Genomic DNA, 278,270 nt, shown 5'->3' with positions numbered 1-278,270 from the left:
AAAAGTAATTCAAATAAGTTTAAAAATATAAAACCAGCAGTGAAAAAAGAAAAAAGAAAGAATAAAAGTCTTTCAAGTGAAATGTAAAAGAGCATCAGAAATTCAAATATGTTAAAAAAATATTTTGTACTTTATCCAGCCTGTCAATATAAGTAATGTATTGTGGATTCCAAATTATGGATGCAAATTCTAGGTGAGTACTTACATAGCTATAATAGAGTAATAATGAATTGATTACAATGTCTGCTTTGTAATGACAAATGTATTCTTTATGTTTGTTGTTACTATGTAAAATACTATATTATATTTTGACAGACTAATAAAATGAATTTAATTATGATTCAAAGAGGTTAGATATATACTTGTATGATAGGGAGCAGATGATATTCCTAAAGAGTTAAAAGTTATACAATACTGTGTTGTGGGGTACATAAATTATTAGTTAAACGCTGAAGACATTTTGGTTTCGAACTTACAGTTTGTAGTTATGTATATTATTACATATGAAAGTTATAAGTATAAATTATGGTGTCTGTAAGAAGTAAGTGTATAATAATTGTAATTTTTCAGAAGAAATCTTTACAGTTTATATATAGTAAGCAATATTAAGTTCTGATGTTCCAGTATAAATTGTTACTACAATTATTACAAGTTTATATATGTATATTAAAGAAAACGTAAAGTAAAGTGAATTCTGGTTCTTTTGTTTTACAAAAAGATATTTAAAGAAGAAAAGTTTGGTTCATATTTGTATAAAAGTACAAATATTATATGAGTTACATATAATATATGCGTATAAGACCTAATGCTAAGTAATCTCACGAAATGTAAGAGCATCAGAAATTCAAATGTTTTAAAAAATATGTTGTACTTTCTCCAGCCTGTCAATATAAGTAATGTATTGTGGTTTGTAAGTTATGAATGCAAATTCTAGGTGAGTACTTACATAGCTATAATAGAGTAATAATGAATTAATAACAATGTCTGCTTTGTAATGACAAATGTATTCTTTATGTTTGTTGTTACTATGTAAAATACTACATTATATTTTGACAGACTAATAAAATGAATTTAATTATGATTCAAAGAGGTTGGATATATACTTGTATGATAGGGAGCAGATGATATTCCTAAAGAGTTAAAAGTTATACAATACTGTGTTGTGGGGTACATAAATTATTAGTTAAACGCAGAAGACATTTTGGTTTCGAACTTACAGTTTGTAGTTATGTATATTATTACATATGAAAGTTATAAGTATATATTATGGTGTCTGTAAGAAGTAAGTGTATAATGATTGTAATTTTTCAGAAGAAATCTGTAGAGTTTATAAATAGTAAGCAATATTAAGTTCTGATGTTCCAGTATAAATTGTTACTATAATATTTACAAGTTCATAAATGAATATTAAAGAAAACATAAAGTAAAGTGAATTCTGGTTCTTTTGTTTTACAAAGAGATATTTAAAAAAGAAAAGTTTGGTTCATATTTGTATAAAAGTACAAATATTATATGAGTTACATATATATGGGTATAAGACATAATGCTAAACAAGAAATCGTTTTAGTATCGTTATCGTTTGAGAATTTTTCATTATGATCTTAAATTTACATAAATATTATGCAATAGAGAATATATTATGTGAGTATAAACTCCATTTCTCATGATTTACAAAAAGGAGAAGAATACATATAAAATTATAATACAAAATGGAATAACAATAATGTGTATATTCATAAGAGGTATTAAAAACATAATTTACATAAAATTTTGCATACTATAAAACTATGTAATAGTACTTAATGTTTCCTAAATAAAAGAAAAAAATATTTCTTTCTCTTATTTCTGTTTACAGGATATCATGATTTGTTCACCAAAACACTAGAAATTGGCCCTGTGAAGGAATAGAACGCACCAAGATCAGTTACAAATAAAAATGTAGTTATTGCATATATTATTTTTATTTAATCAAAAACATACACCTTTTATTTTATAAATTATTATGTAATGTATTTTTTAAAATTATTTGAGTATGATCTTCTTCTTCTCTGGTCTCAATCCTGGGATTGGCTGGCAGCAATTCCTTTCATTCTTCTCCTCCATTCCTCCCTGTCTTGTGCGGCTCATTTAAAGTCAACATATGATGAGCAGCGCACGTCCTCTAATAGGTCCTCCAGGTACTCTCGGCGTGGGCATCCCCTAGAATTTGTTCCCTCGGTCATCCCCTCCATTGCACATGCAGGCCTTCTTGACGTATTACATGACCGATCCATCTCGCTCGCCTTTCGGACAAGGTCCTGAGCAGGTGCCTTCCACCTTCGATTCTTTGGAGAATCTCCTCATTTGTAATGTGGTCTCTCCAGGAAATTCCTAGTAGTCTTCTATAGGACCACATCTCAAAAGCCTCTAGTCTCCGTTTATCTCTTTCGGATAGGCACCATGTCTCGCAGCCATACATCAAGATACTCCATAAATAGGTCTTGATTAGGAGTATTCTTAGTTTTAGGTCTATATTATTTGATTCTTTTATTTTGGACCTTTTATTAAATGCAAGTCTAGCTTGATGTATACGGCTGTTAACCTCGCTCTTAGACCAACCGTCCCACGTTATTTTGCTCCCGAGGTAGAGAAACTCCTTGGTGTTCTTTAGTGGTATTCCCGACATCACTACTCTCATCTGGTGTTGCATTCGGCCTACAGTCAGTAGCTTTGTTTTGTCTTTATTTATCTTCATACTGTAGTTATTTTGAAGAATGCTTTCCATAGTTGTAAGGGCTCTTGCAGTTCTTCTTCACTTTCAGCAACCATAGCAATATCGTCAGCAAACCTTATCATATCCCATTTAGTATGATATTAATAACAATAATTACAGGATTAAATAAACTAAAATTAGTTATTATATAGATGTGATTATAAGTAATTATGATATTTTACAAATTGCAAATATTTATTTATAAATCCAACATACTCAAGGAATACTATTTAAAAGTTTAACATATAACATCAAATCAGAGAGACTAAACATATATTATATAAACTATAAATCATATATTTGTTTTTACATTATAAATTTAAGATGTTTCTATCCACTTGTATCATACACACACTCACCCTTTCCACAAACCCACCCTCACACTCATATACACTAACTCTCATATTCACATACCTACCAAAACCTCACTCCACTCCAGCAATATTACAGCACATTTAAATCAAAGCTTTCTCTCACTCTCTAAGACTTGCAAATAAATAATACAATAATAAGCTCCACTCGTTTGACGATAACAGCCGAACCTCGCTTCTAAGTTATCGTTTTGAAATTTACTCAAGAGTAAATATTCTACTTTATGCATGGAAAATATATCCAATGTAAACGCATCCAATGTAGTAATGGGGGATTTAAATTTTTGTACACCTAGAGACTAACTCTCAGGTATTGAGAGTCTCCAAGTTTTTAACCAAAGGGACATGTTTCTTAGAAAATTTTTATGATCTACACTATCTTCTCTAATGGGTTCCTTGTGAAGATTGTTGAATCTCTGAAATTCAAATACACTTTACCCATTTACAATCTTCCACCATCTACAAAATATACTTTTAAAATCTAGAGTACTCTCGGGTTCTACAAACAGTTCTGGATTTTTAGGCGCTACGCACTTTAAACCCACCAATTGTTTTCTCATTAAAAACTTTTAACTCTAGGGATACATTTTGTTTTAGAATGTTGCTTGGATATAGGACTTTGTATGATATCATGTGCCCAAATTTGATCAAGGTTTTTTTTTCAAGATCATTAATGAATTTCGAATGTTGAAATTGAGCGTCTAATATTATACTGAAATCATTTAAACGAGGATTATTTTGAATTGATCCAATTATTGCAAACACACTTAATTAAATGTAAGTACAGGATCAAATTTGAAAAATAAAGTTCTACTATTATCTAAAGGGTGAGGTAAACTAGGGAGTAATATTTTATCTGTTTGAAACAATTCAAATGCCTTTTTTGTTAATAGCATTATTATCGGATATCAAAGATATTGTGAAGTAGGCCTTGTATACAAACTCCTGACGTCACTGCAACCTGTGAAGATCTATTGTGATGGATTAAATTAATTAAAAACAACTACTGCACAACATCATTATACTTACAGAGGAATATTTTTCTTTAATGAAATGAACAAAGATAATAAAAAGTACAGTCAGGAATACAATATATTTAAGAAATAAGTAAAAAATTACATCTATAATTCTTCTTTATGTAACACTGATTGAAAACATCGTTAATATCTTTTTTGTAATTTATTTATGTTATTCTAAAATAATCTATTATAAGACGTCACTCCCCATTATGTACACAAGAATTGTTTATTTCTTTTACGTAATGGGAAACGTTAATGTAAATATATGTATTTGATTAATGTAAAAAATTGTATTTAATATTGTATTTTAATTTGTTATAAATAAATTTAAAAATAAAAAAAAATCTATTGCACCTATAACTTTAAGAAATCCTCTTATACAAAATAAGCCGGATATAACTACATTTGTTCTGGACACTGCTTCATTATACTATAGTCCGGTGTTTTTCATGCCAATTGATGTTGATGTTGAAATGGTTTGGTGACTAAATTCGTGTATATCAGCAGAGTCGTCTTGAATCTGGAAGATTTATCAAAAGTTAATATCTATAGGCATTAAACATTTACGTATTTAAAATTGTCAAATGAATTGACAGAAACGATCCTTACATATTGCCAAAATTATTATTCATTACATACCTCATTACTACCCCAGTACCGAATAGCAAATAGGCCCTGGAGTTCTACTGGTATTTTCTCATCTCATTTGTGTCCTTCCAAATCGAGTTTTACTAGAGTAATTATGCGCCTCATATTTTCCTTCGAAAAACAGTATTTCTCCTTGAATTCACTGTCTTAAAAATCTTAAAAAGAGTTGACTCTTTTTTTAATACAATTTTCGTGCACGAGAAGGTCGCATGCCTTCGAAAATGTTTAAAATTAAATAAAACTGTGACAAACTATTCATAAATAACGACAAATATGACAGATCGCATTCTAGGGCATATTTTTGACAGATAAGCTGCCGTGGCCGCCAGATATGACAACTTTTTCCTAGGAAACCACTCTCTAGTCACCGTTTCGGCGGCCGTTCACCGCATCACCGTTCGTACGGCCGTTAAGATATCGGCACCGTTTTCCTAGGAAACCCAAGCTTAAGGCGTTGATCTGATCTAAGTTTGGCCGATTCAGATGATTGTTGGGAGCGATTCTTAGCATCCTGATTGACAGAACATGTACTGCGATAATATTTCCTCTGTCGAATAAAATTAATGTATTTTACGAGTAATTGACGTCTGTCAATAGTTTATATGAATGATCTATGAAGCTTACGTAGGTACATAGGTAGGTATCGAACTGGAGAAATAAAAAAAATAAAAAAAGGTAAGTAAACAAAGTATTTTTTTATTAATTAACATTTTTTTAGATAAATTAGGTGGCAAAAATGATCCGAAAATGTACGAAGAAAACGTTACATTCAAATTTAAAAAATATGTTAAAACCTTTTTAAAAGACGTTTATGTATGATATATTCTCTTATTAACAATGTTTTTCTAAGTTAAGCATAAAACAATATAGTATGTATGTGTAACTACGTAGAATTAGCACGCATATGTTATTTATATAAAACATATATTGATTTAATGTTACCCACAGATAATATTATAAAAAAATACGTGAATTTTAAAAAAAAAAAAAATTATTATTTTATTTAGAAAACATACAGACATACATAATAAGTATTAAAAACCACATTTTTTTAGCATAAAAAGACCAATTAAGTTTTTATAAATTATGCAAAAGATGTAAACATTCAATGTGACAAAAAAATAAATAAATAAGAAACTCAAGTGAGAAAATAATATTTGTTCACATTTGCGTTTTCCATGTAGGTAATCGTTGGTATTAAATAAAAATAAATAAAAATACCGAATGCACACTTTGCGCCGTATTGTTTTGAAAAACATATCAATTAAAAATAAATTAATAGGTGAAAGCAATAATTTTAAATGTTTTTGTTATTCAAGTTTTTTCTCAATTTCTATAAATAATAGTGACTCAATGATCATAATGCTATTGCTATTTCTAAAAAAAAACTATATATAATTGAGTTGTGCCTTTGTTTTTGCGAATGAATTTACCCAAGTTTACAGGTAGCGCGGTGTGAGTGTAACTGCTTGGTAGGTATCCTAATAAATAAAAAAAATCGAGTTGTACCTTTATTATTCTCAAAAAACGAATTATATAACCATACATACCATACCAAGTGCTTAGACTAGTTTGTTTGGGGCTAATTTACCCAATAATTCAATATGGATTATGAATATGGGGACTAAGTTTCAAATCTTATACCGACAGAGTCTTAAACTTACAAGTACAAATCTTAAAAACTCTCGTACCTGTAAAAATAAAGATTGAGGCAAAAGACAACAATAAAATATTATTTGATTATGTTAACGTTTTGCCAATCAACAACAGTGTCAGTATAAAATAGTGACAGATAGGAAATGCCTAGATTGCAGTTTTAAATACAAACTAAACCACCCGATCGTGACCCGACAAGTATCGGCACAGCAGCTGACGCTACCACGACAGAAGAAGTACTATGGAGATAGAACAATGGGGAGTTTAGTACCAAAACTGTACAATTTAATACCAACTGAAAATCGTTGGTATTAAAGTGAGTAAAAAAACCTAATTTTATTTTTTAAAATACTCAAAAAATTAATGAAAACAGCAAGTGAAACTTAAGTGTGCAAATAAATATATTTTATTATTCATTTATTATTAAACTATGTACTTACTTATAAATTTGTTTAAAAATGTAATGTAACCCGCAGACAAGCTTCGGCTTTGCGGGAGCAAAAATACAAATATGTATGTTACTGATTTGTTAAAATGAATAAAACTTTTTTTTTTAAATATATTTACAAAACAAAAAAAAAATTGAAAAAATATTTTATTACTAAAAGGTACTTAATTATTTTAAATTATCGCGCCGTTAATTGTACGGATATCGAATATGTATTGCCCCGATTACAATGGAAGTTTACAGCGTTATTTTCGACTGTCCATAGAAAAAAAACCCATATCTGTGCACGAAAATGAGTACATTTGCATGAAAGTATATTCGTCGGTCACCTATAATTAAACGTAGTTATGCAGAAAGCGGCCAGTTTACAATTTTGAAAAAATAATATATTGATGTTATCGGGTGCGTAAGGTCGATTCTATGTTCTGCTTAAAACAGCAAGACCGTATTAATCACCTTCTGAAAATGGTGTCGATTACTAAAACGGCATTTTTCAATTTGCAGAAAACACCCACAGCACTAGAAAAATATTACGGTTCTTTAAAAATCATTAAAACTGATATTTTTTGTCATTTAAAAAAACTTATGTTTTCATTGTTTATCATCAAGTCAAAAACATTCCAACTGTTGCGTAGATTCGATTATTCACTCTTTTCACAAGAGTGCTATTTTCTCAGTTTCACTTTTCTATGGCTGGCTGCTTTCTGCATAACTACGTTCAACATAACGTTTGTAGAAGAATATTTGCATTTTATACAGAAAACTGAATTGTACTTTGTAGATAAAATTGAAGATATATATTATCTTTCCATTGTAATCGGGACCCAGGAGCATTTATACATAGAAGAAACATTCACATTATATAACTTCTTCACAATATTTTAAATAATCCCACTTCGCCTGTTTATCTGAAAGAGCTTTTCCAACCTCTTTCACAACACTGAATATCTCTTCGTTCTAGTAACGAGAGAACCCTTTTAATACCCTGTCATCGCTTTAATTTTCTCGCCTCCTCTTTCACAGTAGTAGCCGCTCGATTGTGGAATAATCTACCCACTAATGTTAGAGACGCCCTTCTTTTTTTTACATTTTAGTCAAGATTGAAATGTTTAATTGCTAAATATTTAAATTGTTCCTTGTTAAATATTTAAATCCTTTTTTCCTTCCCATCCCCTCTCCTCTCTTCATAGTATAGTGTTAATTTTTTTGTATATATTTAATTTGTTAAGCTTTGTTTTTAATTTTTGTATAAAATTGTAAGATTCAATATGTCCATGTATTTGTAATTTTCTCAAACTGAACGGTTTGGGTAGGTAGGAAGAAATTGCCTTAAGGCAATATGCCCGCCCTTATTTGTATGTATATTTTATATGTCTATAAAGTGTTAAATAAATAAAAAAAAACTTTAAAACACTTATTTTGAACTTGTAACTTTATTATCGCTCACGTGCGAATTATTTTAATATTTATACGTATATTTTTACTTATTAGATATCTTTATATAATTCCTCTGTACGTGTGATGTCACCGTACTCCTCCTAAACGGCTAAACATAGATCTTTGCGCCGTGTGTGTTCGTAGCTATTAAAATCTTCATTCGAATTTATTTTTTTTTAAAGTTAGGAGCATGAATGTTTTATTCATCGATCTACCAGGGTTGCATTTGAGGAGAATGCATTTGCAAATAAATGGAAAGATGTTGTTTTTTTTTGTGTACAAAAAAGTTTGTATTTAAATGTTTACAAACAGCATTTGTTTTTTGTGAATTTAAATCAGATTTATTCCCTTAATTCCTTTTAATTTCTACCCATTTATTTATTTTTACTAGATTTTTTGTAACACTAAAATAATATTAAATTCAATACATTTTTAAAAATCGTAGTCTTACATTAGTACACCCCTTTGTTGGTGAGACGATCAGAGTTTGACATATGCAAAAAGAATGCCATATTTGAAAAAATATTTATTTTATGTTTCGGAATTCAACCATAAACAAGTACCTACTTAAATGCAATATTTTTTTAATATCAACAATTGTTAGTTTTGGAATTTAATCACAAACAAGTACCTAGATGAAAAGTATTTTTTCAAGAAAATAGCAGGCAAGCCAACGTTCGGGCAGGACAACGTCTGTTGGGTCCGCTAGTGACTTATACAATGAATAAACTGGATTAATTTTAGTGATTCAGTAATAATAAGTTAATTACAAATCCTTGATAAATGCCTATTTGAAACGCAATATCCCGCAACATTGTAGGGTGAAGCATCTCCCATTTCAGATGAAAAATGAGAGTATTAACATTCACCACAGCTAACGGACTTCACAACAAAGTTGTTTGATCCTATCCTAACTAATAGGATTGCACATAATACCTACACACATTTATCACTATAATTAAATGTGATTTTACGTGACCCCTTCAGCCCGGGTGTTCATTTAAATAAACACAATTTCTTTTTTGCTTTTAACTTTTGTACCCACCGAAATTAAAAAACGGCGAGCTAATTTTTTAACGACTGTCGCTCAATTACAAATAACTATCGACGTGCTTAAAAACATGCTAAGTATTTGAGTGATCACAATGAACAATAATGAACATATCAAAATTTATTTCAACAGAGAGTGAAAACATTTTTGAGAAGGGAATATGGAAGTCTAGGCATTAACGGGGCTTGCAACCTGTCATTGGCTGGTTTAAGTGGCCACTTTACACACTGTGTAACATTCACCATTATGCCCATGCTTGAACATCCACATTTCTTCAACTCTTCCTTCTGTTGACTTTTGTGAAGTAAAAGAGCTAAAACCTTTATCATGTGGGTGAGATTCATAAAGTGGCCACCTCAACAAGCCAATAACAAGTCGTAAGCCCTGTAAACGCCTAGACTTCCATATGCCTTTTTAAAAAATGTTTTTCCTCTTTGTTGCAACAAATTTGAATATGAATAACTGCGTAGGGAGGAAATCCAGCCAGACTACAAGCATTTGGACGTACTGAAAACATTCCTTTAACATACTTAAAACAGAGATGGAAACAGAGATAGAAAGGAAATAGGGAAGTCTAGGCATTTACAGGGCTTATGACCTGCCGCTAGCTGATTTAAGTTGCCACTTCACACACTGTGTAATATTTAGTATTTATTTACATTATCTCATTAACAACAATATTTTGAGTTTGTCCAAATTTTTGTAGACAAGGACTGAATTCAACTCCCTGGGGAGCTTATAACATTAACATATTACAACAGAGATGAAGAACATTTCATATTGTTGATAAATTCACCTGGTCCATGAAGAAGTATAGAAATGGAAAAAATAAAATTTTCAGGCGTTGCCTAGTATGTAAGTGAAATAATTCAATCACACGAATCTCACCCGCATAAATAAAGGTTTCAGCTCTTTAACTTCACAAACATCAACAGATAAAAGAATTGAAGGAATATAGATGTTCAAATAAGGGCAGAATGGTGAATGTTACACAGTGTGTAAAGTGGCCACTTAAACCAGCCAATAACAGGTCATAAGCCCTGTAGATGCCTAGACTTCTATATAACCTTCTCTGAAACGTTTTTCATCTCTTTTGTAATATGTTAATGTTATCCCTTTAGTATTTATTGTATCAATACAATTTATATACATATAAGGGCGGGTATATTGCCTTAAGGCAATTTCATCATACCTACTCAAACCGTTCAGTTTAAGAAAATAACAAGTACATAGACACAATCTAGGTAATAATGCAGAATCCTATCATTTTAAACAAAAAATCATTTGAAAAATTACACTTAAATATGAAGAAAAGAGAGGAGAGGGGATGGGAAGGATAGAATAATGTGTTTAGGTATTTAAACATTTTATATACATAAACAATTAAAATCTATATAAGGGCGGGCATATTAAGGCAATTTTTTTTTTAAAGTGTATGGACACATTTTAACAGAATTTCATAATTTTATTCAACAATTTTAAACAAAAAAAATACTATACTATGAAGAGAGGAAAGGAGAGGTAATGGGATGGAAAGAAGAGGGAAAAGAAACAACTCAAACATTAAGATAGTGACATTTCAATCTTGATTTATAAATATAAATAAAGAAGGGGCGGGCGTCTCTAACATTAGTGGGTAGATTATTCCACAATCGAGCCGCTACTACTGTGGAAGAGGAGGCAAGAAAATCAGAGCGGTGAAGGAGTATTGAAGGGGTTCACTTGTTACTAGAGCGACGAGATAGTCCATGTTGTGATACATGTTGGAAGAGCTCTCTCATTTAAACAGGCGAAGTGGGATTATTCAATATATCACATACAGAAAAAAAAATATATATTCGCAGGAATTAATTCAGGTCTATAGGGTTAAGTGTTTAGTCTAATAAAAGGTAAGTAAATCATTCAACGCTGCCAATTTAAAGCGCCGTTCTTTCAAAATCGCACCATTCAAAAATAAGAAAAATGAACAAAAATAATAATTTTCTAAGATAAAGTCCTCTTAAAAAAATGGGCATAAAATTTGTAAATAACCAAAAAATAATTCGTTTTCGAAAGGCAAATTTTTGTCATGAGCTCTGTAAATGCCTGGACTTCCATATTCTTTATTCTAACATGTTTTTTATCTGTGTTGTAATATTTCAATTTTAATAATTCCCTTATCCTGTTCTAAGGGCAGCTTTCAAAACAACTGGGAGTACGATTAGGAATAACAGGCGCCACATTCAACAGTATGAAGGCTGTCTGGAGATCAGATATTTACTCAGTGAAAACTAAATGCCGCCTATATAACGCCTGCGTAACACTTCTTCTCCTCTACGGATGCGAACCGTGGCACCTCACTAGGGCCCAAAACAGCAAAATTCTGAGTTTTGAGAATAGGTGTCTCAGAAGAATCTTGGGTGTGCGGTGGTTTGACTTTGTGAGAAATGAAGTAATAAGAGAACGAACACAACAAACTTTGTATCAGTATATACCGATGAAGATAGTCGTTCATAATCGCGGCCCATGCCCAAGAGGTTGTTTTTTTTGGTGTGGTATTCGTTTCGTTTTTTAATTTTGTTCTCTTCGCCTAATATGTATTGTTTATACAAAAAATGTAGATTTTTATAAAACATATTTAGTAAAAAACATACAAAAAGTGGTTACACACACTATTATAGAGCTACAATGAAAATTAATAACAATTTTATACAGAGTGTGGCGGGGGCTCCGGGGAAGGCAGGTACCTACACCGGGTAGGTACTTTTTCGAAACAATAAATTATTTATTAGATAAAATGTTACTTAGTCATGCTGCCATCCGTGGCTAAGTGCTTCCACGGCGTCGTTGCAGGTTCGCTTCTGCTCGCCGATAAACCGCCATCTTTGAGGAACCTGCGTTAAAAGACACGAGACATATAGCGGTATTGCAGGTGCGATGGTGAAAATCTGCCACCCTTTCTGCGCGGGCTCTCGTAAAATGACGAAATAACACAAGAGTTAACTATAAACGATATTCAAAATAATGTTGCAGCTTCACGTTTGTATTATATGGGGTCAGATTTTCACTATAAATTTATTTAAAAAGGGTTTATTAATAGTAATCAAATCTTAAAGCATATTTTTTTATCGAGTTGTCAAAACTTATGTTTTCGTTTAAATACTTAACAGAAAGCTTTTTGAAAATTTTCGTCAAAAAAATATAAATGATAAAGCTAAGTTGTAAAGATTTTAGCCAATTCAAATTGATTATGATAATTATGATTTAAATTATATTTATTTATTTATATTACAATTTGTAAACATATTCTTGTTCTTATTCTTAGAGGTGAGGGTCAGTGCTATTTTTATTTTTTATTTTATTTTATTTTATTTAGAAAACATACAGTCATACAAAATAAGTACTACGAACAACAATTTTTTTAACATAAAAAGACCAATTAAGTTTTCATAAATTAAAAAGATATAAACATTAAATGTGACAAAAAATAAAAAAATAAATAAGAATTTTAAGTGAAAATAGGATAATTGTTGACATTTGCGTTTTCCATGGAGGTAATAAATTAAAATAAATTAAAATACCGAATGTACACTCCGAGCCATCCACGCACACACATGAACGCACATATAAAACATACACAAACATATACATTACATGTGGCACATATACATAGCATAAACCACTCAAGATGTACATCAGCAACTATCCCAAATAATCGACCCCATGAAGAAATTTTCATTTATGCAAGCTCCTGACGTCACTGTGACATGTAAAGACCTATTGTGACGGGTCCCTATGAATAGTTCTCGCCCTCCAAGCCCAGGTCTATAAAGAGCCTGTCTACTGTTTAGAAGGCGAGAGTTTACATTTTGCTAAATCTCCCCCTCCAAACCCAGATCCGTAAAGGTTCAAGCTATTAGGTAGGGGGCGAGCTCTTTAATATTCTTCGGTTTAACCAGTGGTCCCCCGAGGATGAGACTCTTTTCATGATATAAAACTCTCATACACACGTTTGTCTAATAATAATGTAAAAATTGAATAAAATTGAGCGGGAATTTCCTACTCATTATAGGATGAAATAATACAGACTTAAATGGATACAAAGTCGTTAGAACAATAGGCTTCTTTCCCCCCTCCGGCAACTACACGTGGACCGGACCATCTTCTAGGAATTTAGCAAACAACATGTGTTTGCACATGTGCGACACTGCGACAGTGACTAGTGACTACCTAAAATCTACGAAAGCTACCCTTCGGATATTTTTATCAGTTATGTTATCCGTAGTGTTGAAGTGCTTTATCTGTTTAGTTTTTTATTGTTTACTTTTTAGCACGAACACTTAACAAATTTACTATTATGCTCAATGTTTGTTTTTGTAAGTTTATTGATAATTTTAAGTTTCCAGAATTTCACTCGTCCATGCACTTTGTAGCTGCAAGACGATTAGTAATCTAGCTTCAATAGGTAAATGTTATCAACTATCAAATATTCAAATTTAGTAAATGAGATCTAGAATTTCAACCGTCCATGCGCTCAGTAGCTGCAAGACTCCTTGTAATCTAACGTCTATTTTTATAAATTTTTATTTATAAAATGTTTTTTATTTATTTTTTTTAAATATCACTAAATCTCTAAACTTTATTGTCAAATAAAAAAAATAAATATAAAATGTAAATAGGGGCTAGATTTCTTATTGTCTATGAGCTCTGTAGCTGCAAGACGTACTGTAATCTAGCTCCTGTATATCATAGTTGGAGACGAGGAACAAGAATCCCAACCTTCCATGCGCTCTGTAGCTGCAAGACGTGGTGGGATATTCATTTATTGTACAGAGCCCTTGAGATGATTTTTACAAAAACGGCGCTATATAAATTATCCAAATTTATATATTCACATATAATGTGTTTAGGTATTTTATCACTTTATATTCATATACAATATAAATGTATATAAGGACGGGCATATTGCCTTAAGGCAATTTTTTTCTACCTACCCAAACCAAAGTACTCGTATATGGACACATTTTAACAGAAATTTATAATTTTATTCGACAATTTAAAACGAAAATTAACTTTAAAAATTACATTATACTATGAAGAGAGGAAAGGAGAGGTAATAGGATGTAAAGAAGAAGGAGAAAGGAACAACTCAAACATTTAGATAGTGACATTCAATCTTGATTTTAATGTAAATAAAGAAGAGGCTTCTCTAAAATTAGTGGGAAGATTATCCCACAATCGAGCATCTACTACTTTGAAAGTGGAGACAAGAAAATCAGAGCGGAGAGCAATCTAAACAAACTGGCAGTGCACAACGGAGTTTTAGTCCCAACACTTATGTACGGAAGTGCATCATTAAACTGGCAGAGGAAGGATGAAAGCCGAGTGAACGCGGTGGAAATGCGACCTCTTAGACGAGACAGGCGCCGTGGCGCAGTTGGTTAGACGGCCAACTGTGAATCTGGCGTCGCGGGTTCGATTCCCGACAGTTGCGAGAAAAAAATCCAAGAAAGATATTTTTCTCAATTGGTCTGGGTGTTGTGGTGTATTTTTCATTACCTGCTTTCATATCCCCTCTATCCCACCTGCTGACAAGCCTCAAAATAGAGGCTTAGCAGGTTATTCCTTTTTAAAAAAAAATTAAAAAAATGTGTAGGTAGGAAATCAGTGTATGACAGGGTTACGAATGATGAAATCAGGTGATAGTGTAAATCTGGGTCAGGTTTAATTGATAAGATTAAGAAAGGGACTCTGAGATGGATTGGTCATGTGAACGAAGGGACGACAAAAAAATGGTGAAACAAGTATATATGGCGAAAATGAAAAGTAACGTGAGACGAGGATGACCAAGGAAGACGTGGCATGATCAGATAAACCAAAATCTCAAGTCTGGTTATGTCAAAAGCAGACAGAACCGAAGGGCATGTATGACAAGATGTATGAATGTGGAAGAAGCTAGGAATATATGCCAGGATAGACGTGTGTGGCGGTCCATTTTCTCTGCCTACCCCTACGGTGAAATGGCGTGATGGTAGTAGTTTTAATATTATTACTATGGATAACTTATAAAGCGCTATTTTCGTAATATAATACCTCAAAGGTCTTTACAGAGTGATTCTATAGATAAATAAATTTAATTAAAGCTTTTAAATTTGTAATTTAATTAAAACAATTTTTTTTTGTCATCACATCAGTAGTAAAAGACTTTGTTCTTAGAACACTTGAGTATATTTAAAAGCGCTTCTAGTTTTGAAAAGCACATTTTATAACAAATAAAGGCTTTATAATAAATAGCTTAGAAAATCTAGAAATATAAACTAAAGTGTTTTATGAATTATGTATCTTTATTAAATAAATATTTTATGTCAACCGTGTCAGGAATGACCTATAAAATAGTAAAATAACCACTTTTTAATGTAAAGTAACTTTGAAAAACCTACCAAAGGTGTGTTTAGCTGTTTTGGGATAGAGCCCGCGGCACAGTGTAAGATTTATATTCCATTCCAGAACATTATATGCCCAGTAGCCAGAAGTCGGCTTATTTCCCTATAAGTCGAGGTACTCTTGTATAATGCCAGTACTCCTATATGGGTGCGAATCCTGGCACCTCACCAAAACTCAACACACCAAACTTTAGAGTATTGAGAGTAAGTGCTTGAGGAGAATATTAGTCCTAAGGTGGTTCGATTTCATAGCTAACATCGAACTCTGAGAACGGGCGCAGCCTCCTATGATGAGCCGTGTAGAAAACCCCGATCATCGGTCTAAGAGCTGCTGATAATTATTGCTGTCTACGCGGAGCACCCGGAAAGAAATTCCATATGTATTGAGAATTTTCCAGAAGCGGTCGATGCGGACTAAATGCTTTTTTACAGCCAGTAGTTGTTTTGAGAGAAAGCGTTTGAGGATTATATTTTATTCATCTTCTTGGTCGTTTGCTCTTGGCAGAGCAGTCGTGGTCACACTGGCAGGAGGGAAGCATGTCGTTACGATCCGCCAGCATCCGCGTCTATCTTCAGCGCTTCTGGAGCCCTCCCGAAGAGGGACGCCAGTCGCTTCTGTCACCGAGTCTGTCCATCTGGTAGGACTTCTTCCGCGAGATCAAGTTTCCCTTACTCATCTTTTCACCACTCATCTGTCCATATTGTCTCTTCGTCTCGCAACGTGACCGAGAACACGGATTTGTACAATGGAAGAAAGACGCGTTCAATACCCAGTTCTCCGATTATAGAGACATCAGTCCTATGAGCTGTCCACTGTCTATGGTATCCGCGGCGTTCTACGCCAGCACCACATATTTTATACAGTGATTTGATTTCTCGTTTCCTATGACGAACGTTTTGAGGGTGCAACTGTGGACCTGGCTTGGAAACGTGCTGCGGATGCCTCAAAAAAGCCTTAACTCAAGTTGCCTCTTCTTCACACCTGCGGTCTCATGCCAACCTGGAAGACTGCTTAGGAATATCTTCAAATATTTGTTGGATTTGGTCATGCTATGTCTTTCTAGGTCTTGCTAGTTTCGAGGCCGTTCTTTGCTGTCTATGCGTTCTACGCAGCACCTCTTCCTTCATTTTGTCGATAAAGCTCGTCTTTACCTATCATAATACGCATAATTTATTTTTTTTAAATAATGTTCTGAGTATTTCTAATTTTCTCCTTAGGGAGTAATTTAGATATAAAAATTATTGCAACAGAAGGGGAAAATATTTTTGATGAGTAAATATGGAAGTCTATGCATTTATAAGGCTTAAAACAGCTAATTTTCAAAAAAAATATTTTCAATATTTTTGTCAATATTTTGGTGCATTTTTTATTACATAATATATCACTATATTCAACGATGTTTTAAGTATGTCCAAATGTTTGCAGACTGGCTGGATTTCCTCCCTATGCAGTCATTTAGATCTAAATTTGTTGCAACAGAGAGGAAAAAACATTTTGAGAAGGGAATATGGAAGTCTAGGAATTTACAGGGCTTATGGCCTGTTAGTCAGCCTCATGGTGTTGTTGTCAGCGCATTTGCCTACTTGCATACCATGCAAGAGGTCTTGGATTCGATTCCTGACAAGAAATATTTATTTGAAAAGGCGTTTTTATACTAGAATATTTCATAGTCCCTCGACTTGCACCTGAAGCATAAGATTGATCATCTAACTATGTTACAAAAATGATCAAGATACACTGCGATTGGTTTACCAATACAGTACCCTATGCACCATAAGGTGCAGAAAGGGAATGATGATGATGATGACCTGTCAAATTGGAAAACTGTAGTCATACGTTGCCTAGTAAGTGAATTGGTTCAGTCAGATGAATCTCACCCGTATGATAAAGGTTTCAGCTCTTTTACTTCACAAAAGTCAACGGATGGAAGAGTTTAGGAAATGTGAATTTTTAAACATAGGCAGAATGGTGAACGTTACACAGTGTGTAAAGTGGCCACTGAAACCAGCCAATGACAGGTTATAAGCCCTGTAAATACATAGACTTAAAAAAAACCCATATAGGCATGGCCTGTGCGTGAAAATCCTTTTTTTTTATTATTAAAAAGAATAACCCGCTAAGCCTCTATTTTGAGGCTTGTCAGCAGGTGGGATAGAGGAGACATGGAAGGAGGTAATGAAAAATACACCACAACACCCAGACCAATTAAGAAAAAAATCTTTCTTGGATTTTTTTCTTGCAACTGGCGGGAATCGAACCCGCCACGCCAGTTTCACAGATAGCCGTCAAACCAACTGCGCCACGGCGCCGGGTATAATCTAGAATACATTATGAAATCTATGGTGTAGATGAATAAATTTCTGTATGTATGTTTTTTTTAATACATGTAAGTGAAAAATATGAATCAGAAAAAAATTAAACAGGTGTAGAGCAAAAATAATAAATTAACTTAGATAATTAAATTTAGAAAAATTACGGCAAATAAAAATTTCACCTGGAAAGGAAATCATTGATATTTATATTTATATATGTTTGGATAATTTATAAAGCGCTATTTTTGCGAAAATCACCTCTGAAAATTACCATATTTATAAATAAGTTATAAGAAGAAGACATGCTTAAATTATCATTTTCTGTTGCATCTTTAAAGTAGCACTTATAAAGCTTAGGGGCAAGGACATGTGCATGCCTGTATCCTAGCAAAATATGCATAAATAAAATCAAAAATTCAACAGAAAACTTCAACTGATTTTGACTTTTGAAGAGATATATTTAAGTGAATATAATATTGATATGATATTATGTACGTGGGGATACAAGACGGGTATTCTTAAGACCTGTATTATACGGCACGTAGATATGTTATGTGTACTCGCATTCTCTCAATATAATTAGTTATTACAATCTCCGGCCGAACACCTGATGATAATGAACCGAGAGAAAAACACATCCAATATTCGTATAAATAGGAACACAGGTACAATATTCAGGGCTGCTAAATATTTCATTTGTAAAGCCGGTTTTATCGATATGGCGATACACGCTCTCGGGAAGATATGTGTTAAAAATATAATTGTATGTTTTTTCATAATGGAAATATTTTTATCAAATCTCAAAGGTCACGTGGTTTTTATAAAAAAATATATGTAAATTAATATACCTAGAATATGTCCATATTACCTACTATTTTTTTTATCAAAATGAACAGTTTGAGTAGGTAGAAAGAAATTTTCTTGGGGCAAAATGCCCGCCCTTACATTTATTTATTTATTTATACTTTTACATTGTTTGTATTTTTTTTTTATACAGAATAATGTTCCCTCACTGGGGTGTGTCCCGTGCCGAGGGAAAAATTATACAAAATGTGAAACATGCTTAAGATGAGCTATTGAACAAAGTTAACATAATAATAACAATAAAAAGAACGTAATCAATCCAATTAACTTAGTTATAATTGACATAGTAAACAATAAAAACAAAAATTTTCATTAAAAAAATAAACAAATTATATGGACCAATTTAAAAAATTCATAAACAGTGCATACATTTTACCTATTTGGCTTGATCCACTCATCGATCCGTGCGCAACCCACCTCCACTATCCATTTCTGAATAGCAATTTTATATTGTCAGAACTTACTAATTGTCCTTATGGATAATGGAAGTAGATTGTACACTTTAACTGAGTAGTAGGTCAATCCTCTTTGACCGAAGGTTGTATTTATTTTTATATTTTTTGCAGCATCAGGGTGGAGTATTTAGTAACTCTTGTATTTGTAACGGACGGTAGAGAATAATGTTTACGTGCGTATAGTAACAAAGTTTTTACATAAAGTTGTTTTATAGATTTGACATTAAGATTTTCAAATATACCGAGGGAGCTAGTTCTTATTAGGGCTCCTAAGATAATTTTTATGTATTTTATTTATTTTATTTTGTTATTTTTTAACGCCCATAGGGCTTTAAGATACATGAAAGTTATATAAAACATGAGTATATTAACAACATAATATTTTAAAAATACAATATAAAGCAATATAAGATAGAACAGTGTTTAGAAGTAAAGTTGGTATAATAAAGAAGAGTATATTAACAACATAAATTAAAAAAAATACAATATAAAGGAATAAAATATAGGAACAGTGTTAAGAAGTACAGTTGGTATAAAAATAAAGAGATGAGTGTATAAACAACATAAATTTTTAAAAAGTAATTTAAAGAAATAAAATATAGAGCTGTATGTAAAATAAGGTGTTTAATTATAATAATAATAATAATTACTGTTAACGCTTTTTTTACGTTTCTCTTTACTTGTTAAGACTATGTTCTTTTCAAATAATGCTTCTTGGTTGCTCGGATTACAAAGGGGTAATTATTCCTATTTGAAATGGAGCAACTCTTAATCTGTTTTCATTGGAGAGACGTAGAGCTAAGATGGACCTTATATGCATTTTAAAAATACTTAATGCTATAAGTGATGTCCCATCTCTGTTGCAATCAATTTATTTTCATGTTCCCAACCATGTCACCAGAAGTCAACATCTGCTATTTGTAAAATATTCTAAGAGCAACTTTGGTTTTTATGCCCCAATGTCCAGAATGTGTAGATTAGTCAATTCATCACACGACTTGGAATTCTTAGGGATAGATCTTCCGGATTTTCGTAGATCTCTTCGCGACTAAACAGTGTGGGATGAAGTTTTGGTATAGTTTAGCTCGAAGTCTTAGGTCTTTCGTTTTTATGAATATATTGTATACAATTATTGTTTGGCCCTTGTTTGTCTTTGCTAAATAGTTTTATGTTCTTTTTGTTCAGTTTCTTGCATTTATGTTTCTTCATGTAACTGTTGTAATTGGCTTAGGCCTTTTATGTAATAAATAAATAAATAAATAAATAATAATGTAAATTTTAATAACCTAACATTCTTAGTTTGTCGCAGTTTGAGTTCCTACTCTATAAAAAAAACTTCAAATTTTTATTTTTTATACTCTTTTTGTTTTTCCGAATTCGCTCCTAAGTTAATCATGCAGGCATTACCGACGCCTTTAGGAGACTCTATCGCCAGCCAGCGTTCTTGCCAATTCCTATGTCAATCTTGCGTACCTTAGTTCAATGGAAAAAAGCCGAAACATCGGCATCAACAGCCATTAAAAATGGCGATAGCCAGCAGGTGTGAAAAGGCAACATGGGCTGAGGCTCTCCAGGAGCTCAATCACAGATGGCTATCGACATGCTAAAAAACGTGCTAAGTATTTGAGCGATCACCACGAACAATCATGAACACGCTGAAGTTAAAGCGGTCGCGTTGCAAAACGAAATTCAACTTCGGTCAGTTCAAGAGGATTGGTTGAATCTCGCACAGGAACTTATCTATGGCGTTTTGCAACGCGACCGCTTTAACTTCAGCGTGTTCATGATTGTTCGTGGTGATCGCTCAAATACTTAGCACGTTTTTTAGCATGTCGATAGCCATCTGTGATTGAGCTCCAGAGGCATCCGCAGCACCTGCCCACCCCAAGTCCACAGTTGCACCCTCAAAACGCTCGTCATAGGAAACGAGAAATCAAATCACTGTATAAAATATGTGGTGCTGGCGTAGAACGCCGCGGATACCATAGACAGTGGACAGCTCATAGGACTGATGTCTCTATAATCGGAGAACTGGGTATTGAACGCGTCTTTCTTCCATTGTACAAATCCGTGTTCTCGGTCACGTTGCGAGACGAAGAGACAATATGGACAGATGAGTGGTAAAAAGATGAGTAAAGGAAACTTGATCTCGCGGAAGAAGTCCTACCAGATGGACAGACTCGGTGACAGAAGCGACTGGCGTGGGCTCCAGAAGCGCTGAAGATGGACGCGGATGCTGGCGGATCGTAACGACATGCTTCCCTCCTGCCAGTGTGACCACAACTGCTCTGCCAAGAGCAAACGACCAAGAAGATGAATAAAAAAATATCCTCAAACGCTTTCTCTCAAAACAACTACTGACAGTAAAAAAGCATTTAGTCCGCATCGACCGCTTCTGGAAAATTCTCAATGCATATGGAGTTTCTTTCCGGGTGCTCCGCGTAGACAGCAATAATTATCGTATGAGAATCAGCAGCTCTTAGACCGATGATCGGGGTCTTCAAAGAAAAAAGGCAAGGCTGCGTCTTTACTCCGTTTTTTTTATTGTATTTTAGGATTTTGTCTAAATTAATTAAAACCACATTTTTTTCTGTGAGCAATAAAATTATATTATTAGTCTGTACTCTCTTATTTTATATTACTAAGATAAGACGAATGTCTGTTCACCCGACGATAAAATATTACCATACATTTACGGAGACTGGACTGCTGTGCACGTGCAAACCACGAGCCCGCTGCGTGATATCGCATGATTGGCCGAATTCATACCACGGCAAAAATCTACACGGCATGATAAAATACAATACGGCGGATAGATATTAATTGTTTTAAAATTATTTATTTATTTAATGCCAAGCAAAAGTAATAGTCAGTACACCATTAGACCGACTAATCTCCAGTCGATTTCCTTTTGCAGAATATTTACCTGAGAGTACTCGCTAAATTTAAATAATGATTTTGATAAAATTATCATTAAAATCTTTTTTGTTAAGTTTTACTATATTATTTTACTCGGAATGTGGTCCCATGGCTGGTTTTGCTGATTTACGGATCAGGGGTCTGAGGTTTGAACCCTACTCAACTCCAATTCGATTTCCATTTTCTAATAGTGAATTATTTACAACTCGTTCAAAATGGTCACCAAAATTGAAATATTTGGGTGAATTATAAGAACGCTAACATTTGTTTTTTTTTAATTTTAATAATATGTCAACCAAGGTGTTTTCATTGATAGTTTTATTAAAGTCATTAACTATGGAGTTTTATCAATAAAAAAAAGGAAAAATATAAATATTATCAAATTTCAATTGGTACTAACGAAGTAACCAATTGAATAAATGTCAATCTACTATAATTTTACCGTCCCGTTTAGATTGAGATGATATGTGTGAAATAGGCTATTCTCCGTCGGGTATCACGCGGCTGGTTTTATTATTTGTAAATTCTTGTAATAATAAACAGACTTTTGTTGATAGTTTATCAAGAGGAACTAAATAAATATATTTGACTTAATGAATTTCCGTAATTTTTTCGAGTAAGGAATGAAATGAAAAATTTACTTACTTTTTCGAGTTCAATACCCCTGATGGCTATCCCAGCGGCCGCGGCCGACCCGAGGGGCGGAGCCGGCCCCGGTAAGGAGATAATTACATTCTGATCGGGCCTCTGCGCCTGCGCCCTGCCCTAACCCCAAACTAAATACACACTCTGTTACTAGCTACAGACGATCAATTCTTCCACTGTTGCTCGGACAAGCGTCAAATAAAAACGCTTTTTGGTCATTGCGAATCAATTAAATGAATTAAGAGAATGACTAACAATTAAATAGACAAGTTTGAAGCGTAGTAGATGGCATTTAAATTCGCCTTTCTTGCCTTCATTCTCTTACGGATTTTTTTCGTGATAAAACGTGAAACTACGCAGAAAAATGCCATTGTTTGTAATACTGTTTCTTCTTCGGAATTCCGAGATCTTGGTGTTGTATTTGATAGTAAACTTACATTCAACAAACATTTAGAAAATACTGTATAAAAAGCTCACAAAATGTTAGGGTTTGTCATACGATCAACCAAACCTTTCACAATAACTAACGCAATAAGAATTTTTTTTAATATGTACGTAGTGTCCTAGAGTTTGGTTCGCCGATTTGGAATCCTCAATATAATTCTTCCAAAAATCGTATTGAACATATTCAAAACTGTTTTCTTAGACAATTAGATTTCAAAAATGATGTTTCATTTTCAAGTAGGACTGAGTCCGCTAATTTTTACAAGGTCCAAAATCTCGCAACTCGGCGTACCATGTTGGACATGAGCTTTCTCCATGAAATTGTAAATAACCTTATTGATAGCCCAGAAATTGTTAGAAGCATTTCATATCGAGTCCCTGTCCGTAGAACTCGTCAATCTGTACTCTTCGACATTCCTAACTCAATGACTAATTATATGAAAAATAGCACTCTTCGAAGAATACAGATTACCTATAATGACAGTTTTAGTGACATCGACATATTACACTGTAAATACTATATTTTTATCAGATCTGTTAAAGACATTTTAAATTTATCTCCTGCCTAACTTTTAACTTTTAATTTTAACTCTTAATTTTAATTTTTAATTTTAACTTTTAATTTCTACTCTTAATTTTTACTTATTCATATGTAAATCTACTACCGGCATCTAATTAATTATTGTTAGTTGTGAATTTTTAGTAAGAATTATAAATGTTCATGGAAGCAGAAAGAGAGGGGAGGAAAATATAGTTAAGATAATATTTTTTACATCTTTTGAAAAGTTTGTCCAAGTCTTTTGTTTAGTTTCAAAAAACACTTGCGTGTATAAACATCATAAAACAAAAAATCAGTGGCAAACGTAAAAGAAAAAAACCTTAAACACTCGAAGCATAAATAAGATTTTATGAAAATGAGTTTTTTTATTTTTATTTCGACATGAGCTCTTATCATTTCAAGTTATTTGCATGCATTACGCAGCGAAACAGCTAACTTCTGTACTTCAGTGGTCACCGCCGCGCGCCTTATAGAATATTAACCGAGAAAGCCTTATTTTGTGCAAGTTTACTACTCTCCGATCAACTCGACTCAATGTCGCATGCGTCTTATCCTGTTCACGCTTAAACCTAATTTTTTTTTATACTCAGTGACTGATTTAAGTGTCACATTGACAATTCTGCCAATGTTTAAACATCAATAAATGGCATCTCTGTAAATGCCGAGACATCCATGTTCCCCTTTCTCAATTGTTCTTCATCTCTGTGATATCAATCTTGAAAATTCCCTGGCAAGTTAAATCCAATCCCAGTCTACAAAAATATGGTCAAAATCGCGAGCATAAAAGGGTTGTCTTAATAATAGATTAAAAAAAAAATTAGTACAGTAGAACTCTGTTTATCCAAACTCCAGTCATCCGGATGGTAGAATATTACGATCATTATAATAACAAATATTGAAGGAACATATTACAACAGAAATGAAGAACATTTTAGAGAAGGTAATATAGAAGTCTAAGCATCTACAGGGCTTATGACCTGTAATTAGCTGGTTTAAGTGGCTACTTTACACACTGTACAACATTCACCATTCTGCCTATATTTGAACATCTATATCCCTTCAATTCTTTCATCTGCTGATGTTTGTGAAGTTAGAGAGCTGAAACCTTTATTTATGCGGGTGAGATTCGTGTAATTAAATTATTTTACCTACATACTAGGCAACGCCTAAAAAAAATATTTTTTTAATTTCTTTACTTCTTAATGGACCAGGTGGATTTTTTTTTTCGAAAATAAATATTTGCGTTCTTATGAAATATCCAAATATTTCATAATTTATTTTATAGTTATAAATAACTCACTATAAGAAAATGAGAATCAAGTTGGATTCGAACCACGGACCTTTGAGCCGTGAGTCCGAGACACTAGCCACAACCCGATTTTTGTTAACAATATTTTGAGTTTGTTAAAATTTTTGTAGATAAGGACTGGACTCAACTCCCTGGGGAGCTGTTAAAATTAACATATTACAACAGAGATGAAGAACATTTTAGAGAAGGTAATATAGAAGTTTAGGCATCTACAGGGCTTATGACCTTTACACACTGTGTAACATTTACGATTCTTTCCATATTTGAACATCTATATCCCTCAATTCTTTCATCTGTTGATGTTTGTGAAGTTAAAGATCTAAAACCTTTATTTGTGCGGGTGAGATTCGTGTAGTTGAATTATTTCTCCCACATACTTAAATATACATAAAATACATAATTTACATTCATAAAATGTTCTTAATCTCTGTTGTAATATGTTTAAATTAACAGTTCCCCAGGAAGTTTAATCTAGTTCTTGTCTACAAAAATTTGGACAAACTCAAAATATTGTTAATAAAAAAGGAGCAAACTAGTTTCTTTGTCAAACCAATTTACTTTGCCGGACATGTTTTTATGCGAACTTTTGATGTGTGTCCAATTAGCTGTATTGTTTTAAAATCAATAAAAAGTGATCGTAGACTAAATTTTGCGTTTTTTGGGCCTTAATTTAATAAATTATCCAACTTTTTTTGCACATCCGAATAAAGTCTGGCACTAAATAATCCGGATAGTTAGAGTTTTAATACAATTGCAATTTAATATACTCGAACGTGTTTCTTATATGGTGATTTAAATAAATCCTTATTATGTGATAACAAAGTAAATATATTTTGAGTTGAAAAATAATTTTTGATAAAAGTTTTTTTATTTGTGCGTAAAATTCTTTTTTTAGAATTTTTTTATTGATTTGTTTTTTTTATGATTTCATGAAATTTTCACAGATCTATGAATATTAGGTATCCGCCGGATACTAAGCTATTATCCGATATCCGGCCGGACAGTAAAATTAGGCCGGATACCGGATATTCGTCTCATCTCTAGTCACATCATACATGGACGCAACGCCCCTGGTAATGTGGTTTTCATAACTTACTTCAAAACTTAAAAAGGCTTAGTGGGTTATTCCTGGAAAAAAATAAGTCTAAATTATATGGTTAATTATTTTCAAGTCATTAATTATGTGCTAAAACATTTTAATTAATATTTTTAGACATCAGTATTTCACTACTTACCGGATTTATGTCTACCGGTTCCGAGACGTACCCGTCTCTTCATCAGGACACTCACTACACCAACATACAAATACTTGGATACACTTTTACTTTTGCCATCACCGTAGTGTACATAGAAAAAATACATAAATTACTTACAGAGTGGTGTAGTGAGTGTGCTGACGAAGAGACGTGTACGTCTCGAAACCGGTAGACATATATCGTCGGTAAGTGGTTAAATACTAATATTTATTGAAATTAACGAAATTATTTTCTTACCATTTTTAGGAGTAATTTTCAAAAATGTAAAACGATCGTTCTAGAATATGCCACCGGATTTCTTTCTTTTTGTACATATGCCGTTTGAATAGACTTCAGACATTTAACATACGCGTTCGCTATTTCTCATTGTGGGGTCGGTAGCTGCAGTCTCTATGGACTTTGGATATGCATAATTAGCTTGCACGCCGTGTGCATTTACGTGCACTGAAATGCCGATGTATTTATTATTTATTTATCTGGATATGTGAGTGCCGCGGAAGTCGAGCTAATAGGCTTTTAAACTGGAAAATTGTAGCGATTATTCGCCAGCGCTGGTTCCGTATTCAGATGTGCATAAACCCACGTAATGCGAATTTAAAACGCGCTGAAACAACCAATCAAGAGTCGTTTCATTATTACTCTTTGTGGCTTTTAAATCCACAATATACAATATACGGGTAATTTAACTAGCAGTTTGATTGTTATTATTTAGTATATTTTTAAAAATTTGAGCACCCAGTTTGTTAGGAGGTTTGAAGAAAGTCTACACTAACCCTTGTCGCATGAACCTGTAGATCAATCACAAATAACTACAGACGTGCTTAAAAATATGCTAAGCATTTGAGCGATCACAATAAACAATAATGAACATTAACAAATTACAACAGGGATGGAGAATACCTTAAATAAGGGAATATGGAATTCTAGGCATTTACAGGGCTGTCATTGGTTGGTTTTAGTGGCCACTTTACGCACTGTGTAACATTCACCATTCTGCCTATGTTTGAACATCCATATTTCTTCAGTTCTTCCATTTGTTGATTTAAGTGAAGTTGAAGAGCTGAAGCCTTAATTGTTGTGAAGAGATTCATCAGACTGAATTATTTCACATACTAGGCAACGCCTGAAAACAATTTTTCAATTTTTAAACTTCTTCTTGGACCAGTTGGCTTCATTTCAATATTTGAGTTTGTCCAAATGTTCGTAGACAAAAGACTGGATTTCACCCCCTCGGGAGTCACTAAGATTAACAAATTACAACAGGGATGGAGAATACTTAAAATAAGGGGATACGGAAGTCTAGGCATTTACAGGGCTTATGACCTGTCGTTGGCTGGTTTAAGTGACCACTTTACACACTGTGTAACATTCACCATTTTGCCTATGTTTGAACAACCATATTTCTTCAGTTCTTCTATTTGTTGATTTAAGTGAAGTTTAATAGCTGAAGCCTTTATTGTTGTGAAAAGATTCATCAGACTGAATAATTTCACATGCTAGGCAACGCCTGAAAACAATTTTTCAATTTTTAAACTTTTTCTTGGACCGGTTGGGTTTATTACAATATTTGAGTTAGTCCAAAGCTTCGTAGACTGGATTTCACCCCCTCGGGAGTTTGTCTACGAATATTTGGACAAACTCAAATATTGTAATAATGAACATGCTTAAGCTATCGCAGTCATAAGTCAACGCGTGTGTAATTTCTAAGTCAAAGCTCGTGTCGGTTTGTTTTTTGTTTTTCTCGTAAATAAATACAGTTCATTGCCAAAAATTGGCGTTTACTATAAAAATAAATCATTATATTTCATTTGCAAAAAAGTAAGGAGTGTCTAATACAAAAAAGCAAAAATTAAATTACAATTACTATGGCAACTGCTTTTTTTGACATTTGGCTTGCCGATCGCCGGCTCAATGCAATAAATAGCATGATAAATAATAAATAAATAAATAAAAATGGCAGTTATGAAATATTTTCCAAATTTACACCGGTGAAATTCAAATATGTGATTGCGCAGCAGGATTATACATCGCAAAACGTAAATATTTTGGCTTTTAATATTAGGTGTTCACGGATGTTCCATTGTAATCGCGAATCCGATAAACAACCATGGTGAGAAATTGTTATCACCTCGCTTATTAGCACGTCGATAGTTGTTTGTGATTGAGCTACTGGATAGTTTACTATATTTGAATATCTCTTTTAATCAAAAAAATAATGATGCCGTATTTTATTAATATATTTTTATTAATTTAAACCAATTAACTGGTTATTCAATAAACCCGTATAGATTGATATACACTCCTATACATCAGGGTCGGCACTAGGACTACATTTCGAACTGCTAATTTTGTCACTTGCGATTATTTAATTGATAAAAAATACCTTTTAAAACTTAACATACTACAAAAGAGATGAAGAACATTTCAGAAAAGGTAATATAGAATGCCAATGAAGAACAGACAATGATAGGTCATAAGCCTAGACTTCTATATTACCTTTTCTGAAATGTTCTTCATTTCTGTTGTAATATGTTAATGTTATCACCTCCCCAGGAAGTTGAATCCAGTCCATGTCAACAAAAATTTGGACAAACTCAAAATATTGTTGACCTTGTTAAACAGTATGTTTCGTTGTAAAATACATTGTGAACTGCTCAATATTTATTATATAAAACGTGAAGAAAGGGCACATGGAGAATATAACAGAGTTAAACAGAGTAACTTGGTTTTTCTATTTAGTTTTTCTATTTAGTTTTTCTACTTGGTTTTTCGTATTTTTTATTTTCTCTCTATCTATCCTCGCCTCTGTTGTATACACCATGATTTGGTCTGACACTTTTTTGTATATCCGAATTATGTTTCCAATAATCATGTGTTCATTGTACTATACGACATTTCTTAGGCATCCAGATGTTTACTGAGATGGATATGTTCTCATCATCACTATGGCAGCATCATCTGCATGGCATGTGATGTTAATGACCTTATCTCCCTTAGTAGATTCACTCCTTTTTTTTATTCTTTAAAGTGTTTTTTTATATATATTTATTCTGCTTGTGTAAGAAAAGGTTTTAGGCGTATATATTGTTGTTGTATATTTAGTTATAAAGGTGCTAAACTTGCTTTGTTTCTTTGTTGTTCTCAATATGTGTTATTTTCTAAATGCTAATATTATTTATGTCCCGAATTGAGTTGTTGTAACTCCTGGTAATGTAATTCAACGTATTATACTTGTAAAATACTTTGTGTTGCATGATTTATAATTTTTTATTTAAAAAAATACAAATAGTAACAGAGTAAGTTAGCACAATACCTTTAAAGTAAAACTTGAACAAACTTTGTCAAAATTTTTGTTTATATTTTTATCGAAATTGTTATTTATATTTCCATTTCCTTATTATATAAAAGTCATGTCTTTGAAACACAAAAAATACCAGCTTCACTAGACGCAGCGGATGTATTCTCTCGACCAGAAAATTATTTCCAAACCACAAATGGTTTCCTGACCATAATCTACAGGCAGACGAAATATTACGTACGCCACACAATCATTCATTCAACAGATGAGATGCCTAACAATGTATTACTCCTTGTACATTGTGGTCCCGTGGAATTTTTTAGGATTGAAATTGTCCGTGAGAGAGAAAAACGAAGAACAAAAAAAAAAAAATTATCTTCACTGACTGATGCGGTGCAAAACATGACATCATCAACAGTAGCGCCAGAGCTCTTTATTGGCCCTTTAGCTCAATCACAAATAAAAATCGACGTGCTAATAAGCGACGTGATAACAATTTCTCACCGTGGTTGTTTATCGTATTCGCAATCACATCCGTAAACACCTAATATTAAATGTCAAAATATTTACGTTTAGCGACGTATAATCCTACTACGCAATCATGTATTTGAATTTCACCGATGTAAATATGGAAAATATTCCATAACTACTTTTTTATTTATTTATGTATTTATTATTTATCATGCTATTTATTGCGTTTAGTCTTTGGCGGCGGTTGGCAAGCCAAATGTCAAGAAAAGCAGTCGCTATAGTAATTGTAATTTAATTTTCACTTCTTTGTATTAGATACTCCTTACTTTTTTGTGGATATTAATAATCTATTGTATTACTTTTTATTTATGGTATATTAAAATTACTTGTGTTTCACATTTTTGAATTATTGTGATAATTATGAGAAAGCCTGAACATGTATATTGAACATTAATTATGTCTGTTGACCTTCCAAAATACCTTTAGAGTTCCGAAAAGCAAAATTTTCCAACTTGTGACAGTCGGTGACAGCTGTCTGTTGTTTGCTAGTTTCGAATCAGTATTAACAACAGTTTAAAACACTATACTGACTATACATATATTTATTTTGTCTCTGCATACCTCATCATCATCATCATCAGCCGTCTCTTGTCCAATGATGAACATAGGCCTGCCCTTTTAGTATCTATATCTCCCTATCCTGAGCCAACCGCATCCAACCACTTACTGCAACTCGTCTTATGTCATCAGACCACCTTGTCTGAGGTTTGCCGACACTTCTCTACCCGTTCTGGGTCGCCATTTCAGGACTTTTTTGGTCCATCTAGAGTCTGTGATTCAGCCCAGCTCTATTTCTGGTTGGCAGCCCTATTGACCACATCGGTGACCTTTGTTCTCGCTCTAATCCATGTATTGGTTTTTCTGTCTCTCAACAAAATACCCAGCATTCTCCTTTTCATGGCTCTCTGGGTCACTGATAATTTCTGTAAGATTTTTTCGTGAACACAAAAGTTTCACAGCCATATGTCAGAACAGGGAGAACACAAGCATCAAAAAGTTTCTTCTTTAAGTAATGTGAATACTTTGGAAATTTTAGGATATATGAGAGCTTACCAAAGGCAGTCCATGCCAAACCTCGCCTTCTGTCTATTTCTACCCCTTGATTATCTTTCCCGAGCTTTATTTCGTGTCCTACGTATTTATAACTATCAACCTTTTCAATGATTTGTCCATTTACTACAATATTTTTATTATTTACTCTATTTACTTATTTTTTGTTTATTTTATTAATACAAATACATAAATATTACAAAAAAATACCATAATAACATATCCCTAACTCTGTGAGGCCAAGGGCCCTGTGTTGAGTTGGGATACAACCTAAAGGAAAGTGGAAGCACGTACATAATAAAACAATATCAACAACCTATTGATTTGTCATGGGTACAGACAAATAAATAACTCCTATCAGTACTAATTTTATACAATATTTTGAGTTTGTCCAAATTTTTGTAGACATGGACTGGATTCAACTCCCTAGAGAGCTGTTAATATTAATATATTACAACAGAGATGAAAAACGTTTCAGAAATAGTGATATAGAAGTCTAGGCATCTACAGGGCTTATGACCTGTCATTGGCTGGTTTAAGTGGCCACTTTATACACTGTTTAGCATTCACCGTTCTGCCCATATCTGAACATTTATATTCCTTCAATTCTTTCATTTGCTGATGTTTGTGAAGTCAAAGAGTTGAAATCTTTATTTATGCGGATGAAATTATTTTGCTTACATACTGGGCAACGCCATAAAATTCATTTCTATTTCTATACTTCTTCATACACATATTTTGTGTTTTTCCAAATTTTTGTAGACAAGGACTGGATTCAACTACCTAGGCAGCTGTTAATATCAACATATTACAGCAGAGTAAAGAAGAACATTTAAGAAAAGGTATATAGACGTCGAGGCATCTACAGGGCTTATGACCTGTCATCGGCTGGTTTAAGTGAATGTTACACAGTGTTTAAAGTGGCCACTTAAACCAGCCAATGTTTTAACACAGTTCTCAAAAAAGAGTTTTGAAACTGAATAACAGTATATGAATGGTTTATTACAAGGAGAACGCGCAAAATTTTATGAAATAAAATGACAAAGAAATATCTGAAAGTGTTAAAATAATTTATATGCTGATGAGGCCCAATACTTAAGCATTGACGTAAATTGATATGTTTAATTCAATTTTGTTTTTGTGAAGAAAATATAAATAAATAAAAAAACAGCCAATGACAGGTCATACGCCCTGAAAATGCCTAGACGCCTATGGTCTCTTCTAAGGAAATGTTTTCCCTCTCCGTTGCAATAAATTTCAACTAAAACATTTGCTATTTTTAAATAATTGATAGGCCTCGGCTCAATTCCATGATTTATTTTGTATTTTAACGTCTATCGTAAAATACGAGATTACCACTCGTGAGTAACAAAAAATCTGCCTAACACTTCCATTACCTCTGATTAGACAAATCTTGTATAAATGGTGTCATGTTTTCGGCCTAAGATTCTCCCCAGCCGACATTTTAATTTGAATCGGGCGAATAAATAACTCCTCCCATACAGTAATTAGTCATTTTTATTTGTAAGGATGTGTTGGAAGAGATAAGAAGGCTCGAGCGAGCGCGGTATCTTCTGTTGCCATCATTTCAAGGAACCCAAAGATTTGGTTAATGTAAATGTCCTTTTAATAGGATCGAATTTCATTGGTTGCCAACTAGAGGAAAAACGATGAATTTAAATTGTCAAATTCCACACTTAATGGTGAATGGAAAAATGTCTTGTTTCCACTGTTTCCGTTAATTTGCTACTCCGTTGTGAAAACGCCTTCAGTTTTTGGCGTTCTTTTACAACGGTAACGAGTTCAGGCTGTTTAAAATGTCGTTTTAAGAATACGGATGGATAAGAGCACGGGACTGCGCGGGTGTGGGGTGGAGTGGAGACGGGCCGGGGAGATTTCATGCGTATGTGTGAATGTACGTTTTCCTTGGAAGATTATAATACGAGCACGTAGATTTAATGGATAAAGATTTTAAGTAAGGAAGAAGCGCGGTACAGAGTGCGGTGTGGCGTTAAGTTTTTCGCGAGAAGATTAATTATTATTTTTATTTTTAAACAATTTAATTTATATAGTGAAACTGATTTAGGTGTTTGGGAGGGTAACTGTTTTAAAAAAGCAGTTACATTTTTTAAACCACCTCTTTGGCAATGCATTAGTACACAAACTGCAGCGTATCTTGATCAAACTAGTTTCATGTACTGACATCAGTTTTCGCTTTTTTTATTTTGCTAACCATATTACTTTTCATCCATTCCATCACAATTTGAAACGAGGAACTAGAATCCCAACCGTCCATGCGCGTTGTAGCTGCAAGACATGTTGGTATATTTATTTTTCAGCGCTCTTGCCGTGATTTTCACGAAAATGGTTCTATTTCAATTATTTTTATTTATTTTTTGCACCACAACAGGCCGGAAGCCTAATTAAAGTGGTGAATTACAGCACAGAACACCCAGGCTTGATAAAAATAACATTTAATTTTTGTGTTCTCATCGGGAATCGAACTCAGAACCTTCCGTGCGTGAGTTAAGCGTCTTCACCGCTATCGCACGTAGGCTGCCGCAAAATTATCCAACAATATAAACGTAAACATCGTTTCTTTGAATCCCTTAAAATATGTATGTGTATATTTATGTTTTTCCTTTTTAAAAAAAACGTTATTATTATTTTATTTTTACACCTGAGCATGCTTTTCTTTTTTTATTTTAATTCTTAACTTTTAATTACTTTTACAAATTTTCTTTATTATTTTACTTTAATTTTAATTTTTAAACAACTTCTATTTATGTTTATTTTCCTTCTCTTTTTTGTACTTAAATTAATAACCTTACATATAATGACTTTATAATAATATGGAAACATCACTGGTCCATTACAGTTAAGTCTAACTGTGTAAAATATAAAACTATGTAACTGTACCGTATGTTTCCTAAACAAAAGAAAATTAAAAAAATTAAATAAAAAAAAATTGTGAATACACCTTTTTGAATAAATATTTCATATCAACCATGTTGACAGTGGAATTGAACCCGAAATCTTTTGCATGGTAAGTAAGTGCGCTGATCACGAAACGGATACATTTTATTTTATTAATTATATATACGGTCTAAGCCAATTACGACAGTTATATGAAGAAACATAAGTAAAAGAAACTGAACAAAAAGAACATTTAACTATGAAGCAATGACAAACAACGTCAACGAAATAAAAGTGTACAATAAATTTAAGAACACGATCAACATAAAAGACTTCGAGCTAACCCATGCAAATCCACCTTCATCCTGTGAAAAGCTATGGTTTCCTAGGACAGCGGTACCGTCACGGAGCGGCCGTCACGGGACTTAGAATGGCGAAGAGATCTACGAAAAGCCGGAAGGTCTATCCCAAAGAATTCTAAGTTGTGCGTCGAGGTTGCTCTTAAAAGTTGAAAGTTGCTCTTAAAAAGTTTGATAAATAGCAAATTTTGAGTTCAGCAGTCTGATTCTAAGTTCGCGATAATTTAACACGAGCTCGTGCTAACAGGAGTGCTATTCTGAACCATTCTCGTTGAAAACCGTTTTTCTCGTGTATTTTGTATGTAAATACACCATAATACGGTCGCGAGAGCGTTTAGAATGCCAGCACAGAATACGGATTTGAATTTACGTTAGAAGTAAAGCGCAGCCGTGTTAATTTCAGCGTTAACATGCGATAGCATGGAATCAAAATGCTGGTGACGCGGTTGGGAACATAAAAAGAAATTGATGGCAACAAAGATATCACTGTATATAAAAAAATATTTGCGTAAATGAAAATATTACAGAATTTTGAAACAATTTAACTTTTATTTGATTAACCAATTTTTGCTTTTATTACGTTGAGTTGCCTTTGTTGATTTGGATTAAGTAATTTATTTTTTTAATTTCGTATCAGAAAAACACTTAAATTTCCTTACAGTCGCCGACCCCTGACTGTCGCTAAATGAACCCAATCTTAGCGTCACACAACGGCTTATTTCACAGGTATCGGCACGAATCGTATCGTCCACATCCACACGACAAGAGACACGGTAAAATTAAGGAGGATTGACATTTTTTTATCGTATTCTACATATATATCCAGAATATATAGGTATGGAAAAGGAATGAATTTATTTAAAAATATATTATTAAATTCAACTTTGTTTTTTTTGTATACGTATTTTTGTTTATTTATTTATATATAAACTATACATTTGTGGATTTATTGCCAAATTCCAACTTCTTCCAACCAACTGATAAAATAAAGGTGTTATTAATATTATTTAACCTTTCACACATTGATCCAAAAAGCGTATTATTTATAAAATCCTATTGTAGCATTATTTTTCTTTTTCATTATAACCTAGCTAAATACTAGTCACTTTATGTTCATGTTAAATTATTCTCAATTTAAATTTGCTATATTTATATTTAGAACATAAGGTTTTCTCACTTCAATTTGTTTTTTTTTGTCATCTTATATTTGTATGTTTCTTTTTTACTTTTTTGCAGTTTAAAAAAAAAATGTACTAATTTGTTAAGTGTTAATTATTTAGTTGAATTATATAGTTATATTTAATATTATATATTACATAATGAATTGTTCACTGTTGTAATTATTTCTGTAATAAAATTTATTAAAACACCCTTTAAAATAAATAAAACACCCTTTTAAATAAATATTTCAACCATCAATCATTTCGGGAATCGAACCCGAGATCTCTTGCATGGTAGGCAAACGCACCGAGCATTACACCACGAGGCCGACATTCTATTTTACACTATGGCCCTTAAAATATAGCTTGATTAGAATGACATTTGTCAGATAAAGTGACGACATAACTTTGTAGTAACGTCAAAGAAGTGATTTATATTGACACACGAAAAATCATTCGTATCTGGCGTGTTAATTATTTTTTTTAATACAATGCTTGACACATAAATTAACATTAATGTATAAAATCAGCTTTAAAACTAAAAAAAACCTAAAATAAACCTAATTATTAACGACGTTCTTACAAGGTTACATCATTTTACAAAAACGTTAGAGATGGGACAAATTGATCAATGTAAATTGATCGAATAAAAAAATAATTCATTTGATGTTGTTCATAGAAAAATAATAAATGTCTTGTTTTTTGGTGAATAATTGAGTTAAACACACTATAATACGCTCAATTTTGCGTTTTTTTAATCATGATTGCATGAATTAACTGATAAATTCGATTTGATCAGTGATCAGTAATTTCCCATCACTAATGAAATAAGTTTGACAGCTGTCATTCTAATCAAGCTATATTTTAAGGACTTTAGTGATAGTTATAAAGTGGAGACTGAATCGCGGATGTCAATGTTTATAGTAAAGTTATTTAAATCACATAACATAAATTTTATTATTGTTTTTAAAAATATGTATCCACCAGCGCTGATAATCTTATCTTTTCATCTTGACACCTTTTCAATGCATTCTGAACTGTGTACCTAAAAAGGACCATTGTGTCTACAATGACCATATAATTGGGCAGTTCACAGGTCCTAAAAAGGGACACAATACTACCTGCTCGAATCAAAATAACCACTTCATAAAATAAACAGGACCTCCAACACACCTGTCGGATCATACTTATTAAGAAAAAGAAAAACAATTCTAATTAATGATATTTTGAGTTTGTTCAAATTTTTGTAGACAAGGACTGGATCAACTCCCTGGGGAGCTGTTAATATAAACATATTACAAAAGAGGCGAAAAACATTTAGGAGAAGGTAAGATAGAAGTCTAGGTATCTACAGGGCTTATGACATGTCATTGGCAGGTTTAAGTGGCCACTTTACACACTGTGTAACATTCACCATTCTGCCCATATTTATTTATTTTTTTGATAAATTTCTTAAAAGGGCATGTTTGAAAAAAATTCTATACATATCTACTTCTACACATGTAGTAAATGTTATCACTGAAACTCTCCAAAAAAAGAGACTAACTCTTGTGCTTGGAGAGTGGCTTACACTGTTGTAATTGTTTATTTATAAACAAAAACAAACAAACAAACCATCACACCGTTTCCCCGTAAGGGTAGGCAGAGAGGATAAAACGCCACAACACTCTATCTTTGCACACCGATCTCGCTTCCTCTACATTCATACATCTTCTCATGCACGCGCGCCGATTATTCCGACTTTTGACATGTCCATCATGATTTGGTCATGCCATGTCTTTCTCGGTCTTCCTCCATCAACATTCCCATTGTAAATATTCTTGGCCGTTCTCTCGCTGTCCATTCGTTCTACATGCCCAAACCAGCGCAGAGCTCCTTCCTTGATTTTGTCGATAATGCTTGTCTCAAACTTACATAATGGACGGATCTCAACATTTGTGCATCTATCGTACATAGTTTTACCACACATTCGCCTAAGAGATCGCATTTCGACAGCATTCAGCCTACTTTCATCCCTGTTTTTCCAAGTCCATACTTCGCTCCCATACATCAGGGACGGGACCAGGACTCCGTTGTGAACTGCCAATTTTGCCTCTTGTGACAAGCATTTATTTGCCAAGTAGGAGTTTAAATATTGAACATCTATATTCCTTCAATTTTTTCAACTGTTGATTTTTGTTAAGTTAAAGAGCTGAAACCTTTATTTATGCGGGTAAGATTCATCTAATTGAATTTTTTCACCTACTTACTAGGCAACGCCTAAAAAAAAATTTTTTTTAATTTCTATACTTCTTCATGGACGAATATTTTAAGTTTTTTTTTTATTTTAAGTTTGTCCAAACTTTTGTAGACAAGGACTAGTCTTTGTGGACAATTCTAATAAAATAAAATTAAAATTTATTGCAACAGAGAGAGAAAACATTTTTGAAAAGGGAATATGGGAGTCTAGGCATTAACGGGGCTTATGACCTGTCATTGGCTGGTTTAAGTGGCCATTTTACACGCTGTGTAACATTCACCATTCTGCCCATGTTTGAACATCCACACTTCCTCAACTCTTTCATCTGATGACTTTTGTGAAGTAAAAGGGCTGAAACCTTTATCATGTGGGTGAGATTCATCCGGCTTAATCAATTCACCTACTAGACAACGCCTGAAAACCATTTTCTAAATTTTTTAAACATCTTTTTTTTTAAATATGAATAACTCCCTAGGGAGAAAATCCAGCCAGTCTGCAAGCATTTGGACATACTCAAAACATTGTTAAATTAAATTTACTTTTTCTATTTTTGATTTCGTTTAATTTTGCTTTATTTATTTATTCATTCATTATTTTATTTCGTCGGCCTCGTGGTGCAATGGTCAGCGCGTTTGATTACCACGCAAAAGGTCTCGGGTTCAATCTACAACATAATGAAAAGTGGAATAGATAATCGAGATACGCTGCATTTGGTGCTCTAACGCGGTGCCATATGCACCACTGAACGCGGATAATAGAGACAAGATGTCTTTGTTATTTTATCGCGTCTTGTGGTTTTTTAATTGTATGAAATCGGCCCTTTTCTAATTGCAAACAAAACCGGTTTCATAAACCAATAATTTTTTTTTTAACGCTATTTTTTATTGTTTATTAAGAGAACTCTTCTAAAAATGATAAAATAATGTATTTAAAGATTCGGGTAGCTAAGCAGAAGATGTTTTTAGATACAATATAATATTCATTCGTTTATCAGCACCCAACGGTGTATAGAGCACTGCTTTGGTACACCGATCGCGGTGTACTTAAATAATTTTTCACACAAATTCCAAAAATCATTTCTGTATAACGGATCTAAACTATACGACCTATTACCGTGTTTTTGGAAATCTGATAAACCATCAATACTGAAAAAAAATTTGGTTGACAGACATTGGAAGTAAGGAATCTGAGAATTTATTGAGGATAGTAATCTAAATATTATGCTATCCCATTGAATCATTTATAAATTTATTGTATTTTTGCATGTGCATATATATTGTGTATGTATGTGTGTATCACTGGCGGCTCCTGACCGAAAACATTGGCAGTGCATTTTTTTACACGTTGTCAACTTGTATATTATTAAGTTCAATAATATTATAATAATATGATAGGTCTGACGTGATAAACGAGCAGTAGTATGACAGCCCGCGCATCGGAACTAGAAACGCTAAATGCGCCCAACATAATACGCACGTTATAGTTAACTAAATTTGTACTAATATCATGTCATTACGCATGTTCAAAGTGACATTTCAAACGAACTTTAAATCTGCGCATGCGTCGGCAATGCCCGGAATATGTATATTATCTTCTCTCTCTAACGCACAATTCATCTAGTTAAATAAAGTCAATTAGCTAGTTTTGCCTAAAATCAGAGACATTGAGGGGATACTGAGGGGTGGAGACGACGTGTTGGCCTCTGTCCATACATCCTCCTCCCCCTTCCTTAATATGCATAGAGTTTGTATTCCTTAGAAATATTTATAATAACTTTCCTCTATACGCAGCTGACAGAGAGTCCCCCCGGACTCTATAACAGCTACGGGTGGATGTTGGTAAAATTAAGTTTTCTGTATGAAAAGCAAAATGTGAATACATTTTTTTCTTCTAAGCATGTTCAATCATAGGTTACCGACGAAGATACTTTAAATGTTCATCCAATTCTACTCATTTTCATACACAAATATCAGTTTTACTTTACCGACAATCGAAGATAATTCTGTGAACATCCCATTGTAATCGGGGCCCTGGAGCCTTATGCTGGAAAGATGTGACATTTTGTCACCCACTCGACAATAGTCGATTGGGCATCTCGATTGCTTTGTCATAACGCTTTTCTTAAAAACCCTCCGACAATTTAATTACAAAGACGAATTAGAAAGTGGCAACACTAACAGATCCGTATTTATCTACGGCTCTCCTGCCACACGTACACCTTAGGTTTTGGTTTTTTGTCAGACGTCTTCCGTTGAATATTTTGTGTATGGAATATTATAAAAAAATATATGTTTTTTTTTTACCGTGACACTGCAACATTTATAATTATTATTTGCCTTTGACATAACACACATCTACATGTTATTAGAAATATTTCACATGCATTTAATGGATTTTAAAAACATATTGTATAATATACGAGTATATCTCAAATACGACAAGCGATAAAATAATATTGAAATCATGTTTCTAGTGAAACTTAATTTGATAATGGATTTAAAATAAGAACAGTTGTATTTGTTGCACATTTGTTAATACGTCATCATTATAATATTGATCAGTGTTGTAAATTTTAGGTGGCATACAACAAAAATTCATACTCGTTATTCAAACATAAATGCCGAGCTTTTTACAAGAAGGAAGTTTGACAGTTGTAGTTACGATGTCGCATTCGATTGTCAATGTCGAGTGCTTTGGGGCAGTAGAGATAAAGTCGATTGGTTTTCAATCGACTGCATTCGTATGGGTGGTTCAAGATTGCTGTCACTCGTCGAATTACGGAAGTTGCATACGATTCTGAAGACGAATGAGTCCAGCATAATATATATATATTTGGATAACTTATATGGCGCCGTTTTTGTGAAAATCACCTCAAGGGCGCTGTACAATAAATAAATATCCCACCACGTCTTGCAGCTACAGAGCGCATGAACGGTTGGGATTCTTGTTCTTTGTCTCCAATTATGATATACAGGAGCTAGATTACAGCACGTCTTGCAGCTACAGAGCGAATAGACAATAAGAAATCTAGCCCCTATTTACATTTGTTATTTTTTATTTGACAATAAATTTTAGAGATTTAGTGATATTTAAAAAAATTAAATAAAAAACAAATTTATAAAAATAGACGTTAGATAACAACAAGTCTTGCAGCTATTGAGCGCATGGACGGTTGGAATTCTAGACCTCATTTACTAAATTTGAATATTTGATAGTTGATAAAATTTACCTATTGAAGCTAGATTACTAATCGTCTTGCAGCTACAAAGTGCATGGACGAGTGTAATTCTGGCAACTTAAAATTATCAATAAATTTACAAAAACAAACATTGAGCATAATAGTAAATTTGTAAAGTGTTCGTGCTAAAAAGTAAACAATAAAAAACTAAACAGATAAAGAAGAAATCAGAAGTCCTGTAAACGTTCAGGTTTTCATATTTTTTTCTCAATGTGGTTCTCTGTCTCTGTTGCAAACTCTCAATAAAAAAATAATTTTATACAATTTTAACTGAAACTAAAACAATCAAAAGAAGCCAATATAATAAGGCCTGTCCTGTTTCCTTTTTTGGTAAAAAAAAAGGTATTTTTAAATTAGGAACCCGTACCGTTTTTTAAGGGGTGTGTCGGAAAAAGCAATTTGATGGCGCAGCAGAAGTCATTTTTGTACCTCGTATTAATAAATACCCGGTGTTCTTAATCTAACTTAATAGCAAATATTTCATTTATTTCATGTAAAAATCTTATAAACAATTTATGTGAATGTTTGATAATTTTTTATTTTTTTTTGGATAACCAACAGCTATAATTATCTTATATATATATATATACCAAAACAAATAACAAATAAGCCAATTATAGGTTTTCACAAGTGGCATCACAGTAAGTTAAAAAAGATTCTCGAACATAAAATGAATAGTAATTTAATGTAAATTCAAAAGAAACGAAAAAATACCACGAATTATTTCGAAAGCAAACGCCGTCCGTCATTAAGATTATTAGCAAATAAATCTATGTTAAATGATTTATTTATTACATTAAAATTATTAAAAGTTCGCCATAAATATGAATTTTGCCTATAATTAGATGAAACAAGAGGTATGTGAAGAAGAGGGTTATTTCTTAAAACTTTGGAAGGAACATTGATAGAAAATTGCATAGTAGTTCAGAGCAGTCGATTGAACCAGAGGCAATTTTTAGTAAATAAATTATATCCGCTATTTCACGACGTTTTTGCAGAGGCAATAGGTGATGTTTTTTACATATATTAATATACTGGTCGGATTTAAACTCAAGTTACAACCGGAAACACATGAACTTTTTTTTTTTTAATGCGTGATATCTATATTGTTAGAGATATTTACGAGAAAGGATTACGAAAGCCCAGGCGATCGTATTTAATTATTTTTCTGGGGCCTATGCCTTTTTAAAAATTATTATTATTTAATTTTTTTAATTATCAATAAAACATGTAATATAAAAAGTACGTATTATACTTCCAGAAGTTATTAAAAAAAACTTATTTGGGACCGTACATAAAAAAAAAAACATTTTTGTGACAATACATAATACCATACATAGTTAATACATCCGAAATAGTAAGAAAACATTATTTAAGAAACATAAAACACAGTACTTTACACCATCTATGTAAATTGTTTCATTCTATTATATATTTATGATTAGTAAAAAAAAAGTTAAAAAACATATTACCGAATATTTTATTTCCTGATACCCCTATATCTATTATCGCCAACCCTCGTAGAAGGACACAAAATATCAATTATATATTCTCTGATTACTGTTATTTCATATCCTGTCGCGCATCTTTGACCAAGGATACCACGGCCACGGTGCATTGTATTATAAAATCATTATTGACTTCGGCTATGCAAGGGTTGTGTATTCTTCGGAACTTATATTGTAAAACAATTTTTTTATATTTATTGTCTAAACCAGCCGCATGCGGCTCTTAAGAGCCCTTGAGTGGCTTAAGCCACTCAAGGGCGGCTCAGTGCAAGTTACACTTTTTGTTCAAATTATTTAGTTTACACAGAAGAACTTCTAGGACTATTGCCTATTGAATTATTGAGGATATTGCAAATACTGTATACGAATGCATGGAGAAACATCATATTAAACTTTATGAAATTATTGTAATTTCAACAATATTAATTAGATTTTTCTCAAATCTGGGTGTTCTGTGATGTAATTCACCAATGTAATTGGGCCTCCTGGCCTGTTGTGGTGCAAAAATAAATAAAATTAAATTAAATATGAAGCTAAAATTATGACCGAAGTGAGAACGGTTTTTTTTCTATTTTCGAAAACTCAAAATATGAGATGAACAAATTACAACAAAAATAAATTAAGACTCATTCTTTCTGGCGATGATACGATCCCACTTGCTATTTAATGATGCTCACACTTACACATACCTAGCACTTACTCCCACACAAATACATATAAACACACCCTTTAAACAAATTACAACAGGGATGGAGAATAACTTAAATAATGGAATATGGAAGTCTAAGCAATTAACAGGGCTTATGACCTGTCATTGGCTGGTTTAAGTAGCCACTTTACACACTGTGTAACATTCACCATTTTGCCTGCGTTTGAACATCCATATTTCTTCAACTCTTCCATTTGTTGATTTTAGTGAAGTTAAAGAGCCGAAACCTTTGTTGTTGTGAAGAGATTTACCTGACTGAATTATTTCGCATACTAGGGAACGCCTGAAAACAATTTTTCAATTTTTAAACTTCTTCTTGGACCAGTTGGTTTCATTACAATATTTGAGTTTGTCCAAATGTTCGTAGACAAAAGACTGGATTTCACCCTCTCAGGAGTCATTGAGATTAACAAATTACAACAGGGATGGAGAATACCTTAAATAAGGGAATATGGAAGTCTAGGCATTTACAGGGCTTATGACCTATCATTGGCTGGTTTAAGTAACCACTTTACACACTGTGTAACATTCACCATTTTGCCTATATTTCAACATCCATGAGATGCTTTTTTACAATTACATCGTTCATCAAGAGGCGAAAAATTTCAAATGTTATGGATTTGGTGATCAAGATTTTCAACACAATTTTCATTAAATCTCCTTTACTTCGCTAATTTTAAAAATGTTTACTTTAGTAATTGTTATTAAGTAGTTATTGATAGCAGAGAGTAAATACAGAGATTTACTATATAGCTCGTTGGCTTTGAAAAGGAAACAGTTTGACGAAAAGAAATTTGTCTCACAAAAGAAATCTTAATCGTTGTAATACCAATCCTTGGCACTTTTGACTAATGAGTTTGCCGACCACTGGTCTAAACCAATAAGAAAGTTCAGTATTTTTTTAAATTTTTATTTGTTAAACTAAGCCAAAAAATTTTTTAAATTTAAATCGTATTATCAGCGCTTTGATTTTTCAATGTTATTTATTTCTGAAATAACTCATCGTGTCACGTCAGAGGTTATTCTCCAACAGTTTTTCCGATTGGTTGTTTACGGTAAGCAAACCGGATATCCTTCACAGCTCTCATATCATTGGTTGGTTCATATGGACCAGTGACGTCGTTCAAAGTAGTGCGTTTTGTTTTAATATTTTTTATTATTTTTACGCACATTTTCAAGAAACTATTCAGTATAATTAAATGTTTTGATTTTTACCGCGCGCAAGATTATATTTCTTGTATCAAATTTCCCGTAGGGCTGAAGTTCTGCATTGCAAAAATTACTTACGTGAAGAAACAAATATAGTATATGTACAAGAAACTGAACAAACAGAACAAAAATACATATCATCATATTATTCCCTTTTCGTACCTAATGGTGCATAGGGCACTGTATGGTACACTAATCGCTGCATATCTTGATCATTTTTGTTACATGACGGTAAGATGATCAGTCTAACGGTTCAGGATCCAGTCCAGGGACTGTGAAATATTCTGGTGCAAAAACACCCTTAACTATGTCGGGAAACGAACCCGAGACTTTTAACATGGTAGGCAAACGCAGCGACCACTACGCCCCGACCAATATATTTGTATATACTGATAATTACTTTTTTTTTTTAATACATTAACCGAAGCGATTTACTGATATTTTCACTAAATATAAAAAGAGTTTTAAAAAAAAATAGGTACAAACGAATCTAATAAATGTCAATCCACTATAATTTTACCGTGCTGTTGAGATTAAGATGATATGTTTAAAATAGGCCATTCTCTGACGGATATGAAGCGGCTGGTTTGTTTATTTGGAAATTCTTTTTATAATTAACAGACTTTAGTACCATATCATTATCACAGTAAAAAAAATAGTGGTTACTAGTGCCATCTTCTGAAACTAACTACAACTAATACTGTTTTTTCTTACCAAAGTTCTTCCTAATACAACCTTATTTCCAAACTAAAGCCTTTTGGAAGCTAGCGACATCTGTCGTAGAGCCGAAAAAGGTCACCGATGTAAAACTAAGTTTTGCAATAAAAAATGTTTTAAATTATTGTTATTGTTACATATAATAGATACCTTATATTGTATTCTTTTTAATTAAAATACGAGAGCCCTTATAGTAACGGAAAGTTAACACTGATCTTAAATTTTATCTACAAAGTAAAATTAATTTTTCTCTATCAAAAATATTTATCAAAATTTTGATTTTTTTTTTATACCGTCTCGATTCGTACCGCTAAGCATACCGTTTGTGATCGCGTACATGAAGAGCGCTTTAATGAACTGATTCTCTGCAATATTAAATGCAATTAGTTTTATGTAATAGAAATTAATGCAAAACCGTTAATTTATTTATTTATCACAAACGATTTTTTTTATGTATATACTATTTTTTTTTGTACACAATAGTTTTTAAATTCATATGTCATCAAATCAATAATAATGCAAACACGTTTAACAAATAACTTTGTATGTACAAAAATTAATCAATGAAATATTGATATACACGATTTTTCAGGACCAAACCGCGAAACTTCAGAGGAACATTACTCATGGTAAGCTTAAAAAAAAAACTTATTAAATTTTTTCCAAAAAGTCATTTAAAAAAAAAAAACAATAAATCCTTAATCTCTTGGACAAGCAGTCCCTCCACAAACCCATACCCCCTCACCTACCCAGCCGCTTCCCTTGTCCGCGCTGGTGCATATCGCTTCGTTGGTCAAGTACGTTTATATCGCTTTTTTTTTGTCGGGGAGGGATGGGAGTTTGCGGAAGGGATGTTCGTCCGAGAAATAAAAAAAATTGAGATGATATTTTTATAATGACTTTTTTAAAGCATACCTGAGGAATATTCCTCTGAAGTTTCGCGGTCTGGCCAATGTATGCAAATATACCATGAATACAAAAATGAAAACGAAAGAGTGAAAATCATGTAAATAATAAACAATATAATTTATAATTGTATAATAAACTAGGGACTGAAATTATGCAATAAACATTATCAATTTATACTTATTTTAAAATATTTATATCTGATTTTTTTTTACGTTTTCTTCTTAGGAAATTTGTTATTTATACGTTGTTTTTCTGGCTTGTTATTCTATTGCATTACATGTTATTAAAATTTAAATTGTTATACCTACTATGTACATTTTATAGTTCATTATTATGGCTGAACTCTTAAAAGACTGTGGTAAATAATCCCTTTGCACGCGGCGATGTAACATCGTGTTACCACTAGTAAAAGACGGAATAATTTCATGTTCAAAAATTGAAAAAAAATACATGGAGACATACTGTTTAATAATCCCTTTTCCATTATTTATGCAAATAAACAAATAATTTACCCCTGTTATAGTAAAATAAATTAATAATCATAAATACGCCGCTCAGATTACGCGCGTGCGTTTCCCATCACTGTTATCAACCGGCTGAAATCTGAATCTATTTTACACTTTACTTACTTTTGTTTTTGTCTCTTTCACACTAACACCGGCCATAGAACCGCGTTTCTGTCTTCCTTGTGATGAGTTCTATCTTCGTGCTCTTTCTTACACATATGTGTTGCTGAATTAGCGGACACTCTTTTTTCGCGTAGCGAGGATAAATATTTTTTTGTATTAACATCCAGCATAGATGTACAAAATTCACTTTCCAAATCCGGTGTGAAAATGTCCATTTGAAGATTACAAAAAATACGAATTCATCATTTAAAAAAATAAGAGAGATATATCAAGTCTTGTGTCCTATGTCGACTAGTGTGACATCACAGCCACACGAGAGTTAACACAGCACAATATAAAACGCCTTAATAAATTCATGATTATATAAACGAGTGTTATTTTGAATGAATAAATAAATAAAATAAAAAATAAACTACCAGACAAAACTTATCAAAATATGAAATATTTATAATATGGTGTGAATTAAAAAGAGGAATTAATATTGTTTACTCGAATATAATGTTTTTCGCAAGGGTTAATGAATTCATTTTTTTTCCAATGTGTTTACTCATTAATTAAAGTCAACATTTTTGATTCTGTTCTTTGATTTTTTTAAGTGTTTAAAATATGTTTTATTTTCAGAATAAATTAACTTGAATTGCTTTATTTTATTTGAAAACATATATTTCATCTCTAGAAAATAAAACATTTTTATAACGAAAATAATAAAAATGTAATTTATCATTACTTGTAAATATGGTGAAACATTCCGATGTAAATTTTGCATTCTGGTACTTCCGCTTTATTTTGATGAATCGCATCAAATATAATATTATTTAGAATATTGTTTATTTAACTGTATTGTTACAATAGCAACAATAAACGTCACTTTGACGTGTGAAAATTTTCAACAGAAGAACACACGTGTTTCCCTTTCCCTCTCTTTTACACCGCCAACAGGTATGCGATATGAGCGAGAAAGGCGGTTTTGAACGATATCGCCATGGCAACCTAATACAAACGAAATCCGCAATATTCGCGTCTCTTTTTTACGTGTGTTCTCGTCGTTAGTTCGAATGAAATAGCGATATTAAAATATTTCATACGCATGATGTTATTTCGGATGTCGTCATCAGTAAAAAATAACTTTAAAATTGTACTGCCCAAACTAAATGTATAAAAATATTATAAAACTGTATTTGTTGAGGAGTTAACGACGTGTGAAGAATACCTCGCCTAGGAGGAAAATTTAGAAGGTGGACTGTATTGTCGGGGAAGGAAGGTTACGCAACTCCACTAACCTGCTGATGATGAGGCGTGACGTGTGCTGGAGCCTGGCTGCTGAAGCTGGCGGTTGTGAGACGTTGGCACAGCTTGTATGGAGCTGGTGATTTAGCTGGACGCTAGCACAGTACGCTGGTTGAATAATTTGTTAGAGGCACTTCACTTGTTTGATGTTAGATCAGTACTAAAAAAATGACGTTGTTTTCGGCACTAACGCGTAGAATTATTGTTACGTAGACAGCGCTAGGAAAATGGGAAGGACGTGTCGGTAGATATAGATTTTGTCATTTTTGGTATATAAAGCAGTAAGTTTAAATATTTCTAAACGTCATTTTTTTATGGATCCAATCAGATTCGTTCCTTAAATTCATTAAATTTCTACCCCTTTACTTATTTTAACTGAATGTTGGGGAATGCTAAAATAATATTTATTTAAATTTACTATATTTTTAATTTTATTCAGCGCGTTTGCCTGCCATGCGATAGGTCTCGGGTTCGATTCCCGACATGGTTGATATGAAATATTTATTTAAAAGGGTGTTTTCAGAACAGAATATTTTTATAGTTCCTGGACTGGTACCTGAAGCGTAAGACTGATCATCTTACCTTTATGTAACAAAAAATGATCAAGATATGCTGCGATTGGTGTACCAATTCAGTGCCCTATGCACCATTAGGTGCGGAAAAGGAATGATGATATTTTTAAAACCGTATTTCTACCAGAGCATCCCTGTTTAAAGGAAGAGCTTCGCTTTTGTCCCGCTACGCGTAGTTTGACATAAAAAGTAAATTATTATAACATTCGTTCAATTATTTTAAGGTAAGTTAATCTTATAAACAAATATTTCCCAATCAAAATTAAACAATTATTTTTTAGAATGCATACCCGATCGGTTTTTATACTGTTTACAATACAAACTGGCATTTGGTTTCGATTCTAAATGTCAAGCTCACGTCACTCATACCCGACTGGCGGTTAAGTAACGACTAACTAAATACGCGTTGGAAATAACTGAGCATCAGTCAATTCGTTAATTCTCATATTTTTTTAGGGCTCAGGGCACGTCTATGTGTATTATTAGGACGATAATTTTCTGTTAATAAATCCTACTAAATTTATGCATTTAATTAATGTTCTTGTTAATAAGCGATTTTTTATAAATTGCATTTTATTTTATCTTTGTAAAAGTAATATTTATTTTACTAAACAATATGCTGATAAAAAATATTTGAAAACAAAACCAATAATTTTAAATGTAAACCGACTAACATAGAATTGAGAATAGTCCAGAAGGAGCGTAGAATCATATAAGAATACATCGGACTGTGTCCAATAATTCCCCCACTAAGCTTCACTTTCGCCGCGCGCATTTGTGATGCCGCCGCGTAATGTTGCACGATGAGAAAATATAAAATTATAACACAAATGTATGGTAAGAAAAAGCAATCTGTTAATTTCACTAAAATTTTATTGTGCACGCGGAAATATTGATTGACACAACATTATAGATAAGTAAAGGGTCATTCAATAAGAGTGGTTTCATTAATGAACTTTAAACTTAAAATATAAAACAAATTTTATTTTACATAAAACGAATATTTTTATATCATGTTAAATAATATTTTATGTTTTAAAGATAATGTCGGTCAAATGGCCACCACAGAGTTGTTTAATCCGAGGTTAAATTTTTATTAGTTCTCTCATTAGATGAGCAAAGGGTACAAAAATTTACTACCCTGGCAACACTAACGAAATATTCATTTTGTTTCTTCGACAATCTGACAGATGGAGAAATAATTCAATTTTTAAGTAATGCATTTGTTACATACACATTAATTTGCTAATTACACGTGAAATGTGATTGCATCCTGTTTCTTTAAGATCCTAGCAGTATTTCTTCACTTTAAAAGGATAAAACACGACATAGTTGAATTCAAATCAGGAGTTGCGTACCGAGCGACGTCTACAAAGAAACTAACGGGTCAAAACGTAAATCTACTCATTTATGAGTAGTTTAATTGCCTTATGTTTGATGTGCGTATGCGGTTTCTGGACTATTCTTAATTCTATACCAACTAACCTACATTTTTTTTAATTGGAAATAAAAATTATTTTTAAAAACGCTGTTTCCAATCGGAATTTGATAATAATATTGAAAGTCTTACATGAAAGTATATAATCATTTCTGGCACATATATTGTAAACAATATTTTGAGTTTGTCCAAATTTTTGTAGACAAGGACTGGATTCGACTCCCTGGGGAGCTGCTTACATTAACATATTACAACAGAGATGAAGAACAGATAAAAGAATTGAAGTAATATAGATGTTCAAATGTAGGCAGAATGGTGAATGTGACACAGTGTGTAAAGTGGCCACTAAAACCAGCCATTGACAGGTCATAGGCCCTGTAGATGCCTAGACTTATATATTACCTTATCTTAAATGTTCTTCATCTATGATGTAATATGTTAATGTAAACAGCTCCACAGGGAGTCGAATCTAATCCTTGTCTACAAAAATTAGGACAAACTCAAAATATTGTTGATAAATCCACCTGGTCCATGAAGAAGTATAGAAATTGAAAAAATAACATTTTCAGGCGTTGCCTAGTATGTAGGTGAAATAATTCAATTAGATGAATCTCACCCGCATAAATAAAAGTTTTAGCTCTTTACCTTCACAAACATCAATAGATTAAAGAATTGAAGGAATATAGATGTTCAAATATAGGCAGAATGGTGAATGTTACACAGTGTGTAAAGTGGCCACTTAAACCAGCCATTGACAGGTCATGGGCCCTGTAGATGCCTAGACTTCTATATTACCTTCAAGAGAAGAATTTAAGATAATTTAAGAAAATTTTCTTCATCTCTGTTGTAATATGTTAATGTTAGCATATACGTAAAAACAGTTTATTGTATAAAGTTGTCAATTTTTAAGTTATTGTAGTAATGTTGTATGTAACTCCAATACCATTTTTCATCTCTTTCTTTCTTTTTACCGTGCAATAGTCTAGAAAAAACCAACATTTTAAATAGCAGCGCCGCTTAGTAAAAAAAATACTAGATAACTACGCGCTGATTCTTACATTTATTCGCGTTCGTGTTGGAGGCGCTTACTTTACCGACCGAGCAAAGAGGTAGTTTGATTGGTAGAGATATTTCACTGTTTTCAGGTGCAATAACCAATAAGAATTTAGTTTACCTTCGTGCGCTGCGTGGGGAGGTCGCTCGCGGTTTTTTCTCTCGTTCTGTCAAAATAACAAATTAGTAAACTTTTCGCGTTAACCGCGTGCAGATACAGTTTGCACTAGTGTTGCGTAATTCAAGTGTTTTGATCGAGTGTTGATTATTATAATAGTTAATTCGCTCAGTACGATGTCTAAAGTAAGGACACGCACATAAAAAACTAGTTTAACGAATGCTTTCCTATTCCGTGACCATGATTATTCGATGAATTTTCGAAGAACCAAACGGATTGATCCTCCCACTCGTCAAATAATAATACACAGTGAATGAAATAAAGTGAAAATTTTATAGTGTACAATATTTATTTAATTTTATTTGTGTTTAAATTGTTATTTAAAATGCCTAAAAAAAGGTTGTGAAAAACAAAAAAAGTATAGTAACAATAGTTTTTTTTTTTTTTTTGTAGAAATTTATTTTGAAACTTAATGGCTACCTCTAAAACACTTAGAAAAAATAGTAGTGATATTAGTATTTCTAATAATTATAACCATAGTCAAAACCCTGGAGGATTTTTAGCGAATACTGACAGTATTCTAGCTGAAGGCATCAATTTAGATAAAGATATTTACACGTATGACCCGAGAATCGAAAGCCCTGATCCATCGAACAGAGTAATTCCTCTCGTGGGACACAGGAGAACTAAAAGCGGCTGTAAATCTTTAAAAACCAGCTTGTCTCTGAGCTCGGAGGTTCTGGAAGAGTCGGGGTTTGTCGAAGAACTTGGGAGATACGTTTCTGAAATGGCGCGGAGTGAAACCAATGCTGAGGACGTCTGGGCGCAGCTGCAGCAGAAGGAAGCCGACCTCCTTCTGGCTGCGGAACTGGGAAAAGCACTTCTAGAGAAGAACGAGGAGCTAACGAAGCAGCAGGAGAGGCTGACAGAACAGTTCTCCAGCAAACTTGAGGTAAGTCAGATTTCAGTCGGAAAAACATTCCAAATGTACCTAAGCAGTGGTCTCTTTCCAATCCATTTAATATTTTAATTGAAACATTATTATCATGCTAGTTTTGTACTTTGTTTGTGTAAGTTTATTTATAATTGCAAATAGTAATCATTTATAGAATTAAACAAAATAGATAAAGATTTTCCGGCTTTGCGTAGATCTCTTCGCCATTATGTGGGATGTAGATTGATGGGTTAGCTCGAAGTTTTACATGTTGATCATGTTAATAAATAAATTATTATCGTATGCCATTATTTTCTTGCCCTTATTTTTAGCTACATAGTATTATGGTCTTCATATAATTGGTTTAGGCCGTATTTATAATGAATAAACAATCAATCCATTACAGCAATTCATATTGTGTTACGGTCAAAATTTAAGAAATAATTTTGAAGTGTTACAAAGTTAGGTAATTTAGTGGAATTAATAAAAAATTACCATGGATCATTCAGTGAAAAATATTTACCGAATACCGACTCTAGATGAGTGTTTGGGTTAAAAAGGATTATAACTGTGCTAATTGATTTTTTTCATTATTATTTTTATTAAATCAAAATAACATGACAATCAAAATAAAATATTCAAAGCGTTAAATTGGGACTTTATATCATCCCAGGGCCCCGATTACAATGGGAAGTAAACAGAGTTATCTTCGACTGTCTATAAAGAAAAAACGATATTTGTGTACAAAAATGAGTATATTTGCATGAACATTTAAAGTGTCTTCGTCGGTAACCTATAATTTATTGAACATGTTTGGAAAAATATATATATGAATACTTTGCTTTTTATACAGAAATCTGAATTTTAGTTTGTAGATAAATGTTAACTTCCAATTGTAATCAGGGCCCGGGGCCGCGATTATGAACGGCTATCTTCATCGGTATACGCCAAGACGGTGTAAACTAATATCGATATTTATGTACGAAAGTGAATATATTCGTATGAAAATTCAAAGTATCTTCATCGGTAACCGGTAATTGAACATGTTTAGAAGAAAAAAATGAAAACATATTAACAAATTACAACAGGGATGGAGAATACCTTAAATAAGGGAATATGGAAGTCTAGGTATTTACAGGGCTTATGACCTGTCATTGGCTGGTTTAAGTGGCCACTTTACACACTGTGTAACATTCACAATTTTGCCTATGTCTGAACATCCACATTTCTTCAATTCTTCTATCTGTTGATTTTAGTGAAGCAAACTCAAATATTATTATATTTTTCATACAGAAAACATAATTTTACTTTGTAGATAAAATTTAATATAAATTCTTCCCATCAGAATACGTACCCAGGAACTCTTGAGGATTAGTCCATTCACCATAGAATATTAGGATTGTTAGAGTGATTAGTGTCCTGGTAAAGAGACGAGCACGTCTTGAAACCGGTAGACGGAAAAATCGCCACGTGGCTATACCTTAGAGTAATAATTTGCTCCCACTTATAGAGATGCCCTTTCGGTCTTTTGCGTGGAACAACGGCGTTCTAAACTTTTGGTTTAACAACAAACGTGTAACGGACAGTTTCGGTTTGCGCTTGCGATTCTCAAATTATAAATAAAATAAACAAAATAAATAAAATAAATAATAAAAATAAAATAAACAAAATAAACAAAATAAACAAAATAAACAAAATAAACAAAATAAACAAAATAAACAAAATAAACAAAATAAACAAAATAAACAAAATAAAATAAATTAAATAAATTTAAAAAATTTAAAAATTAAATAAATAAAATAAATTAATCAAATAAATAAAAAAATAAAAAATGAAATAATTCAAATAAATTAAATAAATTAAATAAACAAAATAAATGAAACAAATGAAATAAATGAAATAAATTAAATAAATTAAATAAATTAAATAAATGAAATAAATTAAATAAAATAAATAAAATAATTTTATTTTCAAAGTATTTTTTTAAACTATGAAAAAGCAAGACAAAAGTAAAATCCTATACTACTGCTCGTGACTGTGATTGCCCCGAGGCAAAAATTGATCCTGGAAGGGGGTCGCCAGACATTTTTTACTCGTAAGGGGTCGCGTATTCAAAAAGATTGAAAAACACCGATCTATTAATTTACGACCCAGATTCACATGCATAATACAAACATATTAAACTATTCCATTACACTCTTAAATTACTTCAGGTGAAATCGAACGCGACTGTCGATTGAATGCATTATTTAGTCGAAATTTTGTAGCTCATGGTTTGATGAACAGTTTTATATTGCAATGTCTAACTCTTAATGCCTTAGGAGCATAGATGAGACTACGCAGTGGTAAATAGTTGGTAAGCGTTTCGTAATTCAACGATAGTACATTCATAAAAAATAATGGTTTACTTTTAATTTGAATTTACTTACCTTGAAAGAACAAAATAAAAAATATTTGTTCCGAATTTAACTGATGCGAACACATGAGCAAATTTTTGCCATCTTTCTTAATGATATTCAAGCAAGTTTTTATTTTTATATTACATATTCTTTTCTTCTTTTCTTTTATTGTACACAGTAACTTAAAATTAAATAAACTTACATACTACATTGGTACACGTGATGTGAATCAATCAAATTATAAGAAATATTATAGATTAAATAAACAGAATACACTTCGGGAGATCAAAATTAAAATGTAAAATAAAGATAAGATACAATATACACAATTTTTTGAGTATGTCCAAATGCTTGCAGACTAGCTGGATGTGGACATTCTCAAAACATTGTTGAATTAACGACCTGGTAAAAAAAGAAGTATAAAAAATTGGAAAATTAGAAAATTGTTTTTAGGCGTTGCCAAGTAGGTGAATTGGTTCAGCCGGATGAATCTCGTCCACATGATTTCAACTCTTTAACTTCACAAAAGTCAACAGATGAAAGAGTTGAGGAAATGTGGATGTTCAAACATCGGCAGAATGGTGAATGTTTCACAGTGTGTAAAGTGGCCACTTAAACCAGACAATGACAGGTCATAAGCCCTGTAAATGCCTGAGTCCCAAATACCTACACGTTTATTTTAAAAACTAAATACAATTAACGTAAATTCAAGTTAAATTTTTTTTTCAAGTTTTCTTCCAGAAATAACATTTATTGCCTTGTACATCTTTGTGGTACTAGAAATTGATCAAAAACTCCAAATAATAAATAATCAATTAAATTTACTATTAATGGTATTGATATTCACTTCGTAACCATAAATTATTATAAAAATAAAACTTTGTTATTAGTGTTACACAATTTTATTATTTTACAAGAACACTACTACAGTTTCGGGAGAGCACTCCTCCCATCGACAGGTGATATAAAAGGAGTTTTTTATCACCCGTCGATGGGGGGAGTTCTCTCTCGAAACATTAATAGTGTTTTGTAAAATAATAAAATAGTGCAACTCTAATAACAAAGTATTATTTATTGTTTCAGCATTTACTTTGTAGAAAAATATTTTGAATTTATTTAAAATGAAAAACTTTGTAATTTTTACCACATAAGAGTTTAAAATATTTTAACACAACTAGTTTCAGGTATTCTAAATTTCCCATTATCAGGAGGTGTAAATAAAAACTACACCTGATGATGGGTAATTCAGAATACCTGAAATTAATTGTGTTATAATATATTTAACTCCTTTGTGGTTAAAATTACAGTGTGTTTTATTTTGAATGAATACTAATAACAAAGTTTTATTTTTAAAATAATTAAATTGTCGGCTTCGTGGTGTAATGGTCAGTGCATTTGCCTACCGTGCGAGAGGTTTTGGATTCGATTCCCGATGTGGTTGATATGAAATATTTATTTAAAAGGGTGTTTTCACACCAGAATATTTCATATTAGATCGGGTTGTGGTCCCGTGGCTAGTGTCTCGGACTCACTGTTCAAAGATCCGTGATTCGAATCCCACTGTACCCCAACTTGATCCCATTATCTTTTAGTGAGTTATTTACAACTCGTTTAAAATGGCCCTCAAAATTGAATATTTGCGTAAATCATAAGAACGCAAATATTTCTTTAAAAAAAAAAAAATCGTCCCTGGACTGGCACCTGAAGCGTACGACTGATCATCTTACTTTCATGTAACAAAAATCATCGAAATACGCTGCGATTGGTGTACCGATGCAGTGCCCTATGCACCGTTAGATGCGGAAAGGAAATTATGATGATGAATAATTAAGTTTACCTTCGAATCCTCTTTTAAAATGTTTATCTCTCCTTCTTTCATTCTTTTGTTTCTTTCATACAATATTTTATAATGTAAATAGTAATGCGAGTAAAGCTAGGGTTTCCTAGGACAGCGGTGCCCGTATTTTAACGGCCGTAGTGAACGGTGATGCGGTGGATAACCGTCGTAACGGTGACTAGAGTGTGGTTTCCTAGGAAAACGGTGTTATCAACACCATTTAACACCGTTTCCCTAGGAAACCACTCTCTAGTCGACGTTACGACGGCTGTCTACCGCATCACCGTTCACTACGGCCGTTAAAATACGGGTACCGCTGTCCTAGGAAACCCTAGCTTAATTCTTGGACAGTTCTAGTCCTGATGATGAGGAAGTAACCTCGAAACCGGTCGACGTATAACTCAAAAGTCATAGTGGGTTTTCAAATTTATGAACAACTACAAATTAATATTAACAATGCAATTAATTTTGTGTTTAATAAATCGATTTGTTTTAATATTGATTAATTGTAAGGAAAAAGGAACTTCTTAACCCTACAATGCCCAATGTCGACGATCTGCGACATACCGATAATCGGTGTATAAAAGTGATTTCAAACATGTTAATCACTCGGCGACTAGTTTATTATATTGTATACATACTAGCCATTATAATTTATTCTAAAAATCGCCACCTGGGTAAAAACTTTTCGAAAAAATTTGAAACAAAAAGTCAATTGCACAAATTATGTCAAAAGTTTAATTTAGCAAAAGTTCAAATGGTGATTTTTTGTTGTTTTTTTTTAGATTTGAAGTTATAATTGTTTCCGCAACTTTCGTTATTATATAAAAAGATGTTCATAAGAATCGTTATATCTTATTTTCCTTATATTCTTGTATTTTTTAACACTTCAATGCCCGATGTAGCATATTGTCCACATACCTAAAAAATGACATTTAAACTGAAAAATATTTTGTTTCATTATTTTTACTAGTATGTGAATCAAAAACATACATAAAAATATATTATAGTCCCTAAAATGTAATAAGATTAGAATGGCAGTTGTCTGAAAAACTGACGACATAACTTTGTAGTAACGTCTAAGAGTGACACACGAAAAATCATTCGTATTTGGTTTTTTTTTTTTTTTTAAATACAATTCTTGACATACAAATCAACATAAATATATACAATCAGCTTTAAAACTAAAATAAACCTAATTATTAACGACGTTCTTACAAGGTTACATATTTTTTTCAAAACGTAAGAGATGGGACAAATTGATCAATGTAAATTGATCGAATAAAAAAATAATTCGTTTGATAATGTTCACGAAAAAAGTATAAATGTTTTATTTTTAGTGAATAATTGTATTCAACACACTATTGGCTTGTTTTTGCGTTTTTTTTATCAATTTTTGGAAACAGAGTTTCATGTTTGCATGAAAAAGCTGATACAATCGATTTGATCGGTACATGATCAGTGATCAGTAATTTCCCATCACTTTTGATTTAAGTTTGACAGCTGTCATTCTAATCATCTTACATTTTAAGGACTATAGTTAGAATTAGATAAATTGGGCATAGAAGGGTTAAATGCCTATGTACTAGTAAGTCAGTGTTTGTGTATTTTTCATTACCTCTAGACACAAATTAATTAGTATTTATCTGTTGTTGGATATAAAATTAATTTATTGATTGCTAATTTAACTGAATAATGTGGCACACATGCCTATGACGAAGGTCATAAAAAAACGTTAATCCTTGATTGGAAATGCGTTTGTTGTCTACAAAGGTATACTAATAAATTTATCATTACCGGTAATTGATCAACTTGCCAGTGTTGTTAATTACTTCAATTTAAATACGATATTTTTTTTTTTTTTTAAATGTTCTTGTTATCAAAAATATTTTCAGGTTGTAGTATGACATTTTACAAATATTTGTTTATATATTTCCCATCCGTAGGTCTAAGCGTCTACGTCTAAGTCTAAATTTGGCGGTTCTAAGTTTTGAATTCAGTTCAACCCCTTTTTTTTGCTCTTAGGAGAACACTCACGTATCTACGATTTTTTTTGGTTGAGACATACTAAAAACATCAGAATTCTTTAAATTAATCGAGTAAAATAACAAAATTACTTCAGTAATAAGGAAGTCCGGTGCCTTTAAAAAAATATGTATTTGTAAACTAAGCTAATTTTTGTTTTTTTTATTTATTAAACACATAATTTATTACATTTTTAATATCAATTTGTATTTGTTCATAACCCCCTTTAACTTTTGAGTTGTACGTCTACCGGTTTCGAGGTTACTTCCTTATCATCAGGACATGAACTAACTTTGAATAACTAGCATTGCTATTTTTTTTTTTACTTATTTTTTAATATTTTTTTTATTTAATTTAATGTTTTATTTTATCATTATTATTTTATTCTTATAAAAAAAAATATTTGGGTTTTTGGAAGCTATTACATAAAAAATAAGTAGAAATATATTGACAATACTAGAGCCAATTAAAAAAATCCACTGAAAATCTAACTAAACATAATATATAAGAAAAGAGTTTACATAATTATATGTGTGCGACTAAAATATTTTGTTTAAAACGTGTTTTGTAATTTCAAAAAAATCTAACATAGGTAGGTACTCAAAATATTGTTAAAATTTCTCTCAGATATTACTGCGAGAACGCAGCCATGAATCTTAAACATGATACGTTTATGTATTCAGAAGACCTACCATACAATTCAAGGATTTTTGTAGTACATGGACAATGGACATGTCCTGTGGCATTATAAGAATCTGCCTCTCTGTAAACCTTTTTTAAGTAACATCCTTTAAAGTATTCACATGTTCTTACTATTGTGACCCAGGCCGATGGAACATTTTACTAGAAAGTTATCCAAAGTTGTAATCAAAGAATAATTTTTTGGGCCTTGTAAAAATAATATGCAATGAAAGTAAGTTACATATGCATATATGTATATGAATATTTTTTAAATCTTAACCCTTGAAAAAATAATTAGCTATCGAATTAAAAAGGTTTCTGCGTATTATTGTTACATGTTTTTTTTAAATTTTATATATGTCTAGTGGATCTGTCAGACGTTGTCCTGCCCAAACGCTGCGCGTTGGCTTGCCTGCTATTAGCTTGGAAAAAGATTTTAAACTGATAAGTAGGTACCTAGGTACTTGTTTGTGATTAAATTCCAAAATAAAAAATTGTTAATAAATACTGAATTTAAGTAGGTACTTGTTTATGGTTGAATTCTAAAACATAAATATATTTTATCTGGTCTTCTCACCAACAGAGGGATGTATTTATCTAGGAATACGATTTTTTTTAAATGTATTGAATTTAATATTATTTTGGTGTTACCAAAAATCCAGTAAAAAGAAATAAATGGGTAGAAATTTTAACGAATTTAAAGAAAGAATCTGATTGGAATCCACAAAAATCAAATGCTGTTTGTAAACATTCGAACACAAACTATTTTATACACAAAAAAAACAACATCTTTCCATTTTTTTTGCAAATGCATTCTCCTCGAATGCAACCCTGGTAGATCTACGAATAACAAATTTATGCTCCTTACTTATATTTTGCATATTATATTGAAGATTAATATCTACGAACACGCACAGCGCAAAGATCCATATTTCTCTGAAAACCGCACGTAAATCTGTTAAGCCGTTTAGGAGGAGTTCGGTGACATCACACGTACAGAGGAATTATATATATATATATATATATATAAATATAATAAGCATTAAAAATAATGTGTCCTCACTGGGTTTACTCGTGCCGAAGACGCTTAACAATATCCTTTTTAGATTTTCTTAATGTAAGATGACGATTTTAATATTATACAGTTTTTTTATACTGAAATTAAATTTTTATTTTAATAGTAACAGAAAGATATTACGAAATGTTAACACAGTTTTAAACACTACGTATTTATAAACGTATTACAACAGAGATGAAGAACATTTTAGAGAAGGCAAAATATAAGTCTAGGCATCTACAGGGCTCAACAATATTTTGACTTTGTCCAAATTTTTGGAGACAAGGACTGGATTCAACTCCCTGGGGAGCTGTTTTTATTAACATATTACAAAAGAGATGAAGAACATTTAAGAAAAGGTAATATAGAAGTCTAGGCATCTACAGGGCTTATGATCTGTCATTAACTGGTTTAAGTGGCCACTTTACACACTGTAACATTCATTATTCTGCCTATATATTTTTTTTATTAATAAATTTCATAAAAGGTTCATGTTTTTTTAAAATTCTATACATATCTACTTTTACACATCTAGTAAATGATATCACTGTATTCCTGCAATTCTTTCATCTGTTGATGTTTTTGAAGTTAAAGAGCTGAAACCTTTATTTATGTTACCAACCAACCGAAACCAATATTTATGTTAATATTAACAGCTTCCTAGGAAGTCGAATCCAATCCTAGTCTACAAAAGTTTTCTAACTCAAAATATTATTGACTACGTATTTATATTTGTATTTAATTTCTGTATACCTGTATTATTTATATTTTAAAACGCACAATAAAGGAATAAAAACATCAAACAAACTTTACATTTATACCTATATGTATCATCTTTAGTAATTTTAATTGTATTAGTCACAGGTTACTCGTATTTTTACCCTTTTAAAATCTTTATTTATCATATTAATAAACTTTGTAGTTACTACTTATGATAAACCGTTTATCAATTTTAAAAGTATATTCAAATGATGTATTGAATAATATTTTTAAAAAATCAATATTAATTTTGGACCTAATATTGTTATTGTGTAATACGATATTATTTTACGGGCACAGCCTAAAAAGCCACGATAAGCACATGAATGTAAAATAAAACTTAAATTAAATGGGTAAATAAATTTATAATTTTTATTCATTCATTAGACGGAAGATATCATTGATTCCGTAAAGCAGTAAGTCAAAACACGTTTTTGAAAACGCTGCGTTATAACAATCCATGACTCCCGTAAACAAATCGTATTTCAAAAGTATTATAATTACTACCAATGGTTTTTTTTATAAAAAAAAAAAATGCAAAACAGGTTTTGTTCTCTGCCCGTTCGTTAAATTGGCATACGGGGAAACTGATACGTATACAGTGTTTAGTCATATCAATAAGGTTCAAATTGTTCTTGGTACAGACGCAATAGCTCTATCAAAACACTGAACATAAATAGTTTTGGTGAAATATTATTATAGATACCTTATGTAATTATTAATTAGGGGCATTTTTCCTAATCAAACATTGCGTGAATAAAAAAAGTTTAGCCTAGCAGAACTACAGCGTTATGTTTGATATACTTTATTGCTCATTAATGTGATTAATATAGTCTAGCGTGTGTTCCAGACATTAGATTTTAGCAATAAACAACTAGAAAATATATTTTGTTTGTGAGAATCGGCAGTTTGCGTGAAAATTCTGTTTTGGTGTGAAACACGTTATGAGACAACGCCTTTATGTAATGATGACCTTTTCATTTTCTATTATTTATTGAAATACGTATACAAAAACCACACGACTGCGTAATCCAGATATATTCAGGACTTATCGTTTCTCCTCCAATACGGAGTATTATAAATTATAAACCTTATCTCCCATGATATGTAGACACGTAGACAGTATAACAAGATACACAAAGAAACTGCAAGGAACATTCATAGGTATGACTTTTCTTCATACAAACGTATTCCCGTATTTTGTTTTTTTTTCTTTAGCTTTTTGTACATAATGTTATTTGTACACTGGCGGGCTTATTGCCAAATGGCAATTTCTTCCAACCATTAATGAAACCAACTGGTCCAAGAAGAAGTTTAAAAATTGATTAATTGTTTTGAGGCGTTGCCTAGTATGTAAAATAATTGAGTCAGATGAATCTATTCACAACAATAAAGGTTTCAGCTCCTTAATATCACTAAAATCAACAAATGGAAGAATTGAAGAAATATGGATGTTCAATAGGCAAAATGGTGAATGTTACACAGTGTGTAAAGTGGCCACTTAATCCAGCCAATGACAGGTCATAAGCTCTGTAAATGCTTAGACTTCCATATTCCCGTATTTAAGGTATTCTCCATCCCTGTTGTAATTTGTTAATAAAATAAAGGTTTTATTTTTATAATTCAAGTTACAGAACATATTCAATAGAAAATAAAAATTAAAAAGCTAAAAATATATATAAATAGAAAAAAACTTATTTGTTTATAAATGACCTTAAATCAAAAACTATTACTCAATGGAAAAAGGAAAAAAAGAGGAAAAAGGAAAGGAGGAGAGATTATGGAAGAGGAAGGAGATGTTTCTTCAGACGTGATTTAAACAGAGATAATGTAGTAACATCTTTGATGGTGGATGGGAGATGATTCCGCAGTCGAGCCGCATGGACACCATATGAGTTAGAGAAGAGGAATTGTGGATGGGTATTAAGAGAGTCCCTTGAGTAATAGAACGAAGAAGTAAACCATAAACTTATAAGCGTTAAAAAAAATCACGCAGGTATATAGGAGCGTCATATTTTCTCCCGGGATTATGGCACTACATTAGTTTTTTTTTTACACACTATAGATATTTACAATTATTGGCGTGTGTCCATCATTTTGGGTTTTAGATATTGTTTCTATGGGAGTTTCATTCAGTTTTATCTGCCGCCTTCGGACGTACAGTATACAAATATAATAAATAATTTTGAAAAACTGAAAAAATACCGACACAGAAAATTTAGTTTTGATACTTTCGTTTTGATCCCCTAACTAAATTGATTCAATTTTGGGGTGCGAAAAACGGGAGAGCGAAACCTCGATTTTGAATGTCCAACTCAGCAAGGTGCTCTCTTTTGAAAATATAATCGGCAAAGTATTTTTTTTTTCAAATAAAATCTGTTTTCTCAGAAAAGCATATTTCTTTCCAACGTAATCTATTCGCTTAGAAAATTATGTTTTTAATTTACAAACAAATCTATGTTATTTAAAAAATGCTAAGTAGCCGGTTTAACAAACTTTCTCTTTTAAATGTGCGCGGTTGGGGTTTTTTTTATGTAGGTGCTACAAAATTAATGATACTATTAAGCCAATACCCGCCGTTTATTTACAAATTGAATATAATACGTAATTAATAAACCACTACATAATTGCATTAATAACAAAAGGTTAAAAATCATCTCAAGAAATAAAAAAATCGTGCTGTAATAATCAAATTAATTCATTTCTAATACCTATACAAAAATAAGGTCGACATTGACGGCACAGTATTGACCCAGAATAAAAATACAAGTTATCTATTTAAACCGCCTTAGGGTTTAATTTTAATACTATTCATGACTACTTCAAATTATTGACAGACTCCTCAGAATATGCACTTAATCTCCCATGCATTTAAATCACGTTTTTATTGATTTTTTTGCGGGCGAGGTTACTATGTAATGATATTTCGGGCATATTCAAAAGTGAAATTTGATCCATTTGAATTTGTGCTGCCAAATTCGCTGTATGAAATTGATTTGTGTATTATCTTTTTATAGTTCAAAATATGGTAGTTAATGTCACAAACAAGAATTGTACATATTAATAATTACGTACTAAATTGGCACTGCAACTGGAGAACTTGTAGATTATATTCATTTTATTTTGTCCAGAAGCTCAATTTTTTATACATCTTAAAAAAATATATATTTGGACCCCTGTATGCCTCAATGTGCATCTAAAAAAAGCATTAGAAAGTAAAATTTTCCTGTTTGTAAAAATTCATAAGTAAATGACAGTAAATGTTGTTGCAAATATGCTATTCAACCGCTTTATGCGTCTTTGTTACTCAAATCGTGTTGGGAATATTAGTTGAAGACAAAAGTGCAGTTTTTGTAATGCGAAATTCAAGGCGATTTGTTGTTCCATCGTGGCAATAGTCATCTCTGGTATATAATCACAGGACATTTATTTGGTATTTTAAAATAGACAAGTCGTGAAATCATCGTTTAACCCTCGACTCGGCTCGTATAAAACAGAAGAGATAATAAGGAAATATCGCGTACTAAGAAATACCGATAAAAATATATAAAATGGTTTTAGAATAATTAATTGTATCTTTAAAATCAATTTGGACATTGTGGAGAAATGTTTACATACATAACTTTGAAAAAGAAAATATAAAAAAATATGTCACTAGAAAAACGCGACATGTTTGGCATTGATAGTTGTGACGTCGGCCTCGTGCTGTAATGGTCACCGCATTTGCCTACCATGCTTGATATGAAATATTATTTAAAAGGGTGTTTTTACACTGGAATATTTCATAGTCCCTAGACTGGTACCTGAAGCGTAAGACTGATCGTCTTACCTTCATGCCACAAAAATGATCAAGATACGCTGCGATTGGTGTACCAATGTAGTGCCCTATGCACCATTAGGTGCGGAAAGGTAATGATGATGTGACGTCAAGATTCGTGACGATGTTCTATAAAAAGTTGAATGGTTTAAAACAAAGTTAAAAATCAACAGGAATCGTGACGTATTAAGGGTGTGCCCAATGCAATAACCGTTTTTACGGGAATGCGAAGTACATTTATTTATTTTTTTACTGAATATGTATTTCAAAAATGTTTTTTTTTTAAACTGATATTTCTCTGGTATATTACGCAAACATCTATATCCGCAGTCTCGTATGATTTAATCGTGAATTATTAGTTAATTCGGGGTTTAAAAGTTTTTAAGGTATTGGATTGGGATGTCTCGACTTTTTTTACTGATCAGTGATTTTAATATTTTATTATTTTATGTACCAGGCGCGTGCGGTGTCTATCTGTAGCGATGCTGATAAAAAATAGTTATGTTTTTCTAACTTCCACTTGGTATTAGGTAGGTATAGATATTACGTATAATGTCAATATACTTATTTCATAAAATTTACATCATAAAACATGAATTCTTCACTTTAAGATACATTTTAATAGGTGTCTTGACTAACTTTTTGTGCCGATATATAGCAGGGGCGAACCGTGTATAAAAACGATTATCCGCAGCTTACCATTTTATTCGACTTTCTATAATAATGTTTTACGGTAACTTTATTTACAGAACAACAAACAAATAATTACTATTTCTTATAAATCATTGCCGCCATTTGTATTTTTCCCCAAATATGAATAAAAATATTAATAAAGCGCGCCCAGCGACAGCAATGTTCCAAGGAACTAGCCGATTACTCCAGCTTATTTCTACATACAAATAAGTGGACAGTAGTTTGAACATCTTAAACTCTGTGGCGGGATTTTTCTCCTATAGTAAACTGTCAGATTACACAAATTCTTTGAAGATTCTTGATTTGGTAAACTGTATTTCCTTTGTGTGTGATTTTTTACAAAGAAATATAAATGTTCATGGAAGCAGAGAGAGAAGGGAGGAAATTCGGAAAATTTAATCAAAATACATTTTTAAATAAAAAAATGGTATAAATTAATATTGTATAACTGTATAGTAAATTAACTAGTGGGGAATAAAGTTATTGCTTATTTTTGCATAAAAATGTCTGCCTTAAAACAGGTTGTACTTAGTTAGGCAGACTAAACATGATCCCGAGAAATCTATGACCTACATAAGTGTATATGTAGTGGATAAAATAATTGTTATTTTGTTAATACACTATTATTGTTATTATTATTATCAATTAGAGTTGGAACTAAACGATGTATTTTCCATTTTGTGTACTTTTTATTTAATTTTATAATAAATTTTTTTGGTATTTAAACTTTTTTCCCCTCTCCTTCTGTATTTATAATAAATAATGTGAAATCTGTCATTGGTCTTAATTTTTTTAGTTGTTTTCTTGTACTTTTGTATTTATAAAAAAGACTGTATGATTTCCATAATAAATAAATATGTGTAAAATGAAACTGCGTAACAATCTTGAAAAATTAAATCAACAGGAGATATGTCCGTCAGCACATTCGTCTGTTAGTCCTTCTTCTTCTCTGGTCTCAATCCTGGGAATGGCTGGCAGCAATTACATTCATTCTTCTCCTCCGTTCCTCCCTGTCTTGTGCGGCTCTTTTAAAGTCAACATATGATGAGCAGCGCACGTCCTCTAATAGGTCCTCCAGGTATTCTCGGCGTGGGCGTCCCGTAGAATTTGTCCCCTCGGCCATCCCCTCCATTATGACATGCGGGAGGCCTTCTTGACGTATTACATGGCCGATCCATCTCGCTCGCCTTTCGGACAAGGTCCTGAGCAGGTGCCTTCCACCTTCGATTCTTCGGAGAACCTCCTCATTTGTAATGTGGTCTCTCCAGGAAATTCCTAGTAGTCTTCTATAGGACCACATCTCAAAAGCCTCTAGTCTCCGTTTATCTCTTTCGGATAGGCACCATGTCTCGCAGCCATACATCAAGATACACCATACATAGGTCTTGATTAGGAGTATTCTTAGTTTATTAGTAAGTCCTTAGGTCCCGATAATTTTTAGTAGTTGATTTTGCGTTTAAGTTTTTTTTGGCTCCGGTCATTCACGGTTGATGACGCAGACTTTTGCTGAAATGTAGTGACGTGGCGTCGGGTCAGCAGACCCGAATCTCTCTCACTTTTGGCAGTTCAGCCAAACACAAGGACACGAGTATAATAATTAACATTATTCCGAATTGTATAAAACGATTTAACCTAATGCGGTATAAAAACATCATGACCAATGTATTGAAGGCAGTTTTGATGAAATGATTCATTATGGTCATCATTTAACATTCGAATGTGTTTGAAATATGTTGATATTATATTTTTTTCATTTTATTATTTTTTATTATTTATTATCATATTATATTACATAAACAAAATTTCAATTTATACAAAGTTGCTTTGACTGCCTAACTAGGGTTATTTACCCTGTTCTAAGACAGTCAAAAAAATATAAAAACAGTAATCAATATATTGAAACAGTTATAAAGATAGAGGACAAAGTGAAAAACAAAGTAAAAATGGAGTACAAACATGGTAAAAAATGTAGTAAAAACATAGTAAAAATGTAGTAAAAACATAGTAAAAATATAGTAAAAAAACGAAGCAAAATCATCATACAAACAAAGTAATAAATTTTGTGAAAAAAATAGTAAAAAACATTAAAAATATATAAATATGTATATAAAAATATTTTAAAACTCAGTAAAATGCGAAATAAAAACAGAATACATAGTAAGAAACATATTTAAAGTCATAGTAATTTGATTTTATTTTTTATACATAAACTGCGAATCTGCCTTTTACAAACATTTATAATATTAACATATTTGACTTGATATATTTTTTTTTTGAAAAAACATGAATTTCCTTATACCCAAGATTATATAAAAAATAAATAAACCAAAAAATTATACAAGATTTTTATGTACAAAAATAACCTAAAAATTATACGGCATATTCAGTAGAAAGTTTAAATAATAAAACATTCTACAGTAAAACAACAAGAAAATCATAAGTACCGTTTCAATCAGCTAGGCAAAGTGACCAAAAAACTGTTTATATATATATATTTTGAAATGCATGAATAAATAAATATAATTTCCATTCACCATCTTTGAAAAAGTTCAAAGGGTTTGTTCTATAGGAACAATACCCTCCACTAAATATATCAGATACGTGGGAATGACTAGTAATAATAGTAATAAATTAATGTATGTGTATAGCAAAAAGCAAAAGATTTTTTTTTACTGAACTGAATTTCTGTTTCATGTTTTATGTATTATATTTATTTATTTATTCATACAAGTATATACCTATATCACAAAAAATAATAACTTATCCTAACTCTATGAGGCCAAGAGCCCTGTGTTGAGCCGGGATACAACATAATGGAAAGTGGAAGCATGCGTATTATTAAACAACACAAAAAAGAAAATAATTACATAAACATTAGAAAGGGCTGATGACGTATGAAGTTTTTTTTATTTTTTTAGACTTCAAAGTGAAAGAGGTCTAAAAAGATGCATTTTGTATCACATTGAACGTAAAAAAATATTTTTTTAAATTTTCATATTACTTATGGCTCTCAACCGAGGTTTGAAGTTCATCACTGTCTGAACATTTTGTATATTATCTATATTGATAAAATATTTTTTTTGTTAGTAAAGATATAACTTAATCACGTGACAAATTCGGACATATTTTAATTTAAATTCGGACAACTCACGCTCTTAGATGCTTATTTAATAAGATTTGATGCAAATTTAAAAAATTAATAGGACTGATTTTCTTACACACGAAATGACAGCCGGTTTTACGCAAAAAATTGACTTCTTTTAAAACTTCAACCTCTGGTTGAGAGCCACAAGAAGTATCGAATGTTTTTTAAAATATGTTTTGCATTCCGAGTAATCCAAAAGACAACTTTTTAGACCCCTTTCATTTCGAAATTCGGAAAAAAAAAATATCGGCCTACCCTATAAAATATCCACATTTCCTCAACTCTTCCATCTGTTGATTTTGTGAAGTAAAAGAGCTGAAACCTTTATCACGTGGGTGAGATTCATCCGGCTGAACCCACCTACTAGGCAACGCCTGAAAACAATTTTCTAATTTTTATACTTCTTTTTTTACCAGGTAGTAATTCAACATAATTCAACATTGTTAAATGCCTAGACTTCCATATTCCCTTCTCAAAAATGTTTTTCCTCTCTGTTGAAATAAATTAAAATATAAACAACTCTCTAGGGAGGTGATCCAGCCAGTCTGCAAGCATTTGGACATAACCAAACATTGTTGAATAATGAACATGCTTAAGTTATCGCAGTCATAAGTCAACGCGTGTGTAATCTCTAAGTCAACGCTTGTGTCGGTTTGTTTTTTGTTTTCCTCGTCAATAAATACAGTTCACTGTCAAAAATCGGCGTTTACTATAAAAAATAATACAATATATTGCATTTGCAAAATAGTAAGGAGTATCTATTACAAAAAAGTGAAAATTAAACTACAATGAGTATGGCAACTGCTTTTCTTGACATTTGGCTTGCCAACCGCCGGCTCAATGCAGCAAAAGGATGATAAATATACAACAAATAAATAAAAATAGCAGTATATTTTTTTATTAATATCCCTACAGAGATGAGGTAGATTTTTTTCAAATTCAGGATTGTGGATATTCGAGCGTTTACAGGGCTTATGACCTGTCATTGGCTGGGTTAAGTGGCCACTTTACGTACTACAACATTCACCATTCCGCTTATTAGCGAATATCGACACAGGTAACATTTTTTTTTTTTTTGTATTTTTTGTGTATGTACAAAATACACGTACCAAAAATAATGAAAAATAGCAGTTTTGTAATATTTTCCATATTTACACCGGTGAAATTTAAATATGTGATTGCACAGCAGGATTGTACGTCCGTTGTGATCGCGAATACGATTAACAACCATGGTGAGAAATTGTAAGCACGTCGATAGTTATTTGTGATTGAGCTACAGACACATATTTCCTAATTTTTTCTTATTTCCCATTTTTATGTGAATTACTTAAACAACTTTGTATGAGTCATCTCTCTGTTTCTGAAGTTCGCAGAATGATTGATGCATACCATTATTGGTTAATTTTCTTAAATATTTATTTTATTGGGCATAATATTGTCAAATAATTTCACACTAGACGATATTTTCTATCGTGTACTCCACGCATAGAAAATTAAACTTCGTCACTTAAATAAATAAGAAAGATATGTCAAGACTTGTATCCTATGTAGACTCATGTTACAACATAGCCACGCAAAAGGTAATTTCATTGATGATAGTCAGATATTTGTGTAGTCTTTCTTTAAGCTAAGTATTTTATACTGAACAAGCCCACGGAAAAATGCAGTTTTAGCATTTTTTTTATTTGGTGTTATATGAAAAAGGTGGTACTCTCTTCACATACTGGATAGAGCATGTATGGTTATTACACCAAGTAAATTACATATAAATAAAATTTCTTCATATCAAAGACCGCCTGCTGTCATAAGCAGCAAATCTGAGAAGGAAATAAAAGAAAACTCATCGCTTTACTGTTCATGTATGTATTACAAAATTAATTCATGAATTCACAACTTTTTAATTCAATTAATTTAAAAGCCTTTTTAATTGAGTAATTAAAGTATTAATTATTTATTTTTTAGTATTCTGCGTATAATTATTTTAATCAGTAAATATTAGACATTGAGAATGCGAATTAATTTGATTAATGACAATAAAAAGTTGCAATTAAAAATGATTTATTTTTTAAAACACTAGCCTACTTTTCTTCTAAGGTAAATATTTTCAACAATTAAAATTTGAGTACGTCTAAACGTTTGTAGACTTATACTAACTGTCATTCTCTTTACCCCGACCAGTGGTTCATTACGCTGCCTTAGTTCTAGTATGTTAAGTTTTCAGTTGCTTGCTGCAGAGCAGCGTTTATTAAATAATTTAAAATACATTTAACAATTTGTTACTCACCAAGCTAAAGATTTTCCGGTGGGACACATTTTTTATTAGAGACAGGTTTATTTTACATTATTTTATTTATATTATAATAGCTGACCCGACAGACGTTGTCCTGCCCGAACGTTGGCTTGCCTTGCCTTGGAAAAATACTTTTTATTGATAAGTAGGTACTTAGGTACTTGTTTGTGATGAAATTTCAAAACTGAAAATTGTTTATATTCAAATATTAAATTTAAGTAGGTAGGTACCTGTTTATGGTTGAATTCCAAAAGATAAAATAAATATTTCTTCAAATAGGGCATTCACAGAACTCTACTGGATGCAAAAATAATGAAATAAAATGAAATAGCAATAATGACTTCTTGCTTCGAATCCGCTGTTTAGTTTTTTGATCCGTTATACAGCCATTTTAAATTGACTCTCTCTACCTTATATAATATGCTACACAACTTTACTATTTGATGTCCTATTCCATGACATAAACGGCAAATTGAGTTTACGCATCGCGCATTAAACTGTCCATAAAAGCATTTCACGGATACTTAAGCATAAAAGAAAGATTAAGGAAAATTGTAAGAAAAGTGTAAATTGTTAAGACTTACCTAACATTATTAAAGTTCCTTAAGTGGATTCAGGTCTTAGTATGAATAATACGTTATTTTTACATTATTTAAACCTAAATGTTCGTCGTATAAGGATGTGGTCTGCACATGTAGGAGGCAAAAACGATAAAATCACAGAACTATGTGGGTGTAAACACATTATTTAGTTTAGCATGGATATTATATCATCTGATCCGCAGTATTTCTGGTTTAGCTTGTTAAGGCTTGGTGACTCACATTAACTCTCTAAAGATTCTTCTCTATTAACAGTACCCGGCATTATATATCGTACGTCGGTATTTAGAAAGAGACCTTCGACTCATAGAATTGAGAATAGTTCAGAAGGAGCGTAGAATCATATTTGAATACATCGAACTGTGTCCAAAAATCCCTTCCACTATGCCCCACTTTCGCCGCGCGCATTCTCGAAGTCGCCGCGTTATGTTGCCAGATGGGAAAAATATAATCATAACACAAATGTACGATAAAAAAAAAGCCATCTGTTAAATTATCTAAAATTTTATTGCGCACGTGGAAACATTGATTGACACAACAGAGTAGATAAGTAAAGGGTCATTTAATAAGAGTAATTGAATTTATGAACTTTAAACTTAAAATATAAAACAAATTTTATTTTACACAAAACTGATATTTTATATCATGTTAAATAATATTTGATATTTTCAACATAATGTCGATTAAATGTCCACCACGGCGTTGTTTAATCCAAGATCCAATTTTCATTAGTTCTCTCATTAGATGAGTAAAGTAGGGTAAAAATTTACCACCCTGGCAACACCAACGAATTGTCCATTTTGATTTCTACGACAATCGGACAGATGGAAAAATAATTAAATTTTTAAGTAATGCATTTGTTACATATATATTCATTTGCTAATTACACATGAAATGTGATTATATCCCGTTTCTTTAAGATCCTAGCAGTATTCCTACACTTTAAAAGGACACAACACGGCATAGTTGAATTCAAATCAGGAGTTGTGTACTGAGCGACGTCTACAAAGAAACTAATGGGTCCAAACGTAAAACTTCCCATTTATGAGTAGTGCATCTGTGCGAACTTAGTTCTGCATCCTAGAACTGACAGTACACTATTAGATCTATTACTTATACGATTTAAATGATTACTAAACAATAAACCCCACAGGTTTGGTCGGGACAGAGGGATGGATACCCACCCTACTTGTGTAGAACCATATTTCAAAAGCCTATAGACTGCATTTCTCACTTTCACTTATGCATCTCGTCTCACAGCCCTAACGATTTTCCACACATGGCTAATATTATGACAATTTACTTTCGGAGCATCAACATGTTTAGATTCAGCAATAATTTTCTTGTAGAGTATGTCATTAGTCTTTTTGTTTAATTTTTTGTTTATTTGGCCTGTTTTGGTTAGTTTGAAGTAATGGTGCGGAAATATGACTACTTACATTACGTATTATGAAGAAAACAAAACGTGTTTGCTGTTTTAAACCGATTATATAAATTGTTTCTCAATGTTTAACAATGTCGGATTGTATTACTCAGCGCGTAATAACTTCGTAATGTTTACTTTGTAACTTAATTTATTGGAGCATTTAATATATTTGTTAGCTTACCCGTAAACGATTCCTTCCTATGAAATATTGTAATATTTAAAAAATTTGATCTATGAATTTGATCTATGTCTTTATTCAAGAAAATTAATAAACATATTATACGATATTGTAATGTTTTAGATAGTTGTACAAATAAAATTTGAACACCTAGTTATACCATTACATTGTATTACATTGAAAGGATTTTTAAGTCCGAGTAAACAAAAAACTTTTTCTTTTATTTTTATATTATTTCATTATTACTGTAACGTTTTATTTATTTTTTACGTGTGGAATGATGCGGAGTGGCTTTTTAAAGGTACACTTTTTTGACATTGTATTTGGTAATATGTATGTATATAGAAAACTATAATTGGCCTATAATATTGGTTTATTTGTAAATATTTGTTATTTTGTTGTAATGGCTGTTGTTTTCTTTTAATTAATAAAATAAAAATTAAATATTAAACAATAAACTAAATGGTAACTCTTAATAAATGAATAATAATATTTTTTGAGAGAGACTGTCTCTTAGGAAACATTGAGTCTTCATTTGTTCTGGTTAGTTTATTTTTTGCTTCATAAGTAAAAATACTTATACTGTGTATTTTTTATTGTGTACTTGCTGTAACGTAAAACTGATAAAATCATGTATATCCACGCAGAGGCTATGCCTATATGAGTTTTTTTCTCTTATTATTTTATTTTGTTTTATGTTATGTTTGTGTGCATGTAATGTACGAAAAAAGAACAATAAATTAATACTTTTTTTTTTCATTGTCCTATAAACTATGATTTAATAGTTTGTACCGATTACAAACTATTAAGTGCTCAGACATTAGTGTCAATAAAAATTTTGTTAAAGAGTACATACACAAATAAAAACCCCGACTAAAACAATATCAAATAGTTTAATATAATTATATGATATAAGAAAGAAAGGAAGTTAAAAAATTAAAATATAGTTAAAGAATAAACATCTACATTGATTATGGTATAAATGCTTTTAAAAAGAAAAACGGCGGGTGCGCATAAATGAATAAAAATAAGAAGATAGTCAGTTTTTTATTTATTATATTATTCTTGCGGTGCCTTGTCAGGTCTTCCGACGTTGGCGATCACTACAGCAAAAGCATCTTAGTCCTGCGCTACTTTTAAGCCAGGACAACTGCTTGTTGGATGTACTCGCCATAGTGATTCCTGGGAAAAGATGGCCAGAGTGGTTTCCCGTTGCCTTCTCTGGTAATTTTTTTGGGGTTCCTTCCCGTAGCTGATTAGTTCTGGTCTGGAGGCGCTAGAAACTCTCCTTTCATCCTCTCGTTATCTGCTGTGATCACACCGTTATGAATGTGATCCCACTGCCCAGGGTTCGCGACGTGGACGCTAACGAGTAGGACTAGTCAGTAGTGTTGCCGGTGGAATGCAACTGGGCATTCGCAGCATTTGATTGAATCACACCCTCCAGCAAGATGTGACTCACTGCGACCCTGCTGACGATTCGAACCCCATTTACTATATTAACTGTTATTAATAAATAAATATGTACAACGTATGTTGGATTATATTGTTCCAAAAATATTTAATATGTTGCCACTTGACATGAAAACATGTCATAATAAAAATAAAATTATGTTTTTATTACGTAAGTGGTTAGTAGACAGAACGTTCCTATATTGATTTATTATTTATGTAAAACATTTTTTTATCTCTCATTGAAACATTTTTGTTATTTTCTTAGGTTAACCTTTTTTTTAGATCTTAATTTAAATGGGTACTTTTAATCTTCTGATTATTTTTTTTTTCTGTTGATTTGAATTGAAATTTTCGATTAACTTTGTTTTATTTTTTATCTTGTTTTGATTACATTTATGAGCACATACTATTGTTTATTAAAAATATGTGTTTGTTTTTTTTTCGTATATTTAAAATATATTCAGGTAAATTGCTATTCTTTAATTTTAATTGTATTATTTTACTATATTTCCTTACTTAAAAAAAAAACATTTCTTTAAACTATTTTTATTTTGTTTTGTTGAGTTTTTTTCTTCTTAATAATATTTTTCAAAGCATCAAAACAAAGTTGTTTATGTAAATTATTGTATACGTATACATTATTATGTCTGTACGCTTTGTAGTTGATTATTAATTCAAACTAATGTCTGAGCACCCGATGACAAACTATTAATGAATAGTTTATAGGGACAAAATATATTTTAATACTTTGTTTTCTTTACAATGTATTTATATTGTAATAATTTGTATATTTTATTGAATAAATACTCTCTATGAAAAAATAAATGTACGAGAAACTGAACAAAAAAAACATGTACCAAAGACAAACAAGGACAATAAAGCAATGGTATACAGTTTATTAAAAAAACACGATTATCATAATATAAGAAATCAAGCATAATAATAATAAAATTAAATATAATATGGACTTAAAAGGAACTCTCTGTATACAAGCCATACATATGTTTGTGTTAACCTCAACTCAAGTAAATGCACAATATTTTATATAATACGCAAATCAAAGCCGGCGCAAAATTGTAAGTTTTTCTAGCATCATTATTTCAGGCATGACCGGTTCATTTGTAATTTTATTATAAAACACGACCATCTTTGTTGTCGAACGTGTGCAAAGATTTTTATGTGGGAGTTATGGGTTCAAATACCCGAGTAAAATGTGTAGGAAGAGCGAAATACGTTAAAATAGTATTAATAATACTGCTTTTTTGTTTATTTTATTTACCAGTACAGTCATTCAAAATTGAACAACGTTTTCACAGTAGGTCTGTTTGAATCTCAGCTGAAAAACATCTTTCTCTTCTTTAATTTCTCCCCCTCTTCTCTATCTTTATTCCCTTTTCCATTGAAGACTATTATCGATTTCGATTTTATTAAATTTATGTACACATATTGCAAGTTCTTTGTTTGTAACTATAAGTGAAATAAATATAATCTGCAGCTAACTTCATGCCTCTCTTAGCTGTCAGTTTAATCGTTGTTTATAAACAATTATTTTTCTTTGTTTTAATATGAAAGTCTACCATTTTAACGGCAGATTTAGGCGCCATACCGTCTTTTTTTTCGTTTCTTTATATTAGCCAACAGATTAACGATTTCACAGTCACTCTTAGATGAATGCAGCAAAAAACGAATCGTCATTTCTGAATTAGCAACACGAATACATGATCACAGCAGTGGCGTTCCTGAAATGTATAATAATTACGACAAGACCACCAATTCCGCGCTTTTGAAGAGCAATATCACCAGAGATATATCTGCAAATGATCTTATCAAAAATATTTTCTCTCTCTTTGGTAAAAATTATCTTCATTATAACTCCTAGAAGATGGAATCTACTCTTGTCTATAAACATTTGAAAATGCACAAAAAAATATTCAATATTTTTTAATTAAAGAAATTTAGCCCTGTGATTAGATGGTTTGATGTTATGTTGAAGCATTTACAATTTTTTATCTGTTTAAACATTTGGCATTGTTTAAAGTCATTTGAAACAAAAGGTAAAGATATTGGGACATCATCAATAAATACAAAACAAAACTTATTATTGCCTCTAATACTATAAATACAACTTCCAAAACCTTCTCAGCTGGAAGCTACAATTTCACAGTTTCCTGCGCTAACGGTACCCAAAGGAAATAAGGAGGAGAGTAATAGCTACAAACAGATGCTATTACGTTTTCCAAAAAACTAACTGTACTAGCGTACCAATGCTGTCTTTGCTGCGGGAAATTACAAAACCAGCATAGATTATTTTCCCTTCTACCAAAGATTCTAAGAACAGTGAACAAAATTTTATTAAACTGTACTGTCGATGTGTTCCTACAGCAAAGGCAAGAATTCAAGAAGCAAGCGGTGTTATCACTCCTGACTCACGACGAATCACTTGCCATGTCCGCCTAGATTATGCCATACCTTTTGTAAATTTAAATAGATTTTAAGATTTTTAAAATTAAGTGTTATTAAATACAGGATGTTCATTAAACCTTGTCACATCCGAAACCACGATGATTAGTGTGAGCAAGAAAACATATTAGCACATCAAAATATTTTTTTAAAACGAATAAAATTTAAAAAAATTAAATATAAAAAAAAGCAACGGGTTGTTTACTTCTGCAGAGGTAAAACAAGGAGTGGGAAGGGGGGAGTCTGATACTGCGCCGTGCTTCCTTCACTTCTCCCCTGCAGAAGTAAGCAACCATTTGTTTTTTAAAATACTTTATTTTTAAAAAAAACTTTGTTCTAAATATTATTTTAATATGCTAATATGTCTTCTTGCCCATACTGATCATCGTGGTTTCGGATGTGACAGGGTTTAAAGAACGTCCTGTATATACTCATTAATGCCAATCTGTTAGAGATTCCATAAGCCTTTTGATTGGCTTAAAAAAAACAAGTAAGGTCCAAACTGCTACAAAGCAACACAAAAATCTTGACTAAAATAAAATAAAACACTGTTAATCAGTCCTCGCGTATGCCTCAGAAACCTGGATGATGATAAAAAAACATGATCCATTGCTGCATGGCCCTGTAAGAGATCAAAATGGCAAGCGTCGTTGATAAAATATGCAGCTATATACTATTTATGAAGTCCTCGGCGTGATCAGTTCCATCAAGGTGGGGCGCTTGAGATGCGCCGGTCTCATAATCAGAACGCATGATGACAATCCCAGAAACACCTCACACTCACTGCACCACAGGGACGTGGAAGACCAGCAAGACTCAAAATGCGATGGATAGATTCTGTCAGCGTTGATACATTCACACTACACATAACAAACTGGAAGACAAAGACAGATGCAGGCTTATTCTGTCACCATTTCGTTTCGTAAGTTCATTCGTTCGTCATGTATTCATCTCACTCTAACGTAACAAAAAACGTATGTTGCTCTTATTCGTGCGAATGAATTTACGAAACGAATTAGTAACAGAATAAGGCCGCAGACATTCAAGAATGGAGGAGACTTCCGGATTCAGCCAAGGCCCACTGGGCTCTCGAGCTTATGATGATGAACATTTTATATACGTTTTATGCCTGTTGCACAAAGGATTCCAGTGCGTTGGTCAAAGTATGATGAAATGAATTAACATTTTTCAGGCATGTACCGCCGCTGGGTCACAGAACATTGAACACTAAACACATTGCGGGCGAAATCGGAACACAAGTTGGAATTTTCACTGTTTAATTCATATCAATTCTAGCGGACACTTTTCACTATGCGTTCTGCTGTCGTCTTCATGCGTCACGGAACAAAGGAAGATACGTTTAATGAAATGATATGTCTAATAAATCATTTACTTTTCTATTTTTTATTAATTTATGAATATCATAAAATAGTTTGTCTCTTAATGGTGGATTGAATTGAGCCATTATATTATCATGGTTGGATATATTTATACAGGGAGTTCTTTAAACCCTGTCACATCCGAAACCACGATGATCAGTAGAGGCAAGAAGACATATTGGCATATTTAAAAAAATATTTAAAACGAAGAAATTTTGAGTTTTTCTACTGACATTTCTTGGTGGAACTGCATTTTAATTATAATAATAAAAATCCTTTATAGTTTTATTCCACTTATAGAAGTGGAATAAAATTATAAAGTTTTTTTTATTATTATAACGAAGAAAGTTTTCTTAAATAAAATACTAAAACAAAACAAATGGTAGCTTTCTTCTGCAGGGGAGAAGCGAAGTTTCTGCAAGCGTTTCTCTTATGCAAAAGTACGCAACCATTTGTTTTTAATCTATATTTTATTTTTTAAGATTTTAGTCGTTCTAAAAATGTATATATGCCAATATGTCTTCTTGCTCATACTGATCATCGTGGTTTCGGATGTGACAGGGTTTAAAGAACACCCTATATATATTGTGCTGTTTCTACAATAATATTTTATTTATAAAAATTAATATTTGAATCACTAACTTTGTAATTGTCTATGTTAAATAATGCAACAACGCACTTAGTTTGTGTGAAATCACGAAAATAAATCAAATAAGCTAACCTGTTTCAGAACACGCCTCTTCCTTTGGCAAGGCTTAAAAATAAACCAATGCTTAATAGTTTTACTAAGCAATCATTTTATTATTTTATGTACCTACCAGTCGCGTACGGTGATGATAAATAAATCTTAATTATCAGTAGAGATGCTGACCAAAATTTTTTTTTTTAGTTGGTATGAGGCAGATGTGGGCATGTAGATAATAAAATTCACCGTTCTTTTTTGTTAATAAAAAATAAATATTTACGATCTTATAATTTATTTATATATCAATATTAAAGGCCAGTTTAAAAAAGTTTTAAATAACAATGTTTGAGTATGTCCAAATGCTTGCAGACTGACTGGATTTCCTCCCTAAGGAGTTATTCATATTTCAATTAATTGCAAAAGAGGGAAAACATTATTGAGAAGGGAGCCAATGACAGGTCATAAGCTCTGTAATCCCTTCTTAATAATGTTTTCCCTCTGTTACAATTAATTTAAGCTTGAAATAAATCGCTATTAGAAAATGGGAACCAAGCATTGAGATTAGACATATAGTGACTAGCGGAGGAAGCAAATATCGTCACGTTTTATCACGTAGACTTTGGCAAGCAAACCACGTAGTACAGTAAAAAGCACGGACTATTTACAGCGGTCTACTGTAAGTTCTATTCAGTATGTTCGAAACTCAGACGTCTGATCCATGAGTCCGCGACACTAGCAACGGGACCACAACCCGGATCGATTCTTCAAATGACAGATTCTTGATGGCCAAAGGGGCAAATTACCTGTCATATAAAAGTTTGCTACCTACTATTTTCATAAGTATATTTATGTTTACATGCCATTAAATAAAATTGTTAGAACAGGAATATATCCAAAATACGAATACAAACAAAAATATGTGAAATTGTTTTTTTTTAAATAATTGTATTTTTTAAATTCATTTTGATATTGTGGAAAATTATATCATTTATAATTGTAAAAATAAAATTGCCAAAAAATAACTCTTCACGAAAACGCGACATGATTGATCGAGACGTCAAGATTCAGTTTCGCCCACGATGTTTGGCATTTTTGCTTGCCATTTGTATAGGCCGTTATTGTCGCGTGGTTTTTACAAAGTATTTTAATGTTGTGAATTATTATTATTTGTTGTGCATCTGGGTTACTATACGGTGCAAAAAATATTCTCACATCTCATCACATCTTCGAGATTTCCACTGGTTAAAAAGCCCAGCGAAAATAAAATACAATATTTGCTGGAGAGTATTCAAATCCCATCGTGAAATGTCTCCAAGATGCCTATTGGACCTTTGTATTAGGGAAAATACATGCCAAAGAAAAACTACTCTTAGGTCAGCATTTGATTCAGGTAGAGAAAAACTTGTCGAAATCCGGCGCTCCCCAAACACTAGATTCGGAGATTTGTGCTTTTGCCGTTGCCGGCCCCTCTCCCTCGAACCAATTGCCTTCAAACTTACGAATCATCGACAGTCCCAGTCAGTTCAGATCCCAACTAAAATCTCACTTCTTTAGTTTATTATACCCTCAATTTTAAATCAGAAAATATAATATTAAGCTCAGATATTAGCACATAAAGACTTACCCCAAAAAAGTCCAGATCTTGTCTCCAGTTTACAATACAACACAATCGGGACATTGGTGCATACAAGCCGTAGTTTGTGCTGTGTTGATCGAGGAACCACACATTATTATTTCGCAACCGGCGGATCGGAACATTGAATGCCACCTGTTCCAGTAACGATGGTACATCAATTAAGCCATTCAGCAAATTAAACATAAATATGCAGTCAATGTTATTTCTACGTTTTTGTAGAATTGAGATTTTTAACATTGACTCCATTTTTCCGTAAGTGTAGTCTCCTATGCAATTGTAAAGCGCCCCTGAGGCCCTGGGGTGATTTTTTACAAAAATGTCGCTTTATAATTCAGCCAAATATTATTAATATTATTTATAACCTTTTCTTCCATACGTAATGCACAAAAAACTCATTTTTTTACTCGAAAGTATTTCAGACATTTATTAATATTTTGTATTCCGGAGCCGTGTCCCGGTCCCGTGTTTTCACGTGGTTTACCAGCTGTCTAAAAAAGCATTTTATTGACATCTAGTGACCTTTATTAGTACTTTTTTGCTGCTGGTAAACCACATGAAAACACGAGACCGGGACACAACGCATGGTTATTATAATCACGTGTTTACACGGATCCGGGATACAAAGCACAAAAAAGGAGTGAGGCCCTGTATATGTGCAAACATTGCAATGTGGCTCTCCATAAAGGCCAATGTTGGCAAAACTATCATACAAACATTACTTATTAAATTATTTAAAATAAATCCGTAAAGTTTCAATTGATTTAACCTAGTATTTTCATAATTTTGACACTTTTAAGAAACCCCTCACAAAGCATGAAATTTCACAAAAATGGGCCGGACGCAGGGTAAATTCTATGTGTATTCGGCCGGTGCTCAAACTGTTAATTTATAATTATTTAATAAGTTATATGGTCCAATTGTAAATGTCTCGTTTATTATTTAAGCCTAGAAAATAGAAACTTAAAGGTTTGCCTGCGGTCGATCGAATGGGACAAGGTCAACAGGAAAATCGATTTTCTTGCGGACACATACACTCCGGTACTTCTAACTACAGAATTTCCCAACAAGAAAAATATCAATATTTGAAACACTCACATTTTGATCGGCAACTTTATCAATATAGCTCCGTAAAATATGTACTTTTTTTATTATAAATATTACATAAGGGGTAGGTACTACAATATCTATATTATATCAATGTAAATGTGAGTATGCGTGATTTCACATTTTTTTTGTTCATTAACGCCCAAGGGTCTTTTACAAAGAATTACAATAAAAATGATTGCATACTTAATGCAACTCAAAATATACAGAAAAAAGTTGTGAAATTACTTAAGTTATTAAAAACTAGAAAAGAAATAATAAAAAAATATTTAACACAGGTGACTAAAAATTAAACAGATGACAAGATTGTTCAATGATATCCCACAAATCATCATTAACATGAAAGATCTTCAAATGAAAAAAAAGAACTCGGAAAATATCTTCTAGATACTTTATAGTGCCTGTTTATAAAAAAAATTGTAAAATATAAATAAAATAAATGTAATAAACCTGTCATAAAAAAAAAAAATATTTTTAAAAAATGCCCTACTGAAAAGTCTTTAAACTTAGAGGGTAACAAATTCTTATAAGTATTTTTTAATAATAAAATAAACGCTGCTTTGCAGCACTGAAACTGAAAACATTTTAACTGTAAATAAAAAAACCGGTTGCATTTAAAAAACGTGAAATAAACTTAAGTGGGTAGATTTTCCAAGGTGGCTCCTGCAATGGTAGCCGAAACGTCGAAACAAATCCAACTTAGATAGAATCACCTAAAAAAGATTCATATTGATATAGTAACCCATATTGCATATTTTGATTGAAACTTAACGTTTTTTAAACTTAACTTTTCGTAGCGTTGTAAGATTTTCATATGAAAAAAATTACGAATTATGTATATTATACTTCATCTAAATAAAGCAACAGAAGGAAAATACTTTTGACAAGGAAATATGCAAGTCTAGGCATTGACAGGGCTTATGGCCTGTATTATACTAGCTTTTCCCCGCGGCTTCGCTCGTGAGGTATTTGAGAAATATTAGTTAATTGGTTTTGTCATTACAGTAACAATTTTCCCTGTGGAATGACATATTTTTTGAGGTAAAAAGTAGCCTGATCGTTTGCTGGTCCTTCTACTATCGTTATGGGAAAAAAACGACGATCCGTTAGACTATGGTGACGGAACATTGTTATTCAGGTTTAATGTATTTTTTTAAACTATACATTTTCCCAAAAGAGTGAAATTTTCATAACTTGATAAGTAGCTTGTAACAATTGGCAGCTCTCCTTTTATGTCTGTGCAAAAAATCAGGCAAATTTATTCTACTAAGCCTAGTTTTTTTATTTTTTTTTTTTTTCATTGGTTGGTTCATATGAACCAGTGACGTCGTTCAAAGTACTGTGTTTTTATTTTAAAAAAATATTTTTTTTTCGTACATTTTTAAGAAATTTTGCCGTAAAATTTAATGCTCTAACTTTTACCGCGCGCAAGAAAACATTTTTTGTATCCAATTTCCCGTAGGGCTGAAGTTCCTCATTGGTAATCTATCGATTATTTCCTCTACAACATTAATCCACTCAACGCGTATAACTACTTCATTCTGATTAGTATTACACGCCTACACACACCCTCGGTGAGTCTCCTGTCGATTACTTCACCAGTACCTAATGTAATAGTGATCTTGATACAACAGAATGTTGGTCGTTTGCCGCACCCCTTCGAAGGGCAGAGCACTGGTTACTAGGTCAAACAGGTGTCCGCGGCAATAATATTCCACCCTAAGCTATTAAGGGAGGTTGGCGGCAGCTACTCGTACATAAAAACGGAATTTTGTCAATGATAATCGAATCGACTAACCATCATTCTCGTTTTATCATTAATTTGCCTATCCGCACCCAGCTGTTATTCCTTTCAGAATATCGAATGTAGCCTTTATTCTGTTTTCTAAGTAATGTTCTTTTTTAATCATAAATTTCATAAAAGTTACATGTTTTTAAAAAATTCTATACATATCTACTTTTACACATCTAGTAAATGTTATTTATTTCTGACAAAAAACAAGATTTAAATTTTAAATATTACATTATATTACATATTTTATTTGTACAAAATATTCTCAATCAGCAAAAGTGCTGGTATGAGGGGATATTATATAAAATAACACAATAGTTTAAATAAAAATTCGATAAAATAACATCACATATCACTCGTTACACGGGCTGTTAGAACTGTTTTATTTAGGTCTATTTATTTATTTGTTACTTTTTTAAACACTTTTGTACATACACACCTTTAAAATATTGTAATCCTTGTAATACATTTCTGTAGTATTTAAGACTTTATCTAAGAAGAAGGGAAATTTGTATATATTCGTTATTTTAAAATGTAACGTGTTTTTTTATCAGCGAGGTTAAGTACTTATTTTTTCGAAGGTATTAAATATTTTTTTACGTCCTGGGTGAGTGCATTCTATATGCATTTCGCAGATAGCATTATTTTAGTCTTTTGAAGATTTTTAACGCTTTTTTACAAAAAAATTTTTCGTCCTTATTTTATGTTCGACAGACTCAGATCTCTTGGTTGAGAGATGCTGGTAAACTCAGTGGTGATTATCTTGAACAGTAAAAAAATATCTCACACTACGAATACCAATAAAAATATGTGAAATGGATTTAAAAAATTTACTGTATTTTCAAAATCAATACGAATATTGCGGAGAATTAAACATTTCTTTTCAATTTTTAAAAGCAAACAGCCATAAAATGTGTCCCTACCAAAACGCAACATGTTTAGTCTTGATAATTGTGGCGTATTTCAGTATGAAAGTAATGTGACAGAATTTCATAGACCCTAATTAAATTAAAATTGTAAAAAAAAATCGTGACATTTCCCTAGTTTTTTTTTTTTCTTTTCCAATTTTTTTAAAACTTTTAGATAACTGGAAAATATAATCCTTTAGAGGATAGTGCTTCGATTGTTAATAAATTTTTCTTTTCCAATATTTTTTTTTTAAGTTGGAAAATAATTATTTTTGAGTGTATTTGTCCTTCACCAACGCACCACTATGTTACAATAAAAATGATTAAAGCAAAGCTAAATTAATTTGTAGCGTAATGTTAATTATTCGTAATTGCATCTCGTGGTAAAAACAACGGTGTTATTGAGATATTTTCACCATATCTTTTGACTAGCCCTCGGCCAATGGTCTTAATAATTGGCCAGCTCTATTGTAAACATAATTTGCAATTGAGTTTTTAATACGCTTGATTAAACAATTAAGATGATAAATCGATCTAATCTAGGGCCGGAGGTGTTTAAAAACTCTATAAATTATCTCTGTGTGCACAATATAATCATTATTTCGCCATGTCTATTATTAAAAAGTCGTTATCAAAAGAGATATTCGTTACAAAATATTTCTTCATTATATTCCAGACAAATTTAAACTTTTTTGAAACATCAAAAACATTTTTCACTTTGTGGTTACGACATTTTATGTTCATTTGTTCATGCATTTTTTAAAACCATTTTAATTATCAGTTTTACATCCATCGGTTTCAAAGTTATTGTGTTATCGTCTGGACTTATACTAAGAATTACACGCGTTACTAATTTTGTTACAAAATATTAAATTGAACTAGAGGGGGAATTTTACAAAAATATTCGTCACCCTGCCAGAAATTGAACATAATCCATTGAACGAGGCGGGCTTTTCTTCACTGAATTTTTTTATTTAGGATTTCTTCCTGAGCGCAGCATCGAGTCGAAAACACCCCTCCAGGGTAGGTTTCAGGTTCTATTTTATACACAGAACAGTCAGCTACAGAAAGTTGATTGGTGGGGTTGAAATTTTTGAAAAAATTAGAAAATTGAAATTTATAACACGTCTGGTAGTATTTCAAATATATTTGTTGCTTCAGTTTATACATTTTTTAAAAGAAATATTTAAGTTCTTATGATTTATCCAAACATTTTTAATTTTAAGGACCATTTTCTCTGAGTTTTAAATAACTCACTTTTAGAAAATGGGAATCAAGTTCGTGTAGCGTGGGATTCGAACCACGGAACTTTGATCCGTGAATCCGAGACACTAGCCACAGGACCACAACCCGATTCTAAATCTTACATACAGTACAAGCACTAGGAAATTAAATAAATACAAACAATATTTATTTTAGTCCTCTAGCTTCGAAAATATTGATTTCAAATGACCACCCTTGTAAGGAAAAATAGACTGGATTTATTGGGTCCACGTATTGGGGGTCACAAATGTGAGGGTCTCGCTGGGCATGGAGCGCGGGTGGCTGAGGGATGTCGAAAGGGCATCGCGTTCGAATACGAGTGTATGCAAACCTACTACACATGTTAAAGTATTTTTTTTTTTTTTTTATTTATTTCTTAAGTTAGCTTATATTAAAACTAATATAAACTATTATGTACATTTACATCATCTATATATATTTACATTTCCTTACAGTAACTTATACATTTATTTTTTAATTCTTTCAGACACTTTTCATTCTTCATACATTCAGGCATCTCATCATACATTTTTAAACCCTTATACATCAAACAATTTTGCGACTCAGCTCTTTTCAATAATGGTAGTCTTATTTTATCCTTTTGTCTAGTAGCATATTCATGACAATTTTTGTTTAAGACAACTTTATCCTTAAAATATTTTGGTAATTTATCGTGAAAAAATTTATATATAAATATCAACATATTAAATTTAAGTCTCCTTCTTACAGATAACCATTTTAGTTCATCTCTCATTTTTTTTACATTGCTATATTTATTTGCTAATATGTAACTTTGTTGTAAGAGTTGGATAGCAATATGCAAAGAAATGTATAGGGATAAAAGCGCGTGCTATAAATGTTAAAAGTTTAAAAATGTATATTTATATTAATAAAAAAATAATAAAAATATAAAAAACCGTTTTCATAATCCACCTGGACACAGTAACTTGCGTGAGGCAATCTTCTTTTTGTAGGCACTGCTTTTATTAAGAAATTTCGCACGCGCATATACGCAACGCAAGATTTATTAATTGACTCTAAAATCATGTGTCAAACCCACATCTTTGTGTGAATTTCTCAGTAAAAACCAAACACAATTGTTGACAATGTTCGGACTGACATATTCATTTCGTTCTGGTAATATTTCAAGCGAATTCAGTTAAATGCCATCATTTTTACAGATTACATTCGTGCGTGACTGAGTACTGAGTGCCGAATAGTCACGTCTGAGTACTATTCCCGAATACAGTATTTTAAGTGAATTATATAAAGACGCGTAGGTTATTTAATACCGGATATTTTTACTATAAAGTTACGTCAATAATGATTTTTGGGTCAATAATATGAACGTTTTGCATGTACATAATACATTCAATAAATTTAATAATATATTATTGACAATATTTTGAGTTTGTCCAAATTTTTGTAGACAAGGACTGGATTTAACTCCCTGGGGAGCTGTTTATATTAACACATTACAACAGAGATGAATAACATTTAAGAGAAAGTAATATAGAAGTATAGGCATCTACAGGGCTTATGACCTGTCAATGGCTGGTTTAAGTGGCCACTTTACACACTGGGTAACATTCACCATTCTGCCTATATTTAAACATCTATATTTCTTCAATTCTTCCATCTGTTGATGTTTGTGAAGTTAAAGAGCTGAAACCTTTATTTATGCTGGTGAGATTCATCTAATTGAATTATTTCACCTACATACTAGGCAACGCCTGAAAATGTTATTTTTTCAATTTCTATACTTCTTCATGGACCAGGTAATTTATCAACAATATTTTGAGTTTGTCCAAATTTTTGTAGACTATGTAGGTGAAATAATTCAATTAGATGAATCTCACCAGCATAAAAAAAGGTTTCAGCTCTTTAACTTCACAAACATCAACAGATGAAAGAATTGAAGAAATATAGATGTTTAAATATAGGCAGAATGGTGAATGTTACACAGTGTGTAAAGTGGCCACTTAAACCAGCCATTGACAGGTCATAAGCCCTGTAGATGCCTAGACTTCTATATTACTTTCTCTTAAATGTTCTCCATCTCTGTTGTAATGTGTTAATATATTATTGATTTAATATGTCGGTGTGGCAGAAGGGACCATCTGTATTTTCTAAAATGTTCAGGGTACGTTTTCTGACAGGAAGTTAAAATTTATCTTTAATTTTATCTACATGGTAAAATTAAGTTTTATATATCATGAAAAATAGAATACGTTTACAATTTATTTTTTTAAAGATTTTCAATTACCGGTTACCGAACAGGGACGAAAAACACTAAAGTGTTCTCTAAAGAGAAGGGGAAATGAAAGTCTAGGCGTTTACAGGGCTTACGACCTGTCGAGGCTATGCTGACAGAATGCATTATTTCAGTAGTCTTTATATATTTAAAATATTTTTAAATGAAGGCGTAAGATTTTGATTTCAAATTTTATGCCATGCCTAGAATAAAGATTACTCTTTCAAAGCTTTAAAAAAAAAATTGTTGTAGAAATAATGCGTTGAAAAAAGAAAAAAGCTTTGAATGCGATTACGAGTATCTCGGAAATTGTTTTAATTACTTAATACATTCTGTCAGAAAAGCCTCAAAATATACAATGTGATAAATACCAAAATAAATTAATATATGTTCTTCAATGAAAACAAAGGTATACAAGGCTATACGATTTCTTACAGTCTGACCAAAAACAAATAAAAAACACAGTAATGAAATAAAGTTTAAAAAATGAATAATTAATTTTTTTTTAAATGTAATAATAAATAAAAAGTTAAGAAAATACAAACAGTAAAAAAGTTATAAAAGTTATATTGTCTTTTGCTTACGTTATTTACATTTAATATATTTTAATTAATTCAATTGCATCTTCCAAATACCTATTCATTTATACTTTTGAAACATTTATTTAATGGAAGCACTTTTAACACTCTTAATTTTTTTAAATACAATTTACATTTTTTAAGTCATGTCTTGTTCAATATTCTCGTAGGCACGCATTGTCCGCGTTTATTGATTAGTTTATTAAATATCAATTAAAATTTCTATCACACAATTTAAAAACACCCGTTACCTCATAATTCTTAATTAAATATGTTTTTATTTTTGCAGGTAAGACAAGTCATTATAAAGAAAACCAGGAGACTTACGTAAGTACTTCTTTTTTTAATTAATCTCAATATTTTTTTTTTGTTATTAATCGTACAAAAACTATTATTTTTGCACTCCCAGGAGTTACGTACAAACTCATTTTGGGACAAAATATAGTAACGTAAAAGAAAAATAGTATCATACAAAATACTGTTAAGAAATTCAGTATAAAAATACATTGATTAAATAGGAAACATTATAATAAACATTTACATATGGAAATATATAAAATAGAGGCAAAACTGACACGTATAATAAAATATATATCAAGTAGTATTTTTTTATTTATTTATTTAATGCACAAAATACACAAATTTACATAGACATAATTATATGTTTTTTATGTCACGACTTGTTAGAAAATTCCGTGTTAAGTCGGGACTCTTCGATATATAAATCAAAAATATTTATTAACACATTTAAACAATATACAGATAATCAAAACAATATGCAAAATAATCAAAACAATAGAAAAAATAATAATAGAAAAATATATAAAATAATAATAGAAAAATATAAATAATAAAAATTTATACATATCGAAAAATGGAATGTAGAAACGTTATATAATAATACGTATGACAGTGGTGACACACACATATACGATATACGTATATGGATAATAATGAAAACAGCAGCGATGTTATGCATTTATTCCCAAAGCAATCTCATACAGTGGCCTCTACCCCTCGATACAATCCAACTATGGATATTCATCTTAAATTTAGACGTTGTTTTGGAGAACTTAATATGTTCATCCAAGACGTTGAACACTCTCGGAGCTATATATGAAAAGTGTCTCCGAGCAAACATCGTACGCGTTCTCGGTATTAAGAAGTTTAGGTTACGCGAGAACCTCGTACGGGCATTCTGTTGGGAGTTGGGACCTCCTTCCGTAGTTGCCTGACCAGAAAATTTTCAATATATTATTGACATAGATTTGACGAATATCAAGAACTTTGAACAATTGAAATAATTGTTCGGATGGGTAGGTCGGAGGGCACCGAAGCACCGAAGCAATGTTTAAGTTTAAGTTTGATGTGTTCTGTAGCACTCAAGTAGCCCGTTATATTCACTGCTAGCAAGACAATATAGACCTTTAACAATACGAATAAGACTACAACATTGGATTTCTTTAGATATCTTATTAATAATTTTGTTTGGCTGATTTATATAGTGCTTTTTTGTGAAAAATCACCTCAAGGGCGCCTACAATTCTAAACTTGGGATTGAAAGCTAAAACCCCACTGTCTGTAATCACTGTTTTTGAGAAGATTAACAAAACCTTTAGCGAAAAGACTATTTCATTTAAGTTTAATGTACTACAACTTGTTAAAATAATAATGTTAGACCAGTTATTTTTATTCAAATTAATAATTAATAAAATTGATTCTCCTAACCTACTTGAATGACTTCCATTCCGTGTGCCATCTAGACCGACAAGACAAAATCTTCTGTTTTACACCGAAAACGCGTCAACAAACTATTCTAAACAATCTACAATACCTAGAATATGCGACCAATATAACAATATATTTACCGAGGCTGATATTTTTTGTGACAATGTATGTAAATTTAGGTAAAAAAATATAGAAATTTTGAGAGAAGCAGACATTTAACTTTATTATTATTATTATATTTTTTCATTTCGTTTCTTTTACATTTATTATATTGAACATAATTTAAATTATTGTATTTAGTGTAAACAATTTTTTTGGTGAGTCCATGAGTTTCTTACACTAATATACAAAGAAATTGGAAATATATGTGTACATACTGTTAGTTTATCGTGTGCGTGTTCTAAATAGTAGCAAAAACACCATTTGATGTGCACATTGAACATAAAAGAAAGTCTTTTCGCTACTGGTTTTCCCAAAAACGGTGATCTTGGATGGTGTCTTTTTGCTTTTAACCCCCTCACAAAGCAGTCACATTAAAGATAAGGAAGTCATACAATTTAATTCAAGTGCTTTTATATCTTTTTAAAAACAAAAATTTAAGATTTTGCTGCGACAGTTCTTTTGTTCAATTTGATATCTTTAAATCATTTGAACAAATTTTACTTTTACACGAAGTCTTTATGTAAGAATCAATGTACCCAAGTATGGTCTAAATTTTAAAAGGCGTAGTCTGCCGGTCGAAGATTAATAGGGAAATTTCGCGTTTTTTTTACATTTTTAAAGTAATTGAGGTCTATGAAATACTGTCAAGTAAAAAAAAGTTGTTAATTTTTCATCATCATCATCATTCCCTTTCCGCTCCTAATGGTGCATAGGGCACTGAATTGGTACGCCAATCGCAGCGTATCTTGATCATTTATGTTACATGAAGGTAAGATGATCAGTCTTACGCTTCAGGTACCAGTCCAGGCACTATGAAATATTCTAGTGTGAAAACACCCCTTTAAATAAATATTTCGTATCAACTATTTCGGGAATCGAACCTGAGACCTCTTGCATGGCAGTCTAACGCACTGACCATTACATCACGAGGCCGACAAAATTTTTAGTTACAAAAAAAATATTTTTAAATTTGTAATATTGAATTCCCAAAACGGCCATTCTATTGGCCAGGCTTCTACGTCACCTAATACGTCTCGATTCATGTTTATTTGTTCCTGGCCATTGAAATTTGTTTGGAACATAATCACAAATCTTGACATCAGAACAACCAAGGCCAAACACGTCGCGTTTTTCTAGCAACATATTATTTTTTTTATGTATGCAAACATTTCTCCACAATATCCATATTGATTTTGAAAACATAATTAATGATTTTAAATCTATTTCATATATATTTATCGGTATTCGTAATATGTAATATTTCCCTATTATATATTTTTTATATTAAATCAATATGTCTTTCAACTTCAAAATAATATCGTTTTTATCTAATGTGTGTTATTATTATTTTTTAATTAAGCTATTTGTAACAAAACAGCTATATAAAATGGCTAAATCGTATGCTTTTCTATCTTTTCATGAGAATGCAGTCTTAAACTCACATTCTAAGTTAACAGCACATAATATTATACTTTCTGATTAAAAATTTTAAGGGGATTGATAAACAAAAGAAGCGAGATTTAAGTTGAGATCGGAGCTGACTGGATAGCAAGACACATTTAAATTAGTTTTTATGTATATCTTTACAAGTAGTGTTTTCATTTCAATATATTATAATTCCCGAGTTTTATCTTTCTACGTTTACGAAATGGTAATTGACAATAGTTTGACGTCTATGCCTCCCTAGATTCTTACTCACTCCGGGCAAATCAAAATGCACGACTCGTAGTAGATAAAAGAACAAACCATTGGCATTTTGCTGTTACCAATTACGTCATAATCTATGTAGCCGTGATCAGTAAACAGCTAGAAGCCGGGAACTGAGTCACTCGGCCTCAGGCATAATGTACAACACTACCTTGGTACCAGTTTAAAGAGTAGACTTGGACCAAACTCGTAAAATTAAAACTAGCTGCCGAAGATCCTTGCGGCGGTGGTAAATTAATGAAATCAATGAAATGAACCGAATGATTGATCGATGTTTAACAAAAAAGAAGAGTGTAAAAAAAACAAAAGTATCATTATCATTTCCTTATCCGGATCCAGTGGTACATAGGAGAGTCCATTGGTACTCCAAATGCAGCGTACCGAGATCTTTCTTGTGACATGGAAGGTTAGGTGACAAGCCTAATGCTTCAGATGCAAATCCGAAAACAATGAAATTAGCAACTAAAACCATGAAAGTGTTTTTTATGGGTCTCGCTTGAATTAAAAAAAAAAACTATCGTCAAAACCATTTTTTTTTAAATAAATTAGTCATGAATCGTGAGTAAATTTAATTTTATACTTTTCTTTTATGACTTCTTTTAAAACCTCTCAAACTTCTTGGTTTTATCAATAAAATGAAGACGAACTTTAAAAATATTAATATCATCAAAATTCTTTACTGCTCACTAGTTCGACTACATCTAGAATTTGCTTCTCCAATTTGGTATCCAATTTATAGGACTCATATTGACCGTATCGAGTCTGTCCAACAATGTTTTTGACGAAAAGTGGCATGGTTCCTCAGATTGCAAAGGGGTAATTATTTCTATTTTGAAGTACAGCAATTTCTTAATCTGTCTTCGTTGGAGAAACGCAAAACGCAGATGGAACTTATATGCATTTTCAAAATACTAAATGCTATAAGTGACGTCCGCAATTTCTTAATCTGTCTTCGTTGGAGAAACGCAAAACGCAGATGGAACTTATATGCATTTTCAAAATACTTAATGCTATAAGTGACGTCCCACCTCTGCCGAATCAATTTCTTCTTTTCGTGTTTCCAACCGTGTCACCAGAAGTCGAAATCTGCTAATTATCAAATCCAATGTCCAGAATGTGTACATTAGTCAATTCGTCACACAACTTGTAATTCTTTGAGAGAGATCTTTCGGCTTTTTGTAGATCTCTTCGCCTTTGATACAGTTTGGAATGAAGATGGATTAGCATGGTTTATATCGAAGTTTGATATGTTGATCGTGTTTTTGTATATATTATATACCGTTATTTTATTGCCCTTGTTTGTCTTTACTGCAATGTAGCAGAAAAGCCTTGGTTTTCCAAAGTGGTTCTGAACAAGTTTGAGACATCCTCCATATGCAGAATGCGCATTGGGCACTGCTGCAATGGTTCTCACCTGTTCAGAATCCATGTCCGGGACTCTGCCATTAGCGAATGTCAGCTAGATGAGGAAGATTTAAACCAATTTTTTTTTTAATGCCCCATAAATGATTGTTATCCTGATTTCCTTTCCGACCTCTCTGATATTAATATCGCATTCCCTGTTCATATTCTAACTCTCCTGTCCCCACCCAATAAACGTGTATTTAAAATCCTATGTAAATATCTAGTTGTAAATGGTGTAAAATAAAAATAATAGAATCAAATAATATAGACCTAAAACTAAGAATACTCCTAATCAAGACCTATGTATGGAGTATCTTGATGTATGACTGCGAGACATGGTGCCTATCCGAAAGAGATAAACGGAGACTAGAGGCTTTTGAGATGTGGTCCTATAGAAGACTTCTAGGAATTTCATTACAAATGAGGAGGTTCTCCAAAGAATCGAAGGTGGAAGGTACCTGCTCAGGACCTTGTCCGAAAAGCGGGCGAGATGGATCGGCCATGTAATACGTCAAGAAGGCCTCCTGCATGTCATAATGGAGGGGATGACCGAGGTGATAAATTCTAGGGGACGCCCACGCCGAGAGTACCTATTAGAGGACGTGCGCTGCTCATCATATGTTGACTTTAAAAGAGCCGCTCAAGACAGGGAGGAATGGAGCAGAAGAATGAAAGTAATTGCTGCCAGGCAATCCCAGGATTGAGACCAGAGAAGAAGAAATGGTGTAAAACTGTAAATATATTATATTATTATATGTTTATATTATATTAAATACCAACATACTAACTTGTATATATTATATTACTAACACATGCGTAAATATGTAAAAAAAAAAAACAAAAATACTCGACTCTGGACAGAACACCCGAGTTGAGATGTGAAAAGGCCACGAAAAAACGAAGAAGAAGAAGTCTTTACTATATAGTATTATGTTATTTTTGTTCAGTTTCTTGTACATATGTTTCTTCATTACAATTGTTGTAATTATTGACTTAGGTCGTACATTCAATTAATAAAATAAAACCAATATTTCAGGTCCACCAATTCTCACTAGTATGATTCTTATCAAATTCATGTAAACACATTAAATACTCGTATGATAAAAATGGTATAATATTTATGTCTAAATTAAACCTTGATAAAAAAGCACCCAATACCTCAAAAACCAGTTGAAAATTAAATAAATAAAATGTGGAAAAAAGTGTTTTTAATTTTTATTGAAAATTTCTCAATTTTTTTAATACAAATTGTCATTATTTCCTTTGCCCATTTTTCATGCAATTTGAGACGAAAAATTCTCCGATAAAAGAAATTATCCATTTGCTACTTCTAGTTTGAGCGTAGCCAATAGTCAATACGAAATTAATTTATGTCTCCGCTATTGAATCCAGTTTTCTTTCCTCGATATACGATATTATACTCGTATACGGCAACGCCGGCTACGTACTCGCCCGGTCGTCCTAAATACGGACACGACCGCCATCGCTGATTCCGTAATCGGTTTTGCAAACGGCGAATTTCACGGCCGGAATGACAAGTCTTGTGAGAATTGTTACGCTATCGGCTTTGTCCAGGTGTAGCCTTTAGTACTATATCGGCTGCTGTATAAATCGAGAAAGGTATCTGACTGTAATAGAAAATAATGCAACCAGCACCGATCTGAATGTACCAACAGATACCTGTTCACAACGTGCATATATCTTAACATCTAGCGTGCCTGGGTTCACAATTACAATACGAGTACATATTTTTTTGACAATAATTGTAGTCTGCATTACTTTACGCGTTGTTTAACTCATTGCGTAATGCAGACTGTAAATACGAGGTAGGATAACATTGCGAATGACAAGTTAATGAATTGAAAGCAGATAGTTTCTAAACAGATTTTTTTTAAATTCTGAAAAAATCTTGACAAATTAAGCTTAAACATAATGTAACGGACGGTTAGAAATAAAATATGCAATAATATAGTTATGGCCCCCGGTATCTGTAGGCCAAATGTTGGACCGACAATAAAGGATGAATATTCCACTTTCGGGTCTGATTTTAGCGATACCGGGGTACTATAGAGTAGATATTTGTGTTACAGGCCCTAAAAAGGGCCTGAAGCTAGACGTTTGACCAATTATTGCCCTAAAGATGGGATTTTGCATTTGTGTAAACGAGACTATGGACTGTCTTAAAAGGGGCATTTGTAAACGAGACTAAGGACTGACTAAAAAAATGAATTTTTGCAAACGAGACTAATGTTTGCCTTTAGAAAGGCATTTTTGTAATTGATGTGGCGCGTGCGGCGGCTCCCAGCGAAGTGATCGAGCCGAGCGCCGGCACCTCCCTATATGCACTTTGGGGGAGGCGCGCCGGTTGGGTATAGTGGGAGCGGTATTTCCCCCCCCACTCCCGTATTAGCCTAACGCCGGTTCGGACGCAGGTAGCGGGAGCCCGCAACACGCCCTATATAATGTGTACATTTTAAATAATAAATATTGAGTTCGCCTCGAGACATCACGTTAGTCAGATCGTTTCATTTCTGGATCTACACCTTGGACTTGACCATCGCTTCACCCCAGGACTACGAACCAGTATCTTTCACCGACCTACGCAGTGACACCGGACTTGAGAGGAATTTCGAGACTTCATAACTTTCGGGATTTACGACCCCGAGAGCGACGACGGCAGCGAGACACGGCCAACACCTACCCCTTGCTACAGGATTGTGTAATACAGTCCAAACTGTGACTTGTACAGTACACATAATATACATACATAATTAATAATAACGTTTCTACCTCTCTAATAGAGTGGAAACTCGTGTTTAGAGAGGGAGTTGGTTTTACATTTATTTTTATACATATATATATTTAGTATCTATACACATAGGGCCTTATTTATTAGATTTCCTTATACCAGGTTTATATAAAGAAATAACTATACTCGGTTTAACTATTTATGATATATATTAAAAGAAGCTTACTCATAAAAATATTTATTACCTAGAATAACAATTCACAGGATACGTGAGCGTGCGAAGTAACTTTTATAACAACACAAACGTCAAAGTCAAATCGAGACTACTGTCAGTGTAATCGAGAACAAACATAGAGAAAACAGTTAGAAAAAGAAATCAAAATTAGGAAGAAGAGGAGATGTCAAAAACTAATTCTATAGTTTATTCGTGTTTCACAATTTATTAAAACACATACAAACTTATAACATTTCAGATATTATTTAAACAAATAATTAAAAATTACTTGAATTGCATTAAGAAGGTCGCAGGACTTCGAAATTGTTTAAAATTGAAAAAAAACTCATAAGCCATTCATTTTGATTGCCGAAAAATATTACCTTTGACAGATCTCGTGCTTATTCCAGCGTTATACCACATAATATGCAGGTATAAGTTTCTATGATCGCTATCACAGATTTAAACTGAGTTTAACTCTATGCGAGGTTTATAAGTAATACTTTTTGCCATACCATCATTATTCTACCACTATTCTCAAGCTTAACTTTATACCCAATTTATAAATAAGGCCCATTTTCTATTTCTTATTTTTTTTACATAAAAAAAAGCTGATAGAATCTGCAGCAGCCGTATTCAGCAGGCGAAATGCCTTATTAATGGGTGAATTCTGTCTTTCATTAGTACGGCTTCTGAGTGCATAAAACAGTGCATGAGATCTCTTAAAAAATAAAAAAAATACGTTGACGTTACGAAATCGCATTGATGTATATTATAATGTGTCATTTCGCTCGCTGATCTATATTTATTCGATATTTCCTAGTAATATATCTCTCGTTGCGCGCTCTTAAATGACCCAGTTACCCAGTTACGCCAGTTTGAAGGTTCGTGTTTCCATCAACTCTTCCGATTGCCTAATTCAGTCCATCAATTCTTCCGTTTCTAACAAACTATTCTAGATACTTCTTATTGTTCTGTTATCCTGATAGCACTCCAAGAACCAACTGATTTATAAACAGTAGGCAAAACGCGAAACAATGTTATGAAAGACGAATGGAAAAGGCAATACGGCATTATGTTTGTCTTACATAACCTATCTTATCTTCGGAAAAAAATATGCGCGATGCAACATCTTCAAATCTGTACTCGAGGATAAAACACGGCAGTCAACTTTTTGCCGTTTTATATTAATCACATATAATGATCACCTTCTGAGAAAAGTGTCGATCACAAAAACGACATTTCTCAATTTGCAGAAAACACCCACGGCACCAGAAAAATCTTACGGTACTTTAAAAATCATTAAAACTGGTCAAATAGGTAATAAGATGTTTATTTGTAAAATCAAAAAAATTATGTTTTCATTGTTTATTATTTGTCGAAAGTCGAAAACATTCCAACTTTTGTGTAGATTCGATTATTCACCCTTTTCACTAAAATTCTATTTTCTCAGTTTCACTTTTCAATGCTGGCTGCTAACTGCACAATGTTCAATTGGATGCCCAATTTAAAAAAATGCCCAAGTCCAATATTATCGGTTTTGAGTTGGCAACCACTGCCGTGTAGAGCATTTTGTGAACTATACATTTACCTAATTAATTTTTCAATAAAACATACCCATATCGAATTTTGTTTATGAAAAATGATTTCCCTAAGTCCTTAAAATCTCTTAGTCCAAGAGTTTTTCCCTGAGAAAATATCCCTTAGTCCTTTAAATACTTTGACCTGACCTTAGGCTTAAGTCCACTTTTTTACAATAAATAATTTTGTAACTAAACATGGAACACTTTTGTATTTTTTATCTTAAAATAAAGAAGAAAAATAACTTTAAAATCAAAAATCTATCATTTAGCATTTCAGGAACAAAATAAACAATAAAACTTGAAATATCTCAAAAGTACAAAAATAGAATTAGGCATTTATAGAAAGTGGGCATCTAATTACTATTGTATAATGAGAAGCTATTGATATTTTTGTGTGATAAAATTTTATTTTTCAGTGTGTTGTTTTTTTTATTTTTAAAAGTTATATTGCAAATTTCATTTACTGATTTATTACTTTCTATCAGTTGACACCTTTTTATGAGTATTTTTTTCCAGTGTCATTTAATTATAACAACAACAACAACAAACCATCACGCCGTTTCCCCGTAGGGGTAGACAGAGAGGATAAAACGCCATAATACTCTATCTTGGCATACAGACATCGCTTCCTCTACATTCATACATCTTCTCATGCACGCACGCCGATTATTCATGTTTTGTTTTTAAATATTCTTTGTTTATATGTTAATAATTTCATTTCCTTTACCATCGACTTTACCCTCGTGTATCTGTTTTTTTTTCAAAATGATTCTAAAGGCTTTATTTTGTAATACAGTTAGTTTGTCTATGTTTTCTTTGTTTGATAAAAATAAAATGCTACTACAGTAGTTAACGTGTGGTTCAATAATTGCTTTGTAAATAGTTTTGCAAGAGTCCTTATCAATAAATCTTCTGATCCTTCCCAAAATTGATATTTTTTTGCTATCTTATTTATTACCATCTTAGCGTTTTGGTGAAATGTAAGTTTTGAATCCAACATTACACCTAAATATTTAATTTCAGTGACTTCATTAAGTAATTTCAGCACTAAACTGATACTTTATTGGTACATTCATATTTATTACGATTCGCCAGTGATGGTAAAAATGGTGTGTTAATCTGTTGTCGAATTTAGGTATTCTAAGTTGCTTACGCCAGTTAGCACTTAATTAAACAACGATTATTTAAATCTGTTTCTTTACCTTGATTAAATAAAAAGTTAAAACCCAGTTCAAGCAAACGTTCCGTCATTGAGAAAAAAAGCCTTATAGTAGCTAGCATAACCTTACAAAACTTAACCTTACTTAATCTTACCCTTTATGGCGACACTAATCTTTATGACATAACACAAAAAATTAAATACAAAACCGGTATTTCTTATGTATCTACTCTCACTGCCTCCACCTTCCATGGAATCATTTCTCTACAATACCGCAGAGTGTGTGCGGACCAACTACTGCTTTACAAAATTGTGACAGGAATGGTTGACTGTACAGAGCTGCTTGGTTTAATAACAATACATGTGCCAGCCAGGATTTGTAGACGGTACCACCTGTTTCATGTACCAATAAGTAAAACATCGTATGTTAAAAATGCTTTTTTTCGTAGGACTTTTTCAATGTACAATACAAAATTTAAAAATATAGATTATACAAACATCACGCTGTCAGATTTAAAATATACACTAAAAATGTATTTTGTAACTTAGTAGACATTATAATAATAAATATGTACTTCTCCCCCCCCCCCTCCTTATCCTCTCTTCAAGCATTTTTGTCCTTATCCCGCCCAATTTACAGTAACTTAATGTTCTTAAAATTAATATTTAAAAAATCTTTGATTATTGAGTACTTGAAAATAACATTTTTATATGTATAAATTGTATGTATTTATTTGATATGTAATATATATTTTCTTTACTAACTTTGTATACTATGTGGAAATCTGTTATTAGTTTTGAGTTTATACACTATATCTGTTTGTTTACTAAAAATATGTATGTAAAACTGTTGATTTCCCTAATAAAATAAAATAAAATAAAATAAAACACGCCGTGGGTCGGCTACCCCGCATGTCTAACTGTCTTTTATGTCTCGAACTCTGAAATAAAAATATAACTCTTCTTCTAAGAAATATAATTCGAGATGTGGTGTTGATTTAGCACTGCTGCGTGTGCCTTGGACAGCCAGAAGGACGAATGCATCGATACTGGAAGAGCTCCATATTACAACTCGTCTATCAGTGGTGTGTTTGGAAAGGATACTGTCTTTCTTTGGACATATTGCTAGACATGAGCCAGACAATCTAGAAAAGGCAATAATGTCTGGCCGAGTTGAAGGTAGGAGAAGCCGGGGTGGAATCCCATATAGATGGACTGACCAAATAAAGGTGGCTACGAGGCTAAAATTTAATGAGTCAGTACGTCGGGCTGAGGACAGAATGGAGTGGAACAGACTAATTAGAAGTGTTCATGGTGATCACGATCCTCAGCATTGAGGGACCGACTTGGAAGAATAAGTATAAGAATAACGTATATATTTACATATGCTACGCCAGTGCCTTAGACAGTCTTGATTTTACGTAACAGCTTTCACTTACTTTTTGTTTTTACAAAAGCTGTAAACAAAGTATTTTGTGCACAATTTGTTTACCATACTAAGAAACTACACGCATCTAAAACGTAGGCAACCATTTTAAATATATAATTAAATGATGTCAGACATGCTACAAAATGAAGTAATGGGATTTGAAGAATTTTATATGTATTATTTTACCTTCTACCTCGCGTGATTAGATCACCTACCGTGTTCAACAAGAAAATTATTTATTTATTTACTTGGTGTTTATTTTGCAGACCTCCATATTTTAATCTCAATATCAAAATTAAACACTGATTTGAGTCTACTTAAAATCGTTTATTTTATTTTTAAGCACAAAAACAGGGCTTATGACCTGTCATTGGCTGGTTTAAGTGGCCACTTTACGCACTGTGTAACATTCACCATTCTGCCCATGTTTAAACATCCACTGGATAAATCTCACCGACATAATAAAGGTTTCAGCTCCTTTACTTCACAAAAGTCAACAGATGGAAGAGTTGAGAAATTAGGATGTTTAAACATAGGCTGAATGGTAAATGTTGCACAGTGTGTAAAGTGGCCACTTAAACCAGCCAATGGTAGGTCGTAAGTCCAGTATATGCTGAGACTTCCATATTATAAACATAAATACAAGAAACTGTACAAAAAGAACATAAAACTATGAAGCAAAGACAAACAAGGGCAATACAATAATGGTATACATTATATTTATTAAAACGAAAGACATAAAACTTCGAGCTAAACCATGCCAATCCAACTTCATCCCACACTGTTTTACTTGCGAAGAGATATAAAAAAAGCCGAAAGATCTATCCCAAAAAATTACAAGTCGTGTGACGAATCGACGAATCTACACATTCTAGTCATTGAGGCATAAAAACAAAAGTTGCTCTTAGAAGATTTAATAAATAGCAGATTTTGACTTCTGGTGACACGGTTGGCAACATGAAAAGAAATTGATTGCAACAGAGATGGGACATCACTTATAGCATTAAGTATTTTGAAAATGCATATACGGTTCATCTCAGTTCTACGTGCTTAAAACGTTGTTGTTATGAACTTAAAATAGCTTAACAAAGCATAAATAAATAATACATACTAAATAAGTCATAAATAAATAATAAATTCGATTTTGAATCGAATCTTATTGAATAATGTTGAATTGCGGTCTATAGCTCGTGACCGGTCTGCAAATGCCTTTTGTCTGTGGTCATAGATTGATCATCACATCACGACCGTCTTTAACGATTCGATCATCTTAGTTCCACTCCCGTTTTGTTATTGATTTTAATGAAATACAGATTAAGCAATGCCAACAGTGCCTACACAAATAATAACTTTACTAGTATATAGTAATGATGACAAAATGTTCTAACTTTTAAAGCCGCTGGCTCAAAAAAAAGTATGGCTGTGTTGGGTCAAAAAAGACCCAGTTTTAATGTTTTTTTTAATATTTTTCATTTATAAATCATATAACACAAAGTATTTAACAAGTATAATACGTTGAATTACATTCCCAGGAGATACAACAACTCAATTCGGGACATAAATAATATTAGCATTTAGAAAATAACACATATTAAGAACAACAAAGAAACAAAGCAAGTTTAGCACCTTTATAACTAAATATAGCACAACAATATATCCGCTAAAAACCTTTTCTTACACAAGCAGAATAAATATATTTAAAAAAACGCTTTAAAGAATAAAAATAAGTATTGAATCTACTAAGGGAGATAAGGTCATTAACATCACATGCCATGCAGATGATGCTGCCATAGTGATGATGAGAACACATCCATCTCAGTTAGTAAACATCTGGATGCCTAAGAAATGTCGTATAGTACAATGAACACATGATTATTGGAAACACAATTCGGATATACAAATTGTGTGTCAGACCAAATCATGCTGTATACAACAGAGGCGAGGATAGATAGAGAGAAAATAAAAAATACGAAAAACTAAATAGAAAAACTAAATAGAAAAACCAAATAACTGCTCAGAAAGTCAGAGATGAAAGTACTAAAGGCAATCGCAGGGAAACCCAAAAGAGGCAGAAGGCATTTTTGTGGGTTTTATTACATCTTTTCATAACAATATGCTCTGAATCATGAGAAGGCGTGTGGTAAAGTTTTGTGTACAATTTTACACGATTTAGTTAAGGAAAATGATTTATAAAAAATACTTTAAACGTATTTGATCATTTACAATGAATTTAATCGGACTCTTTTCCAGTAGAAATAAGTTAAAAGAGCTTTTTAAAATTAGATAGTGGAGGAAAGCAGACATAAAATGTATTGCTTCGTTCGGCAAACCAGTTTTGGTCTATTACAATCCTTAAGTTAATGTATAATTTACGTTTTTATTTTTTGGACGTTTTGTAACATAAATGATATGTAGGTATACAAAGAAAATTAAAATATATATTTTTATAGTTGGGTAATTTATATAGCCTCTTTTTTGATAAAATCACCCCAATGACTATATGAATATTGTGTTTCTAAACTGTGGGTAAAACCGTTTTGATATTTTGTCATTTTATTATGTTGTGTACGTGTATTCTCTTATCGACAACTACGTATAATATCGTAACCCACAAAATACGATTTTACATACATTGCATACATTTTTTCCAGTAATTTTTGAAAAAAAAATGGTGTGCGTATTTTTTTTTCATATGATCTTACAAAAAACTTTCAATCATAGTCGTAAAAATGCATACACGACATTATACTTTTTGACGTAAAGTAAAGTTCTGTAAATAATGACATACCCGCAACATTTTAGTTCGGGATTGTTTGAAAAAAAATGTATGTATAGCGTACCATTATTATTTTATACTCACAAACGATGTACATAATTGTAAGAAATATTAACGATAATATACGTTGTTATTTTGTATATTATAACAAATAAAAAATATAAGTTTTAAAATCAAACAAATATAATAAAATTAACTGGTTTGTTTTATCAAGCATTTTGCTGTCTTTCATGCAAATATGGGCTTTGGTTTGTACGCTGAATCTGTCCTTGGACTTTTAATTGTACGTAGTGTAGATTAAGTTTCTATAGCTAAATCACATTTTTGTGCTGTAGTTAGCTAATTAATTTACTTTTCGCACAAACGGGGCTTATTTAAGAAAAGGGTATTAAAAAAAATGCTATTCAAAAATAATAAACGATGCACGCTGTCGACGTCCGTCTAATTTTATTCAATTATTATTACAAATTATTTCTGATTATCTTTTTTGCATTGTGATCTTTGGAATTTTATTATTTATTACCTGTTTTTTCTAGATTGTTATTCAATTGCATCACATGCTATTTTAATTTTACCATGTATTTTTATTGTTCATGATTATGGCTTGATACGGGCAGAGCCTAAAAAGCCTTAATAAGTTCATTAATATCTAAAGTAGTGTAATTTTGAATAAATAAATAAATATATCAACACTATGCTAATAATAAACGCCTATTTTCGGCACTAAACTAAACTGGATTGTACAATATTTGTACTAAATACAAGTATCAACTAATATTTACAATTATTTTCATTCACTAAATCCTAATTATGATTGAGAAAACAAAATAAGTTTTCTGTTAGCAGTTATCATAAAGAACAAAGCTTTTTAAAATACTTGCAATTTTTTAACCTTCGGATTGCTTTCATTTGTAATTGATTTACAATGAAGTATCCACGGCCGTGAAACATTGATATTATTGTTATTAACAAAGAGTGCTCACTTACACAAGTTATTTACAATTTGTTTTTACTCAAATAATAATTTTTCCGCGAAAATCATTATAATTGCAGACATTGAATTCTTAAAATGTTATATGTAAGATGTTATTAACTGCATCCGGGCGAATGAAGAATAATAATCATTTAAATTTATTGCAACAGAGAAAAGTATTGTATTGTCAACGTGTAAACATTACTGAAGTCCGCTTTGTAGTTGGTGCGTTCGTCTACCAAGTTTGAGATCATGGGCTTGATTTGAAAAATGATTCTACAATTTATTATCTTTTCTTCCTGTAACAAATAATTAAAAATCTTCAATCCAACACACACGGTATCAGCCAAAAAAGAAACATATTAATGATAAAGCTATTCATTAAAATTAAATAATCTAAAAATACTTAGTATTAAATTATTAATAGTAAGGAAATATCACATACTACGAGTACCGATAAAAATATATGAAATGGATAAAGAAAAAATAATTGTATTTCCAAAATCAATATGGATATTGTGGATAAATGTTTTCATACATAACTTTTAAAGGGAAATTATAAAAAAAAGAATGTCCCTAGAAAAACGCGACATATTTGGCATTGATAATTGTGACAACAAGATTCGTGACGATGTTCTATAAAAATTTTAACGTTTCAAACAAAGTTCAAAATTTACATGAATCGTGGCGTATTAGGGGCTTGGCCAATGCAATAATAATTTTCGCGGGAATTTAAAATTACAAACTAAAAAATATTTTTTATGCTAGTTACTAATAAGCACCAAAAAACATTTTTTTTACTCGACAGTATTTTATGGACTCTTATTATATTTTTTTAAAAACGTGGTGTCACCCTATTATTGACTAATTTTCATTTTGTACCACATTCCTACTCCCTACCTGTGATGGAATTATTTTCATTGCCACCCCAGGTAAGTACCGCACCGTGGTGTACCGGTCTGTATTGCCACCCTATTAATTCTGTTAGTTTCCATGACGCACTTCCGGTCACAACATAAAACGAACTTAATTCGAAAAAAATAAAATACGGTTGTCGACCTTGCCTTCCCAACGATCTTTACGCCCTCTTTACATATTTTGCCATTCGCCCCACATACGCGAAATCAAATGAATCCATCTTATATCTCAACAGCGAAGGAGTTTTTTTTAGTAAAATGAATGACCCATTTTCTACGAGACGGCAAAAATCCACACGCCATGATAAAATAGCATAGGGGTAAATTGATATAAATATATTATATTATAATATAGGCAGCCTCCGTGGTGCAATGGCCAAGACGCTTGACTCACGCATTGAAGGTTCCGGATTTGATTCCCGGCAAGAACACTAGAATTTTTCTTAAGCCTGCATGTTCTGTGCTTTGATTTACTGTTGTAAATAAGCCTCCTGCCCTCTTGTGGCACAAAAAATAATATTACTGTATTATTTTATTTTTTTTAATCGTTAATCTCCACTCAATTTGATATTTGGTGAGTTTGAGGGACTCAGATGATAAATTTCAATCCACCCTAATTTTACTGTTCGTGTGAATTTTATGCATTAACAGTAAATATGTAAATAAAAAAATAAAAACACAAAAAAATAAGTAAATAAATAAATAACTGAATAATAAAAAAATAAATAAATAATTAATTAAAAAATATTTTTTTTTAATATTTAAAAATTAAATACAAAAATAAGATAATAAATAAAATAATAATAATATTAAATAATTAATTAATAACTACATTAATTAATAAATTAATTAATAAATAAATAATTACATAATTTAAAAAAAAAAAAACAAATAAATAAATCAACAAATAAATTAATTAATAAATAAATACATATATTCATTCATACATAAATAATTACGTAAATAAATAAATAAAAATAATATAATAATAAATGAATCAATAAAATATTTTTTTTTTTTTTTAATTAATAAAAAATAAATACGTTAATACATAGATAAATAAATACTCAGATTTTCTTGTAAATACATATTTTCATAAAGTCATTATGGTGAAGGTACAGCGTGTTTATAAAACTCTGTCACATCCGAAACCACGATGGTCGGTATGAGCTAAAACACATATTGGCATATAATTTTTTAAATTTAGAATCGAGACTATTAAAAAATATATATATTTTATAAAACTAAATGGTTGCTAATTTCTGCAGGGGAGAAACTAGGAATAGGGGGGGGGGAATTAGATGCGCCGCATACCGCGCCCCTCACGCTTCCCTAATGCCCGCTCGCAATCCTAGCAACAATACTCAAACATTGCTGAGCAACACAGTTTGTTTGAGTTTAGCACAACTTCAACAATAAACGGAAATTTCACATTGATTTACGAATATTCACTTTTATTGGTACGATTCAATTAAAACATTAACAACGCCACAATGCCATCCGATTTACAAACATTTATTTCGCCGTGACAGAGTAAGATTATATTTATTTAACTTTTTGTACATAATTTTATTTGTAAATTGGCGGGCTTATTGCCAAATGGCAATTTCTTCCAACCAACCAATAAAATAAAAGTTTTATTTTTATAATTTCAGTAACAGAACATATTCAATAGAAAAAAAAATTAAACAGCTAAAGATATAAAAATGGAAATAAACGTATTTGTTTATAAATTACCTTAAATCGAAACTATTACTCAATGGGAAAAAGGAAAAAAGAGGAAAAAGGAAAGGAGGAGAGATTAAGGAAGAGAAAGGAGATATTTCTTCAGACGTGATTGAAACAGAGATACTGTAGATAGATACAGAGATCTTTGATGGTGGATGGGAGATGATTCCACAGTCGAGCCTCATGGACACCATATGAGTTAGAGAAGAAAGAGGTATTGTGGATAGGTATTAATTTTTCACGCAGATATATAGGAGCGTTAGGACTATGAAGTACATTGAACAGAAGTGAGAGGGAGTGAGGGGGTCTCTCCGCTGTCAAACTTTGAACCATTTCAGTTGCCTACGATAATCAGAAATGTGGTCATATTTCCTAAGACCAAAAATGTACCTTATGCATGTATTCTGAAGTCGTTCAAGTTTATCGAGTTGCTCACAGCTTAAATAAGTCACGGAAACATCAGCGTAATCTAGAATGGGTAGTAGTAATGCTTGTACAAGGGTGCATTTAGTATTAATGGGTAAGAATTTTTGCAACCTTCTAAGTGAGTGTAGACTGAAAAATATTATGTGGCTTAATTCATTAGTATGAGCTCGCCAGCAGAGATGTTCATCCATTTGTCATCATCAGTGGCGCTACCACCCGTTGTGGGCCCTGGCCTCATCCAGAATTTGTCTCCATTCGTCCCTGCACCCCGCGGCTCTTCTCCAGTTCGTTAGGCCAATCGCTCTTGTGTCACTTTCCATCCATTTGTTACGGATTTCCTGTATTGAATATTGGCACCATAGAATTTTACATTTGTTCATATTCCACTAATATTTTACGTTTATTGAATAATTCATTATTAATTTGCCTGTAATCCTACATAATCTTTTTATTATGATTACGATAATTAGTTTGACTTGACACTTGTCACCGATATTTGCATGTTAGTGTTAGAAGTGTCCTGACAAAGAGACAGGTGTCTCTAAACCGGCACACATAGAAAAGTCGGTAAGTGATTTTATACGAATATTAACAGATATTCAATACCATGAGTTAGATAGATACAAAAGAAAACATATAAAGACCACCAATGAGCATTGCACATTATCCATATGTTGTTATTACGTGCACGCTTACTTTCTACAGTTTGAAAAGACGGAACCATAAATATCAGCGCCATTTTCATAATAACTTGCAATTAAATATAATTCATCGCCCAATTATTACAAATGGCCTTGTCACTAATGTACATTGCACGTTGCACATCCTCTATGATTGACGTTTCAACATTTATAGTTTTTAAACTAAGTGGATAATTTACGCTTAGGGATTTTTATTTTTTATACTCACTAAAGCGAAGTAAAAAGTTCTAATTTTTAACCTTACATATATTCGAATATTCTTAAAGGGGCTATAATGAGTCGATTCAGTAAAAGGGGAATTTAAATTTAAATTGTGCGGCGAAGTTTCTTGAAAATGTATGAAAAACTTATAAAAACGATTTTAATAATAACAAACTACTTTGCATGACGTCAATAGTTCTTTCGAATCAACCAAGAATAAGAGAGTTGTGATAGATTTACGGTTTACGGCAACAGCAGAACTCATCAAGAAGAAGGGGAAGAGATAAAAATACAAAATCTTCTTCTTCTCGGTTAGGATTGATTGATTTGGTATCAGCTAAAAGCTAACTCCCGAGACTTTGAGTTTTAGCTGTTCTTCCCTCTTCTTGGTGGTCTTCCGGGCAGACGGCAAACGGCCGGGATTTCGTGAGCAATGGTATAAAGGAATTTTGGAACTGTCCATTAATGGAATTACTAACGTAATTTCTCCATAATCTATTTACTATGCAATGGGTATCGCAAATCCGTCTAACTTCTGGACACTAGTTTCTGCCTCTTTTGGGTTTCCCTGCGATTGCCTTAAGTACTTTCATCTCTGACGTTCTGAGCAGTTATTTGGTTTTTCTATTTAGTTTTTCTATTTATATTTTCTACTAGGTTTTTCTTATTTTTTATTTTCTCTCTATCTATCCTCGCCTCTGTTGTATACACCATGATTTGGTCTGACACGCAATTTGTATATTCGAATTGTGTTTCCAATAATCATGTGTTCATTGTACTATACGACATTTCTTAGGCATCCATATGTTTACTAACTGAGATGGATATGTTCTCATCATCACTATGGCAGCATCATCTGCATGGCATGTGATGTTAATGACCCTATCTCCCTTAGTAGATTCACTACTTTTTTTTATTCTTAAAAGCGTTTTTTATATATTTATTCTGCTTGTGTAAGAAAAGGTTTCAGGTGTATATATTGTTGTGCTATATTTAGTTATAAGAGTGCTAAACTTGCTTTGTTTCTTTGTTGTTCTCAATATGTGTTATTTTCTAAATTTTAATATTATTTATGTCCCGAATTGAGTTGTTGTAACTCCTAGGAATGTAATTCAACGTATTATACTTGAAAAATACTTAGTTTTATATAATTTATAAATAAAAATATATATAAATAAATAAAAATAAATAAAAAATAAAATAAATAAAAAATCATAACACGAAAATTAAAAAAAAACTTGTTTTGTTTAATAGTCGATTAAAAAACGAAAAAATTAATTAATATTCCATTGAACTTCATCACGTTCATATGTCGTCTTTTTGGTCATAAAAGAACTTAGCCACAATTTCATATTTTTATGTTGACTTCTTCTTCTTTTTCTCCGTCGAATTCACCGCGGAACGTTTACATCGCGTCCACAAGCATCGCGTCCTCAAGCTTCGCGCGGATTCAAAATACGCGCACAAATCGCGTGCACTTCGCCAGACTCTTGACTCGCGCTTGATTCGCGATTACGTATTTACGCGCGAGAGAATCGCGGCGAATTCGCCCTTTCTGGGCAGATGTAAGCGGAGCATGTGGACATCACAAGACGCCTCGGGGATTACAATGGGAAGTTTACAGTATTTAACATAGACTTTTTTTAAAATTAAATATGCAGTAAAACTTTTTTGTAAGTACGCATGACATTTTTTGACAGCAAAGAAATTGCCTAAAACATGCTCCAACATAACCATTAAACTACAATACACATAAACACACCCTATTACATATATTTATATAAATATTTTATTTTATTTTTTCGTTTCTGTACTTTTCCCTTATTATGTATTTCTTTTTGCTAACATGTTGTAACTTTTTTTATTATATTATTTAAAAAAAATATATTTATATACCTGCAGACACACATTTAAGAATGTGCCATAATTTAAAATGTATTATTTCTATTTAGAAACTTTGCTGGTCTCTCTTTCAACCGTATCTTTATTACGTAATTTAATCATTGTTAACTGTATGTTTCTATAAAATAAATAAATAAAATAATTTTCTGATGTCTAACTCATTTTAACCTTAATTTAATATAAGCGCTTCTAGCTATAACCCCAAGGGCTAGTATTCTGAATTTCTGTATTTAGTTTGTGAAACAAGCCAAAAAAACATTATCTACGCACGGTATCCCATTTAGAATACCACCCCTAGTATAAACATAAAAAATAAGATAATTTACTTATTGTATGTAACCAGTCTGTTTTTTGGTTGGCTAGAAGATATTTCTTTAAGCAATAAACCCGCCAAAGTACTTGTTCTGTGTGCTCGAAAATTAAAATAAAATAATTTGTTTAATTACTAATTAATATTTTATCCTCTTGTTTCAGGTGAGGTTTTAAAAACGATGTTTCACGAAATACTTTTACACTTATGTAAGTCATTTTTACCATAAATATTTATTTATATATTTTTAATTAGCTGAGTATTTTTTTATCAACTAACTGATAGGTTCTGTATCCAAATAATCGTGGTTTCAAATGTACCTATTGTCCATATGTTATTAATGAATGTGTAGGAAGTATTTATATACATTTCTGATTATCGTAGGCAAGTGAAATGGCTCAAAATTAGACAGCGGAGAGACTATCACTCCCTTTTTTCTGTTCAATGTACTTCATAGTCCTAACGCTCCTATATACCTGCGTGAAAAATTTCAACGCTTATCAGTTCATGGTTTACCTCTTCGTTCTCATTCTCAAGGCACTCTCTTAATACCCATACACAATTCCTCTTTCTTCTCTAACTCATATAGTGTCCATGCGGCTCGACTGTGGAATCATCTCCCATCCACCATCAAAAATGTTACTACATTATCTCCGTTTAAATCACGTCTGAAGAAACATCTCCTTTCTCTTCCTTAATCTCTCCTCCTTTCCTTTTTCCGATTTACTCTTTTTTCCTTTTTCCCATTGAGTAATAGTTTTGATTTAAGGTAATTTATAAAAAAATACGTTTATTTCTATTTTTATACATTTTTAACTTTTAATTAATTTTTTTTCTATTGAATATGTTCTGTAACTTGAATTGTAAAAATAAAACTTTTATTTTATGGTTGGTTGGAAGAAATTGCCATTTGGCAATAAGCCCGCCAATGTACAAATAACATTGTGTACAAAAAGTTAAATAAAAAAAAATAAAAAAATAAATTATATTATTATCTTCTCCGCAGCCATGTGCTGTGTATCTTTTGTCTGTTTAAAATGAAAAAAGGACAGGCAATTAGGGGTGTTATGGTATATAGTTCCATCATAGAATAGTCTTGAGAATGCACCTGGTTCCTCTGTCGGAAGCGTGGCATATGGCTGTGAAATAAAAAAAGTCCATCATAATGCACACTGCACCCACATAATAAGAATTTATGTAATCTCAAAAGCTGGTTACCTATATGAACAAAAAAAGAACCCTTGTACGTCCGTAGTTGAAAAGTACTGTTTTGAAATTTAAAATCACTGTATCATGCAGTCTATAGCTCTTTTAATTGAAAAAACTACAGAGAAGGAATGATAATGATAACAATAATAATCATGGTTTATTAACAAAAATAACAATTAATTTATCTACTACATACGCACTTAGGTAATATATTACTCTGGATCATGTCTAGTCTGCCCAACTAGGTACAACCTCAACAATATTTTGAGTTTGTCCAAATTTTCGTAGACAAGGACTGGATTCAACTCCCTGGGGAGCTGTTTATATTAACATATTACAACAGAGATGAAGAAAATTTAAGAGAAGGTAATATAGAAGTCTAGGCATCTACAGGGCTTATGACCTGTCAACGACTGGTTTAAGTGGCCACTTTACACACTGTGTAAACTAACACCACTTTTTCCCTGAAGTACTGAAATATTTGTATTTGTTTGTTTGAGTTTATCTATAGAAAACATATTTATAAAAACTGAGTATTTGTTTATTGTCTTAAGTGCTCGAGTAAAAAATTGTGAAGTAAACGTTAAAAATGAGATATCTTAAAATCTTGACTTACAACTCTTTTTTCCTATGGTCTGTAAATGTTATGTGTAAAACAACAAAAGCATTTGCAATCATCATAATTTCCGCAGACAATGGTGCATGGGACACTGAATTGAAACCCAAATCTAGTAATAATGTGTTATCATCTAGCGTCCCTGTAGCTCAATCACAAATAACTATCGACGTGCTAATAAGCGACGTGATAACAATTTCTCACCATGGTTGTTTATCGTATTCGCGATCACAATGGAACATCCGTGAATACCTAATATTAAATGTAAAAATATTTACATTTCGCGACGTATAATCCTGCTGCGCAATCACATATTTGAATTTCGCCGGTGTAAATATGGAAAATATTCCAAAACTGCTATTTGTATTTATTTATTTATTATTTATCGTGCTATTCATTTTTCATTTAGCCGGTGCGGCGGTTGGCAAGCCAAATGTCTAGAAAAGCAGTCGCCATAGTAATTGTAATTTAATTTTCACTTTTTTGTATTAGATACTCTTTTTTTTGCAAATGCAATGTATTCTATTATTTTTTATAGTAAACGCCGATTTTTCGCCAAAAAACAAACCGACACGAGCGTTGATACAGATTACATACGCGTTGACTTATGACTGCGATAGCACAAGCATGTTAATTATTGTTCATTGTGATCGCTCAAATGCTTAACATATTTTTAAGCACGTCGATAGTTTTTTTGTGATTGATCTACTGGGTACCCGTAACTTTGGTGATCAGATGAGAACCGGTGTGTTCAGGACGCATTTTCTTTTCGAATTTATATTACTCATGTACTGAAAATTGGCACAGTGTCGTATTTTTTATATTCCCAATAATATTCCTTTCATCGTTTTTACTGGAAATCAAATATGTACGAGTACACCTTGATCAGCATATAACAAACTATGGCTTTGATACTCTTATATCACGTTTTTGACGTATAGTAAAATATAATTTGTAATTTCGAATAAAGGTGCTTATATCTGGTTTACCTTTATTTATTTTATTTAATTTTGATTGATATGAGCTCATGCAAAACCACCTACAACACAATCACCAAACCACCGCAGCAGCACATTATCCTATAAAACCACGACAAATTTAAAACAAAATTACTATTTTACAAAACAGAGTTTTGAGAATAGTCCCTAGAAAAAAACACAGAAATTGTCAATTGGCAATAAACTCGTCGATAAGCAAATATGCGTGTACAAAAAGTTATACATTAAATAAATAAATTGTTATGGTTTCATTCGTTTTTATTAACATAATTATGTAGATAAAAATAAATAGTGATCTCAGAATGACTAATCTGTATTCCAAGATGACCCAATAGTGAAAGTTTAGCAACATCATTAATGACGAATTGCAATAATGATTATTAACGATTTTTTTTATACAATACAACAAAGATACGTATTGTTATGATACTAATGCAATCTATTCATTTAATGAATATTGTTTATTCACTCAACCTTAAGTCTGTGTCAGGAAGAATAAAGAATACAAATATACACATTTTCGTACAAAAAAATGATTTTACTTTGTAGACAATTGAAGACAACGCAATTAAACTCTCATTGTAATCGGGGCCCTGGTAATCTAATCAGGACAAGATACGAACTGAGGTTCGTTGTGTGCATGTAAACAAAATTGTGTGTAGTAAATAAATAAATAAAAATTATGTAGGATATTCAATTCAACTATATCGAAAAACATGTGTTTACTTTTTAATTGGTGGCATGGGACCGTATTACAATGGAAGGTTAAAAAAGTTACCATCAATTGTCCATAAATTAAAAATCTATTTTTCTCTACGACAAATTGCAGATAACCAACGAATATACTTCAAATAATAATAAAAAACCCTTTGAGTATGGAAAATTCGATTTTACTATATATACTATTAAATATAACTGCTACTTCCCATTGTAATACGGGCCGGGCCGTATTACATTATGAAGTTAATAGAGTTATCCTCAATTCTCTTTAAAGTCCAATTAAATTTTGTGGGCAAAAATGTATGAATTTCGGTAAAAAAAATATTACCTTTGATTTAAACAAGTTCTATATTGAAAATTATACAAAAAGCATTTTAGTAGAGTTAATTCTCTCTTTCTTTATGTACCTACAATAGAAGATAACGCTGTTATCTTTGCATTGTAATCACCGCGCCCTCCTGATATTATTCAAATTTTAGGTAGTGATGGAAACCGGTTCCCAGAATTATTTTATAAATTTTTTTTTTTTTTTTTTAAATTTGAATCACTAATATTATTCGGTTTAGGTTTATTTTTTATAATAAAATGAATTAAAATTAAACTTTGTTTTTCAAAAAAAAAAAATTTTTTTCAATCCTCGTAAAAAAAAAATAAGTGGCCAAAAAGAAAGTAACTTGATGTTTATTTTATCATCAAAATTAGCCCACTATTTAACCTAAGCATTTTTCAAAAATTATTAATAAAACATATAATACATGAGAAAAATATTATACTCCCAGGAGTTTATAAAAAAAATCATTTTGAAATGTTTACGAAAAGCAGACTAAGATTGAAAATATTTAAAGAAAGGAAAGGAACACGGATATGGACCTACCTTTGATACAATGAGGATGTTCTTTAATTTTGGGCACTGGATTGACTATGAATTATGCAACGCTTTATGATAACTTTTACAACGACGCTCGACGAATCTAAGAATTTCTATGCAATCTCATGTAATGTCAAAATGTTGTTTTGTTTTGTTCCAAATCCAAATGTTCTAATTTTGTATTTCTTCTATCTTGATGTAATGGGAAAGAAAGGTAATCGGCCAGGAATAATATCGATAAATGCTGTTATTTACTATACAGGGACTGTACATTAAAAGAAAACATTTTTGTGACTATACATAATATAAGTGAATACAATCCAAAAAAATAAGAAACATAAGACGCAGAATTATACACTATTTCTAGAAATTATTTTAATCACTTTCACCATCAAACATATTCAAGTAATATTTTTGAATTGCTACACTTTTAGAATTACTATTCAACTTTTCATTTTTCGGTTCATCTTCCAGCTTATTAAATTTGGAACGGCCAATGTTTTCCGTTAATTCAAATTTTATTTCAATTATTAAATGTGTCACACCTGTTTGCTGTTTAAAACTGCAGACGAGACGCATTCTTCTACGTAATATTATCACAGGTGATAAAATGGCTGCATACGCCGTGTCTTATTTGCCTTATATCAGTCGACAAACACATGATAATGATTTACGCTTTCGATATTGACTCGTTTTATATTTTATAACAAGAATTATATTATGTTCATCATCATACGAATGTTAGTAAATATTTGTATATAATCACTAACCGACTTTTCTACGTCTACTGGTCTGAAGTCTTTTATTTTAATCAAAATCTAGTGTACGAAGCCTAGGTAAAAACTAAAGTATGCAACTACTATGGGGAACAGGAAATCAAAATGACAAACAGACTACATAGATAGCAAAATACAATATTAAAGTTAGTATATGACCTACCCTATCTAACAACAACTAAAGAAGTTTTTAAACAAACTAAGCAATAAAATGTAACTGAACTCTTTAAACTAGAATCCTTAAAATTTATTCATAAATTAGCCACTGATGTTATTGTAGACCAAGAACTTAAACTTGAAAAAGGTTGTAGTAAACATGGACGCAATACAAGAATATCAGAAAAATATAAAACACAACCTTCTAAAACGAGACAAGGACAGTCGAGACTAATAAGCCATGGACTGAAATTATACAATAAACTATCAGACAAAACTAGGCAAAAGACTCAGACAACCTTTACAAAAGAAAGTGAATTTTAAATGTAAAAACATTTTGTTAAATGTATGTAACCTGAAAGGGTTTATCAATGAAATTAAAAAAAAAAAAAAACGTACCCGTTTCTTCGTCGGGACACTAATTACACTAACACGCAAATCTCACTTTACTAAGGTGAAGGTGTATCCACATTTTACCCGTCTCTTTGTCAGGACATTTAATACACTTCTTCTTATCTTTCCTCTACCCGGTGGAGGTTGGAAATCATCGTAGCAATTCTCACTTTGTTGGCAGCTGCCCTGAACAAGGACTGAGTGCTGCAATGGAACCAGTCGCGCAAGTTCTTTAACCAAGAGATGCGCCTTCTACCTGCACTGCGTCTTCCTTCAATCCTTCCCTGTAGAATGACTTGTAAAATGTAAAATTTTTCGTTTATTTATTATTTTCGGTTTATTTTTCATTACCTCTTTCCATGTCCCCTCTTTCCTACCTGCTGACAAGCCTCTAAATAGAGGCTTAGCGGGTTATTCCTTTAAAAATAAAATAATCAAAATTCGCTGCGGTTGTGTATCAATGCGGTGCCTTATGCACCACAAGGTGCGAAAAAGGAATTATGATGATGATGCTACATATTTAGAGATAAAGTTCGAGTAAAACTATATGCAGTGACGATTATCAAATGCATAAGCTCACGTGAACGTGGATATATTCTAGGTAATTATGCATTATATAATATTTTTTTACAAAACGCAAAACAAAAATTAAGTTAAAATATACACTTTGCCGTAAAGAGAGGAGAGGAGAATTGATGGGAAGCAAAGAAAAAGGATAAAGGAACAACTCAAATATTTAGTTACTGACATTTCAATCTTGATTTAAATGTAAATGAAGAAGGGACGTCTCTTACATTAGTGGGTAAATTATTCCACAATCGAGCAGCTACAACAGTGAAAGAAGAGACAAGAAAATTAGAGCGGTGGAAGGGTATTAAAGGGGTTCTCTCGTTACTAGAACGAAGAGATAGTCCATGTTGTGATCGAGGTTGGAAGAGCTCTCTCAGGTGGACAGATATACAGGCAAAGTAGGATTATTTATAGCGACATTTCAATATTGATTAAAATGTGAATAAAAAAGAGACGTCTCTAACATTAGTGGGTAGATTATTCCGCAATCGCTAAGATCATTCCACAAAGCTAGTGGTTTCGTGAGTGGTTGATGGGATTGAGTGGTTTGTGGCTAGATGGACCACCGGTGGATGAAGGTCCACTTATCCTACCCATCCTGTGATCTCCCAACTTTCAATGTTTGTTATTCTCCTCGTCTCTTTGGCCATGGGTAGCTACGGTTGCTTTGGGAACAATTTTCCATATCCATAGCAACCAACATCAACAATTACACATTTTCTTTCTTCTTGATAATTTCTGCCGACTTCCGCATGTTAGAATTTTGCCTCCCCGCATCGGCTCGTCCTATAATCATCTGCCCGCATCTGAACATTTTTACATCATCTGACCGCCGCTCCGCCACATTCATCATTATATTAGGCAAATACCATTATGAATGTGGTGAAAGTGCCGTGTTTACCAAAAAGGAAAAAACCTTATTCCTTTAAAAAAATTAATAAAAAAAACTACCCAGAAGCCAGGGCTTTGGGATATCATCCGAATTCCTGTCCCTGATTCCCTTTCCTGTCTTCCTTAAGGTACAATTTTTGTCTACTGAAGTTTGTTAAGCCGTATTATGTTCGATTTCCCATTTCCTATCTCCGCCCAACGCATTTCTTATTTCCCTGCAAATTTTAACGCAAATTAAGGATTCTGTCAAATAATCCATGCAAATTATAATCGCCACCCCAATTAGTATGAAATAAAACATAAATAAATAAAAATAATAACAATTACAATGTACTGCTCCTAGAGGTCTTTTCTCCGTGCCTGTTTGTTTCGTGAATGATAGACGGAAGAGCCAAGCGCTGGGATTACAATGAGCGGATATCGGCTTTGTCTTACGCTTCTTAAAAAGCGGAAACATATTCTCACGGCTGCGGCTCTGTGCCGTGCCGCATGAAAAAGATTTCAAAATGTCTAAGATTGCCTGGTATTGGCTGTTAAGAAATTCGTTCTTTAATCTCAATTTCATCGAATGTTTTCTTGTTGAAAATGTGATTTGGATGTTTTTACATAAACAGTACTAAGCGGACATTTTTTTATAAAATTTTGAACCTTTAACAAGTGCTTCTTTCTAGTCGGTTCCTGATATCCAAGGATCTTTTTTAGAGATGCCACGAATATTCGGCTACTATTCGGTATTCGGCCTACTCGGCTACTTTTTTTAATAGTCGGTATTCTGCGGAATTTTACGCACTATTCAGCCGAATATTGAATGTCAAATCAGGAAAAAAAACGCACATGTTGCTTATAAATGTATCTATTTTAATCACAAATCATTTGAATATTTGAGTTTGTCCAAACGTTTGTAGACAAAAGACTGGATTTCACCCCCTCGAGAGTCATTAAGATTTACAAATTACAACAGGGATGGAGAATACCTTTAAGAAGGGAATATGGAGGTCTAGTTATTTTCTAAATCCATTAATTTAAGAAATGTGGATGTTCAAACATTGGCAAAATGGCGAATGTTACACAGTGTGTAAAGTGGCCACTTAAACCAGCAAATGACAGAGCATAAGCTCTGTAAATGCCAAGACTTCTATATTCCCTTTTCCATTATATTATATTTCCGGTATTCTCCATCCCTGTTATAATTTGTTAATCTTAATGACTCGCCAGTGGGTGAAATCCAGTATTTTGTCAACAAACATTTGGACAAACTCAAATATTATAATAAAACTAACTGGTCAAGAAAGAAGTTAAAAAATTGGAAAAAAAAATTTAAGCGTTGCCTAGTATGTGAAATAATTCAGTCAGATAAATCTCTTTACAACAATACAGGTTTCAGCTCTTCAACTTTGTAAATGTAAATGCCTTGACTTCCATATTCCTTCTTTGAGGTATTCTCCATCCCTGTTTTTATTTATTAACACAGATTATTAGTTTTATACTTTAAATCCATCAGTTCAGGTTGTGATGAATGAAAACAATGATTTCCGCATTTGTTGGTAGCAAACGATTGCGCTTTCCCTCAGAAATAATACCTCGCGAGAGCTTGTTGCGATTTTTTATTAAATGGTGCCATGATGTACAATAAATAAATAATTACTTAATACTAAAAGAACTATTAATAACAAAACGTGATGTAATTTTTATTTTATTTTATTAGGTAAACAAACAGTATGTACACGAATATTGCCAATTTCTTTGTATATTAGTGTAAGACACTCATGGACACACCAAAAAAAGTGTTTACACTTAATACAATAATTTAAATTATGTTCAATATAATAAATGTAAAAGAAACGAAATTAAAAAATATGTATATGATAATAAAGTTAATTATCTGCTTCTCTAAAAATTTCTATAATTTTTGACCTAAATTTACATACATTGTCACAAAAAATATCAGCCTCGGTAAATATATTGTTATATTGGTCGCATATTCTAGGTATTGTAGAATGTTTAACATAGTTTGTTGTCGCGTTTTCTGTGTAAAACAGAAGCTTTTGTCTTGTCGGTCTAGATTGCACACGGAATGGAAGTCTTTCAAGTAGGTTAGGAGAATCAATTTTATTATTTATTAATTTGAATAAAAATAACTGGTCAGCACCGTAACGCGCGGGTGTATTTAGGACAGTAAAGGAAAGGCTAAAACATTATTTACTACCCTTGCGCACCAAAATATCTCGCTGAGAATTTCATTTACCTTTCTGCTAATAGTCTATCACTTCGCTCTTCTCAGGAGTGAACGCTTTCCATTCCTCGACATACCACATCATTCTCCAGCAATTCCTTTTCTGTTAAAGGTGTCAGATTTTGGAATGATCTACTTCTTGATTTAAAAAGTTATCTTTTTGGCCACATTTTAGAAACGCCTGAAACATTAGTATTTATGTATCCTTAGAAACTTAACTTTCATTCCATTCCTGGATCCTTTTCCTATCTCCTTCCATACTTCTTACCGATCCCACATTATATTCTTTCCTTCTCTCATCATGTAATGTGTATTAAGTGGTTTTTTTTATACTTTGTTACTAAAAAACTACTAAAAAACTAGCTACTAAAAAACAGCTATCATTATAAAACATGTAAGTTTACATTAAAAAAGTTAATGCACAAATTTTAAAAGATTTTTTACCCGTTGATTGGCTGCGTGATATTTCTTTTAGGAATACGTTCGTCTAACTATAATATTTAAATAAATAAACTCCTTCATCTCGGTTGAGATAAATATGAAATAATTTTATTCCCGGTCAGATATACAGATCTGGTGGCCTTCAAAAAGAATTTCAAGGCCTTTAAACAGTTTTGTCATCATGTCCAATAAATGTAATCCCAGTCAGTGAAAAATTCACTTTCCTCTTTCCCACAATCCAATAAAGTGCATTTAATGTACTTCTGGATTACATTCTGTCAGCACAAATATTCCAAGGCTACCAGATGGCAGAAAACTCCCGTGTACGAGTATGTGTACACCGCCAAGGAGACTTATGTCCTCAGATGCGGTGTGCGATATGGGGTGGGCAAGCTATCCTAAAAATATTTTCATTGCATCTGTTGAGATGTTGGTATCTTTAGATGAAATCCTAAGAGAATTTCTGCACCCGATAACACCAAAATCTATTTTTTTTCAAAACTGTTGACTAGCTGCTTTCTGCATAACTAAGTTCAATTTTCCATCGATGTAAACACAATGGGCTTTGTTGTTTCCAAATGATTAAAAAAGAAATTAATCATTGAAATTTTCATTATTTCACATGTGCGGCGTAAGCAACATCATAAATAGAAACATTGTTTATTGATCTAGTTTCTAGTCATTTTAAGATTAATTGAGATCAACACATTTTTATTATTTATTTTTTTAATCAAAATAGTTAACAATTCTTTTTTGCATGTAAATACTTGTTATAATTTCATATTTTACGTTTCAACTGCTTTAATGTAGCGAGAAATAACATTGACTCCATATTAATATTTAATTTTAATGACTTAGGGCCTTACTTATAAATCGGGTATAAAATTAAGCTTGAGAATAGTGATAGATTTATGACGGTATAGCTAAAAGTATTACTTATAAACCTCGCATAGAGTTAAACTCGGTTTAAATCTGGGATAGCGACCATAGAAACTTGTACCTGCACTTTATGTGGTATAACCTTAGAGTATATAATGTATATAATATAAGGGTATAACGCTGGAATAAGCACGCGATCTGTCAAAAGTCATATTTTGCGGTAATTAAAATAGATAATTTGTCAGATTTTTTTTCAATTTTAAACAATTTCGAAGTCCTTCGACCTTCTCAATGCGATTTTTAATTATTTATTTAAATAATATCTAAAATGTTATATGTTTGTATGTGTTTTAATTAATTGTGATAAAAAAAGAATCACGAATAAACTATAGAATTCGTTTTTAACTTCTCCTCTTCTTCCTAATGTTAATTTCTTTTTCTAACGGTTTTCTGCGTGTTCTCTATTACTCGATGACTTTGACGTTTGTTTGTGTTGTTATAAAAGTTACCGCGCACGCGCACATATCAGTGTTGACTGTCTCAAAAATGAAGCATGAAATAATCTGTGAACTGTTATTCTAGGTAATATATATTTTTATAAGTAAGCTTTTTTATATCGGTTATAAATAGTTAAACCTGGCATAGTTATTTCTTAATATAAACCTGGTATAAGGAAATCTAATAAGTAAGGCCCTTAATTGATGTACGATCGTTACTGAAACAAGTGGCATTGAATATTCCGATCCACCGGTAATAAAATATTATAATAATGTGATCACCCGTCATAATAGATTTTCACAGGTCGCAGTGACGCCAGGAGCTTGCAAAGCACTGACCCCACCTCTAAGAATAAAAATATTACTTAATCGGCACAGCAAAAACTATGGCCTGCATGCAACAATGTCCCGATTGTGTCGCATTGTAAACTCGAGGTAGAATCTGGACTTTTTTTGGCTAATTTAAAAAATCGCTAAGATAGACCAGATCTTGTCTTGAGGCAGTAATTATAATTGATTATATTTTTTAAGCTTTAATTTTCTTTAGTTTTAATGTCTGAAATGAAATGTATTTTCTCTTGTTAAATGGACTGAATAAGTGCCTAATGAAATAAATAAGATGCTCGTATTTAGAGAGGGAGTTAATTTTTCAATTACAGACTTTTATTGAAATATTTCAATGCAAAAATAATTATACGAGTATATTTTATTGCAAAAACGATCAATTCAGCGTGGAAATTAGAATGAACATATGAATGTTAATAATTTTGTATGTTCAATTCTTTTTGTTTCTGAAGGTAATTAAAAATAATGTTTTCCCGGGAAGGAATGGTGATTTAGTGTTGCACCAATGTTACACCTATACACATTTAAATCATTATGTATTTTTAGTAAATTTGGTAAAAACATGGACTTTCTTCTCTTTAAAACCTTGTATTATGGCTTCTAATTAAAAAAATTCTTCTACTGTTAATGATTTTGATAAAATAAATAAAGTTATCAATAAAAATTCTTGGTTTAGTTTTACTTTTGTATTATTTTGACCAACGAGCGCTTTCGCCTAAGTAAGCGTTTTCAAGACTGGTAAATTGTTTACAACGTTTAAAGCTTTTATACTGTTTTTAACATATTTTGGAGATAAGGAGATCAAATAAGTATTTTAACAGGGGACAGAAAACATAAATATTTACAACTAGTTTGCTAAACAGTTTATTTTTGGGAGTTATTCGACTGAAATTGGGAATTTATTTACTTCCAAAATAATATAACTAACATAAAATTCATTTTCAAAATGTCATAAAATCAAAGTATTGTGCTAACTTAACCTGTTCAAATGTGTATATCCCACTCTATTGTATTTTGCCGTGTATTCTTTTCCCACCTTTTAAATAATAAATGCTTAATCCCGATTTCGGTCCAATAACTTGCAAAAATTAACTGTTTAGCAAACCAGTTTTAAATATTTACGTTTTCTCTATCCTTATTTGATCTCCTTATCTCCAAAATATGTTAGACAATGTATAAAAGCTGTAAACGTTGTAAACAATTTACCAGTCTTTAAGATGCCTACTTAGGCGAAAGCGCTCGTTGGTCAAAATAATAAAAAGGGTAAAACTAAACCAAGAAGTTTCATTGATAACTTTATTTATAATTTTATCAAAATCATTAATTACGGAGTTGTATCAAGAGATATCATCAAAAAACATCAATATTATTCGTATACTGTATTTACACAAAAAATAACTAAATAAGATGGATACATTCTTGATTTTTTTATTTTAACACTTAGTATCCCGGAGCCGTGTAAACACGTGATTATAAAACCACACGTTGTGTCCCGGTTCCGTGTTTTCACGTGGTTTACCAGCGGTCCATAAAAGTGCATTTTATTGACATCTAGTGACTTTTATTAGTACTTTTTTGCTGCTGGTAAACCACGTAAAAACGCGGGACCGGGACGCAACGTGTGGTTATTATAATCACGTGTTTACACGGCTCCGGGATGCAAACCACAAAAAGGGAGTGAGACCCTGTATATGTGCGAACATTGCAATGTGGCTCTCCATAAAGGTCAATTTTGGCAAACTATCACAGAAAAACGAGTTATTCAATTGTTTTAAATAAATATAAGAAGTTTTAATTGATTCAACCCAGTATTTTCATAATTATAAAACTTTAAGGAACCCTTCACAAAGCATGAAATTTCACATAAATGGGCCGGGCACAGGGTAAATTCTATGTGTATACGGTCGGTGCTCGGTGTTCATTTTAATGGTTTGTTAAAAATTAACATTTGATTTTATAACATCCTCCCCATCCCACAAAATTGGTCGAGTTTAAATAACCTTCTTTTTTCATGTTCCTCCACGGTGGAGGTTAGCTGTCATCGTGGCAGTGAAAGCACTTCTCCACCTACCTGAAAACCGTTTAAAAGACCTGTGGTCTTTCTTGCGGTTCGCTCATACTAAAAAAACTTTTTTTATTTTACTAACGCATTTTTCATGTCCGCTGGTTTCAAGACAACCCGCCTCTTTGTCAATACACTCACTACACCAACATGCAAATACTTAAACACACTTTTTCCGTTACTATCACCGTAGTATACATAGTATAAATAAAAAAATACGTTCATAAATTTCAGCGTTAAAGGGGATACAAACACCACCATGTCTGAACTTGCACTAAAATTAAGGTTATAATATTTAGTGGTATGGTGGAGAATGGGTGGTGGTGGGGGTTTCGGAAGGGGAGGGGCTAGGAGGTTGAACGTAACACGATTGGTTAATCTTTAAATAAAAAAGTGGGCCATATTGAAAAAATATTTGAGTGAGTGACGAATAGACGGGTACGTCTCGAAACCCGTAGACATAAAAAGTCGTTAAACGAGGGTTATCTTTTAAGTTTAGTTTATAGAACTGGAATAAAACAGTAGAAAGCTATTAAAGACTTTATTGTTCTTCGAAGTATTCTCCATTAAGATTAATACATTTTTGCATGCGCTCGAACTGCAACTCCGGAAGCATTTATTCTTCGTCTTTTTTGACCCACTTTGAAAACGGACAAGGACACAACAACAGTAAATATCTACAGTGTGTAAAATAATCACTTACCTGATGCCATAATCCAGGAAGAAAATACGGGAATGCGTTGGTATGGAAAAAGGTCATACCCTTGTATTCTAGCTAAGTACCTGAAATTCAGTGTGGACCAATGCACAATAAAAGTTGATGAGTTTCATTCAATTATTTCATTTCTTTAATATAAAGTTGAAGTGTTGGACAGCCAAGTTTTGGATCTTCGTCAACAAGTTGCTGATTAACAGGAAGAGGCTAATACTAGAGATCAATGGGCAAGACTCAACAATGTGGAAATTTTAGGTATTCCAGAAAAAAAAGGGGAATATTTGATTACTATTGTCAAAAATATTGGCTCATCCCTTTCTGTCAACATATATGACCATCAAATTAGCTTTGCAAATAGAGTGGCATCCTGGAATCGTGACTCTACATCGAAGTCGTCTAAAATAATTATACAACTCCGGAACAGGAAAATAAAAAATGATCTTATAAGTGCAATCCGCATGAGAATAGGTCTTAAAACTGGTGACTTAGGATTGGGAGGTGACGGAAAAGTTTATCTTAACCATCATTTAACTAAACGAAATAAAGATCTCCATAAAAAAACAAGGGAACTTGCTGAAGTGAAAGATCATAATTACGTATTGATCAAAGATTGCCGTATTTATGTACGTAAAAATGATACATCCCCGCCTATTCTAATAAAAGCTGAATCGGACCCGAAAATGTTGCAGTGACTATTTGTCAAAGTTCTCTCTCTGTACTCTTATTTCTATTGTCTTGTTTTTGTACAATTATTTCACACCTAATAATATACTCAATATCACTATACAATCATTTATACACAATCCCACACAAATACACACAAACACACCTCTACACCTACTAACATACAAATACACATAAACACACCCTTTTATTGTACCACAATTTTATATGTTTACTTTTTATTTAGAAGCTTCGCTGGTCTGTTTTTTAAACCATATCTTTTTCATGATGTTATATTATTGTCAACTGTTTGTTTCTGTAAAATAAATAAATAAATAAAATTAATACACATGAGTAGGCTCCAGTTTAAAAAGAAACAGATTCATTGATAGATTGTACAGCTAATACAACTAAATTAAACGGCAATTAATCAGCTGAATTAGATGTCATTAAACATAAGCGGGAACTTAACGGTGCTGCCAATGAGGAACTTCAGCCCTACGGGAAATTGGATACAAAAAATGTTTTCTTACGCGGGGTAAAAATTAGACCATTAAATTGTATGGCAAAGTTTCTTGAAAATGTACAGAAAAAATAATAAAAAATATTTTGATAAAAACGCACTACTTTAAATGACGTCACTGGTTCATGTGAATCAACCTATGATCTGAGAGCTATAGAAGATTTCCGGTCTGCTTGTCGCTTCTGGACCAATGGGAAGAACTGAATGAGAATAAGCGGAAATGAACCTCTGACGTTACACGCGGAGTTATTTCAGAAATACAAAACTTTGAAAAATCGTAGCGCCGATAATACGATATATAAAAATTTTTAAAAAAAAAATTTGACTTAGTTTAACCGTCTATTAACAAATATTTTTTTTTTTAAAACCACTGAGCTTCCTCATTAACGAACGTGACCAAACTTAATAACATATTTTGAAACTCATTTCATACCTCATTAATCAGATCACATTAATTTTAAACTTTAATTTGTTGCTTTTTCATTTATTTATTTATATACGGCATTACTGCCATTAACATATGTGTGGTAAAAAGAGTGTTTACAAATAAAAATATTAAAAATCGAGTATGACATATTAATATACTCGTACTATACACATTATAAATGACTTGAAATACATATAATTTTTTAAGAAATTATACAATAACAAAATACATTAATCAATCAAATTTTAACTATTCAAACCCAATCTCCTGAAGATGATTTGCTCTTTTTGATAAAAATATGTTGGTCACTTTATTTTTTTAATTAGGTAGAGATAAACTAAATATATCAAAATATGATGCATATTCATTCCCAGTATTCTGTAATCTTACAACAGGTGAGTTATATTGAGCTACCGTTCGAGTATTTTGACAATAAAATATTGTAGATGTTCTGCTTAACCTAGGTGATACTTAGAATGAAATCAATTTCAGTAGATCCGGGGGTATCAAACATTGGTTTTATTATCTTATATACAAGTCGTAAGATCGGTCAATGTTCTTTGTTCTTGCAATTTAGTTCATTTAAGAGAGTCTAAAATGTTGTTATAATTTAATTGATTAGTAGAAAAACCCATCTTAAAATTAATACATATGTTAGTTTATAAGAATCCATTGAACTTAATTGAGCAAATGGACAGCGAAAGAACGGCTAAAAAGATCCACGATGCAAATGTTGATGGATGCAGAAAATGAGGACGACCTGGAAAGACATGCGCGATCAATATATCCAGAGCAGGAATAAGAATGTAGAGGAAGTGAGGTCCGTATGCAAAGACAGAGTGATGAAGCATTATATTCTCTCTGCCTACCCCTACGTGGAAAAAGCGTGATGAATTGTTACCGGGAATCGATCTTGAAACCTTCCGTGCGTGAGTTAAGCGCCTTAACCACTACACTACGGAGGCCGGCTTGATAGTGGATGGGAGATAATTCCACAGTCGAGCGGCATGGATACTGTATGAGTAAAGGGCTGTGGACAATACATTAGAAATGACAATATTGTCTTGTCTCAGCTTCGTAAACAAACTCGACGGCGCAGGACAAAACAGCGGCAACCGGCGCAGTTCACACGTGAGCGCTGCTTAAATGAATACACGACGGCGTTTGTTACTAGCAAATTCACTAAAAATACTAACTATTTCATACCAAGATGTATTGGAATTTTTTAAGCACGATCTAAATAATAAAAAGGATTTTTTTCTGCCGCCATTTGCCACACAAAAATTTTGGGAGCGACACGTTCGCGTCAAGCAAATCGCTGTTGTCAAAAAGTCCCATCCGTATAAGTCCACACGAGGACAAAGCGACCGCGCGCTGTGGTGGAAGTAATAATTGTTCCGCGGAGATAGCCTGCTCGTCTTTCTCGGTGCGACGTCTCGGGACATTTTTTTGTCCTATAAATTGCTGTTTACACGTGGACAACTGTCGAGTGCTGGATCAAAACAATATTGTATTGTCTACGTGTAAACGGCCTTTAACGGAAAAAGGAGAAATTTTGGAATGCAATTGAGATTTTTTCAGTATGAAACATTTAGACAAAAAAACGTTTAAAAATATAAATGACATTTTTGGATACTAAAAGCATTAAAAATGTACATTCTATATTAAAAGAAATCTTAGAAACTAAGTAATAAATCCCAATTTTTCTTGATGTGGTTTTTATTCCTCAAATCCAATATGTCTAGTAATTAAACAAAACAGGAAGTAGGTCTCAGACTGAAGAAATAAGTTGCAAAGCACGGTGACTCCACATCCGCTGGGTTTGGGTTCGAGGCTCTGATTGGTCGAGCGTGGCGAAAACTTCCGCCACCGACCAACCGTGAGTCTGCGAGGGAATTTCGAAGAAATAACGCGTATCCTGTTTGGGTCTTATCTATTTTTTATTGTTTTTTTTTCGAGTTCCTAAATATAGAAAAAAAACAAACTCTTAAAAATTAATCGTACACGGGAAACCAGCGAACAAACGCGGATTTGTTTCTTTAATTTTTCTTTAACTCTTAAAAGACTGTGTTAAAAAATCCTCTAAGAGACGGTGCTGTAATTCGAAAAATGATTATGAAAGTAGGGGGAATGCTGTCGAAATGCGATCCCTCGGGCGAATGTGTGGTAAAACGATGCATGATAGGTGCACAAATGTTGAGATCCGTGAAGTGTGTAAGGCTGAGACATGCATTATCGTCAGAATCAAGAAAGGGGTGCTGCGTTGGTTTGGACATGTAGAGGGAATGGACAGCGACAGAACGGCTAAGAGGATCTACGATGCGAATTTTGATGGATGCAGAAAATGAGGAAGACCGAGAAAGACATGGCACGATCAAGTTCATCAAACACTTGAAGATAGACATGTCAAAAGTAGGAATAATTTGCGTGCGTGCATTAGAAGATGTATGAATGTAGATGAAGCGTGGTCTGTATGCCAAGATAGAGTGTTATAGCGTTCTATCCTCTCTGCATACAACAGCGTGATGGTTTGTTTGTTTGTATTATTCCATAAAATAATATATAGAAGAAGCTGAGGAATATGTCATATACGTCAGAGTATTTCTAGAGATACATTCAATTTGCTGCGAACAATACAGGATTTAGAGTCTATTAAAGTAATGAAAATATTGTTTATTGCCCTAGTGCGAAGTCTACTCGAGTATAACTCAGTTATATGGTCACCGAATTGCAGGGTTCATGTTAAGGACATCGAAACAGTTCAGCATACATTTTTGCGTTTTATCAATGAGGAAGTTCAGTGGTTTTAAAAAAAATATATATTTGTTAATAGACTGTTAAACTAAGTCAAAGTTTTGTATTTCTGAAATAACTCCGCGTGTAACGTCAGAGGTTCATTTCCGCTTATTCTCATTCAGTTCTTCCTATTGGTCCAGAAGCAACAAGCAGACCGGAAATCTTCCATAGCTCTCAGATCATAGGTTGATTCACATGAACCAGTGACGTCATTTAAAGTAGTGCGTTTTATCAAAATATTTATTATTATTTTTTCTGTACATTTTCAAGAAACTTTGTTTTACAATTTAATGCTCTAATTTTTACCCCGCGTAAGAAAACATTTTTTGTATCCAATTTCCCGTAGGGCTGAAGTTCCTCATTTCAAATTAAGTATACCGATTGAATTCATAAATTACACATACTTAAATGATTATTTAAACATCCAAACATTGGAAAACAGATGAAAATTAAATGACTTGCTTTTTTTATTTGAAATAATAACATCGCTGTTCGATTGTTGTGAACTTATAAATTTGATTGGTGTGCAAGTTCCTGGTCGAGTTCTCTGTTCTCTGTTCTACTGCGGTCCATCATCGATTAATTACAGCGCGAATTCACCAGTAGTGCGGATGCATGTACTCGCGAACCAATATGCTAACAACATCGATGTCTTTAACGCGACTTTTGTAAATTTTAAAAATCAATGTATGTGTTCCATATCAAATAGAACTTAATATTCTGCTTGTGTTTTATTGTAATATTATGTACCTAGCTGCTTTAAACCTTTAAACTGTATTTCTTTGATATTTTAGTATTTTATTTATTTATCTAATTTTTTTTAAATATCTTCTTTCATAGCTTCTTTTTTATTTAAAAAAAAACAACTGTACTTCTAAACACTCTTCTATATTATATATCTTTATACAGAGGTTCTTTAAACCCTGTCACATCCGAAACAACAATTATCAGTATGAGCAAGAAGACATATTGCCACCTTAAAAAATTTTTAGAACGAATAAAATTTACAAAAATTAATATTTAAAAAAAAAACAATTGTTGCTTACTTCTGCGGGGGAGAAACGAGGAGGGAAGAGGGGGGAGTCTGATATACCGCCAACCGCGCGGCGGCGCCCCTCGCTTCTCCCCTGCAGAAGTACGCAACCATTTGTTTTTTTTAATATTTTCTTTAAAAAAAACTATTTTCGTTCTAAATATTTTTTTTAATATGCCAATATGTCTTCTTGCACATAATGATTGTCGTGGTTTCGGATGTTACAGGGTTTAAAGAACACCCTGTGTTGTATTTTTTAAAAAAAAATATTGTTAATATACTCAACATCTTTTTTTTATACCAACTTTACTTCTAAACACTGTTTCTATCTTTTATGCTTTATATTGTATTTTTGAAATTTTATGTTGTTTATATACATACTTAAATTTTAAACCTTTAAACTGTACTTCTTTAATACGTTTGTATTTTATTTGCTTATCTATTTTTTTAATTTTTATATCTAGCTTCTATAGCTTCTTTTGTATTTATTTTTTTAAAAAACCAACTTTACTTCTAAACACTGTTCTATATTATATTTATTTATACGGGGTGTTCTTTAAACCCTGTCACATCCGAAACCACGATGATCAGTATGAGCAAGAAGACATATTGCCACAATCAAATAAATTGTATGTATGTTTTATATAACTTCCATGTATGTAAAAGCCTTATGGGCGTGAAAAAATAATAAAATACAATAAAATGTGTTTTGTTATTTTTCCTTTCTTTTTCTTGTTAAATTAATGTTTGTACGCATAAAAGTTTTCAATCCCGCTATGGCAAATCCGTCACGACCAAATCTCGCATATCTGTAATGTATGAGTTATGGTACCGAAGTCGCAATTTTAATTTTGATACGGCCAATTACATCGTAAAATTATTATTGTGTACCAACAAAGTTTTATAATTATGGATACTTGGAATTCGCCGAGTGCGTGTTCTAGGCATGTGCTACAAAAAATCTGTATATTCCAACCTTCGGGACTTCCTTTACTTTAGAATGCCTCTGAAATCTACGAAAATCTATCTCATGGTTATTCACAATAAATCATCATCATTTCCCTAACCAAACACAGTGGTGCACAGGGCACTGTATGGGCACTCAAATCGCAGTGTGTCTGGACCATTATTACGTAACTATTTATAACTATATTATATTTAGTTACACACTATTCGAACTACCTCAATCCCAATGATTACTCCCACCAACGCGCGCGGCCGCATTGTCCTTCTGTGTACACGCACGGATAGGACCTTGTCACAATAATGATTTGCTCAACGTGAACGTGTCACTCCCGCACATTTTTCTGCCGAAATGGAGGCATAAAAAATCCTCTTTTTTATTTAATTCGTTCCTTAACAATTCCAATACGTACATTTGGTGTAAACTAAATAGTATTTTTTTGTAAATTCGCTAGTAATAATCGTTATCGCGTATTCTTTTTCGCAGCGCTCAAGTGTGAACTGTCTGAATTTCTGTATTGTCCCAGAGTTCTGTCCCGCACGGTCAAGGTTATTCGCGGTGCTAGAACAAGACAATATTGTCATATTAATTGCATTATTTACATGCAAACGGCCAATAATTGTTATTTCAACAACTAAATAAAAAACTGACATTTGGACACGAATCTAAAATATTGTTGATGGAACACTGAGCACTGGACAGGTAATCTTCATCATCATCATTCCTTTTGCACACTTATTTTATTTATTTTATTTATTTTATGAATTTTATTAATTTTATTTATTTTATTCATTTTATTCATTTTATTTATTTTATTTATTTTATTTATTTTATTTATTTTATTTATTTTATTTATTTTATTTATTTTATTTATTTTATTTATTTTATTTATATTATTTATTTTATTTATTTTATTTATTTTATTTATTTTATTTATTTTATTTGTTTTTTTTTTTTTTTTATATATATACATATATTTTTATTATTATTTCATATATTTTATTTATTTATTATTATTTTTTATTTTTTTATTTTAATTATTTTACTTATTTTATTATTATTTTTTTTATTTTATTTTTTAATATAAACGGCAAATCTGCCTTTTCCAAAAATTTATAATACTAACATATTTGGCTTTATATTTTTTTTTAAAAATAAATTTCCTTTTACCCAAGATACAAAAAAAATATATATGTTTTTTAATGTACTACTTTGGCATTTTCGTGTCTACCGGTTATAAAAAAATCTATCATCGACATTTCTTTCACTATTTATTCACCCACGTGTTGTATTAAGGAAGTAGCATCATAAAATGTTTTCACTTATTACTGAACTTCAAAAAGCACAATCAAAATGTATTTAAAAAACACGGAAATTCAGAAAAAAGTTATTGGAAATGTAAATGACTTAACCTTGTATTTTGATAAAAAAAAAAACCTTTAACTTTTTTCTATGCAACTGGCTTAAAAAGTAATGGAACCCAAAATTTTAAACCGTATAAATGATGAACATTACAAAACGTTTATATTTTAACAGAGAAGGAGAACATTTAAAAAATGAATTTGTTAAATTGTTGGTAGGTATTTAAATGTCTTATGATCGGGCGTAGACTGGTTTAAGTGATTATTTTCAACAGCGTTATATTGACTTTTTGTTTCTTTTGTTATTGCTTTTGATTATTTTAAAGTAAATGAGATGAAATCTTTACTGAAAAATGTTATAAAATTATTTTAGATCTTCCTTTCTTGGTACTTATATTAAGTTTATAAACTCAATTAAGACGATATTTCACACAGATTATTACTATTTTTAATGTCCCGGGGCCCCAATTACAATTAGGTATTAACTGAGTTATGTTCAATTGTCTATATTGTAAAATCGACTTTTCTGTAAGTAAATGTGTACGAAAATTTAAAGTATCTTTATAAGTAACCTGTAATTAAATATGTTTAATTACTTTTTGAATATCAATAATTATCACTTTATTCTTCATAGAGAAAATTTATTTTGACAATTGAAGATAACTGTGTTAATTTCCTATTGTAATTGGGGCCCATGTATTTATGAATAGGATAGTGACTTATTGAAAAAGTCCTATTCATATCCATTAGCAATTTATTTAATCTATTTAACTTTCACACCATTGATTTCATAATATATTCTTGATTTAAAATACCCACGCACTGGCCATGCATATGTGAGATTTATATATTTGTAATATTGATAAATATGGTCTATGTAATATGCTTTATAGTAAAAGACATATGTGATTAAAAATGGACTAAAATGTAAACAAAAAAATAAACAATTCTATAAAGTGAAAATCAATAAAGAAGCGAAAACAATTTGAAAGTGAAAATATGCGAATATTTCAATGTATGATTATCGTTTGAATACGGGAAATATAATTAATCATACTTAACTTCACGTTGCTAAATTGAAAAGAATGTTATGAAACTCATAATGATTATTTGTAAGATGCGCCGTACACCTGTTTGTTATAGATAACGTCAATATTCATACCAAAATATTCTAAATTTCAAAATATGATTCTGGAGGGGGTCTGGGTTTGTTAAAAAATCACCCGCGTATGAACGATCTATACCCGGAACAAATAATATGTTTTGCAGTTTAGTGAAAAAAAAAAAAATGTTATTCTTATGAACTTTTGCAAAGCTACCTAATACATACTGTTTAACGTATTCTTACCATGTTTCGTAACCATTTTCGTTCCAATTAAGATTTTTTTTTTTCTTAAATTTTTATAACTCAATAAATGTGCATATCACACGCTAAAATAAGCCATTATTTTTTGTTCTCGTATCTATAAAACTCCGTTAAGAATACAGCTAAGAATTTCTTCCTACAAATAAATGAAATTAAAATGTTTGATAAGCCTTTAGACAAATCACAGGTAGCAAATATTAAAATGCTGATTCCTTGCGAGTAATAATTTGTTCACGTTTTTTGAATATTTTTTCAGGGAAATTACAGTAGTGTTTACCTTAAACAACAGTATTTTGAGTTTGTCCAATTTTTTGTAGACAGGGACTTGATTTTACCTCCTCGGGCCTCCGTGGTGTAGTGGTCAAGACGCTTGACTCACGCACGGAAGGTTCCGGGTTTGATTCCCGGTGAGAACACAAAAATTAAAAATGTGATTTTTCTCAAGCCTGGGTGCTCTGTGATGTAATTCACCACTGTAATTAGGCCTCCTGGCCTGTTGTGGTGCAAAAAAAAATGTATTTATATTAAAACAGACATGGAGAACATTTTATAAAAGGGAATATGGAAGTCAAGCCATATCTTCCCATTCCCTTTTTTTAAACGTACTCCATCTCTGTTGTAATATATTGATTGTTTCCTTGCTATCTTTATCTGAGTAGTGTTAGGAATGGGAGGGACTATCGGCCGTAAACCTTTATTGAAACTTCTCCGTATTTACAAAATGAAGAGAAAAACACAGAAAATGCATTCAAGAGAAGCAGGACTATTGATAGACATCAGTAGGCCTTTTGTTTCACTTAAAGAGAGCATGGCATTTTGTAACATGTTATCATTTATTTCAAAATTATGTATATTATAAAAGAATACATCAGCTCTCTATTGGTTTTTTTTTTGCAATTTTTGCATTGGTGAAGTACAGCACATAACACTCAGGCTTGAAAAAATCACATGGTATTTTGTTGATGTTCTTACCAGAAATTGAACCCGGAACCGTCCGAGTGTGAGTCAAGCGTCTTTTCCATTACGCCGCAGAGGCTGCCTTATAATATTTATGAATATGCAGCGATTTTTGAATTATAGTAGTTTTATAATACTATTATCATTGTTTTTAAAAAAAATACTAAAAAAAATAATAATACTGTTAATTATTAGACTCATATTCATTAGGTATTTCTTAATTTCTATGATTATATCGGTTCGAAGATTCTACTATTCTTTGTATTCACATTCTTAATAAAGTATCCTTCAATACAAATAATCGAATAGGTCAAAATTTAAATACATTTAAACCTACGCCGCGATTATGAACTATCTTCATCGGTACATATCGAGACGGTATAAACTAACATCGATATTTAAATATGAAAATGTGTTTGGCAAGTCGACATAATGTGGCAACTAAAAAATTCTTATGTGGAAAAAGGAATATTATCAAAAGACAAATACCAGAAAATAGTTTGTTTATTATTTAAGCCCGAATGACCATTAAAAAATTTAAATATTTTTTATATTATATATATATTTATTGAAAATCATCATGGCATTACAAACAAACACAGAGTTGCGAGTCGTAAACCTCTTTTTCCAAATTTATTCTGAAAAATTCATCTACAGCGGTTATTTTTGATACAGTAACTAAGTAACTTATCACAAACATAGTTTCAAGAAAAATTTAGCGAATATATTTTAAAGCTTATCTTGGGTTTTCAGCTGTAATTCAATAACTGTTTCGCTGCGATCGCCATGCGGTCTGTTCTCAAAAGTACTGTCAAAGGTAAATAAATGGGCGCTTTTGTAACGCCGCGCCGTCAGTACATAAACTAAGATATTTTTGCGCGATTTAAGATTGTGCGGCATATTGTCAAAAAGGGCATATTTACCCAAGTTACTATATATTTGTACGAAAATTCAAAGTATCTTCGTCGGTTGTTCTAATTTTTCTAGTTATTAAGTTCTATCTTCCTTCTAAAATTTTGCTGTAAGTTTCTCTTTTCTGTTAAATAGGCACTATCAGGTTTTGGTGGGTTTTTCTGCTAGTGTCTATTTCAATTTATGTTGAAAATTTTGTTGGTTTGGTTATGTGTTTATCATTACAATTGATATTTTGATGTTATTCTTGTACTTATATTTTTGTTGTCTATTGTTTGTATCTATATTGTTATTCCTTTCTGTTTGTGTTTTTCTTATGTTTATTAATGTAACTTGTTTTTGGCCGATGTTATTAAGTTTTGGTAGAAGGCCCTAATAAAGTTTTTTAAAAAACCTGTAATTGAACATGTTTGTAATAAAAAAATGTAAACACAACTTTTTTTTTCATACAGAAAACTTAACTTTGTAGATAAAATTGAAGATACATTTTAATTTCCTATTAGAATACGGACCCTGCGGTAGCCTGTAATTATTTCGGTTTTCTTCCATTTGATCAAAGATTAATCACGCTTCAATAAAACACGCCGTTTATTTTTTAGTTTTTATAAGTGGACTACCAGTTTTAGCTTACAAATCGCGTCTCATTGCATCTCATTCGCTCTAGTAAATTGTATCGTCATAATGAATAAGATAGCATAACTAAAAACAATATCGGTGGCATAGTAGTTAATTATTGTATTAGGTGTCGCATTACAAAGAAACTGCTACTGCGTCTAAGAACTACAAACCTTTCACTAAACTGGATTAATTCGTTCCGATCAAGGATACGGATATGATGTGACGTCACTTATTATGTAGAGACATATCTACTCCGATATAAATCCGCAGTATTCCTACAGTGTACAATCTCTTTTGTTAAATTGGATAAAGGTAGTTAGGTTATTGAATTATCTATTTAAAAAATAAAGCACTATTTTTCATCAGCAGTATTTTTAGTTTTTTCAAATGAATGAATGAGCTAGGCAACACAGACCATTTGCTCTGGAAGAATGCATGACAAAGTTACCGTTGATGATGCCTAAGGGGAGAATGATTGGTCTGTTGAACAGCCTACCGCGAGGGGTGAATCTTTACCATGCTGGGATTACCAGTTTTAGACTCTTCCTCTCTAACTAGGTATCATAATGTGTATTAGCGACTTATTCGTCTTTGTTTTTTTTAATATATTTTTTATTGATAAATTTCATAAATGGTACATGTTTTTTTTATTCTATACAAATCTACTTTTATACATCTAGTAAATGTTATAACTGTAACTCTTCAAAAAAAGAGCTCTTGTGCTTGGAGAGTGACTTATACTGCTATGGACCTTAATAATCTACTGTGCTTTTTTTATCATGTTTTTGTAGTTACCTAATTATATAATTTATGTACATTGTAATTGGCAGTCGTGCTGTATTGTACATTTAAATAAATAATTAAATATGTTCTCTTTGCAAAATAGGGAAACGTTTACAATTCGGTAAAATTGTATGTAATTTAATAATGAAAACTTTTATTTTTAGCAAATATATTAGACACTGTCTATCCTCACTAGCAATAGTAAATACCTGTTCTGAGGTAGGCAGAATTTAAATATTTATATATATACAGCATATTAAGTCTTAGTAATTTCTAAGGGTGTTTGAAATGGAAATCTTATAAAAGATGAAATAATACTTAAAAACATGAAAATCTTATAAAATGGTAGAACTAAAAAAATTGAAGAATGTCACGTGTATGAAACTGAAATAATAAAAAGAAAAAAAATCCAAAAAGGTAAAAATTGATATAAAAATAGTAGAATCGAGTGAAATACAATAATATATTTGACCAAATAACATTTTTAGAAATACGACACACTGACAAAAAAAAGTTAAATCACACGCAAACGCTTTAATTATATAAAAACAGTAGCAATTTTAGAAATTACAAAAGAAAATCATAAAAATTTCAACCAAGTTAGTTTTTACCGAATTAAAAAATAAAAAAAGTTCTTTAGTGACAGAGGCAGCGCTGGAAAATACTTCGCAATACTTGGTTAATAATGAATAATATTCTCAATAGAATATGTAGATATGTTAGTAGTATCTAGAATTTTTCGTGTTTTTTTAACAGTTTTTTCAATTATTTCTGCTTGAAATAACCACGTTCTCTATTTTGTAAATTACATCGTGTACTATTTATTGTCCGTACGTAATTATTCTTTTTGGGTCGAAGTCGTTAGAAATATACATTTGAAGACTTCCTAAAATGCGTGTATCTATGAGAAATTCCTGCAAGTAGATGCGATAATAGCCTTCCGCCATTGTAAAATATAAATCCACTTTTATATTTATTATACGTAAATTCTGCCCTGAATCTGGTTTCCCATGGTCTAAATACTCTAAATCACAAGTCATGAGAGATGGTTCTTCTTGAGTATCTAATATACCTTGTGATGAAATGTAACTTCACTTAACATCACTTAAAAACTTTGTGGTTAATTTGAGCCACATCATAGAGTTTACTGCCATCTGGATTTTTTCAAACATCTAAAAAAAACTTTTTTTGTTTAGTTTTTTAAACAAGTGTTAAGTAAATCAATGCAAATATAAGTTAATAAATCATTTACTCTACTAGTCTTGCTAGTCTTGCTAGTCTTGCTAGTCTTGGCACCTGCTCAGGACCTTGTCCGAAAGGCGAGCGAGATGGATCGGCCATGTAATACGTCAAGAAGGCCTCCTGCATGTCATATTAGAGGGGATGACCGAGGGGGACAAATTCTAGGGGACGCCTACGCCGACAGTACCTGGAGGACCTATTAAAGGACGTGCGCTGCTCATCATATGCTGACTTTAAAAGAGCCTCACAAGACAGGGAGGAATGGAGGAGAAGAATGAATGTAATTGCTGCCAGCCAATCCCAGGATTGAGACCAGAGAAGAAGACTAGTCTTAAAAAACATTGTTCGAGAAAAAAGATAGATAGTGTATGTTCATATATTTTTTGTGACAATGCATGTAAATTTAGGTCAAAAATTATAGAAATTTTGAGAGAAGCAGATATTTAACTTTATTATTATATACATACTTTTTAATATCGTTTCTTTTACATTTATTATTTGGAACATACTTTAAATTGTTGTATTAAGTGTAAACATTTTTTTTGTGTGCGCATGAGTTTCTTACACTAATATACAAAGAAATTGGAAATATTTGTGTACATACTGTTTGTTTACTTAACAAAATAAATAAATAAATATTCAGCTCAATGCCTTTCAGGCATTGTACACTGATAACAGAGGGAATTAGAATTTAGTGGACTGTATGAAAATTGTTTCTCACTTTTAAAGTTCTTTCAATTGTTTCTTATACGAAGCACTTTACTATTGCTGTAGCACGGATACCGGTATCGTGTAGATGATGATGAACTGTATAATTTAGCCTGTTTATACAACACTCACTTCACTTTGTACAAAATATGCTGACGCAGGATATGATAAAGATTTATCAGAGAGACAACTTTTCCCGTGTGACTTGCTCACAGGACGGTAGAAGCGCAAGAAGCTTGAAATAGGAAGGATTTGGGAAAGAACGGGATATTTACTGTCTTATATGAGTTACCAGTATGAAAAAATGTAAAATCAGTACTTAACAGATAGTGTTACTTGAGACACGGTATTGTGAATGGGTAAGATATGTGTATTGTGGATACGTGTTTTAAAGAATATGTTTTCATGAATAAATAAGTGAAAAGAAAATAAATAAATAGGTCTAAAGAAGTGGTAGAGTAAAAATAAGCATTAGCGTTGTGAATTTGTACTGAAATCAGATTAGCTCAAGTGCGTATGGAAGATGTTATACAAATGAGTTTGAATTTGAGTATAACAAAAATACTGCAAATATTGCAGTTTCTAAAAAAATCTGCACTCGCGCCAAGACTCAAAGATCGCTGTGGCGCCTAAGGCTTTCTAGCGTATCACTTATCTTCGGTTCCATAATTAGTGAAATCATCGCTTTCCTTAATCGCCTCCACATAAGTATTTATTTTACATAAAGCGTCTAGATCCATTCTTAAGGAGAGTGTATCAGCTACAGAAAGGAAAAGCCAGGATCAGGTCAGAGCGTCCCTTTCTATTACATTTTTACCAGTCGAGTTTGTAACCAATTGATACAAGTGTGGTTAACACGCTCACCGCATTTATTGTAAAAAATAACACTGGCCTGAAAAAAAAAATTTTTTTTGAGCCCTGACACCATTCTTCTTGTCCGACTTCCTAAATCTGAATATAACCCCCATTTAACCCCATCACCCGCCGTTTTCGGGAAAGACCCTCTATATTTTTTATCACTTTTCAATAGTAATTTTATGGCCATGAATTTGATTTGAAAGAGTGAAAAGGATTGTTTTAGCCGTAAAGAATAATAGAGGTGAGGTTGTCGATGTGCTGAATCAGCTGAACATTCGTCATCATCGGTGAACATATCATTTGATAGCCCAGGCTGTGGTCCAAAGTCATGGTCGAAATAGCTGAGGGGGCTCCACCAAAGACGGTGGGTGGTGGGGAAAAACGAAGATCATATTCGGATTCACTAGATCATTTTACAAAAGAAACAGCAAGAATGGTGTCAGGGCCGATTCCGATCGAAAATAAACTTGTAATTTCCACTAATTTGCCTTGTGTACGGGAACGAAGAGGTAAACCATGATCAAAATGACGCGGGTGTTACAATGTTTCACGCGAATGGGGTGCGTTAGAACTATAGATTACTTTGAACAGAAGTATAAGGGCGTGATAATCTCTCCGCTTACTAATTTTCAGCCGTGTCAGTTGTTGGCGATAATTTTTTGATGGATAAGAGATGAACTACTCATCACGTGGCCAGATGAAAAGAGCCACTGAGAGCCGGGATGAATGGTGAAAAAAACTTGGGTGTTTACTGGAACCCAACCCGAAGATTGAAGCTAGAAGAAGGAAGATAGCAAGTGGTTCCACGTTCGAGCCGCATGAATTGTGAATAAATTTGTCTTGTGGTTCTCTTTGTGTTATAAAATCAACAGCTCCTGAGTTCGTTAGATCGTATTTTATTTAGTCTACACGCAAAAATAGTTCTAAAGGAAGCAATTATTCACAGCCATCTTTCTAAGATTGGACAGCACAACCGTGCGAAATTGATTCAACCGTGTTTATTTTTTACTCGTTCTACCGTTTTTTATTGTAACTTTGTCAGAAGAAAGAACAGATTTTCGAAAAAAAGATACCTAACTAAGAGCGTAAAATACACAACTTAATTTTATTGATGGTGGGAGAGGTCTATTACTTTCCGCACCCAGTGGTAGATAGGTTACTACTCCTACTAACATCACGTCATTTCCCCGTGGTAGGCAGAGAGGATAGACCGTTATACCTGGCATACGTTTCTAGCTTCTTCCGTTCTGGTTCTTGTGGTTCTAGTTCTGTTTATTAAATAAAAATTTCGGTTTATCTGATCATACCACAACTTCCTTAGTCGTCCTCGTCTCACGTTACCGTTCATTTTCGATATATATACGTGTTTTACCATTATTCCACCATCCGTTCGTTCTACATGACCAAACCATCTCAGAGACCCTTTCTTAATATTATCAATTATTCTTGACTCAGATTTACACTCTCCCCTGATTTCATCATTCGTAATTAACCCTGTCGCACATTGATTTCCCACACATCCGTCTAAGAAATCTCATTTCCACCGCGTTCACTCTGCTTTTATCCTTCAATCACCCATCAGCTCCAGGTTTCACTTTCATATATAACTGTTCGGACTAAAACTTCGTTGTGCACTTCCAGTATAGCTTCGATTGACCTATTTTTATTAGCAATTACTATTCTTATTGCGCCGTTCATTTTGTTGCCCGCATCTTTTTCTACTCTTCCATCTCTTGAAAACATGCTTTCCCGATACACAAATTCTTCAACTTGTTCGAAACATTCGTTGTTTACATTTATTGTGCAATCAGTAACCTCACTTCCCCTTTCTAATGCCATTTATTCTGACTTACTTTCGTTTACGACCAATTCGCTCTCCAGGCATAAATCATACATTGTATTAATTATCGAAATTATCAATTTTTGCTCCATTACCCATACATTCTATATCTGTACATGTATAAATTAAACAACCACGGTGACATTAAACATTCCTGTTTAACGTCATTTGAGATAGCAAACCACAATACGAATCCCCCATTAACTCTTTTACACAATAAACTCTCCTCATAGAAAGACGATCCTGTTCGTAAAAGTCTCTAAGATGGACATAGCATTGGTAAACCAAATACAGCGAATTTCGATCATCGATTAAAGATAAAGTGATAAGTCAAAGCAAAAATAATGAAACATTGCAGCTTAAACCTTCAAAATCAATATACTTCATGTCTACCTTACCAGGAATTAAACCCAGCACCTCAAGAGTGGTAGGCGAATACGTTTACCACTGCTCAACAATGCGGACATATCACATCCACTCGATTTCCTTATTCAGATTTTTTATCTGAGAGTCGCTCTCAAGTCGAAAACACTCGTTCAGGGTTCTGGCTCCATTTTACAAACAGAGCTGTATTCTTCATGCGCCGCAACGTTTGAAAATATATTTAAAAAAATTTAAACTTTTTAAATATTTTTTTTAATTCTTTATTTGGATAACCAACAACTATATTTATATTTTTTTTATAAAACAAAAGAAATTAAAAATAAGCCAATTACAGGTTTTTACAAGTGGCATCACATTAAGTTTGAAAAGATTCTCGAACATAAAATAAACAGTTATCTAATGTAAATCCAAAAGAAAAGAAAAAATACTACGAATTATTTCGAAAGGAAACGCCGCACGTTATTATGATTATTTGCAAAAAAAACTATATTTAATGATTTTGTTATTACATTAAAATTATTAAAAGTTCGCCATAAATATGAATTTTGACCATAATTAGATGAAACAAGAGTTATATGAAGAATAAGGTTATTATTCCATAGAACTTTAAAAGGAACATTAATAGAGAGTTTGCATAGTATTTCAGGACAGTCAATTGACCATTAGTTTGTCTTATACCAGTGAGTTTGATCATCAATGTATTGAGTTTGTCCAAACGTTTGTAGACAGGCTGGATTTCCTCCCTTGAGAGTTATTTAGATTAAAATTTGTTGCAACTGAAAGCGGATTTTTTTTTGAGAAGACAGTATTAAAGTCTAGGCATTTACAGGGTTTGTAACCCTTCATTGGCTGGTTTAAGAGGCTACTTTACACGCTGTGTAACATTCACCATTCTTCCTCCTATGTTATAAATATCCACATTTCCCTAACTCTCTGTTGCAACAAATGTTATTTTTAATAACTCCGGAGGGAGGAAATCTAGCCTATCCACAAACATTTAGACATACTCAAAACATTGTTGTAATATTGTTTAATTGTTATTACGCCATATTTCATTATAATTTAATCATTTTTCTTTTTATTTCAACAATATTACGAGCTCGTGAGTCTGAATTTTGCTCCATTGTACATTACTGGCCAAGCATCGAGTATCAAGCTATCCCGTATCCTGTACTTGCTTCCTTTAACAGACCAAAACCAGTTTGGCGAGAATTTGTTCCTCAAACGAAATCGACGCAATGAACTAACATATCAACAATACAGAAAAAAGTTTTAAGATAATAAATACGTACTAGTAGGATCGAATAAAAAGTACGCAATGTCTATAAATTACCTTGATGTAATTCTAAAATGTCACAATGATTAATGCTTTAAATTGATTCGTTTAGGATAAAATCAAAGGTTATTTTGTAATTAATGTATTCAATATTTTTTGTTTCAGGTACGTCAGAATCTCCATTTGAAAACCACCAGCACTCCTATTCGCTAGCAATTCGTAAGTATTTCAATTTTGAATGGTTTGAATATTTACAACGAATGGTCAGGTTTAGAGGTTTACGATGCAAACGTTTATGTATGCAGAAAATGCAGAAAACGCGTGGCATTGACATTTTATTATTTATCTATTTATACTTTTACAATGTTTATATGTATTCTTTTTTTATACAGAATAATGTTCCCTCACTGGGGTGTCCCGTGCCGAGGGAAATATTTTACAATAAGTAAAACATGCCTTTTAAAAAAAAAATATTAATAACAAATTAAAAAACAATATTACAACTAAATACAATATTTTACATTAATCAAATACATACATTTAAGTTTGTAAGTGAAAATTCTTGATGGAAGTTCATTGTAATTTAAAAAATAATAATAAAAAATAAAATAAAATACTTAAACTCATTAAAATAGCATTATATCCATTCATTAGTTAACCCATAGAAAATTTGTTGATAATGATCCTTAAGATAAAAATAACTTTATTTAATTTACTTACATATAACTTTGAATTATGTATCCTTACCTCTGTTCTGTATAAATACATTTAACTTTTTAATAAAGATACCAGTCTCGAAGATGTCGCGAAAGCGATGAAACCGGTCACTGGATATTCCAAATTTGTGGATTAAAGTATCACTCGTGTTTTATTTATAAAATAAAATACATACATATTTACTTAAACGTTTCACATTACGTAAAAGGAATAAACAATTCTTGTGTACATAATGGGGAGTGACGTCTTACAATAGATTATTTTATTTTAATCAATAATATTTTTAGAATAACATAAATAATTTACCAAAAAGATATTAACGATGTTAACAATCAGTGTTACATAAAGAAGAATTATAGATGTAATTTTTTACAACTTTTAAAAATATCTTGTATTCCTGACTGTACTTTTTATTATCTTTGTTCATTTCATTAAAGAAAAATATTCCTCTGTAAGTATAATGATGTTGTGCAGTAGTTGTTTTTAATTAAGGAATTAAGATATTACCACCTGTTCTAGGTCGCGTACTTACGTTTTGAGACCTAGAAATACTACTATTTATTTTATCTTTATGTATTTGAAGCAAACAATTCTTTTCATGTAGCAATTTTATATCTAAAACCTTAATTTTTTTTAATAATTGAACAATGGGAAAAGTAGACGGTTTTTTCAAAATAACTTTTGTAATTAATTTTTCTATTTTTTCAACTGGTAAAATATTTGTTTCAAAGCACCACCCCATCCAATTATTCCGTACTGTAATATGGATTCGGCGAATGCAAAGTAAATTGATTTTAATTTTTAGATGGTTAATATATTCCTTAATCTAATAAATACATATATAAGTTTTCTCATTCTATTTACAATATTATTTATTTGCTCCTTCCATTTTACATTTTTATCAATTATAATGCCTAAATATTTAATGCTTTTTTTTCAGTGATTTGAAGGCAATTATCATTATGAAACTGATATCCTTCATTGCCTCAAATGACTTATTTAACAAAGTTAACATAATAATAAAATAAAAACGCAACTAATATAATTAACCTAATTATAATTAACATAATAAGCAATATAAACTAAAGTAATCATAAAAAACATAACCAATTTATATAGACCTGTAGACCAAATTTCATAAACAGTACACAAATTTTTACCTATTTGGCTTGATCCACTCATCGATCCGTGCGCAACCCACCTCCACTATCCATTTCTTAATAGCAATTTTATGTTTTGAGAACTTACTAATTGTCCTTATGAATAATGGAAGTAGATCGTACACTTTAACCGAGTAGTAGGCCAATCCTCTTTGTCCGAAAGTTGCATTAATTTTTTATTGTTTTTGCAGCATCGGGGTGGAGTATCTAGTAACTCTTGAATCTGTGGAAGGAGTTATGGAAGGCAGAGAAAAGTGTCAATGTTTAACAAATATAAAAAAGTCAGAAGTTTGAATAATCGTTGTGACTTTATGAGAATGCATGAATGTTGAGGAAGGGTCTCAAGACAAAAACTGAGTAATGGGGCGTTGTGTCCTCTCTGTATACCCTTCCCGTGATGGTTTTTTTCGCAAATATTTTATTTAGATTATTTTATTATTATGAAAATGTTTTAATAAACGGGCAGAGAAGGCCCAAGGCAAGGTGTTCTGATCCTGAAGACAAAAGACGGGTTGCGAGAATTAGTTAGATCTCAGAGTAATAATTCTCTAGAGAAGCCCTAAGGCTCTATTGCAAAGAACAAAAGCGTTCCGAATTTTTTGTTCGGTTTTTGTTTGATCTTTAGTTTAACAACAGACGTGTGAGAGACGGTTTCGGTTTGCACTTGCAATTCTCAACCCAAGTATCTACGGCCCGTTGTATTGCTGTAATATGTAGCTAGCTTCGTGGTCATCATAATTAAATGTATTTTTTTTTCCATATGGGCGACTCTAAGGGTTTCAAAAAAAATATATAGCGGAGTTGCATTATTAGGAAGAATATTCTAATGTGGGTCAATCAGGTATTTCTCAGCATTACACAGAGGAAACCACTGATTGATTAAATATGATACGAGTCCTACCTCTCGTGTGAGTTCTTTATTACCTATCACCGATGGGATGTCGCAAAGATCTTCACCCAGGCCTCTGCATCGCGCCTCCAGCTGTTGTCTTTGAAAGCTAAAAAAGGGGCAATGCATCAACAGGTGAGGGACATCTTGAGGAGTTTCATCGTCGCATGAGCAGCTGTCGATCTCAGAGAGCTTGAAGCGATCGACTCTAAGGTTAGATGCGGTTCGTTCAGGATAGGGAGATGTGGAGATCCAAGGGGGAGGTCTGTGGCCATTGGACACGAAAGGGTGGCACGAATCAGGTATCTTTTGTTAATTGCGTTTTACGACAGTACACAGATATAATGTTTTTCTTTAAAAAATATTTCTTTCGAGTCAAGGAACAATGAACAGCTGGCGTTACCGGTTGATTTCGAAAGTGTGTATTATTAAGATATTTTGTTCACTAACAATATTAAGTGTGTCACATATTCCAAAATCGTTTTATGCTAATTATTCTCAAATGTGCGCACATTTAAAAAACCTGTGTCATGTTGTACGGTACAACAAAAAAGTGATCTCATATTTATTTTATCGGAACTATATAACTGACTTTCTACTTCAATATTATAAATGTCCATTAATGTTTGCCTTTATTACAATGTCAAACATTAAAAACAATGTGACAATGATAATTAAGAATAATATTTTTATTTTAAGATGCGACTCTAAAATCGGTGTTTACAAGTTACCACTATGTAGGAGATTATTACATTCTTAAGAAAATATTCCTCTATGAATCATTAAAACCATAGTAACTCACTGTGGTATAATTAAATAGAGAAAGTGCTTTATAGTACAATTGTTGAAATTATGTTTTTTTTATCACAACAGGCCAGGAGGCCCAAATGCAGTGATGAATACGGCACAGAACGCCCAGGCTTGAGGAAAATCACTTTTTGTTTTCTCATCGGGAATCGAACCCGGAACCTTCCGTGAGTGAAGTGTCTTAACCTCTACACCACGGAGGTCGCCTCCGTTCTGAAATGTTCCAAAAAATATATATGCTTAAAAATACAAGTCTATGAATTTGTATATTGCCGCTGACGACATACGGACTAGAAAATATATCTGTGTCACAGAAAAATAGCCAGAAAATAAGATGCACGCAATGATCCATGGAATGACAGATGCTCAGTGTGTGTCTAAGAGACAGAATAGGAAATTAAGAAATGAGGCCCTGAACTGGAGTCGTAAATTTCATGGATCGTGCAGCAAAATTAAAATGAAAAAAAAAGTCGGAAAAATCAGCGCGCGTGCCCGAGAAGATGTATGAATGTAGATGAAGCGAGATCTGTATGCAAAGATAGAGAGATGTGGTGGTCTATCCTCTCTGCCTACTCTTACAGGGAAACAGCGTAATAATTTGTTTGTTTTTTTTGTTAAGATTGAAACGTAGAATTAAGAATAGTCCAGAAGGAGCGTAGAATCATATTTGAATACATCGGACTGTGTCCGAAAATCCCCCCACTTTGCCCCACTTTCACCGCCCGCATTTGCGAAGTCGCCGCTTAATGTTGCCAAATGGGAAAAAATAGAATCATAACACAAATGTCAGGTAAAAAAAAGCAATTTGTTAATTTCTCTAAAATTTTATTATGCACGCGGAAACATTGATTGAAACAACAGAGTAGATAAGTAAAGGGACATTTAATAAGAGTAATTAAATTGATGAACTTTAACTTAAAATATAAAACAAATTTTATTTTACATTAAACGGATATTTTTATATCACGTTAAATAATATTTGATGTTTTAAAGATAATCTCGGTAATTTTTTTACCACGGCGTTGTTTAATCCGAGGTCCGATATGCGTTAGTTCTCTCATAAGATGAGCAAAGTAGGTTAAAAAAAGTACTACTTTGGCAACACTAACGAATTGTCCATTTTGTTTTCTTCGACAATCTGACAGATGGAAAAAGAATTCAATTTTTTAGTAATGCATTTGCTACTTACACATGCAATTGCTAATTACACATGAAATGTGATCCCATCCTGTTTTTTTAAGATCCCAGCAGTATTTCTACACATTAAAACGACACAACACGGCATAGTTGAATTCAAATCGGGAGTTGCGTACTGAGCGGCGTCTACAAAGAAACTAGTGGGTCAAAACGTAAAACTATTTTTTTAAGAGTAGTTTAGTCGCCTTCTGTTTGATGCGCGTATGCGGTTTCTGAACTATTCTTAATTATATGGATTGAAATTATTTCTTTTGTTTTTTTTTGTTTAATGTCACTCTCATGGTTTATCCTTTAAGGTACGGAAGAGTTTTATTTCTTGAAAAAATAAGCTTTGAACTCGCCAATATTCAACATCAAAACAACTATAAATCCCATAGATGGATTTATTATGAGTTCATAAAACCTGTCCGACTTTTCGCCAGGCTGGTTTTACCACAGCTGTGTAGTCACCATAAGTGTGAAGTGGGAGGCGGGTGAATCAGCCGCTAACGTCATCTCATTCCGGATATTTCAATAACAGAACAATGTCACGAGGATACGCTTTCATTGGTTCTGTCTTCACCCAATCGAATCCGCTTGCTTGTAACATCGCCATCATGTGTCGAACCTCTTTTTATGGAAAAGTATTGTTTACGCTTGTGAAAAAAACAACGCTTTCAACAAAAAAATAAACTTAAAAAGATAGCCCATGCTACGATAGGGGGTGAAAGAGCTCTCTCAGATTAACAGGCGATGTGAGATTATTCAAAGTATTGTGAAGAAGTGAGAGAATGTAAATGATTTTTGTATGCCTGATACTGAGCCAATGTAGCTGTGTGCGATATTCGATGATATGGTCGAATTTGCAAAGATTAAAGATATAACGCATACAAAAATTCAGCAATCGTCCAATTTAAAATAAAGAAGCTCAGTGGTTTTTACTATTTTTTAATTTGTTAATAGACTATTAAACTAAACCAATTTTTTTTTTAAATTTTATATCGGACTATAAGCGCTACAACTTTTTTAAGTATAGTATTTTTGAAATAACTCCGCGTGTGACGTCAGAGATTCTCTTCCACTTATTCTCGATCAGTTCTGCCCATTGGTTTATTCACGGAAAGCAAACCAAAATCTTTCATAACTCTCTTATTTTGATTCATATGAACCCCTGTGACGTCGTTCAAATCAGTTCGTTTTTACTGAAGTATTTGTTATTGTTTTTCGTACATTTTTAGGACACTTTGCTGCACAATTAATGCTTTAATTTTTACCGAGCGAAAGAAAATATTTTTTGTATCCAACTTCCCGTAGGGCTGAAGTTCCCCATTGGCATTTGGAGATAACATTCAATTGCAAATTCTAGAAGTGGAAGAAGTAATTCCTAGGCTAGTGTTTGCTTAACATTAATTGTCAAGAAATTCTGCAATCTTTTAAGTTAGTGTAAACTGCTATTAAGGTAAAAGGATAGAAGTATGGATTCACAAAACTTTCTTAATGTGAATATCTGCGACAAATTTACAAATTACGTTTGAAAATTTGAATTGAAATGGATGCCGATAATTAGTACTGGGCAGGTTTATCCATAACACCGAGAGCGAATCATCGATTTTTCATGCGAAATTCGACAAAAATGTGATTAATATTTCGTTTCAATATAATTTGCATTAATTTACTCAAGTTTTTGTTGCGTTTCTATTACACGGCTATTTTAAGATAAAAAATAATAAAAACGTATACCACGTAACGTATTGGGTGATAAGATAAGTTTTGTCCCTTTTTTCTATATGAAGAGAACAAGAGGACAGAACCAAAAAAAACGACAAATTAGTCAATAATTCATAGCATTTTCACTGTACATTGCGCAAATATCGCGAGCAGCTTCATTCCCTTGATTGGACGCAAACAAAAGGAGGTATCAAAAGTGCTCACTTTCGTTTACATTCCATTTTGAGGGCTCGTTATCAAATAAAATAACATACATATGTAGCGAAAAACAAATGCAATATCTTAGAACAGAATATTTTCTTTAGAATGACGTAACTTTTACCGTTTTCATTTACTTTTGGTACTTATTTTTATCATCTAATATTTTTAGTAAATGTGAAAGTGCGTTTGTTTGTTTGTTTGTTTATTGTGTTTCGTTTACGTCGCAACGGAGCGACCGATCGGCGTATATTTTTACATAGGGATAGCCAAAGAGCTAACAAATGTCATAGGCTACTCACTTTTCATTCCGAAATTCAAAAAATACACTTAAAAAAATATCATTCATATATAGCGCCATTGAATAATAATTTGCGAATAAGTAGGAGGTAAAGTGGTTTGTCAAAATATACATAATTGACTTGCTTTATCTATGGTTAGCTTGGTTAGTTTGATTTGCTGAAAACTGAACCCGGAAGATAATCAAACAATTAAACACAATGACTGGCCATAAATGCATCGATCAATCGATAAAATTTATAAAAATCATAAAACGCGTTGATGATTCTCCCGTTCTCATTGATCCGTCATTCTGTTTTCTATTTTACTTTTGTTGTATCGCGGACGTTCACGTAATCGGACAGGTCACTGTGCGGCAAACGCCGGACAGTCGGTCATGTCAGAAGATTTGCCGCCATAACGGAGTTGATTTACTTCGCAGAAACTAATATATTTCATTAATGTGTCTAAAACTTCAACCTTGGTCAACTGTGACATATAAATCTATATTGACTAATCATTTTATTTATTTATTTATTATTAATTATCATATTATATGACATACACAAAATTATAATTCATACAAAGTTACTTTGACTGCCTAACTACAGTTATTTACCCCGTTCTAAGACAGCCAAAAAATATAAAAAACCGTAATTAATATAAAGAAACAATTATAAAGATAGATGACAAAGTGAAAAAAAAAGGAAAAAAAGGAGTAAAAACATGGTAAAAATGTAGTAAAAACATAGTAAAAAACATTTAAAATAAATAAATATGTGTATAAAAATATTGATGTTTTTTGTTGATATTTCTTGATAAAACTCCATAGTTAATGATTATAATAACATTATAAATAAACTTATCAATGAAATTTCTTGGTTTAGTTTTACTTTTTATTATCTGTTAAAATGTGTATTTTCCACTCTGTTGTATTTCGCCATGTGTTCTTTTCTGTTCTTTTCCCACCTTTTAAATAATAAAAGCTTAATCCCAAATTTGGTCCAAAAACTCCCAAAAATGAACTGTTTAGCAAACTAGTTGTAAATATTTATGTTTTCTGTCCCCTGTTAAAATAATTATTTGATCTTATCTCCAAAATATGCCAATAATAGTATCAAAACTGTAAACGTTGTAAACAATTCACCAGTCTTAAAGATGCCTACTTAGGCGAAAGCGCTCGTTGGTCAAAATAATACAAAGTAAAACAAAACCAAGAAGTTTCGTTGATAAGTTTATTTATAATTTTATTATAATCATTAACTATGGAGTTTTATCAAGAAATATCAACAAAAAACATCAATATTTTTATACACATAGTTCATTTATAATTTTATCATAATCAGTATATAAAAATATTTAAAACTCAGTAAATCACACTTCGAAACCGGTTGTATTCTCTTGGTGGTGTCGCCAAATCCGTATAAGAAGGTCTGTGGTTTAAATGCCGCTCTGCCACGTGAATACTTTTTAAAGGCCATTTTTTTTCAATTAAAAAGTACTCAAATTTTTAAAGTAATCCCTTTAGTAAATACGGAATACAAAATATTTTTTTAATATTCTAGTGTTAATTAATCAAATTGTTTTATGATTCATGTCCAGGTGTTAATGGCCTTGTCCACCAAGGTACGTTACCTGTGCACGAACGTATAAAGTGCATTGTTACTGGAGGAATAACCTAACATTTCACGGGCAACGCGATAGGCAGTCGTGACGTAACGATTTAACATGTCAATTTAACGGTTGAACTGCGCTGGGTACAAAAAACTACACGCGTACTGTGACTTACGGAAACAAGCCTAAAACTACTGTAGATTATAGGAAATAATAGAACATTATTCTCAATTGATAAAGAAGAGATTCTTCGTAGTAATTTTTCTCACTGAAAACCAAGGAGATTCTATTTTAGAGGATTGTCAGCTGGTGGGAAAGATGAGAAATGACAGGAAGTTATGAGAAATACACAGCTTTTTCTTGCCGGTGGAAATCGAACCCGCAACGATTGAGACGATGAACAATGCACACAAAGTTGCACTAGGAGACATGCAAGACTATAACATATATATTTCCAATTGTTCCAAGCAGCTAAACTTTTAGAATTAAGACAAATATATTGTTTTCAATGTTTAAAACATATATTTAAGAACCAAAATTTATTTACAAGTAATTCAAATAGATCAAGTCAAAGGGTATCGTGTGTTAGAAATACCACATTGTAAAACGAGGCTCGCACAGAGACATGTATATTTTATAGGGCCAAAAATGTTTAATTCTTTTCTTACTGATAATATTTCATTGATTCCAAACTTTCAAAATTTTCTTTCTTTTAAAAAACATGGACTATTCTGGATTCAAACTAAAAATATGAACTCTTTTTTTCTATGATACGAGTATATTTTGTTGCCCTTTAATAATAAGGAATATTTTAAATTATATAATAAAAAATATCAATAATTCATTTTTTTTTAAACCATTTCATCTATTATAGAATGTTTTATTTTTTCTTTCTTTTGTTACACAAAAATATTATAACTGTCCATTATTTATTATGGGAGAAAAAATTCATTAACATTTTCTTGTATACCCACGAACACAATTTTTTTGTGTACTATTTTTACTATTAATCTGTATTTCATTGCTATGTAATATGATTTTTTTTTTTTTTAACTCTGTTTTATCATTTATGTTTTTTGTAAAAAAACAAAAAAAAAAAAATTAAAAAAAAAAAAAAACATAATGGAGTTTGGACTTATGTCTCAAATAATGTGCAATAAACTAATGTTCATATATAGCTCCAAGAGTGTTCAACGTCTTGGATGAACATATTAAGTTCTCCAAAACAACGTCTATATTTAAGACGAAGATCCATAATTGGATTTTATCGAGGGGTGGAGACCACTGTATAAGATTGCTTCGGGAATAAATATATAATATTGATGCTGTCTTCATTATTATCCATATACGTATATATGTGTATCATCTTTGAATAAACTGAATAGTGATGCATAATTATTTGTAAATATATATTTTAACTTTATTATAACGTTTATTAAATTATATATTCTACCATATACGTAAATGTGTTACTATTATTACTTTATTGTATTATTTTGTATTTATTTTTACTATTAATTAATTACCGAGTTGAATTATAATATTTCTATAAATTATAAATAACATATTGCCATGTATTATTACATAACTTTTCTGCATACCATTTTTTGACATGTATAATTTTTTATTATTTATATTTTTCTATTTTTATTTTGTATATTGTTTAATATGTTAATAGATGTTTTTGATTTATATATAGAAGAGTCCCGACTTAACATGAAATTTTCTAACAAGTCGGGACATAAAAAAATATAATTGTGCTCTATGAAAAAAAAAAAAAAAATGTAAATAAATAAATTATCAAAAAATGCTAACATACACAAGTATAATGCAAGATAAAGACAAACGTAAGACAGTCAAAAATACTATACAATGGACTTAAACACTACAATGACTTACCTTACCACTTGATAAATTACACTGACGACAAATTTAAAATCAACCTGAAAAGGCAAATGATGACTACACTTACCAGACGAGACATAATGTTTCTGTTCCATCTATTAATGCTTCTCCAAAAGTTCTTAGGAATAACCTTCTTCTTCATATTCATCTCGTTTCATCTAACTATAGGCAAAATTCATATTTAAAGCGAACTTTCAATAATTTTTATGTAATAACAAAATCATGAAACATAGATTTAATTGCGAATAACGACGTGCGGCGTGGCGTTTGCTTTCAAAATAATTGGTAGTGTTTTTTCTTTTCTTTTGGATTCACATTAGACTACTGCTAATATTTATTTATTATTATTATTATTAATAAAACATATGATGCAAAAATTACATATTATACTCCCAGGAGTTATTAGAAAATCGTTTGGAACCGTACATAAGAAAAAACATTTTTTTGACAATACATAATATCATACAAATTAATACATCTGAAATAAAAAGAAAACATTACAGTACAAGAAACATAAAACACCATCTTATATAAACTACATTAATAATTATCAATATCAAAAAGATTTAAGAAATGTTTTTTAATTGCGACACTTCTGGATTTTTTATTCAGTTTTTCGTGTCTTAGCTCATCAGGCAGTTTATTATATTCGGAATGGCCAATATTTTCCAAGGACCTAACTGCCAAACTTTGTTGAGCGAAACTTAGAGACATAAAGATTCCTTTAATAACGCGTATTGTAATTATGAATATTATGACCAAATGCGTATTTTAAATTCGAGTGAGCAGAAAATTTGATGATATTTAAAATAGTATTGGTTATGTCATGCAGTGGCATTACCTTGAAAGGAACTATCTTTGTTTAAAACTTCTAGTACAAAGAAAAAGTAATTTGGCAGACCTATTCAGACAGACTGTTTATTTTATGTTTGACAATATTTTCTATCTTACTGTGAGGCTACTTGTGAAAACCTGTAATTGGCTGATTTGTAATTTGTTTTGTTTTAAATATATGATAAATAATAAAGAACAATTTTTTTAAATAGCATGACAATACCCTATAACATTTCTCATATAACCCTTACGGTTTTCATAAAACAATAAATGAATATAAAAATGTAACCATCTAACTAACTGCGTCACGTCTATTGTAATCTTTAAAGGAAAATATTGGTTACGAATTATATAAAGAGGGATGTAAAAGGAAAAACTATGGTGTACTTACATTACAAAGAGGTTTCATAAAAAAATACAGAGAATTTTCAATTTAAAACCGTTATTGTAAGAGCCTTATTTCCTAGATAAAAGGAAATGTTGTTTATTTGGTTATTTATTGTTTTTTTCTTATTATGAATCGCTTTTTAATTTTTCTAAGATTTCCAAGTTGTCTAATTTTAATATTATATTTTCAACATTATTTTACTTTTTAAATTTAAATCATTTCTTTAACTTTTTTCTTTGTAAAGGAAAAATAAGAAACCTGTTGACAAACCGGTTTCGCGATTTAGTTGGTTTCATTATTTTTCTTTTTATATTTCCTGTTCATGTTTACCTTCTTAAATAAAAAATAAATAAAAATCAACACAAAGTCTTTACTTAAATTATGATTATTTTTTATCAGGTGGTTTGCAAATTCAGAAAAAAAAATCAGTTAATTACACCGTGATAAAAAAGTTTGTAAAGCGATAAAACGGGTCGGTAGAAACAATAATAAATAAGTGTAATAACCACAAATTTAGTGCTAAATTATTTTTTTTTTTTTTTTTCAATATCATAATATTGAAACGGAAAATAGTTATACGCGTTCGTTGTCCCATTTATGAAATGCCATGACAATAAATGATACAAACATGATATCATTCGCATTCACAGAATGCATTTCCTAGATGCAAAAGTAAGGTCAGTAACACGAAATGCAATCGTTTTCACTGAAATTAGCATAACTTAGCTGTAATTGCAGGTATTATATGAGTAACTTACTTATGTGGGCACAAGGAAAATTGTTTAAAAAAACACAATAGTAATCAAACAGCGCATACGATATTTGTTGAATAAATCGAAAATATTACTTGTATATTATATCCCCATTGTGATTGTGCGATTTCCAAAACATAACTTTTGAACCGAATGAGATAATTTCAATCTATTTATTTATTTTAAAGAAACAAACAGTCGACGATGATATAGTGACATTAAAAAAATATGGTTTAAGACAGACCAGCAAAGTTTCTAAATAAGAATTATACATATTATTAAATTGTGTTACAACAAAATGGTGTGTTTATGTGTATGAGAGTAAGAGTCGATGTGTGTTTATGTGTATTAGTGTAGGAGTAAGTGTTCAGATGTGTGTAAGTGTGAGCATCATTAAATAGTAAGTGGGATCGTATCGCAGCCAGAAATGAAGAAGTTTCAATGTATAAAAATGATTATTTTATCAACAATGTTTTAAGTTTTCCAAATGTTGGTAGACCGGCAGGGTTTTCTCTCTAGGGAGTTATTTTGATGTAAATTTTATGTAACAGAGAAGGAAAACATTTTTGAGAAGGTAATAGGACAGTCTAGCCATTTACACGCCTCATGACCTATCATTTGCTGGTTTAAGTGGCTACAAAAAGTTGAGTAAATGCGGATGTTTAAAGATAGGCATAATGGTGAATGTTTCACAGTGTCTAAAGTGCTTTCCTACATCTTTTATTTCTTTGGGTCACATTGTCTAGATTTAAACCCTCGTGCAAAGAGTTTTTTTTCCCTATGGTAGTCATTCTTTTTGATCTCCGATTACATAATATTTATGGCACAGTTGGTTATATTTTAGTATTTTTTTATCGTCCTTATGGTGTAATGGTCAACACGTTTGCTTACCATGCAAGAGGTCTCGGGTTCGATTCTCGACATGGTTCATATGAAATATTTATTTGAAAGGGTGTTTTTACACTAGAATATTTCATAGTCCCTGGACTGGCACCTGAAGCGTAAGACTGATCATCTTACCTACATGTTACAAAAATGATCAAGATACACTGCAATTGGTGCACCAATTAGATTTATGCATTAGATGCGGAAAGGAAATGTTGATGATGAAACTTTGAAACGGCAAAAATGGACTCCTGTGTTTTATCCTCTAAGGTACAGAGTTGGATTTGGTCATACCATGTCTTTCTCGGTCTTCCTCAATTTCTGCATCCATCAACATTCGCATCGATAATCTTTTTAGTCTTCCTTTTGCTGTCCATTCGCTTTGCATGCCCAAACTAACGCCGAACTCCTTTCTCGATTTTGTTGATAATGCACGACTCTCGACATTTGTGCACGTATCGTACCTACATAGTTATGCCACACATTCGCCTGAGAGATTGGACTTTGACAGCATTCAGCCTACTTTCGTTAACGACTGGTGGTATCCATATGCTCCATTTAAGAGCGGTGTAAGATCATAGAACCATCTAATTGTAACTTGTACGAATTTTTCCTCCATTTTCTTTAAATTCGAGGAAATAAGCAATTAACATTGCAATCTTGTTTTTTTCGTTTTCATCATTAAGAATCATACTTTACTGCGTTTCACAACATATGATAAATACCTACATGAACTTAAACTCTTCAAAGCAGTTATTCCAGTTTTACGAAGTATTTTTACCGTCGTAGATTGTCAGTGTCATGACCGCTACCTGTTATCAGCTAACACCAATTATCACTGGCCTTGGTTTTATGTATGTTTTACAGTTCATCAATTATTACATAGATTCAATGAAAGTTCTTCTTCTTTTCTGTCGTTCCTCAGTTCTGAGGGTCGTGATCATTGGTACTCTCATCAGCCATTCCATTGACAAAGCGTCTCCACTCTTCACGGCTCTGCGCCCTCTCCACAGCTCCATATAGGGTCGCCCGTGAGGTTGTTTTCACCTGGTCGATCCATCGAGCTGCAGCTCTGCCTCTGCTTCTTCGTCCTGGCACACTGCTCATGATTACTATTTTCTCCAGATTTTTTGGATCACGTACTACGGATCACGAACTGCAGCAAACGTTGATGATGAATTGTATTTTCGAAATTAATACGGATATCGTGGAGCAATGTTTTTGAAGATTGGGGGAATTAAAAGTTACAAATTAAAAAAAATATATATGCCACTAATAATTATAAAAAGGTTTTTTTTACTGGCCAGTATTCCATAGAACTTTATTAATTTGAAAATGTAAAAAAAAACCTGATATTTCCTTGCTGTTTTCACAAGAACATCATATATAAAAAGTGAATTTTAGGCATCTACATTTTTTCAAAAAATATTTGAAAAGAACGATTGTATGGACGGATAGACTGAATAATAAAATATTATCGTTTTGAAAAGCTTTGGAGATTCGACGTTTTAAAACGAGGTCTTTAATCATAGGAACGGAAATAGTCATTTGAATATTGCCTACAATACTATTTACATGAATTATCTTTTTAAGTTGTAAAAACTAAGCTGGAATATCGATTATTTTTGTTGGATATGTTCAAGTACTATTTTACAGAAGAAAAAAAACGTTGACATAAAAAATATTTTTAAATTACACATTCCAACCATGTTTTACAAAATAATAATCATTTGAACGGCTAGGAGAGTACGTTTATAATTACGTAATCGTATTTTTAATTCTTGATTCATTTAAACATCGTCCATCCAAACATTGTTCGGTTTCATATAACAGGCGTGAAATCCTTGAGATCGGATTAAAAATTGAAAAATTATTCAAATTGAACCGAAATATGTAATCAGCGATGATCCACTTTCCTCTTAATATTCAACAATAATTTATTTACTCACTCACTTCTTGTAAAACCCACGGCTATAACTATAAATCTCATGTTAGAACAAACCCAGATATGTAAGACAAAAATCACTTACCGCTTGGATGACTTTTAAGCTTCATCTGATAAACAAGACCATGGGTCTTTAATGAATGAAACTGTGTAATCCAGTTTTAATCTGCAAATATTTGGACTTATTAAAAAAAATGGTTTAACCAATTCGTCTAAGAAGAAATGTAAAAAAAATATTATTTTCAGGCATTGCCAAATATGGGAATATAACAGTCGGCGATAGCAGACTGTTATCTGCTAGTTTTTTTATTATAATTTTTTTTTTTATTTTATTTTATTTATTATATATACGGCGTAAGTCAATAACAACAGTTACAGGAAGAAATATAAATACAAAAAACTGAACAAAAGAACATAAAACTATATAGCAAAGACAAATAAGGGTAATACAATAATGGTATACAATGTATATACAAAAACGAAAGACATATAAGACTTCGAGCTAAACCATGCCAATCCAACTTTACCCCACACTGTTTTAGTGGAGAAGAGATTTACAAAAAGCCGGAAGATCTGTCGCAAAGAATTCCAAGTCGTGTAACGAATTGACTGATCTACACATTCTAGACATTGGGGCATAAAAACAAGAGTTGCTCTTAGAAGATTGAATGAATAGCAGATTTTGACTTCTGGTGACATGGTTGAAAACATAAAAAGACATTGATTGCAACAGAGATGAAATCACTTATATCGTTAATTATTTTGAAAATGCGTATAAGGTATTTTTTAGTTTATTCATATTTAATAATGATGAATAAATTAAAAAAATATATGTCCAACCGTCTAAAAATGTATAAGTATAAACATCGACCTATTATTACACATATAGGCGCCCTGAGCTCTAAAAAATTATGACACTTAACTGATGCCCAATCGCTTAATGATGCCCAATGCATATTTAGTCGTTCTTTGACCGCCAACTAGGTGTGACGTGAGTATGACGTTTAGAATAGAGACCAAAATACCCACCTATGTCGTGAAAGCATGTAAAAATCGTTCGGATAAACATTATAAAAATAATGGTGTAACTTTTTATTGGGAATTTGTTTAGAAGTGATTGACAAAGCTTTTAATACGTTATATCAAAATATAAGAATGATTTATTTTAAATGTCAAACTACGCATAGCGGCACAAAAACGAGGCTCTTATTTTCAACAAGGGTGCACTTGTAGAAATAAGGGTTTGAAAATATAATAAATACGAACAATATTTTGAGTTTGTCCAAATTTTTGTAGATAAGGACTGGATTCGGTTACCAAGACTTCTTTATTACCTTCTCTTAAATGTTCTTCATCTCTGTTGTAACATGTTAATATAAACAGCTCCCCAGGGAGTTGAATTCAGTTCTTGTCTACAAAAATTCTGACAAACTCAAAATATTGTTAATAAATCCACCTGGTCCATGAAGAAGTATAAAAATTGAAAAAAATAACATTTTCAGGCGTTGCCTAGTATGTAGGTGAAATAATTCAATTACACGAATCTCACCCGCATAAATAAAGGTTTCAGCTCTTTAATTTCACAAACATCAACAAATGAAAGAATTAGAGGAATAAAGATGTTCAAATATTGGCAGAATGGTGAATGTTACACAGTGTGTAAAGTGGCCACTTAAACCAGCCATTGACAGGTCATAATCCCTGTAGATGCCCAGACTTCTATATTACCTTCTCTTAAATGTTCTTCATCTCTGTTGTAATATGTTAATAATAAATATTTAATATTATTTTAGCACTCCGCAACATCTAGTAAAAAGAAAAAAAGGGGTAGAAATTGAAGTAATTTCAAGAAAAAATCTGATTGGGATCCATCAAAAACAAATATTATTTGGAAATATGAAATACAAACTTTTTTATATACGGAAAATTGGTATTCTTTCGGTTTTAGTAGTATATGCATTCTTGTCAAATGGAGCCCTGGTATTTAAAATATAATTTATAAAAATAATATACAAGAAATAAGGCACAAAGCATTCATGAAACCCTTGTTTTAGTACGAAAACATTGAAGTCGCAATTTTTTATCCATAATTCCTAGTGTATCTCACCTAGTGACACAAAAGACATGGCATTTGTCGTACCCCACCTTGAAACTGGCAATATTGTAGTGTTGAATCAGCTTGAGTCTCGCCTGTCAAACGTTTTCAATGCCTGTTGCTTTGTATGTATGTTAGCTCGGATTCATTTGCATATTCGGAAAAGTGACACATACTAATTTGAAGACGTAACTAGGAGACGTTATTGTAGCATTACGAGCTATCTTTTTTGTTGATTTTGATTAATTGGGTCAGTCTTGTGTGAAGCCTTCATTGCACGGTTTGAGGAAGTTTAGTGTTTTTTTTCATGTTAATAGGCTATTAAACTATTTTTTAAATATATATTGTTTACACTTATACTCGTATGTTAATAAATTTGTATGAACCACTTAATTTTTTTTAATTACACTTCGCCGGTTTCGAGGTTACTACCTCATCGTCAGGAATTTAACTAACTTATAATTACACGCGTTGCTATTTATATAATAAAATATTGTATGAAAGAGACAGAAAATTGAAAGAAAGAGAGAGAAAGAAGATAAAATAAATCATAACGGGAATATTTTTAAAAGAGGACTCGAAGTTGAATTTAATTGATTATTTATTATTTGAAGTTTTTGATTAATGACTTTACTAATTTCTAATCGTTCTAAATTATCTAAACGAAAACCATTTTTATTGACGTGCAAAATTTCTACACACGTTATACAAATTTATTAACAAATAAGTGTAAAATGTCATACCACAAAGTGAAAAATGTTTTTGATAACAATAATATATATTATTTAAACTAAAGCTAAACTTTTAGACAAACTTATTGTTTTCAATGTTTAAAATATATATTTAAGAACCGAAATTCATTTACAATTAATTCAAATAGATCAAGTCAAAGAAGGAATCGTGTGTTAGAAATACCACATTGTAAAACGAGGCTCGCACAGAGACATGCATATTTTATAGGCCCAAAAATTTTTGATTATATTCCATTGATTCTAAACTTTCATTTTTTTCTTCTTATTTTTAAAAGAAATATTTGCGTTCTTATGATTTACCCAAATATTTAATTTTGAGGGCCATTTTCAACGAGTTGTAAATAACTCACTATTAGAAAATGGAATCAAGTTGGAGAGGGATTCGAACCACGGACCTTTGGTCCGTGAGTCCAAGACACTAGCCACGGGACCACAACCCGAGATATATTTTGTTGTCCTTTAATAATAAGGAATATTTTTGTATTTTTTTAATATTTTTTATTTCCTTTTTTAATTACTATAAAAAAGCCGTGTAATCTTTTACAGAATATTTTATTTTTTCTTTCTTATGTTACACAAAAATATTATTACTGTTTATCATTTATTATAGGAGCAAAAATTCATTAACATTTTCTTGTATACCCCCGAACAGGCCATGCCTTTGTGGGATTTTTTGTTTACTTTTTTTACTATTAATATGTATTTCATTGCTATGTTATTATGCTTTATTTTTTTAATACTCTGTTTTACCGCTTATGTTTATTGTAAAAAAACAAAAAAATTAAATAAAAAAAACACTTTATATTTTACATCTGCAGTTTACACACATATGCATAAGGGCGGACATATTACCTTAAGCCAGATTACCTTTTTTTCCTACCTATCTAAATCGTTCAATTTGAGAAAATCAGTGGTGTATTAACATACGGGTTATTATAATATTTTCACTATAAAACAAAACATTAAGGGAAGGAAAGAGGGAGGAGAAAGGAATTTTATTTATTTTATTTTATTTATTCACATACATGTAGTTTATTACACGTCATTTGAGACATAAGTCCCAACTCCATCAGACTAAAAGTCCTGTGTTGAGATGGGACGAACAATTAGTTGACACAGACACACGAGTATATCAACATAAATATAGGATCAAAAACACATAAAATATTTTTAAAAAACATGTATATGGCCCATCAATATGGTAAACAGTTAACTCAGATATTCGGAAAATCATCAAGGAGTTTCCTACTCTTGATGATCTTGGGAAACTCCTTCGATACTCTTTGATGGTGGAGAGAGTGCAGAAAAAATTTCTGCGCTATCTGTACCTAAAAGAGTGTGGATATTATCCTTGGCTCTTCCCAACCGACTTTTTACTGGGGATGCTAGGCTATCAGTCATTATGGAGGAGGAGGGGCGTTCATTTGGGTGTTCACTTTTTCCAAGTGATCGGTGGTCGCATACATAACTCAGAAACTCTGATGGATGTAGGTCTGTTTGTACCTGATAACTATCTTCGACAAAGACAGCATCGATTGTTTTACCTACCGCGATGCAGAACCAACCTGCCAATGGCTATGCCGGTTGGTAGCGCGATCTTGCTACTTAACCGCATTGCCTCGGATGTCGACATATTTCAGGACAGTGGGCCTTCCCTTAGGAAAGCACTTTCTAACTTTTAATTTTTCTCTTTACATTTTGTTATATTATTTGAATAATGTAACTATCTATTGTAATTTGTGATCTATTATTGTATTTAGAATGAATTAGGTCTTTTTTCTGTAATGTTATATCTGAATAAATAAATGAAATAAAATGATTTTCGGAATGTTTGAGTTTACTGTTTACCATGTTGACGTGCTATATATTTGTTTTTATTATTTATTTTTTTTCATTGCTGTTTTGTTTCTAATCCTATATAATATTTGAGATAATATACTCAAGTGTCTTTGTTAACTAATTGCTTGTCCCAACTTAATGCGCAATAAACTGCCTTTAAGTAAATAAATAAAAAATAGATAAAATAAATTAAAGAAATATTCAGTAAGTGACATTTCATACGTGATTTTAATGTAAATAAAAATAGGGCGTCTCTGAAATTAGTGGATGGATTATTCCATAGCCAAGCAGCTTCTCTGTGGTGGAGGAGACCAAAACATTGAGCGGTAAATGGGTATTGAAAGGGTTCTCTGTAACTCAACTAAGCCGAAACATATATTGGGGGATGAAGATGGATTGGTTAGCTCGAAGTCTTATATGTTAATCGTGTTCTCAAATATATTGTGTATCATTATTTTATTTAGCTTATTTGTCTTTGCTACAAAGTTCTTTGTTTTTTTTGTTGAGTTTCTTGTACATATGTTTTTTCACATAACTGTTGTATTTAGCTAAGACAGTTTAAATAATAAATCAAATATAATCTGTTATGTGGATGAACGATGATCAGTCTTGCGTTTTAAGTTCCAGTCCAGGAATTATGAAATATTGCAGTTTAAAATTACCTTTTAAATCAATACTTCATGTCAATGTTCTCAGGAACCCGGGACTTCCAAATATGGAAGGCAACTGTGCTAACCACTACACTACGAGACGGACTTATCCCAGCTCGGTTTATTTTTTAAGATTTTTTACCTTAGAGTAGCGAACTAGTCAAATTCACTTGAATGTAGTTATGCAGAAAAGCAGCCAGTCCAATATTGGTTTTATCGGGTGCAGTAAGGTTCTGCTAAAAACAGTCAGATCAATTTCATATAAAAACTGTAATAATCACCTTCTGAAAACGGTACGGCTTCTATCATAAAAACGGCATTTCTCAATTTGCAAAAAACACCCACAGTAGTAGAAAAATCTGACGGTACTTTAAAAATCATTAAAACTGGTCAAATACATAATTAGATTATTGTTTAAAATATTTGAAAAAACTAATGTATTCATTGTTGATCGTTTTACAGTCAAAAATATTCCAACTGTTGTGTAGATTTGATTATTTACTCGTTTCATAAAGGTGCTATTATCTCAGTTTTACTTTTCTATGGCTGGCTGCTTTCTGCATAGCTACGTTCACTTGTCTATGATTGTTCTGTTATTACACACGCAGAACTGTATTTTTCATCCGCCTGGACACGCAGCTAGAGATAAAAATCATAGATATTAATTGGTAAATAATAGAGAATACAAAATATTTTTTATATCCTGAAGAATACTTTCAGGTCTGCTATTCATAACTATATATTTATGTCCTATTAACAATTCTATTGATAAAATTTCCATAGGCTTTTTGATACATATAACGCCTTGAATCATTCATAATGTTATATTATTACATCCGTGTAACATTCAGACTCTTTCAGACAATAATTTAATACTTCTCTTATTCTCTGTTGATTGATACGAAGATCGTTTATATGGCATCATTCACGGCACCAATTACCTACTTTAAAAATCTAGGTTTATTCAAGTACGGATAAGGAAAGTGATTTGAATTCAACTATGCCGTGTTGTGTCATTTTAAAGCAAAGAAATACTGCTGGTATCAAAAAAAAAATAGGATGGGATCACGTTTCATGAGATAGTAGAAAATGCATGTGTAAGTAGCAAATGCATTACTTAAAAAAATAATATTTTTCATCTGTCAGATTTTCAAAGAAAACAAAATTTATATTCTGTTAGTGTTGCCCGGGTTTAATTAGGTTTAGTAGCAAATTGTTTACGCTACTTTGCTATTCTAATGAGAGAACTAACGAAAATTCGACCTCTCGGATTAAACAACGCCGCAGTGGAAATTTGACAGACATTATCTTTAAAACATGCTGCTTTAAACCTTTAATTGTATTTCTTTAGCTTATTAAAAAAATAGAAATATATACAAATAGTGCTTTAATTTTTTTAAAACCAACTTAACTTTTAAACACAGTTCTATATTTTATTACTTTATATTGTATTTTTTTTAAATTTATGTTGTTAATACACTCATCTTTTTATTTTTATACCAACTATACTTCTTAACACTGTTCCTATATTTTATTTCTTTATATTGTGTTTTTTTTTTTTAAATCTATGTTGTTTATATACTCATCTTCTTTTTTTATACCAACTTTATTTCTTAACACTGTTCTATCTTTTGTTGCTTTATATTGTATTTTTTAAATTTAATGTTGTTTATACACTTATATTTTGTAAAACTTTCATGTATGTAAAAGCCTTATGGGCGTGAAAAAATAATTTAAAAAAATAAAAAAATAAAAAATAAAAACATAAAAGCATCAAATATTATTTAATATGACATAAAAATATCCGCTTTACTTTAAATAAAATTTGTTTAATTATTTAAGTTTAAAGTTCATTAATTCAATTACTCTTATTCAATGACCTTTTACTTATCCACTCTGCTGTGTCAATCAATGTTTCCACGTGTACAATAAAATTCTAGAGAAATAAACAAATTGCTTTTTTTAAATTTAAATATAATTATCTTACATTTATGTCATGATTATATGGTTCGCGGTCTGGCAACATGACATTTTCAAAGAAAACATTTTTTCAACCAGTTTTAATACCATTATTAAATACAAAATAGCAAGAAAACATAATATTAGAATCATAAAACACAGTATAATATACCATCTATATAAATTATTTTCATTACTATCACTATCAAAAAGATTTGAGTAATGTTTCGTAATTGCAACACTTTTAGAATTGCTATTCTACTTTTCGTTTTTTAGTTCATCGGGCAGTTTATGAAATTGGGAATGGCCTATATTTTCCAGAGACTTATTGCCGAACTTCGTTGAGCAAAATTTAGATACATGAAGATTTTTCAAAGTTCGTGTATTGTGGTTGTGAATATCATAATTAGTAATAGTAATTATAATCATAGTTTATTAACAAAATAACAATTACTTTATCTACTACATATTCACTAAGGTAATAGATTTTTCTGGATCATGTCTAGTCTGCCTAGTTAATTTACTATACAGTTATACAATATTAATTTATACCATTTATTATTTAAGAATGTATTTTGAGTAAATTTTCCGATTTTTCTTCTTCTAAACCCAGTAAAAAAGTTAAGATATCAAATAAACAGAATCCAAAAGCAGAATCAAAAATTTTCATCCATAAAAAAAATTACAGTCAAAGAACATCAGGTGACAACTTTTGTGCCACCTTGTGCCTACATATATTTATTTTTTATCAGAATACCTACATATATATAATTCATATTACAAAACGTACAAAAAATTAAACGTAAAATATGCATTTACTTATGTATTGTAATAGAGCAGATATTTCAAAATTGGTTTGAACAAATGACACAATCCATTTAACTTCTACCTGTCTCTACCATCCATTTTATAAAGCCTTTTAAACATTTTCTCTTCACTAATTGTTAATGAACAGTGCAAGTAGGTTGTACATTTTAATTGCATAATACTCAAAGTCCCTTCGACCGAAAATGGTGTAAGTTTGTATTTGTTTTTTTTTTCTTTTTTGTGAGGCTATGGCGTAACAAGAGCCTACATAGAATGCAAGGCTTGATATATCTTTCTTATGTTTTAAATAATTAAGTCGTCTTTTGGTATAACAGGGCTAAATTGCATGAATATTTTTATGAACGATAAAAAATAAATTATTAACAGCGTACTTAATTTTATTTTTTTTATTTTCATAGCACGCTAATATTAACGTTTTGTTTATAACACGCTGTGTAGTACACTGCTGTATGTCTAAATGGCCTATTTTACAGATTAGGAAGAAAAAAAATCCAATTATTATTCGAGCAAAAACACTAATTTACAAAGTTCATGAAACTTTAGTTTACCAAATAATGTAACTTTACACAGAGATGCAAAACAACTGAATCTTTAAATCATTATTAATATGTTGGCATTCTCCTAAGAGAATACAAAAAATGTGGTTAAACTTAATTTATAATTCAAATCATCAAAATTTAGACTTACGACAGCGCACTTCTGGGGATACGATATCTGGTTACGCCACATTTACTATTTGCGTGTATAGCACATTTACTAGGTTGAGACGTTCAAATTTATTTGCTACCTACCGAACCCTGGTTAAGATGTTGCAATTCCTACCGCGGGTACCAATATTGTCTCCGCCCCCCATAATAACAACCAAACTGTAACCGAGTTCACGTGTTAACATATTCCCAGTGCGATCGCAAATAATTTGTTTTAGCGATCGCTATGCCGTGTTATTGAATATTATAATTGAGAAACAACCAAGCGCCGTGCCTTCCTGACCGCAGGGTCTGATCCTGCCTGCCACGAGAGAAGTATTAGCAATAAGATACCAAGAATTCCAGCACAAGGTGGGTAATTGCAGCCATTTGTATTAGGGTTCAGTGGCAAAGAACAATATAAAGATAACGCGGATCCGCGAACCAGTTATTCGAGTGTCCATCAGCTTCTGGCTAGTGGCGCGATCAATATCTACATTTCAAAATATGTCATGATTGGAACACGACATTTCAGCACCGTCTCCAGAGGGATTGTTTAGCTTGCTTTTACTAAGAGTTAAGTTGTATTTGTGTCGAGAAACCTTTGCTTATTTTATGGGTACTTATGCTATGTGGTGTATTAATTATATCCTTGAACATTGGTATATCATTTATTGGTATGTCTTATTTTTTTTTTTTTTTTTTTTTTTTTATTTGAAAATTTATTCATAAACCCTTACGGATTATTACATTCATTTTACAATAAAATAATATAAACATTTTTAATTCATACTCTGTTGTTCAAAATAATATTTTTTACATCTTTTGAAAAGTTTGTCTGAGTCTTTTGTTTAGTTTTGTCTGGTAGTTTATTGTATAATTTCAGTCCCTGGTTCATTAGTCTTGATTGTCCTTGTCTTATTTTAGAAAGTTGCATATGGTATTTGTCTTATATTCTCGTATTATGTCCATGTTGACTACAATTTTTTTCAAGTTTTAATTCTTCGTCTACAATTACATTAGTGGCCAATTTATGGATACATTTTAATGATTCTAAATGAAAGAGTTCAGTTATATTTAATTGCTTAGTTTGTTTAAAAAGTTCTCTAGTTGCAGTTAGATAGGGAAGGTCATATACTAACTTTAATATTTTATTTTGTTGTCTCTGTAGTCTGTTTATGTCATTTTGATATCCTGCTCCCCATAGTAGTTGCGTATAACATATTTTAGTTATACATTGGTATATTTGAAAATGTAAAGAAGAACTCGTCATTTGAACCTTGGAAACTTGTTCTGCATTAACAAGCGGAAACTAGCGGAGCAAAAATGAAACGCCAAATTATTTATTATAATTTTCATTGTTTATTTTTGATTGTTTTATGATATCGTCTATCACGCGATGGAATCGCTGTAACAATGAAAACAGAGTGTTTGTCTCTAAAATTAAATCCAATTATAAAGTAAAGACTAGAACAATTGAAAGAAAATTCATCTTCCTTGTTTCATAATATGTAATCACTCTCTTTGTGTTTTCAGTGTTTTATTTTTCCCACAAAATGTAAAACACTTAAGAAAATTTGTGCAAATTAAAATTTACCGACAGTAAAATTTGCATAATTTTTTTTTTTACATTTCGTCAAAATATTATTTTACTTTAATTATAATTCCCATTAAATGTAATTGAAACACATTTAAAGACATTAGTGGATGAATGTGTTATGTGACAAAAACAAAAAGCATCTATATCTGGGTTATTGTTTTGAACACCAGAACAATTGTTGATAAAATAACACCTTCATTTGCTCTCAAAATCCTTTTTCTGCTACTTTTTTGTTGTTGATGTGTTTCAATTACATTTTATGAGGTTTATACGAGTATCTGTAAACGAAACGTAAGCTACAGATTCTCCGAAAATCCAACTTTTCAGGAGAGACAAATTAGTGATTTTTCATACTTTAAACATCTTGTATTTTTCAATAAGAGGTTTTAAATTAAATTGTTTTCTAAAATATATTGATAGTTGATACACATTACAAATACACATTTTGAAAAATCTTTGGGAATACCGTATATTTTCTTACTGTCCTTAACCTCTAATGTGGTTTGGAGTTACGATAAAAAAATAAAATCGTAGTTATTATTACAGAAATGAGAAGTTAATGCTATTTACTTTGTTATAGACGACGATGGAGGAGATTTTATTTCGACATAGTAATAACTTAATTTAATCATATTTGGAGTTATCGTAGTTTACCTCTCGCGTACAGATATAACTTGAATATAACCGGAATAAACGGGGTTGTGGTTCCGTGACTAGTATCGCGGACTTAACGAATCAAAATTCGAGGTTCGAATCCCGCTTCACCCCAACTTGATTCCCATTTTCTGATAGTGAGTTATATACAACTCCTTGAAAGTGGTTCCAAAATCGAAATGATTGGTAAATCATAAAAACGCAAATATTTTTTATATTTGCACAAATCGAACTGCGAAATTTTGCACAGAAATGTCTTTGAGTTTAGCGCATTTTACAAACATCGTCTAAATCCAGACGGCACGGTAATTTTTGGGTGGATTGAGATTTATTTGAAATTCAAAACACAATACAAAATGAGAATTTAATTATTTTTTTGTGCTTACATCCATGCAGAAAGTTGCAAAAAATAATATTGTAATGAAGTAGAGATTTCAAAATTCGTTTGGCCGAATGACACAATCCATTTCACTTCTGCCCGCCTAATTACTGGATAATAGCGTATATATTATGGGTACAAGAACTTTTTTTCTCTTTTTGAAATATTCAAAACAACAAATAGCAGGTCGAATTGTCCAATATTTTAATCGCTATAGCGTATCAGTCTCCTCTGTTATTTATAGCGCGGTGATTACACACAAATTGGCTTGTTTTGGTACGCGCTGATCGAGTTTTTATCATTTCTCATTTCTTTTCTCTAAGATTCATTTCTAGTCAAATTATCTCACCGAATGTTGCAATTTTACCAAAATATCATTCCCACTTCCGTATAACGCTGCTACCATACAAATTACAAATTCATCTCGTTTTTACAAGTCGCTTGTAAAGCCAAATGTCCCCAACCTTTTCGGTTAGTTTATTGGTTTTATTTTGTGATTTTTTGTTTATAGATTTTTTTCTCCGCAAACAGTTGGGTAGTCAGATGGCAGAAGGGACCATCTGTATTTTTGTTTAGGTTAAAGTTTTCAAAAGTTTTAATTAATATTTCAGTAAATACACGCAGAAAAAAAATCAAAATCAGGGACATTTAGAATGGTAATTTATTATTGAAAAGCAACACTAAAATATTATAGTTTGTGGATTAAAGTCTTGAAATTGAGACGTATTTCAGCTCTCAATTTCAATTTCTCTGAACATTTTTGAAAATTACAGATAATCCCTTCTGCCATCTGACTACCGAATTTATTTACGAACATACTAAATATTTTTTTAGTGTTACAATATTTAATATTTAAACATTTTAATTTAGAATAGTCCAGAAGGAGCGTAGAATCATATTTGAATACATCGGACTGTGTCCGAAAATTCCCCCACAATGCCCCACTTTCGCCGCGCGCATTCGTGATGTCGCCGCGTAATGTTGCAAGATGGGAAAAAATATAATTATTACACCAATCTAAGGTAAAAAAAGGCAATATGTTGATTTTTCTAAAATTTTATTATGCACGCGGAAATATTGATTGACACAACCAAGAAGATAAGTAAAGGGTCATTTGATAAGAGTAATTGAATTAATGAACTTTAAACTTAAAATATAAAACATATTTTTTTTTACAAATGTGTTCATTGTACTATACGACATTTCTAAGGCATCCAGATGTTTACTAACTGAGATGAAACCTACTCATTTATGAGTAGTTTAGTCGCCTTCTGTTTGATGTGCGTATTCGGTTTCTAAACTATTCTTAATTCTATGATTTAAACTTTTATTCAAAAATAATTAAAAAAAGAAAGAAAAAGAAAAGTGGCTCATGAGAATCGGAAAATGTCAGCTGGAAGAGGTTCTAAGAATTGAAACCTGTAAAAATAGTTAATGTTAGTATAATTTATTAATATAATTTGTTAGTATAATTTATTTATTTTCGCACCACAACAGGCCAGGAGATCAAATTACATTGGTGAATTACATCACAGAACACCCAGGCTTGAGAAAAAACATATTTTAATTTTTGTGTTCTCACTGGGAATCGAACCCGGAACCTTTCGTGTGTGAGTCAAGCGTCTTGACTACTACACCACGGAGGCCGCCGATAATGTAATGATCAACATTTTTTACTGTCCTCCGTTGTATTTTTTATCTTTTTTCTCTATTTTTCAAATCAGTTTTTTTCGTTGTTAGATTGAAATTAGTGCCTGGAAGAATGACTAGACAGGTGCCACCGTTTTGTAGCAACAATTCACAGACAGTGTATACTTGTAATGCCGTATTAAATAGACTTCATGAACTCGGCAATAGTTATTCCCACGTATCTGATATATTTAATGTAGGGTATTGTTCCTTTGGAACAAACCTTTTGAACTTTTTCAAAGATGGTGAATGGTAATTATATTTATTTATTCATGCATTTCATAATATATATACATCCAGTTTTTTGTTCACTTTGCCTAGCTGTGTGAAACAGTACTTATGATTTTCTTGTTGTTTTACTGTAGAATGTTTTATTATTTAAACTTTCTACTGAATATGCTGTATAATTTTTGTAAATCTTGGGTATAAGGAAATTCATGTTAAAAAAAATAGATATATATTAAGCCAAATACGTTAATATTATAAATGTTTGTAAAAGGCAGGTTTTCCGTTTATATTAATAAAATAAATAAACAAATAAAACCGTCTAGATAGTTAAATTTATATTTTATTTTCTATTTCTCAATTTTAATTATTAAGTATTATTGTATAAGTATCCTCAGCAAAGTTATTTTTGTGCCTAGTAATGTTGCTAGGAATACTTGTTTGCAATTTTGTATTGTTAAATTTTGGAAGTTAGCAAGTTTATTCTGTTATTAGCACTTATTTTAATTTACTTTGTGTTTTTGTATCGTAAGATAATTAAATTTAAAACTATTTTTGCCAATAAATGCCGAAGTTTGGCACTAAAACTGAAATTGAAATCCACTACAATTTTAAGAGTTTATTTTACTTTTTTACAGCAATTTCATTTACGTTTATGCAATAACTTTCATCTATAATATTTATTGAAAAAAACTATTTTTTTTCTAACAACAACAAACCATCACACCGTTTCCCCGTAAGGGTAGGCAGAGAGGATAGAACGCCACAACACTCTATCTTTGCATACAGATCTCGCTTCCTCTACATTCATACATCTTCTCATGCACGCACGCCGATTATTCCGACTTTTGACATATCCATCTTCAAGTATTTGTTTCCTCTATTTCTGCATCCATAAACATTCGCATTGTAAATATTCTTAGCCGTTCTTTCGCTGTCCATTCGTTATACATGTACAAACCAGCGCAGAGCCCCTTTCTTGATTTTGTCGATAATGCTTGTCTCAGTCTTACATAATGTACGGATCTAAACATTTGCGCATGTATCGTACATAGTTTTACCACACATTCGCCTGAGAGATCGAATTTCGACAGCATTCAGCCTACTTTCATCCCTTTTTTTCCAAGTCCATACTTGACTCCCATACATCAGGGTCGGGGCCAGGACTCCGTTGTGAGCTGCTAATTTTGCCACTTGTGACAAAAAAATATTTGCCAAGGTTGATTTAAATTCAACGTTCACTCTGTTCCCGACACTCACCCTCCTTTCAATATCTTTCTCAGTCATTCCATCCCTAGTAAACATACTTCCCAGATACACAAATTCCTCTACTTGTTTTAGTGTAACTCCGTTCACAGTGATTTCACATTTAGTCATACTTTCATTTCTTTCAAAAACCATCACATTCGATTTATCGACATTCATCAGCAAATCGCCTCCCTTGCATACATCGTAGACCTTTGTTACCAAGAATTGCAGTTCCTCTTTGTTGTTAGCAAGAAGTACGGCATCGTCAGCATACAAAAGACAATTGATATTTTAACCACCCATTTTCGCTCCCATTCTTAAGCCTTTCAGTTCTTTCATGCAGTTATCGATGTACACGTTGAACAGCCATGGTGACATCACACATCCCTGCTTCACTCCTTTATGAATGTCAAACTACGATGTGTATGATTCGTTTACCCTAACACATGCTGTGCTGTCTTTATACAGAGAAGCAATATCTCGTGTCAGATTTCCGCTCACTCCGTACTCCGATAACACCTTCCATTATTGTTCTCTGTCAACTCTATCAAACGCTTTTTGGAGGTCGACAAATGTATAGTTTATTTTCTATGTATATTTTCTATGTACATTTTCTATGTCTACAGTATATTTTCTATGTACAGTATTTATTTATTTATTTTTTATTTTTATTTTATTAGGGAAATCAACAGTTCTACATACATATTTTTAGTAAACAAACAGATAAAGTGTATAAACTCAGAACTAATAACAGATTTCCACATAGTATACAAAGTTAGTAAAGAAAATATATTACATATCAAATAAATACATACAATTTATACAAATCAAAATGTTATTTTTATGTACTCAATAATCAAAGATTTTTTAAATATTAATTTTAAGAACATTAAGTTACTGTAAATTGGACGGGATAAGGACAAAAATGCTTGAAGAGAGGATAAGGAGTATATTTCCATATTATTTTTTTTTCACTTATTTTTTGTTAGTTTTGGATTAAGTTTTTCACGAGTTTATTAACAATAATAATAGATGAAAAATTTTCACAAAAATGCGTAAATACTTATCTAAATTTATTAATTATGTAAATAAATTTACTAAAAAGTTAGTTTTTTTACGTTTTTATAATTTTTTAAAATAGTTTTCTCTTGTAGAGCAAATCATTTGAATAAATCCGTAGCATGTGACACCAAAATAAATTATTTTAATTTAATTAAAAATTTAAAAGAATCACTATGTAAAGCGCCCTTGAGGTATTTTGTTACGAAAATGGCGCTATACTATAACGGTATAAGTTATCCATAATAATAATAATAACATAAAAATAAAATAGCGAAATTGGCTTAGTTTTATAGTCGATTAATAAATACGTAAAACCACCGAACTTCCTTATTAATATTTACATAAAAATAAAACTAGATTATAAATCAATAAATATAAATAATGAATATTACAATACACTTGTAGATATCAATAGTTGACTAGCTATTTCGATTAAATAATGAAGTATCGATTTACTCCTGATCAATTTTCTAGTTAGTGGTTGCTATATTTGCGGTTTCTGGGTAGGTACATATATTATTATTATTCTCTCAGTTATATATTAGAGTTATGTAATCACAGACAGATATAATAACAAACGAATACAAAGATAATGAATTCAATTTGATCGTTTTAAAAATAGAATTATGTAGTTACTCAAATGATTTTTTAAATTTTATTTAAATGTACAATACAACACGACTGCCATAGAGGAAGTTCGGTGGTTTTTTAAAAAAAAATATTTGTAATTTTTTTTTAATTTTTATATATCGTATTATCGGCGCTACGATTTTTCAAAGTTTTGTATTTCTGAAACAACTCTGCGTGTAACGTCAGAGGTTCATTTCCGCTTATTCTCATTCAGTTCTTCCTATTGGTCCAGAAGCGACAAGCAGACCGGAAATCTTCCATAGCTCTCAGATCATAGGTGGATTCACATGAACCAGTGACGTCATTTAAAGTAGTGCGTTTTTATCAAAATATTTTTTATTATTTTTTATGTACATTTTCAAGAAACTTTGTTTTACAATTTAATGCCCTAATTTTTACCCCGCGTAAGAAAACATTTTTTGTATCCAATTTCCCGTAGGGCTGAAGTTTCTCAATACAATGTAGATATATGATAAGGTAATTACTAAAACATGTTTTACAAACAAACACAATAGATTTTAAGGACGAAAAGCCGGAAGATCTATCCCCAAAAATTCCAAGTCGTGTGATGAATTGACTAATCTACACATTCTGGACATTGTGGCATAAAAACCAAAGTTGCTCTTAGAAGATTTTATAAATAGCAGATTTTGACTTCTGGTGACACGGTGGGAACATGAAAAGAAATTGATTGCAACAGAGATGGGACATCACTTAAAGCATTAAGTATTTTGAAAATGCATATAAGGTCCATCTCAGTTCTACGTCTCTCCAATGAAGACAGATTAAGAGATTGCTCTATTTCAAAATAAGAATAATTACCCCTTTGGAATCCGAGCAACCATGCCACTTTTCTTAGAAAACGGTGTTGGACAGACTTGATATGGTCAATATGAATCCTGTAGAATGGAGACCAAATAGGAGAAGCGTATTCTGGATGGGGTCGAACTAGTGAGCAATAAAGAGTATATATATTTTTAAAGCAATAAAAAGCGTAGGGAAGTGATTTAATAATAAAAACGTGGCTTGGATCTAAAAGGGTAATGTTGTAAAACGCAATATTGCTGGAGATTAATTATTTAGCCATTTTGTGGCGTTTTAATAAACTCTATGACTATTTTGATCATTAATATCAATAAATAACATTACCACATATGTATGTGTTTATAAAATAGTTTATTGTATACTTATTATAATCGACGTCGACCCCTTACAAAATGTTAGTAAAAATATAAAATCTGACATTGGCCCTTTTAGAAAGCCACAAAAATTATGACGGCAGAAATATATTTTTTCAAATGTAAATTACGTCTATGGCCTAATATTACCCGATTTATTTAATCAATTCTTCATCATCATCATTCCTTTTCCGCACCTAATGGTGCATAGGGCACTGCATTGGTACACCAATCGCAGTGTATCTTGATCATTTTTGTTACATGAAGGTAAGATGATCAGTCTCACGCTTCAGTTAACAGTCCAGGGACTATGAAATATTCTAGTGTGAAAACACCGTTTTTTAAATGAATATTTCATATCAACCATGTCGGGAATCGAACCTGAGACCTCTTGCATGGCAGGCTAATGCGCTGACCATTGCACCACGAGGCCGACAATCAATTCTTACATTCATCTATTTATTTTCAAACAAAAAGATTTGCAAATCAATTTATTTTCAAACAAAAAGATATGCAACATCAATTTTTTTGACAATGGGAAATGTTTTCATATGATTTTGCTAGCAATTTGAGTACCTACAAGAATTTATTTTTCAATCTTTAATTCGGTTGCATGATATGCGCCATTCGCTGCGGGCTAAAACCTAATATTTACTACGCATTACTCTTAAAATAATTATATAAGTCTATTAAATAATTATTACACATTATCTTAATGCACCTAATTACTTTTATTATAATAATGAGCTCCGTAGTCGAATGGATCACGATTCGAATCTTACGAATGTACATTTACAAATATAAAAATTAAAATAATCGTTTTTCCTGATTCATACATATTGCAACGGTAAGTAGTTATAAGAGGTTGAAGTAAATTATCTGGTCCCAGTTGGGCGACATTGTAATGGTAGGTTATCACAACCTTAATGATCAAATTTATAATATATAAAAAATCCCAAAAGAGTGTTTGTCGACATCTGAATTCAGTAAATGATCGTCTGCTTCATTGCATTTGTGTCTCATGATGTTGAAGAAAACTTTAGCATCTAACTCCGACTTTTCCAGGTATTTACGAATAAACTTCGTAATGATATATCATCCATTAGAATCGTGGAGTTAATACAGCATATTGTAAAATCTTTATCATAGGACAAAGTAGATAAAAGGTGTAGGAAAGTGAAGAAAGGGAGATAAAAGTGGAAGATGGTAGAAAAAAAGGGAACCTATATAAAATACAATCTCATTAGAATATGATGATATTCTCCACAAGAATTGCGCTAATAAATTAAAAACAAATAGGCTTACGTTACGTTGAACGTTCCCTTTTTTGAAGGACTACATTTTTGAAATGTGTGGTTGCCAGCCCTTCGAGTTCTTCCGCGACAGCTGGACTGCTCGTTCCGAGTTTTCAAATGGAAAAGAATTTATTTCTAGAGCACGGGCATCATATGGATGAGTTACTACCGCGGCCGACAGATGGCGCTAAATCAGGCAACATTAAATTATATTCAGTACTAAAATGTCTTCGAAAACGGGGTACGTTTGACTTGTTTTTTTACAACGTTACAATATATTTTTAAAAGTTTTTTGCAATTATTCCATTTTATTTGAATAAATTATTGCTACGGGCTATTGAAAACTAACTAGGCGTTTCTTTATTATGATTGAGTTTGAAGATGTCTGAGAGAGTGAAACTCAGTATTTTGATTATGTCTTAATATTTTGATTATGAGTGTTGGTAAGAAGATTGATACATATTTCAACGATGAACTTTTATATGATTGGAATACAAAAACTAAGGCATTTGAAGGATATTTTACCTTTAATTTGCATGTTTATGTACTTTAACTATAGCTCGGACTCAAAAATTAAGTTAAACAGAACAGGGCGATGAGAGTAGCATTAAAGTGGGTTCAATACACCAAAACATCATTCATTCTAGATTAGTTAAATATCCTGGATATTAAAGTAATAATCATGTTCAAAACTCTGACTTTCATTACTAAGTTGAAAAATAGACTGCTTTCTGGATACATGTATGTTGTAAGGAACGAGAAATGCAAGTGATTTCAGAATTCCTAAGGTAAAACTGAAAGGAACTCAAAATAACCTTTACACTTAACATTTGGTTTTAAAAAATTTAAAACGTTTAATGATTTACTGGAAACTTTCAGGAATGCTGGAAGTATTTCCACTTTTCGATCAAAATGCTTTTTTCACATTAAATATAAGTAATATAATAATAATTATTGTATTATAAATACACTTTACATCCGATAGCATTTAAGATTCTGCATATGTTCAAACATTTCAATTCCTTCAACTCTTCTATCTTAGATTACTGTTTATTTATTTAACATATCGTAACAAAACAATACCCGTTTTAGAGATCCTGTTTTACAATTTTTTTATAAAACACTGCAAAAACTTTGAAAAAGGGACTGTGAATGACATAAAAAATCAAAACAAATTGAATACTTGATTGTATAAATACATTTAAGCTGTTGTAATAAAATACATAAACGTTAAATTTAATAATTTATTTAAAATAAAATAATTTAGAATTATATATAAATATGTACAGTATCTACATACGTGTATGTAAAGTTAATAGAATTATCTAGAGATAAAAAAATGTTTTTGAAATATGTTCAATATTGGGTTACCGATGAAATTATCAATCTTTTAAACACAAATATACACATTTTCGTATAAAAAATTCGGTTTTACTTTGTAGATAATTGAAGATAACTTTGTTAACTTCCCATTGTAATCTACACCTTGAAGATTCTCTTTCCATTCCCTGTAACCCAAATGGTAACCATTTTTTAAAAACTATTTCCATTTTCTTGATTTCTTATTTAAATGTATGTAAGTAACATGTAATTATAATTAGTGAGAAATGTTTCTAAGTACCCAATTTATTAATAAATGGAGAGGATGTACCTTTTATCTCACCTTTTTTCAAACCTGTACACTTTCTATAGTAATTATACTTTATTTCTAACATATGCTATGCATAGTTTACAAATAGCTGGTTCAAAAACTTGAGTAAATACACACGAGTATTCAGCTTTTCAATCCACATTTTTTAATGTCAATGTGTTTAAAATGAACTTACATTGATAGTAAGCAGCCATGATTGCTGTTGCAAATTAAATGAATAGAACTATTAAGAATATTGTGTTTATAATGAGTATCTCCAAATGTTTGCAGACATGCGCTGTATTCCACTCCCTAGGAAGTTTATCCAAACGTCACGGACTCACGGTTTGAGGTTTGAACCCCGTTCTTCCACACCTTGGTTCCAATTTTTTAATAGTGAGTAATTACGAATCTTCGAAAAGTTCTCAAAAATCGAAATATTTAGGTCAATTAGAATGTTTAGTATTTCTTATTTTTTATTTAAAAAAGCTTATTTAAGGCAAAGGCAAATTTTATATTTTAAACTGAAATAACTTTTGAATGCGAATAGCGAGAAAGGAGTGGGTTGGGGCGTTGAAGTTGCAGATACTGCGGATTTTTATTTACCATGGATTGTCGGCCGGAAGGGACGCGTGCTTTTGCTATCGAGGCGGATGTAACAAGTTGTTTTCCCTTACTGCGGCTAGGCGTAAGCTCTGTTATTGTTACAATATTTGCCGAGTAAGTGAAGCGCCTTCGACAAAGTTGTTTTAAAATTGGGAAGCCAGATTTAGAGCTTCAGTAAACAGCTATCATCAGACGTTGCTAAGATCCAACTCCATATGTTTCGGTTGATGAAAACATCCAGAAATCAATTCAAAGAATCGCTAAATCAACTTTGCATTAAATAATGAAGAAAAAATGCAAACTTCATGCAAATTGAATATAAATAGTCCAAAAATTTAACGATAATGATTTTCAAACAAGATCAACTTATGCCGAAAGGATGTTAATGTCTTTTTCTACGGAAACTTGACGTAGCAACATCTTTTATAGTGATAAATCACATTTTCATCTTGGAAGTTATGTAAGAAGGCCCTCCACCACCACTGAACTTGGAAAAAGTATACGGACCGAGATCGCGAGAATTATGCTCCGAGCAGTCTCTGCCAAAGTGTTTTTAAAATAAGGGTGAGAGGTTGGAAATGTGCTTGAATCTTAATTAGCAACAAAAAAACTTTTTTTTTGCAGAAAAGTCAAAAATACACAAAACTATTTAATCATAAATTTAAACTAGTAAAAAAGGCATTTAATAGTTTGACTAAAATATGTGTTTATTTTATTACATTGACGCTTCTTGAAACTGAAAGCCGTACTTTAATTGCAATTATCGTAAAAAGCGAGAGTCGACGTCTGCTTAAGAAAGTGAATTCATCTAGAACAAGATAGAAAAGTCTTTTAATTATAATTCATTAGTAACAACAACCAAATATTCTCTAATGTTTCCAAATGGTGTCGGCAAACACCACGATAACTGCACCATACTCGTGTATTATATCTGGCATACTTTGTTAATAATATATTTTATTTGTAAACACATTAATTATTATTTCGCTTTGATGAATATTGAAAAATGTAAATAGAAAATGTAGCCACGTACTTAAATTAATTTCTTTCGAAAACGTCCAATTACTTTTTATGTTTTTTAAATTAAATCACTTATAGAAATTTGATTTAACGGTTTGTTTTCATTTCTGCCATAACGCGTTTATGTTTAAAATGTTAATTGCCACAAAATACTTCAGGAGAGTTATGCCTAGTTTACGCTAGGACAGGACAATGAGCCAAGATACTGCCTCAGAGATAAACGCAGTCTCCATTTTTACAGTCAATCCAATGTTTGTATTGTCCCACTCTCCGGTCCTGCGCGCTCGGGGCTGTTAACGGAGCTGGGCCTCGATTATGATGGGAATATAAAGACGTCATACCTTCACCTTGATATAGTTGAAGATAAATTCCCTCTAGCGATTATAAAGATATACTACCGACCCCCCACCTTCAAGTTTTGGGTAGGTACATCGATATGAATCAAGGGGAAGCTTACGTCACGGTACACATATCTACGCTCTAAAATTACATAGCTTTAGTATGACGTCATAATTGAAGATAAAAGTATCCCAACCGACTACAAAGATATAGTACCGATACCCCCACCACCAAGTTTTGATAAAGTACATCGTTTTATACCGACGGCTCTAGAACCTCTCAATACGTTTATCTACGCATTAAAAGTGTCAAAAGTTTTGTTTAACCGAGGGACTTTTCCTTTAATTATGATTTATTAGAAAAAAATCTTTTTTAGGTTTTCATTTTTTTTCTTAAAGGCCGATTAAAAATATAAAAGAGAAATAAGTATGTTTTGAAGTCGAATTAAATTCCGACATAATTGTCACTTCAATAAAACAATCGCCTAGATGTGAAAAAAATGTCGCTAGGTTATGTCCAATTAACAAATAAGAGTATCTAGGCGTTAGAAAGTTACCACTCTAAAAAAAATAATTAATTATTATATTTTTCCATCTGTTTTACTATCTTTCCGAGTGTATGTGTCGAGACGATTAAAGGAGTCGACTCTGTAGTTGATTGGTAGATACATACAAACGATCGTTAAGCATACCGTCTAGGTGATTTCCAAAAGTCATACAAAATTCATGTTTAAGCGAGCATTTTTTGCTTGAATTGGGATTTATTGGAGTTTATAATCGCTTTGAAAAGAGCACTTTTTACTACAGAAACCTATTTAAAATATAAATGAGAACTATTTTTAATGTTAATGACGTAAGGAACGTTTTTTTTAATTTTTTTTATGTATTTTGTTGTTTAAAAAACCAAATACATTAAAACATATATATAACACTTTTGTACGCAGTAATTTGGAGTTTGTATCCGTTGTGTGGAGCTCACAATACATAACAAACATAGAAAGGATTGAAAATGTTCAACGAAATTTTTTTAAATACCTAGATTATAAAAACAATAAAATGCTTTGTACTTACAGCCAATCTACCAATCAAAATGGATTTTTTACCCTTGAAAATAGACGCACCGTATCTGAATTATGATATTTACATAAATTATTAAATAATAAAGTAGACTCTTTTAACCTACTCTCCAAAATTAATCTTCCCTTTCGCGTGACAATAAATAAGTATTTATTCCATCTGCCAGTCTGTAGCACTAACTATATACAACACTCTTTCCCATATCATTCTTACTCTAACTATAATGCTTTTTTTCATCTATTGATGTATTTTACATGCCCCTTAATTTATTTAAAAATAAATTAAGACTTATTATTTCTGGCCGCGATACGATCTCACTTACTATTTAATGATGCTTACACTTACACACACCTGAACACTTACTCCCACACTAATACACATAAACACACATCTACCCTTACTCTCATACAAATACACATAAACACACAATTTTGTTGTAACACAATTTAATAATATGTATGAATAATATTCTTATTTAGAAACTTCGCTGATCTGTCTTTAAATCGTATTTTTTTTCAAATGTTATTACATCATTGTCGACTGTTTGTTTTTTTTAAATGAAAGAATAAATAAATTTATATCACTAACTGGCCCATTTAACATGTAACGTTCCAATCAACATGGCATGGTAAAATTAGGGTGGATGGATATTTATTTATTATTTTCTTTTTTTAAATTTTATTAATTTCTACTCGTTAGTAAGAAAAGTGCAAAAGGAAATCGAGTAAAGATTAGTCGACCTCATGGTTTACTGGTTAGTGCGTTTACATGCTAATTTTTTAAAAAAAAGTAATACGATAAATATTAACCCTTACGCTGCTACGCAGTTTTTCAAGAATCTAATCAGAAATCTTATTATTAATACATTTTAAAAATATTTTATCGAATACGTTGTTTTCCAAACACACTACTGTTTTAAAAATTAATAGCAATTCCAAGAAAAATCTTCCATTTCATAAATATCTAATTCAAGCCCAGTGGAGTGAGCGAGATAGATAATTCGTGCCGCAAATAGACAATTTTCATACAGCGGTTGTAAACCCTTTCTTAATTGAAAATAAAAACAAACAAAACTGATCTCGTACAGCAATCTCAAGGCGCATTGTTTGAATAGTTATTATTGAAACGAAATAATAATGATAGTTTTTTGCTTATTGCGGGGCAAAGTGCTCTGTTATATATTATCAAACCTACCACTTCCATCAATGCATGCTAAACAAAAATTGTGTAAAATATATCTTGAAATTAGTTGCAACAGAGAGGGAAAACATTTTTGCCAAGGGAATATGGAAGTCTAGGCATTTACAGGACTTATGATCTGTCATTGGCTGGTTTAAATGACCACTTTACACACTACAAAATATTCACTATTTTAGGGGTATGTTTACACATCCACATTCATGACTATTTTTACATTACCTCAACTCTTCTCTCTGTTGACTTTTGCAAACTAAAAGAGCTGAAACCTTTATTGATGTCGGTGAGTTTTACCTGGATAAATTATTTCACCTAGGTAATGCCTAAAAATACTTTAATTTTTTTATGCAAGTTATTTTAATCAACAATATTTTGAGTATGTCCAAATGTTTGTAGGGAGTTATTTAGATTGAAACTTAAAAGTAACCGGTAAATGTACTAAGAAGTGATATTATTTCTTGGTAGATGTTATAATATAATTTTAAAAAATAATGTTTTTGTACAACTGTCTCACAAATTGATATCTCTTCTAAGAAAAATATTCCGTTTTACTAATAGCTAGTTCACGCATAATGGATTGAGCGAGATAGACAACAGTTGACGAAATTACAAACAGCTTAGGTAAATTACATATTTTTTACATTTGAATATATTTTTAATCTTACTTTGTTACTCTAACTAATAATTTTACTCTGCAAAGCGTCCTTTTTATTGTGAATGAATTTACAAAATATATCATTCAAAATGATAACGGATAGTGAAAGTGATAAAGAAATAATAGTACCTCACCGAGAAACTCAGAGGCTTAGCAGCTAAACCTATTCCGAAAGTGAATTAGACAATAACGATCATTTTTTAAGTGATAGTGATAATAATTTATAATATGACTCTTACGAAGAGCACGAAATCGAAGAAGCTTTTTCTAAAGTATTTTTGGATCAATATCGAGCTGATATACCTCATTTACGTTTTGTTTGTAGAATAGAGTTTGTATAGTAATAATTACGTTTTGTTAGTAGAGTAATAATTACTACCTAATGAACAGCTAAAACATTTGAATTTCCCATTGCTATGGGCACCCATTATAATAAATGAACTAATGTTTTTTTTATATTCAAACGTCCTAATTGACAATCATTAGGTTCCATGGTGAATTATTTTTATGTTTTATGGCTCTTTAGTTATTTGTTTATATTCTTAATTATGGGATTTTCCGGTGATATTAATTAGTTATTCATTACGGAAGTACATCAATATTTTCTTAATTATTGGATCGGGTTTAATCGCGGGAAAAACGCCGAATGCAATTATTTTCTTCAAATATTATATAAGTGATTAAATAACTAACTATTAACATTAATTTATTTTTCATTTGACTGTTTTTGCAATGTAAAAAAGTTCACTGTTTCAGGTCCCGACTAGCTAGAAGTTTCCTGTGTTTAGTCGTTTCTCTTTTCTTAAAAGCACTGTGAATTTAAACATCATAAGTAAATTTATAATGAGGATGTTTAGTGGTTTAAAAAAAAAATGTTATTAGACAAAGCTTTTTTAATTTTTATGTATCGTATTATCAGCGCTACGATCTTTTAAATTTTTGTATTTCTGACATTAACCCGCGTGTGACGTCGCAAGTTCTCTTCCGCTTCTTCTCGGTTAGTTCTGTTAATTGGTCCATTGACGATTAGAAAAACCGGAAATCTTCCCCAATCCTCTTATCATTGGTTGATTCATATGAACAAGTGACGTCATTCAAAGTAGATCGTTTTTATTTAAATATTTTTTATTAATTTCAAGAAACTTTGCCGTACAATTTAATGCTCAAATTTTAACCGCGCGTAAGAAAACATTTTTTGTGTTAAATTTTCCGTGGGGCTGAAATAGGTACGAAACTAAATGATAACCCGTCGAATAAGTAATTTGTATGTTTTGAAAATGTTTTATACCACTGACGGTTAAGTGCAACAAGCAGTTCCCGAATTCATTTACCCTTTTGGGGATTATGACGTCAGCATCAGTCTAGTTGGAACTTTATGATAGGGATTAACAACAACGATATATCGTTGTTTAGCAGTATAAGGGTTAATCTGCATTGCATTTTTTCTGCGGTATGAAAACTGCCATTCAAGTTGTATAGGATCTAATTTTTATACCGTTATTAAATTTATTTCAAAGTACAAATATAAACATGACGTCAGAGACTAAGGTGCATACTGTTTACATTTTGGAGAGTTGGAAATTTATATCGCTGCAAAAAAAAACGGCAGATGTTATGCGAGTTGTTTACATGACTTTGTAAATAAAAAATAAAGTGTTAAATTGTTTAGCTGTGCATATTTCAAACAAATTAATCAAAATAATTAATGATTAATATCTACTTTCGGTAACATTTGCATAATTTTTATTCAGTTAAAAAAAATTGCAATTAATTAATCACTTTGTAGATTAAGTATATGTAAAAATACGTTTTATTTGTCAAATTTATTTTCACTTCATGTTAAACATAACAAATAATGTGTTCTCCTGGAATAACCCGCACCGAGGACTCTTTACGAGGTACTTTTTTTACAATTGAAAATACGCTAGGAAAACTTTATTAAGCTACAGGCAGTAAAATATAAAACAATGTCTTTTTTAAAATATTTTATTTTATTTGGAAAACCAACAGATCTACATGCATATTTAAAGTGAACCAACAGATATAGTGTATAAACTCAGAACCAATAACAGATTTCCACAAAGTATACAAAGTTAGTAAAGAAAATATATTACATATTATATAAGCTAATGCATATAAAAATGTTATTTTCCTGTGTTAAGAAAAAAAACATTTTTAACATACGATGTTTTCTTATTGGTACATGAAACAAGTGGTACCGTCTACAAATCCTGGCTGGCACATGTATTGTTATTAAATTAAGTAGTTCTGCACAGTCAACTTTTCCTGTCATAATTTTGTGAAGCAGTAGTTGGTCCGCACACACTCTGCGGTATTATGGAGAAGTGATTCCATGGTAGGTGGAGGCAGCGAGGGTTGATACATAAGAAATACCGGTTTTGTATTTTAAGTACTTTATAAATTTTCTGTACCAAAAAGTATACATATTTGTGTGAAAATTTTATGTATCTTTGTCGAAAATCTGTAATTAAACGTGTCTAAATTTTATTTTATTACTCAGTTTTTTATACGGAAAATTCCAATTTATTTCAAAGACGATTGATGATAACTGTGTTAACTTTGCATTGTAATACGTTCTCTTGGCTGGTATTCCGAATGCAAATATAGCGCGGTACAGCGCGTTTTTACGTACTAAATACGCGTCATAGCGCGCTGTAAATGCGCTCGGAATACCAGCCCTGGGCCGCGATTATGAACGGCTATATTTATCGGTATATACTGAGACGTTTTAAACTAATATCGATACTTATTTACCAAAGTGTGTTTATTTGTATAATAATTCAGAGTATCTTCGTCGGTAACCGGTAGTTAAACGCGTTTAAAATAATGGAAATATAATATATTTTTCATACAGAAAACTTAATTGAACTTTGTACATAAAATTTAAGATAAATTTCAACTTCCCATTGGCATACGTACCCTGGGCTGATATTATGAACCCATTAAAAGCGCGGTATAGCACGTATTTTCGTATTTTCGTATTAAATACGCGCTAGCACCGTATAATAGCACCCCTGTAGCTCAATCACAAATAAGTATCGACGTGCCAAAAAAAACATGCTAAGCATTTGAGCGATCACAATGAACAATGAACAATAATGAACATGCTAAGTTATCGCAGTCATAAGTCAACGCTTGTGTAGGTTTGTTTTTTGTTTTCCTCGTAAATAAATACAGTTCACTGGCGAAAAATAGGCGTTTACTATAAAAAATAATACAATATATTGCATTTGCAAAATAGTAAGGAGTATCAAATACAAAAAAGTAAAAATTAAATTACAATTACAATTACTATAGCAACTACTTTTCTTGACATTTGGCTTGCCAACCGCCGGCTAAATGCAATAAATAGCATGATAAATAATAAATAAATGAATAAAAATAGCAGTTTTGGAATATGTTTCATATTTACCCCGGTAAAATTCAAATATGTGATTGCGCAGCAGGATTATACGTCGCGAAGCGTAAATATTTCGGCATTTAATATTTTGACATTTAATATTAGGCGAATACAATAAACAACCATGGTGAGAAATTGTTATCACGTCCCGTTAGCACGTCGATAGTTATTTGTGATTGAGCTACTGGAATGCTATTCTGAACCACTTTCGTGACACGAGAAAACAGTTTTTCTCGTGTATTTACATACAAAATACAAAATACGGCCGCTAGAGTGGTTGGAATACCAGCCCTGGTGTGATATTCCAAACGCTCTCGCGGCGATAAAAAAAGCAAAAAAAATCTTAAATTTTATTTCTACGGCCGTTTCCTACATATATTTGATTAATTAGAACTATTTTGATACCCATTTTACTTAATACATATATTCTAGGACAAACGATGTTAGAATTAAAATGTTTTTATTTATTGACAATAACTGTATCAAAATAAGTCATTGATTGTTAGCCGAATACTTATTTGATTGCACGAAAGAACAATCACATATAATTATGAATAGTCCAGAAGGAGCGTAGAATCATATTTGAATACATCGGACTTTATCCAAAAATTCCTCCACTATGCCTAACTTTCGCCGCGCGCATTCGTGATATCGCCGCGTAATATTTCACGGTGGGAAAAAATATGAACATAACACAAATGTAAGGTAAAAAAAAAGCAATTTGTTAATTTCTCTAAAATTTTTTTGAACACGCGGAAATATTGATCGACACAACAGAGTAGATAAGTAAAGGGTCATTAAATAAAAGTAATTGAATTACTGAATTTTGAACTTAAAATATAAAACAAATTTTATTATGTATATAAAACGCATATTTTTATATAATTTTAAATTATATTTTATGTTTTAAAAATAATGTCGGTCAAATGTCCACCATAGAGTTGTTTAATCCGAGGTCAAATTTTCATTAGTTCTCTCATTAGATGAGCAAAGTAGGGTAAAAGAAAAATACTATCCTGGCAACACTAACGAAATGTCCATTTTGATTTCTTCGACAATCCTAGAGATGGAAAAATAATTCAATTTTTAAGTTATGCATTTGTTACATACACATTCATTTGCTAATTACACATGAAATGTGATTCTGTTTCTATAAGATCCTAGCAGTATTTCTACACTTTAAAAGGACACAACACGGCATAGTTAAATTCAAATCAGGAGTTGCGTACTGAGCGACGTCTACAAAGAAACTAATGGGTTAAAACGTAAAACTACTCATTTATGAGTAGTTTAGTCGCCTTCTGTTTGATGCTCGTATGCGGTTTTCGGCCTATTCTTAATTCTATGGGCAATCATTAACATTTCTTTATATGTAATATAATTTAAAAAATTGCATTGAATATTGTTTTCTTTGCATAGATATTGCATTCAGATAATGTTAATTAGGCTCTGTTCCAGGGAACTAATGTTATAACAACGCGTATTATGTACATTATAAAAACATTTTTTGAATGATCAACTTTTTCCTGTGGCCGTGCGAACCTGGCGGTAGTTTTACGAAACAAAAGGAAACAAAAGAGTGACATTTTTCCACGCGCTACAAATGGCGGTTTATAAGGAATTAAATGACACTAACTTGTGAACGAGATTCTTTCTATTTACAAAGCATTTAAGATATGGCTATCCATTTTCTTGTTTTTCTTGCAATTCCACTCTTGTGCTGCTTTATAATAGTTGCACTACACTTGTCCTAGATACAGCGTTTTCCTTTGTATAAGTGTCATTTCTTTAAATAAATATTAAATACATACCATACATATATTTTTCTAGTTCTTCATAACGTAGTCTTAAAACCCGATCGGTTTGTGTCCGGGTGAATTGAGTATACATTTTAATATATTTTTAGCTGTATTACGATCATAGAATTAAGAATAGTCCAGAAGGAGCGTAGAATCATATTTGAATACATCGGACTTTATCCGAAAATTCCCCCAATATGCCCAACTTTCGCCGCGCGCATTCGTGATGTCGCCGCGTAATGTTGCACGATGAGAAAAAATAAAATCATAAACACAAACGTAAGGTAAAAAAATAAAATCTGTTAATTTCTCTTAAATTTTATTTTGCACGCGGAAATATTGATTGACACAACAGAGTAGATAAGTAAAGAATCATTTAATAAGAGTTATTGAATTAATGAACTTTAAACTTAAAATATAAAACAAATTGTATTTTACATAAAACGAATATTTTTATATCATGTTAAATAATATTTTAGAGTTTAGAGTTTATTATAGAGTTTTTTAATTCGAGATCCAATTTACATTAATTCTCTCATTAGATAAGCAAAGTAGGGTAAAAAAAATTACTACCCTGGCAACACTAACGAAATTTCCATTTTGTTTCTCCGACAATCTGACAGATGGAAAAATAATTTCATTTTTATGTAATACATTTGTTATATACACATTCATTTGCTTATTACACGTGAAATGTGATTGCATCCTGTTTCTTTAAGATCCTAGCAGTATTTCTACACTTAAAAAGGACACAACACGGCATAGTTGAATTCAAATCAGGAGTTGTGCACTGAGCGACGTCTACAAAGAAAGTAATGGGTCAAAACGTAAACCTACTCATTTATGTTTAGTTGAGTCGCCTTCTGTTTGATGTGCGTATGCAGTTTCTGGACTATTCTTAATTCTATGCTGCAAACATTTGGACATACTCAAAGCATCGTTGAATATAGTGATATATTATGTAATAAAAAATGCACCAAAATGTTGACCCACCTCTGACCCACGCTGACTCCACCAGAATCTACCGAAATCTACCGATTTATTTTTCTGAATCTACCTATTTTAGCTTGATCCAGTCTGGCAACCCTGCATATGAGCCATTTTATTATTTTTACCTTAAAAGTTTTGTCAACATTTTCTTTTAAGATCTGCTTAGGAATCTTTTAAAATTTTTAGTAATTGTAAAATGAAGTGTTGTTTGGCCATACTTGTTAACATACCTCGGTACTGACAAGCTTACACGTTGTGCCAGCCTTGTATTGTGTGTATGTATATACCTTTTCTGGTAGTAACTATTAAATCGATATCTAGTCACAAATCTGAACCATAGAAAAGCATTTACAAACAGGCACCCTCGCTTTTTAAAAAGTTCGGGCACCTCTTTCTTATCAATTCTAGCTAATCTGTTAATTAATTTAAGAGCCGAGTTTTGTAAAGATTGAATTTTTTAATGTTGGTTTTACAAGAAAAGCCCCAACTGGTAATACCGTACCTAATAATTGATTCCGCTAATGATTGATAAATAAGTCTTAATGTTTTTATTCGTAAAAAATAAATAATTAAAAATACAATAAAGATCAGTCTCAAAGATATTATAAATTTGTGTAATTAAGTATCACTTATTTTTAATTTTTGTATGCTGTATGGGTAAATTAATTTTTGCTCCTAAGTTACTGATTTATCAAAAGCGTACGCGTAAGAACCTACATTTACCTCACTTTCTCAGATTCTATTGAGAGAATTCAGAATAAGTTTCTTAGATGTATTAATTTTAAGATGGGTTTTTCTACTAATCAATTTAATTATAACAAAATTTTAGACTCTCTTAAATTGACTAAAACACAAGAACGAAGAACATCGACCGATCTTACGACTTTATATAAAATAATAAAACCAATGTTTGATACCCCTGATCGACTGAAATTTCATTCTATGTACCACATAGGTTAAGCAGAAAATCTATAATATTCTATTGTCAAAATTCTCGAACGGTAGCTCAATAAAACTCACCCATTTTTAGATTACAGAAAACCGGGAATGAATATGCATCATATTTTGATATACAGTGGTGCCTCACACAACGAACTTAATTCGTTCCAGGAGCAAGTTCGTTATGCGAAAAGTTCGTTATGTGAAACGCGTTTTCCCATAACAATACATGTTAAAAAAAATAATTCGTTCTGTAGCATAAAATATGGTAAGATGACATAAAAAAAAGATAATTTTTTTGTTATTATTTTTATTTAGATACATCTAAAAACATAATGAAAAAAACACACATTTTTTAATTTTAAGAAATAATCGAATCTTGCACATCTTCATCCATTTTCCGCTTTTTGGCCGATGGTGCAGTGAAAAACCTGTCCAAAGTCGTTTGTTTCTCTCTTTTCTTCAACATCTGCCGGAAATAACGGACAAGAGTATCGGAGTACAGGTCGTTGATCCTGTTTGCTTCAGCGGAATCCGGATAGTGGGCATTGGTAAACTCCTGAACTGCTTTCCATTTGACCAGGATGTTCTTGATGTCAGCAGTTGGAATTGGTTGATTGTTGCTCCTCGTTATCAGATGACGCTTCCCTTTGAGCATTGTCCTGTTGTTGGGCCAGAAGTGTTTGGAGCTCTTCAGTTGTCAGCTCTTCTTTGTGTTCCTCAATAAGCTCCTCTACATCCTCTTCAACGATTGCTGCGACACGTGCGTAAGTTAAGCGTACTGCTCAGTGACTAACGACTGCCTGCGCGGAAGGATGCAATAAATCGGCAGTGATCGTGTGAAGTGGGCGACTTCGTTGTGTGAAGCGAAGTTCGTTGTGTGAAGCGAAGTTCGTTGTATGAATCGTGAAATGAACGAAAAGGAAGTTCGTTGTGTGCAGCGTTCGCTGTGCGAGGCGTTCGTTATGCGAGGCACCACTGTATTTAGTTTATCTCTGCCTAACTTAAAATATAAAGTGACCAACATATTTTTTTCAAAAAGAGCAAATCAACTTCAGGTGATTGGGTTGGAATAGTAATAATTTGATTGATTAATGTATTTTGCTATTGTAAAATTTCTTTAAAAATATATGTATTTCAAGTAATTTATAATGTGTATAGTACGAGTATATTAATATTTCATATTCGATTTTTTTATATTTTTATTTTTAAGCACTCTTTATTTATTTTTTTATTTTTTTTTTACATATTTATTACAGCAATGTACAAGTAATTATTTATACGACAAATTAATTAAGTACTAAAAGTAAACATACATATTTTTTATTTTTGCTGTTGGTTCATCTAAACTGCCTAACTAGGGATAGCGTCCCCGTTCTAAGGCAGTAAATTATGTATTTTATAATAATATTAAAAAGTAATTACAGTATCATAACGTGTGCTTTTTCAGTCTTAAAATAAAACAATAAATATCCAGAAAAAACATAAATAATACCAAATTCTCTATATCCTTAGTCCTAAGTCATTACTAGTAAAACAAGAAACCAGCTTACGTCCTTCTACATCGGACAACAATTTCTCTTGACTCCCTCCGACCAATATGGATTAAAATGCAGTGAATACCTTCCTCAGCCTGGCAATCCCACTACATTTCCACGAATCTGGGATAAGGTTAAATATCCTTGGGCCTTTATAATATTGCTGCCTTTGAGTCAAAAAAGTATTAACTCCTCTTTGTAGAATCAGATCCTTATTGGAGTGTCTAGTATTATGAACATGACAAACCCTTGCGTATTTTGCCCCGTTGAGATGTGTGACCGCTTTATACCACATAAATGCCGTAAATAAATAAATAAATATATTGAAAAACGATGCACCGTTATTTTTATATCGCTGGGAAGTAGCTGATTACAAAAATCTGTAAATAATACATGAATTATATTAATAAAATTTGGGGCCTATAATAATTCATCCAAACATTACAATACAATGGGATCCCGTTACCAGCTCCACATGCTCAGTCTAGTTATATTCGCCGTCATTGGGTACGAGAACTGCGCGTACTATCGTATCTACAAGTACGTAATATAACCTACTGACTTCGTACTGGGTAATTCAGTTAACACTTTGAAGTGTGCAGTAGGGGAAAATAAGCAAATTCGGGATAGCGTTGGTTATTCTAAACACTTTATTTTCGTCGCTGGGGTTGAGTGATAAATCGTAAAGGAAACCGTTAAGGATTATGATTTTACTTTTTTTTTCTATCTTTTTTTATTTATTTATTTGACACTTTATATACATAAACAATATATTTATGTACATACATATAAGGGCGGGCATATTGCCTCAAGGCAATTTCTTCCTACCTACCTAAACCGTTCAGTTTGAGAAAATTATAAATACATGGACATATTGAATCTTACAATTTTATACAAAAATTAAAAACAAAGATTAACAAAATGAAAAATAAAATTAACACTATACTATGAAGAGAGGAGAGGGGATAGGAAGGAAAGAAGAAAGATAAAGGAACAATTTAAATATTTGGATAGTGACATTTCAATATTGACTTAAATGTAAATAAAATTTTACTACTACTACCATCACGCCATTTCCCCGTAGGGGTAGGCAGAGAGAATGGACCGCCACACGCGTCTATCCTGGCATACAATCCTAGCCTCTTCCACATTCATACATCTTGTCATACATGCCCTTCGGTTCTGTCTGCTTTCGACACGACCAGACTTAAGATTTTGGTTTATCTGATCATGCCACGTCTTCCTTGGTCGTCCTCGTCTCACGTTGCCGTTCATTTTCGCCATATATACTTGTTTTACCAATTTTTCGTCGTCAATTCGTTCTACGTGACCAAACCATTTCAGAGACCCTTTCTTAATCTTATCAATTATACTTGACTCAGATTTACACTCTCGCCTGATTTCATCATTCGTAACCCTGACATACATTGATTTCCCACACATTCGTCTAAGAGATCGCATTTCAACCGCATTCATTTGGCTTTCATCCTTCCTCTGTCAGTTCTATCTTTCACTTCCATACGTAAGTGTAGGGACTAAAACTCCGTTGTGCACTGCCAGTTTTGCTTCGATTGACATATTTTTATTAAAAATTACTGCGCTTAGTGCTACGTTCATTTTTTTGCCCGCATTCACTCTCCTTTCAACATCTTTTTCTTCTCTATCCCGCTAAAACCCGCTATCAACATTTGTATTCCTTCAATTCTTCCATCTGTTGATTTTTGTGAAGTTTAAGAGCTAAAACCTTTATTGATGCGGGTGAAATTTATTTGGCTAAATTATATTACCTACATATTATACTTCTTCTTGAACCAGTTGGATTTATCAATAATATTTTGAGTTTGTCCAAATTTTAATAGACAAATTAGGATTTAACCCCCTGGGAAGTTGTTATCATTAATATATCAGAAAAGAGATGAATAACATTTAAGAGAAGGGTTACAGAAATCTAGGCATCATACTAATTTAAGTGACCACTTTTATACATAATGGAACATTCCCCCAATGTTTGTCGTAGTATATTATTAATTTTAATAACACCCCAGAGCCCCAAATTACAATGGGAAGTTAACAGAGTTATCTTCGACTGTCTATAAAGAAAAACCGATATTTGTGAGTATATTTGCATGAACATTTAAAATATCTTCGTCGGTAACCTATAATTGAACGTGTTCAGAAGACCATGTTCTGCTTTTCATACAGAAAACTTAATTTTACTTCGTAGATAAAATTGAAGATAAATGTTAACTTCCTATTGTAATCGGGGCCCAGGGGTCTTAGACACAACAAACTCAAAATATCTATTCATAATTCGTCAGTTATAAAACCCACTTTTTGTATTAGTTTTTTTACCATTTCTCCGCTACTTTTTGAAGATTTGGAAGTGCTTGAAATATTGTAGATAAAAATAACTCTTTTATTGTTTAAGCAGGTCTGAAGACGTTAAACATTGTAAATTAATTACAGGTAAACAATTACTGAGCGTCATTTATTGCTTCAAAGATTAATTAGCATAAGTTTTATGGTCCCGTGAGCATCGTTTACAGCTAAGCAACAATACTAGGCGGGAAAATGGGCCACAACTCTTAACACTTGTACCCCTGTGAGACACGTTCTTAGGAATTACCGACCATTGTGTGAAATGGCCAATTATTTTTAGAGTACTTCAGGAGGGTATCCGCATGCTCTAGATCACAGTGCCAATATTCTTCTCTTTTGAAAAGCATAAAGGGTACTGTAAAAAAAATTGTTACAAATTATATCATAGTCCTTAAAATATAGCTTGATTAAAATGACAGCTGTCAAACTAATGTCACTAGTGATGGTAAAGTACTGATCACTGACCGTGTACCGATCAAATCGATTTTATCAGTTTTTTTTCATGCAAACGTGAATCTCTGTTTCCGAAAATTGATTGAAAAACGCAAAAACAAGCCTATTATAGTGTGATTAAAACAATTATTTACCAAAAAATAAGACATTTATACTTTTCATATGAACTACATCAAATGAATTATTTTTTTATTCGCTCGATTTACATTGATCAATTTGTCCCATCTCAAACATTTTTGCAAAATAATGTAACCCTGTAAGAACGTCGTTAATAATTAGGTTTATTTTAATTATTTTTTTTGTTTTAAGGCTGATTTTATATAATTATGTTGATTTATATGTCAAGCATTGTATTAAAAAATAAATTAACATGCCAGATAAGAATGATTTTTCGTGTGTCAATATAAATCACTCCTTAGACGTTACAACAAAGTTATGTCGTCACTTTTGTTGACGACTGTCATTCTAATCAAGCTATATTTTAAGGACTATAGTTTGTAAACGTTTTCGAATCCGACACATTTTGCATGATAGGCAAATACGTTGACTTATAGAAGGCGGACAATGTCTCTTTTCAGTCAAAATCAAACAAATAAATGCATGTTTTTATATCTAATCATCAGCATACTACTATCTGCACCCGATGGTGCATAGGTCACTACATTGATTCACCAAACGCTATACAACTTAATTAATTCTGTGGCATGTAGGAAAAAAAGTATAAAGCCCATAAGGAAGTTCAGTTTTACGGGAAGTTTTATATAAAGCACGCTTTGCACTTACAGCCAATCTGTTCAACAAAATGGATTTTGTACCTATGAAAATAGACACACTTTATCTGAATTATGCCAGTTATATAAATTATTAAATAATACTCTTTTGACCTACTCTTTAAAATTAATCCTAATGTCTTCCTTTGCGTGACAAGAAATAAGTATTTATATCCATCTGCCAGTTTGTAGCAGTAACTATGCACAACACTCTTTCCCATATCGTTCTTGCTCAAACTATAAAGCTTTTTTTTCATCAATTGATATATTCAACATGCTCCTTAATTTATTTTTAAATAAATTAAGACTCATTCTTTCTGGTTACGATACGCTCCCACTTGCTATTTAATGATGGTCACGTTTTCGCACTCCTGAACACTACTCCTACAAAAATACACCTCTACACTTACTCTCATACAAATACACACAAACACGCCCCTTTGTTGTACCATAATTTAATTTGTATGATTTTTATTTAGAAACTTCGCTGGTCTGTCTTTAAACCGTATATTTTTTTATGTTATTATATCATTGTTGACTGTTTCTGTAAAACAAATTAATATATATATTTTTTAAATCTTACACGCGGTAAAAATTAGAGTATTTGGTTGTACAGCGAAATATCTCGAAAATACAACCATAATTTTTTTTAACCACTTTGAATAATGTCACAAGTTCTTCCGAATCAATCGATGATAGAGTGTTGTGATAGATTTTCGGTTTCCATGAAGCCAACTCACTAGACTAGAATTTATGACGTAACTTGCGGAGTAATTTCAAAACAACGTAACTTTTAAAAATCAAAACCCTGATAATACGATACAGAAAAATATATTTAAACATTTTTATTTTATAATCTAATTACTTTTAATTAGTTATTTTCCTTTGGGTTAGTTATTTAAAAAACAGGTTGAAAATTATTGATTTTTTTTATAAGATTTCTCAAAAACAATACTTATTTACATACCAGACAATATTTTTAAACAATTGACTCATTTATGACCCTTTTTTATATCCTTTGTAAGTCAGAGGTTCTCAACATATGATGTCGCCTGATAATTTTTTGTAATAATATTATATTAAATATTTTTTCAAATATATTTTCTATGGAATGTAATGCAAATGGGGTAGCCAGCGATTGTTGGTGTTCAAAATAAACACCGACACCTTTTCTTGGGCCATTTTTCCATTTCACTTTCAAAGTGAACTGCTAAATATGAAAACGCTTGTGAATTATGAATTTTTACCGATTCCTTCCTCATACAAACAAAAGACAAACACATCCGTTAACTTCGACTGACCTCAAAATGAGTCGAAATACTAAACTTGCCGTGTAACGTATTCGTATGCGTAGGGCAAGTAGGACTTTCGCGGATCACGAACGTTTTTTTGGTTGCGGGTATACTTTTTGTACCTGGACGTACGGGATACGGCTTGTTGCGTTCGGGCAATAATATCGCCAATGTATCTCGTACGTTCGTATGAGTAGGGCCGTTAAAACCAATGTTTCGTGTGGACCTTGCCAGGAATCCAACCCTGAGAGTAGCCAGTCTTTATCCATCTGAACACAGACAATACGAATGTTTTACTCATTAAACACGGCTCTATTGTTGATGCGAGATTATTTTTAGTATACCTAGTTCACAATAAAACGGACAAATTCAATTGTTGTGTGTGTGAAACGCAAATCGCAAGTTTCATGCAGTTTGTATTTGCACAATTATTGTCGGTTATTAAGTATACATACACCGCAACGGTTATAAGGGCATTAAATCAATGTTACACTTGCATTGTTTTGCGGATAATCGATTACGGATTACAGAATATGTAATAACTGGTTATTCAAAAATGGAATTGGAATAACTATACCAGAGGCAACGCGTGAAGGCATTTTCGACAGATTACAATAGCGTTAATACAGTTTTTTTTCTTTCGGTTTTCGATGTCGATTTTTTAATTAAGAACTATTTTTCGTTGGATACAAAATAAATAGATTTTCACAATCACGACTAGTGTAGTTTAATGCTAAATAATGTTTTTTTTAACCAACTACATTATATTTACCCCGTACGATATTACATGTATTCAAAAAGAGTTTTTTTCTTTATTTCATTTGGTCATTCAACAGTATTACATAAATACGAAGTTAAAAAATTATTATACAAAATAAAATATTATTTTCCTCCAACAGTAATTTTGAATGACAATAACGGTAACAGTAAAAACTATCTACAATTATTCTAATTGTGATAATTGATTTCTGTTATAGAAATGTTATTTACCTATTTCGATTAATTCGGAGAGTTATCTTTTAAACACTGCATTTACTTACCTAGCCTCTTGAAAAATAACACTGAAGGAAAATCACAGCGTATCTTGATCGTTTTTGTTACACAAAGATAATATGATCAGTCTTACGCCTCAAGTACCAGTGCAAGGACTATGAAATAGTATAGAGTGAAAACACCCTTTTAATGAAATATTTCAAAACCACCATGTCGGGAATCGAACCCGAGTCCTCTTGCATGGTAGAAAAACGCGTTGAATATTACACTATGATGCCGACTTTTAAACTAAGCCAAAAAATTGTTTTCCTATTTTTTTATGTATCGTATTATCAGCGCTATGTTTTTTTTTAAGTTTCGTATTTCTGAAATTAATCCGGGTGTGACATGTAAAGTTCATTTCGGCTTCTTCTCGGTCAGTTCGGCCGATTGGCCATTTGACTTACCGAAAATCTTTCACAACTTATATCGTTGGTTCATTCATGTGCACTAGTGACGTCGTTCAAAGCAGTTCGTTTTTATTAAAATATTTGTTTTTTTAATGCATTTTCCAGAAACTTTGCCTTTAATTTTTACCGCGCGTAAGAAAACATTTTTTTTGTCCAATTTTCCGTAGGGCTGAACTTCCTCATTGTAGCACTATTGCGGCGCCTACAACAATGAGGTACGGCATTTGTTCACTACACTTAGCTGTCGATATTATAAACGGGGAATTTCGTGAGCGTGTAAACGTCAAAAGTGCCAGCATACGTTGCTGCTGATATAGTTTATTTTGTCAATACAAAAGGGAAAATCACATAATACCAATACCAATCAAAACATTTGGACAAATAAACATGAATCGTGACGTATTAGAGCCGTGGCCTAAGGAATGACCGTTTTTGCGAGGATGCGAAATTACAAATTAAAAATATCTTTTATACTACTAATAATTAGCAAAAAAATATTATTTTTTTTAAAACACCATTTTTGTGTATTTATTTGTATTTTTAACAGTATTTATTTTAATCATGCCTTATGGAAAAGGTTGAATTTTATTTTTATGTGTACTGATAATATTGTGTTTCTTTTCATGTGATTATTTTTTTAATAAAAAAATACATTAAAAAAATTAACTTCAATTTACACATACATTTAAAAATTAAGTAAAATTTGTTTAACCTACGCTGAAATAGATTTTGTCAAATTTTATTCTCTGATTTTTAAGATAGTAAAACTAACATACATTAGAAATGTTTTAAAATTAACCCAGCCGTGTACAAATAATTGCAAAAACGCATTTTTGTACTAAAATTACACATAAAAGATAGTTAAAACAAAGGCGTGCATATATTTACATGCGCTAATAAATTATTACACTCCAACAGTGAATTATTGTCTAATGTTCTACGGATTAATTTATGTTCTTAGAATATCTTTTGCTTGCAGTGTTGCAAATTAACCTAACCCTTTAATTCCTCTGAATCAAAAATAAAATCAAATGAATATGTTTTGGGTGATAAAGGACTATTTATTAAATCCGAAAGGCAACCCCCTGGAAACTGAGCAGTTTATTAATTGAGCTATCAAGGATGTGATAAAGTGTAAATTGGACAAACAGAGCGCACAGCAATGAAAATAACTAACGAAAACTTAAGAGTGACAATCAGAACTAGCTCTCTCGGTATATTCGTAAATCTTAATGTAACATAAATAAAACAACTTTATGTAAAAGCTCTGTTAAAAAACTGTACGCACGCAAACACTATTCTCTACCTTCTATAACTCCTTTCACAAATACAATAGTTACTAGATACTCCACCCTGATGCTGCAAAAACAATGAAAAATTTATACAACCTTCGGTCAAAAAGGATTGGCCTACTACTCGGTTAAAGTGTACAATCTACTTCCACTATTCATAAGGACAATAAGTAGGTACTCACAATATAAAATTGCTATTAAGAAATGGATAGTGGAGGTGGGTTGCGCACGGATCGATGAGTGGATCAAGCCAAATAGGCAAAAATTTGTAAACTGTTTATGAAATTTGATCGACGGGCCTATATGAATTGATTATGTTTTAAATGATTATTTTAGTTTATATTGTTTATTATGTTAATGATAATTAGGTTAATTAGTTGAATTGCGTTTTTATTTTATTATTATGCTAACTTTGTTAAATTCTCATTTAAGACATGTTTCACTTATTGTAAAATGTTTCCCTCGGCACGGGACACCCCAGTGAGGGGACATAATTCTGTATAAAAAGGAATACAAATATTGTAAAAGTATAAATAAATCAAATAAAAGATCGTGTGAGCTTGGACATCCTTAAAATTCTTCAATTGCAGAAAACTTTATAGACACAGGACATCTTTGTGCCTTTGAACCAAAAAATTTGCATAAACCATAAACCTAGAAATTACAGTGCGTGAATAATAAAAAAATCTTTTTTTTTCTATCTATTTTTTTCTCTTATAATTTTATGGGCTTACAGTGCTTTTGAAATACACAAACCCCCAAATAACATAAACAAAGACGGCGGGCTGAAATTTAACTCAACATGGTTCCCGGCACTACCACTGCGACACGGTACATGAGCCTTTGAACCAAAAAATTTGCATAAACCATAAACCTAGAAATTACAGTGCGTGAATAATAAAAAAATCTTTTTTTTTCTATCTATTTTTTTCTCTTATAATTTTATGGGCTTACAGTGCTTTTGAAATACACAAACCCCCAAATAACATAAACAAAGACGGCGGGCTGAAATTTAACTCAACATGGTTCCCGGCACTACCACTGCGACACGGTACATGAAAACTTAAGTTTTCTACATTACACACAGCTTACCCTGAAGATGGTTCCTGCAATGGAAACGTCGGAAGAAATCCAACTTTCGCGGGATCACCCTAAACAGATGAATATTGATGACCTAGTATGATTATATCTTTCTTTCTTCTTATTTGCGTTTCTTTTTCGTTTTCGAAAACGTTTGTCTTCATTCAATTACAGGGTTTTTTTGTTCCAGTTTGGTTTAAGTTGAGTTATAATTTGAAAAACCTAACACATTATATCCAAACACCCTCAACGAGCTTTTATTTTTGTGAACTGCAAAGTAATATAGCTATAGAAATTACAAATGGCAAAAAAATGTAAAAATAGGAGGAATCGAACATAAAATAGCTAAAAAAAACTCAATACATTGTTATAATAAAAAATAATATTTCAATAGGAATTAAATCAATAGAGCTTAAATAATTGCCAAGCTTACAATTATGTTGTAAAAGTATTTTAATTAATTAGGTTTATATGTATTTTTAATGCAATTTTTAATCGAGATAAAAAAATGTTTAGTTTAAAAAATAACGTTGTACATTAAAACCGTTAAAAAAATACTTAGTTTAGTAAGGTTAGATTATAATAATTTGTAAATTGCAGTACCTTGTATAATTTAAATACATTTTAGTTGTTTTCGCAATTTTAATCATTTCATTTTAAAAAACGCAATTTTCAAGGGTCAATCACAGATGTAGGACGGGTTAGGTTAGGTTGTGTCTTGTAAGAATTAACAGTTAAGTATCTTGTAATTCAAACGAGAAAAAAACAATTTAAACGAGCACTAAATAAATAGTCCAGATCTTGTCTTGATGTCCCTGTTTTGTGTGTTCAGTTCTGTGTTTGTCAATGCTTCTTTCATGGTTTGAAAATGTTATCAACTATTATTTTATTGTAATATTCATCCCTATGAATTGTAAAAATGGACAATGTCCGCATATCAAAAAAAAACATTTTATTTCGGAAAAAACTCAGTTTCCAAGGCATCAAATTAAATTTTGATTGGTAGAATTAGAAGTTTTAATTAGAAGAAAACGATTTTATTGCGATGCTTTGTAAAAGTTTTACAAATATTTAACTTATTAAAAAAAACTCAGTAGAAACTTCTAGAAAGAAGAAATCGTAACCCACATATTAGAGGTAGCAGATACCATATTTTACTTTGTTTAGTAAATGCATTATTTTTTTATGAAAAACCCAGTTTCTAAGGGTCAACCACAACTCGAGGTTGTGTTCAGCAGATTGAATATCTTTCACAGTCTAGATCCGATCTCAATTTCATTTACCTACCTTACCTACCTCACCGTGTCACGACATCTCTCCTCTTCTTTCTCTGCTCTCCTCTCCTGGAGTGAAATCGTCATTTAACCTCACTTTTATGTTCACTCAACCGGATTTTATAGTAAACTAGCGGACCCGGCAGACGTTGTCCTGTCCGAACGTCGGTTTGCCTGATTAGTTCTACATTATCTCTGGATATAAGCTTTGAAAATACTTTTCATTGATAAGTAGGTACTTAGGTACTTTTTCGTAATTAAATTCCAAAACTAAAAATTATTAACATTAAGTTGGTACCTAGGTACTTGTTTATGGTTGAATTCCAAAACATAAAATAAATATTTTTTCAAATATGGCATTCTTTTTGCAAACGTCAAACTCCGTTCGTTTCACCAACAAAGGGGTGTACTTTTGTAGGAATACGATTTTTAAAAATCTTGAATTCAATATTGTTTTACGTTACCAAAAATCCAATAAAATGAAATAAATGGGTAGAAATTATAAGGAATTTAAGGAAAGAATCTGATTGAGATCCACAAAAAACAAATGCTGTTTGTAAACATTCAAAAACAATAAATTTTTTTACACAGAAAAACAACATCTTTCCATTTTTTTGCAAATGCATTCTCCTCGAATGTAACCCTGGTAGATCAATGAATAAAACATTTATGCTCCTAACTTCTTTTTTACATATTCGATTAAAGATTTCAATATCTTTGAACACGCACAGCGCAAAGATCTATATTTCTCTGAAAACCGCAAGAAAATTGGTTAAGCCGTTTAGAAGGAGTACGGTGACATCACACGTACAGAGGAATTATATATATATAAAAAAAAACATAATAATATTTTGTTTTCAATCCTATTGAAATATTTTGATTCTAAACAATCTTCCATGCGAAAATTTGAGTTTAGTGTCTTAATAATGTGTTGATTGATTCATTAACACGACCTTAGGATGTGACCTATTAGATCGTCCGATTTATAGTTTTGTTCAACTAAAAGTAGTTACTTTAAAGTAGTTATTATACACCTTCACCAAAGGGTGAATGTTTAAAGTGAAATTTTGCATGTTAATGTAATTAGTGTCCTGGCGAAGAGATGGGGACGTCTCCAAACTGGTATGCGTAGAAAAGTCGAAAAGTGGCTATATTCAATTATGTATTTACTAACATTTATTAAAATATTTGGCCACAAAGTAATATTGATAATATATTGTTATCGATTACTTCACCTATCGACCCACATTTTTTCGAGTATAGTTTTTTAATAAATTATATGAGAATAATACAATATGCAATCATTTGTAATTATTATATTATTTCAAGATGTTGATGAGATTTTAATTTGTTTAATGCAATTTTGAACTGCATAACGAATTAACGTAATGAATGCACGCAATTTATTGATCTGATTCACTCGTATGCACCTACAATTTGCAATATATTTGTGCGTTTTATCATTTGCAAGCATATTCAAATAAAATTAGTATCTTAATGGAGGCAAGAAAAATGCGGAGTTTTTAACATCAACAGGACTAATGACATGTAATTGAATGGTTTAAGTGTTTGCACTGGGAAATTTATCACTCTGCGCACCATTAAATATCGATATATAGTATTCTTTTTTTTTCTCGATTCCCGCAGGTTGCATGATGAAAATCCAAATATTTTTCTCAATTTGTCTGAGTGTTGTGGTGTATTTTTCATAATTTCCTTCCATATCCTCTCTTTCCCATCTGACAAATCGCTAAAATCGGAGCTTTATTCTTTTCAAAAAATATATATAATTTGAAAAACATTTTCATTTCCTTGACTCGAAATATTATTAGTACTAGCAGATAACAGGCAAATTTTACCGACTGTGGCTAGAAAATTCAAATTTTTAAAAAAAATGCACCTTTTGAATATGTCACTTTTGTGGACAACGACGAGTCCTGCATTGAATGGAATAATAATTATACATGTACATTTCAAATTGTACAATACCTTGTTACAACTTCGATGGAAACTTTATTTTCTGTTCCATAAAAAAAATGGCACGATGTGCTACGAAGTGAATCCCGATTCAATCGATAAAGTAGCACCAACGCCTTTAGTCAATACCCTATTCGATTTTTAAAATTAGTTTAACAATGCATTATAACTAACTCTCAAATTGATTACGTGTCTGTAATTTGATTATTGCCATGTTCCGCACGAAAACGTTTACCAGATTCGTTCTCCATGCGGGCATTTCATTTTAGTATTGAATTTACGACTCATAATTTCATGCCTAGATTTTGGTGGATTATGCGGATTGGAAAACCACAGTGAATTCGTTACGTTTTGGTTATTATTTTTTAATATCAATGCGATTGGTTGTATTAAAGTTGTAATAACAAACATTACGATTGGCGGTGAATATTATAATAATTCTGTACGGCTGTCATGTCATGGTCTGTTTCCCGCCTATTTTGATGTCAGATTTCCCGCCAGCAAATTAACGGGTGAAGCGCCACCTATGGAATTTTCCCGAACACTATCAGAATTGCCATAATTCAAAAAGTTTTTCGCTGACGGCTTTTGACAGCTTGCTTTATTCACCGAGTTTCTGCAGCAACATTACGTCATTTTTTTGTAAAAAATCGGTTTATATCAGTAACAGGAAAAACTCAATTAATTTTGGAGTATTCTTAGATATCTGATTTCGAGAACTTTGTTAATATAACTTCTTGTTCGCGTAAATTTTCAAAGTTGCTAGGTATAACTATTTTACCTAATAAATTCGGTAAAACTATAGTACATTCTTATATTTATCTGTTCCAAAACTTATTTAATCTTTTAGGGGGGCTTAGATTTGACGTTAGATGTATTCTAACACATTTTATTGTGGCCATTATTTACATTATGTTGGAATTTTTTTTTTCTTTTTTCTTTTTTCTTTTTACATACTTTTGTACATAATATGTGATGATCAGTAGTTAGTGCCTAATCAGTAAAATCATTGGTACAAAAACTACATTACAGTTACATCACGATAAAATGATCAGTCTTACGCTTTATTTGCATTCCAGGGACTATGAATCATTCTAGTGTAAAAACACCTTTTCAAATCAATATTTCATGCCAATCTAGTCGGGAATCGAACCCAATATCTCTTCCGTAGTAGGTGAACGCGCTGAACCTGATTGCGGGGTGGATAAATCGACATTTTTTTTTTTTTTTTAATAAATGTTCTAATCCAATCTTCATGTGATTTTATTGATTATTTGCTACCAATCACATAAATAGACTTTTTCGAAACGTTTTTTTTTATTAAAGTATTAATTTGTAGCAAGTTTTACGTCGGTTACTTCTTCTTTTCCCTGTCTCTATATTCCGGTTCATCCAGGTTCGGGCCTCCTTGTACGTAAGCGCCAGGATCTTTTGTCCTGGGTTGTCACAATAGGAGCAATCTGTACAGTCAACAACCTTCTCGACAGTAGACCACCATGTTGCTGGTTGTCTCCCTTTACCTCTAGTTTTAGCCGGTCGGTTATTTTATGTCGGTCACGTTTGGAGTTAAGATAATAATAACCAATTGATACTTGTATATTATATTTAAATTTTAGTTTATTTTATTTAATTTGTACAATTCCAAAGCGTTTATATATAAATATTAAACCATTAGCAAACATGATGGTAAAAAAATCCAAAGAACTAATTTAGAAATGTAATTTTAAAAAAACACATCTCAAAAAACAGCAAAATATTTCTATAATTTAAAAAGCAGTAAAACAAAAATTAAAAAAATAAATAATTATCAATAATCATAGCGAAGGGAAGAAGAAAAATAGAAAAAGGGAAACTTTACTTCGAATGTTTTAAACGGTATTATTTATCAACATAAGTTAGATATTGAGGATGAGTTAGCATTTTTATTTTTGTGTCATTCACTGTTCTTATATATATGTGCAAAATGACACCCGTCGTCAAATGGAAACGGTACGACTGGCTGGGCCATATACTGTAGACGCCTTCCTCACCCTTAACTACGCTTGCCTACTTTACAAGACATTAGGTTCTCTAGCCCTGAATTCAGACCTGACGTGGGAACCTAACCTTATCAAACCTAGCCTAACCTTACCTAAGCTTACATAACCTAACATAGGAGTTTGCTGACAGAAAAACTTGCAGACAATTTAATAATGTAATATAATGATTTGTCTAAAGAGCGTACTTGCAAGCATACTCGTGAGGCATGGTTTTTGTTCGTGTGATTTTTTCGCGTGGTTGCGTTTAAAAATTTCTCTTAAAACGGTGACAGTTGACAGTCAAAAAAGTAAATTAATGAGTGTGAAAATACCTTAAAAATAAAATACGATTTCACAAATTATTAATTAATTAATGCATTAAGTTCCGCTAATCTGTTCCGTTCATTTTCAAACAAAGTAATACAAAAAATGTCTATTATAATATTACGCTCCCACACTCATTGATTAAATTTTCTTTGAAAGTTTTATTTGCTTTGCATAAAATGCCTCTTTATTTCTGAGTTGAATACTCGCTCTTCATTACAAAGTAATTCTTTGAGCGCTGAATGATCGTCAAATTAATACTGATGATGTCAGATGAATTATTTATATATTTTTACTGTTGTAAAATGTGAAATAATAACGGATGGTATAGCGAATATAAACTTACGGTGATTTCTGTCATCTTAATAGTGATTTAATTTGTTTTCTGATGACATGTTTTGATTATATTTCCGATGCCTTTAAGAGATATACTATGAATATTTTTTCTACATATTCTGCAACTCTCATCACGCCATTTTAATAAGGATTTCTTTCAAATAAATATTTGTTCTGTTAAGATCTTTTGTTTTATATCTCGTCTGGGTGCATTCAGATAAAAAAATATAGTTCTGTGTGTGAAACAAAAGCAGAACCCTGAATGAGTATTTTTGACTCAATGGCTGCTCTCAAGTAAAAATTCCAAAATTTGGAAATCGAGATTAGAAAAATCCGCCTCGTAGTGTAGTAGTTGCAACGTTCGTCTACCATGTTTGAGGTCCCGGGTTCGGTTCCTGGAAAGTTTGACATGAAATATTGATTCAAAGGCTGGTTTTACACTGCAGTATTTCATCGTTCTTAGACCTAAAGCGCAAGACTGATCACTTTATCTAAATACGCTTCAATTGGAGTCTGATTGCCTGAGTCTGAATTCCTGTGTACCACAAGGAGATGGTTATGATTTTTACCTTAATTAATGTTTCAAAATAACGTTACAGGCAAGAATGTTTTGAGCATGTCCAAATGTTTGTAGACAGGCTGGATTTCATACTTCTATCTAGATCGAGCTATCCAGATCTAAATTTGTTGCAACAGAGAGCGAAATTTTTTTTTACAGGAGAGTATGGAAGTCTAGGCATTTACAGGGCTTATGACTTGTCAATTGTCGGTTTGAAGGGCCACTTTAAACGCTACGTAACATTCACAATTTAGCCCATGTTTAAACATCCACAGTCCCTAAAAAGGTAATCCAGACTGTCTACAAACATTTGGACATTCTCAAAACATTGTTGATTACACTAACTGGCATAAGAAAAGTATAAAAATTGGAAAATTGTTTTCAGGCGTCGCCTAGTAGGCAAATGGATTCAGCCGGATAAATCTCACCCAAATGATAAAAGTTTCAGCTCTTTACGTTCACAAAAGTCAACAGGTGGAAGAGTTGAGGAAATATGGATGTTTAAACATGGGCAGAATGGTGAATGTTACACAGAGTGTAAAGTGGCCAGTTAAACCTGCCAATGACAATCATAAGCCCTGTAAATGCCTAGACTTCCATATTCTGTTCTCAAAAATGTTTTCCCTCTCTGTTGCAACAAGTCTAGCATTTTAGGCGTTTAAGTGCAAAAATATTAATAAAATAAATAATGCATACTTTCAAACAGATTTTCTCACATGATCTTTGATTTCGTATGTAGACATGTGACTTGTGACTTATGACACGGTCATATATAAGGTTTTGATTTATCTGATGCTGACAGAGATGACGTATGACGTCATCTCTGTCAGCAGAACGAAAGAGGGACGAAATAATATGTGTGCGCTGAAGGTGTACGATTCAAAAAGAAAAATTATAAAGCAACGTATTATTAATATTTAAAGCATTAACTTTGTTGTCAAACATTTTACTAAATGTTCTTTAATATTTGTATATAAAAACTTACATACATTTAAAAAAATCTTACACACAAATAATAAAGGATTAAAAGTAACCAATATGGAAATATTTCCCATTAGGAAAGCTTTGAAAAATGATGTTCCTTTGATAAATAATCAAACGACCTTTCAATATGGTCCTTTATACGATATTCCACTGCAATAGTCACCCTTTTCAACCTATAAATCTCACCCCCTCCCTCCATCCCTTCTTCCTTTTTTCATCTATTTCTCAAACAACATAGAACATTTTCATAATTTATTCAGTGCATGTTTGTCTTAATCAGTGCATGTGTTTATTAAAATGCATGTCGTGTTGATTATATATGTTTGTGCAACAACTGTAGTGAAGGTGTATAGTGGGTTTTGCATGTTGGTTTGATTGATGTCCTCACGAACAGACGGGTACGTCTCGAAACCGGTAGACATAGAAAAGTCGGTAAGTGGTCATATACAAATATTTAATAACATTTAGTATAATGTAACGAATTAAGCAATGTTTATCAACAATGTTTTGAGTATGTCCAAATGCTTGCAGACTAGCTGGATTTTCTCCCTAGGGAGTTTTTCATTAAAAAAATTGTTGCAACAGAGAGGGAAAACATTTAGATGAATTGGTTCAGCCGGGTGAATCTCACCCGCATGATAAAGGTTTCAGCTCTTTTACTTTACAAAAGTCGACAGATGGAAGAGTTGAGGATATGTGGATGTTCAAACATAGGCAGAATGGTGAATATTATACAGTGGGTAAAGGCCACTTAAACCAGCCAATGACAGGTCATAAGCACTGTAAATGCCTAGACTCCCATATTCCCTTCTCAAAAATGTTTTCCCTCTGTCGCAACAAATTAAAAAATGTTTATCAACTTTGATCTAAAAAAAAAAACATGTAAATTCCATTCGAACTCATTAATTTTATTCAAGAAGTCATTATTGTGTGTTTTGCGATGTATTTTTGCAAATAAATGACTCCAAATTCGCATTGGTTTTATCTGTAAATCTCGTTTTTACGTTTAATGCACACTTGAATTCTCTGATGTGCTTGTAAAAATGCACTCATTTTCAACAATGCCGGAATAATCAGATTGCGTGCGTGAGAATATCTATAGAAAGGGGTGCTGCGTTGGTTTGGACATGTAGAGCGAATGGAGAGCGAAAGAACGGCTAAAAGGGTCTACGATGCAAATGTTGATGGATGCAGAAAACGAGGAAGACCGAGAAAGACACGATCAAGTCCATCAAATACTTGAAGATGGACATGTCAAAAGTAGGAATAATCGGCGTGCGTGCATGAGAAGATGTATGAATGTAGAAGAAGCGAGGTCTGTATGCCAATATAGAGTGTTATGGCGTTCTATCCTCTCTGCCTACCCCTACGGGGAAACGGCGTGATGGTTTGTTTGTAAAATATCTAGGTATTAATGCAGAAGCAGATCAGTGGTAATGCATTGAAGATGTTAGGATTTGTTCTGCGTACTGCCAGGGTTTTCGAAAATACCCGCGTACTGAGAACTCTTTACAACTCCTTGGTGCGAAGTAGACTTGAGAGTTGCTCGATGATTTGGGGGCCACATGAACTGAAGTACTCTCTTATGATAGAGAAAATCCAAAAGAAGTTTCTGAGATATCTCTACATGAGAGAGTGCGAATATTATCCTTGGCTCTACCCGACCGAGTTTCTCCAGGGTATGCTTGGCTACAACAGTTTAGAGACTAGAAGGAATGTGTATTTGACTACACATTTTTAACGATTGTTGCGCGGTATGATCGCGGTATGATGTAACATACAAACCAATGCTCATCATAATTCTGAAATTATGATGAGCATTGGTTTGTATGTTCCTGATAATTACCTAAGACAGCGTCAGCATAGATTGTTTCATATTCCGATATTCAGGACCAACCTGCCTATGGTTATGCCTGTTGGAAGGGCTACCGCTATGCTGAACAACATCGCTCTGGATATTGATCTGTTCCATGTATCCGAAGGGGTTTTCCGGAGCAGGATTCTTCTACTACTTTGACATGAGTCTCTTTCGTGTATTTTTTTTTCTTTTTTATAATATGTACGTATTGAATATATTTTTGTAATGTATATGTTATATTTAAAATAAATTAATTGAATTGAATTGAATTGAAAATAGAATGTCGAGGATGTGAGGACTGCGTGCTAAGATATAGTGGTGTGGCGATCTATCATCCCCTCTGCCTAGTCCTATGGGGAAAGGGCGTGATGGTTTGTAAGTTTGTAATAGTCACGCTTCACACGGGGCTATGGCTCAGAAGATATCCAATGTACATAATCCTCAAGATTCGTACACACTAAGCAAGTGTTGCGTCGCTTCCTCCAGCTTTCCTAACCACCAACAACTGACAGCTGGTAAACAAGCAGTGCACGCATACGGCAACTCGTCATGATCCAGTGATTTGGAAAGTAAACCACATTATACTTAAATGGGCATATCTTTGCAATTTAATCTGCCACGCTTTAAGTCCGCGTCAACAAAGTACACAATATAATAATCAGTTAATCAAGATGGTAAAACTCCGCAAAATCATTCCTACTGAAAATGATTTAGATTTTCTTGATGGTATTTTTTGGACGTTTTAAAATAAGTCTGGATTTACAGGTTTTAATATCATTCATGCAGAAAGATACATATGATTATCTTCCACGAAGTTGGCTGCAGTTTACAGCAATACAACGAGCCGTAGGTACAAAAAACCAAAACAAATATTCCTAACGCTTTTTTATAATATGCAATCGTAGGAAACTTAAATGGCTCAAAATTAGACAGCGGAGAGACTATCACTCCCTCTCACTTCTGTTCAATGTACTTCATAGTCCTAACGCTCTTATATACCTGCGTGAAAACTTTCAACGCTTATCAGTTCATGGTTTACCTCTTCGTTATAATTCTCAAGGCACTCTCTCAATACCCAACCACAACTTCTCTTTATTCTCTAACTCATATGGTGTCCATGCCGCTCGACTGTGAAATCGTCTCCCATCCACCATCAAAGATGTTACTACATTATCTCTGTTTAAATCACGTCTGAAGAAACATCTCCTTTCTCTTCCTTAATCTCCCCTCTTTTCCTCTTTCCTCTTTTTTCCCTTTTCACATTGAGTAAAAGTATTGATTAAAGGTAATTTATATACAAATGAATTTATTTCTATTTTTATATATCTTTGGCTTTTTTATCTTTATTTTCTATTTAATATGTTTTAACTTGAATTATAAAAACAAAAACTTTTATTTTATTGGTTGGTTGGAAGAAATTGCCATTAAGCAATAAACTTGCCAATGTGTAATTAAAATTATGTACAAAAATTCAAATAAATAAAAAAACCGAGCCAAAGGGTTTCTCTAGCGAGTTATTAAACCTATTTTGCATTCTCTCTACAATCTTCTTCGTCTTCCGGTACCTTCTTAGGTTTTCCTGATGTTGGCAATCACTGCGGCTAAAGTATCCCTGTTCTGCGCTAATCGGGACAGCTCCTCAACTCTCCTCACTCCTGTCCAATCCCTTTTATTCTGCAGTAAGGACAACTGTTTCCTACCAACTCCCTGGCGTGCCTTCATCTTGCCCTTAATATCAGCTGAAGGAGGTGATATTTTTCTTCCCTCAGCACACGATCCAAATATGAGACCTTTTTTACCTTCACCCTTGACAACCTCTCTCTATATTGGCTCTGGCTCTCTGCATTACTTACCATATCATATATTTGATGGATCTGTTTTCAACAGCGTGTAAAAAAAATCTATGCAAATAAGCTTAAAAAAACTGTTGTTTTACGACAAAACACAGATCAGAGCCCAGAAATTAAAGTTCATGGTCAAATACTATAGGTCTGTTCAAAGTTTCGTTACCTTGGTTCAACAGTGTCTGGAGACTGTTCATTAGACCAGGAGATCAACTGTAGAATAGGAAAAGCAGCTACCACATTTGGAAAGGTCCAAGACAGAGTTTGGAAATATGATAAACTTACCATATTTACCAAAATACAAGTTTACTAAGCCTGTGTACTCAGCGCGCTCCTATACTGTGGTGAAACCTGGCCCACTTACAGACACCAAGAAAGAAAAATTAACGTGTTTCATTTGCGATGTTTGCGGCGTATTCTTGGCGTGATGTGGGAAAACAAAGTGACAAATGCAGATATACTAACCCGTACTCAGATGTTTTCGGCAATGGCGATCTTAAAAGGAGGACGCCTGCGATGGCTCGGTCATGTGAGTCGAATGGAAGATGGCCGAATACCGAAAGATATTATGTATGGAGAGCTTTGTGATGCTAAACGATCCCACGGTGGTCAGCGATTGCGATTGCGATTGCGATTTAAATATGTCTGTAAACGCGACATGAAGACTTTTTGCATTGACGCTGATCATTGGGAAGATCTCGCCAGGGATAGAGATGTGTGGAGAGGAGCCGCAAAGGAGGGAAAAGCGGCACACGACGATCTCTGGCTGGAAAATCTGAGGCTTAAAAGACTGCGAGGAAGGCAGCTACCTACTAGAGCCCCGCCCACAACCTGGAAGTGTGAGAAATGTGGCCGACTGTGCTGGTCCCGTACAGGACTATAGTCACCGGAAAAGCTGTCTTTCCCAGTCTTCAAATTATGTGTACATCACCATCGTCTTTCGAAGACGGACGGTTGCCATATCTATATCTAATAGATTCAATATCGGTCCACGGTATACGAAGCATTCTACGGTATATCCACATCTCGAATGTCTCCAACAATTTAACCTTCATCTATACAATGGATGCTTGCAAATAATAAACTTCAGGGTAAATCTAGGCTAGAGTAATTCGCAATTGACGGTGAGTGATACCTTAACTTAAAATATTAGTCGCGCTTACGCGTTACTATAGAGAAGTGCTGTTGTAATTACATATCACAGTCATAGATACTGTCATAAAGATAATAAACAATGTAGATGTCTTCTGATGTCAGAATTGTCACAATACGACGACTTCAGTTCCTTTGACTGCAAAACAAAGGCTTCTCAGCTATTGTAGCGAAATAGACTCGGATATTTGTAGCTAAATTACATCTTTCTCGTCATTAATTTTCTAAGTATTCCACTTGTAAACGGTAGGTGAACTCTGATGGCTTTGCATACGACTGATTTCACGCCGCGAATCGCAAGAACCAAGAACAAAGAAATTTCTTTAAAATTCTTATGTCGCTTTTTGTCGGAGTACGGTTTTGTTTTGCGATAATACGGCTGTTTGCGTATATAATTTGGAAGACAATAATGTGAATTTAATGATTATAGTTTCTTTTCAAATTTGAATAAGTTTGTGTTGACAATGCGTGAATGCCAATTTCAAAATATGAAAAGTGAAAATAATTCAATATAAACAAAGACCCCATCGCTTTTCTGAATACCGTTTATTATATGGCTTTATTACGTCAGTTCTTAATAGAAGACTTATATAACAATTATTATCACACCCATCTGCAATCCTGCTATTTATTTGAATGATGTTTCTCTCCACAGAAAGGATATGAAAATGGGACAAAATAAAGGTATGGGAAAATAGGGAAGGATGAGAGAACGGGAAAAAATGTAAGATGGATTAATATAAACAAAAAGTAAAACTAATGTTTGAAAATTTGCTCATTTAATGTCTCTATCGCAATGTTTGTACATGTTCAATGAAATATTATTAATTGCGTATAAAAAATACTTTTTATTTAGATGAGTACATTTTAGTTCTTCGGGTAAAAAATTGTATTGAATTATGATATTCAATTTGTTTATTTCATATATGTTTTATTCGTAATTACAATTTCAAAAATAACATGGATCCTTAATTTAAAATATCCAGTACAAACACTGAAAACAACCGGGAATCAAAAAATAATTATAAAAAAAAAAAAAAAAATATTATATTTAAATAATAATATAAATTTTTTGAACACTATAATATTTATTAATCTGCAGTTTATAACAAATAAGAAACTATAAGGGTGAAGTGATGTTTCGAAAAAACTTCAAACGCACTTGTTCTCTAAATCGTTTAAATAAATCCTTAGCATCTGATCACACACTACATTGTTTTTCTTATATTTATTTATTAATATACACGGCACGCAGTGCCTTTTATCTTAAAAAGATTTATATTAAAAATAATATAAACATTACAATATAATGTGAAAAACTTAAAAATTAAATATAAACGTGTTATTTTACATTAATACTATAATATATAACACAGCAGCTTTGTATAAAAAACATATTTAGATTTCAAAAGTTATAATTTATTTCTTTATATAATCACTTTTTAAAGCGATCTTGAGGTATGATATTACGAAACTGGCGCTATATAATAAATCCATAATAATAAGATTTTACATAATTTGCTAAAACTCCTGTTGATTGAGCAAGGAGATTATTTCACCACGTAGGAATCTCTTAAAAATACACTTTAATTTTTGTCCATCAAGGTTGTCCATGTTTAATCCCTTAAAGTTAAAATCTAGTAAGTGTCTGCATTTATTTGGATAAGCTAACAAATATGTTGACTTAACTAAACTTTAATGTTTTCGAAAAGTGAAAAAATGACATTGAAATATGCACAAAATAACAGACATTCGCCGCTTTTTAATTTTGATAAAATTATTTGCATTTTAATACATAATCAAACGTTTAATATCTTGGTTAATAATTAATCAGACACGAGGACTAATATTTAAATTGTATAATATTCATATGAAACTGGCACAATTTGACCTTACATTATGAACAATTAGTGAATTGCGTATATATTCACATGGTCTTAAGATCTCTTATCGGCCATTTTCTTTCTATTGTCAAGTTTATTGTTTCGCAAAGTTTCGGGATTTAGAAATCGATTGTTCACTCGAATTGTGCACTTGACAATAATTTATTATTGAATGGGAATAATTATCAAAGAGATCAAAAGCGCATGATTGCATTGTATCAATTTGTTTACGAATGTGTTTAAAAAATAATTAATATCCATAACGTTAACATATTACAACAGAGATTGGGAACATTTTAGAGAAGGAATATGGAAATACAGCCATTAACAGGACTTATAACCGGTCACTGGCTGGTTTAAATAGCCCTTTACACAATGTGTAACATTCACCTCTATGTTTAAACATCCATATTTCTATAATGTTTCATCTGTTGAATATAGGATAGTGGCCACTTAAACCAGCTAATGACAGGCCCTGTAAATGTCTAGATTTTTTTTTTAGAAAAAGAAATATTTGTGTTCATATAATTTACGCAAACATTTAATTTTGAGAGGCATTTTCAACGAGTTGAAACGAGTCACTATTAGAAAATGGGAATCAAGTTGGGGTAGAGTGGGATTCGAACCACGGACCTTTGATCCGTGAGTCCAAGACACTAGCCACGGGACCACAACCCGACACATTTTAATATTTCCATATTTCCCATTCCTTAAATATTCTCCAATTCTGTTGTAATATTAATAACTTCCAAAGGGATGTAATCCAATCTACAAACATTTAAACAAACTAGAAATATCAAAATATTGTTATATATTACTACTTTGTTTTTTTAATTCTCAGCTAAAAAAGTATTAAAAATTACATAAAAATAACACACGTTATCTAGACCAACTAAAGAAATATTATTTATTCGAAGGACTTGTAGAATTTTTTTTTTTTTAATTCATACGTCCTGTTCTTATTGGTAATAGCACCATATTTGTGAAAATCACCTCACGGGCATTGTAAAATAAGTATCGCGTCACGTCTTGCAGCTACACGGCGCATAGACGATTGGGATTCTAGTTCTTTGTTTCCAATGAGGAAGTTCAGTGTTTTTTTTATTATTTGTTAATTAACTATTAAACTAAGGATTTTTTAATATTTATATATCGTATTATCAGCGCTATGATTTTTCAAGGTTTTGCATTTCTGAAATAACTCCGCGTGTGACATCAGAGGTTCTTCTTTGTCAGTTCTCCCGATTGGTTCGTTTACGGTTAGCAAACTGGATATCCTTTACAGCTCTCATATCATATGGTTGGTTACAGTGACGTCGTTCAAAGTAGTGCGTTTTTATTTAAATTAATCACTGATGGAACCTGAAGTAGGGTGGTTATTCCACTTATCTAAGGTGTTAGCATATATATGGAAAGTTGCCTAAAGTACAGATATAAAAACATGATCACTGAAGGAAATAGTAGAATTTAGTTATTAAAATCAAGCACATGAGTAGATATATGTAAATAACTAAACTAAAATTTAGTATGTGGGAAGACATCCACTAGGCTAAGAGGGAGTTAACAATATTATGTATGTACTATTAGTTTTATATCCCCCGTTGATGGGAGAAGTGCTCTTCCGAAACTGTAGTAGTGCTCTTGTAAAATAATAAAATTGTGTAACACTAATAACAAAGTTTTATTTTCATATATATATTTTTTTTATTTATAAATCATATAACACAAAGTATTTTACAAGTATAATACGTTGGTTGAATTACATTCCCAGGAGTTACAACAACTCAATTCGGGACATAAATAATATTAACATTAAAAAAATATCACATATTGAGAACAACAAAGAAACAAAGCAAGTTTAGCACCTTTATAACTAAATATAACACAACAATATATACGTTAAAAACTTTTTCTGACACAAGCAGAATAAATGTATTTAAAAAAACGCTTTTAAGAATAAAAAAATAGTGAATCTACTAAGGGAGATAAGGTCATTAACATCACATGCCATGCGGATGATGCTGCCATAGTGATGATGAGAACATATCCATCTCAGTTAGTAAACATCTGGATGCCTAAGAAATGTCGTATAGTACAATGAACACATAATTATTGGAAACATAATTAATTAATTAATATTAATATATAATGAAGTGTTACGGAGGGAATGCCGATTCAATTAATAATAGTTTATCGTGTTTGCAGTGTGGTCATGAGGATGAATGACAATATTCGACAAAAGCCCTTCTTTCAATTTGCCAAACTCACGAAATTCAATTAACTCTTAAAAGACTGTGGTAAATAATCCCTTTGCGCGCGGTGATGTAACATCGTTTTACCACTAGTAAAAGACGGAATATTCTAAAGATTAGACATTTGAAAAAAATTAAAAACATTGAGACATACTGTTTAATAATTCTTTTTCCATAATTTATGCGAATAAACATAAAATTTAACCATGTTATAGCAAAATAAATTTAAAATCACAAATACGCCGCTCATGTTACGCGCGCGCGTCCCCCATCATTGTCATCAACCGACTTAAGATCAATATCAACTGTTTAAGACGACACCCGACGCAGAACTGCGTCATTGTTTTTCTTGTTATGACTTCTATCTTCGTGCTCTCTCTTGTGTAATCTGTAGAGATGTGTTGCTGAGTTAGCGGACATTCATTCTTCGCGTAGCAAAGATAAATACTTTTTGCATTAACATTTAGCATAGTTTTAATAATTTTACTTTGCAAATCGGGTGTGAAAATGTCTTTTTGAAGATTACAAAAAATACGAATTCATCATTTGAAAAAATAAGAGAGATATATTAAGTCTTGTGTCCTATGTCGACGAGTGTGACATCACAGCCACACAAGAGTAAAAACCGCGATATATGAAATTGAAAATTTTAAAAGAGTAACTCGTTTATTGACAAAAAATGCGTTTTGTATAAGCAAAACCAATCGGAAGACCAACGGTCTTTAAAACGGTTTCGGGTATGTGGAGAAAGTACTTTTAAAGATACCTTTGATAGTAAAATATAGAGAGTAGTGTTATTTTATGTCTGTTGTGAATCCATTTTAAGACTTATGTTTTCTTTGCAGTTTTTGGAGCAAGAGAAACACCTGCTGAAGAGAAGATTGCAGGCAACCACAGAAGAGAGTGAGGCAAGACTTTTGGAACTGCAGTCTGACGTCAGAGAACTGTCGGACAAACTAGGAAACAGAGAGAATAATGTCAAACAGGTAAGAACTTTATTTATTTAAATTATTTCAGTTATACTACACAGATTTTCTAGCAAATCGGTCCAAGTTCGCGAGCATGGGTCGTTCCTGATTGTGTCACTATAAGCTTTGTCTCCGTACTCAATATTTTTTCTTCAATTAATGACAAAAATACAACAGATACCTGTCTTTGGCTGGTTTAAGTGGCCACTTCACACACTGTGTAACATTCACCATTCTGCCCATATTTGAACATCTATATCCCTTCAATTTTTTCATCTGTTGATGTTTCTGAGGTTAAAGAGCTGTAACCTTTATTGAGATTCGTGTAATTAAATTATTTCACCTACATACCAGGCAACGCTTGAAAATTTGATTTTTTCTATTTTTATACTTCTTCGTGGACCAGGTGTATTTATCAACAATATTTTGAGTATTTCCAAATGTTTGTAGACAAGGACTAAATTCAACTTCTTGATATTACATCATTACATTCTCTGTTGTAATATGTTAATATTAACAGCTCTCCAGGGTGTTGAATCCAGTCCTTGTCTACAAACATTTGGACAAACTCAAAATATTTAAAAAAATAATAATATGGGAAACCAACAGTCCTACGGACATATCGAAGCTTGACTTACAGAATTCATTTGATTTATTTATACTTTTACTTTGTTTGTATTCTTTTTTTTATACAGAACAATGTTCCCTCACTGGGGTCTCCCGTGCCGAGGGAAACATTTTACAAAATGTGAAATATGCCTAAGATTAGCTAGTTAACAAAGTTAACATAATAAAAACAATAAAAAAAATGTAATTATTCGAATTAACCTAATTATCATTAACATAATAAACAATAAAAAACTAAAATAATCATAAAAAACATAACCAATTTATATAGACCAATATAACAAATTTCTCAAACAGTACACATATTTGACCTATTTAGCTTGATCCGCTCATCGATACATACGCAACCCACCTCCACTATTCATTTCTTAATAGCAATTTTATATTGTGAGAACTTACTTATTTTCCTTATGGATAATGGAAGTAGATTGTACACTTTAACCGAGTAGTATAGCCTACTATCTTCTATGACCGAAGGTTGTATTTTTTTTTTGCAGCTTCAGAGTGAAGTATCTAGTAACTCTTGTATTTGTAACGAAAGGTAAAGAATAATGTTTACGTGCGAAAAGTAACAAAGCTTTTACACAAAGTTGTTAATAATAATTTTTATTAAAGCTTTTTGTGCAATTTTTATTTGCTTGATCGGTGTGTCATTCAGTCAACAATCTTCATATATTTTTTAATATAGGTGCAAGATGCTGATTTAAAATTTTGTGCTTTACCTAGAAAAAAGATAACTCTTTCAAAGCTTAAAAAAACTGTGGGAGAAGTAATGCGTGAATAAAAGCTTTAAATTCGATTATTTCTGTACTTGTTTTAATGAATTAATGCATTCTGGTAAAGTAGAAAAGCCTCGATATTAATAGTAAACAACAGATAGGTACATACATAAATATTCACATATTTAGAAAAATTTTATAACGCCATTTTTGTGAAAATCACGTCAAGGGCGCTGTACAGTAAATAAATATCCCAGCACGTCTTGCAGCTACAGAGCGCATGGACGGTTGGGATTATAGCTCCCCGTTTTCAATTATGATATATAGGAGCTAGATTACAGCAAGTCTTGCAGGTACAGAGCGCATGGACAATAAAAAAACTAGCCCCCATTTACATTTTTTTTAAGTTTAAAATGAAATTTAGAGTTTTAGTGATATTTAAAAAATTAAATAAAAAACAAAATTATAAAAATAGAAGTTAGATTACAGCAAGCCTTGCAGCTACTGAGTGCATGGGCGGTTGGAATAATTCTACACCCCATTTACTAAATTTAGATTTTTGATAGTTGTCGGAAATCAAACCCGAGATCTCTTGCGTGGTAGGCAAACGCGCTGACCATTACACCACGAGACCGACGAATTACTGAACTATTATTTTTTTTACTGGACGGTATTTCATATTATTACTTTAAAATTGTATACCGTACGCCCGAAGACGGCAGAAAAACTAGGAGCTTTTAAAGATTTTTGAATGGTTCTAGCATAGAATTAAGAATAGTCCAGAAGGGGCGTAGAATCATATTTGAATTCATCGGACTGTGTCCAATAATTCCCCCGCTATGCCCTACTTTCGCAGCGCGCATTCGTGATATCGCCGCGTAATATTTCACGGTGGGAAAAAATATAAACATAACACAAATGTAAGGTAAAAAAAAGCAATCACTTAATTTCTCTAAAGTTTTATTGTGCACGCGGAAATAATGATTGACACAACAGAGTAGATAAGTAAAGGGTCATTTAATAAGAGTATTTGAATTTATGAACTATAAACTTAAAATATAAAACAATTTTTATTTTACATAAAACAGATATTTTTATATCATGTTAAATAATATTTGATGTGTTCAACATAATTTTGATCGAATGTCCAGACGTTGTTTAATCCGAGGTCCAATTTTTATTAGTTCTCTCATTAGATGAGCAAAGTAGGGTAAAAAAAAATTACTACCCTGGCAACACTAACGAAATTTCCATTTTGTTTTTTGAACAATCTGTCAGATGGAATAATAATTCAATTTTTAAGTAATGCATTTGTTATATACACATTCATTTGCTAATTACACATGAAATGTGATTGCATCCTGTTTCTTTAAGATCCCAGCAGTATTTCTACACTTTAAAAGGACACAACACGGCATGGTTGAATTCAAATCAGGAGTTGCGTACTGAGCGACGTCTAAAATGAAACTAATGGGTCAAAACGTAAACCTACTCATTTATAAGTAGTTGAGTCACCTTCTGTTTGATGTGCGTATGCGGTACTAGACTATTCTTAATTCTATGGGTTTTAGCTCCTGTAAAATACTTTTTTTTAAATAAAAAGGCAATAGGGAAACACCAATGGGGAATTTTAAACGTGTGTAAAATAATCATCGCTATAGTGCCAAAATTCAGGAAGAAAATACGGGAAAACATTAGTAAGAACAAATGTCATACCGCATCCTCTTCACTTTTTGTGGTGTAACTGGGCTTTGGTGGCTAAAAAAAAACTGGTGTTTTTCTTCTGTTAAAGATCAAACGGACCTACTTTGCGCCAACCTTCAATTTATCGAATCTGGAAATAATATTCATAACCCCAAATCAAATGTTATTAGTAATAACAATGCGGATCTTTAATAACAATTATATTTTAAATTGTTTGGCCTTCGCCGTAATATAAACCATCAAAAGATTTTAGTTTTGAAGATCGTAACATAACCTTGTGTTATATTCAAATAGTCTTTCAATTCTTGCAGTGTCTTCCATTTTAGGCACTTTTGATCCAATTGCCGCAGTTAGTTAATTTTAATTATGAAATAATTTAAATCCCATTAGCACCGTGAATTCACGATGAATTAAGAGTAGCAACAAAAACTGCTAAATATACCTCATCATGCTAATTTATGATTTTTTTATTTTATTTATGTGTATTTTTTTCTGTTTGCACACCTTACTGAGCATGACCATGTCATGGTATTTATTTATACTATTTATTTTATGCTTCTAGTTATAGTAATACCTAAATAATATATCATGCTAGCGGACCCGACAGACGCTGTCCTGCCTGAACGTTGGCTTGCCTGCTATTACCTTGGAAAAATACTTTTCATTGAAAGTACGTACCTACGTACTTTTTTATGATTGAATTCCAAAACTAAAAACTATCAATTTCCAAATATTGAATTTAAGTGGGTACCTAGGTACTTGTTTATAGTTGCATTCCAAAACATAAAATAATTCATTTTTAAATATAGAATTCTTTTTGCAAATGTCAAACTTGGCTCTTCTCGCCAACAGGGGTGCATTGATTGAATGAAACACATCCTTCATTTTTTTTGTATACCTATACATTCTCGAATGCAACCCTGGTAGGTGGTCGACGAAAAAAAGATTTATGCTTCTAACTTTTTTTTCTAACCGAAGCGGGGAATGGTTGTGCGCTGGGGGTATCTTCGTCACTTTTACAAATTAGATTGACTGTCGACTCCGTTACAGATCTAGTTGCATTGATCGACAAATTAACATTGTTAATATTTGTTCATTATAATAAACAATATAGTATATATATATTTTTATTATTATCACTAAGATTTTTTAAATATTCTAGCGGTAAAATTTAGGGAACCAACAGTTCCATCCGTTCTATGGACGGACCGCGCATGGTGGACACCATATGCTCCAACTAGAGAGCGGACCTGGAATGATGATGATGGTGAATTAAATTAATTTCGCAAGTTAACGTGAATAATTAAAAATAGCAATAATTTCCATCAGTATGGCAAATCCACCAAATTGTTACACAAGCGGGCTTAGTATTGCGCAAGAAATAAGATAGCGCAAGTCATTCTCCGGCTACTCATTACCGCTTACTGCTTACTGCTTCTTACTTCCGATTCGCTCCATTTGCGCAAGTTAGCACGTTTTCTGGCTTTAGGATTCTCGAAAGTGTATCTAATCTTTTTATTTTTGTCAAACAGGGTAAAAACTGGTTCGCCCGCTTTAAGCGCCTACGTGCGTTTTTATGCAATACGAGCTAAACTCGGCAATGCTTTGCTATTGCTAGATTTGAGTACATACTCGGATATGGAATCCCCAGTGTGCCATATACATACATATATAACAAGAATAGAAAATATTCAAAACAAATTTATAAAGTACCTTGAATACAAAACCGGTATTTCTTATGTATCAACTCTCACTGCCTCCACCTACCATGGAATCACTTCTCTACAATACCACAGGTGTGCGGACCAACTACTGCTTCACAAAATTATGACAGGAATAGTTGACTGTACAGAACTACTTAGTTTAATAACAATACATGTGCCAGCCAGGATTTATAGACGGTACCACCTGTTTCATGTACCAATAAGTAAAACATCGTATGTTAAAAATGCTTTTTTTCGTACGACTTTTTCAGTGTACAATACAAAATTTAAAGATATAGATTACACAAACATCACTCTGTCAGATTTAAAATTTACACTAAAAATGCATTATGTAAGTTAGTAGACATTATAATAATAACATACATACGTACATCTCCCTTCCCCTCCTTATCCTCTCTTCAAGCATCCTTATCCTAATCCCGCACAATTTACAATAACTTACTGTTCTTTAAAAAAATTAAAAATTCTATGTTTATTGAAAAATATTTACGAGTACATGAAAATAACATTTTTGTATATATAAACTTATATGTATTTATTTAATATGTAATATATTTTCTTTACTAAATTTGTATACTTTGTGGAAATCTGTTATTAGTTCTGAGTTTATACACTATATCTGTTTGTTTGCTATAAATATGTATGAAGAACTGTTGATTTCCCAAATAAAATTAAATTTAGACGAAATGAACACAAAGTGTAATTAGTAGGTGTAAAGTACTTGTTATACCTAGGTACTCGTTTATGATTGAATTCCAGAAGTTAAAATAATTCATTTTCAAATATTGAATTTAAGTAAGTACCTACCTACCTAGGGTACTTTTTCATGTTTGAATTCCAAAACATAAAATAATTCATTTTTAAATATTGAATTTAAGTAAGTACCTGGGTATTTTTTTATGTTTGAATTCCTAAGCATGAAATAATTATTTTCAAATATTGAATTTAACTAGGTAATACTAAGGTTCTGTTTTATGTTTGAATTCCAAAACATAAAATATTTTTTTTCAAATATAGAATTCTTTTTGCAAATGTAAAACTCTGCTCTTCTCACCAACAGGGGTGCACTATATTCGATTGCGGTTTCCAAAAATGTATTGATTGTCAGTCAATATTATTTTAGCATTTTTTCCAAAAATCCAGTAAAAAGAAATAAATGAATGGAAAATATAAAAAAGGAATTGAAGAAAATAACCTTATTAGGATTCAGAAACATCTAATGTTGTTTGTAAACATTCAAAAACAAACTTTGTTTATGCACAAAAAAATATCATCCTTCAATTTTTTTGTATATACATTCTCGATGAATGCAGCCCTGGAAAACGATGAAAAAAATATATAAGATCCTAACTTTTTCCACTTATTTAATTGAAGATTTCCGTAACCGAAAAAAAAATGATGCGGGGAATATATTATATTCATCAATGAGAACGTTTGGTGGTTTTTTTATTTGTTAACTCTTGTGTGGCTGTGATGTCACACTAGTCAACATACACAATTTGTATAAGTATGTAGGACTTTAATACAAATATTATTTATTCTTGCTATGCGAAGAATGAATGTGACGCCAATACAGCAATAAATCTGTATAAGAGAGAGCACGAAGATAAAACTCATAACAAGGAAGACAGAGACGTTGTTGGGTGGCCGGTGTTTGTGTATTCGGTCGGTTATCGGCAGTGAGCGAGGGTGCACTTATGTTATGGGATGGCGAATTTATGATTTTTAATTTATTTTGCAATAACAGGGCTAAATTATAATTCATTTTGTTTAAATAATGGTAAAAGAGTTATTAAACAGCACGTCTGTGTTTTTTTCTTTCAAATGTCTGAACTTCAGAATATTCCCTCTTTTTTTAAGGTAACACGATGTTACATCACTGCGTGCAAGTATTTTTTACCACAGCCTTTTAAGAATTAATATGCTATCGAGTTTACTTATTTTTTTTTTCCTATATTTTCAAGAAACTTCGCCGTTCCATTTAATTCTCTATTTTTTACCGCTCGTAAGAATACATTTTTGTATCCAATTTCCCTTAGCGCTGAACTTTTCCACTATACTTCCACAACGAAATTAGCAAAAACTTACAAATCTGCTTTCCTTCCATACTCTTTTACTTTTATTTGCTTTTATATTTATTGATAATTTTTATGTTTTTCTTATTATGTATTTTTGTATAATTTAATTTAGTACGTACTATTATTTGGCATATGATTTATTGCTCCTATTCCTTATATTTCTTACTAAAATTGAGTGAATTTCTAGAAACATAACTCAATTATCGTTTCAATTATGCTTTTAAATATTTCAATTTTTCAATTATGCTTATTTTGTGTTATTTATTTTTTAATACTACTATATTTTACTATTATTTTGTTGATTTTAATGATACCACTATTTTGTATATTTGATTATGTCTGATTCTTAATTTGTATAATTTATATTTTAAAAATTATTTCTGATTATCTTTTTTGCATTGTATTCTTTGGAATTAGATTATTTAATACATTTACCTTTTTTTCTAGATTGTGATTCTATCTCATTATAATTTGATCTAATGAATTTTACTAGGTATTTTTATTGTTATTTATTGTGGCTTGACACGGGCATAGCCTAAAAAGCCTTAATAAGTTCATAAATATTTAATTTTGTAATTTTAAATGAATAAATAAATAAATAAAAATAAATACTTCGATAAACGAACACGCATTAATTTCGAAACCGGTCGGTAAACAAATAAATAATACATCGTTAAAACAAAGTTATTTTATTTATATTTTAGTAAAATTATAACTCTTTCGGCTTTTTCTGTGTCTTCACTTTATACGTTTTACTGGGCGTAAACAGAAATAATTGAATAAATACGCTTTACTACTGATTTTACTGCTGGTGATAAAATTAACATACCTTTTAAACGTAATAATATCTCAGTAGTTTTACTGCTTTGACAAGAAAACGTCGATTACGCTAATTATTTATGAATTAACTTGAGATAAAACGTATGAATTATTTATGTAATTTTCAGAAAAGCTTAATTAAATAACGATACTGAATATGTTGGAATGTATTTATTATAAATAAATACAAATTAAAAAGCTATTTATTTATACATTCGAAAAATTACAAACAGCCAGCCAGTCTGCAAGCATTTGGACATACTCAAAACATTTTTAATTTTTCGTATTTGAAAAGAAATACAAGCATTTTATATCACATACATTTTTGTTTTTCTTCATTTCTACGTAAAATTATGCCTTCGGTAATACTTTTAAAATACATTAGTTGAAATATTTTATTACAATATTTGAGTATGTCCAAATGTTTGAAGACAAAAGACTGGATTTCACCCCCTCGGAAGTCATTAAGATTAACAAATTACAACAGGGATGAATAATACATTAGAAAAGGGAATATGGAAGTCTAGGCATCTAGAGGGCTTATGACCTGTCATTGGCTGGTTTAAGTGGCCACTTTACACACTGTGTAACACTCACCATTTCGTCTATATTTAAACATCCATATTTCTTCATTTCTTCCATGTATGTGAAATTATTCCGTCAGAATAATCTTTTTACAACAATAAAGGTTTCAGCTCTTTAACTTCACTTAAATCAACAAATTGAAGAAATATGGATATTAAAACAGGCAAAATGGTGAACGTTACACAGTGTGTAAAGTGGCCACCTAAACCAGCCAATGACAGGTCATAAGACCTGTATATACATAGACTTCCATATTCCCTTTTCTAAGGTATTCTCCATCCCTGTTGTGATTTGTCAATGAAATATTTTAGTTAAAAATCTTTTTTTTTTAAAGAAGATAATTTTGGTTGTACTATTTAATTTATTACAATATCTTATTTGCGTTTTTTTTATTTTTATTTTTATTTTTTTTTATTTATTAAGGAAAAACAACAGTTGTTATACAAGAAAATAAAATATAAAAAAATAGTACATACATCCAGTTAAAGTTTTTCACAAATATAATGAGAGAACATGTTACATAGTAAAGAGAAAAATAATATATTATATAAGACATGAGAAAAAAAAGAGCTCTTAAGAAGGTTAAAGGATGAGGAAATAGAGTGGAGGAGTGGAGGAGAGGAGGAGAGGGATTTTCATAATATACTTGACCAATTCAAAATGTTGATATTGTAATAAAATAAACATAATTAAAGGAACGTAAACTTATTACACACTGACAAATGACCTTCATATCTGCCCTTACCGGTACCGATAAGGGCATAAAATTTTTAAGTATATTTTTTAACAGAAATGCCTTTAAAAATTATTGTTTTTATCTTATTTATGTTTCTTTATTTTTTATTATTGAACAATTAAAAAAAACATTCGTTTTAAAATGGAAAAATCGTATGATTTCCTCATTTTGTGTGCGTTTTACCAGACTGCAGCCTTAAGTCTGATGTTAAGTGTACAACAAGTTTATAGATGCTGTATTCCACCACACTTCCATGTCTACACTTGATTTTTGTCGATTCAGGAAATTTTTACCTGTGGTAGCCATCGCGATCAAGTCGAAAACACTCGTCTAGGATTCTGGTTATATTTTACACACAGAACCATAGGCGTAGCCATGGTGGGGCGAGGGTGGGACGCCTGCCACCTCCTGGCTCATTTAGTCAATCGAAAAATTATTGGCCATTAACATCCATAAGTTGTAATAGTATTGCACCAGCGAAGCTGAACTTTTGTACAACTAATGGAAAGGAAAAAATGTGCCAAATGCCAAACCGAAAGAGATAGAACTGCTGCACAAGTTAAAGAAACCCAATTGAACGCAGTAATGCAGAAAGCAGCCAGTCCACAATTTTGGAAAAATTAGATATTAGTGTTATCGGGTGCAGTTAGGTCAGTACTATGTTTTGTTAAAAACAGCCAGGCCGCTTACATACAAAAAGTGTAATAATCACCTTCCGAAAATAGTGTTGATCACAAAAACGACATTTCTCAATTTGCAGAAAGCACACACAACACTAGAAAAATCTTGCGGTATAGATGCTGATAAAAAGATTAATGCCTCTAGCAATCTAGTTCTCTTTTAAAAAAAGTGGATTGTTGCATGAGCATTTTAATATTATAAATGAATTAATTTAATAATAGCTGTAAAAAAAATTCACCTCGTACATTCAAAGCTGCATGAGATATCATTAAATATAAGATCTGGCTGTATTCTGAAAAATACATATTTTAGATTGTATGGTCAGAGAGACTTTAATAAATCACCGAAATTCTCTCTCGACTTGTATTATATGTTTAACACATACTTAAATAAATGTTAATTTTGTATAAATGATCCTTACCCTGTGTAATATTTACCATTCTGAATATGCCCATTAGAGTGTGGAAGCGCTAATTGAACAAATAAATAAGTGGAAGCGTATCAAGTACTTTAAATTAACAACTTGAATTTAAATATAAGTTTATATAAAACCAATGGATTTCAATCAAAAAAAGTCAACAAATAACTTAAATGGAAATGTTAATTTGATTTTAATGTGTATTTCATTAGTATTTACGTAATCGATGAAAAGTAATTCTTGTATTTTAAATATTAATTCATTGTTTGTTGACCAAAAAAATAAATAGCATTGCAACTAATTACTTCATTAAAAATTTGCCCTCCTGACTACGCCCTTGTAGAGAACTGCATTCTTTAATCTCGTTTTTTTATTTATTAAAATACTGAATGTTAATAAGCGAACTGTCGATTTCACTACGTCCACTTCTGAAGGTAAAGCTTCCATTTATTATACAACTTAGTGCTGTCAACCGAAGTTTTAAATATCTCAATTATTATTTATGTCTGACCCGCTTAGGACAATTAGTCAATTGGCAATAAATAATTCTTATTGGGACAAGTGCAACATTTTTATAAATAATGCAAGTGTGACAGATATTTAAGCATTGACGGAGAATTGTTTTGAGAAGAGAATTTGGAATATAAAAGATAAAATATTACATTCATTTGTTCAAATTCCTTTTTAAAAAAAAAAATATTTTGAAACACAACTGTTACTTCGTCAACAAACTATTACGTTGTTTCCTCGTAGAGATAGGCAGATATAATAGAACACGTATCACCGTGCCTTCGCATACATACTTCGCTTCTTCTACATTCATATATCTTATCATGCACGTACGCCGATTATTCCGACCTTTCACATGTCCATTTTTAAGTATTGGTTGGATTTGGCAATGCCATGTTGTCAGGAAGTAATCCCAGACAAACGATCTTAATAAAGTGCGTACAACTTGCCCCGGATTCCCATAATGTGCAAGAACTTAAGCTAGGGTTTCCTAGGACAGCGGTGCCCGTATTTTAACGGCCGTAGTGAACGGTGATGCGTTAGATAGCCGTCGTAACGGTGACTAGAGTGTGGTTTCCTAGGAAAATGGTGTTATCAACACCATTTAACACCGTTTCCCTAGGAAACCACTCTTAAGTCGACGTTACGACGGCTGTCCACCGCATCACCGTTCACTACGGCCGTTAAGATGCGGGCACCGCTGTCCTAGGAAACCCTAGCTTTAGTCCATTTTGCTGAAGTAGTCTATGATCTAGTCACCATAGATACGACAGCCCGGCAAACTCACTCGATAGAGCATGAAACTCTTAATCTCAGTTTTTTGGGTACGAGCTCCGCGTTGGGCGCCAGTGAAAGGTTACAAGATTCGTTTCTCAGTGAAAAGATGCAAGCATGTTTTTTATTCATTCATAGGTAAGTTAGGTGCCCTTTGAACCGCTAAGAAACATTCTTGCATCCTTCCACTGAGGAAAAAATCTTGTAACGTTTCAATGTCTTTGTCGGTCTTTCTCGTTTTCCGCATCCATCAACATTAGCATTGTAAAAAAATTAGAGCAGTGAGTGGGTAATAAAAAGGTTCTCTCATTGCTAAAACGAAGATATAGTCCATGCTTAACGGCTAACATTTCGTCAGGATCGTAAAATAATGACACATGTGATTTTCTTTAACTTCACGTGAGAACGGTTTAAAAAAAAATTCAACGCTTAATGTCACAATTTCAAAAGTAAAAAGTATACCTTTTGATTCTTGGGTTCGTTATATTTATTTTTTTAAACCTGGAAAAAATATACCTTAGGTATTTTTTTCAATATGAAATATAAAAGAAAATCAATGTCGCATTTTTCGCACATCCGTCGTTTTTCTACAATCCCGACGATTTGTGCACGTATCGTATGAAGTTTGACAACACAAAGATCGAATTTCAACAGCATTCAGCCTACTTTAATTCCCGTTTTTCCAATTCTATATTTCGCTTCCATACAGATTCGTAAAATTGAATAATTATGTCATTATAATCTCCTACCGCCCGCATTATGGTATGTTCCCTTGCAACACTATACGCTAACATTATGCCCTAGATTGTAACTTTCATTTTCTGTACAGAAAGTGTCTGACGAATCGACTAATTAATGGCTGCTGATAGGTTCATCACAATGTTAAGGATCTGTTTCGAATCGTTCAGAGTCCTGGTTCTATTTCGCGCTCAAAACTGTATTTTTCCTCAGCCCGGACGCAATATTAGATTCATCATCATCAGAAGAAGACGATTAAAGGACTTCCGCATCCAAATTCAAGACTATTTGTAAAAATGTCTTAAGCTTTTATTTCTCCTATGGTACAAATTTGTAGCATAGTTTTTGTAGTTAATTTATATGTTATCAGGTATTGTTAATTTTTGTATATAAATTTGAATGAATAATAAAAATAAAAATAATAAAAATCAAATTCCAATCCACTTCTGGTGGCACATAAGACACTGCATTAGAAAATTGCATGCAGTGCATCTCGATCATGTGATACTTGAAGGTAAGGTGATCAGTCTTACGTTTCAGTGGTCAATCCAGGGAGAGTAAAATATTTCAATGTAAAATTACCTTATAAACAAATATTTCATTTTTACACAATATTATTTTTGGTATGTGTATATATATTTACATATTTATACACACACAATTCTGGGTTTTATCCCAAGGGGGAGTAGGTATATTTTTATTTATATCACTACAGAGATGGGTAGAATTTTTGTTTTCAAGATTATGGATATTCGAGCGTTTACAGGGCTTATGACCTGTCATAGGTTGGGTTCAAGTGGCCACTTTTATGTAGATACTACAACATTCCCCATTCCGCTTATTAGCGAATATCCATATCTAGTAATTAATTTAACTCGGATAGAGTCTTAGCTACAAAAATAAAGTAATTTGCTTTAATACTTAACCTCAATATCAAATACATAGATGGCGCTCCAAACGCGCTAGCGAAAGCTTTCCTTGTTTCATGATATATATACAAAAACCAAAAATGTCACCGACATGGATATTCGCTAATAAGCGGAATGGGGAATGTTGTAGTATCTACATAAAAGTGGCCACTTGAACCCAACCTATGACAGGTCATAAGCCCTGTAAACGCTCGAATATTCATAATCTTGAAAACAAAAATTCTACCCATCTCTGTAGTGATATAAATAAAAATATTTCATTTTTACTCTCCCAGGAATCGACCCCAGGAACTCAAGCATGGTAAGCGAACACTCCAACAACATCTCTACGAGACGGACTTTTCTTAACTCAGGGGTTTTCACTTGAGAGTAGTCATCGAGTCGAAAACACTTGTCCTGGATTCTGTTTCTATTTCACACACATGACTGTATTCTTCAGTCCCCCAAACACAGTCATTTCACATAACAGGTTTAGATTAGATTAGATTTTATCAAAAATAACAATTGATGGCTGTAATTGTCAATTTTATTCAAACTATTGCATTGCTGAATATCATTTTGACATGTAGCAAATCAATACTTTGATAGATTTATTATCTTACATCGCAGAGTGATAACGCGTTGCCCGCTTATAGAGATGCCATTTCGCTCTATTGCATAGAACAAAAGCGTTGCAATTTTTTATTTAGTTTAACAACAGCCTTTTAAAGGACGCTTTTCTCGCTGTGCTTGGCTTTGCTAATATATAACGTGGAAATTATCTTATCCTAATAATAAAATAAAAATTATATTAATATAAATTGAAATAACCCTGCAACAAAAAATATAAATATATTTAAAAATAAGTACGTAGGTATATTTAAAAGGAATTACAATACAAATTAATACCAATTTGGAAATTCTCGACCTGAGTATCTACGGTCCATTGTTTAACTGCAAACTATAGCTAACTTCGTGATTGTTTATCTTAGATAAATTTTTGTGCGTATGGACAGCTCTACAACCGGTAGCACATTATTACTCTAAGGGCCTTACTCATTTAAGGGACTTAAAGTTACGCCTAGGTATAGTGGTAGAATACGAATGAGAATACCATCCTTATTATAGTGGTAGAATAAGGGTGGTTTTCCCATCCTTATTTTACCACTATGCCTCGTAAACATCGCGAACAGCTTTGACAGCTTTATTCTTTCGATTGAAAGCGAACAGAAGGGGTTTCGAAAATAGTCACTTTCGTCTACTTGACATTATATTTTAAAGGCTAGTAATCAAATAAAATCATATGTGTAACGTAAAAGCAAACACAATATCTTGTAGATCAGAAAATTTTCTTTCGAATGACCTTTACCATTTTGTTTTACTTTTCATTTTTTAATTGATTTAAATTTTTAATTAAATTGAATCGGGTTGTGGTCCTGTGGCTAGTGTCTCGGACTCACGGATCAAAGGTCCGTGGTTCGAATCCCACTCTACCCCAACTTGATTCCCATTTTCTAAAAGTGAGTTGGCCCTCAAAATTAAATATTTGGGTAAATCATAAGAACGCAAATATTTCTTTTTTTTTTAATTTCAAAAATTAAATTTAAAAAAACGGTCAAACCTTATGTTAACACGTAGGGCCTTGCTTATAAACCTGGTATAAAGTTACGCCTAGGCATAGTAGTATGGTAATAATAAGAATGAAATTCCCATCCGTATTCTACTTCTATGCCTAGGCGTAACTTTTACAAAGTTTATGAGAAGGCCCCAATATATTATTTTACTATGTCCAATAGTAGGACAATGCAATAATATTCCTTACTTTGTCAATCATTTTCTAACCTTGTTCGCCTAGAATGTCCAAATCTCCGCTACATAATTGGATTGAAAAGTAAGCGGATTACAAGCACTGGTTTTTTCGATTTAAAACTGACGAACCGTAAACATTCTGCCAGGTGACTCAACAAAAAAATGTAAATAAATATCTTTGCGTACTTTGTTAAAGATTTTACCTTTTTTGTTTCCTCTTATGTAATTCGCGAGAAACCTTCACAAAACAGTTTTCCCCCTCTCGCAAAATTAACGCCATTGCAAAGCCTAAATAATTTGTAAGTTAAACGTATGAGTAATTTAAAAACGTTTCAAGTCTTTTACTTCACAGAAGTCATAGGTTGAGGGGTTGTGGATATTCAAACATAGGGAAAATGGTGAATGTTGCGCAGTGTGTAAAATGGCCAAATATAATAAAAACAAAAGCGTTACACATTACGTCCGCATATAATAGACCAAAAGAAGATTTGTTAATATATGCACACACTCACGAATGCTTGCATATCAATCAACAAGACTGCAAATGCACAAAAATAGATCACGTATCAAAATATAAGTATTTAGGTATTATTATAGATTCCACTTTTAATTGGGAAGAACAGATAAAAACGGTTTGCAATAAGCTAAGAGTTTGCCTACTTAACATGTACCATTTAAAACCATACATACCATACCCAGTGCTGAGACTAGTTTACTTGGGGCTAGTTGACCCAATTATTCAATATGGATTAAGAATATGGGGACTAAGTTTTAAATCTTATACGGATAGAGTCTTGAACTTACAGGTACAAATTTTAAAAATTATCGTTCCTGTAAAAAATAAAGAATGAGGCAAAAGACAACAATAAAATATTATTTGATTTTGTTAACGTTTTGCCAATTAACAAACAGTGTCAGTAGAAGATAATGACAGATCATTTCCTCGATTGCAATTTTAAATCCAAAATAAACCACCAGATCATGACCCGACAAGTATCGGCACAGCAGCTGATGGTACCACGACAGAAAAACTACTATGGTGACAGAACAATGGGTAGTGTAGTACCAAAACTGTACAATTTAATACCAGCTAAAAATGGTGAAGAAAAAAACCTAATTTCATTTTAAAAAATAGTCAAAAAATTATTAAACAGCAAGTGAAACTTAAGTGTATAACTATATTTTATTCTTCAATTATTATTAAACTATGTACTTACTTATGAATTTTTAAAAAAATGTAATGTAACCCGCAGACAAGCTTCGGCTTTGCGGGAACAAAAATACAATTATGTATGTTACTTATTTGTTAAAATGAATAAAACTTTAAAAAAATATTTTAAAAACCAGTCGTAAGAATAGGGTTGCTAACTTGAACATTAGGTAAAAAACAAACAATTACCTCATTTGAAACATGTATTTATTTTTAAATAAATATAAAATAATTAATAATACCTAATTTACTAGTGAAAACCCAGATTTTCCCTTAAAATTCTACCTTTTTATCCGATCGGCCACAGTTTTTTTTACAAAAGACTATATTTTAAATTAGTTTTTTTGATTTTTCGTAAATCATTAGTCCAATTTTGACTTACTGACATTTTGCTTCAAATCCATAAAGACAAAATGTATATAGTATTGTTTCTATGTCACAAAACGTAAGTACGCGACCTAGAACAAATGGTAACATCTGATTTCCAAAATTAAAAACAACTACAGCACATCATTATACTTACAGAGGAATATTTTTCTTTGATTAATTGAACAAAAAAAATAAAAAGTGCAATGAGGAATACAACATATTTAAGAAAGAAGTGAAAAGTTATATTTATAATTCTTTTTTGTGTAGCACTCATTAAAAACACCATTTGTTATTTTTGCAATTTATATGTTATCCTAAAAATATAAATAATTAAAAATAAAATATTTAAATTATTGTAAGACGACACTCCCCATTATGTAGGTACACAAGAATTGTTTTTTTTTTACGTAATAGAAAACGTTAATATGTATTGAATTTATATAATATTGTATTTAGTAGTAATGTTGTATACCTATATTTGTTTTTATTATTATTATTTATTAATACTTTTACAGTGTTTGTATTTCTTTTTTTATACAGAATAAATAATGTTCCCTCACTGGGGTGTCCCGTGCCGAGGGAAACATTTTACAAAAAGTGAAAACTGCCTTAAATTAGTTATTTAACAAAGTTAACATAATAATTTTAAAAAAACGTAATCAATCTATTAAACCCAATTATCATTAACACAATAAGCAATATAAACTAAAATAATCATTAAAAAAAACAAAACCAATTTACGTAGACCTATAGACCAAATTTCATATACAGTACACAAATTTTACCTATTTGGCTCGATCCACTCATCGATCCGTGCGCAACCCACCTCCACTATCCATTTCTTAATAGCAATTTTATTTTTATAGATAGCAAGATTATCTGAATAAAATATATAAATTTATTTATTTTTGCACCACAACAGGCCAGGAGGCCCAATTACAGTGGTGGTTTATTTACTACGTTAAAAACACACTTAGTCGTGGCATTTGCTGTTGAGATTGATTAATAAATGTAACATTTTTTTATTCATTTCTTTCCCGCATTCATTTTTATATTTTAAAAAAATTACTCGACTGGTAATCCATTTTTTTTTTGCTTACTACAATCTCACCAACTTTTCGCAACAAACTAAATACATCCTTCAGCAATCGATTCCCAGAGATTTGACATAGCTGCTTCCGGGAGATTAAAAATATCGAAAGCATGTTTCCGGGAGAATTCTGTGAGGGTTGGTAACCCCGTTCATAAGCCCCGTAAATTAATAATTATTTTGCCTTGAACGGCATACGATTCTACAAAAGTATACTTCTTGAAATTCAGGCATTGCCAGCAAAGAGTTATAAAGATTTTGTCAAGCACCGGCCGTTTGGAAAAAGCTACTAGAGACTCTGAAGAATATTTGCAGCTTGGCAATAGATTCGTGTTTATTGATATAAATTTGTTTGTTGATTTAAATTGTGTTGTTGAGTTTAATTTACTAATTGTTTATTGTATTATATGGTTGTATTTTATTGACTTTTATACGTGATTCAATTAATCCTATGTAAAGTATATATTAAACCAAACTAAATACCCAGACTTCCGTATTCCCCCCTTAAAAATGTTTTCCCTCCCTGTTGAAATAAATTTCAATGTTTTTTTCTGTCTAAACCTAGTTTATCGGCCTCTGCTCTAAAGCTTATCATTATTTTATCTTCACTATGCCACATAAAAAAAAAATATTATCTCACAATACTCGTATAGGGATATTGTTTTCTAACTACTGAACATAAATCTTGAAGGCTTTGACCTTAAATTATTTTTAATATAAGCCAATACTGTAGTCAAATCTTATTTACAGTGTGTTTAAACCAGTCTGTCTTGACTTTACAAAAGTCAAGGTCCCAATAATATATGGAGATCTGCCTTTCGGTCATAATTGGATATTATTTTTACTATTTTTATCTATTTACCCATGTTCTATTTACAATTCTCACAAGTCCCAACTCTATGCGACCGAAGACCTGGGTTGAGTTGAGACGCAAATAATCAACCTCAACCACATTACACAACAAACATTATACAAAATAAGAAATTAAGATATATGAAAATAATATGTAGAAGCAGACGCAAAGAGATTTACAAAAGTTTCTCGATTAAGTAAAGTCGAATTTACCGTATGAAATTCCAGTATTTACTTTTTTAGGAAATCGTATACCGTGGACTTAATGCTATAACTACGTTACTTCAAAATCATCATTTTTGTGTTACCATCATAAACTTATCTTCTTCTATTAATGCTACAAATAGACAAGTCGTGATGCATTCAAATCATATCGTGGGATAATGACTACAACTGGTAACTTCAAAATCAGGATTTTTTTTGTTACCACTATAAACTTATCTTCTTCTATTAATGCTACAAATAGACAAGTTGTGATGCATTCAAATCATATCGTGGGATAATGACTACAACTGGTAACTTCAAAATCAGGATTTTTGTGTTACCACTATAAACTTATCTTCTTCTATTAATGCTACAAATAGACAAGTCGTGATGCATTCAAATCATATCGTGGGATAATGACTACAACTGGTAACTTCAAAATCAGGATTTTTGTGTTACCACTATAAACTTATCTTCTTCTATTAATGCTACAAATAGACAAGTCGTGATGCATTCAAATCATATCGTGGGATAATGACTACAACTGGTAACTTCAAAATCAGCATTTTTGAGTTAACCACTAAAACATGTATTTTAATATTCCTCCATAAATGATGATACAAATAGACAAGTCGTGATCCATTCAAATAAATAATATTATCATGATTTGAATGCACGATTTGTCTATTTGTAGCGTTCATGGAGGAGGATCCAAATATGTGTGAATATTTGCATAAAACTTCAACGATAACAATGTCAAGTAGAAATGTCATTTAAATATTTTTTAAAAGGTTTTGAACGAGATAACATAACATATTTTTCAGCAATCAAGTTTTTATTTGTTTTGATAAACCAAGCCTTCTCCTATACCACCTTCCCTATAAATATGCATACATTGACATTTTAAAAGATAGACATGCCCTAAGCCTTTAAAAAGATGACCTTAACTCATGCCCAAACGCTCAGTCATACCCGACGCGTATCTAGTCGTTCTTCGACCGCCAGCCAGGTGTGACGTTTAGAATCGAAACAAAAATGCCTATTCACATTCTATCGCTTCTTCACAATATTTTAAATAATCATATTTCACCTGTTTATCTGAGAGAGCTCTTCCAATCCCTATCACAACACGGGCTATCTCTTCGTTCTAGTAACGAGAGAACCCTTTTAATACCCTTTCATCGCCCTATTTTTGTTGCCTCCTCTTTCACAGTAGTAGCTGCTCGATTGTGGAATAATCTACCAACTAATGATAGAGACACCCCTTCTTTATTTACATTTGAGTCAAGATTGAAATGTCACTATCTAAATAATTAAGTTGTTCCTTTATCCTTCTTCTTTCCTTCCAATCCCCTCTCCTCTCTTCATAGTATAGTGTTATTTATTTTATTTTTTTAATCTTTGTTTTCAATTTTATATAAAATCGTAAAATTCAATATGTCCATGTACTTATAATTTTCTCAAATCGAGCGGTTTGGGTAAGTAGGAAGAAAGTGCCTTAAAGCAATATGCCCGCCCTTATATGTATATAAATTGTATATGTATATAAGATGTTAAATAAATAAATTAACAAAGCTTAAAACAATTAATATTTAAATATAAAAATATTTTTTGTAAACTTCAAACTACGCCTAGCGGCGCAATCACGAAGCTCTTCTTAGTTACATTGATGCACTGATAGGAATACCCTTTTAAACTATAATAAACGTGCCTTAATATTATATTTGCATTCCTAAAAATCCAGTGAAAAGAAAGAAATGGGTCGAAATTATAAGGAATTTAAGGAAAGAATCTGATTAGGATCCACCAAAAACGAATGTCAATTGGTAACGTTAAAATACAAACTTTTTTGCATACCAAAAATGAGTATCCTTCAAATTTTAGTAGCATATGCATGCTTCTTGAATGCAGCCCTGGTATATATAAAATAACTCGGTAACTGGGTACGTTTATGTGTCACAACTTTTTTTAATATTTTACTGTATAGGGCATGTCTTTGTGCGTATTATTATATTAATAGATACATACATTTTTTTTACAAACGCATCCAAATACCGCACCCTCATACACACATTCACAAGCGCAAAGACACACACATTAAAATATGCAATTACAATAAAATAAGATAAGATAAAATTAAACAATGTTTTGAGTATGTCCAAACGCCTGCAGACTGGCTGGATTTTCTCTCTAGGGAGTTGTTCATATTAAAATTTGTTGCAATAGAGAAGGAAAACATTTTTGAGAAGGTAATATGGAAATCGAGGCATTTACAGGGCTTATGACCTGTCATTGGCGGGTTTTTTGTTTTTTTTACAATAAACATAATAATAAAACAGAGTATTAAAAAAATAAAGCATAATTACAAAGCAATGAAATACATATTAATAGAAAAATAGTCAACAAAAAAATCCCACAAAGGCATGGCCTGTTCGTGGGTATACAAGAAAATGTTAATGAATCTTTGCTCCTTTAATAAATAATAGACAGTTATAATATTTTTGTGTAACATAAGAAAGAAAAAATAAAATATTCTCTAAAAGATAATACGGTATTTTTTTATAGTAATTAAAAAATTCCTTTTTAGTGATCACTTTACACACTGTGTAACATTTACCATTCTGCCTGTGTTTGAATAGCCACATTTCCTCAACTTTTCCAACTTGACTTTTGTGAAGTAAGAGGGCTGAAACCTTTATCATGTGGGTGAGATGCATCCGGCTGAATTGCCTAGTAGGTAAATTGGTTGAGCCGAATGAATCTTACCCACATGATAAAGGTTTCAGCTCTTTTACTTCACAAAAGCCAACAGATGGAAGAGTTGAGGAAATGTATTTATTATTTACACTTTCTTTTTCTAGAATGTTATTCTATTGCATCACATATCATTAAAATTTAATTAAATTAATTTTGCCATGTATTTTTAATCGTTAATTATTATGGCTTGACACGGACCCAGCCTAAAAAGCTTTAATAAGTTCATTAATATTTAAGTGAGTGTAATTTTGAATGAATGAATAAATTGATAGTAAATAATAATAAAATGTCGATGTTCAAACCTATGCAAAATGATGAATGTTACATAGTGTGTAAAGTGCTCACTTAAACCAGCCAATGACAGGTTATAAGCCCTGTAAATGCCTAGGCTTCATATTCATTCAAACAATGCCACTGGTTATGCCTGTTGGAAGGGCTATCTCTATGTTGAACAACATTTCTTTTGACATTGACATTTTTCACGTCTCTGAGGCAGTTTTTCGTTACAAGATTCTCTTACTTTTTTAACATGTTATTATCTGGATATTTTGTATACTTATGAGTTATTTTTATATACACTTAATTTTACTTTATTATTTTTATTATTTCTACATGTTTGAATTGAGGTATTTAATGTTGTTATGAACATAGGTATATATGAATAAATAAAATTGAAATTGAAAAATTGAAATTCCTTCTTGAAAATGTTTTCCCTCTCTGTTGCAACAAATTCAAATGTGAAATAAATTGATTCAACTTTTCATATATGTACATCTGTGGATTTTATGTATGTTACTCTTGCGATCACGATCACGACCGGACCGGTAGCCCTATAGCAGTATCGACTGAAAGGGGTTTATGACTTCTACTTACTTAATAATTTAAGCTTTTTACAAAATAGTGAAAATAGATATTGATTTCGTAATACCTTTACATAATGATTCAACGCAAAGAATGAAGGTGATACCCACTCATACATATTATTATCGATTAGTATTTTGTTGGCCAGCTTTGGTTATGTACCCGCGATATCAAACGATTATCACCATGGTAACAAGCGCTTAGTCGTTGACACAAACAGAGCTATTTTTTATTTTATTTAAATGGATAAACATGAACAGAAAATACAAAAGGAAAAATAATGAAACCCACTAAACCGCGAAACCGGCTTGTCAGCAGGTTTCTTACTCTTACTTTAAAACGAAAAAAGTTATTGAAATTATTGAAATTTAAAAAGTTTTATAAACATTATTAACAACTAAAAGCAAACGTATTTTTTACACAAATTATATTTACAAAAAATTAAATAGTTGACTGTTCACATAAAAAAATAATCAATATTATCCTTGTTACGTATAAGCCATTGAATTATTTTTTTCTCAAAAGTTTTGTCAACATTTTCTTTTAAGATCTGCTTAGGAATCTTATTGAAAATAATAGGAATTTTATTTGGCCATACTTGTTTAAAAACCTCTGTACTGACAAGCCTTCACGTTGTGCCAGCCTTGTATCATGCAAATGTATATATCTTTTCTGGTGGGTACTATCAAACCGATATCTAGAAACAAATTTCAGTCATAGAATAGCATTTACGGACAGGCACCCTTGCTTTTTGAAAAGCTCAGGTGCCTCTTTCTTATGAATTCTAGCTGATCTGTCGATTAATTTTGAAGCCGAGTTTAGTCAAAATTGAATTTAATGTTACTAATATTTATTTATATATATATATAATTCCTCTGTACGTGTGATGTCACCGTACTCCTCCTAAACGGCTTAATTGATTTACGTGCGGTTTTCAGAGAAATATAGAATATGTAAAAAAAAAGTTAGGAGCATAAATGTTTTATTCGTCGATCTACGAGGGTTGCATTCAAGGAGAATGCATTTGCAAAAAAATGAAAAGACTTTATTTTTGTGGATCTCAATCAGATTCTTTCCTTAAATTCCTTATAATTTCTACCCATTTATTTCTTTTTATTGGGTTTTTGGTAACACTAAAATAATATTAAATTCAATTTATTTTTAAAAACAGTATTCCACAACCCTTTAATCTAACACCGAATTTTAAAAAAAGGTAGCACATTTGGTTAAAATTTAATACAACGTTTTTTAAAGAAGAACCATAACATGAACATAAAAATAAACAACGAAACTCTTAAAAAACTAGAACATGTGACTTACCTAGGACTCACATTGAACAGACAATTAAAATGGACAAAACACCTAGACGGACTCACTAAAGTAATGGCATCACTACATAGCCTCTTCTACAAAATTAAAGATTTTATACCGAGAAAGGAAAAAAATATGATGTACGAAGCCTATGTCAAAAGTAAATTGAGTTACGTGATCGCCTTCTGGGGAACTGGTAACAAGACAGACATAATGAGAATACAAAGACAACAAAATAAAATTCTTAAACTCACATACAACCTACCCTACCTGACCTCTACGACTGAACTGTACAAAAAAACACACCAGTTTGACATAAACTACTTGACTAAAATTGAGACTTTAAAAATTGTGCACAAAATAACACTGGGAAACATACAAGACGACGACATAATATTAGTCAAAAATGCTGACATACACAAATATAACACCCGACAACAACAACACTATCATATTGAAAAAGCAAAGACAAACCCAGGACAGTCAAAAATACTACATAATGGACTTAAACACTACAACAACTTACCTTACTACTTGAAAACTTTTACTGGGGACAAATTTAAAATCAATCTGAAAAAGCACATGATGACTGAACTAACTAGACTAGACGAGACATAAAATGACTAGACAATATTAAATTTCTAATGTAACCCTAACGGGTTTTTTAAAATTGTAAATGAATAAAAAAAAATTCAAAAAATCAACATCCTGTAGATTTTAAACGCGTTAGTGTGAGTTGTCTGAACGCGCCAGCTTAAGTTAAACCACCAGTACTTGCGGTAGAACTATGAAAATACCATCTCAAAACATAATTTTCTTTCTTCCAGAGTGAACGAGAAAAAACTACTTTAATAGCAGAATTAACTTCACAAAACGGTAGGCTAACAGCACAGCTGAAGGAAGCCTCCAACCAAGAAATCCAACTCACCGCACAGCTTCAAGGACTCCGGGACCAATGCTCAATGAGGAAGACCAGCTTACAGGTATTTTAGAAATATTATCACTGCCCATTTTAACACCTTTGTAAGGGAATATTTTCGCTCAAATGTGGTTATCATTTCTGAAAATATCTGAGTCACATCCATTCTTGAATAAGTCATAAGTCTCGACCAGTCTCGAAGATGTCGCGAAAGCGATGAAACCGGTCACTGGATATTCCAAATTTGTAGATTAAAGTATCACTCGTGTTTTATTTATATAATAAAATAAGTCATAAGTAGTTATCACAAGAGGTCGTATCTTATATGGTAAGAATAGAACCGACATTTAAATAAATTAAATAGGACACAAAATGCCATTACAGCTATTGATTTCCATTAAAAATCCGGTATATCTTGAGTAAGTTTTCTTTTTTTCTATTTAAAAATCAATGCTCATGAATGTCCACAGCTAAAATTCTTTTACATTTTTGACACTAGATACTTTGGTATAATGGTTGCTCGGATTACAAAGGGGTAATTATTCCTATTTTGAAATAGAGCAATCTCTTAATCTGTCTTCATTGGAGAGACGTAGAACTGAGATGGGCCTTATATTCCTTTTTTAAAATACTTAATGCTATAATGGATGTCCCATCTCTGTTGCAATCAATTTATTTTCATGTTCCCAACCGTGTCACCAGAATTCAAAATCGGCTATTTATAAAATCTTCTAAGAGCAACTTTTGTTTTTATGCCCCAATATCCAGAATGTGTAGATTAGTCAATTCATCACACGACTTGGAATTATTTGGGATAGATCTTCCGGCTTTTCGTAGATCTCTTCGCGATTAAACAGTGTGGGACGAAGTTGGATTGGCATGGTTTATCTCGAAGTCCTATGTCTTTCGTTTTTATGAATATATTGTATACCACTATTGTTTTGCCCTTCTTTGTCTTTGCTACAAAGTTTTATGTTCTTTTTGTTCAGTTTCTTCATTTATGTTTCATCATGTAACTGTTGTAATTGGCTTAGGCCGGATATATAATAAATTAAATAAATAAATATAAATTACAAAGAAATTAAATCTTTAAAGTCCCAAATGTAAAAATATATATTTCATTTGACTAAAGAGGGCGTTAAATGGTATTAGTCTCGTTCCTTCTTTTTTTATGAGATTTTTGTAAGTTTCTGCTATACAATTACTATTTTCGGACAAACCTTCAAATTTTTTCCATAATAGAAATCCCAAGTGTTTTATAGTCCTTTCTAAAATAGTATTTATTATTGTAAGACGTTCTTGCACTTTATCCACCTGTTTACATATCGACCTAGGAATTCTTAGAACGTGTATCTTACATTCGTATATTCATTAAGTTTTTAAATATTTTTGCTGTGGATCTTGTAATTTTAATGTTGAGTGTCTACAAGTACCTGGGGTTTATTTATGTCATTTAATTGTTGGGTGGTTGTGTACTTTGTGACGCCAAAAGATCCCGCGGTAGTTAGCAATTGAGAAAGATGTCTGTAAACGTGACGTGAAGGTTATTTGCATTGACGCTGATGAAGATGTATAAAGAGGAACTGTAATGGCTGGCAAAGTGGCACTCAATAAGCTAGAGAGTCTGAGGCCTAGAAGATAGTGAGCAAAGCAGCTATCTACTAAAGCTCCCCACTTAAAACCTGGAAGTATGATAGATTTGGCCAAATGTGCTGGTCCCGTATACGATTTTATAGTCACTGAAAAAGCTGTTCGCCACAGTTGTCTTCAAATTAAATGCTGTATTATCATCGTATTTCGTAAACGGCCGGTTGCAGAAGGTTGTTTACTTATTGTAGGTAATTTCTATACTTAACGTAATGTTTATTGATGCTTTTCTGATATGGTGTCAATGAACTAGGTTTTTTCGTTGAACATTTTGTTTTCTCTTCCTCAGGACCATGTGAGCAGTTTGGAGGCCCTTAGAGAAGAATTGCAACTAGTATCCGATAAGAAAACAGAACTTGAGAGGCGGCTGCAGGGTGCCCTAACAGACAGAGATGACCTCGCGAGACAGTTAGAAGAAGCCAGCGACAGAATCACCATGTTGGAGAGACACATAAGGGAACAGGTCAGTCATTAACTCTATTATATTTAAGAAGGTATGTAATATAAGTTACGAGCAATACCGTTAGATTAATAACTTGACCCGTCGCATCGATTCGTGGAATAATGTTACACTATTTTACTCTTGTTGAGGTAACATATTATGTCTGTGCCCAGGCGGATAAATAAAACAGTTCTGTGTGTGAAATAGAACCAGAACTAGGGTTCTAGGAAGGAGTGTTTTCGACTCGATGGCTTCTGAGGTAAAAATCGCGGCGAATGGTAAATCATATTTGAGGTGTCGGGTTTGATTCCTGGCAGGGCCGACGTGAAACATTTGTTTTAAAGGTGGTTTAACACTGCCATATTTCACTGTTCCTGGACTGGTACCGTATTCGACTGATCACTTTACCCTCATGTAACAGTTGATCGAGGTACGCTGCATTGGGTTTTCCAATGTAGTGCCTTATGCAACATCCAGTGCGAATGGGAGTGTTTTGATGATATTTAAAAACTATTAAAGGACTAAGACTCTTCACTAAATAGTTTTTAAAAAAATCCGATATCTGTCGATACAGTAAACCCGAATATTTCATTAGAAAATTAGAATTTTGCGTTTATGTAATCAACAAAGACAATTGAAAATTGTATAAATACAAAAAATAACATATTCTGATAGTAAATCTAGTTGAAAGTATATAAAACTTTGCAAATCGCTTATCATCTCATTAAAATCGAGGGTCATAAAAAAAAAATGTTTTCTGTTTTTTAACGTTTAAGTTCATTGGATAGCATCAGCAGATTCAAGCTGAAATTTTTGAGAATTAAAATACTAATTTTATCGAGTTAACTCTCTTATCGGGTCTCCAAAGATTGTAGAGATTCATCTTTTCCTTCCTCTTGCCAATTTTTCCAATGCTGGATGTAGAGTTCTTCTATTTTTTTATCCGCTCTCTTTTAGGCTTTTCCTATCTGACCGCCACCTGCGACTGGGACAATAATATCAGCCCAACTTTTCTGTGATAGCGCAATGCCTTCTTTCCTGTCCTCAAGTCTCTACTTGAGAATTCTGTGTGCCAATCTGTCATTTCCTGTCTGGCAACATCACCAACCAATTGCCATTTCAGTTTGGCAATACGATATTCCGACGCCTGATTTCTTCATTTCTAATTGTATATCTCAGACCTGCGTCTATCAATTTTCACCTCATAGATTGTTGTGTACATATCAGTTTATGTATGGTCCTCGCACTTAGTGTAATCGTTTCTAGACCATACGTAAGCCCCTGGAAGATAAATGTTTCAAATACTTTTCTCTTTAAATTCATGGAAATATCTCATTATTTTCCTAAAGGCTGCCTAACCTAATCCAATTCTTCTGGATATTTCTGCTGTCTAGTTCTCCATTTCTTATTTGATCTAATGTCCAAGATAGGCGTATTCTTCAACAGCTTCAATTATCCATTGTGATACTACTGTAAGATAGATTTATGATTTCGGTTTTGTTAATGTTCATCTCTTAACCGACAGCGCAGCGGTTCAAAATATATAATTTCTTCATCTATAAGAAATTAAAACCATCTAGTTTTAATAATACCTTCATTATGTTATGTTTTTTGCTTATTCCAGGAACTGAAATACCAAAACTCCTTCACCGACATGGAGCGTCTCCAGAGAGAGAACTTCACCCTGAGCGAGCGGCTCGGTGGAGCTCCGGCCTCGCTCATGGGGGCCCAGGGCTCCGGGCCCTTCGGTCCCCGGCGCTCCCTGCACGCCGAACTGGGCACCGGTCACGAGGGGGGCGAGCCCCAGCCACCCCCGGCCTCCGAGATACTGCACGTGTACAAGCAGTTGCGAGCGATGTGCTCTCATCTCAGATCTAGCCACGATGACGACTCGGGTAAGGAAAATAATCGTTTTTTTTTTGTGTGAAAAGGAAACCTATCATGGACTGGCCTAGGTTCCTCCTTTTCTCTTCTGTCGTTCGGTTCTAACCTTGCGGTCTTACCTTTTGCAGTTTGTTTTATTTATTTATTTAGTCTGCTCTCTTGTTTCGTCGTCTTTTTTTTTCTTCATTATCATCTCCGTACAGTTTTTTATAGGGTTCCAGTTGTTGGAACTCTTAAGCATCTCTCCCATAATATTATCTGAAGTCAGACTCTTAGAGATGCCCAAAGATACTCGCGAATGTTATAAGATCTTCAAGCTAAAGAGGTTATTGACTGCGTTCTTTGGTGAAATTGGTCGCGAAGTGTCTAAGAGGTTGATGATATCATCTGATAGATGGACAGCACATGTTCTTGTTTAAATTGTTTTTTTTTTGTTGATTAATTTATAAAGTTTTCATTTATTTTTTATTATGTAACCACTTTTTTTTCTGAAAACGGTGTTATTGTTGTTTTTTTTATATAGGTATATGTAAATATTTTTTAAACAGAAACAACCTACTAAGTCTCTTTATTAGGGGCTTGCCAGCAGATGGAAAAAATAGAATATGTAAGAAAGTTATAAAAAATGAAGAAATTACGTGTTTTGAAAAAAAAAAAATCTTAATTTTCTAAAATAATTTTTTTTTATACAATTTTTAGAATCTTTGCCTTACAATTCAATGCTTTTAATTTTACCGCGCGTAAGAAATCATTTTTTGTATTCAATTTCCCGTTGAACTGAAGATTTTCATTGAGAAAAAATATTTCTTGAATTTTCTTCTTGGAACTGGCGAGAATCAAACCCGCGACGCCAGCTTCACACAACCATCTGCGCCACGGTGCCTTTATATTACATACTGTGTTTATGACGAGATTTTTTTTGGTTTTAGAACAGAGTTAGACACTCAAAGCGACTTTATATTACTATAATATTTCTTTATGCAAAGTTTAAAAACTAAGAAATATAAATAATAAACAATAGACGCATAACAATAATACGGTTTTCGCTAACTAGCCGCAGCTCATATTAAACAAATATTACATTCCCCTTAACAATTCAAAAGAACGAGATACCAAATCGCGATACACGCGTTAGAATATATAATACTAAAACAATATCCTATGATTTGAAATGCCATCTATTACGCGCTTATAAAGTGTACATTATTTACGTTATTGCTTGCAATGGGGAAGTTGAGTTCTACCCGAAGTTCGTTTCAAAACTCCCCCGTAAAACGACATTTTCTTTCTTGTAACCATAAACAACAGAATGTAATACCTCTACAAGCAAGTACCTACCGTGGCTGCCACCAAGTAGCACCAAAACTTTTATCTATGGATATATATCTGTATTTATTTGTTCTACATTTAAAATCGTCAAACAACGAAAGCTGCTTCATAATAGCGTCCAATAACGCCATCCGGCGCAACGCGATTTTACGAATTATACCGGACAACATTATTATTTATCCAAAATATAATTGAGAGTCTAGAAGTAAATTATTTTATATTTTAAGATAATTTTTTATTGCCTTTTAACATTGACGTATTAATTTACATAGACATGTCTGAGCCATCGAAAATGATGACACTTAACACATGCCCAAACGCTCAGTCATGCGCATCGCGTATTTAGTATTCGACCGCCGTCATTTACCTAGTCCTGCCATGAATACTGTTACAAACTGTTTATATTATAATAAAAAAGCAATTAATTTTACAAAACTTTTTTTTATTACTAGGCCAACATGCAAATTCCACTGATTGAAAAAATATATTATATTTAAAATGTCCTCCTCTTGCCTTCACGCAGGCCTTTAAACGTGACGGCGAATCGTCAATGGCAGCACGCACCAATATCCATGGGGAAATTGGCCACTGCTTTTTTCAAAGACCGTTTCAAGCTCTCCTAATTTGGATGTCGTCTGCTACAGACAATGGTCTCCAACACTGACCACAGACGCTACCAGAAAGCCAATCTTCAGCTCTCATAAACTCCGGTCTGTGATTTTCCAGCCATTGCTAGGTAGATTTTGCCCTATGAGTTGAAACAGAATCTTGCTGGAAGTTGCAATGTCTCGAATTGAACATTGTGTCATTGAGAAGCTTAACAACCTTCTCTAGAATGTCATCTTGGTACGATTTCGCACTTGTCTTCACACCCTGCGCACAAAAATGAAGCTCAGAAACCCCTTCGTAGGAGACACCCCACCAAATCATCACTGATGCTGGATGATGACCTCTTTGAACTTTAGGAATGACTTAAAGGGCTTCTCGAGAGCTATAAGCATACACTCGATCATTTTGATTGTTGAAGTTTTCTTCGATGTTAAATATTTTTTCATCAGAAAACAGAATTTTGCGATGGAAAATATTCGCGTATCGTGAAATAAGTTTTTTTGCTCTGGTCTTCCTATTGTTCCTTAAAGGTAGAGTAAGCAAATGACCAGTGCTGTTTCGGTAAGCCGCTATCTTTAGGCCAGATTTGATGATGCGAGACATACTTCGAGTCGATATATTCATCTCCCTGGACAAGATTTTTTGTTTACGGAGCGGATTTCTATGAATTCTGCTTCTGACAGCCTCAATAGCTTCTGAAGTCCGCACAGTTCGAGGACGTCCAGATCTTTTTCGGTCTTCAGCGCTTTGAATATTCTTGAACCGATTAATAGTTCGATACACAAAACATTTAGGATGTTAAAAATGTCTTCCGGCTTCTTCACAACTTTGTGTAACGCGATTACAGCGATTCGGTTTTCTTGAACACCCCACTCCATGTTTACTCGTTGACGTCCAACGGCGGACTAATTATAGCAATAGCATAAGGGTTGGTACTTTACCTGAATAAAGGTTACGGGTCTCTACCTGCTATTGTTTACATTTTATGAATTTTTGAACTCGTGTAACAGTATTTATGGCAGGACAAGGCTATTTTTTATTGATTTTATTAACACATTTTAGAGAAACTTTTCCGAACAATTAATTGCTCTAATATTTGCCGCGTATAAAAAAAATATTTTTGACTTCCAATTTTAGTACCGTACCCTCTACGACAAAAGACTTCTGACTAAATTCTTAAGGACAAATAATAAAAATATTTGAATTTGATTAATATTATTTGCCAAATTTAAATAATAAGTCTAATTGAATGTCCCTCTTTACTTTTGGCCCAAAATGTCATGTTATGTTTACGTTTAATTTAGACCGTAATAATATTAAATTGTCACATAACTTTTTCATACTGATTTTAACTACCTCACATTATATTATATTTTTTCGTGGGTATGGTTTTTTTTGTCGTTCACTAAAGCGTTTATTCTTATTCTTGTTTCTAAGAGCCAAAATCACTCGCAAACGAGTAAAGGCGTATATAATAAAAATAAAAATTTTAGTATCACTGTACTTCCTCATTGGACGGTTAAATAATAATCCGTAAGGGTTTTTAAAATATTTTTTCAACAATATAACATAAAATAGAATACATGTTACTTAAACATAAATAATATGGTATAATATATAATAAAAAACAATAAAATACATAAAAATATAAATAATATGTGTACCGATTACATAAAGCACTACGTGTTTTGATTTACATAGGTAGGTACCCTGTGACGTATATTAAAATAAGGATTTTAAAATATATTAGCATAGAATGACTAATTTTACAATTCTATGTACATAATATATTAGATTAACATTGCTATCGGCACTCGGCCACTTTAAATATACAGAAAATATTTTTAACAATGTTTTATTAATGACAAATTAATCGAGCAACACTTGAAGTTTGTACGAAAGCACTTAAAAAAATAACAATAGATAATTGATATGAGTCAAAGTACCGTAAAAATAAACAATTAGTTTTAGATATTAGATTAATCTAATACCTAAAATAATATGTATGTGTATTGTCTAAGAATATTTTTGGTGTTATGTTTCGCATTTGACAAAATGTCGAATAAAAACATGTCAGCAATATTTTGTAACTTGATAAGGCGACTATAATATATGTGTTATATCGAGGCGTGGATAATTTTGACATTTAGTTTTTTTCAGACACTGTTCCTATAAGACAAATTGGATTCAGAAATGTCAACTTTGTATCTCGTAAAATGAAACCTTGAAAAAACACAACACGTGTCAAAATGTCAAAGAGTTTATAATTTGAATGACGAACTACGCAACAAGTTATGGAATAAGGCTATTCTTTAAATCAATAAAGTGCCTACTTTGTTGCGTAGATTTCTTTATTTATTTACTTATTTACATACATAAGTTTACTGTGCATTATTTGAGACATAAGTCCCAACTCCATGGGACTAAAGTCCTGTGTTGAGATTGGACGAGCAACAACAACATTAGTTGACACAGACACATGAGTATATGACCACAAATTAAATATAGGATCAGAAACATAAAAAATTATTTTAAAAAAACACAAATTTGGCACATCAATATGGTAAAGAGTAAATTCAAACATTCGGAAAATCATCAAGGAGTTTCCTACTTAAATCCCTCCCACTTAAGAAAATCCAGTCCTTTACTTCTTTCCTGAAAATAGTTTTTGTCCTTGACGCAGAAAATTTTATTCTGATAATAAAAAACATAAAAATCGGTTCAGTTTTAAGGTGTGGATTTTTTTTTGGTTTTTGAAAAGAAATACAAGCATTTTAAATCACCTACATTTTTGTGACATTTTCCTTTATTTCAACCTAAAATCATGCCTTCGGTAATACTTTAAAAAATATATATTTACCGAAATATTTTAGTTGAAACCTTTTTTATAGAATTGTATTATTTTTTTTTTAAAAAAGAAGATATTTCTGACTATAATATTTAATTTATAACAATATCTTTTTAACATTTTTATGACCAATACCTGCCCTTACCGGTACCAACAAAAAAATAAAATTTTGCTTCGGCCAATTTCATGTTCAATTTATTATCTTCAAATTATAACAACAAATTTTAGTTCAATACTTAGTCTTTATTGAGATCCCAGATACCTAAGTTTAGTCTAAATTTGAAATGGCGTAATCTGCCGGTCTAAAGTAATTATATTTTAGTTTCATAAAACTTTAAAGTACATATATTTTTTAACAGAAATACCTTTAAAAATTATTGTTTTTATCTAATTCATGTTTTTTTTTTAATTATTATTACGCGATTAAAAAAACATTGGTTTTAAAATAGCAAAATCGTATGATTTCCTCATTTTGCATGCGTTTTACCAGCCTTAATGACAGAGATAATTTTTCAAATTTTTTAAGCAATTTAAACCGCTACACAAATATTTATTTCCTCTGTATACGTATATATTATTTATATTCTAACACGTACAAAAATATAACATACATTTGCGGAGCAGGTTTTTAAAATTGATTTAGCCGAATGTAAATTGTATTTTTTCCCGTCGCCAGGTCTGCACTCTGACCTGTCCATCAGCAGCGTAGAGGGCGGCGAGGGTACGCAGTTGCGGGTAGGGGTGCTGGCAGAGGTGGCCGAGGAGTTGGCGTTGCTGGTGGCTGCCATGGAGGGCGTACGGTTTAAGGACATGCTGGACAAGCTAGCGCATCAGCTGCACGACAGGGACGCGGATCTACAGGCCAAGAACGACCTCATCCTCGAGCTACAGACGAAGGTGAGAGAAATACTTCGGATATGTAAAATTTGGTAGAGGTTTAACGTTTCGGATATTTGTTTCCGACACGTAGCTGACAAATAAACCAATGTCAAATGTCGGTGTGTAAACCGATTTAATTTTATTTTATTTATTTTGATTTAATGTGATTTAATAGCAGTACTAATGATGAGGAACTTCGGTGTTTTTTTGTATTTGTTAGTTAAACTATCAAACTAAGCCATTTTTTAAAATAGTTTTGAATAAGCCATTATTAGCGTTATGATTTCGCAAAGTTTTGTAATTTTGAAATTACTTCGCCTGTGACGTCACAAGCTCTAGTCGGAGAGTACTGCTGACTGATTACTGTTGGCTTCTCGTAAACAGGAAATCTATCACAACACTCTATTATTGGTTTATTCGAAAGAATTTGTGACGCAGTTCAAAGTACATGGTTCATTTTTATTAAAATCATTTTTACTATTTTTTTCATACATTTTCGTGAAACTTCGCCATGCAATTAAATTTTACAATTTTTACTGCGCGTAAGAATACATTTTTTTATATCAAATTTACCGTAGCACTGAACTTCCTCATTTACAAACTGCAGGAATATTTTTTCAATCAAGAACTTTAAAGGCCAGCAGACAGACATTGTCACGGAGATAGACGGACAGGCTCTCTTTGCGGAACAATTACCCCCACCACTGCGCGGCCACCAGCCGCGCCCGCATTGCCTTCGTGTACAAACAGGACCTTATAACAATAGAGATTTGGTTAAAAATTTCCTTTTTATTTTTTGTTTGTCCTTCAACAATTCCAATACATCTAGGTTTAAAATAGATTATAATTTTCGTGAACTCGCTCGTAATTAACGCCGTGGTTTATTATTTTCGCAGCGCTCACGCGTGAACTGTAGCCGAATAATCGTATTGTCCTACGCGGTCGAGGCGGTTAACGTAGCTGGGACAAGAAAGTCCTCTCTACTTATTAATTGTATTGTCCACGTGTAAACGACACGACAGATAAAATGAGTACTGTACATTCACGAAGACTAGACCGCTGTCCACGTGCAAACTACGAGCCCACTGCGTAATATCGCATGATTGGCCCATTTCACACCGCGGCAAAAATCTACACGGCATGATAAAATACAATTCAATGGATCGATATTTATTGTTTTACAATTATTTATTTATTTAATGCCTGGTAAACGCAATAACCAGTACACCATGAGACCTACTAATCTCCAGTCGATTTTCTTTTGCAGGATTTTTACCTGAGAGTACTCGCTAAATTTAAATAATGATTTTGATAAAATTATCATTATAATCTCTTTTTTTAAGTTTTACAATATAATTTGAATCGATTTGTGGTCCCGTGTCTAGTGTTGCGGACTCACGGATCAGAGTTCTGAGGTTCAAACCCCACTCTACCCCAACTTGGTTTCCATTTTCTAATAGAGAGTTATTTACAACTCGTTGAAAATGGTCACCAAAATTTAAATATTCGGGTAAATTATAAGAACGTTTAATTTCTTTTTATTTTTAAATAATATATTAACCGAGGCGTTTTTATGGATATTTTTATTTAAATCATTAACAATATTTTGAGTTTGTCCAAATTTTTGTAGACAAGGATTGGATTCAACTCCCTGGGAGCTGTTAATATTAACATATTACAACAGAGATAAAGAACATTTTAGATAAGGTAATATAGAAGTCTAGGCATCTACTGGGCTTATGACCTGTCATTGGCTGGTTTAAGCGCCCACTTTACACACTGTGTAAAATTCACTATTCTGCCCAAATTTGAACATCTATATTTCTTCAATCCTTTCATATGGTGATGTTTGTAAAGTTTAATTATTTCATCTGTTAATGTTTGAAAATCATTAACTATGAAGTTTTATAAAAAAAAGTTTAAAATATTTTAAATATTATCAATTATCGTTTTTTTATGATGTTATACCTATATATTTTTTCTGTTGTGTTTCTTAATCAACAAGAAATAATTAAAAATAATAATAATTAAATATGTAGGTACAAGCGAATCTAATAAATGTCAATCCACTATAATTTTATCGTGCCGTTTAGATTAAGATATATGTGAAATAGGCTATTTTCCGTCGGATATCACGCGGTTGGTTTCTTTATTTGGAAACTCTTGTTATAATGAATAGACTTTAGTATCAAACTTGGACATTTGTCATTCATGTCGAAATTTAGGTAATAATTGATTCTTTTATATTTTCACTCACACGTGCGACAAAATGGACCGAAGTAATAGAAAAACACCATAAAAAATCTATGCTGATTTCAAAATTGGACATTATCACGTTGCGTTGATTTGGTTTCAAAATCAGACATCTGTCAATCGATTAATCAATAGAAGGCCGATATTCAGGTCACGTCACTAAAAATCTGTCATGGCGGATTGTGACATAATCAGCTTAATTTTATAATGCAAAATAATTATTTTACGCAAAAGGAATAAATTTATCAACGGACTACTTTAGTACAAAAAAGTAAAGCTAGCCCAAAATCATCTAATTAACATATTACAACAGAGATGCAGAACATTTAAGAGAAGGTAATATAGAAGTATCTACAGGGCTTATGACCTGTCAATGGCTGGTTTGAGTGGCCACTTTACACACTGTGTAACATTCACCATTCTGCCTATATTTGAACATCTATATTCCTCCAATTCTTTCATCTGTTGATGTTTGTGAAGTTAAAGAGCACTTCTTTATTTTATGGCCACTTAAACCAGCCATTGACAGGTCATAAGCCCTGTAGATGCCTATACTTCTATATTACCTTCTCTTAAATGTTCTTCATCTCTGTTGTAATATGTTAATATAAACAGCTCCCAGGGAGTTGAATCCAGTCCTTGTCTACAAAAATTTGGACAAACTCAAAATATTGTTAATGATTTAAATAAAAATATTTATAAAAACGCCTCGGTTAATATATTATTTAAAAATAAACAGAAATTAACGTTCTTATAATTTACCCGAATATTGCATCTACAGGGCTTATGACCTGTCAATGGCTGGTTTAAGTGGCCACTTTACACACTGTGTAACATAAACCATTCTGCCTATATTTGAACATCTATATTCCTTCAATTCTTTCATCTGTCGATGTTTGTGAAGTTAAAGAGCTGAAACCTTTATTTTATGGCCACTTAAACCAGCCATTGACAGGTCATAAGCCCTGTAGATGCCTATATTTCTATATTACCTTTTCTTAAATGTTCTTCATCTCTGTTGTAATATGTTAATATAAACAGCTCCCCAGGGAGTTGAATCCTGTCCTTGTCTACAAAAATTTGGACAAACTCAAAATATTGTTCAAAATCATCTACATAACAGATGTCCTACTTTGATATTACACTACTAAATTGTTACGTGTTGCTTCGGAGGCTGTCGGCGAAGAAAAGGAGAAAGATCTCTGTGCGTTTTTTTTAAACGTGTTTCTATAGCGCCCTTTGCTGTCGGTCTCGGGTATTGTACAATATTCAGGCGTGACAAAGTGTTAAAAGACCTGAATATCATATTAAAAGACGAAAGACGGAAAAAAATTGCTCAATAAATCTGTTATCCTTATAAAACGTTTTGATCGATACGTCAAATCTTTTATTTTTATTATGGCGTATTAATGTAAAACATGTCTCACGTTTCACTAATAAATGTTCGACTTCATTCTCTCTGCAGACGCGAGTAATCTGAAGCCCTACAGTTCCTACCTATTGTAGTTTAAATAATAGCTATAAAAGTGTATTTTTTATACTGGCAACACGAATGCTAGAATGCGAACAATCCCGCCAATCACGGGGCAAAGAACTGTCGTGACATACGGCAGCCAAGGTAAAGGCGGGAATTAGCTGTCATGGCAAATTTACGCGTTTAGTTTTTTCATTATTTCCTATTTCCACCTCTTCTGCGCATTCAATTCCATTTTACTAATTACACGAATTAGGTATTTTTATATTTGAGGCCGGTAATTTTCACGCTATTCAATGCAAATGAAAATTTGATTATCGAGTGTGCGGTCTTTGAGTTTTCAGCATTTTCGGTTTCCTCAATTTTTTTAGGGTGTAATAGGACGTTGTCATGGCATTGTAAAATTATTTAATGACGCATTTTCCACATCAATACATTTTTTAGTAGAAAATTGTAAACAAAATTATAATTGATTACGGCTATTTACAGTAAATATTCGATTTTTTCCATATTCACGTCCCAACTTTTTCAAACAAAATCCGTAATAAGTTAGGACCTCACAGAAATGAAAATAAAATAAAATAATTCACATAAATTGACAGCTAAATTATTTGAAAAAAAGACGAAGCAAAAAATATTAGAAATGATGACATTAATTTGCGATAATCGATTTGAGGGTTACTCTTGATATTGCTATTTGTGTCTCATTTTTTTGTTGTATCATTATGAATTATTTTTAAAATAAATAAAAACTCATTTTGAAATAAAAATGAGCTACTTTGAGTAAAGTCACAAGTTCTTAAAAATCAACCAATAATAGTGTTGTGATAGTCACCAGACAGCAGAATTATCCGACTAGAACTTTTGGCGTCACAGGCGGAGTAATTTTTAAACTTTAAATAATCATAGCGCTGATAAAACGATAAATAAAGACTTTAAAAATGGCTAAGTTTGAGTCATTAACCAATTTAAAAAATACTAAAAAAACCACTGAGTTTCCTCCTGGGGTGATATTCTGAATCTTCTCTACCTAGAGAGTGGTCAATTTGGGGATATTTTTTTTTTTAATGTGACAACACTTTACTTCATAAAATGGCCACATTGATGATTAAACGTCAAATTATGTATAAAACTGTCTATTCGGTTTGGTCAATTCAACTTAAGGTCGAAGTGGTCAAAGTGAAAATTTTCATATTTAGTTTCACGTGTTCGTATTTGTTTGACGTTTAATCATCAATGTGCCATACATGAAGCAAAGTTAAGGTACTCGCAGGGTTTGAACTTTCCCTTTATTGATCTATTTGATTGTAAAAAAAAAACATTTAAAATGCGCGTCTTAAAACATACTTTTTTGTCTTATACTTAGTTTCAATAATAAAGTCTTATTTTATCTTATTTAATTTAATTTAATTTATTTTATTTTATTTTATCTCTAACTTTTAATATTTTATATATATTTATATTTTCGACACTTGTGCAATAATATTTACACACATGTCCACCCTCATTCCTATATAACACCCACTCACCCACCATCTCACTCACTTACACTCACACAAACACACTAGTATGTATTGTACGTGTATTTAATGTATTTCTGTGGATATCTGTAATTGGTTTTATTCTCTGTTTATTTTATTTGTTATATTTTTGTTACATGTATTACTGTTGATATCCCCAATAAATAAAGTATATATTTTTTTTAAATTAAAATTCGGAACACCATCTCTGAGTGTATGGCGTCTTGACCAGTTCGTTGTTGTGATGCAAAAAGTTAATTTAAAAAGTAAATCGCGCAGTGAATCGTTATGCAAACCCGAAAAATTACCTTACGGCAATATTTATGATTACATATTTATGTTGTTTTACATTGTATTTACATATAAAATGTACTTTTGCAGTAAATTCTTGGATGTCACGCTATCTAGGGTAAATGTGAACTAGCGAAGGCCAAATGTGATCACGCCATTAATTCTGATAGTTTTGGAAGTATAAGGTTTTATCTGTGTTTAATACTAAAATGGTTGCATATATTATTTAAATGCGGAAGTATAATAAATGAGAAAAGTGTACCGTGAAGAATATGTGGCTATGTTATTATGCTTTTGTGCATATACATATACATATTTTGTAAATCAATCTGAGTCAATGGCTACAAGATTCGTATTGTGCCTCCAGAATTTGATACAATAAATGTTTTCTTGGGCGCGGTAAAAATTGGAGTGTTAAATTGTACTGCAAAGTTTCCTGAAAATACACGAAAAAAAATATAATTAACATTTTGATAAAAACGAACTACTTTAAACGACGTCAGTGGTTCATATAAATCAACGAATGATGATATAGTTATGGAAGATTTCCAGTTTGCTTGCCGTGAATGGACCGATGGACAAAACTGACCGAGAATAAGCGGAAGAGAACCTCTGACGTCACACGCGGTGTTATTTCAGAAATACAAAACTTGAAAAAATCGTAGCGCTGGTAATACATGTAAAAATTGAAAATATAATCGGGTTTAATACTTTTAATTTTGAACCTCGGGCCCGAATTGGTTTAGTTTCATTTAGTATATTAACAAATAAAAAAACATCTAACTTCCTCATTCACAGTTTTGGGTGCTTGTTTTCCACATTTATTTATTGTGAAAATAATACAATCTTCAACAAAAAAATGGGGAAAAAAACATTTACAGATTTCCCAGTTATTTTGTCAAGGCAACTACGAAGAAACCGTAAAATATTTGCAAATAAACCAAAATTATAAGGCAAATTATAGTTTTCTACATATTTTTTTATACAGTGTAAAAAAACATACTTATGTAGGCTCCGTATCACTCCACTTGCAAAAAATAAATAAATTAAAATATATGAAAATTAAAATTAAGTCTAAATGCTGTATTACCGATTTTATGTCTACCGGTTTCGAGACGTGCCCGTCTCTTCGTCAGGACATCAATTAAACTAGCATGCCAAACCCTCTATACACCTTCACTATAGTTGTCGCACAAAAATATAAAACTAACACGACATGCATTTTAACAAGCAACCGTTATACGTACTGATTAGGTTATAAAAATATTTTATGTTGTGGGAGAAATAGTTGAATAAAGAGGGAGGGGATGGAGGGAGGGGCGTGAGTTTAATAGATACAGGGTGATTGCTTCAATGGAACATCGTATAACGGGCTATATTGAAAAGTTATTTGATTATTGATCAAAGAAACATGATTTTTTAAAGCTTTCCTAATGTGAAATATTTCATTTTTGTTTATTTTTAACCCTTTATTATTTGCATGCAAGATTTTATCTCCTGTATATTTATAAAAGTCATGATTAAAATTGATTAGGTGATTTGCGAATCCGGAGAAATTGTTATTTTGAAGACACCACATATATTATGTTCTTTAACTCTTAAAAGACTGTCCCTTTGCGCGCGGTTTTGTAACATCGTGTTACCACTAGTAAAAGACGGAATAATTTAAAGTTCAAAAATTGAAAAAAAAACATGGGGACATACTGTTTAATAATCCCTTTTCCATTATTTGTGCAAATAAACATATAATTTAGCCCTGTTATAGTAAAATAAATTAATAATCATAAATACGCCGCTCAGATTACGCGCGTGCGTTTCCCATCACTGTTATCAACCGGCTGAAATCTGAATCTATTTTACACTTTACTTACTTTTGTTTTTGTCTCTTTCACACTAACACCTGCCATAGAACAGCGTTTCTGTCTTCCTTGTGATGAGTTCTATCTTCGTGCTCTTTCTTATACATATGTGTTGCTGAATTAGCGGACACTCTTTTTTCGCGTAGCGAGGATAAATATTTTTTTGTATTAACATCCAGCATAGTTGTACAAAATTCACTTTCCAAATCCGGTGTGAAAATGTCCATTTGAAGATTACAAAAAATACGAATTCACCATTTAAAAAAATAAGAGAGATATATCAAGTCTTGTGTCCTATGTCGACTAGTGTGACATCACAGCCACACAAGAGTTAAAACGAATGTAAAAATTTCTTGATGTTCTTTTAACGTAAACTGAATGACAATAATCGCATTTTAATTAAAATTGATAAACAATTTTTTAGCTTTATTATAAAGCAATAATTTACAAATATTATTATTTGTATAACAAGCGTGTTTGATATTATTTGGTAGATAAAAAAACCAGTAGACAGAAAACTCGGTAAGTGGTTATGTACAAATATTTAATTACATTTAGTAAAATATTTGACCACAAAGTTAATGCTTTAAATATTTATAAAATTAAGTATTTAAAAATATATATATCGCCAACAGATTTACACGGAGCAACTATAGATTAGTTATTTTGCAGCAAAAGAAAATATAATATCAAAGTAGATAAAACTTTTAACATTGAATGAGCAATTTAATAGATTATCAAACTAGGCCAAAAAATTCATTATTTTGAGTTTTTTTATTAATACTCCGCGCGCGACGTCACAAGTTCTCTTCGGTGCGTTGTCCTGATTGGTGAGTTGACTTTCCGGAAACCGAAAATCTATCACACCACTATTACTGGTTGATTATGAAGAACTTGTGACGTCATTGAAAGTACTTATTTTTTTCAAAATATTTTTCATATTTTTTTCATACATTTCAGAATAACTTCGCCGTACAATTAAATGCTCTAATGTTTACTGCGTGTAAAAATACATTTTTTATATCCAATTTCCCGTAGCACTGAACTAATTCAATGTTAAAAATAAATAGACATAGTTTGGAGATAGCAATCTTAATAAAAATTAAATATAAATTAAAACAAAAATGTAAAACTATGTTTATGATAATCTCTCCTCTCCTTCTGTTAACATTAACATTCATATTTTTTATGACAAAGATTTCAAAACACTTTATACAAGTATATATACATAGGTCGTATGCGTAAAAGTTAAGCACAAGATTCGTAAAATATTATTTAAGACGTCTTTAATGGAATTTCATAAAACTGTTGTATTTACGATGTAATGATGTAATTTTTTTTCCATTATATATTTTTTTAATTATTTAAATATAAATACATCCGTTCTTATGATTTACACAATTAATTCAATTTTGGGAGCATGTATATAATTTTATTTGATCGCGTCACTTGCCCGTTGGCAGATTTACGCTCGAAATTGTCTGGTTCGCGGAATGTGTTATCTTTATGCTTTGCCACTGAACCCTAATACAATGAATGCAATTTCTTACCTTGCACTGGGGTTCTGGTACCTTATTGTTTGGAACCTGTCTCGTAGCAGTCAGGATCAAATAACCAGATCCTGGGGTCATGGAGGAGGGGCATTGACGTGGTTTGATGATTATTATTAAACAACACAGTAGATCAAACTAATTATTAATTGCAAAAGTAACTGATTCGTGATTGCGGTGAGAAGTGAGAATATCTGGTCACATGCACACGGATAGTTCGGTTATTATATTTTTATTCTATACATTTGAATAATGTTAAATATTGAATATGTTAGGCCGGAAACAAAAATGTGGTACCTACCCACAGTAAGAATCGCAACATCTGAACCGTGGCTCAGTAACAATCCAACAAAGTAAATGTGGCGTATTATTAGGACAGGCGGTCTGACTTTTCTTTATACAAACGTATTCTCGTATTTTCTTCCTGGATTATTGCACTAGAACAGTGCTTTAGCAGATTTTTTGCAAACTATGGATATCTGTCATTGGCGTGTCTATCGTTTTACTTTTTTGATAAATTGTTTCTTATAAAATGGGAGCTAGAACCATCCAAAAACTCAGAAAAGCGCTTAGTTTTATCTGCCGTCTTCAGACATACAGTATACAAATATTTAAATAATTTTGAAAAATGGAAAAGGTATCGAAACACAAAATTTCATTCTGATATTCTTTCTTTAAAAAAACAACCAAATCGGTTCAGTTTTGGAGTGCAGAAAACGGGACAAACGTCGAGTTTGTCGAGTCGAACGTGCAGTTTCTTTTTCGCACAGCATTGGGTAGGCATTTGCGAGAGAGGGACAGAAAGACAATGTTCAAATACCTATTCATCTAAATGTCTAGAAGATCGCCTATCCTTTTAAATAGGAATCAGGTTGCGGTAGGGCGGGGTGCGAACCTCGGACCTCTGATCTGTGCGTCCGCGACTCAAGCCACGGGACCACAACCCAGTTTAAATATAAATAAACAAAACTTTGTAATGGAACGTTATAGTTTCGCCGTATGCACACATTAAAGAGAAATTTTTGACGAATGCTTAAAAAAATACATTTTTTTAGAGAACGGCCAAATTTAGCCGACAATACATTTGGCATGTTTTAACATTATCTCCAAAAACGTAACATTATTACAGAATATAATTATTATTGTTTATAATTAAACAACTTTCATTCGTTCTAACACGACATCTTTTTCAATCCTGTCACGCATTTCTTGTCAAACAAAAATTCGCTCGACATTTGGAGCGTACAAATATATTGAATAAATTTTTAAAGCTTAAGTTTTTTCTAAACATGTATTTTTTCAATTGTGGATTCAAATTCTTTTTGAAACACTGTAAAATAAAACATTTGTCAGTGTGTAATAAGTTTGTGTTCCTTTAATTATGTTTATTTTATTATAATATCAATATTTTGAACTATACTATGAAAATCCCTCTCCTCCACTCCTTCACTCTATTTCTAACCTTCTTAAGAGCTCTTTTTTTTCTCATGTCTCATATAATATATTATTTTTCTATTCACTGTGTAACATGTTCTCTCATTATATTTATGAAAAACTTTAACTGGATGTATGCACTATTTTTTATATTTTGTATTCTTATATAACAACTGTTGTTTTTCCTTAATAAATAAAAATAAACTATTTAAAATATTTAAAAAAACATCATTATAGATTATACTGTTAATCAACATCATCATTCCCTTTCCGCGCCTAATGGTGCATAAGGCACTGCATTTTTACACCAATTTCAGCGTATCTTGATCATTTTTGTTACATGAAGGTAAGATGATCAGTCTTACGCTTCAGATACATGTCTAGGGACTATGAAATATTCTAGTGAAAAAACACCCTTTTAAATAAATATTTCATATCAAACATCTCGGGAATCGAACCGACCAAACGCGCCGACCATTTCAGTATATTTAACGTTGAATTTATTTCAGACGTAATGAAATAATGATACATTTGTATATTTAACATTGAATTTATTAAAGAGGTAATTAAATAATGAATCCATATAGAATATAAATTCATTGAGATAAGATAATAAAATATGACAAAGCCACAAATGGCGTGACGAAGGGACACGATTTCATGTTTAGAAAATAATGAAGGTGTGAAAAATAATTTACCGTCGCTTTCAGAGAATTAAAAAAGGTTTCTGTTGCTAATAATTTGTAAAAATGCGACATTCAATAATTTATTGTACTGTAGAATCCGATAAAAATTCAATTGAATTGGCCGGCAGTGTACGGAATATTTTTGCAAAGGTAATTTTTGGCGCTGAATTGAGATATTTTATTACTTTTTTAAATACTTTGCTATATATTTATATGTTATTTGTGTTTAAAACACAATCAAAAACTGTTTTCTTTAAATTCAATTTATTTGAATCGTTCTGACATTCTTACAAAACACAATACATTTTCGAATCACGTCTAAAGAAACGTTTCCTTCATTATCTTCTTTAAACACTTGTTTCTATTTTTTTCTTCTTTATTTCCTCTTTTTCTTATTTTCACTAAAAACGAGTAGGCGTGAAGTAATTTAATTATATATGTGATTTACACATCATATTTGCTTTTTTGTTTATTTATTTATTAATATACACAGCACGTGGTGCCTTTTACTTTACAAAAATATATCTTGTGTAGAAATGAACACTTTAATACAGTAGATAAAAGAGGGGAAAAAAATATGTACATATTACATCACAATGATTTCATTCAATGAACACACTAACATATTGTATAAAAAAATTCAAACAACAAATAAACATCAACAATATTTTGAGTATGTCAAGGGGAGCTGTTTATAATAACATATTACAACAGAGATGAAGAACATTTAAGAGAAGGTAATTTGAATCCAGTCCTTCTCTACAAAAATTTGGACAAACTCAAAATATTGTTGATAAATTACCTGGTCCATGAAGAAGTATAGAAATTGAAAAAATAACATTTTCAGGCGTTGCCTAGTATGTTGGTGAAATAATTCAATTAGATGAATCTCACCCGCATAAATAAAGGTTTCAGCTCTTTAACTTCACAAACATCAACAGACGAAAGAATTGAAGGAATATAGATGTTCAAATAAAGGCAGAATGGTGAATGTTACACGGTGTGTAAAGTGGCCCTGTAGATGCCTAGACTTCTATATTACCTTATCTAAAATGTTCTTTATCTCTGTTGTAATATGTTAATATAAACAGCTCCCCAGGAAGTTGAATCCAGTCCTTGTCTACAAAAATTTGGACAAACTGGAAATATTGTTGGTAACGTTAAAATATTGTACAAGCTTTTTATGCACCAAAGATGAGTATCCTCCAATTTTTGTATGATCATCGAATGCAGCCCTGGTATAAATAAAGAAACTCAGTAACTATTGGTATAGTACATGGTCAGCACCATGAAGGAACTGTTAAAAGGGTACCCACAACGTTTGACCTAATAAAGCTCAGCCGAAATCAAGTGAGGGTTACCACTAGAGCCCGCCCAGGGCACTGCAGATTGAACAGACACCGCGCTAGAATGAACCTTTCCGAAACTTCTAGATGTAGGTTCTGCAGTGCAGATGAGAAACCACGAAACCACGTATTCCTTAATGATAGAGAGGATGCAGAAAAAATTTCTGCATTATCTGTATCTCAAAAAGTATGGATTTTACCCGTGGCTTTTCCCGACTGACTTCTTACTAGGAATGCTGGGCTACCAATCATTGCTGGGGAGAAGGGATATTCATTTGGGTGTTCACTTTTTTCAACTCATTGGTGGTCGCATACATAATTCCGATATTTTAAATGAATTCGTTTGTTCTGCCTACCACGATGCAGAACCAAACTGCCAATGGTTATGCCAGTAGGGAGAGCAATCGTGTTATTCAATCGTATCGCTTCGGATGTCGATATATTTCATGACAGTGAGATTTCTCTTAGGAAGGCAATTTCCAAATTGCAATATGTATGTCTATTTGACATGACTTTTTTTTCTCTTTTTTATTTAATAAATCTGATATGTATATTTTGTAATGTGTTGAGAATTAATTGGATACTCTAATGTTTTCATTGTAACTAAAAATAATTACATGAAAATAAATGAGGAAACACCTCTCTGCACATTGTGTGTGAATGCGTTGCCTTACGTCATAAAAGGAGCCTCATCCTCGGGGGACCGCTGGTTAAATCTGAGGATGTTAAAGAGTTCGCCCCCTACCTAATAGCCCGATATTTTACGGATCTGGACTTGGAGGGGAAGATTTAGCAAAGTGTAAACTTTCGCCTTCCACACAGTAGCCAGGCTCGTTTTAGACCTCGGCTTGGGGAGCGAGAACTATTCACGAGGACCCGTCACAATAGATCTTCACAGGTCGCAATGACGTCAGGAGCTTGTATAGCACTGACCCCCATCACTCAGAATAAAAATAAGAACTATGGGTATTTCGTGTCCCTACTTTTTAAATATTTTACTCTATAAGGCGCGTCAATGTATTAATATGTCAATGCCTACCTATCGTTTGACCTCTGCAAATGACCTCTGCATCTTTATCTCTCGACTGCCTAAACAACTAATTGTTACAACTTGTGAGAAAGTAAACAGCTTCTAACACCTTTCACTTAAATCCTCTCGGTACCCAATATTGAATTGATTCTAGATAGAGTTTATTCTGTTATTTTTGTAGCGAGTTTAAATTATAGATTAATATCAAATAGTACTGGGCTGAGGACAGTGGGATAATTTGATTGTTTTATTTTTCCTACCTTCTGTGTTTGCTGTTTATCTTACAAGTTGTTAGTCGTTAGAATCTCACGCACATAAAGTAAGATAGAATTTTAAAAATATGGAAAAGTGATCTTACAATCTGACAACCCACATCAATAAAGCTTCTTTACTTCACAAAATAATTTCAATACTATAGAAAAAGGTAGAGAAGACAATACTTAACCTTTCCCTTACTGTCCTAAATACACCCGCGCGTTACGGTGCTGTGTAGTCACTACACATTAAAAAATAAGAGATTCAAAAAGGGAAAAATGTAATATTTATAGGGAATGGCTTTAATTAACCGTAATTTAATTTAAAGATGATAATATTTCAAATCTAACTGCTGAAAACATGAAAAAACCATTAGGTATCGCTAATGACTCGGGTGAAATGTGCACCCGCGCTAACTTCCCGAGAGCTACTAAGTAGCTAGTACTGGACTACGTGACTGGACATGTAGTGGACGTGTAACGCCTGGTGTTATTGGTATACTGTGAGTATACTTTTGATGATATTTGTAATTTATCACCAATTTCCGATAAAATGCTTTTTTTACCATGTGAGGGGTCTCGGGTTTGATTCCCGACATGGTTGATATGAAATATTTATTTTAACGGTGTTTTCGCACTAAAATATTCCATAGCCCCTGGACTGGTACCTGAAGCGTAAGACTGATCACCTTACCTTCATGTAACAAAAAATATCAAGATACTCTGCGATTGGTGTACCAATGCAGTGCCCTTTGGGTGCAGAAAGGGAATGATGATGATGATGCCATACATATTATGTTACTACTACTACCATCACGCAATTTTCCCGTAGGTAACAAATGATCGATATACGCTGCATTTAGTGTACAAATGGAGTGCCCCATCACCATCGGGTGAGGACAAGGGGTGTGATGATGATTATGTTTTGTTTTCACGCAGCAGCTCAATGTTTCCTTATCTTTTCAGGTGTCCGTGTGGGAGGTGGAGCTGGCGTCCGCGCGGGACGAGGCGAACAGCGCGCGCGCCGACGCGGCGGGCGGCGAGCTGGCGCGGGACGCGGCCGTGGCGGAAGCCCGTGCGGCCCGCGACGCGGCCGTGGCGCGCCGCACGCGCGCAGAGGGCGACGCGGCTCGCGCGCGCGTGGAGCTGGCGCAGGCCGCCGGCCAGCTCATGGAGGCCGTCAGGCAGAAGGTGGAGCTGAGCCAGCAGCTCGACCAGTGGCAGGTAAAGGAATACACATATCTGAGGGAATTGTGGAGACCGTTAGCCAGAATGTGAATCTGAGCCAGTAACTCGATCAGTGGCAGGTAAAGAGACACGCGAGATGCACTTCAAATCTAAAAGGATCACGGAGGTTTTCAGGCAGAAGGTGGTGTTGAGCCATCAGCTCTACCAGTGGCAGGTAATGAGACACGCGTGATGCACATCACATTTGGGGGAATTATGGAGGCCGTCAGGCAAAAAGAGAAGGTGAACTTGAGTCAGTAACTCGATCAGTTGTAGGTAAAGAGACACGCGTGATGCACATCATATCTGAGGGGATTATAGAGGCCGCTGGGCAGATGGTAGAGCTGAGCCAGCAGCTCGACCAGTGGCGGGTATCCACGTCACATACCCACCAGTCTCAAAAGTCAGCTCAATAATTGTTTTTAAAAAATGTTTCTTAGCATATTGCTATTGGCCTGCCATTGTTGTACTGTCATTTCATAAGGATGTTCGTACATAAGAAAATTTCAATTTGTTTTTTTTTTTACAGATGGATATGCAAGAACTTATCGAAGAACAGATGAAGAACAAGCTCTCATCACAAGAGCGGAAAAGGAAAGTGGCGGACAATGGTAGAGCAGAACCAACAACCACCAGCAAAATTCTTGGCTTTTTCCAACGATGACCGGCTCATTAGAAATACATAAATCGTTTAATATAAAACAAACCGTCATTTGCCTTAAACATCCGACTAGTTAGGATGTCCCGTGGCATTTGCCATTGCATAAAGTATGTAATATTTTAGTTTAGTACTTAACCAGAATGGTAAAACAATGAGTCGTATTTTATAATTTATCCAAAATAGTTCCATGTCAAAATAGACATATAAAGAACCAGATTAATGCCTTAACCTTAAAATGTATTCATATTACATTTTTTCCTTTAAAAACTCCATAATACTAAACTTAAATTGGTTTGATATAAAGGATCATGAAATATGTTTAGATTTAATAGTTTTGAGTAGCGCGCTATTAATAAATTAAGTTATTGAAATAATTACATACAAAAAATATAGTCAAAACTTCAGCTGTTTGGTACAGCATCACTTTTTGCATATTATTTATGTACGACCATTGTACGATATATTGTTTCTGTGGTCTACTTCTGTTTGAAATTAGTTTATAATATGTGACAGAACCTGTTTTTGATTAAGTATGTATTTAAAAATACAAGTAAACGTCGTTTTACGCCGGGCTTTTGTTCTGAGAGACACCGGCGTAAAAAAAAATCGGCGTAAAATGAACACAAATATAATGGAAGGTGTAAGGTTAGGTTCCGTGTCAAAATTCTAAGAATAATCTAACAAGTTTATTTAATACATATCCCATATATATTTAAAATAAAATATAAATGTATTTAATAAATATAGTTTAAATTCGTTTGCAAAATAAATAACAATCTAAATAATGATTTTTATAATAAATACTAACTCACCAGTTCGTCGGTACTAAATTAAATTCTAACACTTTTTTGAAAAAAGCATCCAATTTCATTTGCTTTGATGGTTGCTTTCTTCCTTGCAGAATCATAGCATAAAATAAAAATATTTTGATATTCTTTTAATTATAATAATAATATACTCATGCCTTTTTATTTTTCTTAAAAACAAAACGAAAACTAACTCGGAAACAATTTCACACACACAATAGGGTGTTCGCGTACACGGTAATAGAATAAAACAACGTGTAAAGGTGTGTCTGCTATTAGAATCGCGGTGCCTACTGTCGTCTGGTATCGGCCGAACCGGAGAATCTCACGCCGCGGCGCAAAACGACGTTTACCTGTATATACTTTATGTTATAACACTCGAATTGAAAATCTAAAAAAATAATTTTATTCGTTCATCTGATCAGGTCATTTCAGAATACTATTTAATCGCACTCATTTACTTATGAATTAAAAATTGATTATTGCCGTCACTCATTTTAATTTTAATTGAAAAATAATACTTACATTTTTTATAATGCATTTCCTGTGAATACACAAAATCAGCATATTTTTACCACTTCAAATCAACACTTTTAAAAAATGACACATACGTTTCTTTGTTTACATTGGTTTTTTTTTAATACTACCCATGCACAAGATTTTTATAATAGTAAAACACTGTTATTTTTGGATAATAAAATATTTACTTCAATTAAATGTATGATTGTACTTTGGAAATTAAAAAATACATGCAGGATTGTGTGTACAAGTAAATAATAACTGTCAATAGGCTGGCCTTGATTATAAATAATATTCTAGAATGATAAGTACCCAAATAACTGCATTTATGCTTTTATATGATTATTATATTAAAAAATATTAGTTGTTAATATAAAGAGAAAAGACCTTTTTTTTGTTGTATTTATAAGCATCTTTGTGATAATTTATCTAGGATAATTTTTTAAACAATGAACTAATTATACTCATATTAGTACATTATAACTCCAATTATCCGGATTAATGAGTGCCAGATTTCATTGCTTTTGAAATAATATAACGAATTGGAATCACTTTTAAATTTATTTCAACAGAGAGGGAAAACATTTTTGAGAAGGGAATATGGAAGTCTAGGCAATTACAGGGCTTATGACCTGTCATTGGCTGGTTTCAGTGGCCACTTTACACACTGTGTAACATTCACCATTCTGCCCATGTTTAAACATTCACATATCCTCAACTCTTCCATCTGTTGACTTTTGTGAAGTAAAAGAGCTGAAACCTTTATTCATCCGGCTGAACCAAATCACCTACTAGGCAGCGCTGAAAACAATTTTCCAATTTTTATACTTCTTCTTTTACCAGGTAGTAATTCAACAATGTTTGATTATGTCCAAATGCTTGCAGACTGGCTGGATTTCCTCCCTAGGGAGTTGTTCATATTTAAATTTATTTCAACAGAGAGGGAAAACATTTTTGAGAAGGGAATATGGAAGTCTAAGCATTTACAGGGCTTATGACCTGTCATTGGCTGGTTTAAGTGGCCACTTTACATAAATCAAGCCAGTCTGCAAGCATTTGGACATAATCAAACATTGTTGAATTGGAATCACATTCAAAACTTACTTAAACATGTCCAGCAAAGTTAATTGCACAATTAAATGAAAATGAAAAACATCTTCGTTTGTAATTTCCTAATAACGATTTGGATATTTAGCAATCCGGATGACTGGAGTTCGGATACATGGAGTTCTACTGTATAATTTTGTCCGAATTTGAACTCTTTAAATAAAAATAAAATGGATGTAGAAGACTACAAAAACTATTTCAATGGCGCTAAACTCAGCTTTTCAGAAAATATATATTTTTTTTAAAACCATGTATCGAGTATTTACAATAAGTAGTATTTTTCATGAACATCCGTCACATTAATGAAACCGTCCATATAATATATATATATAAAAATTGTTCTATTGTGTTTGCTTTACTAATATTCTGTAGCCATCAAAAAAAGTTATCTGTGCAACCATTATAATATTTTTAAAAATTTAAAAAGTGTACGTTTTTAAATATTTTTATAATCTTTTGTTTTCGTGTGATTCCCGCTAATTTTATTTTAAAACAAAAAAATACGTTTTTCGTTATTGTCCAACAATGGCTGACACAGCACTGGTTGTGTGTGGGAGACTATTTGCATTAATTGACTTTTTAAATAGTGTGATTTTATTCAATTATTGTCTATGTTTTGCATAAAACTGCAAGTTATGGTTTTAAAAAGGGTCCAACAAACTAATTTTTGCCTCAAATGAAATATTTTATTCATAAAAATTGCTTTTAAAAATAACCATTACTATTTGAGAATAAATAGAATGTATTTATATAATATTATACTATAGTTTGTGATAAGTATAATATTTGTGGAGTTATATTAGTGTGCCTTATTTATAAATTATTTTTTAACTTAAGTAAGATAAAAATATTATTCATTTTGATAATGCCTAATATTACGGGTATATCAAAAAAATATTATTTCTAAAATATAACCAAATGAATTAACTTTGCAGTTAATTATTAACCTGTCATTACTTTTAAAGTATTTTTCAAATTAGGTTCCTTTGCACAATACATTATTTGTAAAAAGGAATGAAATATAGACATATTGTGCAGCTATTATATTATGAATATGTCTTTGCCTATCTAAAATAATGATTGATGATAGCAAAAATAAATTAACACCTATACATAACATGAAATAAATGAAAAGACATTTTTTTACATAAATAAAACAACTTTGTCTTTAACCACTAATTTTTATTTTTTACCGACCGGTTTCAAAGCAAACAAGCTTCTTTGTCAAGGTTTACGTAACTAATGAATTGATTCCTTTTTATTTTATTTCTATCAAGAAACTTTAATATTAGAGTAAAAGAACGCTTAAGATGCTTAAATAATAATAATTTTTCTGAATTCGCAAATCATCTGATAGAAAATAATCATAACTTCAATAAAGACACTGGATTAAAAGTACTTCTTGTTGAAAATAAAATATTAAAATTAGACAACTTAGAAATCTTAGAAATTAAAAAAGCTATTCATAATAAGAAAACAATAATTAATAACCAAATAAACAATATTTCTTTTAGTCCTCTCCTGTCTTCCTTCGAAAATAATGATATCAGATTACCACCCGTGTAAGAGAAAAAAAGGAGAGAAAAAAAACACTTGATTTATTGGGTCCACGTGTAGTATTTAGTGAACATGATAGAAATAAAATAAAAAGGAATCAATTCATTAGTTACGTAAACCTTGACAAAGAAGCTTGTTTGCTTTGAAACCGGTCGGTGGAAAATAAAAATTAGTGGTTAAAAACAAAGTTGTTTTATTTATTTTATTAAATAAAATAAAAATCAATTATCAACATTTTCTATGAAAACAGTATTTATGTTTCAATCACGCCCGAAGAAACTAATCAGTTTCAATAAAATTTAACGATAGAGTTAAATTTATTAATTTGTTCCAAAAATAATAAGAAAACATATTTAATGTTGTTAATAATCTTGTTTTGAAATGCTTATACTGACTTACAATATGATTATTTTGTAATCAATAAGTAATTATTTAACAGGTTGACTGCTGCTCTGCTGGAGAGTGGGAAATACACTTTTTTCTTGCGAAATTGCTTAAAGGTTGTTAGTTTTTATTTATGTAACAAATATAACAACTTTAAAGTGCTTGTTGCACCAACAAACAAACAACTCGCCACAACAGTTACAGGTGGAATTGACAAATAATATAAATGACATACCATCAAAACCCTTAATTGGCACCTCACACACACAAACGAGTGATTGTCAGTCAACCTGTTGAAAAATCTTTGTGGAAATTCATTGTAATGTATTATAGAAATAAAAGAGTGTCTTCTTCAATCTACAAATTTTCATTTGCAACATTCTAATTTCAAAAATTCTCTTCAAAGTGGAAGATTTTAAGATCAAATGTCAAGTCCATCTAATTCATGTCAAAATTCCCTTTGAAACATCAAAAGTGTTTAGTACTATTCTTAATTCTATGGTTTTAGTTTTCCATGAAAAATGCAAACATTTTCAATTCATTAAATGTGTCACTGCCATCTAATTTTTACTAACCAAACCCGTTTGTTCTACATTTTAACCAGGAGTCCTTACAATTTAGTTATGATTAATGTTTAAAGTGAATATTGTATTTATATATAAATTTTTTAAAAGTACTTAAATTATATTTTTGAATCTTGCAGTAAACCGTAAAATATTTACCAAAAACTCTTATTATTTCATGTCCTGTAAATATAGTTTTTAAAGATGCAAAATTAAACACATCATACATCTCACACTAACAGAAGAATATAAATAAATTGTGATGTTGCTTTTTAAATGTTCTTTTACTTTATCAACAATATTTTTGTTCCAAATGTTTGTATACATGTAATTGGATTAAATCCACCAATCCATTGACAAATATTTTTAACAGAAATTGGAGAACCTCTTCAAAAAGTGAATGTGGAAGGATTTACGGGACTTATGATAACATTCACCATGGTGTTGACATTTATATTTAAACAACCATATTTCTATAATTTCTCAATTTTGTTTTTAATGAAACAGAACCAGAAATCGCTACAAAATAATGAGCCAACCAGTGTGCAAGGACATGTTTGTAAAAATGTGAATAATAAAATAAAATGGTCCTGCGGCCAGTGGTGTGCGGATTAGAGGTCCGTGGTTCGAACCAGACTCTATTCTCCCGGTTCCCATTTACTAATAGTTATTTATGACTCGTCGAAAATGCCCCCAATATTGAAACAATTGGGTTAATCGTAAGAACAAAAATTATATTTGATTAACCCAATCGTGATTTTTTTTAAAATTTCATTCCGAAGTTTTAGAGACCGGTTGTTATGGAAGTAACAAAATTCCTTTTTTTTTATATTTTGTTTCTCCACCCCCTAGGAGACTAGAAAAATATATTATATGGAATGCTTTTTGTACTAAAAATTTTTTTTTTGTTAATGTTAATAGGTAAATTTCATGAACTTTATAAAGTACAAGACCTTTTAAAAAAAAAACACACTTTTTACATTCCGCAAAAAAATAACACCAACGTGGAAATCGCAACTCTGCTCACGTCGTCACAAACAGGGACTAAATGGGAGCTAAATTGCAGCTAAATTTTATGGGAGCTATCCATGGGAGCTAAATTTTAACACGTACAAATGTGCATTGAGACTAGAAATAACTTTTAACTCCGTGATTGTCACAAGACAACTCAATATGAGGGATAGAATGCCAATTCTTTTTTGAGTTCCATATGGAACTCTCGTCATGAACGAGTTAACACGTTCACTGCGATCAATATATCGCAAACAATTACGTAATGCTGACAAAATAGCAATTTTCAAAACGCTAAAACTTTATTAAAAAATGACATTTCTTTTTGTAGATAGGAGTACAGATTTTTTAATGCTAAGACTAAAAAACAGCAATTGTAGACATGCTGTAGAATATTTGGTTGGCAACCCCGAAAGCACCAATATGACACGGCTCCTGTGACCGATGCGAGGCTACAATTTTTGCATGGACACGAGTCATGTCCAACGCACCGAACGTTTTAAGGAAGTTGAGAAATTTTTGCAAACTTACATTATAAGAGGGTTCTGTGGTACACCACAGAACAGTGGTGGAGATTTTGGGTTTGATTCTCGGTGGACAGTAAAAAGAATTGCGTTAAACGTTATTGGTCGGGTGTGGTACAAAAAATAATATTTCACTGTAAGTAAATAAAAAAACCATCAATATTATTTAAAAACCATTTATTTCAATCAAAAAATAAAGTTTGCGACTTCCGCTGTCTCCTTGTGGCTGCCCCCCTCACAATCATTTCTCTTTGGCAACTTCTTAACAAAACAAATGGAAACAGTTTTTATTATACAATATATTATGATGCAATATAATTTGTACTGAACATCGAGGGAGATTAAACTTTCAAACAATTAATAGGAAAATATATTCTATTAACACATTTTAGCTTTATTAGTTTGTAAAACGATTCTTTGACATTACATGGTTGATAAATTAATATCTTTCGCATTAAACAATGGTAAATATATATTTATTTATTATCTTACAAGACAAATGTGAGAAAGATCCATCATTCAGTGAAGAAATTCGTGACTAAAATTATTATGCACATTAGGACATAGAATTACATTACTAAAAGTTTTTAAATTCAAAATAAAAATAATTAATATTTTGTTCCACCAATGGAGATTATATTTGAATTCAGCTATTTACGTAATTTAGAGTCTGAGTGCTCTCAGAAAAGGTTAAAAAATAAAATCATCAACGAGAAAGTTTAGTTCGGCTTGATATTGTATTTTGTTTTTTTAGACAGTAAATAATGCAAACATTTAATTAGATAAACTTATCAAAATGTGTGAAAAAGCATTCAAATACACTGGGACCTCGTACAAAAAAGAACAATGCTGGAAAAAAAATCATTTTTTTTATTGTACCTTCTTTTTTTTCATAAATAATAGAACATCAAAATACTTTCAAAATTTTCAACAAAGATTATTCACTATCATTATAGTATATGTCGAGTAAGTAAAAGAGTGTGTAGGGCATTCCAATAACAAATGGTATAATTATATTACTATTAGGCATTGTTAAATGAATGTTCAAAAATTCAGTTTAATCAAATTTTTGTAACAGGTTATTTCAAAACTGTGTAAAGAGGTTCCAATGTAGTCAAAAAGTGAAAAAATATCCATGCACTCACAATTTATAAATTAGTACGCCAGTTTCAGAAAAAAAAAACAACAGATTTCGTATAACTATAAAGAAAGAATGACTTCACGAGTAAAAATTAAAGCTGAGATTTTGAAAACCTGAATTATAATGGCGTCAAAATTGCACAAAAATAAAATGATTTGTTGAGCCTTTCAGACTGGGTGTTCATTCAAATATACACCAATTCAATTATTCATTTATTCCAGTACCTACCACAATTAAAAAGCAGCAAGTTCTAAATTATATTTAAAGAAAAAATTTAGTATATTTCACTAAAATTAAACCAACGAACATGCTTCATGATTTTTGTCAATTTGTTATCCGTAAAGAGTTTATTAAAATGTATGTTAAATTATGTATAAAATACAAAAGACAAAAACAGGTAAATAATAAAAAAATATTTATTATATCCACATGCTTAATTCGGGTCTAAAAAGGTTAATATTTTGAGTATGTCCAAATGTTTCCAGACAAGGCTGGATTTCTTCAATGAGTTATTAAGATTTAAATTTATTGAAACAGAGAGGAAAAACGCAGTGTGTAAAGTGGCCACTTAAACCAACCAATGACAGATCGTAACCCCTGTAAATGCCTAGACTTGCATAAACTCAAAAATGTTTTCCCTCTTTGTTGCAATAAATTACAAGTACAGTAATAGTTTATAATAAAATATAAAAGAAAACACTAAACTTCCCGTTGTGATAAAAAAAAAATGAAGATTGAAATGATTTGAATCTGTGATATTTAATACATTTGTTTTGTATGACAACTGATATTTTAGAGTAAAAAAAACCTGAAATGATAGAATGATTTTAAATGACAGACTTTTAATCTTCTATATTAAAGGAAATCGTAACTCATTAGGTAATACATACCTATACGAATATGTAATGTGTCAAATTTAAAACTCACATGTTTATGATAATTGTTTTGATTTTGGTGTGGGGATTAATTTATCGTAAAATGGCAAATTCGAACTCGCTGAAGCGTCGGCATGCTAGAAATATTCTTAGAAAAATATTGTATAAGCTAACGTATGTACATATTTAAGTGTGAAAACAAAGAGTTACTTAGAGCAGAAAATTGAAGAGACAAGTCACCAATGGTAGAATCGTTAACAAAATTGAAATACACAATAATAAATCTTAAACACTATAAAAAAATTATATTACCATCTTCTTAATGTTTAATAAAATAAAGTTTAATTAATTTGAATTACACTATACTAATTATACTTCGCGCGAGATTAGCGAAGTTCATAAGTTTAGTATTAAATAAACAAACATATTTTGTTTATCAAACAATTTGGTAACATGAGGCACATATGTTCAGACCATGTTTACAATATTCTTTGCAAGTCCCGTAGGTACCCATGGTTATGCAGTTCCGCCCTTAAACACTAATAAAAACAAATTATAACTATGTTACGGCTAAACCAATACACGCCCTTAATTATGCACTCGATGAAATCAGGTTTAAAAAATAGCTTACGCGAATAAAAGGTTAATAACAATTTTTAGTGTCTGCTTTCGTAAAACTAATTTAAAATACAAAAGTAGCAAAAATTCTATAACCCATTGGCACACAATGCACTTCTATATAAAAGACAACAT

The 278,270-nt window shown here is 31.9% G+C and overlaps 1 protein-coding gene across 1 annotated transcript; it reads left to right on the top strand.

Moving 5' to 3' along the window:
- The first annotated feature begins 51,504 nt into the window (after positions 1-51,504).
- Positions 51,505-269,418, top strand: LOC148280055 (bicaudal D-related protein homolog). Its single transcript, XM_088228990.1, has 8 exons — positions 51,505-52,460; positions 219,282-219,422; positions 243,716-243,871; positions 245,744-245,917; positions 247,521-247,791; positions 253,243-253,463; positions 268,109-268,366; positions 268,899-269,418. The coding sequence occupies exons 1-8, from the start codon at positions 51,981-51,983 to the stop codon at positions 269,031-269,033; spliced, it is 1,836 nt and encodes a 611-aa protein (XP_088085116.1). The 5' UTR covers positions 51,505-51,980; the 3' UTR covers positions 269,034-269,418.
- The last annotated feature ends 8,852 nt before the right edge of the window (positions 269,419-278,270 follow it).

Source organism: Micrasema longulum, unplaced genomic scaffold, assembly GCF_059751315.1.
Source record: "Micrasema longulum isolate JH-2025_06_02 unplaced genomic scaffold, ASM5975131v1 h1tg000624l, whole genome shotgun sequence".
Lineage (NCBI taxonomy): Eukaryota > Metazoa > Arthropoda > Insecta > Trichoptera > Brachycentridae > Micrasema > Micrasema longulum.
This window is presented reverse-complemented; position numbering and strand designations above follow the sequence as displayed.

Coding starts and splice junctions, on each gene's coding strand:
- LOC148280055 (XM_088228990.1), top strand. CDS start 51,981: ATGGCTACCTCTAAAACACTTAGAAAAAATAGTAGTGATATTAGTATT. Junction 245,918..247,520: donor AGAGACACATAAGGGAACAG/GTCAGTCATTAA, acceptor TGCTTATTCCAG/GAACTGAAATACCAAAACTC. Junction 253,464..268,108: donor TCCTCGAGCTACAGACGAAG/GTGAGAGAAATA, acceptor TTATCTTTTCAG/GTGTCCGTGTGGGAGGTGGA.